The sequence below is a fragment of the Artibeus jamaicensis genome, unplaced genomic scaffold (genome assembly GCF_021234435.1).
Source record: "Artibeus jamaicensis isolate MK-2021 breed Jamaican fruit bat unplaced genomic scaffold, CSHL_Jam_final scaffold_3151, whole genome shotgun sequence".
In the NCBI taxonomy this organism is placed as follows: domain Eukaryota; kingdom Metazoa; phylum Chordata; class Mammalia; order Chiroptera; family Phyllostomidae; genus Artibeus; species Artibeus jamaicensis.
Window position 1 is genome coordinate 806,342 of NW_026522037.1, and position 278,061 is coordinate 1,084,402.

General features: G+C 61.2%; 6 protein-coding genes across 16 annotated transcripts; 2 read left to right on the forward strand and 4 right to left on the reverse strand.

The window, feature by feature from the left end:
* Window positions 1-12,641: 12,641 nt before the first annotated feature.
* MAD1L1 (mitotic arrest deficient 1 like 1) lies at window positions 12,642-183,966 on the reverse strand. 7 transcript variants are annotated; one of them, XM_037137887.2, is made up of 18 exons: window positions 183,867-183,966; window positions 181,546-181,707; window positions 178,205-178,345; window positions 176,157-176,336; window positions 173,789-173,913; window positions 172,878-172,959; window positions 171,412-171,542; window positions 171,162-171,276; window positions 169,027-169,088; window positions 141,153-141,239; window positions 102,146-102,290; window positions 74,774-74,914; window positions 66,627-66,683; window positions 59,998-60,086; window positions 53,487-53,577; window positions 41,818-42,022; window positions 26,226-26,416; window positions 12,642-13,093 (listed from the first exon to the last, which is right to left on the reverse strand). In XM_037137887.2, the coding sequence occupies exons 2-18, from the start codon at window positions 181,693-181,695 to the stop codon at window positions 12,935-12,937; spliced, it is 2,151 nt and encodes a 716-aa protein (XP_036993782.2). In that variant the 5' UTR covers window positions 181,696-181,707; window positions 183,867-183,966; the 3' UTR covers window positions 12,642-12,934. The 7 variants fall into 7 exon arrangements, with proteins under 7 accessions (XP_036993782.2, XP_036993783.2, XP_036993784.2 ...); XM_037137888.2 differs by lacking the exon at window positions 183,867-183,966 and adding an exon at window positions 183,002-183,020; XM_037137889.2 differs by lacking the exons at window positions 172,878-172,959; window positions 176,157-176,336; window positions 178,205-178,345; window positions 181,546-181,707; window positions 183,867-183,966 and having other exon boundaries at window positions 173,789-173,875.
* Window positions 183,967-184,780: 814 nt separating this feature from the next.
* MRM2 (mitochondrial rRNA methyltransferase 2) lies at window positions 184,781-188,832 on the reverse strand. Of its 2 annotated transcripts, none has more exons than XM_037137901.2 (3): window positions 188,779-188,832; window positions 187,805-188,094; window positions 184,781-185,827 (listed from the first exon to the last, which is right to left on the reverse strand). In XM_037137901.2, exons 1-3 carry the CDS (start codon window positions 188,784-188,786, stop codon window positions 185,385-185,387), a joined length of 741 nt encoding a protein of 246 aa, XP_036993796.2. In that variant the 5' UTR covers window positions 188,787-188,832; the 3' UTR covers window positions 184,781-185,384. The 2 variants fall into 2 exon arrangements, with proteins under 2 accessions (XP_036993796.2, XP_036993794.2); XM_037137899.2 differs by lacking the exon at window positions 188,779-188,832 and adding an exon at window positions 188,611-188,767.
* On the forward strand, window positions 188,799-194,811 carry NUDT1 (nudix hydrolase 1). 2 transcript variants are annotated; one of them, XM_037137902.2, is made up of 4 exons: window positions 188,799-188,896; window positions 189,294-189,459; window positions 194,164-194,309; window positions 194,516-194,811. In XM_037137902.2, the coding sequence occupies exons 2-4, from the start codon at window positions 189,308-189,310 to the stop codon at window positions 194,686-194,688; spliced, it is 471 nt and encodes a 156-aa protein (XP_036993797.2). In that variant the 5' UTR covers window positions 188,799-188,896; window positions 189,294-189,307; the 3' UTR covers window positions 194,689-194,811. The 2 variants fall into 2 exon arrangements, with proteins under 2 accessions (XP_036993797.2, XP_036993798.2); XM_037137903.2 differs by having other exon boundaries at window positions 188,853-188,944.
* A 396-nt stretch (window positions 194,812-195,207) lies between these two features.
* Window positions 195,208-220,908, reverse strand: SNX8 (sorting nexin 8). 3 transcript variants are annotated; one of them, XM_037137894.2, is made up of 11 exons: window positions 211,264-212,119; window positions 208,557-208,747; window positions 206,871-206,988; window positions 205,735-205,856; window positions 204,112-204,192; window positions 203,216-203,376; window positions 202,493-202,625; window positions 200,312-200,380; window positions 199,262-199,408; window positions 198,924-199,070; window positions 195,208-197,050 (listed from the first exon to the last, which is right to left on the reverse strand). In XM_037137894.2, the coding sequence occupies exons 1-11, from the start codon at window positions 211,409-211,411 to the stop codon at window positions 196,940-196,942; spliced, it is 1,428 nt and encodes a 475-aa protein (XP_036993789.2). In that variant the 5' UTR covers window positions 211,412-212,119; the 3' UTR covers window positions 195,208-196,939. The 3 variants fall into 3 exon arrangements, with proteins under 3 accessions (XP_036993789.2, XP_036993788.2, XP_036993790.2); XM_037137893.2 differs by having other exon boundaries at window positions 195,209-197,050; window positions 198,924-199,073; window positions 211,264-212,118; XM_037137895.2 differs by lacking the exon at window positions 211,264-212,119 and adding an exon at window positions 220,789-220,908 and having other exon boundaries at window positions 195,210-197,050; window positions 198,924-199,073.
* Window positions 220,909-229,277: 8,369 nt separating this feature from the next.
* Window positions 229,278-238,765, reverse strand: LFNG (LFNG O-fucosylpeptide 3-beta-N-acetylglucosaminyltransferase). The gene is made up of 8 exons (XM_037137904.2): window positions 237,008-238,765; window positions 232,736-232,784; window positions 232,141-232,240; window positions 231,899-232,052; window positions 231,712-231,797; window positions 231,046-231,211; window positions 230,568-230,653; window positions 229,278-230,384 (listed from the first exon to the last, which is right to left on the reverse strand). The coding sequence occupies exons 1-8, from the start codon at window positions 237,446-237,448 to the stop codon at window positions 230,318-230,320; spliced, it is 1,149 nt and encodes a 382-aa protein (XP_036993799.2). The 5' UTR covers window positions 237,449-238,765; the 3' UTR covers window positions 229,278-230,317.
* A 26,635-nt stretch (window positions 238,766-265,400) lies between these two features.
* GRIFIN (galectin-related inter-fiber protein) lies at window positions 265,401-266,788 on the forward strand. Its single transcript, XM_037137907.2, has 4 exons — window positions 265,401-265,442; window positions 265,643-265,722; window positions 265,817-265,976; window positions 266,322-266,788. The coding sequence occupies exons 1-4, from the start codon at window positions 265,431-265,433 to the stop codon at window positions 266,490-266,492; spliced, it is 423 nt and encodes a 140-aa protein (XP_036993802.2). The 5' UTR covers window positions 265,401-265,430; the 3' UTR covers window positions 266,493-266,788.
* The last annotated feature ends 11,273 nt before the right edge of the window (window positions 266,789-278,061 follow it).

A 278,061-nucleotide genomic window follows, 5' to 3' on the forward strand; every position in this document is an offset into this window, starting at 1 on the left:
CGCTCCCCACTTTCTCGGCTGTGCCCACGTGCATGCTCTGCCAGATGAACACGAGCACTGGGCCGTGTTCCAGAGTCTTGCTGGGCTTTTGTGTGCAGTGGCTTTCAATTTACAGATGAACCTGGAGGAAAATTACATCTTTCCAACATTAGGTCCTCTGATGTGGACACCTCGTAACGCTCCCCTTTTATCTGAAGTCTTTCTCTGCAGGCCTTGCTGTGGCAGACACTGCGTGTGAGAGCGTGAGTTTGCAGATGTGAGCCTGCGTGGGGTCGGTCCCATCCCCACCCAACAGGCGGAGTGTGGGAGCCCACTGGAGCGGTGCCAGCGGCCTGTCACCCGTGTGACCACGAGGAGACACAAGTCCAGACCAGCTCGGGGACTGGCCCAGGGTCACACAGTGTGTGGCTGGATAAGTTTGAGATTGGGGTCTGCGACCCGCTTTGATTTAGATTTCGTACGGAATGGAAGAATAATAAATCAAGGCTCTGTAAATTAAAGTTTCTCACCAAACTTGGGGAGGTCTGGCCACGACGTCCTCAAACATCACCTTCTGCCCCAACGCTGGCTCCCGTGGGCACTGCATGCTGAGCCTGGTTTGTGCATCGCGAGAGTTTCCGGAACACCAGGTCCGTTCCTGTCGGTGTTATGGTCCAGCCCAGGAGGGAGATTCGCACCAGTTTTCACGATGTGTGTCTTCCCGGGGACTTGTCTGTCTCACCTGCATTTTCAAACTTGTGGCGTCATGAGTTTCCCTGACCTGACGGCACTGTGACCACCGCAGGAGGTGCCCTGTGACCGCCTCGCAGTCAAGGTGGCGGCTTCGCCGTTCAGATCTCCTAGACCCTCCTGTTTCTGGGGTGCTGAGTGCCGCGGCCCTCTCCCTGGCTCCTGTTCCGTTCCTGGCCTCGGGTCTCCACACACGCCGGCGTGCCTGCTGCGTCCCCCGATTCTGCCGTGTCTGGGGTCTGAAGCCTCGTGGCCGAGTCCTGTGAGTTTCCTGAGTCAGCGTGTCTCTCTGGGACTCTCGGAACTCCCAGGCCTGCCCTGAGGTGCGTCCCTTCGAGAAAACCTGTGTCAGCTTTGAGCAGGTACCTGGGGCTCCCTGGCTCCACGTCATTCTTACTGTGCTCCTTGGGGATCAGGCAAAAAGCATGGGACGCAGGCTCCAGCCCAGGGGCACAGGCTGAGCGGTTCCCCACTGGCTGAGGCCCAGGGAGTTACCACTGAACTCCCTCAGAGGGTGTAGCACCCCGAGTCCTGGCTCAGGCCTGGGTCCCTGGTCCACCCCCCACGCCAGGTCCCCGGGCTCCACGCCCAGACTCTGGGCGCAGAATCCACGTTACAGCACCGCCCTGCACTCCTGGTGCGTGTCATCTGCAGCCTCCCAGAATTCCCTGTTCCTGCAGTCTGTCTGTCCCTCCGTCCCTCTCGATCGCCTGGCAGGGCGCAGTCTCAGGGCCTTGGGTCCAGGTGTCTTGTGCTTCAGGTCCCGTGGGACCCTCCTGGGAGCCAGCTGGTGGTCTGGACCCCCCCCCACCTCTAGTTTCAGAGTCAAACCCTCGGGGTGTCCTGGGTTCTCAGAGTCACACTCAACCTGCATCACTCTGGAATGTTCTAGCACACCTGCAGGGCCCAGCACGCCTGGCCAGGACCTGCGGTCACCACTCCAGGGTGTCCTGTGAAGCTAATGTGCCCGGTGGTCACAGAGGTATGTGGATTTTGGCACCCGTAGGCGCCACCTGGGGACACGCAGACGTACCCGACTCCTGAGTCTCCCCACGGCGCCGGCCGCCCTAGACAGCGCAGCGGCAGCCGGACCGCAAAGCCAGCACGCTTGCCGCCCACGCATCCACACTGGTTTGGGAGAACCGGCTTCAGAGCTACGCATCTCACCCGCAGTCTGGTTTTTGATGCAAATCCTCCCGCTCACTGACGCGGTCGCCCTGTTTTCCCTTCAGGGGCGTCTGATGGGAGCTCGTGGCTTTTCTCATTTTCTGTTCAACGATGAAAACATTCGCTCCTGCAGGTTCACCGCTCTTCTCTCGGTCTCGGCCGAACGCCACGCGTTCAGTGTCTGACGTCCTCGTCATCGTCACAAAGTCTGAGTCTCCTCTTCTACTCAAGACTTGTTTCAAAGGATATCTTTAAATTCTAATTTATTGAAAAAAATGCCCACTGAGTACCGGTTCCAGTGCATTACAGTTTGGGATATAGTCCATATCACAAGTGTTGATTTTTTTAATTGTTTCCTGGTATTTTCAGTCTTTCCAAATGTTACATAAAACTCAAAGGCATGTTACCTGCTTGAATGAAACGTGACCAGGCCACGTCTGTGTCTTACGTGAGCCCTGTTGCTGGCGGTGCACCGGCTTCCTCTGTCCTCACTGCAGGCCTGGAGGCCCGCAGCCTGGGCCCCCCAGCTGTCTGCTCTGCTCATGCCCAGACCAGGACGCAGGTGGGGCACCGGAGCCGGGGAGCACCACCCAGGCACACACGGAGCCTCTGCAGTGCCCCACCACACATGGCTGACCCGCCTGTCCTGAGCCACACCCCCTACCCCACACAGACAGCTGGTTCTGGGACCCCCACCCGCAGCACGCAGGGGCACCTGCTCCAGAACCCCAAGCTCTCCACCACCTAGTTCGGCCCCCGCTGTTCCCCATGGGGCCTGGCCTCGCGGCCCCAAGCCCAGGCTTCCTGCTGTGGTTTCTTCCCCTCTTCTTGGATTTTTCTTGTCCCCAACGGGAAACCATTCTTTACATACAACCTCGCTGCCTCCATGACTGTGTGGCTTCTGGCTGGACCCAGACCAAAACTTGAAATATAAGAGCCAATTAACCCAGAAGCAGACAGCAGGAAGGGAAAAACAAAAAGAGCAGAAATTAGTGAAATTGAAAAAAGAAAAACAACAGGAAAAAAAAATCAATGAAACCAAAACCCGCTTCTTTGAAAAGGTCAGTCACATTAATAAATCTTCAGCCAGACTTAAAGAGGAGGCGGTAAATAGCGGACTGGCGGCATCACAGGTGAGCGCGGGGCACCCTGAGGACACAGTGACGGTCCACGCTCAGGAGTCCTGTCCCCGAGGGGACCCGGCTCTGGACAGGGAGGAACCACCAAGGTTCACTCAAGAAGGCACGGAGGAAGGGGCTGGTGTAGAGAAATGAGGCTCACACCGAAGAACGTTGCAAAAACAGAACTCCAGGCCCCCATGGCTTCCCTGGCAGATTCCACCAGGGATTCGAGGAGGATGTCGCCCTGGGTCCACACAACTGCCCCCTGCCCCCAGGGAGGGGTCGGGGTGGGGCGTCGCACCGCGAGGCGGCCAGACTCCCGCACCAACCCCAACAAAGCTGGGACAAGGCAATTTCAGAATATGCCTCGTCAACACAGATCCCCAAGTCCTTTTTCAAAACCCAGCACATCAGTCCCCGGGCGGACTCCCAGACGCCTGGGTCCGGGGTGGACGCTTGCCCCATTTGAAAACAAGGCCAGACCCCTGGGACTGGCTCCCCTGGGACTCGGAGGAGGGGGAACGTCAGAACTAGTAATGAATCGAGCGAAACGCCCCAGACACCTCACTGCAAGTGGCAGTGGTCGCACAGGTGGGTCACAGGGTGGGAGCTGAGAGACGCCCTGCCCACACACCCAACCCAGCCCATGGCGGCAGGGGGTCGGGGGACACAGGCCGCTCCCCGTCCCTGGTCTGTGGTGACAGTTTCATCAGGGAGGAAGTGACACAAGACGCAATCTGAGGTGGGGCCTAGAACCAGGAAGCTTCTAGAAGGAAATACAGAGTAATCCTGGGCTACAGAAACCCTAAACATAGGCGAAAAGAACCATTATAAAGTGATAAATTGGGCTTAATTAAAATTGGAAGCTTTGTTTGTCTGGAGACATGATTAAGCAAATAAATCTGCAAGCCTGTGGCCTGGCAGAACTCACCCCAAAGACGGGAAGGGTCCCCACTGATCCGCAAGCAAGACATGACAAAGCCGCCCGACTTGCAAACAGGCAGAAGGTGCGTCCCGGGCCGGGGCTTCCTTGCCGACAGCGACAACTCACTGGTGGGGACTGTGAACTCAGCAGGAAGAGCAGAGCTGAGCGCTGAGGAGCTGGGGCTCCGGGACTCAGGCCCAGCTCAGGCTGGTTCCAGCAGCTGCCCTGTGCGGGGAGGGCAGCCTCAGGAGGGACCCCGTGCAGCACGCCACTCACTCCTAACAGGCCTCACCTGCGCTCCTCACGTGGGCCTCGCCTACGGGCAGGAGGAGACTCCAGCAGCCCCACCTCCCTGCAGAGCCCCACCTCCGAGGGGCATGGGCTTGCTCTGTGTCACAGGGGGAAAGTAGGCTCCCCACCAGTGCCAGGGTCCTGGCCACCCAGGAAAACCCCAGTTGCACCCGAGAAGGCCCCCTGGGGACGTGGCTTGGTGGGCGTGCCCCCACAGAAACTCGGGCCCTGCTGTCCAGCGCGGGGGACTGGAGGGAACACGGGCCTGCTGAGAAGCTGGGCATCAGGAGCCACCTCCACGTCCATGCCGGGATCCACCCCCCAGGGGACTCTGTAGGAATGACGAGGATGACCAACTGAACTACCTTGGCAACACGCTGACTGTGAGGTGGGGGTGCCCACAGCTGAGAGTGGGCGCCATGGGGTCGACTGTGTCTCCGTGAAGCCAGAAACCAGACGGCTGCGCCCTGGGAGGAGGCAGTGGGGACTGTGAGGAGGAAGGAGGGCACTTTCTGGAATGATGGCAGTGTTCTCTGCTCTGCTGGGGGCTGGGGGGCACATGGGTACCAATTTGTCACTGAAGACACGTGCATTCCATTTGTGAATGTCACTTCAAAGGCCGTGAGCTGGGCGGGGGAGGTGGTCCTGGGGTCGAGGTGCCCACAAGCCATCCAGGGAGGAAGCTGGACACACACCGCCCAGTGCCGTTGAAGCCGGGTTCAAACCCCGAGTGCAAACCTCAGGCCACCTGCATCAGGTGTGGTGACTGCAGGGTGCTGGCGTCTGGTGTGTTCCATGTCGGGGGCCGCATCCTGTGTCCACACGGGTCCACGTCACTGAAGGCTGACATCAGACAACTGAGGAGCAGGGCAGAAAAGACCCCTTGCCCCTCCCCACAGCCAGTGGCAAAGGCGTCACCTGTCTGCCATTGGAGCGTGGCATGAGGTGATGAGAAAGCCTTCGCCTGAGCAGTGAGGTCCCAGCACGGTCTCCCATGCGGTCACCATGCCATCAACAGGGGTGGCCACGTGGCGGCAAGAAGAATTCAGGCCTGAGGGGCCGGCTTATCCTTGGAACGTGATTTATGGTGATGGGCCGGGAGGTGCTGGGGAAGGAGCGGACTGAACAAAGCCGCCTCTGCAATTAACTATTCGGGTGGAAAAAATGAAATTGGATTTCTGTCTCCGCCATAAATAAAATCTCCTGAGATGACGTGGCATCCTCTTCAGAGTCCACGTGCTGGGGTTTACAGCGAGCCCACCATCCAGCCCAACGAAGTACCTGCTGTACCTGTGCCCAGGTAACCATGGGGTCGCTGGGAGAGGGACACAGCGAGAGAACGACATCACTGGGAGACGACTCCACGTGTAAGTCCACCCTGTGGTAGGAGACACCTGCAGAGAAATGGGTGGGACCCAGACGGGCCACCTGCAGGAAAATGGGCACCGAGGGACAGGAAGCTGACAGGTGGGATGAGGCAACAAACAGCAGAAGAGGCCAGAAGGAGCCACCAGGGAGGCCAGGAGTTGCTGGCGGATGGGACAGAGAGACAGTCCGGGTTGGGGGCTGTGTGGTTGCCTGTCAGTGCGATGCACCCTGGCCCGGGAGCTCCGCACACGAATAGGCTTTGCTGGGCGAGCACAGTGCAGGCAGATGCCCGTCCAGCCGCTCTGCGCCTGGTTCAGTCCTGGGGGAACGCCGGTCGGAGCCCCGGGAGCCGCGGGGCGTCCCCAAAACATCGCTGTTAGTAGCAAAAACTGGAAACAGCCCAACTGCGCGCCCGAGGGTGCGTGGGCGAGGCGCGTTCAGTCCGCCCGCACGAGGGAAGCTCACACCCTGCGAAGAAGAGTGACGGCCGCACAGACCTTGCAGGACCCTTAGAAATGTCACGCTGGGGGACTCGCGTGGACGGGAGGAGAAGGTCCGACGCTGCAGACCACACCGTGCGCAGGTCGAGCACGCGGGCCACCGCGCAAGCAGCTCTGGAGCGCCCACTCCCGAGTGTTGGGACCGGGAGGTGGGCCCGCAGGGCACGCTGCGACACTGCGACCTGACGTTGCTGCTGTCACGCACGCACGGCCACGTCAACTACGCACGGACGACGCACAGGGACGGAACGCTGGCGTGCCCGGATGTTGTTGAACGGCCTGACGCTTGGGGCCCCTCGGAGGAGAGGCTCACAGAGACGCGGTCCCACCTCGGCGACGTCACCAGCCTCGCCCTCCGCAGCTCGCGCCTTCCTGAGTCCCGCCAACCAGTCCTCGAAGACAGAAGGCGGGCGCCCGCGGGGCTCCGTGGGCCGGGGGGCTCTTTCTCTCATCTTAGCCCCCGAAATAGACGGCGACCCTGGCTCACCTCCCCCCATCCCGCCTCCGCCCTCCGCTCAGACTGCCTAGTTCTTGCTTCGGGGGGCGAGGGGGCTGCTCTGCAGCCCAGAGGGTCGAGCACTGCTCAGGCCGGGGTCTACCTGGTACACGGCTGTCACCCCCGGGCCACCGCTCGCTGGGATGCTGTCCCTGTGGGGGCCTGTTGGGAATTCCTCCCCCAGCGGGTTGTCTTCTACCGCGGGGAGCACGGGGCGCCCCACCCTGTGCTCATGCCACCCCCGTCACCCCCTGCATCCGGACAGCGCCCCCACCTGGGGCCCCTGTCACTGACCCCGTGGCCCCCGCATCTGCTCCGGGCCCACTGCCTCCAGCTGCCCCCGCTTCTCACGTTCCGAAACCCGGGCCTCCTCCTCCCATGTTCCGTCGTGTTTTCCTTGAATGACGCTGTCACCCTGCCTGGCGGTCTCCCGGGAGACTCGGGACTTTTCCCAGATCCTGGCTTACAAAAAAGGGGAACCCAGCCTCTGGCGCATTGCACGGGGTTCGGAGGTGGGGGGCAGTGGGAGGGGCCTTCGCGGGGGGGGGGAGGCGGCCACGCCCAGCAGCGCGGCAGACTGGCCTCTTGGGCATCAGCAGCTGGGCCGGGTTTCCGGTCTGTCGCGGGCACTGAGATCTCTGACGGGCTCTGCGAACTCCGACGGGCTCTGGCACGCAGTGGAAGCTTGCCGTTCTTTGTGCGCTGTCTCATGATCAATTCGCTGATTTCCCAAATCCATTAAGCATATTTTCCTAAATATTTAAACACTTGCACAGTTAATGAATCCCAACTAAAAAAAATTAACCAATAACATTTCCCAGATATTCAGATATTGATTATAAACTTGAGTCAAATGCTTCTAAGTGTTTAATTAAAATCACAAGCTAAGCACATCAGATTTGCTTAAATTGTGTCAAACGCTATTACAAGCAGAAAGCTGGGTGCCGTGGGCCGAGTCCCTGCAGGGCACGTGCTGAGTGGAGCCCCCCCCAGCCCAGTGGGACTGTATTTGGGGGGGCCTTTAGGAGGTGGCCGAGTTAAGCAAGGTCATCGGGTGACCCCCAAGAGAGGACAAAAACACAGCAGAGCCCCCTCAGCCGTGGGGACACAGCCAGCCAGGAAGTGCTCAGGAGAAACCAAACTGGGGGCACCTGGGCTGCGGCAGTCTGGCTTCCTGAGCCACAGATCAGTGTCCGTCTGAGCCACCCAGTCGGAGGTGTTTTGCTGGGACAGCCAGCAGCTCAGTTATGGCAGGACAGAATGGAAGTGGGGGCTATGGGGACTCTGGGGGCCGCAGGGATGTGGTGGGGACACCATCGTGGTTGGAGTTAGGACGTGGGGCCGTGTCTGCCAGGAGCAGCGGCCACGAGGACAGGGTCTGAGCTGCTCACCCTGAGCCAGCGCTGGTTCGCTCTGGGGTCAGCACGGGTTCTCCGTGACCCGGGCCCCTCACCCCTCACCCCTCACCCCATCTGAATGACCTACCCACAGCAGATGCGTCTTTTGGGAACAGTGGACTGGGCTCATGTGTGGACTCCTGGGGTCAGTCACAGCAACCGACAACTGACCGGGCGCCGCTCCCCGTTCTCACCTCCCAGCTGCCTTCCGACCGCCCGCCGACCTCCCCGCTCAGCAGGGCCAGTGGCCTCTCAGTCCAGCCGTTTGGGGCCATTGCTCCTCCAATGGCTGAGCCTAGGGCCAGAACGGGCACCTGTGGGGCGGTCAGCTGGTCTTGTTGGCACCTCCTCTCTGTCCTGTCCGCTGACTCCAACCCCCTGACCCCCAACCATGTGCTGGCTGTAGAGACATCGGGCCGCTTCCCTTCCAGCCCGGAGAGGGTTCTAGGTATGGGCCAACGTGCCAACACGAACACCTTGCCCCAGGCGCTCTGCGCAAGGCAGGGGCAGCCTTCCCGGCTGTAGCTCCCCACCCCCATCCACCGTCCAGAGGGCGCTGTGAGCTGACAGAGAGTCACTTGGCTGCAGGCCAGCGGCCTCCACGTGTCCTGGCCCTCTGACCCTGGGGTCTCCCAGGGGAGAGGCGACATGGCCGGGAAACTCGAGGCAGCCCCTCAGGCGACTGTAGAGAAGTCATCACAACGAAGGGACCAACGTCCGGACAAAGAGTTCGGAGGGGTCAGGCACCCAGTGGGCACTCCCGTTGCTGGGCCACGCCGCCGGGCACACGGTGACACAGATAGGCGCCCGGTGGGATCTTCAGTGAAAACAAAACCTAAATACCGAGAAACAGGCGGGCAGGTGCCGGCCCGACCCAACAGGCCTGGGAGCAGTGGGCCCGGTGAGGACTCGGTGGTGTGGGGTTCCCCCCACAGGCCTGGGCCACACACACGTGCACATGCCATACACACACGTGCCACACACGTGCGCACAGGGAGAGGTCCTGAAGACGAGCACCCAAGTGCACTGTTTGCAGGTGACGGGCTGACGAGTGTCTCATTTTCTTCTTACTTCCCGACTCTTCCCAAATACAGTGCAACGCCTGAGCATGGATGTTACGTAAGAGAAAGAAATCCCCCACGTCTGTTGGCAGGTGAAAACACCTCGGGAGCCACTGCGGGGCCCTGAGGCCCCGGGGATTTGGGGGACGCAGGGCCCCTAGGAAGGGGCGGGAGCCGGGTGCCCCTGGCCACCAGCCCAGGGCTGTGTTTGTCCCCCAGCCCCAGACTCGGTCTGGCTCAGAAGGGGTTAAGATGCGCCACCAATGCAAATCAGATGTAATTAATCCCTTTCATCAGCTGCAAATATACCTTCTGAACCCTATTAAAAACATGAATATGCAAATGCAGACCTTTTTAAATTCTCGTTTTCAAGGACTTGGCATTGGGGTTTGATTAGTGAATTCCGTTAACAGCCTGTAAACCTGGCGCAAAATTTAATTTCCATTTTAAGTTTAGAAAAAAAAAGAGGCGAAACAAGGGGCGGGTGTTGGTAATTGAGCTAATTACCTGGTGACACTGAAGAGGCGGCTGCACGGGGCTGGCTGCCCACCGCGCCCCGCGCTGAGGCCCCCCCCCCTTGGTCCGCCCATTTCCCAGATGTGCACACCGAGGCCCCAGCACACAGGGCAGCTGTGGTCCAGGCAGCGCCTGCTCTGCAGGAGCCCTGGTGTCTGAATGGGCTGCTCCCCCGAGGCCCTCAGGACCTCTGTCCGAGGGCCGTCGCTCCCCGACTCCTGGCTCTGCCGCCGTGTGAGCTCGGGTGACAAGGTCCTGAACGTGACCCTGGACTTGGGAGGCTCAGCGCCAAGGAGGGTTTACTGATCCCACGTGGAAACCGAGTTTCAGACACACTGGGTTAAAGAAAACACATTAGGATTGATTTTACCTGTTTCTTAGTAGTGTGGCTACTCAGAAATCTTGAGGGACAGCCATGGTCCCCATGTGTCTGGGGGATGGTTGTGTGTGCCCCGCTCTGCTCGCTGGGAGCCGCCGTGGGCAGGGTACATGTTGCGGAGGGTGCCAGCCACCTGGGCCACTGCCACAGGGACACAGACTGGCATCTTAAAAAGACGCATCTCACGTCCCGGAGGCCGGCTGGCTGAGACCCCGGGGCACGTGGCTGGATCCTCTCTCCTCGGGCCTGTGGATGCCAACTCCGTCCTGGGTCCTCACGGGGCCGTCCCTCTGTCTGTGACCGAGTCTCCTTGTGAGGACACTGGTCCTGCTGGATCAGGGCCCACCTGTATGAGCTCATTTTTAACTTAGTCACCTCTTTGAAGAGCCTGTCTCCAAACAGTCACATGCTGGGGGACAGGGCCTCAGTGTGAGGGTTTGGGGACGCCGCTCAGCTCACAGTGGACGGGACAGGCGAGATGGGGGGAGGGAGCTCCCGTGGGAACAGCGGGAGGAGAGTCACCGATGAGACGATGCTCAGATTGAATCTGGGACGGCTTTGTTTCAGTCTTTGTTTTTTAAAGGAGTGACCCCAGTGGTTCAGAACGGTGGGAGTTCGAGGACGCCGCCAGTGTGACTTTGAAATGGGAATCTGGTGCTTCAGTCACTGTTTTCAGTGAAGCTTCCCGAGCGATTTTGAAACAGCAGCAACAGAAACCCCAATGCAATACACCCAGAGAAGCTCTCGCGGAAACCTCCAAGAGGTCACGGCCACTCCAGAGCCACACGCAACCCGGAGGGGCCGGAGGCACCAGGGTGGGTGGGGCGCTTGTCCACATGCGTCTGCGTTCCTACGGGGGATGGCTTTCCATTTCACACTGAAAGCGCGATAAACCGTGCAGACGGCTACAGAGAAGAATGGGAAGGTAAAGCGGGCAGCCGCGTGGCTCAGCTGGGGGCCCCGCAGACTCTGGGCCAGGTCCTGCCCCTCTCTGGGCGGGAAGCGGGGACAAAAGCAGGTGGCGAGGTCGCCTGCCCTCACTGTACATGTGCATGTGTGTGATAGGCGTGTGCACACACAGACTCGAAGGCACAGCCCTGCGTCCCCACACACGCCCACACTCCCATCCGTATGGCCGTGGGTCCCACGCCTCTGACCTCTGAGTCACCCCTGCCAGGCCACTGGGGACAGAGGACCAGCCCTCGCTGGCCCCGGTGTGCTGGCACCAAGGAAGCACAATGGACTGGGGCCCAAGTCTGACCCAAAAGCTGGGTGGGGCGGGGCCACGAGTTGGCTCAGGAGGCTGGCTTTGGGCCCAGGCCTGACACAGACCTGCATGTGGCCTGGGGCAGGGCCCTGGCCTCCCCCAATGGGGGCCACAACTCGAGGGCCATTATGGGATGGGGACACAAGCCCCCAGGGGTCACGTCATGTGCTGTCTGGATCAGTGGGCAGGGAGGGGGCTTGAGAGGCCGAGTTTCTCACCAGGCCCTGGTCTATGGCCCGCACTCGGAGCCATGAGGGGCTGGAGGAGACCCTGGCTTACTGATGTTCAGAACTGGGGCTGCACAGGTGCAGAGGGAGACAGCAGAACTGAGCCCTCCCTGCCGGTAACCTGACACTGAGGGGTGTGGGGCCAGGGGCGGGGTGGGGGCCCGCCACACACACTCCGAACCCTGCTCCCTCCTGGCAACCACACTCAGTGCTGCGGCACTAATCCCTCACACTCAGTCACAAGAGCTTAAGAGCCATTTAGCGTGGCGCCCGCTAATGAGCTGGCAGAAGTGGGGCTCTGCCAGAGCCAGAGCCCTCTGGGGCAGGCCTCTGGGAAGCAGAGGCCATAGCCTGCGGGCCCCAAGGCCCCGTGGTGGTGGCTCCCTCTTTGCCGCGTGGGCAGAGTCAAGAGCTGTCCCACCCACATGCCAGGACACCCCTGCCCCCAGCCAGCTGGAGGGTAGAGCTGAGCCCCCTGGACGTGCCTTCTCCCAACAGCTGGCCTCTGCTGCCCTGTGGGCCCAGAAGGGCTGCAGCCCGACCCCTGCCTCTGGGCCTTGGGTGCTGGCCCACACTCAGCAGGCACCTCCCGCACAGGTCCGGGGCTCAGACCAGGCACAGGGTGCGGTCTGCGGGCCTGGAGTCCCAGACGCCCTGCCCACCCGCACACCTCCAGAACACCACACCTCCAGAACACCGCACGGAGCAGAGACGCCTGCCTCTGCTGATTCGGCCCCGCCCTTGGAGCAGCGGACCCCTGAGGTCAGAGTGAGGCCCACTGGTGTCCCCTGGCTGCCTGTGACAAGGCTCTGGTGTTGCAGCGGGAAGACCGTGGTCCTGAGGGCACTGAACGAGGCACAGGCCAGGGTTGTGGGGTGGACAACGTCTCCATGGGTATGTGTGTTCTGGGAGACCGCCCCCCTGCACTGTGAAAGGCCAGCCAACTCTTGCTGCCAGTGCCCAAAGCCACAGGGTGAGGGTCATGGGTCCAAGTGGCAGGTGGAGAGCTGGGGGGGGGGGGGGGACATGTCCCAGAGCGGGAGCATAGGCTCCGTGGGCAGATGCGGGGCTGCCCACACTCCCTCGCCTTGCCCAGATCAGGGGCCCCAGTGAGGACTGTCTCCTGGGGCCAGGCCAAGTTCAGCGGAGGGAGCCTGTCAGCTCAGGGGACCAGACACACACACAGTGAACAGGTGGTGGCCAAGGAGGAACTTTTTTATTTCACAGGAGCCAGAGGCTCCACCGGTGCCCACCGGTCCGCCCACCAGGCTCCAGGAGGGCAGGCTCAAGCAGCAAGTGGCGGGATGCTGCCTGTGGGTTGGCAGGAGAGGGGGCTGCGGGGGGGAGCACACCGGCCTGTGCGGCCCCTCAGGGCGTGGCTGGGCCCGTGCCTTCCACTGCCGTCTGGGCGAGGGCAGTGCCTCAGGCAGGACTCCTGCGCAGCCCACTCCCACCTTCCAGGCCGAGGGTGTGGCCAGGGGGTGCCGTGGCTAGGCCAGGGTCTGGCGGCCAAAGAGGTCCAGGGTGAGGGCGCTGAGGAAGGCGGGGATGCTGTCCTGCCGCCGCAGGTGCAGCTCGATGAGCTCCGGCACCGTCCGGGAGAACTCCGTCTCCAGCAGCTGCATCGTCGTGCCTGAGGGCCCCGTGGCCTGCGGGGGCAGGAGACAGGGGTTAGCCCGCTGGTGACCTGGCATCTCCCACAGGCCCCTCTGTCGGCAGCACAGGTGGGTGGGGAGGCTGAGGCCTGCCCCTCAGCCTGTCCGTATCTGGGGCCTCGCCACAGCTCAGCACGGACCACTTCGAACAACAGTGCAGGAGCCACGCCGACCTCTTCCCAGGAAACCCTTTCACTTCTGCCTCCTGCTCTGGATCTGGGTTTTCCCTCACATGGCAGGGGGACTGGAGCTCCTCAGCGGGGTGGGGGCGGGTGCTGTGGTGTGGACAGGGTGACCAGTGCTCCCACCCTCTCTGAGGGTCCTGTCCCCATGGGGCCGGGCCACCACATCACCAGCCGTGCCACTGTGAGAGGCTGGCCATCCATCTCTGCTTGGCACGCTGCCACACTCAAAATACCACCCGGTCCCTGGTCCCTTGTAAATCACTCTAATTAGGGCTGTTCACTTAGAACCAGAGTGCAATTTTTTAAAAAGCAAATTGCCCGGTAAGACGTGCTGGCTGTGGCTGAGTCTGGATGGGCTGGACGTATCTCTGCTTCCCCGGCCCCAGTGTCTGCAAGTGACAAACTGTGGGTGGCCTGCAGGTGCCTGTGGGGACCGAGATGCACAGCCCTAATGGGGACACCAAACTTGTCGCTGGCTGGCAGCACGCAGACCCTGCCTGGGCCCACCTTGGGCCCCCTGCTCCTGATGGCAGGGTACGCCAGCCATCCCACGGCACACGTCCCAGGAGCTGCTGTGAATGAGAAGGGCCACTCACAGAGACGCTGGGGACATTGTGGGCAGGGAGTGCCCCGATGGCAGGGCAGAGGCCTTGGGTCCCTCTCAGTGACGTGCGTGAATGAGCCCTGTGCAGGGCTCTCAAGATGCTGGCTCCTCGGGGAGTCCTTCCCCTCGCTGCCGTGGGGGATCCTGATGGGAAGGATGGCCCTGGGTCATGCCCCTTCTTTGGGGCCCCAAAAGGGCAGAGACAAGCCCCCCTCTCTCAGGTGGTCCCTCGTCGTGGGGCCATTGGGATTTGTAGGCGCCCAGTGTGACAGGTTCCTGCAGGCACAGAGTGCCCACCGCCAAGGGCGTGGACGAGAGACTGCGGAGGGTGGGGAGGTTAAACCCACCGCAAGGCGTGACCTGGAACCCTGATCCGAACCCCGATCCGAGCGGGGCTGTCGCCACGTGGAGAAGGCGTTGCTGGGACCGCCGGGCCGCGGGCTGCAGGAGGACGGCCACGTGACCCCACCCACCACGCAGACACGCGTGCGTCCCTGCTGCACGCTCTGGGCCAACAGGGACAGCACACGCGCAGCAATGGACAGACACACAGGCCGACGGACGGGCGGCCCGAGAGCCCGGCACAATACGCCTGACTGCTTTGCGACCCCAGTCTGGTGGCAGGTCAGCGGGGACCGTCCTTCCCCGCAGTCGGCTTGGGGCTGCTGGATAGGCCTAGTTTCCGAGAATATTCTTTGACTCACACATCATGCTTCACACAGAGTTTAACTCAAATGTGCCATGGACGTAAGTGCACAAAACTCACACACACGGAGGAGAGACTCAGGACCCAGGACTGGACAGAGAAGTACGACCCGCAGGGCGGAGGCAGACGCTCTCCGTGCTGGGAGGTCTGGCATTTGTTCACCGCCCTGCCCTTCCCTCCCGCCCTGCACTAAGGACCAGGTCTCGTTCACCGCTGGCCTGACCCCTGGCACAAGGGGTGCGACACTCTTTTTATTGCCGTGACCCTCGGACTGCTGTCTGTCATGTGGGGGCCCCAGGAGGACCTGCCTGGCAGAGCCTCGGTTCCCTGGGGCCACGGGGAGGAGGCTAGAACCGGACTCCCCAGCTACCTGCGTGCTCTTGGTGGCCTTGATCCCCAGGGCTGGAGGGCGGGCCAGCGGCCACCTTCACAGAAGCACGAGTGTGCCATGTTCAGATCTGGGGGCAACAGCCACCGTGCGGGGCCCAGCGGCTGGCAGTGTCCGCAGTCCTGCTCCAGGGGCTGGTGGCCGCCCAGGCCTCAGCCTGGGGCCTCCTACTCCCAGCCCAGCCGGGCCCCGGGGATGGGCCCGCACCCAGGTGCTGGGCGGACCCCTGCGCCGGGGCTGATGCTCCCGGGCCTTCCGTGTCCACAGGCCGACTCCTGCCGGGGCCACGCCTCCAACAGCCACGCTGCAGTGAGCCTGCCAGGCTGTGCTGCGGTTGTGTGCGTTCACGCACGCTCTCGCACCCTCACACTCGCACGAGGCCACACAAAAGGGCGGTAGTGCAGGTCCCGGCCCAGGGCAGGGCCGGGTCTCACTGAGTTTCCTTGCCCCTGGCTGCCCACTGTGACCGCCGGCTGCCCACACCTGCCAGAGCGGAGCAGCTCCGAGAACGGGGTCAGGGGTGCGGGGCACGCCACACCGTCCCAGCTCCCGCTGCAGCAGATGCCTGGGACCCGTCGGCCAGAACATGTGACTCCCGGCTGTGGGGGGATGCCCCACGCCACCTGTCAGCCTTCCTCCCAGAACGCCCCCAGCCCCCGTGGGAGACCGCCTCTGTGGATGCCCCCTGTCCTCCTACCCCCCCAACTGGTGGGGCAGCTGGAGGTGCCACGCGTGCCTGGGGTCAGTCCTGGGCCACCGCAGCCTCCTTTGGGCGGTCCTCTCCCTCCGCTCAGTTCCGGTGGCTCCTGGAGCCTGAGGACCCTGCCCCCGCACCACACAGGCCAGCTGAGTCTGCCAGCTCATCCTGGCCACTGTGAGAGCTTGGTGTCCCTCCCTGTCAGTGACACCTCGTCACCCCAGAGGCGAGACCTGGGCGGCTCCCCCAAAGCCCTTCCTGACACCACGCCCCACAGGGCACCTCACGCACCGTCCAGGACTGTGTCCCTCAGGGCAGCGGGCACAGGTGGACCCAGGGGAGGCAGACGCTGCCACATGATGAACAAGCAGAGGGACCGTGGCAAGTGGGTCAGGACGATTTGGACAGAATGCGGAGAACGCAGCAAAGGCGTGTCCAGTGCGGGGAAACTGCTCACCCAGTTATTCCTGCTAATTGTGCTGAGAACGACGTCCAAATGCGGCGTGTTCTAATTACGCCGGCGTTGTCGGAATTCACCATCCCCAGCTGGGGTGACCTTTTCCCGGAGTGGCTGGTCGGGGCGAGGCCAGGCACCCCGACGGTTGCAGACCGATCCTGAGCCCGAGCTGTTATTATCGTGCTATTCATGCAGCGCCTCGTGCTCCCAGTGCTCCAGATCCCCGCGCAGCTGCTGCGCGGCCTCACCAGGGGCGGGCTGCACACGTGGGGCGGCCGTTTCTGGGGAGCCTTGCCCATCCCATGTGGCACCGGTGCCGGCGGCTCGCCCAGCGGCCCAGGTCTGGCAGAGCAGAGGGCCCATGTCAGGACACAGAGGCCACCAGGAGTCCTGGGCAGAGGAGGGTCAAGGGGGGCAGACGAGGGGGCCACACTTGGGCCCAGCCCGCTGGGCCCAGAGGCTGCCCCTCCAGCCCCTCCACAGGCAGAGGGCCCTGCACACAGAGCCAGGGCTGTTCTGAGGACCCGGTGCCCCCGCGCCCACTCGGTGCTCTGACACTCGGGCGCTGGGCCTCCCCCGGTGGCCGCAGACAAGCCCTGCCACCTCGAAGCGGTTTTCTGAGGAGCTCACAGGGCAACAAAACTGTCCAGAGAGCCCTGTGGCTGCAGTCAGAGACCTGGGACCCACACCCCAGTCTCTTCATCCCATGTGACGGTGGGCACACCCTGTCCCTACTCCGAGCCACGGTGTCCTCACTGAGGTCGGGACACGGTGTCTGTGTTCCCACCTCAGTGCTCGGCAGGCTTCTGGCCACGAAAGAGGCACAGGGACAGGCTTACCAGCTCGTCCAGAACAGCCAGAAACACGAGAAACAGCCCACGGAGCAGTGGTCCCCAGTCCTGGGCTCAAGGGAGCACAGGGCCCTGAGGTGCCCCGCTGGCCCCATGAGAGACTCCCGGGCAGAGCGGGGTGTGTGGCTGGGCAGAGCTGGCAGACCCTCTGGGTTGGGGAGACAGAGCCGAGAGTTTGGGGAAACTGAGGTGGCCAGAGGGCACAGGACAGAGTGCCCCAGGGGGAGCCAGGCAGAGAGAGAGGACTGAGCAGAGGGTCCCCGAGTCCTCGGCTGAGTACTGGCCAGCACTCTGGTGAAAGAGACACCCCCGGGGCCGCACAGCGGGGCGCATGCCTGTCCCCACCAGCCACGCTGCCATTCCCCACTGTCACGCAGGAGGGAGAGGCAGGCGGGTCCCCCTCAGTGACAGCCGAGTCAGCCTTGCCTCAGTGACGCTCTCGTCCTGCCACAAGTCCCAAACGAAGGTCTGGAATTGTCACACTGTCCCGAGCTATCAACTGTGCCTCCGAACAAGGCTCAAGAACGGCCACAGGAAACGAAAACACCCTGTCCCCACCCAGGCGGCGTTCACCATGTGTGGTGTCCATCCAAGGTGACAGGCAGGCAGCAGAGCAGGGACCACAGCGAGGAGAAAAACCGGTCCGCTGAGACGGATACGGGACCGATGCCGGTGGCAGAGTCGGATGACACTAAGTCAGCTGTAACTTCATTCCAGGTCAGGAAAGCTGCCAGGACGGGAGCCAAACTGCACCCCCACGGTGAGGAGAGTGGGCTGGCCCAGGTGGGCATGGCAGTGGATCAGACACAGCGAGGCAACAGGGAAGGCGGAGGGAGAAGGAAAGGGACAGAGAAGCGTGCCAGAGAGCAGAGGGGCCACTTTGGGAGTCCCTGGGGTGTCAGTGTGTCCGCCCACAGGATGAGAGCCCGGTCCCCCAAGCCCCAGTCAGCTGCTTCGACAGGGCTGCCTTTCTGCCTGGTTCCGGTGGAGGAGGCTTCAGCCGGTGTGGCCTCACCCTGTGCTGGGCCGAGGGTGCACTGCTGAAGGCTCCAGGGCAGGGAGGGAGGGAGGGTGCCAGGAGGTGGGGACCCAGGACCTGGAGCCAGTGCCCCCGCACACAGTGACTCAGAGGCTGCTCCCAGCCTTCCTGAGACCGGGGGCACGAGCCACCCCTGCCGTGGGAGATCTCCCACTGTCCAGGCCACGGGCGGTCGACCCCTGCTGGGAAGCGGGGGTGCCCCTGGTGAGGGTGTGAGCCGGGCCTAACGTCGCCCTGCCCCCGCCCCTGCCTCTGGGCCGACTGCCTGCTCCCCTCTGGTGTCAGGCGCCGCCTGCGGACTGCCTTGTTCTTCATCTTTGGCTGAAAATCCGATCGTGAAAGAAAATTTTCTTTCTCCTTTTTTAATTAGTGCCTGGTAATATCGCCAAGCTGTGAGTTTATGGCTTTGTAGATCTTGTGTTTCTGACACTAATTACTCACAAAGGCTTTTCCGGCTGCATTCAATTCTGCAACTGCCGCGCTGGCAATCAGGTGGTGGCAGGTCTCACGGCTCGCACAGGGCTCCTCCGCCCAGGGTGGCTGCCACCTGCCCCATGGACCCCAGCTGTCCTCCCAAGCCCAGGCCCTCAGCCACAGGCCCGGGCAGGCAGTGGGGCAGGAGCTGGAGGTGAGGGCTCCACCCACAGCCCCTGAGACTGCCCTCCTGCCCCTGCTCCAGGCGCCACCTGGGGCACACGGCCCACCTCCTGCAGCTGCATTCTCAGCCCAGCCGCCCTTCCTGCGCTCCTGGCGAAGCAGAGCTGGAGTCAGAAAACTGAGGACAGGACAGGCCAGGCCCCACTCACTGGCTGGCAGGTCTGCAGAGGGGACATCGTGCCTGGGCTCCCCAGCGCACGCGCCTGGAACACAGGGAAAGCCCCCAGAGCTCCTCCGAGGGCAGGACCCCCAGGGAGCCCCCCACCACAATTTGTGCCATTGCAACCGGCAGGATGGAGCTCTGTGGTCCCTCCTTGCTCTTCCTGGCAGAACCTGGAGGTGCTTTGATGGACAGGAAGTGCCCCTCCCCTTGCTCCCCGGATCCAGCAGAGCCGGTGGCACAGGGATATGTGCCTGGGCTGGCCCCCAGCGCCACAACTGGTCAGGCGCAATTTAATGCTCTTTATTGCAGCTCTATTTTAAGAGCACTGAAAACATCTCGCTGCCAAAGCACACGGTCTCCACTGGGCTTCCCTCCCAACAAAAGGGGTGGGACACGGAGCCGGGGCGGGGACTCGGGCTCCGAAGTGGCGGGTTTGGCCAAGACTGGCTTTCCGAGAGAAAGCGAGGAGACCCTGCTTCAGACGCAGCTGTGGGACGTGCGGGGACCAGGGCGGTGATAAGCCTGGGGTGACGGGCACCTCCCTCGGTTTCCGTGTCTCTGCCCCCCCCCCCCCACCTCAGCAGATGGGGAGCTCGGGAGGTGTGGGTCTCTGTGAGAGCACGGGGCCCATGCACCTGCAGCAGAGAGGTGCCCTGGTCGTGGAAACTGGCTGGAATATTCAGGAAGACCGGCACAACTCCACTGTGGTTGGAAAGGCAATTACAAGAGCAGGCCATTTTGGGACGTTGGCTGTAATGGCGGCTGAGCCCGGCCCATACCCCGCACTGTCCCTCCGTGACCTGCGGGGTGACCAGCTGGCACCTGGGCTCTGGAGGGAGCCCGGGGCCAGAGCAGGGAAGGAGTCCCCACGGCGGCGCGTGCGGGGCCTTTCTGCAGTGCTGGGGCTGATGCCCCCAACACATGCTCATCCCCCTAAGGCACAGGGCAGGGTTGGAGGGACCGGGAAGGCCAGGTGCCAGGTCCTCTTCCTCCAGGGCCGCCCCCAGGATGGCCTGCGGTGACTCAGCACAGGACGGGTGTGCTGCGGGCTCGGGCCCTCACAACGGCCTGTCCCTTCTCTGTGACGGCCCAGGTGACTGCCTCGCAGGCTGTCGTCAGCACGCCCGGCCGGGAGCTGTGGTGGGCTCAGGGCCAGGGCCCCCGTCTCCTCCACCCAGAGCCCGTGTGGCAGAGCGACGGGCGCAGGGTGAGGCCATGTTGACGCCCGGGGCTCGTCTCGCTGCTGCTGGGCTCAGGGCCCTGCCCGGATGGCTGCCAGGGCTGCCTGCCGGGAGAGCACACGGGGCCGTGGGCGCAGCGGGCTGGGCTGGGCCGGGGGGTAGGGAGGGCCCGAGACCTGCTCCCAGCCCACCGCAGCTCCTCCGACACAGACACGGGGCCCTGGGCCCTGAAGTGTAACTGGAGCACGGAGGCCGTGCATGGAAGGCTGATGTGGAAGCACAAGGCTGCAACCCAGGCTGAGGAGACAGCCCTCACCAACGCCTGCAGCTGCACTGAGGACAGTGAGTCAACGAACCACAAAGTGACGGCCCAGAGCCCACAGGGCTACTGATCTCCGGCTCACAGGGAGCAGCCACCGGCTAGGAGATGGCAGCCCGGCTGGCCTGCCTGCCTGCCCTCCAACTCTCGGGTGTTCTCAAGCTGGGAGAGGAGTCAAGCAGGCCCCACGCCCCAGGGCCACGGAGAGGCTGCCGCTGCCCTGGGTAGAAGCTTGAGAAGCCATGCTCTCTCCACCAGCCAGAGGGGCCCCACCCCACCCAGGTGGTGTTGGGTGGTGGCCACAACCGCAGAGGCCTGCAAACGTGCTCCACTGCCCCTCGAAAGTGACAGGCAGATGGAGCTGTCACTGAGCTTGGGGACTTGCTCGAGGGCATCAGCACCTGGAACTGCTGGAGAAGCCGCAGAGCAGAGGACAGTCAGCGGGAAGGCGGTGCCACACACATTGCAGGCGGAATTGGCGCACCCACCCCCAGCCAGTGCTGCCCCTGGTGCCGGAGGCCGTGTTCTCCTGCCTGGCAGCAGCCCGAGCCCCTCGGCCACCCCTCCCTCTCGCTCCACAGGGCCTCCCAATGCTGTGCAGGACAGCATGCGGGGCACCCGGCTCCACCAGCACCTTGGTCACTGAGGGCAGCTGCTGGCACCAACCCATTTTAGGGGGCGTGGATCATGTTACGGGATTTTCTCCGTCTTGCTGGTAGCTCTGCATTTTCATTGACTGTATTCATTAGAAAATCCAAACCGTTTTGCAACTGGTTTGCTCCTCGGCCCCAGGAATGGAATACAAATCATCTCCCCAGATCTTCAGTCCAGCAGATGCCCTCCTGTTACTTACTCTCCGAAGTGGCCCTTTGAAGGGTTTGAGTGTCCCCACCTGTCCTGGGAGAGGGACACTGCTCTTCCCCTTGGGGCTGTTTGGAGGCCACGGACCTTCCCCCAACTTTGTCTGGTCTCTGCTGCCGAGTAGGCAGCGGGTCTCCCTGGGGGCACAACCTGCCACGTGGGAAGCACCCTCAGGGGCTGGGATGAGCAGGAACAGGGCTGGCGGACTTGTGGTGAGAGCCCAGTGGTGGGGGCAGGGCCCAGTCCCCAGCTCTGCTCTGGAAGTTCTCTCCTGTTACCACGCGCAGGGTGGTGGAGAGGCCCAGCGTGCTGCAGGCTGGCACCCCGACCCCTGCGGTGAGGTGGGCCCCGCACTGGGTGTGGGTGTCATCGCATTCATTGGGCTAGAAGGGCTGAGTGAGGTGACTCGAGGACCCAGGTGGGCAGGAGAGCCCGGTTCCCCCACCCAAACCTGGCACAGAGGCGCTGAGAGCCCGCCCCCAGTGGGGCCGGGACTCACGGTGAGTTACACTGAGTGGTCTGCAGGACAACGGCCCCAAGCGTTTACCTCCAGAGTGTGTTTGGGAGGGGAAGGCCTGGTAAACTCTAGTAAACCAGTAAACCAGTAAAACTCCAGTGAAAAGCTTCCAGGGGCTGTCACATGGGCAGTGGCCACATCTCTCTCACCTGGCGTCTGCACCTGCAGCCCCCAGCTCTGAGCTCCCCTGAAGGATGGGGGCCACCCCCCACGGGTACCTAAGTGAGGTTCTGGATCCATCAGCCAGGAGGGGCCAGGACCTCTTAGGTCGGCGTGGTCCACTGCCCAGCACCACCCAGGGCTGTCCTTGCAGCCCTGCCCCTGGCCAGGTCGCTCCACCCCAGCTGAGGCTCCTGCACGGCTGCTGCTCAGGAAGGAAGGTCTGGGGGCAGCTCTCGGCGGCTCCTGCCCCGAACTTTCCCGACAAACTCGAAGGCATGGAACAGGCTGCCAGTGCTTGCGACGGCATGAGGTGGCACCCACAAGCGGCCCACACACCCTCGAGTTTGGACGCACGGTGGGGCCCTGGTGTGGCCCTGGTGGGCAGGGACCTTGTGGAGAGATGTGCATCTCAGGGTGGAGGGCCGGGCTGCCCTGCCCCAAGACACTGCAGCCTGGACCCTGCAGAGGAGACAGGTAGGAGGAGACGCTGGGCCCCGCTCCACCCGCTCGGCTCGGGGACTCACAGCTCCTGTTGCCCCTTGTCAGCCTAGACACGAAGGTGGTGCCCGGGACACCGGCCTGGGGCCAGAGCAAGGCCCTGGGGCACAGCTTCCGCCCTGCCCTGCACCCACTCGGGGCCCAGACAGTCTTCCCTGTGTCTGTTAATTATGACAGGGTGAACAACAGCATTCTGGAAAACCCATGTTTCTATGTGATTGGTCTTTTAATAGGTTGGTTTAACATTTGAAATTTGATTTAATTCAACCTGATTTTCCTCAGCACCAGGTCAGGCTGAGTGTGGGGAGCTCATTCCTGGAGCCTATCATTAAGACGGGGGCCCCGGAGCATGCTCCACTCCCTGGGCGCCACAGCTGCCGCTCTGCCGACACAGGGCTTGGGGTGGGGGCAGCGAGGCGCCGACCCCCGGGGGCACAGCTGGGCCTGCACCCCCTCACAGGCCCTGGAAGGACACCGTGAGAGGCACAGAGAGCCAGCTGCTGGCCAGGCAGTGACACGAGCCCGGTGACAGTGGCGTCACAGCTGGCCGCCGTCCCCACCCGCCAGTGACCAGAGGCCCACCCGTCCTGCCCACAGCTCCAGCACCAGGCCGCAGGCCGATGCCACAGACAGAATGCCACACCCCACACCCTCGCCGCACTGCCCCCGAGTGCTTCCCGTGCCTTACAGCCCTGTCTGTGCCTCTGTGCGCGCAGGGCCCAGCCTGGACCCTGCTTTTCACCAAGTTCTTATTCTTCAAGGGCCACTGCAAACTCCACTCCCGTGAAACCGCCCAGAGCTTCAGTAGAGATGACCACTTCCTCCTCCTTCACTTGGATGGGGGTGCTCCCACTGCAAGCGATATGCCCACGACCCAGCGGTAACGGGAGGAGGGCACAGAGCCCCACATCACAGCCCCTGCTTAGGACGCTGCAGGGGGTCAGCAGTGTGATGTCACAAGTGACAGCATCGTGACTGGCTCAAGCTTCATTCTGCGTATTTTATTCTGCTCTGGCGCACTTTCTACAATTACTTTTATGATTAGGAAGGCACAGATGCTCCTAACTCAGTCTGGCAGCCAGGGGCCCCACCTGCTCACAGTCCCTGGGTGCCCCGTCCCAGCATCCATGTCCGTAGGCCCCTGGAGCCCAACCCCCCACCCTCGCTCCCACCAGGAAGGTCCACAGGAGGGCTGTGGCCGCAACTGCGGGGCCAGGCCCGCCATGCTCTGGCCTCCCGGCAGACCACGAGTCCCCAAGACCCCTGGGGCCCTCAGTGCGCACCTGACCTGCGGCCTTCCCGCCAGCTGCCGCAGTGAAGCCAGCTCCCCGCACTGTGCCAGGCCACCTCCCCCAGTCCGGGCCCACTGACTGCTGGAGGTTGGGTTCGCCTCCAGGGGAAGATGCTGCCGCCGCCTGGCCCAACCCCAGCCTCACGGCTGCAGAGAAGTCACGGCCGTTTCCTGAACTCCCCCCGTGACCCGGGCGCAGCGCTCCCCATGCCAGCTCAGCCGGCTCTTCCTGCGTCCATCTCTGCAGACTTTCGTCCCGAGGCTGGCAAGCCTCTCTGGGTCCCGAGCTGAGGGCTCTTGTCCAGCCCTGCCCCCGGGGCCCCCCAAACCAGCGGCCCCTGCCACACAGAGGGGCCCAGTACACTGGGAAGTGGCCACTCTGCCTGGCATCCTCCGGCTAAACACGAGCCCGGCGTCTGCCCTGGTCCCTACGCATCCTGGGTCACTGTGCTTCTAGGGCCTGCTCAGCCTGGCCTCTGGGCTGAAGAAAGGCGAGAGGTTTTGAAGTTGTTGTGTGTTCAAAGCAGCTGCCTCTGAAACTCAGGGACTCACACAAGGCTGGCACACGTTACAGCATCTGCCTGGACCCCCTCTCCCCGCCCTTGGCTGGGCCTGTAGGGGACCACAGAGCCCAGGGGAGCTCGGCTGTGCAGGGTGGGGTGAGGCCAGGCAGGGAGTGGCCCTGACAACCCTTCTGGCACCCAGGGCAGATGTACGGTCCCCCTCTCTGAGGCTCCCTGCTACCCTGGCAGCCTGGGGGGATCAGACCACTGCGTCACAGATAGCTCGCCACAGGTGCTTCTTCTGGAAGGAGCAATTTCTGCAGGCTCAGCGGGCAGGGTCCGGGGAGCTAGCTGAGTCCACAGAAGCCCCTCCCAGGCCGGTGGCCTGGAGGACAGAGTGCGCTCAGCAGCGGCACCAGATGGGAGATGTCCAGCCCTGGTCCAGGCTGGGCTCACAGATGAGGAGGCCAGAGCGAAGGGTGGGCTTGAGCAGAGCAGCCTGAGTGCCCCAGGGCCGGCGTCCTTCCCACTGGCGGCCACTGGGACAGAAGGGCTCTCAGACCTGCGTACAGGAGCCGCACGCATGACCACCAAGAATGTGGACGGACCCGGGCACCCTTCAGCAGGTGAAGAACAAACGAGCTGTGGGCCCTGCAGATGGCAGAGCACTATTCAGTGGGGAAACGAGAGTGGTCAGCCATGAGAGGGCAGGGAGGGACCGTGAGTGCACAGCAGTAAGTGCCGGAACCTGTCTGACGGGGCTGCGTGCTGTGTGGTCCCCACTCGAGGATGCTCTCAGAAAGGCAAACTGTGGGGACTGCAAGGAGAGGGGTGGCCAGGGGATCGGGGTCTGCAGGGTGTGGGGCCGCAGGGGACGGAGAGCCGTGCAGCTCTGGTGCAGGAGGGGCCGTGCACGCCGGCCAGAACAGGCCCCCAGTGCCTCCCTTCACTGAGGGCAGTGTCGTCGGGAGCGTCGAGATGACAGGAGGGTGGCTGGCACCCTCTGTTCTGGCCCTGGGGCAGAGGTGTTCTGCCAGGAGGCTCGGCAGCTCCAGAAGGGCCCTCTGAGCGTCCAGCAAGTGGGAGGTTCCCCAGGGCCCCACGACCAGGCTGGGAGGAGGCTCTACTCCAAGGGCCGGGCTCCCAGGGGCCCTCTGAGGGGACAGCGCGTATGCACCGTCACCAGGCTTGTAGGCCAGCGATGCCACTGCCTCCAGAGCCCAGTGCTTTCTGCCAGCACAGGCGGAGGAGGGAGGGAGGCCACTGGTGGGCAGCCAAGAGCCCCTGCCCATTCGACGACCCACAGGAGAGTCAGTTTGTAGAAGGATAAAAGCAGGACTCTATGGTCTTGACTCCCACTTTGTCCCTCAGCCACTGCTGGCCACCCACCTGGGGCTGGAGCAGACCCTACACAGGGGTCCCCAGAGCGCCAGGGGGTCCTGGGGCCAGAGCATGGACAGGAACCCCGCCCACACGGCGCAGACTGCCCACCCTGTGTGTGCCACAGAGACCCTGGCTGGGAGGTGAGCACGCCCTCCGTGCTGCCCTCGCCACACCTCATTCCCCTGGGGCCACCTGCCTGCTTCCCTCACGAGCTCTGTCCCCACGGTGGCAATAAGCCCCTCCCCTGACCGGCATGGGCCTGCCCCTGGCAGCTGGCCTTCCAGCACGAAGCTCGCGCCCTCTTGCCGGCCTGGGTGCTGCCCTGGCTTCTCACGACAGCATGCAGCCCCGTGTGCTCCTACAGCACCCAGGGCACCGCCTGGCCCAACACCAGCTCCTCCCTGGTCCTTCAGCCCCTGTGGGCACTGCCTGACCTCGTGCCCCTGCCATCCCCTGGCTGGGTGATGAGGGCACAGGCGAAGTGTCACCGCAGAGCCAGCTCGGAGTGGTCCTGTCCCACATCCAGCAAGGGGCCCGGCTGCTTTTCAGAGGTGATAGCCAAACCCAGGCTGTGCAGCAGACACAGGATGGCAGAGAGGGGCAGACTACCAGTGCCCCCCGGGCTTTGGGCTGGCCCCCCAGACCGAGAGCCCCGCCTGCCCACCTTGAAGACGAGGCAGTCGTCCTTGCGCTCGGCGTACATGGACGTCAGCCGGTACTGGCTCTCCCTGGTGATGTCGACCTGGTAGCCCGTCAGCGTGTAGCAGACCTTCCGGAACTCCTGGATCTTGGTCTGGAAGACCTCCTTGAGCCGCTGGTTTTTTAGCTCGGCGCTCTCCACCTGCTTCTTCAGCTCTGCGGAGAGAGGGGGCGTGAGGTGGCAGGCTTCCGGAGCGGCGGGGTGCCCGGGTCCGAGGTCACGGACTGCAGGGCAACGGGGAGGGACGTCTGCCACACATCAGCACCCTGGCCATGTGAGCTCAGCCACCGAACAGAAAGGACGTGCCAGCCACATCGGCTGCTTGTGGTCACGGCACTGACAGGATGCTGCTTAACACAGTGGCTAAAGAAAAGGGAGAAGCTGACTGCCAGCCATTGCCTGGCTCTGAGCTCTGGACGCATACCTGGCTCATTTCCTTTCAAAGGCTTGGCTCTTGGCAGGCCCTGGGGAGGGGCCTATATCAGGACGGGAGGGGTGGTGGGGGCCAATCACCCCCCCCACCCCGGCACAGTCTCCAATGGGCTTGAAGCAGGCACTATTGGACCAAGGGTCAGCTCTGCAGTCCTGGGTCCTGACGCCCTGACTGGGTTACTGACAAAGGCCCCCAGTGTGCAGGAGTCCCTGCCACCGGCACCCCACAGGGATCAGCACCGAGAAGTAGTCAGGGCAAGGGCCTGAAGACAGAAGTCATTGGGAGATTTTGGGCCATGATCTCCGGGGGTTCCCTTCCCAGTGACCCGGACAGTGCAGGCTCCCGCAGGTTTCCCTGGCAGGGCCCCGGGCCACCCACCACTGCTGCCAGAGTTTATGGCCACACGGGGAGACATCAACTGTGCGAAGCCGGCAGGAGGACACACGGCGATTAGCATGAATCCTCACCCAAGGTGCCTTCCCCGTAATTAAACCTCGATTTATCGCCCACTAATTAGCGAGGCTGGCTCACTTAAACACAGACGCAGTCGTCTCTGGAGCCAGGCGCTTCCTGGCGTTCTGGTCTGGAGCTGGATGGGGAGCCCCGTGTGGGGCAGGAGGGAGCCCTGTGGGCTGAGTGCCAGGACCCCTGCTGTGACAGGGACTGGGGTTCCTCAGGCTCAGCCACAGTCCGGCAGGGTCAAGAGGAGCTGCAGGCACAGAGGCCCCCTGCAGGGCCTGGGTGAGGACCATTCCAGATCCAGGGGCGCACAGGGCCGTGCGGGCCTGGGCCCTGCCCACTAATGGCAGGTGCTCAGTCAGGCAGCGGGTTGCGAGGCGGCACAGACGCCCTGCCACACAAGCAGGGGTGCGAGACCGAAGCTCCAGCCCAGGTGGGACTGTCACCAGGAGCAGTGCCCCGAAAGCCTCCCGGCCTTTCACACACTCTAGGACACACCAGGTCCCGAACACACACCTGGGTTTATACTTCCTGCCACTCTGTGGGCAGCTGGGGCAGGCTACATGCTGGCTCTGAGCAAGGAGCCCCGTACTGGGGCACTGTTCCTGCTGGCCCCCATGTGGTGCATGGAGAGGCTGTGCTTGGCGCCTGTCCACATGGCCACGTGCCCAGCCCTCCTCTGCCCCGGTGGTTACTGGCCTCGACGGCCCTGGCAGACCCCTTGACTAATCAAGCAGTCGGACTGCGACATCAAGAGGACAGCCAGAGCTCTGTCCTCCCGCGCGGCCAGCCCACCCAGTGCAGCCCGTCAGCAGGAGAAAATGCCCCCTTGCACAGGAGACATCCACCACCCATGCATCCACAGTGATACCTCACCCGCCAGAGGCTGCACAGCCTGGGATGGGTCCCAGGTGTCCACCGGGGAAATTATATTCCGGTCGTAACTGCAGCCTGACCTTGGGAAAGACACAGCCCCGAGGCCCCCACATATCTTGGAGCCGCCTGTTCACAGCTTGTGCCTCCCTCTGGGGGAGACGAGCTGTGCCTTGGGGGGTGGGGGAGGGCGCAGCACAGGCACCCCTGGGGAGCCAGGCCCCAGGCCCTGGGGCACACCCAGGCCCACGCTGCCCTCTGATAGGAATGAACACAGGGGCTCAGAGGGGGCAGGTGCTCAAGGTGACGTGGCCTGGGGGTTGAAGGGGCCCTGCCTGACCACCTGGCCCAGGTGAGGCCGGAGGCCTCATTTAAGGGAGGCAAGGAAGGCGTGGTGTGCGGCCCGGCAGTTCGCTCACACGCACCTGAGCGAACAGTTCACACGACAGTGTGGACCACATACGTGAGATGGGTGGGCCTTCTGCCCTGGAGATGCTATGACTGATGCAGTCTCTTCTCTGGGCTGAGGGCCAGAGACCCCAGGGGTCACAGTGGCCTGCTCCGTAACCACCCATGGCCATTCCACTTGCCCAACCTGCCCGTGACAACCACAACCGTGGCCAACCAGGCCGTGGAGAGCCCCACCCTGCACCCCCAGCCCTGGCCGCAGGGGCTCTGGGGAGTGAGTGCAGGACCGTCAGCCTGGGCAGGCCTGCCCTGGGAGCCATCCCCCGTCCTCCCTTTACTGGCCCTGGGCTCCTGCCCTCCAGCCACACTGACCAGAAGAAACTACGCATGAGCACCTGTCTGGCCTGTGCCAAGGCCTTTCCTCCTCTCCTGCCACCCAACCATGTGCTGGGCCCCCCCCCCCCTCTACAGCCACCCCGCTTGGTTCCCTGCTGGTCTTGGTGAGGGGGTATGGCGTAGAGGTGAAGAGCCAGCATGGCTGGGCCCCTGAACCACACCGGTTGCTGTGGCTGCACATGAGGCCCAGGCCCACTGGCTGTATCAGGCTTGTCCTCCATGCAGCCCCGACACCTGGCTCCCTCTGGGCTCAAGAGGCAGTAGCAAGAGCCCAGTGGGCAGGATGCAGAACAAACATAAACCGACCACATCACACAAAGACGGCGGGAGAGGGGTGCCCTCCCTGGGGAGGGGTGTCAGGAAGAAGCAGTGTTTATGGGACATGGCTCTGGACATCAAGTTCACAGCCGAGGCTGGGGCACGGTGCTATCCTGGCAGGCAGAGGGAACCCGATTCCGCTTCCTTCCCATCAGTCTGCAGGTACGAGGGCTGGGGGCCAGGGTGGCAGCAGGAAAAGGTCTCTGTCCAGTCTGCCCACATGGCCCTGGCCCCCCAGAGAAAGCACTGTCCTCTGGGCTCTGCTCATCCCTCAGCGTGGTGGGGCCCACACACGGACAAGACAGCAGTGAGTTGCTTTTGAAGAGGTGCAAATGGCCACAAGGAGAGTGGCCATGGGGTCAGCCTGTCCACACCCCTCCTCCCAGTGGGCCCAAGCCATGCCCACCCCTGAGCCAGGCCAGCGGCCCTGGACTGTGGCAAGCTGGGCTGTGAGAGCACACGGTCTGGCCCTGCAAGGATGCCGGCCGATAGCTGGCCAACCGTCTGGCGGTTGTGTCCTGCCCGGGCAGCGGACAGGCCTCCAGCACCGCCATCGGCTCCAAGTGCCGGGCCCTGGTTTCTCCTGGCCCTCCCCACATGGCAGTGCCTCCCCATCAGTGGGCGGGCCCCACCCATGCCGAGCCCAGAGGACTGGGCTGCACAGCAAGTGCTGTGTGGGCTCAGTGCCCAGAGGGAAGCTGGCCCCTCAAAGAGGAGCAGCTCTAAGAGGGGAGCTGAGTGCAGGCTGCAGAGCTGGGCCAGGAGGCAGGTGGCCGGGCCCCAAGGCCTCCCTCCACATCACGGAGTCGGGGCGGCCCCCAGCCCAGGCCTCAGCAGCAGGTCCAGCCCTGGTGCTCTGGCTCCCCCGCCCACTCTGGCCTGTGGGTGGGCCTGCATCCCAGGGCAGGACCCCAGGCTCCTCGGGGAAGCTGGTCCCCGAGGCTGTCGGGGCTGCAGCCAGTGTTCCCGGATCAAAGACCCATCCCTGGGAGAGACTCGTGTGGCGTGGCTGCATTGGGCCATGTTTGCCGTGACACAGAAGAGTGTCTGACACTGTCAGGGTGGCACTGTGAGCTCAGGAGGTGAGACCCAGGTCTGCCTTTCGTTATTGCATCCCCAGAGCCCTGCACGGAGCCTGGCGGGGACTGCTGCCATTTCTCCACCAACCCTAAATCAGCCTGCTAAAGCGCAGCGGTTAGGCTAATCAAAGGTGACAGTGATGCTGCCTCTGAGCTGTGGCTCTGTCTGCCCCAGAAGCCCTTGGGGGGAGGGACAGGAACAGTGGGGGGTGGGGGGTGGTGCTCTGGAAGTGAGATGTACCTGGAGGAGAGGCCGGGCCTAGGCCACCTGGAGAGCAGGAAGCACAGGGCGGGGCGGGGGCAGGGGAGGGGCACTGCGTTGCTCGAGGGTCTGCACTCCTCCAAAATCCCAGGGTGATGCCCTGCCCTCCCAGAGAGGAGCCTCAGGAACTGAGGACTGCCCCACCACCCAGGGTCAGGCCCACACCCGCGGTGAAGGGCGCAGGACCCACACCCGGGCAGGGGAGGGGCGAGGAGGAGGCCTTGGCAGGAAGTTGGCAGCTGCGCCCCCAGCCTGGCTGACCCACGGGACCTATGCAGGTTTCCACCTGTGCCTGGTCACCCACTGTGCCACCCAGACAGGGGTGACATGCCAAGTGGTTCAGGCCCAAGGCTGCTGACTGTGGTCCCTGCCGACTGTCCCCACCATTGCGCACCCAAGGCGCAGCCCACAGTCCCGGGCCCGGCTCGGGCCCACCAGGAACAGCCCCGGGGAGGGCAATGCTGGCCTCCTGCGCAGAAGCAAACCTCAGGGCCGCCAGACACTGCAGGGGATGCCCATCACGGGACGGCTGAAAGCAAGGCGAGTAGTGACCTGGAGGAGAGGCCAGCACGGGGAGGAATGGGAGGAGTACCCACATGTGGCATCACAGGAGGCAGAGGAGAGGGACACAAGCTCCAGTACTGTCACAGACTCTAGCGCTCCTGACGAGGCAGGAGACCCCCCAGTGCCCTGCTCAGCAGCACCGTGACGGGTGCAGGTGGCCAAAAGAGGGGTTCTGGGCCTCCACATGAGGCTGCAGGACACAGGGCAGAGCAGTCTTGGGCTCTACAGGAAAACAGCTGAAGGGAAGGCAGCGTCTCTGGGGTGAGTGGGTGCAGCCGGATAACACTCAGCGCTCTGTGGATGGGGAGAAAAAGCTACACAACACCCGGACAATTCCCAAGATCGAGCACCCAACTGGATCTGTGAGCCTCAGCAGTGCCCCCCAGAGATGGAGACAGGGACGGATGGAGGGCAGGGCCTGAGGAGCTCTGGGGGAAATGAGCTCCCAACCTGGAGTGGGACACTCGATCAAGTGGACCGGTCTGAGAGTGGGCAAGGGGCACTCTCAAACATGCAGGGACTCACAGATGGCTCCCCTACTGTCCCTGGCTCCTAGAGGACGTGCCCTGCCCATGCAGACCCAGCAGAGAGAGGGTCCTGGAGCTCGGGCCAGCAGGAGACAAGGAACCTGCGCTGAGGAAGGGGATCTGGGGAGAGGGCTGGGAACACAATAGGCCCCACTGGGGCCATGGGACCACAGGGACAGGAAGGACTGGGGGACGATTCCAGATGGGCTTGACCCGTGAGTAGGGAACCAGAACCTGACAGAGCGAGGGGCACAGAATGTCTGGGACGACAAGACAGAACCACCACCAGTGGGGACACTACAGAGCAGGAGCAGTGCACCTCGGGGCCCACATGTGAGTGTGTGCGCGCGCACGGGCAGGAGAGAGCCCGAGCCGCGCCTGTCCCTCTGAGCAGGGGCTGCATGGCCTGTGTAATCCACGCTGATGTGGGAGGTGATGCCCCGCCACCACCCTCCGAGACTGTGGGCTGCAGCCCAGGCAGCTGGCTGGGGACCAAGCCTCTGTGGACCTGCCCAGTGGGCACGCGGCCCCCACAGCCACTGGGTTTGGGAGTGTGGGAAGCAGCTTTTGAAACGTCCCTCTGGGACTCGGGACAGAGCCGGCTTTCTTCCTGAAAAGGGAACAAGAACCCAGGGCCAGCACTGAGGTGTCCGGGCTGCAAGGAAGCGATGGAGAGGACGGGTGCTCCACCCTCAGAGGTGGCCTCCCTCTGGGCCTGGTTGTGCCTGCGGTACTTCAGAGTCCGGTGCTCAGGCGCTCCAAAAGCACAGTGGAATGGCGGGAGGAGGCTGCAGGGGCAGGGCCAGGCTGCCGGGGGGTGGGGGCCGGGGTCGGGGCAGACCAGGCTGCCCCGCAGAGGGGGTGCATCTTCCGCTTGCCCAAGAGCCTGGACAAGCGGCTCCCAGCTCAGCTCCAGGGCAGAAGGCAGCCTGTGGGCCCCGACCCAGACCCTCTGCCCACCCTCTCAGCTCTGCACCCCCTGCCTCTGCAGCCTGCGGGGATCCTCGGGCAGAGAATCCCGCCCACCTGGTGGAGGTGCTCAAAGCTCCTTCCCCACGGCCTCCGTCTCCTCAGTGCCCACAAGGTGGCCAGTGGCATGCCGGAAGCGGGGACCATGCTGGCCAGTGGCTTAGATTTGGCCGGCCTGGGTCATGATGGTCAGGGCAGACAGCATGACTCCACCAGGACACTGGTCATTCGAGACAGTCACCTCTCGGCAGTGGGACCAGTCTCCAAAGCAAAACCAGCAGGGGACTGGGCCACCCCTGAAACCAAATCTGAGACTGGACGTCGGGATAAGTGACAAAGCAAGGGCAACACTGGTGACAGGACGAGGTTGCTGCCTGAACTCTGGAGGACAGCACTGTCATCTGCTATGAATGGACCTGAAGGAGTGACAGGCAGGGTGGGATCAAGGTGCCTGTGATGGGCAGAGGGCACGCGAGTCTAGAAGGTCTGGAGGAGAGACACCCCTTGGGGGCCACTGCAGCCATAAGCCTGGAATGTGGGGCCACACGACAGCTGTCTAGGGTGAGGTACTGCACCTGGAGGGGAGTGGGAGCCGAATGTGACCCCCACACCTGAAGGACGCTGGGGGCATGAAGTCAGAGTGTTCTGAGTGGCCCCTGGAGCCCGGCAAAGGCCAGGAGGGCCCTTGCCTCTGTTTGGGCACGGACCCAGGGGTGGCCACGTGTCGGCTACAGAGACCTCTCTGTTTCTGTCCCTTGCAGGCCGGACCCCAGATGGAGCATCAGGAGGCAGGGAGCCCGCAGCAGTGTTGCTGAGCGCCTGCCTGGGCTGTGGTCCCCGCGGTCGGCCATGCTCCTGGGCCTCCAGGCCGGTGGTGGCGGCCACAGGCTCTGCTCGGGCCCAAAGCTGGGCTGCGCTTCCACATTTCCAGGGCTGAATTATTCATGTCTTGTGACTCCTAAACTATTTCAGTTTTATATTTTTAAATATTTAATAATTAGGCATGAAATATTCATGCTATTTTATTAGCAGCTGTGGGAGGTGGCACTGCAGGCCTGTGACTGGTCTGTGTCCGGGTCCCGGCTGGCCTGAGGCCCCGGATGTCCTGCTGGGCCCCCTTGGAGGCCCCACTCCATCCCAAACACAAGCTCAGGGAGGAGCCTGGGTGGCTGGACACAGAGGGGCACATGGCCCGTCTGCCGAGACCCATGCCAGCTGGGTAGCCTCCAGTCCCCAGCTTCCCTATGCAGCACGCAGGGCACGGCAGGCATGTCCCCAGCTGCTGGTTCCAGCGACAGGTGGACGCTGCTGTCCCCTCGCCAGAGCCTTCTGCCACCCAGGGGGATGACTCTGCCTGAACAGCCTGAAGCCGCAGGCCCCCAAGGCATAGTCTCCATTACAAGCCTGTGCCCCCCATGGGGCTGGAAATTGCACGTTTCACACCAAAGAGAAGACGCTCGCCCTGGAATGACATGCAGATGAGCAGCACGCGTGCCCACGGCCAGGCTGCCTGGCAGACGCCGCCTGGGCGAGCTCAGCGCCGGCTCCCCCAGAGGGGCATCTGTGTGATTAACGGCTCACTCCGCAAACAGCCTGTCACCTTGCACAAGAGCAGTCTGAAAAGATACCAGCAATTACAGCCCACCAGATTACGGGGTGGGAGAGTCCCGGGTGACAGGCGGGCACTGACACGACATCACGTTCTCGGGGAGGCTCCCGCCCCCACCACTGGGAACAGAGAGCAGCCGAGGCCCCGAGGACGGCTGTCCCTGAGCGTAGCCGGGTGCCGGGCTCCCGGTCCTGTGGCCCTTTTGGGAGTGAGGGGCCGGCTGGGCCTTGGTGGAAGGCCACCGTCTGTTCCTCGTCTGGGCCTCTGGCAAATGTGGGGACAGGCCCAGCCAGGGAGCAAAGAAGCCAGACACTGCAGCCAGGCCTTCAGGTTGGACAGCCGCCCTGGCCCCGGGGCAGCAGCAGCACTGCTGTGAGGGCCCAACCCCACGTGCCAGGCACCAGTGGGGCACCTCTGGGCCCCCACGTGTGCTGTCTTCATGGAACTCACTACCTCTCACTTATTTTCACTCGTTCTCTGTTGGGTTGTTCACTGGCCACTGCTTCCACGAGGGCGGGGACTGGCCCACACTGCCCACAGCTGGCCCATGTGGAAGGATCTGGAAACACTCAGCCAGTGACTTGTAACTTACTCCTCGACCACCCTGTGAAGTGGTACCACCGTCACTTCCATTTCAAAGACAGGGACACTGAGGACCAGGGTTATAGCCGAGAGACTTGGGAACAGCCACTGGGCCACACTGCCAGGAGAGGAACACCACAGCTGCTCACACCGCAGACCCCAAGACACACCCAGGGAACAGGCTGCCAGACCCGTGGGGGTGCTGGGGGGAGGGCTGTGGCTCTGGGGTATACCACGTGCGAGGAGCGCCATTCGTTTCTGACACGGCTTCCAAGAGCCTGGCACCCTCGAAGGTGACTCCCTCCCTCCCGGAAGAGGGAAGCCTCTCAGAGCTCATCTTTTACTGACAAAGCCACTTTTGAGTCAGTCTGCCTGCTTTTCTGCAAGACAGGAGTTTTAACTGCTCTCACCCCCTCCTTTGAGACAGGCAGTCTATTAAAACTGCTAATGTGCGCAGCAGCGGCGGCCCGAAACACGGTGACTCCTGCCGACGCAGCAGACGAGGAGAGAGGAACCTGAATGGGTTCCGCAGCTGCAGCAGCCTGTGGGGGAAGGGCCTGAGAAGGGGGAGGCTGAAGAGAAAGAGGGGTGCTCGGGGTCTGGGACCCAGCCCTGAGGCCTCAGAAGGTGAGGACCCCGTATCCAGGCAGACCCAGGCCTGGGAGCCTACCTCCCTGGAGGGTGGGGTGGGAGGAGTGAATAAGTTGAAGGGACACAGCACATCCACTAGAGCTGGGGAGGGAATGGACCTTGAGGACGCTCTCTGGGGCGCAAGCACGCCACTATCAGGGACGAACTGCAGCAAGGCCCTTCGCCTGTCTCTAGCCGGGCTCCATCGCAGAGGCACTTGCTGGTTCTAGCACGTAAGGCCCCCTGTTCGTAACTCGCAGTGGCCCAGGGAGGCCCTGCCTGACCACACTGGACCCCGTGTGCACAACCCACCCCGCCATGTCACAGCAGAGTGCAGTGAGGGCGGGGAGAACCCCCGGGCTGTGTGCCCAGGCGGCCCAGCTCCTGGAGCCCCTCCACAGGCCCACAGCGTGACAGTCTGCCCAGGCCGCAGCCTGAGTCCAGGGCCTGGAGTCCCCACCCTGCTGCTCCATGTGCTCCTTCCCCCCTCCCCCCAGCTCCTGGTCACCAGTGAGAGTCAGAGGGAGGGAGTCCCTGTTCCAGTAGGGCGACAAGTGACCATGACGCAGACCAGGGAGGCAGCATCCCCTCCCGATGCCCAGGACCCGGCACGGCTTCCTCTGATGACAGGAACCTGCGGCTGTGAGGAGCTCGGGGACGCTGGGATGGCCCAGGCAGGGCCATGTCATCACGAGGGCAGGCAGCAGGCGCGGAGGTGCCCCACTGGGCTTACAGCACTGGGCCATGAGCCGAGGAACGGGGCCGCCTCTGCACGACCGACACGGCCGGTCTGACCCAGCGGGGCAGGGCACCCCCCACCCCCACGAGCCTCTGCAGGGAGGGGTGCTGGCACGGCAGCCACAGGAAGCTGAGATCAGCCCCTGGGTTTCCAGACACGTCCACTCCGCTGCTGGTGGCAGCAAGTGCAGAGCAGACCCCAGGCTGGGACAAAGTGGACTGTGTGCCTGCATCACCCAGGCTGAGAGGACAGTGACATCAAAGTCCCAGTCCCAGTGGAGGCCACATTCCCACAAGGGGACACACACACAACCACAGTTAAGACAGACGGCAGTACTCCAGAAGGCAGTCAGTGCCACGGGGAACGGGGTGGGGAACGGGGAAGGGACGGCTGTCAGTGGGGGAGGAGACAGCAGTGACTGGGTAACAGGGGTGCGGGACCCGTGTCCTCAAGGGATGAAGGGTCCACATCCAAACTTGCACTACACGCAGATTTTCGGAACCCGGCCTGCAACTGGGCAGGGGAAGACGGCTGCTGAAAGCTGTGGGGGCTCCTGGGCCTCCAGCTGGAGGCCGGCGAACACCCGCCCTGCACGCCCACCCTGCCCCCTCCCTGCACCCCCATGGACGGGAGGCCACGCGGCTTGGGGCCCACAGTCAAAGCACTAGGCACAGATGGAAACACTGCCCAAACAGGAAGCTTCTGCTTATCAAAGGGCAAGCAGCTGGTCAGAAACCGGGAACGTACTTTCACAGACCGCTCACCGAAGCTGGCTGAAGCGCGAGCAAGCACAGAGAGACCTGCTCGGCATCGCCAGCACCGGGGAAGGGCAGCCGAGGGGTGACGCGGTGGCACAGTGGAAGGGCGGCGGATGCAGGGTGGGGCAGCTGCTCTGGAAAACAGCTGGGCAGCGTGTTAAAAGCTCGGACGTGAATCGCCACACAAGCCGGCACTTCCACTCACAGCCCAGAGAACACAGACCCTATGTCCACACACAGACTTGGATCCGAATGCTCACTGCCGTGCTCCTCTCTGCAGCCAGAAAAGGTCCACCAGCCATGCCGCGCATCCAAGGGGACGCCCCCAGTAACCCGGACAAGCGGGTGGTGGCGCACACCACCACACAGGTGAGCCTCAGAGCTGACGCAGAGGCCCGTGTGCTGTGGCTCCTCCTGGGATGTGTCTAGAGGAGACACTGCCAGGGGTGAGGCAGACGGTGGCTGAGGGGCTGCGTGCGGGGCAGGGGGTTGGGCATGTTCTAGTAGCACCGTGTGGGCGTGGCTGCACAGCACCACGTGTCACTGAAACCACTGTACATCAGACGCAGGTGAGGGTCCAGAGTCTGCTTGGTGTTTTTCAAAAGACTATCAGAAGTTTAAAGTTCATAGCAATTTTCTAAAAAGATTCTGTTTATCTTTAGAGAGAGGGGTAGGGAGGGAGACAGAGAGGGAGATAAACATGGATGTGTGGTTGCCTCTCCCACGCCACCTTCTGGGGACCTGGCCCACAACCCAGGCATGTACCCTGACTGGGAATTGAACCCGTGACCCTTTGGTTTCCAGGCCAGTGCTCAGTCCACTGAGCCACACCAGCCAGGACAGTTCGTAGCAAGTCTGAGGAAAGGTACAGACAGTGCCCGCACCCCCGGTCCCCACACGCATGGCCTCCCCAGAGTGGGGCGTCTGGCACAACAACGGACGTGCACTGACAGCCACCGATCCTGGTGCCCACCGTCCACGCCAGGTCCTCGTGGTGCGTGCGTCCTGGGGCAAGACCGTGTGTGCTGAGCTCCCCATGTGTCCACCCTTCACACTGCTGGTCCCTCGATCTCCTCACACTGCCCGGGTCCACCTTTCCCAGAACAACCCGAGTAGGGACCACACAGCTCGCAGCCTCATCAGAGCGGCCTCCGCCACTCACTGGGGTGTGGTTACGGTCCCTCTGTGTCTTTCCATGGCTGACAGCTCGTTTCTTGTCACTCATGGGCAGTGTCCTCCGCCCGCTGGACCACAGCGTGCACGTCTGTCACAGCTGAAGGACGTCTCAGTGGCTTCCAGGCCTTGGTGATCGTGAACTAAGCTGCTGCAAACACCCTGGGCAGGTGTTTGTAGGGACACACGTTTCCACTAGCTGGACCCTACAGTGCGAGAGTGTTCGGCTTCGTAAGAAATCTCCAATATGCCCCTTCAAGGGCGCTGTCTGCACCCCACTGGCAGCAAGTGAGGTTCCCGTGGCTCCAGGGCCCCGGCACTTGGTGCCGTCTGTGCTCTGGTTATTCTGATAGCTGTGCAGTGGCGTCTTACCATTTTGGGGGTTCAGTGTGACCATGCTGATTTGCAGTGCCTGAGAGACACTGAGTAGAGGGGTCAGGCAGCAATGCCGCAGATGGGCTGGCGCCAGCAGGGCTCCCTGTGCTAGCTGTCCAGGCATTGAGGCAGCACGATGTCCCCAGCGTTGCCACCCTGCTGCTGGCTCCCTGCAGACAGCCCTGGCAAGCCCACAGGCTCTCTACCACCGTCTCCAAAACAGCAGAGAGAAGTTGGGGACGGAGGGAGAGGGTGGGCTGGTGCCCACACTAGCGGAGGCCTCCCATGCAGGTGGAGCTGGTGGCCCAGGGCAAGGGGGGTGTGAATCACAGGGCAGGGCCTCCTGGGTCCTCATGCACTGGGAGCAGAGCCAGCAGCACGGGCCGGCACAGCCAGGAGACTGGGCCAGGCTGGCCCCTTGCTCTGTGCTGCCCACCTGCAAACCCAGCAACTAAATGACAGTCTGACTGGAGTCCTGATCACTGGCATTGTCTTCCACCCTGACGTGCAGGACACACAAGCGTGGGGGCGAGGGCAGCCAGGACACACAGCGGCGAAGTACCAGCCGGCTTCCAGCAAAGCCCCACCTGGAAGCAGCCAAGAGTGCAAGGTGCTCTCTCCTGGCGGGCGGGCCTGAGACCCGCTGGGGACAATGCCAGCTCCGACACACAGCAGCAGGCTGACCCAGGCTGCCAGCCTTGCCTGCACCATGGGGATTCGGCTGACCTTGGCGGGGCCGTGAGGCCTGGGGCAGATAGACACTGGAGCGCCAGCCCGCTCCTGCCTGCGGCCAGTGCCCACCTGGCAACAGGCGCAGCCCATGTGCCCCTCTTGTACTCTCTGCCAGCAGGACAGGGGCTGCCCACCACAGCCTTGCTGGGCCCTCTGAGCTGCCCCTGGGCCTGGCTGCACAGACAGTCCCCCTTCTCAGAGGGGAAGGCTGGGGCTCGGAGGGCACAAGCCCTTCCCAGGCTGCCCAGTTGGTAGGTGGTGGGTGGGACTGGCATCTGGACCCTCAGGCCCTTGGCAACTCCCAGGAAGACTCGGCCCCGGCTCGCCTGCCCCTCCCAGAGTTGGGACCCCACCTGTGAAGGTGGGTGTCTCCGTCCTGCATGGGACACACTGGGGCACAGCACCGGTGCAGCCCCCCACCAGCAGAGCAGGCTCTGCATGACAGACGAGCTCCTGGCAGGTCCAGACCTCTGGGCAATGAAGACCACAGCTATCACTGTGACCACATCAGATCACACACCCACACCCTGTGGTCAGCCTGCTGCCAGGGCGGCGGGGACTGAGGCCGCACTGCTGGCCAAAGAGCAGAACCCTGGAGGCCATCCCAGCGGCTCCTGAAGGGAAGGTGACGGGACCAGAGCCCCAGGGGCCCCAGGGTGGGAGTAGTGCCCCGCAGATGGGGCCTCTGCAGGGAGGCTCCGCGTGTCCCCGAGAAGAGGTGCTGCCGCACGAGCCTGTGCCCGGGGCGTCTCCCCACCCCGTCCACACACAGACACAGGGAGGCAGACAATTCATTCACTACCAAACAAGGCACACAAAACCTCTCAAAGGCCCTTTCTTGAACTTGACAAAATAAACCTAAAATTCACTTAGAATAATAAACAAGTTAGGAAATCTTTGACTTAAAAAAAGTAATGCCTGCTCTACCAGATACTAAAACATTTTAAAGTTAAAATTACTAAAAATATGGTACAGATAAGTGAAGTTAAAAAGCCAGAAAACACAAACACAGATCCAACGTGGTAAAGATGAGGACACGCTAAAAATTACCAGGCCAGTGAGAGCTGGATGACAAGCGTCCCCGGGGGGATGCTCATGGTCCAGGAGACGACCTGTCTGCACTTGGCCTTGAGCCACAATGTCAGAATAATTTCCACGTAGATCACATCTTCAGGCAGAGAAAAAAAAAAGCCAAAAAATCCCAAAGAAAATAGGATTATTAATAAAATGACTAAAGGACTTTCTGAGCTTAAAAGTAATAGGATGAACAGATAAGACTGTGAACGAGCTGCAAGCCTCGGGGGAAATGGGAGGAAGAGGTGAGGGAGCTCCGGCTGGAGGACTAGGTTCTGGGAGAGGAAGCAGCGCGCTCCTCCTCACGGATGGTCTGGAAAACGCAGGTCGACACCAGGCAGACCTTCACTTACCACCTAAAAGGCTGTGCAATGAAGGGGACACGCTCTGGCGTGTAGTCTGTAAGGGTGGGCACAGACACGACAGCCACCCCGTCCCCCTGGACGGTTAGTTCCCAGCTCAGCCTGCGCCCGCTGGTCTGTCCTTCTCCTGAGAGAGTGGGGGGAGGCCCTCCCTGAGGCCGGGTACCCCCTCCGGTGGGTGAGTCCGTGCCCAGGGGGGTGTGCCAGCTTGCCTTTCCACTCACCCCCCGTCAGAGGACACTGGGCTGGCAGCAGCTCCTGGTAACCGAGCGATGCTGCTCTAACAGGCTGTGAGTGCCAGTCTGGGGAAGAGGAACATACACATTCAACCCTGTCCCCCACCGAGGGTGTGGATAACCCTGGAGAGAGTGCTCAGCCAGCCAGGAGGGCAACAGACCACAGGCGGGAGCCTCAAGCTGCAGCAACACCAAGGTGAGCTCCCTGCGGCACCCCAGTGGGTGCGAGGACCGACGTGGTGGCCCACGGACGCACGGCCCCCCCTCACCCCCACCTCCTCTGCCTCCCAGCCTCCACGGCGCATGGTTCTCAGGACCCAGATTTGAGCCCAGGACCTTCACTTGGGGGAGACTGAACAGAAATGGTGTTGTGCTTTGCCCTCCAGCGTCCAAGTGTCTGTGGCTGGCAGGTGACATGGTACACGTGCATGTCACACGCACGTGTGTGGCACATAGATACGTGACTCTGAGAAAACGGGGACCCCGAGGGCCCCCCCCTCTGCGCTGGTGGACACGCTTTTCTCTGCACATTCCGAGTACTCTTCTCAGGGCAGGGCCTGGCAACTGCGAGGCTTCTAGTGAACCAACACCAGGGGCCCCTCCCCTGGAGGTGACACACACTGTCCCAGAGGTCACTGCCCTACTGGAAACACACAGCATGTGCGGCAGCGGCGTTGGGGCCTCTGAGCCAGGCCTGTGCTGGGTGCTCAGGCCCGTGAAAGGGGCCCGTTCGCATGGAGTGCTGGACTTACTCCTGATCGATGGGCACCGGTAAACTGCTAAATGATACCAATTTGTTCTGGGGTCTGAGAGGACTCCATTTGGCCAGTGGCTTCTCCACTTCGGCCTGAGTTACCTCCTGCTGCTCTGCAGACCCAGCCACTAGACCTGCTGCCCAGCCCCTCCCATTGTGGACTGGCAACCTGCACTGGGTGGGCAGATGAACAGACAGACGCCCGAGCTGCCCCAGTGGCCATCAAGGAAGGTGAGGATCCTACCTGTCACCTCCTTGGATGAGGGCAGACAGGAAGCCTCCAAGTCAGCCGGCATGGGGCCGCCTCTCTCCAGGGCGCTCACCAGCTTCCGCAGCCGCTCGCACTCCTCCTGCAGCCGGGCCTTTTCCTGGCGGAGGCACTGCCGCGCCTCGCTGGCTGGGTTCGCGCTCATGTGCAGCACCTTGGTCTTGCTCTGGTCGTAGTCGCCCTACAGGAGCACAGGGCGGGGGAGCCAGCGTCAAGACGCAGGAAGCAGATGGTGAACAGCGAAGAAGCGCTGCACGGATGCAGCATGGGAGCCAGGACCCTCTCGGGACAGACCCGGCACCAGCCCCACCCACGAGCCACAGTGCCGCCCCACACCTGCAGGAGTAAATGGGAAGAGAGAGCGAAGAGTGGACCTGCCCCTCACGCCTCTGCAACACTGTCCTCGGCGCACGAGTCCCTCCTCTCAGTCCTGCCTGCCAAGTGTGCAAACGGACTGGGAGGGACGTCTCTCACACACCCTACTGGCGAAGGGTCGGACGACCGGGGCCCTGCCAGCCTGCAGGGCCACCCTCAGCAAGCCTCTCCCACCCTGGCTCACGGTCTTTAAGAGCAGGGCCCATGGACTGAAAGTACCCTCAGTCACAGAAAACGCAAGACCCTGCCTCCCACGCAGGCCCCACGCACAGACCAGTGCTGACACACTGCTGCACACTGCGTGAGGCCCCCGAGCCCTCGGTCTCTCCCGGGACCCGGGTGACTTCCGGTCTGGCCTCTTCCCACTTCTCGGGCTGTGGCAGTTTCTGCAGCTTCCCTCGTTCCGGACGACTAGACCGGAAGAACTGCTGCGCAGGGTCGTGGGTGTGGGGGGGAGGCCCCACGACCCCCAGAGGGCATGGCTCTGGACAAGACACCACTGCACATGCTGGCCGGGCCCAGGGGCTTGCAGATGCCCATACGTGCAGCGTAAGTTCTTGGGTCTGGCCCTGGCCCCTGCCACGACCAGCGGGCCCACCACACATCGCAGGCTCCTTGGCCTGGCACATCCTGTTGCCACCGTATCCCGGCTTGTGTGCTGCACCCAGCTGACCAACCTCCCTGCTGCTGGGGGCCCAGCACAACTGCCCTTTGAACTGGCTGCCCTGTGGCCCCCTAGGGCACCCACTGCACCACATGTCCATCTCCCCATGGAGGCCGTGAACGCCTCCAGGTGGAGATGCTGTCCTACCTCCGGGGGACATGGCAATGTTGTCCTGGCCCCTCATGAGCCCCGAGTGGTAGCTGAGACTTGTGGGCTCTCGGTGGGGAAGCGAGGGGTGGGGGAAAGGTCTGCTGAAGCTTCCTGGCAGAGATACGCCCGCCTGCCAGGTGACACGGAAGCCAGAGCCTTGCTAGCACCCTGGTCACAGAAGAATCAGCCTCTGGTCACTCCCTCTGCCCCATGCGGCACTACAGCCGAGCCTGACCTCACTGTGAAGATGAGGACGAGAAGGCCACAGAGGCAGGAGCCTGGCTTGGATGGGGAATGGGGGGTGAGGGGTGCCCTTGTGAACCACTGGTTGGGCCTGGGTTGAGGCTTGGGGCAGCCAAGCACAGCCTTCAGCCGAGTCCACAGGCTGCCCACAAACACTGCTCAGGGGAGCAAGGGGCATCTTCTAGTCTGCCGGTCCCAGGTCCTGGCAAGTGGAGCCCTACAGAACCAGGCCACGAGGACACTGCCACATGCCTTGTGAGCACAGCCTGTGGCGAATCCACTCTGGACTGAGTGCCCGCTCTCTGCTCTTGGTCTCTGCTCAAATGGAAGGGCGAGCTACAGGCAGAGTCTGCTGGTGTCACACGCCAACCCGCTCAGCTCCTGCCCGAGGACTGGCCTCTGATGTGGGTGCCTCACTTCCAGGACATGACCAACATGTACCCACAAGTGAAAGCCACTCCCTTTCCCTGCCCTGCTCCTGAGCGTGAAGGGCAGAGGTGGCCCTGCTGATGGCGACCAGAGCTGAGGCTGAGCCTCCACCCCCACAAGCAGCCACAGCGGAAGGCTCCTGACCACATCTCCACACCCCCCAGCCCACAGGAATTTGGGGGAGAAGGTCACCTTGTGCCCACTGCCCCCAGACGCCTCCTGGTGAAGTCCCCCACCATCTCTAAGCCAGTGTGGTGTGTGGGAGGCCTAGGCCCTCGCATGTCCAGCCTGCCTCTTGTGTGCATGCCTGAGGCCCCACAGGGACACATGGATGGGCCTCCCTGGGGTGAAAGGCCCCACAGAGAGGCCTGTTCCTGCAGCCACCCCAGGTGATCAGCCCAGCAGGCCCACTTGCCTGAAATCTAGGTGAACACACCCAGGAGAGACCAGCGGAGAGACCGGGTGGGGGGGAGACTGCTGCTGTTTCAAGCCACAGAGTTCTGGCAGTTTTGCCACCAAGTACCAGGAAACCACAGCAAACCTCCAGCAGAGGCTCCATGGGAGGTGAGATGGGTACCATGCTGCAGGCCACTGAGCACCTCCTGGTCCCAGCCACATGGGGAGAGACTCCTTGGGGGCCCAGACCAGTGCATTCGGGACTCTCCAAGGTTAGAACAGGGTGGGCGCCATGCTCCAGCTGGCTCACAACGGTGACAGGACTGCTGTGCTGCTGTCCCTCCCAGGGACGGGTGCAGCGCATGGCCTGCTGCGGGAGGGGTGGGGGCCGAGCATCCTCTTCTAACCCCACTGCACTGGCTGCTCCACTTGCAGGACAGGGGGGGCACACAGTGCCAGTCACTGAAGGATGAATGGCAGCCACTGACGTGGACTGAGCCAGGGTGTGGCTCCCCTTCCCTCGGGCGTGGTGGCGAGGAGAGGAGCGGGCCTCCCAGTGCTGTCGCCCGCCTGCTGCGGATGCAGGGGTACGGTGCCTGTGCAGGAGCGCCATGGGGGCTGCCCGAGCAGGTGAGCAAATGGGGGACGAGTGGAAGGCCCTGCTGCAGGGCAGCTTCCAGGAAAGGAGAGGAGATGGCTGAGCTGCTAAAAATGCGTTGCCTTGTCTGATCCACAGCCAGGGGAATGCTGAGAGGTGGTGGGAATCCGAGAAGGGAAAGCTCCGAGTCCCCTCTGAAGTGTGGTGCAGTGACCAACCTAACTTGAATGTCTCCCTGCCGAGGGTTCGAGCCAGCGCCCGCTAATGAGCACAGAGAAGCACCGGGGCGGGGCCTGCGTGGCGCCAGGTGCTCGATTCTGAGGAGAAGGCAGTGGGGGTGCTGTCTCAAGTCCAGAGAGGGCACGGGGCTCGCCCAGGACCCCAGCACCTTGGGGCCGGCTGGGTGGGCATGTGCAGAGGCTGCTCCCCACCCCCAAGCCCCCCGTGGCGTGGATTTCTTTCCTTGCTCAGATTCTTCGCAAGCCTGGGTTGATGGCTGTGTCCCTTTGCATCCCAGACTACGAGCAAGCGTCCCAAGTCCATGGGGACGCAGTGGGTAGCAGGCAGCACCTGCCTCACCCCGGTCACACCCACGTACTGCCTCTAACTTGCTGGTGCCCTGAGGCCTCCTGTGGGCGCCAAGCCTCAGCTTCCCTTCTGCACAGGACAGAGGCTGGAGATCTCCACCTTTAAGGAGCTTTCGGGCTCTCTGCTCAAAACACGAGGACAGAGGACAATCCCAAGAGACCCCTGCCTGGCCTGTGGCTGGACCTGCTGCAGAGCGACCACAGCCGTCCCCAGGACAGGCGAAGGAGACGCAGCCCCTGGCTATACCCCTGGGGCGGACGCCTGCCTCCCTGGGCCTGCTGTGCATACTAACAGACCCTGCTGGAGAGGCAGAGACGGGAAGAGAATTAAAAAGCACAGTTAAATAACCACCCATCCTCATGCATATTTATAAGTCAACCAGCCTCAAGCCTGAATCAATATCTCTCTAGGCTGAAGGAAGCACAGCTAGGGAGCAAGGGGGGTAGGGCAGGAGAGCAGGCGCTCTGGGGTACTCCCCAGTCTGGAGCAGGCCCAGCTGGACCTCCCAGATGGGGCTGTGCAGCCCTCCCAGGCCCCAGACACACTGGCCTTGTTTCCCTGCCACACCTTCGAACTATGGGGACCCACACGGGCCCAGGGCAGCTGCCCTGTGTTGGGTGGGTCCCTCCGGTGCTGGCCTCCAGCCCTGCATGCCTTATGGCCTGGAGCGGGCGTGCCTGACTGGGTGCTCAGTGGGCCGCAGGACACTCCCTGCTCTGGAGCCATGAACACATGTCAGGCCCAAGGAAAGCACCGGGACAGCCTCCTGCCCCTGCTCCAGCGTCCCTTCCGCACGCAGAGGTGTGGGTGCTGAGAACACAACAGTGTCTTCCTCCATCTCCTTCTGAACCACCTGCTGTACCCTCGGCTCTGGCAGCCCCAGCGGCAGCTGCAGGGACAGGCAGACAGAAGACCGAGATGCCTGGGGGCTGGTCAGCGGGTGTGCCTCTACGTGGGAGGGGACGGCAGAAATGCTGGGTGATTCCTGCTCAGACCTGCAGGGTCCCCACCAAGCAGATGCAGGGGACCCTGCAGATATTCCCATCCTGCAGTCTGAGCTGGCCCGGCTCAGCGGCCCTGAGCTGCGCTGTGCGATGGGGCTGCTCCTTGGGCCTCTGAGCCCAGGCGATGGCCTCCCTGTGCAGGTGGGGGGGCAGGGAAGAGGGCGCAGAGCCTGTCATGCAGCGTGGCCACCCATCCGTCCACTATCTCCTCCCACGCCAAGTAAGGCCACCTCGCTGGCCCGCACGCTCTCATTCAAGACCGGTAACCTCATGCGCTAACAGACGGGAGAGCCAGTGCAGCCACTCACAGGTGGCACTTGTCCTTCAGAAGGTGGACTGAGGGGGAGGGGAGGCAGGCGCAGCTGTGGCAGGAAGGAGGAGACCCTAACTGTCAGTGGGGCTGGACAGCCCTGCTGGCCCTGCGCCCCTGCCATTGCCCTCTCCCAGGCCTCACAAGGTGGGTCAGATGGGTGGCAGCTTTGGGAGAATGCCGGTGGTGGGAGAGCGAGGATGGGGGATGGGGGGTGGCCGCTGGTGACTGTGATGACCCCTGGCTTGGCTGCCCAAGCTTCTCACCCACCTACCACTCCCGCCACCAGCTAGACCCTTCCCTGAGCTCCATCCCATCAGGGCCTCGCACACATGGGCATCCACAGGGCACCAGCCACCACCCAGGCACTCGGGCCAAGTTTGTCCTGGGGGAAGTGCATCTGTATGTGCTTGTCCTGAGCAGTTGAGGCCACTGTTACTATCCTCCTGTTCCCCCCAACCTGTCATTCCACAACAACGTCACTGGGCCTGCCAGCTGAGGGAGCAGCGTCCCTTCTAATCTGTGCAGGTGAGCAGAAGCCCCTGCAATCAGCCAGCCCCCGCTGCCAGTGTCTCCCCACTGCAGGGCGCAAACATGGCTGGCAGGCTGGCAGCCTGAGCCCACCCTGCCCAGGCCAGTGAGAGCTGCCAGGGCCAGTGGGCACTTGACTGTTCTAGAACCTGCCATGGAGAGCCCCAAGGGCTCTCGGAGGCCAAGGTCGCCTGTCCTCTCTGAGCCGGTGGAGACTGGGAGCACAGGGTCCCTCCCAAGTCCTCCCCTAGCATTCTTTCTCTTGTGCTCCTCCCCCCCTCCGTGGACTGGCCCATCTGCAGTTGAGTCTGTTTCTGTCCTCCCACAGAGCACAGGCTCACGGAAGTCAGGCCCGGCTGCCTCACCTTCCGCTGGGCCCCACGTGAGAGAGGCACCCACTCAGTGTGGCCCTGCGACAGCTGGTTGGTGTCACCCTGGGGCCCCTGAGGAGATGGAAAGACCTTTACATCTAAAACGACTGCTCCGTGTTATTTGTCACACCCGGTTTCTAGGTCTGCAAAGCACTATTTCCCCAGCTTTTCTCTAAGTACTTTGCAAGGACCACATGCAGATAAGGAAAGGTGTCCCGGCTGCAGTCTGAGACACCCAGTCTGGGAGTGGCACTGGGGTCCAGCTGCCAGGGTGGCGGTAGTGCTGCTCACAGAGCCTCGTTCCTTTTAGACCCTCAGCACCGCCTGCGGCCGGGAGGATGGACCGCTCCCTGAGTCAATGGTGAAAGACCCCCAAGGGAGTCGCTGTGGGCCCCTTGGGGACACCAAGCAGCCTCCTCTGCCAGTGAGGGCTGGGCCAGTGGGCTGGGCCAGGGGCCCACGACGAGGCCTTCGGGCACCAGCTCGGGGCCCAGGAGATGAGATGGGGCTTAATATTCAGGACACGCCGCTCTTCTCATAAGAAATGAAAAGAAATCAGCGCCTGTGGAAATTTCTACACAAACGCACATCAGCGCACCAGCCTTTTCAGTCTCGGCGTTAATAAACATGAGGAGCCTGCTGCCACCTCGGGGGTGGGGGTGCTGGGCTCTCTCCCTCTTCGAGCGCCCCACTTCTCCACGGCACTTGGGCGGGCAGGCAGGCCCAGGCTGGCTGCTGCAGCAGGACACAGGCTGTGGGGGCGGGACGAGCCCACGTGGTCACCACAGGGCAGGTTGCACATCTGGAGCCAGGTGTGACCATCAGGTGGTGAGGCCAAAGGACAGACCTGCCGCCGCCTGAACAGGTGCAATGCGGCACAAGAAGCGTGCGGGACACACACAGCGCAGGCGAGGCTGGGAGGGCTCTGCGCAGGTCTGGACACGGGATGGGCGTGTGGCGTCCCGGGGTGTCCCCCAGGCAGACGCCTGTCTTCACATGCCACAGAATCTCGTGAATGCAAAACTGCCGCGGGGACGAGGTGCGCTGGCCCTTAAGTCCCTGTACAAACAAACAAGAGCTGCCGGGAAAGCGCTGGAGCAAAGAGTCTGGGGCACGTGGACCCAACGAGCCTGGGACAGCGAAGGCCTCGGTGAGAGCCACCATGACAGGAGGCAACCGAGGATGGGGAAGATGCAGGGACAGACACGGCACACAGGACCCCGTGCAGGGATGCAGGCGTGGGGTGGGCGCTGAGAGCCTGCGAGGAAAAGACCAGCTTCCAGGGATGGTCTGGGCAACCAGGACCACCTCTTCAGAAACAGACGAGGCCAGGCTTCCTCTGTGCACATCAAAGCCACAGGCTGCAGTGTGAGGTGGGAGCTGCCCCACAGCCAGGAGAAGGCCAGAGAGGCTGCTCCACACCTTGACCCCGGAAGGTGAGAACAGGATCTAAAGCCCGGAAGCCCCATCCCCACCAAAAAAGCTGCGGGAACACTGAAAAAACAAATACCTCTCCTTTGGCAAAAGACACATCAAAGTCCAAAGACAAATGACAAATTGCGAAAATATATTCACACCTTACAAGAAAATGAGCCCAACTCATTTAATATACAAAGAGCTCCAAGAAATCAACAAGAGGACCCCCCCCCATCTGTTTGGAGAGCGGACCAAGGACATGAACACACACACTCACCAAAACACCCCTGGTCACATGTGCAACAGAGGGCTGAGCAGACAAGCGCCCTGGACTGCCCTGGAGCACACGGGACCAGCAGCACCCGGCGAGGTGGTGGGAGCAGGGCGCGCTCGGGGCTCACTGGAGCAGCACTGTCCTGGGGGCACTGGGCAGTATCTCCCCAGAGCCTGCTGGGGCCCCACGAGCCCACTGTCCCTGGAAATCTCCCCACGCAAACTCCTACCCGGGAACATAGGCACTGGGGACACCCTCCTGGTCCTGTGTGGTCACGGGAGGACACGGCTGCCCCCTGTGGGTGGCAGCTAGCTACACAGGCAAGGGCACAGCCATGGGCCTGCATGGACTGACAGAGAAGTGTGCCTGATGCACTGTGTGACAAAGATGAGGTACAGAAGGGTTTGCCAACGGGGTTCCCGGGGAGTTCCGGAGGGTGGGCAGCAAGGACATGTCAGAATAGGAGAAGCAGCGGCCAGTCTGGGGACGCATCTCTGCAAGCACGTGCACAGCATGTTTTCTGCACACGGCCTGCAAGTCCCCACCCAGCCTAGGCGTGATCAGGGCCCCTCACTTGGCAAGGGGAGCTGGGATGCGGGCTGAGTGTCTGAGCGAGGTGGAAACACGCCCAGACGCACTTCCCCCAGAGCACCGTGCGCAGACTGCCCGTGGCTGGTGCCCGTGTGCACCCATGCCAGTGCACACCGAGATCACTGGTGGGGCCAGGCCTGCGGCTGCTGCAGTCTAGGTGCCCTGGCAGACCCCCCCCATTGGCTCTGGGAGCTGGGCCATGTGGGGTGTGGGCCACGACTGGGGCACTCGGGCAGTGCTTGGTCTCGCCCCATCCAGATCTGGGTCCTCCCTGATGGTGGCAGGGGGAGGCGGAGGTGGGGGCAGTAGCCTGGTCTGCAGGGCTCACCCAGATGCCCCAGACATTCAGGGCAGACATGGAATCAAAGGGCACCATGGGCCTGGACCTCTGCTGGGGAAGACGGAGGCCCAGCTGGGGGCAGTGAGTTGGGGACATGAAGGTGTCACCTACCAATCACTGGTTTCTGCGCCCCTGGGCTGCTTCATGGGCAGAGGGGATGACAGCGCCCCGTATCAGCGCCCGTGAGCTGTCTGTGAAGGTGCCCAGCAGGGCCATGCCTGCACGGCGCTCAGTGCACACAGACAACGAGCCGGCCCATGGTGCCTCGAGGGGATCTGCGGCAGTGGCCAGCACCTCTGGCCATGGTATAGCCGGGGACACAGTCAGCTGAGCAGCCCTGCTCACAAAGAGACACCCTCAGAGCTACAGCGGACCCTGGGGGGCTGGAGCCTTCCTCACCCAAGGGAGCCTGCCCCACACCCCAGCGGTGCCTCGCACCGTGGCCTGCAGGCTCTGTCCCTCCAGAACCAGCACCCGGAGGTGCAGACAGTAGATCATTTAGAAACTGCCTGCCCCGTAGGGGACAGGACACGCACGAGGGCCTGGTCAGCAGCTGCAGGCCTCATGGGGAGCAGGCAGAGCCCCACGGGCCCCTGCAAAGCAGAGGGGAGGCCAGCTGTGGGCTCAGGGCTCTAGGCTGGTGAGGACAGGTGGGTCAGGGAGGGAAGTGGTATCTAAGCATGGACGAGTTTGTCTCTGGGGGCACTGGGCTGGGTGACAGGGACCGGTGGGGGCTGGAGGTCGTCACAGCACTGATAGGGAGAGGGCACTGAGGTGAGAGGAGCGGCGGAGTGCCGCTCCCCCGCACTCAGGAGAGGGAAGGAGGCAGAGCCCCAGGAGCCTGTGATCGCCCAGTGCCGCCTGCCTGGTGACGCAGGGACGGGACAGTCTCCCCGGGCACCGTGAACCTTCTGCTCACAGGGAATCCGACAATTTTCCACCCACTCCGTTTCCAAAACAGCTACACTGGTTTAAAACGTCACTGGGCTGCAGTCTGGTCTCTTCCTGAGTGCACTGCAGGCTAGCTGGGGCAGCAGGGCCTCCAAGGGGTGGTGGCCAGGCGGGGCGCCCACCTGCTTGCGCGAGCAGCAGGCCTGGGTAGCGCCGAGGACAGCAGGCGTGGGCGCCAACGCCAGCGATGAATTATGCTCAATCACATGCGTGCCAGAGCATTTCAGGGAAGGTGCAGATGTTTGCAATTTGCTTTAAAACGCATCCGACACTCGGAAGGACAGGGTGGGTGCTGAAGCTGAGGGTGTCCCACAGCAACCCTGGCAAAGTGGCCAGGTGGGAACAGGCGGTTCAGGTGAGCTGTCCCGGCTGCTGGGGTTTCCGATACCTCCCACGGCGCTGTGGGACAGGCGGTGGGCTCCACCACCGGCACCCAGGACGTGGCACGGCTGGCACTCGCACGGCCCAACTGCTGGGGAATGTTGAGACCGCGAGGCCCTGTACTGGCCCCAGCCCCAGGGGTGCTTGGGTTGTCTTCCTTTGAGAGCATGTGCAAGTCCCACTCTGCCTCTGAGAAGCTGTGTCTGAGTGAGCTGCTCGTGGTCAGCTAATGGGGGCCTGCTGCACCCCCTCCAGAGGGGGCCTGCGAGCTGTCTTCCCCACGGCTGCTGGGGGGGGTCCTGCCTCCTCCAGCCACTCAAGGTGTGGTCAGGGGCCACCCCAGATGGAGCAGCAGCAGCAGCAGGGCCCCTGGAGAGGCCCACACAGGCCACACCTGGGGGGGGAGCAGGGGGACGAGGCCCCACTGAATGCAGCAGGCACTGCCTGAGCGCAACCAGCTCTGGTGCCTCCCCCCCTCAGCGGGGAACCAACAACACGAGGTTCTGACTAGTGAGCGTCCTCTGCAAGCATATGTTCCCAATTATGTCGAACCGCAGCTGATTTTCATCACTCTTCCTTGAAGCAGCACAACTTGAAGACTCCTCCGGGGCGGGGGGTAGGGGCGGGTGCCCACTGAGCCAGCTCCAGCACCATGGCTGACACGTGCCTGGCTGGCGAGCTGAACGCTACGGCCCTCCACCACTTCTCCGCGCTGGTTCACGGCCACGGGCATGGCTGAGCTGCACTCAGAGGCCAGCACAGAGGGAGCCAGGGGCTCCCCCCACCATAGGGAACTGTGGCCAGACCACCTGGAGGGCATCGTGAGCTGCCCTGCTGCTTCCAAGGCTCAGGCACAGAGAAGAAGCAGATGAGGTCTCCATCCTCATGATGGAAAAGCCAGGGCAGCAACAGACAGACATCACCATTTACCGAATGGCCATCATGTGCCAGCTGCGGCAGGCAGATGCGGCCCGTCTCCCCCATAGCCCCGTGTGGAAACCACCGCCCCAGTTTTATGAAGGACTCACTGGGGACTCAGAGGGCAGAGCCGCGGTGTGCCCGAGACCACCCAGCCAAGGGGCAGCACTGGGTTCCAGCTGACATCTGTGGTCCCGGTGCCAGACCCCACGGAACCCCACCCCCATGAGCCCCTTGCTGGTGAGCCTGTGCACCACCTGCCAGACTCCCCAAGCAGGATGCGAGCTCTCCCTGTCCTGTCTGCCACGACCAGGCCAACTGGCTGTGCTCCTGGGTCTGGGCCGGGTGCCGGTGGGCACCCTGGTGCTGCAGCAGGAAGAACAGTGATTTCAGCTGCACTCACTGACTCGGTGTCGCGGGAGGCCTGGGAGGCTGTCAGCCGCAGTCCTAGGCTGCTCTGCACTAAAGAGCCAAGAAAACATCACCAAGCTCGTCTGACACGGCACTGCTGATGGGCGGCCGGCAGGCGGGCGGTCGGGGATTCACCTGCCAACAGCCCCGCTCTCTGGGCTGAGGACTTCGGCCCAATTAAACGGTGTGAGATGACAGGTCCCAGCACAGAATGCAGCCTGGCCGCGGCTCACTGAGCCTTGCTTTATCAAAGTTGTCACTTCTACCATCTCCAGGAATTGGTAATAAAAACGAGATTTGATTTACCCCTAATGGGTGTCAAGATAAAATCAATGGCCTGTCCAAAATCCGGGTGATCGCAAACCTGCAGGCTTCCTGCCATAGACCAACTTAGACAGGAGGATGAAAACGAAAAACAAAGAAAAATTAAATAGTGTCAGCAGCAGTCCGAGGCCACGGCCCTGGACGCGGGGGAGGGGTGTGGACACAAGCCCCACGAGCACACAGCCCGCAGCAGGGCCGCACGCACAGGCTGCGGCTCCGGGGCTGGGGGAAGCGCGTCCTCCCTGTGGGACTCGGGACATGCTCCTGGGAGGCCAGCGAGGGGGACAAGTGTGGGTGCGGGTCCCTGGCTGTGGGCACGGAAGGCACAGCCCTGCGAGCGCAGCGGGAAGCTGGGAGGGCGGCGACGCGCCCGCACTCACCAGTAGGGTGAGCCGCTCGAGCTGCGTCTCCAGCTGCTTCCTGCTCTCCTCCAGGCGGCTCCGCTCCCCTTCCAGCTCCTCGACCTTCAACCTGCAGGCAGGGCAGACCATGAGAAGATGGCTGCAGCTGAGGGGGCAGCCCTGTCCTCTGGGTGAGGAGGGGCAAGGCCACACAACAAGGCCTTGGGCTCTGTTCCCAAACACACACACGAGGAACCAGGAGGCCGACGGGGAACGTTTTTAAACTGCAGAAGCACCTGAGCAGAGGCCTGGGGAGCGCGGCCAACGGCATCTGTCAGATGGAGCAGCCCCGACAGGGAGAAGGCGGGCAGGTGGGAGCCACGTGAGACGTGTGGCCACACCCTGCCCAGGACGAGAGCTCCCCTTGGCCTCCAGGGTCCGGAGAACCCCCCTCACGGGCCGGGCAGCCAGGCACAGGTGTCCTGTGAGTGCGGGGGCCAGGCTGGGTGGGAAGCCCGCAGGTCCTATGAAACCAGAGCGTTTCCATTCCAACAGCTCGTCAGCCAACTGTCCTCCAGGGCTACACCCAAACAAGTGTCTGCATGCCGCTGCAGACGCCTAAGACGGTGTGATCCACCCTGGCTGTTGGAGAACAAACCCACATGCACCACTCTCGTTTGCGCATTTAACACGGGGACTCCTCCTCGCCCTCCTTTTCTGGCAAACCATTACCTGGCAAGGGACGGAGAATGACATAAGGAGAGCAAGTGTGTGCGTCGTGTGTGAGCGTGTGTGTGTGTGTGAAACCAGTCAGATGCGCACGGTTGTTGCCTTGCCTGAAGCATGGAGAACACCCTAGAGAACGGAGAAGGCTGACCACCTCGTTGGCCACCCAAAGGTGCCGAGACAGGCACTGGCGGGAGGCCTCGAAGCAGCCTGCAGAGGACAGCCAGGGCACTGGAGGTACAGATGGAAAGGAGCCTGCGGCCCGGAACGTCACTGTCCAAGCCGACTGCCCACTGGCCCCAGACCCACACCCTGCCCTGCTGGCCTCCCCCAGAGAGGCCCTGGCCACTGCCACCCTGTCACTGTTGGTGTCCCCGCCCCTCTGTCAGAAAGCCCTTGCTGCTTCCAGCACAGACACGGCAACCACCTCCTCAAACAGCAAACACGGGGGCCCTAGGCAGCGACGGCAGTGTGGAGAGGGTGATGGCGCTGGCCACAAGGCTCCCAGAGCAGACCAGCACAGACACGGAGGCACCCAGGCCCCCCACCAGGTCAACCCGGGTCACGCCCAGTGTGCACACGAGGCACGAGGCACCCAGTGGGCAGCTGCAGTAGCTCCCGCCCAGTTGAGAGCACAGGCGTCCTCCGGCAAGTGAGCCAGCGTGCGGTGAACACACTCTGCTGTGAACTGAGAGCTGGCACTTGTGCTTCCTCTGCACTGAGCCCTTAGTGACCCCCTCCCCCCCGCCCCAGCATGGCGGTCTCACGCCCCTGGCAGGCCTGGCAGCGGCACGTGCATTGGCTTTCACTTTGACAACCGCCCGGCATCCCTTCAGGGCTGAAGACACATTCCCCACTGACAGGCCTCTCCTTGCGGAACCTGAAAGACGCCTCCTGCTCCACGCCAGCTCTGCCGCTTCAGATGAGAGGCTCGCTGCCACTCAGAGCGGCACTCCCTGCAGATAAAAGGCGCTCCTCCCTCGCTCCCTTCGTGGTTTCCCCTCGGTGCATGCAACTTCCAGAAGATTAATTAGCGGGTGTCACAGTGTGAGCCTCTTCGGTTTTCCACTCTGTGGGTTTATACCTGTCACGGACTCGGGGTATAATGACCCATTTCCAGTCACTGGGTCTTCAGAAAATCCCCCAGCCCCGGTGCCCCTCCCTCCCAGGGCCCCACTCAGATGACTGTTCTGTGTGCCGCTGCTGGGCCAGGGGCCGAGGCTCCACTCCGGGCCTGTCCCTGGCTGTCTGTCCTTCCATCAGCTGCTCTCTACGGGCCCATGTGCTTCTTCCCTCCACCTGCTGCTGGAGCAGCCAGTGACCCCTCCTTCCACTTGTCGTGCTGCCCAGGCCCACAGTGCAGGTCTGGTCCTCTCAAGAAGTCCTCCCTCGCTTTCTGCCGAGGGTCACCACTCCTGCCTCACTGACCGCCAGGCTCAGCCCTGCCGGCAACATGGTTCTGTGACGTCTGCACTCATGCCCTAGACAGGCGACGTGACCGTCTGTGGCCTCTCCTCCTTCAGCAACAACTGGCAGGCTCCGGGCGCGAGCAGAGACTTCCACTGCACCCTGGACACTCAGGGCCTTATGCTGCGAAGTCTGCACCCCACAGACCTTTTGGCAGGAGGCCACCTATTTCCGGGGGACTTGTACCGGGGCCCCACAGGCAGAGAGGTGCCAACTGGACTCCCCATGGTGCCACTGACACTGGGGACTGGAAGTGAGGGCGCTTCACTGCTACGTGGGTGGGCATGGGGAACGAGAGCTTCTGCTGAGCCTGTGACCCTGGGCAGCAAGCCCCACTTTGCTTTGGACCTTCGGTGCCACTGAGTTGGGGGCGGCAGGAAACTCAGGGCAGGTCCTGCCAGCACACCTGCTTGGAGGGCTGGGATGGACAGTGGTCCCTGCTGACCCATGGACACCACCAAGGGCTACGGCCCATGACTGAAGGCAGGGTGAGGGGGTGGGCTTTTCTTGAAGCTGTGTGTGCCCACTGGGGCCTGTCCCGGCAGCAGTCTCTGTCGCCTGGTCCCCAGGCCCATGGGCAGCACTAAGGAAGCAACGTGGAGTGCCTGCCATCAGGCCTTCCTCCAGCTCGGGGTCCCGCGCAGGCCATCCTCTCCCCACCTTCCAGGGTCCCCCCACTGCTGGGCCAGGTCAGAGCTTGGAGTCCTGGGCGGGGATGGAGCCGATCCCTCAGGCCAGGACCAGAAGTTGAAGATCTTTTTGAATACCAGCCCTCCACACACCAGATGTTTTCCTTCTGGGGATGGAAACAGCAGGTCCCTAGGCTGAGGGACCCCAGGTAAAGGGCAGAGTTACCCAGGGAGGAGGGGGTCCTGGGACCTTTCCGTGGTGCTGCTGTGTTCCCAGGGGCTGGCAGCACCAAACGCGTGACCAGCCCTGAGAAAGGCCAGTCACCAGGACCCCGTGACGGCCCAGCCACGGCCAGCTGAGCACAGAGCCCACCTGGGGCTGCTCCGAGTGGCTCCCAGGGTGCCAGTGTAAGGTGGGCGGATGTCCAGGACGGCCCCACGCTCGAGGGGTCTGGGAGGGGAGGTGGTGTCTGAGCCTCCACGAGAAACGCTCTACTCGGAGAGAAGAGCCCCTCAGAGAGCCCCGTCATCCCATCAAAGAGCCAGTGACAGTGACGCGCTGTGTCCTTAAACCGTCCAGCAGCGTCTCATGGGTGGAAGAGCCTTCAGAGGACAGCAGCCGACAGCGGCAAGTCCCAGGACACACACGACAGCAGAAGGCGAATGAGGTTGACAAATTCAAGAAAATGCTACAGCAAGTAGCAGCAAGTAGGAAGAACAGAGGGAAAACAGGATAAAAATGTTTTTAACACAGAATAATTCAGGAAGCTCAACACCCAAACAATGGCTTAAGAACAGAGAATATGGAAAAGACCATTAATGAATAACTCAAGAAAAACCTCAAGAACTGAAGGGTGAGCTACTGTACAGAGAGGCCCCCCCACCCTGGCACGTCCGCACACGGACTGGCCACAGCAGGGCTCTGGGACATGCTGGAGCGCTGGGGGCTGGAGAAGGCCCTTCAGGCCTCAGAGAGGAGACCAGACACCGGCCAGGGGCCCGGGCTGCCAGGTCCTCCCAGGCCCGAGGGCTTCCCAGCCCCACTGCGCAGTCAGCGCAAGGAGTGTGGAGACTGGCCACTGGAGTGGCAGAGCCCAGGCCCTCTGGAGGGACGAGCAGCTGCCCCCATGGGGCCCAGGCCTGGTGCCCCATCAGTGGGCTGTCAGGGCTCTGCTCAATGTGATCCTTATGAAGCTGCTGGTGGGGTAAGCATGCAGCTGAGGGGACTCCTGGTCCCACCTGGATACCAGTGTGGGCCAGGAGCGCACAGCTGGCCAGCGCCCTCTGGGCCAAGCCCTCGGGCTCCCAGCAACTGCCCATCACCCTGCGGAAACAAGGACCCCCTGGTTCTTCCCAGACATGCCCGAGGCAGGCAGCACAGTCAAGTGGGAGCTGGGCCTGGCCAGGGGGAGCAGGGTGCTTGGTGACAGGGCACTGGGAGCACCGGGCACTGGGCAGTTTTGTGGATGCAACAGACATGGAGACCTGCGAGGGGTGCAGGGGGTGAGCCCTGGCTGGGAAGGAAGGGCCACCTGCACACCCTGCACACCTGGTCTGCGGCCCTGTCACTGTGCTGAGGCCCCCAGAGCCTGCCTGACCAGTGAGTCTCTCCAACAGCCTGTCCTCAGCTAGCTACCCCAACAGGCAGCAGGCATGCGCAGTGGGGCCCTGCTCCAGCCCCCAAGGACAGTTGGAGAGGGGTGCGACGTGCAGCCTCTCTGGGCAAAGTGTGCACACAAACGCCGACCTGATTCCTCCACATCAGCTGCTGATCCTCCCTCCACCAGGGTGTCCGTCCCACCACCCCCCGGCCCCCCGTGGGACAAGCGGCTTTGATCTTGATGTAAAGATGTTGCCGACCAAACCCTTGTCTCGGCATTTACAAAGTAAGCACAAATAGCTCAATCCAAGGCGTGGCAGCCCACACAAGATGGACACACATTTGGCCATGCTCCTGGTGGAGGACAGTGGGCGGGGCCAAGGGTGGGGCTCCTTGGCTGCTGCTTGGGAGGGAGGCTGGGAGCCACGCCCGACACACTGGCCTGGGGAGGACGCAGCCCAGCAGCCCAGCAGCCCCAACCCCACCTGCCCTGCCTCTGTACCGCCCAGCACTTAACAATGGCCATCCCAGGGACTAGAGAGCAGTGTCCATGTGCCTCTCAGGGTGCTCTCGATCCTTCAGAATTAGGTCCCAGTGAGGCTGTCCTGTGCCCAGCACTTCATCATGCCCCCAGGGAAGCTTGTCTGCATCCCAGCCTGGGCAGTGCCTGGAGGCCCCCGCTGCTGCCCTTCAGCCCCGTACACAGAACTTGCTCCGGTGCCTGACCTCTGACACCTTCAGGCCTACCCGGTTAGTGAGAGCTGTCTGCACTGCTCACCTGGGGCTGCTCCCTGAAGCCTGGGCACAGGAGGAACAGCCAATTCGCCAAGCCTCTCTCTCATCCACGCCCACCCCGGGCAACAGGCTGCTTCCCATCCTCCACACTCGGCCCTGCCCTTCCTGCTCTGACATGGGGACGCTGTTCCCAGCTCCCAGCACTGGGCCCGCCTGTACTCGGCTGCCCTTTCCTGCCCCTCAGGCCCTCACGCACCACCCCCACCCCCCACACAGGGGCGGAGCCTGCAGATGCCCTGCACATCCCAAGGCCTGGGTGTGTGAACAGGGTCCCTCCAAGTCCCCTCTCGACCACCACTGGGTTGGTGACACAGAGCAAACGCATCGTGCCTGTGTCATCTCATCCCCACGCTTGGCCCTGGGGACATGCACCCCACACGCAGGCTCTCAGCAAGACACCGGCTGAACCAGCAAGAAACAGGCAAGAAGTGGCGGAAGCAGAAGGGACCCCAGAGAGCTGTCTCTGTGGCCCAGGCCCACCCCGACGCTGTGCTCAGGGAAGGGGGCGGGGCCGAGAGCAGAGGTGGTCAGGACTGCACCTACTAGAGCTCACCATGCACCAGGACACACGGCACTCAGGGGTCTCTGGTGATGAGAGCACAGCCTCAGGAGAGGGTGGTGCAGCCCCAGCCACTCAGCCATGGGCCAGCCAGCGCCCCCACCCTCCATTCCACATCGTCTCTCCTGGGACCGGGGTCTCCATCTGTGTAGCAGGTCCCAGGCGGGCCCCCTTGAGTGGCTGGAGCAGCTGCACTCGGGGATTCTGGGGGGATGGTACCAACTACCCATGGAACCCTTTCTAGTGACAACTCAGAATGCAGGGAAAGCCAGTAACAGGCCTTCAGCACCTGCCTCTGTCCCCAAAAACTATACTTAAGAATGAGCTGTGGGACAGGACGGCTAACGACCTCCACCCCCGGCCTCCAAGGCTGTGGGCTGGAGAGAGGCAGGGGGGCCGGGACAGCGCTCCACTGCCAGGCAGACGGCAGCAGGTCAGTGAGCACTCAGGGGTGCGAGTCTGGTCAGGCTGCTGCTCCGAGTGAGTCTCCCCTGCAGTGGGCCTCAGACGGGCGCACAGGCCTTGCTGCCCCTGAGCACGGCTTGCATGGCAGAGGGACCCCGCAGTTGACTGTGGAAGAGCAGTTTCTGCTCTCTCCTGCGCCCTGGGGACACTGAGAGACCTCGCTGTCGATGCCAGCCTGAGAAAGGACGTGGAGAAGAGTCCCAGACCAGTGGGGACCAGTTTCTGTGCAGAGAGGAAGCGAAGTGCAGGTGGGACTAAAGAAGAAAGAGGCCCAGAAGGTGGAGAGGGGTGGGGTGGGCAGGGACGCACCTGAGCTCGCTGGCCTCCTCCCTGGACAGCAGGGCACTCTGGGCGGCGGGACCCGGCTGGGACCGAAGCACCTTCAGCTCCATCTCCAGCTGCGAGGGAACAGCACAGGGTCAGCTTGCAGTGCAGTGCAGCCCTGCCCCATGGGCCCCCAGGAACCCTCCCTGGCCAGCCCTGGAAATCCAGAGGTGCCCACCCATGCAGGGAGATGCCAAAGCTGCCAGGCCTTCCTGGCGTCGAGCTGGGCAAACACAGCTGCCTTCTCTTGTCAAGCACTGGCCCCAGGACACAGACAGGCCATTTCGAGGTGCACTGGGGTTGCCTTGGCACCTGAGGACGGGCCCGGGGGCGGGAAGAGCACTCTAAACGCCCCCACACTTTGATCGGCTCTATCAGTCGTGGCATTTTACTTGCTACATCAAGTTCCACCACAGAATGGCAAGCTGCACGCAGAATGTGTGCGGGAGAGCACGGACTCGAACCTCCTGACATACCCGGTGGTGCTGTGGTCGGGGCTCAGGAGAGAGCAGGGAGCAGGTGCCCACCCAGGGCCCCAGGTGTGGGGGTGGGTATGAAGCAGGGAGTCTGGGCCAGGGCCTTCCCAGAAGGGAGACTGAGCTGGGGAGGCAGGACAGCGCCCACCCAAAGCAGTGCCCGGCCATCCTGCGCATTCTTCCTGACCCGTGGCCACGGAGCTGCCGGCGGGATTGCCGCAGCCCGTGCACGTGTGTGCCTGCGCACTTGCACGCGGAGCGGGAGGGGCCCTTGCAGGGGCTGCCACTGACGTCATGCTCACGCCCAAAAGTGTTCCCCTCTCATGCGCCCGGGCGCTGTCGCAGTGTGGACGGCGTCTGCATGCTGAGAGCCAGCCGGGATTTTCCGTGAAAATGACTCAGCCTGATTTGCGTTCTGTTCCACTGCTTCTGGTTGGAGGAGGGCAGGGGCGGTTACTTTGTGACAACTTTGTAATGACCCTTCTGGTTAAAACCTCTCTCTTCTGGAGCAGTGCTAGATTTTACTTCCCTGGGAAATCATTATAATTCATAAGTCCCTTTACAGAATTCCTGTGGAATCCATCATTCTCTTTAGATTCATTATTTTTGCCTGCCTTTTGTTTTCTCCACTGTCGAGGGAGCGGGACACAGCGTCACCCAGAGGCTCACGGAGCCACGCACACCGGGCAGAGCCGGGCACCCAGCACCCCGCCCGGTGGCACCCCAGTGGTCCCGCTCACTGCTCGTTTTGCGTGGCGGTGCTTTCTATGAGTTTTTGACCACGACTGAAAAACCCACATTTTACTGGTTTTCTTTCACAGCCTAGGCATTTGTTTATTTATTATTTCTACCATTTCTCACTTTCTCGTCAACTTCTCATCTTTACCAGTTCCTGCCCTCTCGTCCATTGGTTCGTTTTGTTTTCCTTTCTTGAGCTTCTGAGCCCGGTTGTCTAACCTGTGCAAGGGCATGCGCTTCGTTCAGTAAGGTAACTATTCACATTGGGTCCCCTTCTGAGCACCGCTCTGGCTGTTCCCACAGGCTCCACGGGCAACCGTGTCCGTCACAGCGAGTGCCTAGGACCACGGGCACTTCTGAGGCCCACTTCTTCGACCCGGTACGGGTTTCAGCCCAAGACTTTCATTCTTTTTGTTTCTATTTCTTTTCTTTTCAAATTTCCAAGTGTTAGGAGCAGCTTTTTTTTTTCTTTCTTAATTTCATATTTCATCACATCATGATCGGAGAAAGCTGTCTATATTAGTTCTGCCTATATGAATTTATGAAGGTTTTCTTTATTACCTAATACGTGATTGATTTTTTGTGTGAATGTTTTCTGTAATTTTTCAAAGTGTTCAGTTCTGGGGTTAACTTTTACTTTACATACCTATGCATATATGTAAAATATACAAAGACTGCCCACCTGCTCTGTCATGGATTAAGAAGTACAATAAGTTCTCCGACTGCTGAGGCCCCTCACGAGTCCCCAGAGAGTCTCTCATTTCTGTTCTGTGGTCGCGGTTGATATCTCTGTGGGCAGCCTCTCAGCAGCACCTTCATTATGGAAGACGGCCCAGCTTGGTCTTTTGCAACACTCCGGGCTGAAGTGCAAGCTCTAGGCACTCCACGAGGCCCCAGCTCCCCAACGCTCCCTGGTTCTTCCCTGAGGTCCGATCGGAAAGCCCTTTCCTTCTGATACTGGGGTCCGGCCACTGGGACCTTGTCCTGTGTTTGTGTTTACTTCTGTCCCACTATTTCGTTACATCTTCTATCTCGTAACTTTCGTAATCGTTTCATTCTGGTCTTTTTGTCTTGTTTGCATTTTTGTGTGCTAGTGGTTTTTATACCTTAAGGTTACTTAATGTCTACACTTTGTTTCTGATAGTTTCTGTTAATTTCCTTTACTGAGTACCTGACTAATCAAATATATTATTGCTGGATCATGGCGGGGGGCTGTGGGGGTCCCCTCGGCATGGTGGCTCAGAGCTGGGCCCCCGTGTGGCTGTCGCCAGCACAGGGGGACCTGAAGCTGAGATGCACTCACCCACAGCCACAACCGCCCGGCCCACACTTTGCTGAGGAAACCCACGTGGGTCGCTTTGAAGAGTTACGGGACGAACTGGACGGCATCTTCTGAGAGACCGTCACTGGGCGACTTAGAGCAGGGAGCCCCGTTCCAGGACCCACCGTAAAGTGATGTGCCTCCCTGCAAAGGACCGCAGCTGGCGCACGCGGGGCACCCCAGCCCCCAGGGCTCCACACTGTGCTGTTTCCAAGCCGCTCCTGGAGCCCAGTGAGCTGTGGGGCCGGCAGCCGCCCTGGATGGTCAGGGAGCAGGTCACCCAAGGCCTGGACAAGGGTCCTGCCTCAGGGGGCTGGGTCCAAGGAACCCACCTCGCCCTGGTGGCCGCTGAAACAGCGTGAGGAGCTGGGCCGCTGGGTGTCAGCCCAGCACTCGCCCTGCAAGTCTCGAGGGACAGGTGTCTGTGCTGTAATTCTCCTTGGCTCTGCACAGGGCCATGGCACTCATGTCACTGGGGGCGTGGGGACAGAGAGCATCCACGCCTGTGGGTAAACCAGGCGGGGCCACATGCCACACAGGGAGCACCACGCCACCGGCCTCCAGCAAACAGCGCTGCCCAGAGCAGGGCAGCTCTGGCCCACCTCTCGGCCTCCGTGCTCTGGGTTCTCACTGGGTACCTGCACATGGACTGCTCACTCCGAGGGTGAGGAGGGCCAAACACGCCCGTGTCCCTGACGGGCAGGCTGCCCAGCAGGGCCTCTGCTCTCAGCAGCAGCGTGGGCTCACAGCCACCCCTGGGCCGTGTCTGTGCGCCTGTGGGTGAACTGGCTGCAGAGCCCACCCTCGACTGTACTGTGAACAGCCTGCAGGCTATCCCTGCGCCGGGCGGCCCACTGACAGTGGGCTCCACTCCCACAATCTGGGCTCAGCCCTCCTGGTGGGCACAGCGTCAGGCACTGGCTGCACACCGCAGGGAAGGTGCCTGCACCAAGGGCCCCGCTGAGGCTCCCATCATAGCCTCTGCTTGGGTGCAGGCCAGCCTGGCTGCGGTAGGTGTGCAGCGACAGCAGGACGCAGCCCAGAGGCTGCCTGTGGGCCTCAGCCCCTGGCCCACCTGCCTCTCGGGAGCTGTCTTTGGGAGGCAGGCAGCACCTCGGCAGGGCCTGGTACAGCAAGTCGGGGAGCCTTGGCAAAGGCGGCAGAGCTCGGGGTTCTGGTGCAGACACTCGGAAGCCAGCCCTGGTCTGGAGTGAGCCCAGGATCTGCAGGTGGCACCACCTGTCGGGGCCCCTGCACCAGGGGACAAACCCTGTGAAGTACGGGGCCGGCAGCAGACACACCCTCTGTGGGCCCCACGGCCAAGCCACTTGCAGTGAGCATGTTTACCCGGGGCCGGGCCCCACCCTTGGGACGGCGGGGGACCACCAGGTCTGTGAAGGCCTGCTAGGCAGCTGTCAGACCGTGAGGCCCTTGTCTGTGGGCAGCACGAGGCAGGCCCCGGCATGTGCAGCTGAGATCGCACCTGCGCCCTAAAGAAGGGTGGCAGGAAGGGCCGTGCCAGGCCCTGCTGGCCCTTCCCCGAGCTCCAGCCACAGCCCCGATGACCCTCATGGGATGGGGGTGTACCACCCCCAGGGCAACCAGGAGGGGAAGCCAGCAGGAATGGTTACAGAAAAAGGGACTCAATGAAGACGTCGGCTTAATCACACCAAGTTTTGTGGGGTTTGATTCCTCTTAAGTCAGAACATACATCTTCTACTCTCATTCCCTGAAGTACGTAAAATATTAGAGAACTTTGCATTTGCGATGAAAACCCCATTTCCCCCACTGCCTTGGGCCATGTCCCACTAGGGTAAGGTGCGGCCCCAGCACAGCTGCGGCCCAGACATCTTCACCTGTCACAGTGATCACATTAAATAAGAAGCATGAGTTGTATGTGTGCTTTTAATTAGCATGGGTTTGCTAATTAATAACAGAAAGTCAAACTGTCTGGTCTTGTCATCTGCAATTAGTTAAAGATGTTTCGATCTCTCTCTCTCCTCTCCTTGCCTGAACAGTGAGCTCAGTCTGGGCTGGAAGTCAGTAGGTCAGGGGCTGCAGGCTGGGGGAGGACAGAGAATGGGCTGTGCCTGGGGGTCCAAACAGAGGCGTGGAGCCAGCAGCTGATGAACCCGAGCTCCACTTTCCTAGGACCATGCACCTGAGCACGTGGGTGCAAGGCTGTCACCAGAATGGGCGGGCAGCCGGCTGTGGAGCCCGACCAGGGCTGAATCCTGGCCTCCTGCTGAGCTCCAGGCCGTGGTTGCCCCTCTGCTCTCTTCCTCCAGCCCAGGGGTGACGGCAGAGCAGAACCTGCCCCCGAACCAAATGGAATGCATTCCAGTGGGATGCTCTCCCCGGGGAGCTGAGCACAGACCTGTCACTTCGGACCTCACCCCTGCACTGCCTGGCCGGGCCTCCACCTCCTGGGTGGGGAGGGGCTCGGCAGATGGCCGAGGGAGCGTCCTAGGGAGGACAGAGGTGCGCCAGGCGCCGCCACGTTGCATCTTCCCGTTAAGTGGGGAGGAGACCACATGTGGAAGAAACACCTTGAACCAGGCTGAGGCTGGGCCATCGAAGGCTGAGGTTAAAGCCTGTCTGAGGAGAGGCTGTTGCCTGGATCCGAAACCAAGCTGAAGGCAGCAGGGTCGCCAGCGTTCACAGACAGGGCCAAGAGCCACCTGGGGAGGGGCCAGGCCCACCGCCTCCACAGCTCTGAGTGGGATGCCAGCCAGCATCAGCATGCCCCTGGGCTGCCCCATGGCCCATGGTGGGCCGCCATGCCACTGGCCTGCCTCCTGCTGGACATGAGGGCTTGGGGTCCCGTCTCACTGCCCCACCCCCTCCACAGGACCACAGGTGAAACCCTGTCATCAGGCCCACAGGCAGCTCTGCTGTTCTCACAGCCCATTACAGCAGGGGACTCGGGGTCTCCTGGGGTGGCCCTGCCCTCCTGGGCCCCCTAACTCCCGGTTGCTGCGCCCAGGCCTGTGTCCAGATGTGGGAGCAGCCTGGCGGGTCTCTGCCTCTGGGTACCTATGCTCACTCACAGGACGCTCAGGTGTCCAATGCTTTGCTGGCCTGGACCCCGGGGACTCAGGCCCCGCTGCCCAGCACCCACGGGGTCTCTGACACCCCACCTCCCCCCAGACTGGCACTCCCACCTCTCCTCGCCCTTGGCCTCCAGTCTGATGGCTCCTCAGCCTTGTGCTCCTGCAGCCACACCCCACCCCACCTCGGGCTCTGAGCTCAGCCAGCTCGGGCTCCTCCAGGGTACCTCACCTGTGGGCCAATGTCAGGCCCACCCAGCCCTGCCTCCCAGTGAGGCACAACAGTGCAGGTGACAGCAAGGACACACCACAGGCCGTCGGGACACCCCACAACAGATAAAGTAAATTCAAGAACACATCATGGCCACCTGCTGAAAGACAGGGACATGATGCTAAGGAAGGGACGACACGAAAGCAGGGCCTCAGACCCGCGACACAGCCCCAGGGCCTGTCCTAACACCAATGGCGGGCACTCCTGGTGGCCTCCCTGTCCTCAGAGACAGGCTGAGAGACGGGCAGCATGGAGGGGCTCACAGCCTGCACAGGGCAAACACGCCCCCAAGCCATGTCCCCGTGTGGGGAGGAGGCGCCGGCCCGCACCAGCCATGCCCCTATTGGGCTCTCGGGCAGCCACCTGCAGAGAGAGGGCTGATGTGGTCCGGGAGACAGCTGACCGAGAGCCCTCCTGCCAGTGCAGTGGGGAAGGAGCGGCCCCATGGCAGCCATGCACAGGCTGGACTCGATGTCTCGGTGGGCACACGCTGCAGAAGAACCCGCCCAGGGCCAGGGCAGCGCAGTGACAGCATGGGCACTGGGGACAGGCTGGGACCTCGGCTAGGAGGTGGGTCCCTGGCCCCACCTCACAACAGGGACAGCAGGGCAGCACGTCTGTCTCTGGGAGCCGGGACTCAGCTCCCAAACCCCGAGCCCTCTCAGGGACCACGGCTGCTGGGGACACAGCACATAAGGCACCCCAAACCCCGCTGCCCTGTGCCCCAGGACCCAGCTGGGCACATCTAAGGGACTCACCGTGTCCGCTCTCTGCTTCTGGCTCCCCAGCTCCTCCAGCGCCTGCGCCAGCTGAGCCTGCAGGACAAGACAGACAGTGGGGTCAGGGGCACCTCCTCACTGCTGCCACCCCCTGCCTGATGGGGGTGAGGCAGCAGGAGCTGGCACCTGGGGGAGGAAAGGGAACTGAGGGACAGCTGGGGACACAATGCTAGCAGGATCCACTCTAAAAAATGCCACCAGACAGCCCCAGAGGGGGTGGGTAAGGGTAGAGACAGAGAGGAGGGGTCAGGTCCCACAAGGGGCAGGAAGGCCATGGCCGACTCTGGTTCTGAAGTAGGAGGGGCCAACATCCCACAGAACCTCTGAGGCCTGCGCACCGCCCACCAGGTGCAGAGACACAGGGACACTCCCTCCCTGGCCGGCAGCGGGGCCGAGCCAGGCCCCCAAGCTCCCTCCTGCCTGTGAGGGAGGCTTCCCGTCTCACAGGCCAAGGTGGGAGCTCAGGCCAGTGCACTCTGGCCCCTGTGAGTCAGCTGCAACTTAAGCCCCCACGGTCGCCACCATGCAACAGGCACCTCTAGGAGGGGTCTGCTGGGCTCAGACCCTGGTCCCTCTCGCAGCCCTGCCTGGCCTGGAAGCCACGGGTGGGGTTTGCACGGCTGCCCCAGGCCACACGTGGCACCTCCTCACAGCTCCTCAGCCTCTCCAGGCCGGGGCTGCTCACTGAACTCAAGAGGGAACTGGCCACAAGCTCTCCCCAGGACAGTGGAAACCATTGTATCAAGCAAGCTGTGGGGCCGCAGCCGCCTGGTGTGCTCCCAGCAGCCTCTGCCAGACCTGGAGCTCTCGGAGCCTCACAAGACACCCAGAGGCCGGCGCCAGGCACTCCGTGGTGCTGACCTGGACCGTTGCGGACTCAGCATGCTGCGCTCGGCAGCCCAGCTGGCTGCACTGGGGACCACAGGTGCAGTGGCACCAGGCCCCATGCCCACAACGCCCACTGAGCCACCTCTGGGGGAGGGACCCAGCAGACATTGGTTTTCACAAGCCCTGAAGGATGCCCAGAGACTGAGCCCAAGCCCACATCCCAGCAGCATGACCAGCAACAAGGCCAGGGCGGGGCGGCTGTGCTCTTGCCGACACAGACAGCACCCACAGCGAGGCTGGGAAAGACTAACAGAACTAACTGAGGGCTGGGCTCTGGAACCATGAGCAAGACGGACAGATCTATAGCCAGACTGACGGAGGCGGAGAGAAGGCCCAAGTGAGCAAAGTCAGAGTGGAAGAGGAGATGCTGCACTGGACACACAGGAACACAAAGACACAGGAGACCATTATGAACAACTGCACACCCAAGTGACCTTAAACAAGTGGACACACTCCTACAAACATGCAATCCATCGAGGATGAATCAGGATGGAGCAGGAAATGTGAACTGGTAAGGGGATTGAATCAGTAATGAAAAAGAAAAATCTCCCAATAAAGAAAGGCCGAGGACCAGACGGCCTCACTGGTGAATTCTACCAAACGTTTACAGAAGAACGAATACCAATCCTTCTTAAACTCTTCCAAACGTCAAAAAGGAGGGAACACAAGGATGCCGCGAGAAAAGAAAATTAGAAGCCAATATCCCTGATAAACATAGGTGCAAAGACTCTCAACAGAATATCAGCAAACTTAATTCAACAGTCAGGAGTTGCACACCATACCAAGCGGGCTTTGCTCCAGGGATGCAGGTGGGCCCAACACCCACAGGTCAGTCAGTACGACTCAGCAGATCGACACACGCAGGGCAAACAGCAGGTGGTCGTTTCAACAGATGTTGGAAAGGGCACGTCCTTTCACCATCAAAAATAACTAGGTACCGAATAAATGTTCTTTAACATAATAAAGACCCTCTGTAACATGCCCACAGCTAACATCACACTCACTGCTGAAAACCGGAATCTTTTCTTTCTGAAAAACTTTCTTTTGCTTTATGAGTTCTGTCTGAGCGAGAGCACAGAGCCCAGACTCTGACTGTGAGAGATGCTGTGCTCAGAGTCGCGGAGGCAGAAGAAGTGAGTTGCAGAGGAAGGGGGCCCCGGAAAAGTGGTGCAGAGCAGAAGAAGGGCCCTTGGGGCTCAGTGGGGAGAGAGGCAGGGGAATGCACCCGAGTGGGGCAGGGCGGGCGAAAGAGAAAGTAGCTGAGAGCTTTTCTTTTAGACCAGGAACCAAACAAAGATGGCCACTCTCACCACGGTTACTACCCACAGTACTGGGAGTCCCAGCCAGAACCAGGCAAGAGAAAGAAATAAAAGGCATCCAAACAGGAAAGGAAAAAGTGAAATGACCAGTTTGCAGATGACAGGATCTTCTACACAGAAAACAAGACCTTGCCAGAAAACTGTTAGAACAGTTCAGTATAGTTGCAGGATATGAAGTCAACATCCAAAATAGATGGCATTTCTAGACACTAACAATAAACTATCCGAGAAAGAAATAAGCCAACCCCATTTACAACAGCATCAAAAACAGTAAAATACTAAAAAACACGCTTAACCAAGACAGTAAGAGGCCTGCCTGCCCACTGGGAGCTGCCGGCGCCATGGAGCACCGGAGACACCCTGGTGTACGAGCTGGCAGGGCACCGGTGCTGAAGTGTTCACGTCACCCACAGTGAACTGCAGATGCAGCGTGGTTCCTACCAAAACTCCAATGGCAACTTGACTGAATCAGAAAAAACAACCCTAAATTCTTACAGATCCAGAAAAGACCTCAAAAACCCAGAGTAACTTCTGAAGGAAGAACAAAGCTGGAAGCATCGCACTTCCTACTTTCCATTCTACAAAGACACCATGATCAGAACAGGGCGGTCCTGATGGAGGGGCAGACGCAGGGAGCAGTGGGGTGGCACGGAGAGCCCAGAAACCGACCCCCACACAGTCACGTCGCCCTGAGGAAGGTGCAAGGGGGCACGACGAGGACAGGACAGCCTCTCCCACAAGCGGTGCTGGGAAAACTGGGCGACCCCGAGAGAGCGAAACCGGACCCCTCTCTCTCACTGCACGAAAACCAACTCAAAACAGGCTCAACAGAGAGACCAGAACAGTCTCAGACGGGAAGAGGGACAAGGCTCCCTGACACTCATCTTGGTGAGGATCCTTCGGACACGACACCAAAAGCGCACAGGCCACAGAGCAAAGGGAAGCAACTGGGACCGCATCAAACCAGAGCTCCCGCGCAGCAGAGGAAACCGCCAACAAGACCAAAGGCACTTCGTGTGGCCAGGCGCACCAACAGCACACCGAGTCCCTGGTTGGCAGGGACTTGAACCCGGGCCACAGCAAGGTCTCGCCGCACCGCTACTCGGGCTGTCAGGAGGAGCGCGGCAGGTCACCCATGCTGCTGAGTCCGTGCTGGGTGCTGCTGGTGGAGGTGGGGATGGGCGCAGCCACTGTGGGAGACAGTCTGGAGGGGCCACTGAAGACGAGAATCAGAGCGATGAGCCCCGGCGACCCCCTTCTGGGAATATGTCCAAAGGGAGTAAAGCCAGCACCGCAAGGAAATACCTGCACTGTCGTGCTCCGGGAGCAGCACTCGCAGTGGCCGCCATGTGGAAGGTCAGACAATGCGACACGCATGTAGGGGGACATTACTGAACCTTGAAAAGGAGAGGCTGCCATTTGCAACAGCACGGATGGACCCGGAGGACGTCGCGCTACACAAAGTTTGCCTGACACAGAAAGAACAACACGGCACATGACTCCGGAAATCTGCAACAGCGGAACTCGCCACAGTGTGGAATGGGCACTGCCCCGGGTGGGGGCAGGGTGGCAGGGAAGGAGGGCGGAGACCTGAGGGGCAGCGCGATGATGACAGCCATTGTGACTGTTACCCTCAGATCTGGTGGGAAAGCAGCTCTTCCACGTCCTCGTAAGAAAAGGGAGCCGGCGTGCAGCACAGTGATGGTGGTGTGCTCACCGCTCCCCCCTGCGTGTGCAGTGAGAGCAGCCCGCTGCAGCCCTCGCATGCACACAGCCGACACTCGTTGGTCACGCTCCGGGATGCTGCTGGCCTCAGCCACCCTGCTGGCTAGACCACAGCACAGCTTGCCCCTTGGTGACGTGGTGAGAACCAGATGAAGGGCAGGCAGGCACTGGTACAACAGGACACCTCGCAGGTGGCGACCACTGCTTTCTGTGGCCAGGCGTCTCTGCGTCACCCCCTGCCCCTGCCGTCCCAGAGCCAGTCACACTGTGTGCCCACACACAGCACCCCCAGAGCCCTGGGCCACTCTCCTGTCCACTCCCAAAGGCAGGGCCCCATGCTAACTCGGGCCTGGACTGTCCACTCCACTCCACCCAGGCTGCTTGCTGAGCATCCCCTCAGGTACGAGGGTGACGGTTTCACAAGAAACACACCCAGGCTGGTGAGCCCCAAGGACTCGAGGGTGGACACGTGGGCGGGCGGGGCCGGGGGCCTGTCCTTCTCTAAGCTGCTGGGGAGCTGCAGTCTGAGAGTGGGACTTTTCCACGGCCTGCACACGGCCAGCAGCCCCTAATCTGCTCTAATTAAATAAACGGGAAAAACCACTCGGGCTGAGACGCTGGATCGAGGTGCCATGTGCTGCATATTTATGGTCCTGTCAGCAGAGAAGGACTCGGGACACATGCTGCCGCCTGCTGCAGCCACTTTATTAAGTGGAATAAATAAAATCTGTGCAGAGTGGCACCGGCTTCACCGGAGATGGGCCACGGGGATTCTCCCAAGCTCGACACAACCACTTCGTTTTATTGAAATGTTTTTGCTGGAGTCGAGACATGTTCCACATTAGAACTGACTGATTAGGCTAAGCCAGTGAGCTGTGCCGCCTGGAAAAGCTAGATGCGAGAGCAAACTCCCCAGGCCAACCCTGTGGCTCCGTCCTTCCTCGCCAGGGGACAGGCAGGGCCCTGCAGCGGTGGGGCCAGGCCCGGGCTGTCGTGGTGGCTCACTACAAGCAGCAGGGTCCTATGAAGAGAGGAGCTAAAGCAGGGGTCTGCTATCCACAGCCTGCACTGAATTCAGCCCCTGACCTGCTTTTCCAATAAAGTTTTAAAACCGACATAAAGCTGTGCCCACTGCGTGTGAGCCGGGCCCTCACAGCTGATGCCTGCTGACCAGAGAGAGAACAGGAGCCGGGGCTGCGGAACAGATGCAGAGAGGCCACAGAGAGAGGGGCAGAGGACCCCTGTTCTCTCAGAGGACCTCGGTTCTCTGAGGGAGAACCGAGGAGACAGGGGAAAGCCAAAGACAGACATGAGAAAACAGAGAGAAAGTGAGGAAGGACAGAGAAGACTAGAAATGAAGGAGAAAAGACACAGGTGGAGGTGGGAGAGGCAGAGGTCAGGGTCCCCATGTCCAGCGACCCCTCCTTCCGATGCCCTGGACCCTGCCTTCTAGGCAGGGAGTCGGGGGTGGGGCGGTGGGGGCCGGCTGATCCGGCTGGGTGACCAGGCAGCGGGCTGCGGACAGTCTCCCTGCACGTGCCCCGTGCTCCTGCTGCAGGGACACCCAGCTTCTCGCTCACTCCTTGCAACACGTACCAGGTGCTTGCTTTTGTTTGGGCCGAGTGACGAATGAGCTACCTGGAAGGCACTACAGACCTCTAACAAATGAGTCTATAAAGTTACGTGATTTCTACTCTGTGTCAATATGCGGGGCTCAACTGATGACCTGAGCAGCCCTGCAAGCTTGCAGGCGTGGGCAGAGTGCAGCAGTTCTGACACACCAACGTTCTGCTTAACAGAACAGAAAGAGGAACCCCTTCCCCACAGCCTGGAGGGTACCTGCCCTGCAGCCTGCAGGGTCTGGGGTCCAGCATGTGGCCACTGTGACCCAGAGGATGAGGACAGAGATGGTGCACCTCCCAGCCTGCTCCCGTCCCTGGAAGCAGGAAGGCACAGCTGAGGCCTGGTGATGGAGCAGCATCCAGGGCCTGGGGAGGAAGGCTCGGGGCTGTTCCTGGGGCAGAGCCCCATGCCCAGCGCCAGCTGAGAGAACTGCTCTCCAGAGGTGGGCTTGTATGAGCATGTATGAACAGCAGGCCTGTGCCTGGCCAAGTTGGAAGGACTGGCCTCAGACTCTGCAGCTACTCAGAGAGACAGAAGTCCCTGCCCTTGAGCAGGCCAAGTCCAGGGAGCTGCGGGTCCAAGGTCGCCTCAGCGAGGCCCTAGGGCCTCATGGGAGCAAGCATGCCTTTCCTGGGGGGCCACTGTGGGCGGCGGGTGCTGGGTGAGACAGAAGCTCGCCTTTCCCCTTGAGGGCTTCTCACCATGCAGTGCCTGCATGAGACTGACCACCGCGCTCAGAGCAGACACCTGCATTGCAGAGGCACAGGTGAGCACTTCCTGCAGCCCCTGCGCCTCCACGCTATGCAGACCTCCCCTGCAGAGGCTCCACCCCTGCACTGTGTGCCCCTGTGTGCAGACACCTGGGGCCCACCCCCATGCCAACCCTTGGCCCTAACCCTACAGGCAGTCCTGACGCCAGTGGCCCCTCCACTCCAGCACCCAGCACAGAACTGGGCTTGGGGGTCCTGGCTGTAGCAGGAGTGCTGGGGACCCTGCCCACCCAGGACCCTCCTTCTCACCCCTACCCGGGGCCCCACCCCCACGAGAGATGCCAGGGAGAGGGGAAGGGAGGATGACACCCTTCTCCCAGCAGAGGTTCCAAGAGACTGTTGGAGCGCAGGCCAGAGGGTGTTATGAGAGCAAGAAGAACCCAGGCTGAGGAGAAAGCCCCAGCAGGCTCTGCCCCGTCCTGTCCGGGCCGCCCGTGGTACAGCCCCATCCCACCCTGGCTGGAGAGCAGCATTAGCAGGCTCTGTCCACTGCCACCTAGTGGAGGCTGGGAGGCTTACAGCTCTCAGCAGGAGCAGCCCAGGCCTCTGGGCTGAGCAGGAAGGGCAGCCAGAGAGAGGTCCAGGCCTGCCCTGGAGCAATGAATGGAGCCACCACCTCCAAAGGGGGAGGGGATGCCTATTTCCAAAACCTGAGGCAGCCAGCCCCTCTTCACCAGTGTGCTGAGAATCCAAACAGGCCAGGAGACAAATCAGCTGGCCTGGACCAGGAATGTCCGGCTGCCACCTACAAATGCTCTGGTCCTCCCCTCGGGCTGCAGCTCAGGCCTGGGTAGGGCCCTTGTGGACGCTGAAGGGCCCACTGTGCAGCATAGCAGGTGTTCAGACGGAGTATGGGTAATGGCCAGAAGGCCAGAGACCCCCTGCCACATCCACAGACCTCGGAGTGCTATGGCCCCGTCCCCCGGCCACGAACGGCCTCACTGGGGGGGCCAGGGCCTCTGTTCCTGAAGTTGTGGTGGGCACAGAGCCAGCGCCCCGAGCACTGAGGCTGGATTCCGGGGTACCCCAGCCTCAGAGATGGAGGATGCTGGGGATCAGGAGTGGTGGGCAGGGTCTCCACCACCACAGAGACCTGGGGGCTGGGGGGCTGGATAGAGAGAGGAGACCAGCAAAGGGCCCATCAGGAGGAGGTGGGAGTGACCAGAGCCCCAGTGGGGACAGTGTGTGAGCTCCCACAGCCACGACCATGGCAGAAAGGGACACGCGGCCTGGGGGGAGGCCGGCAGGGCCAGGGGAGTTCTCCACCTCCCCAGATTCTCCCACCACTCCAGGAGGCGGAAGGGAAGGCTAGGTGACTGCCTGCTGCACTGCTGACATGGAAGTCGGGGACCTGCTCTGACACCGGGACCAGGCCCCGTGCCAGTGACTGGAGGAGCGCTGACAGAGGGGGGCGGCAGGGCCCGTCTGACAGCTGTCTCTGAGTTTGTGAGCTGCCTCAGACCCTTCCGAGGGAGCGCTGGGCCCCAGCTGTCAGCCTCAGGGCGGTGGCCAGGTGGAAGACAGGGTGACCAACTGGACAATGAGCTGAGGACACTGTTGGCCCCTCATGACCAGATCACTGGAACACGTGGCCCTGGCAGGTGAGGGCGCATGGCAGGCGGACAGGAGAAGCTGCCATGTGTGAGGGCATGGACGGCTGGGGGGGTCTTCCGTTTGCTGACACTCCCCAGGGAGGCCAGCGGGCTGCCGAGAAGCGGCCGAGATGCACGGGAGCCCAGGCAGACCCGCTCAGGCAGTCCTGGCTTGGCCCTTGGGGGCGGCCCCCACGCCGCACACTCACCTCCATCTCTGAGCTGTGGGCGTGTACCTTCTGCACCATGTCCTCAGCCTCACGCATGCGCCGGGTCAGCTGGGGTGAGTGCTCGGCTGGTGCCAGCTCACTGTCGTAGGATCCCAGGATGGCACGCATCCCATCCCGCTCCTGTGGGCACAGGGGACAAGGTGGTCAGGCCCAGAGGGGAAGGGGGGGCGTGACGCTGCAGGGACAGGGTGCTGGAAGATGCCGAGTGGGGCCCACACAGCTCCTCCTCTGCTCGGAAGGGGCCACTTCAGCTCTGCCACCAGGCAGCACGTCTCTACCTGGGCACAGCCAGTGTTCTGGGATACTATGACTCCCTGAGCCTCAAGAAACAGCCCAGGAAATCACCAGTGGGGCCAGGCTAGGATGGGGTTGGAGCACCTTGCCTACTGTGACCCCTGACCTTGACCCAGTAACATCAGAGACAGGTTCCCAGGAAGGAGAGAGCCACTTGAGCAGAGAGGCAGCAGGTGTCCAGATGGACCAAGAATGCAACAGCTCTGTCCATCTGCTGAGCTCTCTGCAGGGTCTCGGGCCCCATGAGCCCCTGCTACTCCCATGGAGCTCACGCACACATGCCTCCCACGGGCCGAGGTCTGGGCTGCCCCAGTCTCCGCCCAGAGACAGCACAGCCCAGGTGAGTGTCTCGGAGGCCTGCTGGGCTGGTGCCCATCCCGAGCCTCAGCTCCCTGTCTCGGTGGGTCATTCACTCGTTTCTGAGGACAGCTATACAGTCCACGCCACCACAGTGATGCGGCGGAGCGCTGCCCTCGGAGGAAGCCCACCATGATCGGCTGACTGCAGGGCCGTCTCATCCACACTGATGGGTGCACCCCCTGCCGCAGCTGAGTTTTGCAGGGGAGCAACTGCTGGGAGAGGCTGGCTCAGCCCCCAGGGAAGCAGGGGGCGAGGTGGGATATAGGGACAGACAGCCCAAGCACTGGCTCACAGGCACACTCACAGACCCTGGGGGCGAGCCCCCGCACCGCCTCCACCCCCAAGATGTGGGGCCAAGTCCCCCTTCAATTCGGTGGTCTCTCAGTCGGTGCCCTCCCCAAGCCCCAGGGACCCATCGACCACTCCACTGCTCTGCAGGGAGGTGCTGCCCCACCAGCACCCAGCCCTTCCTCCCCAGGTGGGGCAGGAGCAAGGTGTGGGGCCCACAGACCCTGTGTCCTCCCCCAGAGCCTGGCGCCCACCTGCCTGCTGCCAGCGGCTGCCGTGCATCCTCCCTCTCGGGCCCGTGACTCAGCGTCACCGGGCTCGGACTTTGTAATTAGTTGATGACAAAAAATTCAATAAGTGAGAAATTAAAGTTACAAATCCAAGTGGAACCGGTCACATATCCATGGAAAATTTCTTTCCACGGGAAGGTTTATTGAGTGTCATAATTTTATTGAAACCCTCTATCATCCCAGTGACTTTTATGGTTTCGAGCTGGTTACCGAGTTACCACGAGAGGGCCGGGGAGGGGTTTCCTTTTATAAACAGGCCGCAGCCGGTGCCTTTGTTGACCATAAATCCCCACCTGCCTCCTTGCTGCTCTCCCATTGCATCTGCAGGCCGGCTGTGGCCGGCAGAGAGGAAAACGTGAAACTGAAAGTTTGCCGTTTGCACCTTCCAGAGAAGCTGCTTTGTCACTGAGTTGTGCTGCTCTGACTGGATCATGACTTTGCAACAACTGGTTCCACTTGTGGGAAAGTTTGCCTCCTTTCCCCCGGAGCAAGCATAGCAGCCAATCGCTGAGCGACCAGGTGCCCAGGCTGCTTCCGAAGCGCTGATGTGCCCAGGGAAACCCCCACCGGGACGCACTTCCCCGAGTGCAGCTCCAGGGGCCACAGGCCCGCTGGGGAGCTGCTGCGTCTCCTCCTCGTGTAACTCACAGCGACTGAGTGATCGTGGAAGTGAATGAGGGTGGGAAGGGGGGCGCCCTCACCCACTCCCGCCCACACAGGCTCCTCATCCAGAGGAGCAAGGGTGGTGGCTGAGACCCCACTCTGCCAGGGGCCAGGCAGGCAGCTGGGTGGCAGTGGGTCCGCACCCAACCTGTGGACCCACGCCCCGTTGGCACGGGTGGCCGAGGGTTCAGCCTTGCAGCACCTCTGGGCTGGCCAACAAGGGCAACCAGACACATAGCTCAAGGCCAGACTGCAGTCACAGGCTTCCTGCCCCCTCCTTGTCTGCCTTATACCCTGGAGGTCAGTGCCAAGGGTGAGGCGAGGTCTCCTGGAAGCTCTGTCCACTGGGAACCCAAACCCGAGGATGGCAGAGATGAAGGCAGTTTTGGGAAACCAACACCTTTTTCTTTTAGGAAACCAGGGGTGTGAAGAGCTTCGGGGTGCTGAGAAGGGGGGAGGAGAAACTCATGTAAAGAGGGGTAAGAATTAAGTTCAGGTCCAGGCCACAGTTTCCCGGAAAAGAAACAGGCGCCAAGGTACAAAGTCGCTTGTCTGATGCCCCACGGGGAGGACAGGGAGGGAACACCAATGACCAGTGGGCGGCAACATCCTGCAGCCAGGCCTGACCCCGGCAGCCTGGATGGGCAGGCGGTGACTATCCCCAAACACGTGATAGCAGCCACAAGCAGAAGGGGAGGGCACCATGGCCCCCCAAGGTCCCCAGGCCCAGGGTGGGCAGGCCCCAAGAGTTGTGGCAGGGAGAGAAGGCTGGTAACAAACCAGGCTCTCCCCGCCCCCTGCCTCTTGCTGTGAGTGACCAGCAAGCCCTGTCCTGGAAAACAGCAAAGGCCACTGCCTCCTGTCTGTCCCTCCACGATGCCGATCCCCCCACGGTTCTCCCAGGATGTCCTCGCTCTCCTGCCGCCCACCTCCTGCTTCCACAGCCAGAGCTGCCAACCTGGTTCATGCTCCTGCCACCCACCCGGGTCTGAGCCCAGAGGTCTGGAAGGCCTCCCCAAAGGCTCCTTGGCAGCCTCCTCTGTGGCCCCTCCTCCCAGGCTCCTCCTGCCCGGCCTTGGAGCCACAGTCCACGGCCTTCACTCGATGGGGAGTGGGAGGGAACCAACTACCATCTGGGGAAGGTCCCTGGGTCACCTCCGTCGGGGCCCCTCCTTCTGTGGGCACTGGAAGTACCAGCAAACCTGGCCAGGGCTGCAGCCCGCAGGAGGTCTGGCTGATGGGACCAGAGGCTCTTTGGGGCTGCCGAGCCCCAATAGGGGACTATGGAATGGAGGCCAAGGGGACATGCCACACTGGTGACACTCCCAGGGACCACCACATGCTGCACGTTGTGGAAGGGTGTGTCAGGGGGACACACCCAGGCACTCTCAGGGCAAGTGGAAGGCGGGGACGCGAGAAGCGTGAGTGAAGACCGAGCACGCGTGTCTCAGCACCATGTGGTGTGCGGCACAGGGGGCCCCTCGCGGGCGGGTGGGGAGGGAGAGTGAGGCGAGGACGCTGAAGGGCGGCTGACCCTGAACCTGCAGAGCGACCTGGCACGCCCATTCCACGCAGACTCTAGAGGCGCCAGCCCAGGTCACCCAGCACTGGAGTTCAACACCTACCAGGTACACGAGGGAGCGTCACGGAGAACGTGAAGCACAGAGACACCCACACCCCACACATGTGCGGCCCCAAAAGAGAAGCACGAGAGACGTCACAGGTACCAAACAACCCAAAATACCTGTTAAAAGAGACTATCAAAGTGAATTTTAAAAACCAAGGTTTATGTGTTGTCCGCACATAACCCACTTTATTTTATTTTTTTTAAAGATTTTATTTATTCATTTTTAGAGAGAGAGGAAAAGAAGGAGAGAAATATCAATATGCAATTGCTTCAGTTGCCTCTCCTGCGTCCCCTACTGGGGACCTGGTCCACAACCCAGACATGTGCCCTGACCGGGAATCGAATTGGCTACCCCTTGGTCCACAGCCTGTGCTCAATCCACTGAGCTACGCCAGCCAGGGCATGTAACCCACTTTAAAAACAAAAACAGACTCCACAATTCAAAGACCCCAGGAAGCTGTCCACACTAACTTCGATCAGAGAAAGCTGGGCCACGTCACCCCCTCAGGCTCCAGGGTGAGATGGTGGCCAGGAGTAGAGAAGGACCCGATGTGACGATGGAGGGTGCCGCCACTCCCAGGAAGACACAGCGATAGTGACACACCTGCCCCTGATGACAGAGGGTCAGAGCACCCGGGGCAAACCCACCGGTGCTGCGAGGAGAAGCAGACGTACTCAAGCACGCGCAGACAAGTGCAGCCCCTTCAGCGAGGGGACGGTGTGGCAGGCAACAGTAGGAGAGGATGGTGCAGAACCGAGTGCGCCCCTTGCCAACTGGTCCTGTGGACACCAATACACCCTGCACCCAACCGCAGGGGTCAGCACCCTGCGAGGGCTCCTGGGGGCCCTCGCCCAGGCTGCCCGTGCTCTGGGTGGTCGGCCCGCCAAACACGCCAAAAAGGACAGACTGTCTGGAACGAGCTCTCAGGGTGCACTGGTGCCACCCTGGGGGTCAGTGAGAGAGAGAGAGAGAGAGCTGGAGGTCGGAATAGTTGCAGATCAGGCACCACTTCTAAATAACACATGGGTCACAGGTGAGAAATTCAGTGCTTTTCACAAAATAAAAATGGGAAATGGAACTTACCAAACTTTGTGAGATGCAGCCAAAGCAGGACTTGAGAGGGAAATTTATAGCATCGAATTTACATTGTAGGACAGAAGAGAGATCTAAAATCAATCACTCAGCCTACAGTAGGCAGGAGAAAAGAAAGCCTAACAGTTAGAACAAACATTTAAAAAACTGAGAAGAGGAATTCAGCTGAGGAAGCGAACAAAACCAAAGGTAGAACCACTGACACAACCGCAGAGCTGGAGGCTCTCACAGGCTGACCAGAGACCACAGCGCAGGCATGAGGGTGCCGTGTGTGTGTGTGTGTGTGTGTGTGTGTGTGTGTGTGTGTGTAGGGGGGGGCACCACTCCCAATCCTGGCTGGGAGTGAAACTGGATGAATAACTAATAACCTTCCTAGAGTAAGTGCCGAACTCAGATGGCTTCACTGGTGATTTCTACAAAATAACAAAGAAACTAAACCAATTCTCTAAAGTTCCTTCCAGCAAATGGAGGCAGTCACACATGCGTGTTTGTGAAAGATGCTGAAGTGGTCGAAGCATAACCTATGTGTTTGTCAAACCTGGAGGACACCTCAATGCCACCCACAGGCCTCGGGGCAAGATCAAGGATCAACACTGGGTCATCAGCTGGGACAGACACACCACACTGAACCCGGATTCTGCTGCTCGGCCACGCCATGTGGTGGGGGAAGGAATGTGGGTGCTTCGTACCATCTGCTCAACTTCTGTGTAAAGCTAACAAGGCTCCAGAAGCAAAGATGATTAAAAATCAACTTTCCACACGAAGAACATTTATGCGGCCCTACTCTTAAAAGCAAAGGCAGTCACAGCTGTGAGAAGGGAGGGAGGGTGGGGGACACCGCCGTCACCCTGCCCAGAATCGCGCTGTCGGGAGGAAGTGGAAGGGCCGTTTGGAGGCCACAAGTGGGCGCTGCCGACTGAGAACGCCATGCCCAGCAAAAACGTTCTTCACAATTAAAATTTAAATGAACACATTCCCACACCAAGGAAACTGGAACGACCCCTCAGCAGCAGACCCACCAAAGGAGCTCTAAAGACCTCGGACCCCGGTGGCGCGGCCAGTCAGGTGGTGACGAAGAGTGGGGGAGGGGCAGCAGGTGCGGGTACACACAGACGACCATGTCAGCCCCACGGCTCTGAGAGCAGCTCTGCGGTTCTGAGGGCATGTGCGAGAGAGAACGAGTGCGTGACCATGTGCCTGCATGTGCGCACGCGCGTCTGCTGTGTGACTTCAACAGCCCCCACCTGGAGCACAGGGGCAGCTGCTGCAGTGTGCCCACGGCCCTCGACCAGTCCAGAGGAGGGTACGGCATTTCAGGTAAAGACTCTCCCCTGCGATCGATCACGGAGGAAACTGCACAAGGCCCACGCGAGACTGCGAGGGACGCCCCGGAGGGAGAATTTCATTCTGTAACACGGGACGCAGGCAGGCAGGCAGAAGGCACACGGTAAGGTGGTTAATTCACATGCAAATCTGCCATTAATTGCATTAAATGCAACTAGAAAGAGATTTTCAGATGGAATATAAATACAAAATCTACAATCTTTAAGAGACACTTGTATACAAAAAATGGCATTTTAACAATGGGATGAGAAAAAGTAAAAGCTATAGAAGCATAAAAAGGGAAGCTAATATATCTATATTAATATCACACACAAGAGTTTTACAGATCAAAAGAATTCACAGAGATAAGGAATACTGCATAATAATAAAAGGCTAAATTGACCAGGAAGACAACTTTCCATGTGTAAGGGCCTAATAAAATAGCATCCAAAGATATGCTGGATAACTGACGAAATTAAGAGGAAAAGCAGACAAACCCATGACCGCCCTGGGGGGTTTCGATACACCTCTCTTGGGGGCTGAGAGGAAGAGAGAGACACGTCAGTGAGGACCCGGGCGGCGAGCGGCAGGGAGAGCCACCCAGGCACGGCCCTCAGGCCCCACACGATGGCTCAGAGGGCCCTTCACACACATGGACTCCCCACGGGGCACAGAGCAGCTTCGGGGAGTCTCAAAGAGTTGCCATTGCTCGAAGAATGGTCTCTGGACATAATGAAGCTTACAAGCCAGAAATCGAAATTAGATGGATAAACCACAAAAAGCATGAGCATTAAAAAATTTATTTGGGAATAATCTATTGATAAAATTTAAAATCACAATGGGAATTGATAAACACTTTGAACTGAATGACAAGAAAAATACAATATATCACCAAGAAAGCATGCATCTGAATTTTGAGCCTTAACTGCCACACAGAAAAGGAAGGATGGAAACCGTGACCCGTGCGCACCACCTGAAAAGCTGAAACAAGAGCACCAACTGGAGCCAGAGGAGGAAGGAGCTGCGAACGTGAAGACAGGGTCTGCAGAACAGCTCTCGCTCAGCACAGAACCGGCAGCGCCCAAGTCACTACGTCCGAATGACGGGTGAGACAGATCATGAGAGTGAATGAAGACTGAAAGAGAAGACTGCTAAATATTTTAGAGAACACAGCACATACTGAACAACTTCACACAAATTTAAAAGTTTAGATAAAATGGGCAATCTTTTAAAAAACAAGAAGAAAAAGAAAATCTGATAGTCTTGAAGCTTTTAGAAACAATTCCAAGCCCCAAATTTAAACCCCCCACCATGGAAACTCCAGGCACAGAGGTCGGCCTTGGTGAACTCTGCTGCCCTGTACGAAAGCGGCACCAGCAGCAGAAAGAGAATGTCCTAACCCGCTTCACACAGCCAGGAAAACCAGGACACCAAATCCTGGCACAGGCATTGCAAGAAGTGAAAACTGTCAAAATCGGTCCAAAACAGAGGCCACGCCCCTAAACTGCCTGTCCACAAACCAAACACAACATGCTCACAGAGAATGGCCCGCAGACAAGCCTGCTTGCGCCTGGAGTGTGGGGCTTGGTTCAGCCTTTGGCAACCAACTCAATCTCCCACACAACAGAACAAAGGAAAGTCAAGGTCCTCTCAACAGGCAGGAAACACCTGGCCACAGCTCAGCATCTTGTTCACTATTCAAACAAGACAACAAAACAGTCTCTCAGCAAGAGCGGAAGGCAGGGCAACAGGCGGAGGGATGCTCTGCATCCGCGCAGCACGAGCAGGCAAATGCCACGCGGCGCCCCTGGGACCGAGAGGGACATGCCTCGGCCCTTAGCACCCGTTTGCACGGCGGCTCAGAGCCCAAGCCTCGGGGCAAGGTGAGGGAAGGCGAAGGGCAAAGACCTGATGATGCTGAAAGCTGCTCTTAGGGGACACAGCTGCGGACACACGAAGTCCAGTCAAGCTCAAAGGCCTTATCACGGCGAGTCCTTCTGGCTGCGGGAGCCAAGCCGCCGACCCAGGGACAGCCGTGTTGCCCCGCACCGGCACGGCTTCTGTTTCTTCAGTTAAAGAAGGCGTTCTGGGAAAGGCACTATTTAAACACCGCCCACGGCACCAGCAGCAGCAGGTCCCATGGAGGGCTGCCTAGAAAACTGTATGAGGCATCGCACAGAGAAGACACAGCAGCCTACGGGAGCAGACACCTGGGCTGCGCCCCCCAGTGAGAGGAGCTGGGGTTGCCAGGGTGTCACCTGACCAACGCCTGCCCAGAACAGGGTGTGTGGGGCCTCCCGGGGGCTGAACACGGCCTGACAACACAGGGTTGCCGGAGAGGAGAGTGTCGCCCCACGGGGCAAGTGTGAACAAGCACACGGGCAAGGAAGGTGGCCATGGCGTGAACAGGTACACAGGAGAGTCCCGAGAGGGCTCTGAGATGGACACAGGGAGCTCACTAACACTGACAGCTTCTGCACAGAGAGTGACAGAGGCGATCTAAACCCAGACCCCCAACCAAAGGTGAGCGTCCAGGACTCACGGCGAACTCTCATACACCCGAGAGAAGCAGGAGAGGGCAGCGTGGGCAGCGGCTCTGAAAGGGGTCTCACCAGGGAGCACCTCCAAATGCAGCGGCACGGGCTGCATGTACCAGCTCTGGGGCAAGAGTGACACGGATCACGGCCTGCAGGTGTGGGAACTGCCCCCGCCCCCGAGGCTGGCTGTTTGACCCCGACTGGGAGTGAGTGCATCGCACACCCTCAACGGAGCAGTCGTACTGCAGGTCACGCACATGGAACTCACCCGCGTGCCTCACAGACCAGTGAAGGGACGTTCATAGCAGCATCATTCAGTTACTAAGAGGTGAAGAAACTCAAATGCCCATCGGGGAGGAAGGACACACTCAGTGTGGCGCACACTCGCACACCGATGAAGCACACAGCAGAGGGGCAGGAGCAGAGGAGCCACGCGGACACCGACCTGTGCCTCCCTCTGCTCCCCCGAGTCCTGTGGAGGGTCAGAAGCAGGTGGGGCCAGGCGGAGGGCTGCCCTTGCCTCCGTCTGGGAGGGGACTCTGACAGGCTGACCCACTGCAGCCCGGAGCCCCGCGCCCAGGCTGGAGCGCTCCTCGTGTGTGCCACACTCCCAAGGGGAGCTGTGAGGGTGCCTTCGAGGCAGGACCTGCTGTGTCACTGGACACGCAGCCATCCAGTCGAACGCTCCGACCCCCTGGCCCAGGACCTCTGCCAGGAGCCCCAGCCAAGCAGCAGTGGAGCCCAGAGCCACACGCACAGCCACAGGGAGCACAGCCACTCGGGCCCCGGGGAGCAGAAGGTGGCAGGGGCCTGGAAAGGGGGCCCCCAGAGCTGCTGAGCAGGGAGCCCTGAGAGGGGTGCCCAGGGAGCTGTGCTCCCAGCAATGCACGCACAAGGGGCCAGAAGGGGTGGGGCAGGAGAGGATGCAAACATCCTGCAGGTCGGTGGCAGCCCCGGGGAGGCCATGGTCTCCTGCCCGGGGTCCCCAGGCCTTCCTCCTGAGAAGCTGTGGACTTCCAGACATTGCCCCAAACCCTCCCAGGGACATACTGGTAGGAGCACAGGGACCTGAGGGCTCTCTGGAGGCAGCGGCTATGACCCCATCTTGTCCCTGCAGGCAGCCCCAGGAGAGAGGGGTTGCATGGGGACAGGCAGTGAGGAAGCAGCTCCCAGGGCCCACCTCACCCTCCACGTGCAAGAGGGCCCAACAATGCAACTCCTGGCCAAGTGGAGGGAGAGCCTCTCCTGGCACCAATTCCCGGGTCCTCAGAGCCCTGAGACTCCCTGTCACTGGGCAGGAGGCCAGTACGGGTGCTGCTGAGGGAATCAGAGGGCAATTTTAGCAACACAATGCTGTTGGCTTCCGCGCAGAACTCGAACAGTGCTCCCGAATGCACTTCTGGCTTGGCTTCCTCCAAGGAGATGAGGCTAATTCAGTGCACGCACAGCACCTGCTCCCGCCCACACGACTGCGTGAACATTCCTGAACATTCGTGCCCAGGATGGTCATTGAGGAGCCAGTGTGTGGAAGACAAGCAGCCTTACCCTCTGAAAGTGTGGGGACACCTCCTGAGGAGCTGTCCCGCCTTCTCTGAGCACACAGGCAGGAGTGAGGTGGGGCCTTCCCCGAGGGGCTGGTGCGTGGCAGCGAGGCCCATGGTGGGCTGCTCAGGAGTCTCGGTCCCCTGCCGTCCACACCTGCCATGTGGTCTGGTCCCCCAGACTTGGGCTGCACCCTGCTTGTGTCCCAAGACCACCTCCTTGTCTGCCGCTCTGAGTTTCTCGTCCCCTCCACTCCCACCCACCTCATGACAGAGCACCTGCGACTGCCACGTCCACTGCCGCGTCCACTGTTGGATCCCTCTCTCTGTGACAAGGTCCTGAGAGGGGGTGTAAGACTTCAAGGAAGCAGTTTCCAACTTGGTGGACGTGGCATGGAAGGCCCTGCAATACCTATTGTGATTGTGCTTGCTTTGGGGATCATGACCCTTTTCTGCTTTAATCATTATGAATACCCTGGCAGTGATTCAGATAGTGTGCCTGGACCTTTCCCGGCTCAATGAACAGAATAATGATATCATACTAGAAACGTCAGGGAATATAGGTACAAAGAAACAACCAGAACAATCTGAGAATTCAAGCTTAATCAATAACAGATCATTGGAAAACACCCAAGATAAAATAGAATACTCTAGGAAATCAGGAGATGATCTCACTGCTTTCTTAGAGGGAATCAAAGTACAAAACATGCCTATAAAAGAACTCCTAGAGAAACTTAAAAGAAGTACCCTTGAAAGCCCCCTGCAACTTAGGAATAGCCCCTCCTTTACCTTGAATAAGAATATATATCAACTAGACAGGCAAAGAAATAACAAAAGCTAGTTAGTTATTACAAACTAAACAGTTACTAAGGAGTGAGAATTTATGGTACACAGAAAAACATTTTAAGCAAAAAAAAAAAAAGGTAGATAACTAAGTTAGACATCACAAGGGCCTTATAATAAATTTCCTATTTTCTCTACTCAATCTAGCGTATCCTTTTGCCCTATGACAAATTCTAAGAAACTTTAATATACAATAAGATACTTCTAATTGTCTGATTAATGGCTCTCCTAGTTAAAATAATCTTTAACTAAATCTATGGGAACTTTCATACTTTTACTGATTACCTTTGTATTGATTTTTTCTGCTTAAATGATCATGTTATACTGCAAATGTTAATCACTACCTAAAATGAAAATATAAAAACCTGCTTGTACTTGCAATAAACGGAACAGAGCTTCACTGTCCTTTGAGGCGTGTTGTCGTCTGTTACCCAGCGCCGACGCCTACCCTCACCTGTGGGACCCCTTGACCCGCTGCGGCTGGACCGCGGCATGCGACCACCCAGCAGGTTGCTGCCTGCTGAGCTCGTCCCTGCTGCCTGCCAGGTGCAGAGCAGCCCTGGTAGGGAACGCGGCCGCCTGACCTGCCAGGTGTCTCGTCTAGAACTGCCAGGCATCCTCCCTGCAGGGCGGCTGTGGTCAAGGCAGCCCTCACAGAGCAGGGCTGGTTGGCTCACCGACTGCCCTGGACCCACTCGGGGCACGAGGTGCAGGGAACAGGCCTGTCTGGGCCTCCAGCAGGCACAGCTGTGAGTCACTGGAGGCCCTCGGCTGCCTGACTTCCGGTGCCACCTCCCCGCCACCCTCTCCCGCCTACGCAGAACCAGAGTGGTGGGGACGAGCTCTGCAAGCCGTGTTCTTACAATTCCCTCTTCCTGACAAAAAGCTCAACAACACCTAGTGCGGGGGAGTGAAATCAATTGAGACTTCCTGAAGCAATCTCCCTTTGCTCTCACACCACTGGTTACACACTCCATTTCGTTTATGTTGCTTGTATGACTCGTTCCCCAGCCCCGAGCTCCCCACCAGCAGTTTGGGTGTCGCCCCCGAGAGCTGGGTCCCAGCCTGACGCTCATGCAAGGGGCCGGGCTGCCACCACAGGGGGGGATGCAACAACCGCCCCCCAAGGTCCCCACAGTGTGTGTCAGCACGATGGTGGGGCCACAGGCCACGGGTGGCTGCTGGAGCAGCCCAGCTCTGTGTCCAGCATAGTCCAACTGACCACACGGACAGAGGAAGGAGAGCCAGGTGTGCAGAGACAAGCCAGCTCCCCCTCTCAAAGAGGCCCCACTCCCTCTGCAGCTTCAGTTTCCCCACCTGCAGAGCAGGTGCGGGTCAGAGGGAAGCAGTGGCCTGCAGCCCAACCACATGGCACCAAGAAGGCTCGGTGGCGGTCCTCGAAAAATCGCAACCTGGTTACACATGCGCCGGCCCTCCCCTGGGCCAGGCTCTGCACTGGCAACCTCTGCACCGACTCACACGGCACCCCTTCCACGCTGAGCACCCAGTGCTGACCACATGCTCAGTACATACCAGCTCAACCAAGCAATGACTGACAGAAGCATCGGACCGACCTGCAGAGCAGCGGGGGCCAGGTGCTGGTGCTCTCCCACTTGCCCCCTCCAACCCGTGGGTCCCACCATGACCCCCAGCCCCAACACCAGGGACAGAGCTGATAGCTGCACCCACTCCACAGGGAGGGAGAGCCTGTGCACTTCATCGGGGCTGAGAGGAGCGTGGACACTTGGACCGCACCGTGGCTCCAAGTCAGTGCCCAGCAGAACGCTCTGCACCGGTGACTCCTGGTGCAGACGGTCAACAGCCCGGGGCAGCGTGGCCCTTGTCCTGGGCTCCCCCCCGGCACCCACCCAGCAGGGCAGCTGCTTCTAGATGACCAGAGGGGTGGCCATGCTGCTCTCCAAGCACTGGGCTGGGAGGGGCAGGTGTGAGCGAGAGGAGAAGAAAAGGGGAGCGCAGTAGAGAGCATGGTGACGACAGGGTGAGCCGTGGCAGGTGCCGCCACTGCACTTGGGGCAACGGCTCCTCCGGCCACATGGAGAAAGGGGTGTGCAGACACCTCTCGGGACACCCTGGAACAGCCCAGGCAGAGGGCTTCCTGAGCCCCACCTCCAGCCCAGTCCCACACAGGTGTGCATGCAGGCCCCACACCCGCCCCCAGCCTCCCAAGAGCAAGACCAGCACCCACAGCTGCCAGCCAGGCGCCCGCGCCAGGCTCCACGCACCCTGACGGCAGTGCAAGATGCAGGACTGGCTCGCATCCGAGTGGCTTGCTGCCTGCTGTCCAACATCACCCACTGAGCCAACAACGTTCTCAGCTCCCCACGAGGTGCCAGGCCCACGCCGGACACAGGGGAGAGACAGCAGACAAACACGATGCCCGCTCTCTGTGTGCCGCACCAGTGTGCCCGGGCCGGGCAGAGGGGCCCAGAGTACTGGTGTGCGGGCACCTGCCCCTCCCATGCAGCAGCTTCCAACACCCTAGGCCGCACGGGAGGGGCGGCCACGCTGCCTGGGAGCCTCAGCGGTGAGGGAGACCACTGAGTGACCCTGGCATTGCGTCAGGCGTGGCAGAGTCTGTCCGAGAAAGCAGGCCGTCGGGAGACGGCGCTGCAGAAGGGCGCATGTCTGCAGCATGTGCTGGCCCATGGCTCTGCAAGCACCCGTCGTCTGCTGATGGAGCAAGCGGCCTGCAGTGCTGCCACCCACACCATCCTACAGGACACACAACCCTGCAGATGGCACGGTGGGAAGACACCCGTCTCCGCACAGGGACGCTGGCTCCCACATGAGGACACGGCCACATGATCGTCGCGGGGAGCAAGGCAGGCTCCAAGGTCTTCCAGCATGCGGAGTGAAACACCTGCGTGCAAGCAGGCCTGTGCGGTTCGACCCCATGGGCCAGAGGGTCAGCCATCAGTGGCAAGCCCTCAATCGGCCCCAGCTCTCTCAGCTGCAGGGGAGGAATAAGCTCCCACTGCAGACTCACTTTGAGGACGGAACGAGACCTTGCATACCGACACCGCAAAGTCACCTGCGTTGTCCCCACGAATGGCCGCCCGCGAGGCTCATTGCTGGCACTCCCGCCCTCCTGGGCACCCTCCTGCCCTCCTGGGCACCCTCCCGCCCAGCGAGCCCAGGCCCACCCACGCCCGCTGCATTGATGCTGCCTCAGGGACCCCGTTCCTCAGCTGCTGGGTGGGATCCCAGGACACAGCTGACCGAGGGTGCACCCCCTCGTTCTCTCTGTCTACCTCCCCACCTGCAGGACCAGCTCTGCGGGGCAGCTGAGATGCACTCTCTCACTGCCCAGCACCTCTCCCCTGTCAGGCAGGGCCTGGTGAGGAAAAGGCAGGAAGCTGCCCCTGCTCCGTGACTCATGGCCCAGGTCAGGAGGTAGGGCCCAGCAGGTGCCGGAGGGGCAGATCTCCAGCTGGGTCCCTGCCTCTAGCCCGGGCACCTGAGCAACAGCTCCAAGGACACCGAGGCCGCTCCTGTGCCTGTGCTATTCCGTGCCCTCACAGCCCTCAGGGTGGGGGGTTTAGCAGCTGTACCCTTCTGCCTGCGGCCCCCCCACTACTGAAGTAACAGACTCTGCTCTGAACCCCTCCGTTGTGGGCCTCTGCTGCCACTCAGGTGGGGGGTGCGGACACACAGCTGCAGGCTTCTCAAGTGCTCCCGATAGCTCCCGGGGCCTCAGCCTCCTGCCCCACCCCACACTCTGTGTCACCATGCTGAGTGCCCCAAGTCCATGGTCGGCTGGGCCAGCCCGGCCCCCACAAGGAGGACAGCACCGGTACGTGCAGGAAGGTGCAGGCGTCCACTGGCCTCCGTTGCAAGAAGCGTGCAGGAGCGAGGGCTCAGAGCGGCACTGCCTCCGAGGACCCCTCCGCAGCAGCCCTGAGCCTGGCAGGCTGCAAACCACCCAGAACTCTGGGCCATGACTGCCCCGGCACACAAAGAAGACCAGGAAGGTTTGGATGGAACGGCCTGCCCACGTCACAGCAACTAGAGAGGACACAGGCGGGCCAGTACTCTGGAGAGTGAGGGGCACAGCGCAGAGCGAGACTAGCCCACAATCAGCGCCTCTGTGTGCCCCCGAACACTGGCACAAACAAAGGAAAAGACTAGGGAAGCCAGGTGCCGCAGACACACAGAACCGCTTCCAAGGCAGTGAGAAGGCCCCCAACACCCACCATAAAGCCGGGCAGAACGAGCAGTGATCAACAGCAAGCGCAACCGGCCACAGACACAGGGAGGTGCACCGCAGGGGCCGTCCCCCACCTAGAGAAGCGGGAATGGGGAGGCTGACACTCAGGGGCACTGAAGGGATGGATGCAGAGTGTCCCTGCCCTGTAAGCAGGAGCTGCGGGTCCGGTCATCCTAAGAAATCAATTAAGAGACGGCGCCAGAGCCGCACCCAGGGGTGCTGGTCACGTCAGCAAAAACGGTGACCAATTAGAAACCACCTCCCTTTCCCAGAGAGGAGAGTTGGACTCCGGCACATTTGTGTGCAAAAACTGCGGGGGCCCAGAGGGCTTTGAGTCCCAAGGCTGCTTGATGACACACGCAGCTGTCCCAACAAGACACCATGTGACAAGCACAGGACACAAACAGGTCCTGCACGTCTTGCCCATGGCAGCCCTCCTAGTGCCCAAGACACCTGTGGGCACAGCCGAGCCCACAGCCCTGGTATGGGGAGGGCAGGCAGGCAACAGTTGCTGGGTGAGTCAGGGGTGACTGGGAGACTCGAAGGGGGAGGGCAAGGAGGGGGGAGGGACAAGAGGAGGTAGAAATGCCACAAACAGGACTCCTTTGCTGCCTCTGGGGGAGGGGCCACGTCTTTTCAACAGTCTTCTGTCCACTTTACTCCAAACTCGCAGCTGTGCGGCTCGTGCTCGAGGGGAGAGAGGTGCTGTGCGTGGGGAAGGGTCAGGACCCTTGCCAAGCCTGCCCTGCTCTGCAGATGCTGAGCCTGAGACTCAGGAAGGGAGGGAGCCGTCCCGGAGTCACTTCCCACGTTGCTCCCTGGGCTCTGGAGGGGACAGGAACTCCCTGGGTGAGCTCTCAGGGAACTCGCGCACCCCGAGCCAGCACCTGTAGGTGAAAAGCCCTGGAGAGCAGACTTGGCAGTTGGAAGAGGAATCCAAAACCCAAACAGGTCTGTCAGTGGTGGAGGCCAGCGGGTGGAGGGTGGAGGCCACTGGGGCCTGACCAAGGCCACACAGCCGCAGTTCCCATCCACCCTCAGGACACCGGCCCGCTTTATCCGGGCTGCTGCACAAGAAGCTGAGTATGGACCCAAGTGCCGTTCCTCAGGGATGTGGCCCAGAGTGCCACCACTGGGCCACAGGGCCAACTGCCGCTCAGTCCCTACAAACCATCAGTCACATTTCCAAGTGCTCACAAGCAAATGGGCGAGAGGCACCCCACCCTGCCCAAGTCCCTGGCAGCACCAGGTGTGGCCAGCCCGCTGCAGCGGAGCGTCCTAACAGGTGTGCAGCGACACCTCGCCGTCCGTGTGCCCATGCTGTTTTCTCACGACGCGTGACCGGCTCTCCAGGGCAGGGGCTCTCCATGCACTCGAGTGGGTGTTTTCACCAGTGAGCGGTGTGCCACGTTCGCCCCCGTCTGCGCTCTGCCTGCCCAACCCCTGACCAGCACCGTTCCCGGGAACCGGTTTCAGGCCTCACTCCAATCCATCCCATTTACCCGCCCCTTGTGCGGGTTGTGCTCTCAGTGAAGGACTGAGACCCTGAAGATCTGCCCACGTCCTGAAGGTTTTCTCTGGCCTTGAAACTGTTTCATACTCATGTTCTGCCAGTAGGTGTGTGATTCGCGAGTTAGTTTCGGTACAAAGTGGGAGGTCTGACCAAGGTCCTCGCACGTCAGACTGTCCCAGGGCATTTCCTGATCACCCTTCTCCCATTGAATCACTTTCGCATCTTTCTCAAGTGTTGGCTGACCCAAAACAAGCAGGAAGAAAACTATAATACGTTAAACACAAAGTAGGAAAACAATAGAAAAACATCAGCTGAGCCAAAAGGTGGTCCTTTGAAAAGATCAGTGAAGTTGATAAAACTGTTAACCAGACTGACCCCCACCAAGAAGAGAGAGGTCTGAGACTCATGAAGTTGGGAAGGAAAGGGAGGCCAGTGTCCCCAGCGTCACCCAAGTAGAAGGGTGGCGGAGGGAGACTGACGTGAGTGCCAAAACGAATTGACCTGGGTGAAATGAGCCAAACTGACCCGAGAAGAATCCAAAACCAAACAGGTCTGTCAGTGGTGAAAGGGTGAACTAGCCACCGGCACCTCCCTGCTGCCTCCAGGACCTGGCCAGCAGTGCCCAAGGACCCCAGGTCTGCGGGGTCCGGGTCACTCAGACAGGGCATGCCTCCACTCTGTGTCCCAGGCTGCCCTTCTCCCCTCAGCCCTTCCATCCTGCCACTGCCCCGAGTGTCCTATCCGGCTAGGACTATGGCCCGGTCTCTGGTCAGGGCACCTCTGGGCTGCTGACGCCCTCAGCGCAGAGTCCAACATGAGCGGGGAAGCTCCCAGCTCCCGGCCCGCCACCCCCCCCTCAAGTCTCTCATGCCTGCTCTACGTGTGCTGCCCAGGGTCTCTCTCTGCACTCCGCACTCTGTTCTCCGCACTCTGTTCTCCACACTCTGCTCTCTGCACTCTGCAACCAGGCCGGGGTCAGCGGTCCGTCTCCCCTGCCTTCCCGGAAACGGAAGTCCTAGCTGCACGCCACAGTCACTCCTTCAGCTCGGACATGCACCGCCCAGGGCAGGCCCCGTGCCTGCTGCCAGCCTAAGGAGCTCCAGCTCCTGGCGCCCAGCCGGGCCCTGGCTCCCAGTGGCACTCGATGTACGTGAGCGACAGCAGACGAGGACGGCCCTCTCTCTGCCTGAGGAAGGGAAGACACCATCAGAGATGGTCCCTTCCAGGTCACAAAGATGCCATCGACCACCTCAGTGGCCCACAGTGGGGACAGTGCTGAAGGAGAAACTCACTGAGGGGTCTCCCCTTCCCCGCCAACCTGACACCAAAGTCCCCCAAGGACACCAGCAGAGGTCAGAACAGTCACCCAGGAAAGTTGCCTGGGTGGGGGATCTCTGCTACTGAGGAAAACACACACACGCGCGCCTGCGTGCACGCGCACGCGCGCCTCGAAACTGAGGCCTGTGGAGCTCTGCACAGGAAGACACCCCACAAAGGGATGACATCCCTCCACGTCTCCACTAAGTACTGCATCAGCTCCGGTGCACAGACGAGGTCCTCAGGGCCAGCAGACCCTCTGCGGCCGAGCCCCATCTGCCACGGAGGACAGGCTTCTGGGGAAGACAGCTGCTCGCCGAGAAGACTGGGTGCCTCCTTCCTGCATCCTCCATATTCACAGAGCTGTGTATGCAAAGGTACGCCCAGCATAATGCACTCAGTCGTGCAGTGTGAGATGGAGCCTTGGCGGGGAGAATTCAAGTCAGCTGTGGAGACGGCTCCGAAAACATTGTGTTTTACAATGACTGCGCCTCGACTTGGAGAAGTGTTGGCCCCCACCCCCTCACAGTCCGCAGGGACACAATATGAAGGCACAGCGCTGTGCTGCTCCCCTTACTCCAGGCACAGGGCTGGCATCAGCCCGCCCACAGCTGTCAGACAGAGGAGGAGCAGGGAAGCTCTGTAACCCATGCCAACCCCGAAAACCCACATCGCAGCCTGCCCAGGGGTCCTCCCTGTGGCCTGGGGCATCCTGCTGTGGGGGCCGGCAAGGGCCAGCCCTGTGCCTGGAGTGACATGTGGGCAGGTAGCTCACAAAGTGCTGTGTGTGGCTGCCACCTACGGGATGCACCAGTCAGCCAAACCTGGGTGGGCAAGACAGGGGAGGTGGGGTTCCCGCTTGCTGAGCACGCCCCCTGGTCTTGGCTGTGCTCACAAACAGCCGCGCAGAGACCCTGGCCTTGCCCTTGAACGTGAGGAGTCAGCACCTGCTGGAGGTGTCCTGGCCCCAGGGAGCTCCAGAGTCCTGTGCTCTCTGACATACCCACTGCCCAGAGAGCAGCACTGACAAGTCTGTGGTCACAGGGCCACCGAGGAGCAAGGCTGAGGGGCACTGGCCACTGAAGGTAAGTGCAAGGCACCACGTCCTGCAGCACATGGCAAGCTGGCCACGCTCTGAGCACAGCCAGGCTTCTGGCACACCTGAGAGCATGAGGCAGGCAGCCCCGGGGTGAGCTCTGAGCACAGTCTGGCAGCAAGAGGTGTGAGAGCAGCGTGGGAGGGAGGCATCCACGGCTGGCGGGAAGCGAGAGTGGGAAGTGACCCGAAGCACAGCAAAGATGCCCAGCAGCCCTGCTCCGAGGAGGTGCCCCAGCGAGCTCACTGAGCTTGCCGCGCCCCCTCACATCCCCTCGAGGAGGCGCCAAGTGACGCTGCGCATGTCCCCGGGCCTCATGGAGGAGGAGGAGGAGGCGGAGGCTCTGACGGGAGTGGAGTGCCCCAGGCCGCATGGCCAGCAGAACCAAGGTTTGGACCCAGGCTACTCTGACTTCACCACCAGGAACCAGGGTCACAGGGGTAGCTGGACCCTGACCCACACCTGCCGAAGTCTACACTGCTCTCCAGGCTCGGAGGGACAGGCCTGGCGCTCCCAGTGGGTAGTGACAGGATGGGGGTCTGCAGCCCTGTCACTTTGTGCAGAAGGGAGAGACCCCCTCCCCCCACTGAGTGCCCCCCAGGATCTGTGCACCACACACTCACATGGCCCTGCCCCTGCGGGCTTACGGGCTGAAAGAAGCGGGCAGATGCAGGAGCGGCCAGACTGCGCTGGTGCATCTCTGTGACTAGAGGCCGAGACAAGGGTCACTGGTGAAGGCTAACTAGTGGGTCCAATTTATCTAGACTTTCATAAGGCTGTGGGCAAAGCCCTTCGTGAAAGTGTGTTAGAGAGCCCAGAGGAAGCCTGGAAAACAGAGTGTCAACTGGAGTGTCACTTACTGGGGTCTGAGTCCAACTGACCCCTCAGAGGACAGGCAGCCATTTGTCACCGGCAGCGCTCAGCCGGACCCACTGAGAGGCTGGCACCAGGGGCTCTGCAGGGAAGCCCTGCCCAGCCTCTGACCCTCAACACTGGGGAGCACAGGTAGGCACAACAGCACTGCAAAGCACACTGCTCCTGGGGTCCCCTCCCCTCGCCCTGTGCACCCACACACCCCCCACGGCCACAACGGGCAATGTCCCTGCAGTGCAGGGCAGCTGGGAGCCCAGCTGTCAGCAGCTGGCCGGGGCTAGACAGCCCTCCAGCCCCAGCTCCAGCCCTACAACCTCTCTCTGAGGGCCTCCAGGCACCCGGTGGTCCAGGGTGGGCACTGGGTGAGAGACCCCTGCTGTACCAACAGCAGGCCCCCCAAGCAGAGGCACACCCCGCCCCCCGTAAGGTCAGCACCCTGCATAGCCCACGGCTCACCTCAACCGCACGGCTCCGTAGGCCAGAGTGCATGTGGAAAGTCCAGAGCCCTGGCCTCCGCAGCCCCACCTCCTCCTCAGAGGCCTGCACACCAGATGCACGCTGGCTGAGCCGTGGTCCCTCTTGGCTGGACGCTGGAGGGCAAGGGAGAGTGAAACCTTTGGATGCAGTGCGCAAGGCACTTCACAGTTCTGGTCGAGAAGAACTGAAAGAACTGAGATGGGGCCTGTTGGGAACCATGCAAACTCCCCCATTTCTCTAGAGACCAGGCCCCCACAGGGTGGGAGCACAAGTGCCGGTGTGAGCACCCTGTCGGAGCCAAGTGCCCGGGTGGGGACAGCAGCACGGCAGTGGCAACACCAGCCCTGCTGCCGCACACACGTGCCTCCCAGCTGGCTCTGACTGCATGGAGCGTGACTCTGCGACGCCTTGGTCAGGTGAGGAGCAGCAGCCGACACCAGCCCTGGGCCAGAGAGCACAGGGCCCCTTCAGGGACCTGCTGCCACCCATCACCGAATCCATACGCACAGGGCAGACAGGGCAGCCAGTCGCACCTGAATTCCTGGGAGGCCAGGCGACTGCTGGGCACCCGACGTGCCACCCCCAGTGGCCTCCCCTGGACCTGCTGTGCACATGAAAGAGGTGAGACATGGAGACTTAGTGGAGGACAGGGCCCGGCTCCACTGCAGACTCCCAGGGCACCTCCCAGCTCCTCTCTGCTGTGCCTGTCCACCCGGGCCAAGGGCCTTCGGCCGAGCTCTCCATTGAGGCCCCAGGCACTGAGGGCAAATCTCAGTCCCACGCTCTCCTTCTCTAGACACGGGGCGGGGCTGGACATGATGCTGAGCATACAAGCACTCAGCTCTGGAAATGGACCCAGAGCTGCCCCTTGCTTCAGCCTGTAGCCAGTGCATCCGGGGCAAAACGGACACCCAGTCACCTGAGCAGTTGTCCGCCCATGAGGCAAGGCTCTGTGGACCAACTCCAGGACCGTGCTGGGCCAGCTCTGGTTGGAGAAATGCCCACTCTGCCCCTGCCGTCCTGGGGGCCATTCAGACCTTTCCGGGCAAAGTTAACCAAAGGGGTGTTGACTGCAAACCACATTCCCGGCACTCAACTGTCTCCCACCTGATGACGGACGGCATGTGACCCTGCTGCCCGGGCACATGTGGCATCTGTGAACTCACCCCGCTGGACAGCCCTCTGGAGGCTGCTGCAGGGCTGGGCCGGTCCGCCCACTGAGCCCAGTGTTCCCTGAGGGCCTCTCGGAAAAAGCACTAAAAACCAGGCTTCCCAGAACAGAAGCAAACGCGCATGCGTGCACACAGGCACATATGTAGATGAGCACTCACTCGCACATGCCTTCACACATGTGCAGCTCATGTGTGCACACAATCACACACACTCGTGCGTGTGCACTCAAACGCATGCACTCTGACACCGCGCTGCCCGGCACAGGGGACAGGGGTGGGGCACAGGCAGGCGTCAGAGGGCAGAGCTGGGCCGGGGCGGAGCCTCCCCCCATCCTGGGCACACTGCCCATGCCCCACCGCCCCCTCCACAGAGAGGGACGGCACAGACACTAACACAGCAGAACCTGCGAGTGGGACTATCAGAGAAACACTGAGGAAATCAGGGCACTGGTGAACGTCAGCAGCCACCGCTGCCCCTGAACGGGGCCCCGCTCCTGGCACCAACCATGTACGCGACACGCATTCACCAGAAGACCACTCGTGGCACGGACGACGCACGCCAACCACACCGCACCCTGAGGCCTGGCCCGGAGCAAGCACGGGAGCGGCCAGCCCCGCAGTGCCTCCCGTTTCGGAAATGCAGACGGTTAGGCGGTGCTGAGGAACTGTGGGGGGTCAGCCAGGGGAGGCTGACTGCCAGCAAAGTTGGCCTCTATCGAGAGCCACCACAGCAGACGAGCACAGACACCACGAAGCCTCATGGGCCACATGCCACGGGCATGCACGCGCCCACACCTGCCAGCTCCTGGGACAGCACCGCCTCGGGGGCGCCACGCCAAGACAGTCCTATGGGGGCAGAGGCGGGTGGGGGAGCACTGCCCAACACATCCAAAACACTGACCGGGCCCTCGGCAGGCCAGCCAGGCCAGGCCACAGCAGGCAAGGGCAGGAGTGGCAGAGGAGGCGCTGGGCCTCTCCCGATCTCAGAGAGTCACCAGGAGTGGCCTGGAGACAGTTCAGACCGCGGCAGGACGCCGTGGCTATTTTTAGCTGCGACACTCAAGAGGCTGCCTGGCAGGGAACCGTGTCTTTGAGTGTGACCATCAATTTCCACCTGCAGTCGACTTCCTTTCCTTTCAGGATGAAGGTTATTCAAAGATTTGGGTTTCTTCGAAATTGAGTTGAGAAGAGGACAGGCCTCCACGACGACGAGAGGGGACTTTCAATCGTGGACAAGGACACACGCCAGCTTGAGCAGCCTGGGCCTGCCAGGCCCACCGGTCCCCCTCCGACTCCGCAGGACCACCCGCCGGAGGGGGAAGGCTGCCCGTGCCCTGGTGCAGAGGCCGCCAGGCCACCTCCACCCTGCGCCTCCGCCACTCCCGGCACCCAGCCCTGCAGCTCCTCCAGGGAAGGCCCCAGTCCCTCCGCCCTGGACACCCTCACCCTGGGGCCCCCTCGAGGGAGGGCAAGCGCCTCACAAAATAAGACCCTGCTTCAGCGCAGCAGGTCACAAACCCAAATTCAATGTGGGAAAACCCACAAACAGCGCATTAAAACTGTCAGTGAAGACGACACCGCACCGCTGGCCTGTGGACTCGGTGCATGGAGTGGTGAGCTGCCACGGCCCAGACTCACAGGAGCCAAGCTCCAGACTTCGGGGGTACTGGCGTCCTCTGGGGAGCGGCGCCGCCCCTGCAGGCAGTGGCATCTGAGAGGCAAAGCCTGGGGAAGGGCACAGGGTCCAGCCTGACCTCACAGGCCAGCTGGGGCAGGTAGTCAGCAGGCTGGGCCCTGCACCTACAAGGGACAGGCTGGCAGGGCCGAACTCCGAGGACAGAAAGCCGGGACCAGGGTGCAGGACAACATGATGTGTGGGGAACACGTGGAGGTCCTGCTCACGCTAACTTGTGTAACTTTACACTTTACTCACTTCATGTACGTACCGACCATCTCACTGTCACCCACGGTCACACACCAGCCGCTCAGTGGGCCTACGTACACTGACACGTGCACTGCAAGTGCTCACAGGGGCCGCACGACCGGGAAAGGCCTAGGGGAGAGGAGGGCAGAGCTGCCGGTGGCCCAGAGCGACGCTCGGCAAGGAAGGAACGGCACCGGGAAGGAGACCTGCCTGCACGCTGTGCTCTGGAGGATGGCGTGCTGCCAGCCTTCAGGGACACACGGGAGGTGGGGGAAAACAGGAACAAGCTCGGGGGGCGTCTGAGGGTCACACACAATCAGGAGCTCCCCAAGACCCCCATACACAAAAAGGAGGGGACGTGGGTAACCACTCCAGCAAAAGAAAATGGGTCCAGCCCCAGTGGTGCCTCAGAGGGCCCTCAAGGACCACTGCTGGAGGAGCTGCCAGGGGCCTCCCACCTCAGAGCCCCCTGGAAGTGAGGCTGCTGGAGCCCGGGGGCCCTGACGGATGGGGTGTGGGCAGAAGCCAGCTTCTGAGAGCGCCTGGAAGTTATTGAGGCAAAAAGAGGTGTCCCCAAATCCTGCAGAGCACGGCTTCCAAACCACCCACACCCATGGCCAGGACAGGGAGGCCCTTGGGCAGCAGGCCACCTCCCCCGTCCCCCACGCCACCCCTCTCCTCAGGCCCATCCTCAGCAGTGGCCAGAGGCAGGCCACAGCACCGCATACTTTCATAAACTCTTAGTATACTAACACCTTAAATTTGGAGCTGAAGTAAAAGGCATTTTGTTTGACATCACTGTATTTCCTAGAACTGCTTTGCTCTTTGAAATTTTCTTTCTACTGTGACCCAGGTCCAGCTGCTGCCCCCACCCCCAGTGGGACACTTGGCTTTCTAATAATTGCAAATGGCAATTTCCCATAACAAACAGGTGGGGTATTTTTCTTTACTTAAACGGATGTAATAGAAATGTCAAACTAGAAAGGCAAGCTGAAAGGACACTGTCGCCGCCTGAAATTAAATGTTAGAGCTGAGAGAAGACCCTTCCTCTCCGTGCAGGGCGAGCCACCCATGCGCGGAGCAGACAAGCATTAACTAGAGGCCCTGGCAGGGGGACGGCTCACTATCCTGCCCCAGGCTTTCTAAGGAGCCTGGCAAAAGTGAGGGGCGTCTTCCATGAGAAGAAAGCAGGGTCTGAATCTGAACCAGGGTGTGAAGAGCGTACAGACCATGGCCCCACAGGGCAGCACAAGCAGCCAGGGCTGGGGGTGGGGGCGGCAGCAAGGCCAGCACAGTGGGGCTGCCCCGGGATGCCCTGTGGGGCCCGGCCAGCAGGAGAGGGAGTGCAGGCCTGGGCGGGGGCGGGGCGGCATGGCGATCTGGACCTGATGCACCTCGTCAGCTGGGTACACTGGGGCACAGAGTTGAGGACAGTGCAGGCCAGGGCAGGCAGAGGGCACAGGTGTTCGTGTCCAGAAGTGTGTGGGTGACACCCCCTATCCACAGAGCACCCGCCTCCCGACCTGCCAGGCTGCGCCCAGCAGGCACCTGAGAGGGCGTCTGGCTCACAGGGCTCAGCACCTGCGTGTTGTGAGCGCTCCCGGAGGCAGCGGTCCCTGAGCAGGCGTGACCAGCCCCTGGGAGGACACAGTCTCGTCACAGCACTGCCGAGATGTAGAGGCTCCACTCTGTGTCAACTAGCCTGTGGGGAGCTGGTTTGGTCACGCTGCTTCCCCGGAAGTCAGGGGCCCTGCCAGGCATGTGAAGCGAGCCCTGGTCCCTGGCATAGTGAGCCCCAGAGCTCTGTGCTGCGTCTGGGAGAAGCTCCCCAGCAGGCCTCTGGCCCTACGGGATGTGAGTGGGCAGACAAGGGCAGGCACGCAGCAGGGCTCCCACACTATCGCCCACCTCGTCAGTCCTCTCAGCCCACGCAGACAGCACCTCAGGAGCCCAGAGCTCCGGGGGACCTGGCGGGCGGGGGGCTGCAGTCCCACCTGAAGCCATCCTTGCACAGCGGGCTGGCCTGAGAGCCTGCCACAGTCAGACGAGGGGCCCAGTATCGGTCAGGCATCAGATGAGAAGAGCAGGAGGAAGCTCCGCAGTCCAAGTTAGAAGAAGCAGGGGTCACATCAGCTCAGCACCCCTTGGCAGAACCTCCAAGGCCACATGCCAGGTCAGAGGGCCCAGACCATCACAAAGGGCGTCTGTGTGTGTGAGACACTGTAACAGTTGGGAGCCTCCCCCTCCCGGGAGGAGAGAGCAGATGGTGCTGTGGCTTGGTAACCTCCACCGGTCCTTCTCAGCAGGGGGCCTGTCTCCATCCTGCAGGGTCAGCTGGGACTCCCGTACACAGGCGGACTGCATGCCGGCCGGCACCCAGGGACACCAAACACCTGCCGGCCGGCACCCAGGGACACCAAACACCTACAGAGCCCAGGTGCCTGCCTGCGCACCCCGAGACCCCAAACTGGAAGGTTTCCAGACACAGGGTCTCACCATCTCCACATGAAGCAACTGCCAGTGTGCAGAGGGAACCGCATGGGAGCTGGACTCAGGTGGGTGAGGGGGGTGCTCAGCAGGAGCAGGAACAACAGAGAAATGCATGCCTGACCCTGGCCGACCCTCCCCAGCTGTGGGGCGCTCCCCCAGCCCCCAGTCTCCATGCCGCCCTGGGGCCTGACGTGCCAAGTGGGGAGCCGGGCACAAAGCCCACCTGCCACGCCTCAGTGGGGGGCCAGGGGAGCAGGAGGGACAGAGCTCCTTGAGACAGGGCCAGCTGGGCAGCCATAAAGGGAGCTCACTCGAGAAGGCAGCGCAGGCAATGCGCGTCTGAGTCCTTCCTTCCGTGCTGCCTGTGTGCATGTTCAGCGCTGAAGAAGAAGGCGCATGAGAAACGCCTGCGGGAAGGGGGGGCAGCACACAGCTCCCAGGACGGGTGTGAAAGGAGGAGGACGTGGGGGCCCAAAGCAGCGGTGGCATCCACAATCTCCTGCAGGGGACACGTGGGCACAGTCTGCTATCCTCAAAGGGGAGGCTTCGTGCAGGCCGCGGGCCGTGTGCCAACACCTGCACTGCGAAGCGGCGACTCCGTGGGGTCGGGGCACCGCTTCCTGGGAGTCTGCCACACGACCCTGGGCCCTGCTGCTGTGAGTGACGCCTCAGCTAACACTCAGTCACCCGGGAAGGGCAGACACGGCCCTGCCCAACACATTTGCCTTCCAGAGGTTCTGTGAGTCACTTAACTATGCTCAGAGGTATGACAAAACAAAAGACTGAGAATTCAAAATGCCAGCAGCCACCAATGTCCCCGTGAGAAAGGCCTGGTGGCAACAGGAGAGGCAGCGGGGTGCAGCACCTACACTGGGGCCCTGGGCCCAGCACCTCTCCTCACCTGCTCGGGGCCCCAGGGCCCCTCCTAAAGTGGAAGCACCTGCCGGAGGCGCTCTTCTAAAGGGGGAGACAGTGCTTCACACAGCAAGGGCGCGCTGGCAGGAAGACGCCCTGCGCTGGAGACGCAGCCCGCATCTCTGAGGCGTGTGCCCTGCAGGCCGCCTGCCGAGTTGTGGCTGCAGAGACTGCGCCTGGGCCTGTGTGGAGGGGAGGCCCTGGACGGCCGGTGTGAAGACGGCCTGGCACAGCATGGATGCTCTGAGAGCCCCCGGGGCATCTGGAGCCTGACTCCCACCAGGAGCAGTGGTACAAAGCTACCAGCAAGACGAGGGCGCAGGCTGGCCCAAACATGTCTGTGTGTGTCCCAGGCGAGGACGAACCACATGGAGAACTGTGCACAGAGTTCAGGGGAGGTCCTAGCAGACAAGGTGCCAGAGAGGAAACTCCAGGAGCAGGACCCATCTGCCTGTTGCCCACCACCACCTGGCCGCCACCACCATACCTTGGTCAGTAGCAGGACACGCTTCTGCAGCCGGCGGGCCAGGGCCTCGTGCGTCTCGCGCTTCTTCCTCTCCTCCAGCAGCTGGGTGCTGACCTGGCACAGCTCCTCCTGCAGCTGCTGCCGCACCTTGTCCAGTTCTCGGGCGCTGCACAGAAAAGGCACGAGGGCAGGGTGAGCCCCGCAGCACGGTGCCCCAGCCGTGGGCCCCCCACCCCCCGCCCGGCCTGGTAGGGCCCCAGAATAGAGCTGCACGTGCAGTCCCTCGCTGTCGCTTCCGCACTCTGAATAGCTGCTCAGTGCCTTTCAGGCGGCTCTGAATTTCAAGCGGACCCCCAGGGCGATCCCAGAGCTGCTGTGGGGGAGGGGCGCAGCTCCACACACAATGGGGAAAATGTCCGCGTGAATGAGCTCAATCACCAGAGCAGGTGCTTCCCTGAGTCAGCGGCCAGGTGTGCAGCTGGCTGCTCCACGGGGGAGTCAGGCCCCAAGTCCAGGCCTTCCTACCCTGGCTCCTGGGAGCCGAACCCCAGCCAGGCCCTGCAGGCTCAGCTAGGCTAGTTGAGGCTGTGCCCACTGACCTGGGCCACGGCCCTTCCTGCCTTAAGCACCCTGCCTCTGGGCTCCTGGTGCCCCACTTGTACTGTGTGACCACGCCAGCCCTTCAGACCCCAGGTCAGGACACAGGCTTGATTCTCTCGCAGAGCCTGTCCTGCTCCCCACAGCCCCTGTGCTGACCCCCACCTCTTGATGTGGAGGTGAAGCACCTCTCTAGTCAGGCCTTTGACTCTCTCCCCACATTGCCACTGGTCCTCCATAGCCCTGCCCAGGCTGTCTCGCGCCTCCCCTCACTCTCACGCCTTCTTCAGAGGCTGCCCAGCCTAGCAGGGAGAGTCAAGGACTAGGGACGAGGACCAGGAGGGACGAGGACCAGGGAGGGCAGGGCTGGGAGTGGCTGACCCTGAGGGCGCCTGGGGCAGGGGCGTGAGAGTAGGGGTAGAAAGCACAGCGTTCATGCTGCTGCTCTGAGCAGAGAAAGTGTCTTTCCAAAGGAAAGCTTTAAAGACTCAAAAGCAATCAGATAGAAGGGCCGTCACCAGGAGCATGTCATGAGGTGACACTTGCATCGTCTGCCGAGGTGAGGATGATACCGGCTGTGGAGGCACAGACATGGGAGGGATCCTGCAGCCAGTCCCAGTCCAGCAGCACAGCAGGGGAGCAATACTTTCCGGGCTTTGGGGACTGTGCCCAGCGTGGCCGAGCAGCTGTGCCTAATGAGGAAGGGGTCCCAGAGGACACGGCCCCCTGGGGACCCAGGACACCAGTGGAGACAGCAGTGGGTGGGCAAGGCCCTGCACCATCCTGCACTCCCCAAGTCTGCCGTGAGGCCTGAGAATGTCACCGCTCCTCAGTTATTTAGAGGGAACCAGACTGAAATGCCCAACCTCAGGATCATAGGCAACAGACACAGGCTACCGAACACCTGGAGCCTCACCAGGATGGTCCACGATGGGGTCTGCCCACTCATTCCCTGGCCCTGGGGACATGGCCAGGATCACACTGCCCACATGCCCAACCTTGCCAGGCTCTCCTTCCAGCAGGGTGGAGAAGAGGGGACCCTGAAGTAGCAAGGAGGTGCCTTTCAGAGAGGAGCTACATCTCCTGGGTTGTGGGGACCCAGAGGCTGAAATCTTCAAACTCAGGAACTGGGGGACACAACCTGAGCCCTTGGGGAGGCACTGCTGGCATCTGCCCTGAGCTCCCCCGCTCCCCCTCACCCCCAGCCTGCGGCCTCTCCACCTCTCCGAGGAGGCCTGGGAGACCACATGGGCGCCTGCTAGGAAGCAGAGCCCAGGGAGGAGGGCGGCTTCAGGGGACAAGCAGCAGAGGACCAAGTGGATGCGTAACCCCTCTGGGAGGACGTGTTGGGGAGCTGGGAAGGGACCCAGCAGAGTAGGCAGCACAGTGGGCATAGGGGACCCCCAGAGCCCAACCTCTGCGGAAAGGGCGGGGCAGAGGGCAAGAGGTGGAACACAGTCGGAGGAGGACCAAGCCGGAGGGAGGGAGAGACTGTGGGAGGTGAAGCCCAGAGGCCCTTCTGTGGGCACCCTGAGCTAAGAGGGGGGTGGACAAACCAGTGGTGGCTGGAAAGGGGCAGAGGTCAGGAGGGGTTTCATTCTGTCTGTAAACCCCATGGGAGACCAGCGTGAGGCCGTGGGGGGGTGGGGCAGCACCTGTCCTTGCTGCCAAGGGACTGGGGGCACACGGTGTTTCCAGAGACGCAGTCCAAAGTGCCCAGATCCGTTTCGCAAACCACCTGCCAACAGATGCCCCCCACCTCACAGGCCGGCGGGCCTACCAGACCCGGCCAGAAGGGTGCAGCGCTGCCCCACGCTCTCTGGGACTCCAGCCACATGGCCCTGCCACCCACACCCCCCACCCCTACTCCTCCGTCAGGCTGTTCTCCCCACTCAGCCCGGCCTTTCCTCTGAAGCGAAAACTCATAAAAAATTAAACCCTGGGTTCCTTGCTCACAGTGACCTCCGAGGCCCCTGGCATTTCTGAGAGCCTCTGGGAGGCCCTCAACTTCAAAACCAAGTTCTTAGTTCCTGGCGGAGACAGCGGCATGCTCATCGATCGGCACCTTTCTGAGTAGGCGCCCGCCATGAGGAGCTGGGTCCGAGCTCCCTGACCTGACGGGCCACTGCAGCCCAACCCTGTGGTCTTATTCAGAAAACTCCCAGTCCACAAACAGCCACTTTCCAGGGACAGTGGGAGACCACGACACACCCTTGGCAGAAGACACTTGCACGACCCTCTCCAGCACACCTCGGATCCCGGCTCGCCCATGCACAGTTGGGTGGCACAGCCGGTGGCACAGCCAGGCGGCTCCACCTGCTCTTGGCCCACCCTCTCCGGACTCCAGCTGCCACCTGGCAGGCCCAAGGTCCAGGTGGGCGCCCGTGCCAGTGGTGCCGATGGCCCAGATGCCTGGCCCCTCCCCCTGGGAAGGACTAGACTGGTCAGGCTGCTGCCGTCCAGGCCAAGAAGGACGAGGTTCTTGGGGGCCCTGGCTCGTGCTGCACTAAGTCTTGCCCAGCACACCAACTCGGAAGCGCCCGCCCACCGCAGCCAGACCCAGACGCACAGCGGGAGTGACTCTGAGCCGAGCACACATGGAGGTGCCCGGCAACCAGACTCCGAGCAAGGCAGGGCTTCCAGGGTGGGTGGCTGCCCCACCAAGACAATGGCCTGTGCTGCCCAGGACATGCCACATACCTGGTCTCGCTGAAGGCCCACAGGGCCCCAGAGGAAGTGCACTGCCACCACCAGTCCCCGTCCCCTTGAAGAAGGAAGCAGCCTCGTGGGGTCAGGCAGCCAGGAGGTGGTGAGCCACGTGCAGGTTCAGCCCCAAAGCCTCTTCAGCCCAAGGAGGCCCCCTCCCTGTGAGACTGGTCTTGACCAACATGGCTGAGATAGACCCTGGGGGCAGCAGTGGGGCCTGAGGCTCCAGTATCTTGCCCCGTGGTCACTTTGACATGTGCGGGGAAGGAGGAGGGAGACCAGAGGCAGGAGAGCAGAGGACTCAGGCTGCCTTGGGGAGGAAGCAGCAGGCAGCCCATCCCCTGAGGACCAGGCCCCCGGGGGGCATGCAGCTTCTTTATTTACACCATCTGACCCCAACCTTAAATGCCCCCAGACACAGTTCTGTGAAAAAAATTAACATCCGAACATTGGAAGAAAAAAAGCAGAGAAGAGAAAAGCAAAGGCTGAAGTGACTGCCCATCAAAGGCAGGGTACCCAGCCTCAAAGAAGCTCAAGTTCCAACAGCCCTCTGCTCTTGTCACCAAACTCAGTCTGCGTTCCCAGACAGACGGAGGCCACCCAAAGTCCACTCCCATCTGACCTTGACACTGAGAAGGAAAACCACCTGTGTGATTTCCAGTTGAACTGTGTAAATTCGATGCCGACCAGCCCATGTACGTTCAGCCAGCCAGTGTAGCTGAGCAGTTACCAGCCTGTCATTGCGCAGCGGGGTGACCTCCAGATCACGATGGGGAGCCCAGACGGGGCTGGCTCTGGGGTGCCAGGCCCGCAGCAGAACGGGCTCCCACCCCAGGCCACCAAGACCCTAGCAACAGGATACAGCAGAGGCTGGAGGCTGAGTGAGCACACAGCACAGCGCTCTTGTCTGCTGAGCAGCGTCACTGAGCACGGGCCTGCCCATGGTCTGGGCTCCGAGGCAGGGAGCGAGAAGTCACACAGTGCGAGAGCAAGCAGCAGGCTGGGTGGGAAGGCAACTCCAGGCCTCATTCTCAGAGCCACTTCCCTCTGGAGACCTTGGCCTCCACAGCAGAGGGCCGGGAGTGTGGGTGCTGGCGGGTACCAGAGGCACACCCCAGGGAGAGCCAGGCCTGTCTGTGTCACTGGGCTGCACCATCGGACAAGCAAGGGAAGAAGCCCGACAGGAGGGCTGGGCCCAGGGTGCAGACTGAGGGAGGGCAGACAAGCGGGTAAACGTGGGCGGCAGCCTCCCAGGAGCCCAGTTAGCAGCTGTAATGCAGCGGCGCCCGTATCCCCACGGCCGATGGCAGGGCTTGGCGTCTGGGCAAGCACATGCAGCACATCATCGGTCAGCCCCCAGCTCTGTGTCCATCCATCCTGCTGCCTCGCTACCACTGATTAGTGAGGCCTGTTCTCCCCGTTTATGGTTCTATCGGTTCTGCTGTTCTCACCCCAGAGCACAGGGAGTCAGTACCAGGTGAGGTGCAGTACCTGCATGGTGACGCTGATCTCTCCTGTCCCCACAAGGTGAGGACCCCTGAGGGAGAGGCAACCTCTCCCCACACGTGACACCCATGTGACAAAGGCTGGCAAGCTGTCCAACGCCACCACCCGCCAGTGAATGCCTCCACAGCCTGCCCAAGCCAGAGCAGCAACATAGGAGGGGATGTGGGACTTAATCATTCCCAGTCTCCCCTCCAGCAGCTTCCGGAGAGAGCTGAGAGGCGGGGAGGCCTCGCTCCCCTGTCATTGTGTCACACAGCACCTCCCTCACTAATGCCACTGGCTCCTCAGCCCAGGCTCAGGGGCTCAGAGAGCTGATGCTTGACTTGAGAAATGCCAGCTCTAAGCAGTCCATTTCCTTTTGGCCTTTAAGAGCCTACTAGGACAAAAGTGACCTTCAAAGGCAGGGTTAGCGCTTGCTGAGCTGCTGAGGGCTCCCTGCCTACACAGCAGGGGGCAGTGCTTGGCAAACCCACCTGGGAGGGCAGCCGGGGGCCCCAACTGCCCCTGGCAGGCAATGCCAGGTCCCAGGAGACAGCGGCCCCCAGGTAGGCCTGGGTGTGGAGGCTGGCACAGGGGCAGTTGTCAGAAGGCTCCACACCTAACAAGCCGGCTGCATGGGTCAGGTTCCCTGTGGCCACGCTGGAGAGGCAGGAGCACCACAGGACAGTGAGACTGGGGACAGGCCTAGCTTCTATCTGGTCACCAGCCCTGGCCAGCGTAGGAGGGTGAACCGGGATTCTTCAGAGAAAAGCACAGACACCCTGACATCCTGCAGGCACTCCGTTCAAGTGTCGATGGTGCACCTGCTTATGGCCTGGCTCCCGGGGCTCCCGGTGACAAGGTGAGAAAGGGAGGCTTCTGCCCCGAGGAGCTGGGCAGCTCACATTGTGACAAGGTGGGGCTGCAGCCCAGGAGCAAAGAAGGGTCGGACAAGTGAGGGCGTGGGTCCTGGGACAGACACACGTGCTTGGGCAGGTGGGGACATCTGAGAAGGGGCATCGCTCCAAGGCCCTGGACAAGTGGCAGGCTCAGGCCCCGTGTGCCAGGGAGGACGGCACAAGCAGGACGGCGACATGGGGCAGAGCCTGCCACCAGGACCAGGTGGTGAGCTGCAGCAGGGAGCGCACGCCACACGGCTCACAGAGACACAGTGAAGGCTCCACGTGGGGAGAAACCCCGCCCCCGTGGGCTTTATTTACAGGGCTGGAGAGACGGGCCCACCTGCACCTGTCCCTGAGTCGGGCCAGCCAGGCAGTGAAGACACAGGCCTGCCCAGTGTCTGGGCCCTGGTGTACAGGTGAAGGTCAGCAGCAAAGCTCCAGTCAGAGGGCAGGGAGGCTCAGTGCTTGGCCAGTTCCCTGGCTCCGCCCCCCGAGGGATCTCCCCACTGAGACCCAGCTGTGGGAAAGAAACCTGCGGGGACTCTGAGGCCCACAAAGTGACTTTACTGGCCAGTGGCCTTTGGAAGGAACGGTGCTGGTCAAGGTCACAGGAGAGGGACAGAATGGTTATGGACAGTCAGCAACATTCAGAGGCGAACCAGTCCCAGTCAGGGACAAATTCACAAGTGTCTGGAAAGAGATGTACAAAAATAAAGGCCTGGGCTGACTTCCTGACATTCTTGGAGGAGAGCAGGGGCCTGGCCCACCGCCAGGACAGGCCTGCCTTGCCAGGCATGCCCCACGGCCCCCACCCAGTGAGGGCAAGGAGCTCGTGACCTTGAGGTCTGGGGGTGGGGAGCCGCCGTGCACCTGTCTCCCTCGGGCACACCCCCACGACCTGCCTGGTTCACACAGGCGGTCGGCAGAGCGTCCAGGCACGGGGCAAGTGGGGCTGCTGCCGGCTGATACCTGAGCTAGGCCGTCTGCGGAGAGCAGATTAGAGACAGGAAGTGTGGCTGGGTGAGCGAGCCCAGGTGCAGCGGCTTTCTACACCATTGTGCGCAGGAGCCACCGTGGGGGACTAGACGGCTGCCCCTGCTCACCTCCCTTCAGTGGGACAGGCACTGCTGCCCAGAGAAGGACACTTGGGATTTACCGCCCACCTTCGAGTAGCTGGGCCTCGGCCTCCCTTGCTGGGCCCTAGGTAGCCCTGAGCTCGGAGCAGAAAGGAGCCGGAGCCTGAACAAACCCAGGCCAGGGCTGGAGGCCAAGGAGAACCCGTCCTCAGGATGCTTGGGAGCACATGCCCATCACTACTGCATGAGAGACCCTCCGCAGCGTCTCCATTCACTGCCCAACAGCTCCCTGGACCACTGTCACCCCTTGGTGACAAGTGTGGTCTACCTAGCCCCACAGCCTCAGCCAAGCCCCATCCCACCATCACCCTCATTGGAGACAGGGACACGCAGGCAGAGGAGAGAGGCGGTGACACCACTGAGCCCCGGCTCGAGTGGGTCTCAGCCCAGCCCTCCACCAGACAAGGCTACCACCTCGCACACACAGCTGATGAACTGACCCAAGCCAGGCACCTGCCATGTGCTGGGCCCCACTCCAGGCAGAGGGGATGGCAGTGAGCGAGTTCCAGGGCCAACAGGCAGAGGAGATAACTGTCCTGGAATATTTGCGACGGCTCTGAGCTGCCAGGGCCTCTCTCCCACCTCGGACACGTGCCAAACCTCCACTCCACGAGGCCACCTGCCTCCCTTACACAGCCATCACCGCGCCCGCCCCACGGGAGTGGGTGTGCCACCCGTCCCTCCAGGGCCTCCTCCTCACGGCCCCTAATGGGCTGGCATCACCCAGCGCACCATAACCTGGACATGCTCACCCCCAGGCCGGGCTGACGGCGCACAGCCAGAGTGGGCCTGGGCGTGCCCTGCACTCATGCCCATGGAGAGGTCTTCCCAGCAGTCCTGGAGACAGTCTACACACTCACTCAGAGAGGTAGCTTCACCCTGCCCACAGGCGTGGCGACTCCAGCAAGCACCCACACACAGGGGCTGGCCAGACACAGTCAGTTCCGTGGGTGCTTCCCATGCAGCCGGGGCTCCCTGGACGCGGCCCCACGCATTGGACAGCAGAACCTGTGACTGAATGCTCTCTCGGCAATGGCCCGTTGTTACAGCGAGTCACAGAGCCGGGAGTTCAGAGGAGACCGCACCCTGACGGGACGCACGGCGAGAGCCACCAGGGGCTGAGCCCCACCGTGTCCCCCCAAGGCTTGCTCGCTGACGTCCCCATGTGCTGCCATCTCTCCCTGACCCCATGCTCAGAGCAGGGGCACCCTCTGCACACTGAGCCCACCCCAACTGGCCAGATGGCCTGCTTACTCCCAGGGCCTCCGTCTTAGGAGCCTCGCTTGGTTCTCAGGCACGAACTAATGCGACAGAGTCAGCTGTCGGACAACTGTCTCTTCCTTTTGTTGAGGCAGAGTTCACGTGAAGTACAACTGGCCATCCTAGCCACTTCAGAATGCACAGTGCTGTGGTCTCACAGCCGCAAGGCTGTCCAACACCAACACGAGCTCAAGTAGACTCTCCTCACCCCAGAGAGGACTCCGTCCCAGTCACCCCGTTGCCCCTCCTCGGCCCGCAGACCACCGATCTGCTTCAGGGCCAGGGGTGGCCTGCTGTGGACGCTGGTGTTGCCGGAACCCACTGTGCCGCGGCCCTTGGAGCGGCGTCTCCCACAGCACGCTGTGCAGCCCAGCTGTGAGTGCCACCCCCCACCGCATCCTGGGTTCAGACCCTTGTCAGTTGTGGGGTCTGCAGACTGGTGTCTCCTTTTCTGGGCAGTGTCCTCTGATACGTTTCAATGCTTGAGCTCAGCACAGCCCCACCGGTTCACCTTCTGCTGCTTGTGCCCCTGCTGTGACAGGGCAGAGGTCACTTCTTAACCCGCAGTCACAGAGACCCCACACCAAGACCACAGGAGTTCTACAGCTCAGCTCTCAAGTTCGAGCCTCTGGTCCCCGAGGTGCTCTCTGGACAAGGTTACGGGAGGAAGCCCAGAGCGTTCGGGTGAGGCTGTCTCAGTGCCACAGAATCAGCAGAAGTGTCCAGCGCCTCTTGTGCTCTTTGAGTAGCTTGAGAAGGGTCGGGGTGAACCCCTCTCTTAAGCGTAAGGTGGACTCACCCAGAACCCTGGGGCTCTCGGTGTCGAGCACGTCCCACTGCTGGTCACTCCCTTCGGGTCCAGGCAGGTTCCCCGCTCCTGTGGAGGGGTCCCGGCACTCTGTGCTTCTTGGGACTTGTCCATCCCATCTGAGTTCTCTCTGGAGTAGGCCACACAATAGGGCATGGCCTTTTCTCGTAGCCACCCCTCCTTGTGCTCTGTGAGGTCATTGCCGTGCGCCCCCCCACACCAGAGCTCACAACACGGGGCTCTTCTCCTGACACCAGCAGCCTCAACGACAGTCGATCAGCCTCGCCCACCTTTTCGAAGAACCAGCGTCTCGTGTGTTCTCTCCCTCCTGGCACTCAGTTCCCCTCTCGCCTGCCTGTAGCGCTGCGATCTCCTCCCTGACCGGCTTCTGAGGAGGCTGCTCCTTCTCCAGCCCATGATGGCTGGCAGTCGGTGGCTGACCAGTCCTCCTTTCTTCCTCGTGGGGTGCCGACAGTGCAGGGGCCCTTCGGAGCCGTTTACAGCCACCCCGCAGCCACTGTGCTGTGTGTCCACTCTTGCTTGTCCCAAGGTATCACACTGTCTCCTGCATTTCTATTTAGACTTATCAAGGAGTATGTAGTTTAATTTTCACATAGTCACGAGCTTTCCAAATCTCCTTTGATGCTGCTTTCTAGTCTCATCTCACTGGAAGAACAAACTACATGACTCTGAACCTTTCAAAGGGGATGTGCTCTGTGGCCCTGCGTGTGGCCTACTCCAGAGAAAGTGCCCAGGGCGCTGGACCAGATGGACACACTGCTGCACAGTGGTGCGTCCAAAGGGTGTGTCCCTGCCTGAACTTGATCCTGGAATGGGACGAGAACGCCACCTCAAGAGCATCCCACACGGACTTGGGGAGAGGATGCACAGGAAGGGCCCACTGAGGCCCTCCACCCCATCAGGCAGCCCTGAGCCCGCACGGTGGGGGGAGGGGGAGGTGGCACGGCAGAAAGAAGACACAGGCAGAAAGAAGACACACTCGAGACACACTCGCAGGGCAGCAGGTGCAAGTCTGGCCTCACTGCGTGCTGGCCACTCACTGAGGACCCCTCCCTGTGCTGATGCCAGGGCTGCGCACTGATGCCAGGGCTGCACACTGGGCAAAGAAGTCTGACTGAGAGGGGTCCCCCTCAGGACAGGTGGGAGAGGACCCGGAGCGCCAGCACGGAAGGAGAGGCAGCGGGGGGCTGAGGCCAGGCCCCACAGAACCTGGGCCTTTCTCCACAAGTCACCCCCCCAGGGCCCCGCCTGCCCACATGCCCCCCCCCCCCCCCGCTGCCGTCTTCCAGGAGCAGCCTGCTCAGCAATCCCAAAGGCGCGCAGCACTAGCTGCAGTAGGAGGCAGGCCGGTGACAAAGAAAAGTGCTTCTCTGCACACAAATCCTTCACAGAAAACAGGCTCCAAAGTGGCCATCTGTCTGGGAGATTAGCATCCGGAAGCTGCACACCCACAGGCGAGGGGCCGGCTCCACCGAGCTCTGCTCGCCACAGAGGCAGAGAAAGCCCATTTAAATGGTAATGCTGCGAACTGCTTAGGAAGCGCTTTTCAGAAAGAACATGCCAACTTCATCTCCACTTCCGGGCCACACGGTGACTAAGGGCTGGGCCTGGGTGGGCTGGACTCCCCTCCCACCCACACTCCCCCCACCCCACCCCCGCCCCATGCAGCCTCCTCTGACCCTGCAGGGCGAGGGGAGCGGGAGCTGGACCTGCAGAGGCCCAGTCACTGAGGGGAAGAGGAAAGTGAGCCAGGACGGGGTCAGCCCATGGTATTCTACTTCAGGCACCCCCTCAGAGAACACTGGCAGGCCAGCAGCCCCTCCCCAGGTCTCTCCCTGTTCCCGCAGCTCACACGGAACTCTCCCCCATTGGTCTCCTCTACGCCTCCCCCCGGGTCTCCTCCCAGAGATGCCCCTGCAGAGCAACTGCCACCACCCTGTTATATTCAGACCCAATCGTTCCCCCGAACCTCAGCTTCCTTCCATCCCAGCTCTCCTGGAACACGTCACTCACGGTCCCCATCAGAAGGGGCACAGCCCCACCCAGTCCCAGGGGAGCACCCAACACCTAGGAGGAGTTGTCGGAAAACAAACTGAACAGAGAGCTAGGAGGCCACAGCCTACTGGGGTTGGGGCAGGCAATGCGCCTCAGCTCTGGCCTTTCACTGTGAGCTGAAAGTGTCGGGGCTAGACCAGACCGTGCCGACAGATCTGTGGACACGGGGACCCTCAGCACCAGGAGGGACAGAGAACGGACTTGGAACACCCAGCGGAAGCCATGGCCACGGCCAGGGTGCAGTGATGCCCCTAGGAGGAGCACTGAGACGCCAGGCCAGTGTACTGATGAAGCGCCGCCGAGCGCCCTGCCCCTGCCACACTCACCGCACTGCCCATGCACAGGCCCAGACACTGGGAAGGCCCTGGAGAGCAGAGCCACCCTGCGGCCGCACAAGCAGGCACCAGCCCTCTGCCTGCTCCTGCACGACACAGGCATCCTGACTGTGAGACTCGGCAAAGGGGCTACCACCCTGTCGTCAGCCTCCCGGTTCACCGTGGCGCCCCAAAACCCCATGTACTCAGAACTGCACAGAAGGCCACCCAGGGTCACGTGAACACACAACCCGGGAAGTCATGGGGAAGATGTTTAAGACTCGAAGGGAAGGACCTGGCTGGGGGACGCCAGGACCCCATGCACAGGGGCAGTCACTACAGGGGGCGGGCGGCACAGCCGAGCTGTGAGGCAGGGTGGGGGCGTCCTGGCAGGCTGCAAGGACACAGGGCCCGGGGTCTGGGCTTGAGGGTCGCCCTGGGGGCTCACTGGGCGGAGCCCAGGTGGGGCATGCCTGCTGCCCCAGACTGTGGCCGTGGGTCAAATGTTCCATGCACACAACACAAAATCACTGAAGAGGAAAATGTGGGAGAGTGTTTTAGCGACTTAGGAAAGATGCAGTCCTTTCTGCATTCACACGAAAACAAAACAGACACAGTAGAAAAAGGACTGATGTATTCAAGTACATAAAAACAAAAAAGTGATGTGTGGAATGGAGGGAAACCATCCAAGAGAAAGTGATGGTTCCAGACAAAGGGCTGGTTCCCTTCAGCTACTAAAAGCTCCTGTGCATTAACTATGAGACAGAAAAGTGGGCAAAGGTGTCAACGGGCTGACAGACGGCCCAGCCCAGAGCGGGGGATCTGACTGGCCGACAAACACAGGAAGGCGGTGGGCGTGGCCGGGGCTGCCCTTGCACTGGCCGGGAAACCCGTTCTTCCTCAAGCCAGACACACTCTGGGATGAGCAGCAGCTCCGAGCAAGCACACACTCGTGGGTGGCCCCGTCCCCCGGCAGGCCTGGCCAGCACACTCCAGCCAGCTCTCCTCAGGACGGGCACCACCACATGCTCCCCCGGTGCGCATGGGCCGCCAGAGTGTGCAGAGCCCTGGACCAGCACTGGGGCGCGGAGCACAGCACCAATGGAGCCTCTCCAGTCTGGCACCTGGGGCTCCATGGCCGTAGACCCACTGCTGCTGTGGGTCTTTCCTTTTCAGGCCAAGACTAAGTTCTAGACCCAACAAGAGCCCCGACAGGGGCCATCCCCAGTGGGGCGAGGGATGACTGGGAGGCCACACGGGGTCCCCCGCGTCTAAGGACCTGCACGTGCACTTAGGACCAGTGTCCCCAACTGCACACCAAGGTCTCAGACCTTTCCTAGATATGAACGTCACCTCGGGAAGGTCCTGTTTAGGAACAAACACCACTGACACCCTCTTCCCATCTAAAGGACTCCCCAAACAAGATCCAAGGCCAGGCTGCAGTGCCCAGCTGGAAGGGCGTGAACCTGAGGGCCCAGCCTGATGCCTGCTCAGTGCTGCCTTCCAGCAGAGACACAGGGCCCTGCCCAGGAGGGGCTGGCACAGCTGCTGCCTGCTTCCTCCACATCCTGCTGCCGAGATTTTGACAAACTCACCAAGATGAGCCCTGGTCTGTGGGGCTGTCCAGCCGCCAAAACGAACCAAACCCAAAGCAGGACGCAGGGAAAGACACCCTAGGGGAAGGCTCAGAGCAGCAGGGGGTGCAGCCTGGCCTCACTCGGGCCTCTCCCCCAAACCGACCAAGTCCCAGTAACGTGGTGATGAAAGACCGGAGCTGCAGGGTCCCTCTAATTGAGTGATTCCAGGCAAATTGGTGAGTCACTGATGAAGAATTGGACACAAACAGGAAATCCAGAGACAGGTCGCCCCACCACGGGCTCTGCCTGCACCTCCACTCAGGGGAGGGGCCCCCACCACCGCTCTGCTCTTCCCTGCAGAAGCAAAGGGGTAGAGGGATGGGGGAGGTCACAGGCCGGGGTGCAGGAGGGAGCTTCGGAGGACACGACGTCAGACTTCCGGTCAAGACAGAGGCGCAGGCAGACACAGCTTCATCTCCTCAGACGGCCCCCTCAAAACTGCAACTAAGATGCAGAACCACCACCACCCACAACTGCCAGAAACCGAGCCAAATGGAAGTCTGACAACTACAAATTACAGAAACCACATCCATCCAGATCGGGAGGAGGGGTGCAGACACAGAACAGAGTGGTCCCACACCTTCAGGTGGTGGACAAAAATTCAGAAGGCGTTGGGGAAGGAGGAGTCCCAGCCCCACACCGGGCCCCACCCCAAGGGTCCCAGAGCCAGGAGGATGGATCCCCACTCCTAGCTGCAAACACCAGTGGGGACTGAGTTGGTAGAAGAAACTTCTGGAGCCCCAAGCAGTTCTTCTTAAAGAAGCAGCACACACTTACTCAGACTCACTCCCTCTGAGCTCAAGCACCGGGATAGCGGCTTGAGTCACAGTGGAATACAGGGAGAAACTGGGGTGCCTGGCATCAAGGCAGAAGCTGGGGAACAGCTTTCTCCCGGACAGAAAGGCAGGCAGAGCCACAGAACCAAAGACTCCATCAACCTGGCTGACGCGGCCCACCGCTACCTCAGCCCCACACTGGAGATCCCCTAAGACTCTGCCTCACCCAACTACAGGCCCACCCAAGCTGTTAACTGTGGCTTTCCCAGATGAATGGCTGGTCTGGGGTCACACTGCACAACTTCCTAAATCCTTTCAAACAAGCAGCAGCTAAGGGGCCCTGGGCCCGGCACTGGCAGCAGCCGGCCTAGGTTCCCAGCTTGGCTTCGCCTGGGAACCTCCAAGCCCAGCACAAGTAGCAGCCATGTCGATGGCTCTACAGCTCAGGCAGGGTGGCCCTGGGCAAAACATAGGTTGGGGCTGACCTTGGCCTGCACCACAAGGGAAACCCAGGGCCAGTGCACCCAGTGGGCAGCCACAGACCACAACAGAGCACCACCACCCTGTCCCTGCACAGATGACCCTCCACAGATGGCAGAGATTGGTGGTCAGTGGTCACAGCAAGTCCTTGCAGCTGACTAGCCTGGGTAAACCCCTCCATTGACCTGCCAACGGCAATGAAGGCTCAACAACAAGAGAAGGGTATACTCAGCCCACACAAAGGGCGCACCTCAAGAGTCCAACCTGGGTGATAGGGGAGGCTGTGCCACTGGACCCTACAGGACACCTACTACATTAGGCCATACTACCAAGACACGAAGTCGAAGCAGCTCTACCTAATACACAGAAACAAACACAGGGAGGTGGCCAAAATGAGCAGACAAATATGGTCCAAGTGAGAGAACAGATCAAATCTCCAGAAAGAGAACTAAATGAAATGGAGGTAAGTTATCTATCAGATGAGAGTTCAAAACACTGGTTATAAGGATGCTAAAGGAACTTAGTGAGGACTTCAGCAGCATAAAAAAGACCCAATCAGAAACAAAGGATACACTAATTGAAATAAAGAACAATTTACAGGGAAACAACAGTATAGTGGGTCAAGCCAAGATTAAGATCAATGATTTATAAGATAAGGAAGCAAAAACAAAACACCACCACCACCACCAACAACAACAAAACCCAATCAGAACAAGAAGAAGAAAAAAGAATCCAAAAAAATGAGGACAGTGTAGGCAGTCTCTGGGACAACTTCAAGCAATCCAATGTGGGCATCATACAGGTGCCAGAGGGAGAAGAGAAAGAACAAGAAATTGGAAATCCCCAATTGAAACAAGAAGTGAAAGAAAACTTCCATAATTTGGTAAAGGAAATAGACATGCAAAGCCAGGAAGCACAGAGAGCCCCAAACAAGTTGGACCCAAAGAGGCTCACTCTGAGACACATCATAATTTAAATGACAAAGGTCAAAGAGAAGGAGAGAATCTTAAAGGCAGCAAGAGAAAAGCAAGCAGTTACCTACAACAGAGTTTTCTTAAGACTATCAGCTGATTTCTCAAAAGAAATTTTTCAGGCAAGAAGGGGCTGGAAAGAAGTATTTGAAGTGGTGAAAAGCAGGAACCTACAGCCAAGATTACTCTATCCAGCAAAGTCGTCATTTAGAATCAAAGCGCATAAAAAAATTTTTTCCCAGACAAGAAAAAAATAAAGGAGCTCATCACCATCAAACCATTATTATATAAAATGTTAGAGGCTTATTTAAGACAAATAAGATTACCAAAACTATGAACAATAAAGTGGCAATAAATACATATCTATCAACAATTGAATCTAAACAACAAACTAAGCAAACAACAACAGAGACAGAATCGTGGATATGGAGAGAGTTTTGATGGTTGCCAGATGGCAGGGACGTGTGGGAGAATGGGTGAAGAGGTGAGGGGATTAATAAGTACAAATGGGGAGTAATCAAATAGCCATGGGGATGTAAAGTACAGTGTAGGAAACAGACCAGCCAAAGAATTTATACATATGACCCATGGACATGAACAATGGTATGGGGATTGCCTCAGGGAGTGGGGGGGTTGCTGGGTGGAGGGGCAAAAGGTAGAAGACTGGGACAACTATAACAGCATAATCAAGCTATAATTAAGATTTTAAAAGACAAAAATAAAGTAAACTAAAATGAAGAGAAAAATGTCAGTTTGGGTTTGAGAAGAGGAGGGAGGGCCCTGACTAAAAGCCTGGAGGTGGTGGAGGAGCCCCTGGCTCCGCCTCCAGGCACCAGGGAGCGGAGCCCACAGGTTTCTAGGAAGGGCCATCCATGCCCACCTGGGCTCCCAACAAGCCCCAGCTACAGACTGAAAGGCACGCACGCACACACATGCGCACGCACGGCCAGCCCGGCTCACTCAGCGCCTGCGCCTCGTCAATACCCCCCACAACTCTCTGCTGACTTCCTCTGTGCTGCAGAGATAAGTAATGTCTCCAGTCTTGGCTACGTCCCAGCCGCCGACATCCGGGCACCGTCTATTTACAGTATAAAATCTTGTTTTGGGTTTGCAGGAGAGACAGCTGCCCACCTCTGTGCACTAACCAGCGCTGCCCAGGGGCCAGGCTGGGCTGGCCTGGGGACAGCAGAGGACATGTGAGATGGGAGTGTCTAGAAATGCCCCAGACCTGGCTCAGAGGGGCGCCCCCATGTCTGAACCCCCAGCCTGCTGCTTGACAGTCTAGGGGCACGAGCTACAGGCTCTGCAGTGACCCAGCTCCTGGGGGTCTGCGGTGACCACATCATCACCCCAACGGAACTGGCGGCTGACTGCGAGGAATCCCCACAGAGTGCTGTGAGCACTGAGTGCACTGACGTCTCCGCCCAGGGGCTGTGGGCCCCACACAGAGGGCTGCTCCCACACTTCACCTGCAGCCACACAGAGCCTATGCCCATCCGGGGGACTCTGTGTTCAGTAACCACCTGCCGTGGGAGGGAAAGTAAAGCGCACCCCGGGTGGCAGATGAGCTGCTGGGGACGGGCACATGCGCCGTCCACAGAAGTCAGAGAGGAGGCCCCACCGCCCCTTGTCTACGGAGGAAACGGGGTAGGGGTGGAACCGACAAAGCCTTGCTGAGAGTCTGAGTTCCAGTTCTCTCCTGAGAGCCTGTGAGAGGACCGGTCAGCTCTTGGGCAGGAATCGGAGATTTCTAGGACTGTCCCAGTCAGGCATCTGTGAGCAGCAGAACCTGCCTTCTACAGGCTGCCTTCTGGCTCCAACTGGCCCAGCAGAGAGCTGGGCAGGGCTGCTCTACCCACACTGGACAGCTGGGGCTCTCTCTCCCAGCCCCTCCTGGGCAGGTCCTGGCCCAGGCGTGGGCACTGTCTGTGGTGCTGGCTGCTGGCTGCTCACCAGGAGACTCCCCAGAACCACAGTTGACCTGAGTGCACACAGGAAGCAGGTGGGAGGCTAAGGCCTAGACTCTCCCTGGCCTACACTGTCAGAACCTCATCGTGGCAGCTCATTCCAGTTTATCACCATTCTAAGTGCTTGTTCTGGCCCAGGAGGTAAGTGAAAGGGTGTGGTGAGGGGCCTCCACCCACCACAAAACCTCAGGGATTACGGGGGCCTGGTCCGTCTGGGCTGAGTAGCAGGAGCCCACGGCATCTCGCCCCAGCTCACCTTCCCTTCTCCAGACACGTCTGACAAACTTCACCATTTATATAACAACTCGGTGGTTAATAGAGCCTCATCTGCACATGTCAGAGAAGGAGCAGAAGCACGACATCAACCACTCTGCCATCAGCAGAAGGAGGGACTCAGTGCACGTGCCCCTGTGTGATAGCGGGGGCAGAGACGAGGGTGGAGGGCAAGGAGGAGGGAAGAAAGAAACCAAGCTGCATGGAGACACTGGCTTCCCGAACCTGTGTGACACAGGTGGGGCTCTCCACCTGCCAGGTCCTGTCACCAGACTGCAGCCACGAGAGGGGTGCTGGGCAGAGCCGCCCCCCGCTCCCCCCCGCCTCTAGGCAGCCGGTCCAAGCTCTGGGACTTGGGCGTCTCTCTGGAGCCTGAGCCACAGGCAGCAGGGCCCTCAGACCAGGCCACAAAGGGGGTTGTTGTTGAGAAAGGGGAATGAGCACAGGAGAAGGTAGGAGACGGGCAGACTCCCTACCCAGAGACCCCTGCAGCATGGCACGACACGACGCAGCAAAGCCCACCGTGGAGTCCCTCAGCATCCCCAGGCAGGCTGTCATGGATGGCACCTGACTCCAGAAACACATGGTACAGAGCACAGGACCGGGGACTCCGTGCCCCGAGTCCTGATCACAAGCTCTAAAAGGACCCCCCAGCGTGAGAGAGAGAGAGACCCCCAGGAAGCAGGCAGAGAACCGAATGTGCAGCCAGCATCCGAGAGCCCCGTGAAGGTGCATGGCATGCCTGCAGCTGTGCTGGCCGCCACGGCTCCAGTCAGGGGGGCAACAACCTTGGCTCTGGAACTGAAGGCTCAGCAGGCGGCCTCTGCCGTCAAAGCCTTCCCGGCTTGATTTCTAAACCCGCGGAAGCCAGGCCAGACAGGATGAAAGTGGGTGACAGTGAGCTCCTGGAGTAGCTCCAGGCCTCGCTTGGCCAGGCTGGGGGCATATTCTGGGGAGTGGTCCCATGTGACACCAAACTTTTGAGCAGTGTCCGCTGCCAGGAGTCACACAGTGCTTCTACCAAGCTCCCCTGCAGCTTGCTCTCTGGTTTAAATGAACTGGCTCCTTAAATGCTTACCCTGGAAGCATGGCTGCTGCATATACTGACGTGTGTCACTCTGACACCCCAACACCTTTGCTGTGGGAGACGGCTCAGCCAAGTCCCACTTAATCAATCGCCTGAGGCCAGGCCTGCTCCAGCTCATCGGCCGCCCATTCTTGCTGCCACAGGAGGTGCACAGGGCAGGCACTGCCCCCCAAGCCCTGAGGGCTGTGCAGTCTCCAAACCACAGCCCCGGACTCTGCCTGAGGGCAGGGACAGAGGCTCCCCACTTCCTGATATTGACAGCAGCGGGGAGTCACACGTGGCTCGTCCGGAGCTGAAGACAGGGCCCCTGCCAGAGCCCCCTACTCTCCCTGCGTCTGGCTGGGTGCCTGGGCGCAGGAGGACTCAACTGGTTTTCCAAGAGCCATCTGGAAGTGAGAAACTGGCTCTGCCACCGATGGCCGGGACAGCCCCCGGCCCTGGGACTGCAGCACACACAGGGATGGAAGGCCCCTCGCCAGGGCCCAGGGAGCTTCCCTCGTAGTGAGGGAGCCGTTCAGGACAAACGAGGCCCTGGTGCTGCGTGCCGTGAGGAGGGCCCAGTGGCGAGAGCCCACATGCATGGTTACAGAAGGCTGTGCCACCAACACCAGCCAGCACCAAAGGGCTGGCAGGACCAGCGGGGAAAAGCACACGGAGGAAGGAGGTGCAGAGCGGACCATGGTGGGCAGTCGTGAACTCAGAGGCTTGCCTTCTCCACTCCCTGTGGCTGCCCTAGGGAAGAAGGCACAAGGGCAGCAGCAGGTCTGGCCCAGGCTGCACAGGGCCAAGGCCAAGGCCCAGGCCAGGTGGCGGTGTGGGGTGACACAGAGCGGCCCTGCAGAGCAGTACCCGCGTGGTCCTGAGGCTACACTCCAGGCCACACTCTGGGAAAGGAGGGCATCCCCACAGGCATCAGTCACCTGACAAGCTGAGGCCCCTTCCTCTCTCCCCATGATCTGCTAGCTCCACCTGCTAGGTCACACCATGGCATCAGCCTGTCCCTCCCCCAAGTCTCAGCAGGCCCAGGGCCTCCCAGCCCTCTGCTGTGAGAAGCCCAGCCGGTGAAGACCCAGACAAGCCAGTGCTCCTCCTCACCTGCACTCCAGGACCCAGCTTGGGCCTGCCTCCAGGTCAAGGCCAGCCACACAGGTGGGATGTGGCTGGCCAGCCTTTCTCTGCCCCTTTCTCTCTGCCCTGACCCCCTCTGCAGGCCACCTCTGAACTCTAAGAAGGAGAACAGGAAGAGGAAGAGGATAACAGGAAGAGCCCTCCCAGCCTCCTCCCAGGAGTCCATGGGGCTGCTTGGGGGCCTGCCTGGGGCACACCCCACAGCTCTCCAGACCTGTGCTCTCTGGCATCAGCTGCCAGAAGAAAACGTGTGCCCTGCCCCCATCCATGCACCTGTCGCTCTGTCTGTCCTTTCCTCCCACCCTAGAGGGGCTGGTTTGCTGGACCACCACAGGGGTGGCACTCATCCTATCCCCCCAAAGGCTCCTGCAGGCCCTGCCCCATGACAGCCCCTCCAAGATGCTGCAGAGCTCGCTCCGGATCGGGCTCCAGAGAAACAAGAGGGTTTCGCAGACCCCAGATTGCAACCCTGGAAAGTGCACCCACACCCCAGGTCCTGTGTCACCTCCAGGGCAGGAGCTGCCAGCCACGCTCCTGAGGTGGGGACACTGGAGCTGCCAGGCGGCCTGTCCAAGGACACACGGGCTCTGCCCTCCCACAGCTCGCAGACCCAGGTCTGTGACCCTGCGCCTGCCAGGGAGGGTGATAACGGACAGAAAGGGGGTTGTCAGAAATGCCAAGGTCTCCGCTGCCACGCAGACCTGGAGCCAACAGCCCGGGGATGGTGTCTGGGCCCCGGTCACTGGTGACTGAGGTCCTCAGGGTGCAACCATCAGGAAACACCCAGAGGCCTGCGTGCCCCAGGGCCCCAGGACCACTCTGAGGTACCCTGTATGACCTACCTGGTGCAGAGGGGACAAGCTGACCCCAACCAGGTGCTCAGAAGTACCTATTTCTGAAGTACTGACCAAAAAAAAATCCCACACGGACCATTTTAAAACGAGGGCTAACACTGGAGAATTTCATCATGTACAACGTAACTGTGTTTCTAACTGTGTTTCTATGGACCACTCGGGGGCCCTACCAAAGCAGTTCTGGAGGCCCACGTCCGCCGGAGGCTGGCATCCGCCACAGCCCCCTCTCCAGGCCCCAGAGCCGCATCCCGGCGTGATTGGAGTTTCAGGCCTGCATTGTGACAGAAGCGGGCAAGGTGCAATTACAGGAAGAGCGCGCTCCCACGGGCCGCCCGGTCCCTGCCACTCAGCGCTCAAAATGTGCGCAGATGTTCCCTCAGAGCTCGGGGGGAGACGGGCGGCTTCCAAACGACACTCTTTTAGTTTAAAACTTCATTTAAAACGGAAAGTTATTTAAGCGGAATTCACACAGTGTTTTCCCCTTTGTTTTACTTGCTGTGGGGCATTCGCTCTCAAAGGCAGCTTCTGCCTACTTTGATTTTCCATTCTTAGGCGCACATCTGTGTGTGGGTCTGAAAGCCTTTTGTCTGAGCCCAGAACTGGGAGCTGGAGCTGGGAGCCTAGAGCCCAGGATGAGCCTGAACAAAGCTCCTCCGTGAGCACTCACTCGATCGCCAGCAAGCCCTCTAGAGGGACCCCGTGGTCGGCAGGTGGGGCTTTAGTCCGGCCACGCCACGGGTCCCTGGACCCACCGCCCCACCCGAGCCTCCCAGAGGGCAAGCTGACGTCCGGGCCCCTCACGGCCCGTGCCTCCTTGACCATACTCAAAGACGCTGCTCCAAGCTCTGGCCAGAGCCACAGCAGGCTGGCAGGCATCAGGTGGATGGACAACGGCCCCACACCTCTGTGTCCTCTTCTGCCTGCAGGCACGACCCCTCCGCTCAGCCACCTGCCAGGCCTGTGCTAGTGCACTGCACTGGGCGCATAAAAGGACGCTGTGACCGCGCACTGCGAGCGACGCTCGAGGCCCCGCCTTGGGTCCCACAGTGGGGAGGGGAGTCCAGGAGCCAGGGGCGTCAGAACACATGAGGACAAGGGGCCTGGGCTACCTGGCGGCCTCAGCCATGCTGCCCCCGACCCTGCACAGGAGGAGCCCAGCCCGTTCCACAGCGCGCCTCTAGTACCTGGGAGCTAGCAGGCTGCCTGCTGGGGCAGTGCGGCCTAGGCAGTCCCAGGGCTTCTCTGTTTCTGTAGCACCCACAGAACGTGCTCCAGTAACACACATCTTTACACTCGCTGATTGAATGTTGCCAATAGAAGCGCTACCTCGGGCCATCTGCTAGATGTGTGGTTTAGGAATTAAAACTCACATCTCACAGGGCTCCCTCACTGTCCCCCCGCGCACACTCGGGGGCTCCCTGTGTTAAGTGTTAGCAGTACCTTCTGCTCCGTGGCCCCAGTCCGGGCAACGACAAAGGAGACAAGCAGGTCATTGAAGTCTGGGCCAGCAGGACAGGGAGGGTCACAAGGCCACACCACTCCAGGTCCAAGAGGCGGTCCCCCCGGGGTTCCAAAGCAACAGAAATTTCTGCACAGTAAACTAAAACTCCTCCTCAAGCTCCCATTCCCTGACCCCGCACAAGGCGTCCACGCCCACCGCGGCCCAGAAAGCAGTGCCTCGAACAGTCCTGAAAGCTCCGTCAGCCGCCAGACAGAGCCTCCCTCGGGAGCTGCCTCCGAGCCGGGGGCTGCGTCTGCCAGAGCTCTGTTTCCCCAACACCGCCACACCAAGGCTGTTGTGACGCAGACGTTGAGATGTTCTCGGCCCCGCGTTCTGGAGAGAGGTGCCAGTGGGAGCATGTGCTGCAGAAAGGGAGGGTGGGAGCGGCCTCAAACCACGTCCCCTGGAAGTGCACGGCTCTGACCCACAGGGAGGCAGCAGAGGTCTCCACCGGGCTGGAGTGTGAACAAGCACGGCCAGGTGTGTGGGAAGGCCTTCCCTTGTCCACCCAACACAGTGACGGGCACGGCAGGGGTGCCTGGCCCAGCAGGGACACGCCACGGAGCACAGCCCCCCAGACATGCTTGCAGACATGCTTGCAGACATGCTTGCAGACATGCGAGGTGCAAGACACGCTATGAGACAGACGTGCACGCTCCCCACTAGGGCCTCACCAGGGTGGGGGGTGGCTGGACAAGAGCTGACCCCAGGGCCACCCCTGACCACAGGTCCCCTGAAGGTAGGGACCACAGCACGTCTACAGGGCCAGAACCCAACAGACGGCTCCGCAGGCACTGCCGGCTGGGCGTTTTCATGGCGACTCTGCCCCATGACCTGGTTAGCAGCCACTCTCCCTGTGGGGTGCAGGCACTGGGCAGCGAGAGGATGCGCCCAGGAGTGGCACTGACTGCATCGCTCTCCACCCCACTGGCAGCGCCAAGGGAGAAGGCAGTGTGAGAGGAGACTGCACCCACCATCGCGCAGCTAGCACCCCCACCTGGGGCTGGCATTTTGGGGGCACCATTTGCGAAGCTCATCAGCAGACCGGACTGTCTGCTTTTCAAGGTAAATGCCTCTGTGCATGAAGGGACCAGAAATGAGACCAGCCACGGGGACCACCGGCACCAGAGTGCGAGGACCTGCGTGAGACTCTCGGGGGGAGGGTGGCTCTGAGAAGCTGGACAATGGCTGTGTGTCGCCTCCCTGGGCGGCCTGGGAGCTCCGGCAAGGCAGCTCCCTCCTGCTCCACCTCAGGATGAGCCGGGCCTACCAGTGGCGGGGCAACAGGGACACACCCCTGCAGACAGATGGCCAGAGATGCTCGGACACATGCTCAGACAACCGCTGAGAAGCCAGTCTGGGGAAGAACCCTGCTGTTCCATGTGGCTGCCCCAGTGGGTGAGACTAGAGGGACAGAACTGCCACCTGCTGATGTCACACATCAACTAAAATGGGGGGGAAAGGCTGTCCGTTGTTTTAACTTTTCATTAAACAATTAAACAAGACACAGGAAAGATACAAACATATCACTGCACCTAAACAGCCTTGGCACAGGCAGAATGGAAGAGAGGAGGTCAGCAGGACTGACTCGAGTGACCAAGGGGCACTGGCCTTGCCTCCTGAGCCCCGGGGCAGCCCCGCCTCTCCCGGAGCTGAGAGGGGTGGAAGCTGGAGCCCAGACAAGGGTCTCCTCTGTGCACAGAGCAATCGCCAAGGGGGGCACCAGGGGACCTCCAGGGGCGGGAAGACTCAGCCCTGACGGGTGCAGGCTGCACAGGTGTGCACCTGCGCTGGAACTCAGAGCTGTCCAAGTAAGGCCTGTCCACACATGGCACTCCTGCCTCCCAGGCCTCAAAACAGCTCAGGTCGCACCTTCCAGCTGTTGGATCGCTGTCACGTAAGAGCTGGCTGCTGCCCAGACCCACAGCACTGGTGCTGGTGCTGGTGCATATCAAGGCAGCAGCCCACCTGGGAGAGCAAGGGCCGCCCTGGGGCACTGAGAGCAGCACCCCGTCCAGGCCAGTCCTGGCCTTGGACAATGAAGAAACGGAGTCACCTACAGTCCCAGCCAAAAAGGACAGGACAGAGCCCCACACAGACACACAGACTGCAGCACTCTGTGTCCATAGGGTGTCCCTGCTCTGTCTCCAGTGCTCGTCCAGAGCGGGACTGGCTGTCCCCTGGCCCTCCCATCCTAGGACACTGTCCACCTGTCACGCCCTGGCCACAGGGGTAAGCACATAAGACGAGGCAATGGTCAAGACAAGGCATCTCCGGAACCTATGTTGGCACAGAGGCTCCAGGCCCCAGCAGCCACTGGCCGCTGCAGTGGGAGCCTACAGGCGAGTGAGGCCTGGCAGGGGCGGGTACAGAGGTGGAGGGTGCTGGTCCACCCCAGCCTCTGTGGGTGAGCCGACTCCCCTGCCACCCCCTAGTGAATGCACTCTGTGTTTGCTCACAACAGTGGCGGTTAGGCTTCCTTCCCTACAACCAAACCCTGCTCCCTGCTCCCTGCGCAGCTGCGAGTTTCCTGGGCTCGAGGGAGCCAGGCCCCCCTCCCAGGACGCACCCTGGGAGAGGCTTTACTCACAGGGCGGCAGCCTGAGCTGAATGACAGCGGCATCCGGTGCTCAGTGCTAGGGAGCTGGTCTGGAGGCAATTAAGCCTCTTTCAGAGAGGGTTTGGCAGGAGGTGCTGAATCGATACATTCCCTCCAGTCCCGCGTCCCTGCAGGTGAGGAATCAATCAGGCCAGTGCTCCCAATCTGTTCCTGCTGAGCCGAGAAGCAAAGCTGTTTACCATTCAGGCCCAGAAATAAATAAATGAAGCCACCAATTAGTCGGCACCCTTTGTTTCTCTGGCAAAAGCTTTTAGTCCCTCTGAGAAAGCCAGGCCCCTGCCTGGCTCTCCATTAAGGCACAGATGGGTGTCGGGGGGCCGAACTCACTCTCGTGACCAGGGCAGGGGGGGTGGGGAACAGCGTGGCCCAGAGACTACAGAACTCAGAGGCAACCGGCAGCCATAGGCCCCTTCTCCTAGCTGGGCACACAACACCGTCCAGAGCCTGGGAGAGGGTGCCCCCCTCCCCGCTGCCTGGACAGACACTGCGGGAGCCCCAGGCCCCGCCTCTCAGGGCGGCACCCCGCAGGCTCTCCACAGACGCTGCTGCTGCTGCTGCTGCTGCTGCTGCTGCTGCTGCTGCGCTGGCTGGCGGGGGCAGCCTTGTCTCTGGGCACATGCTCGCTGCCTCCTCCAGTGGCTGGCTCCAGCTCTGTGTCAAAATGGGGGACTAGCTCTCAGGCCAAAGGAATTGTGTGGCCACCAGCTGTGTACACACCAGTCCCCACCAGGGTAGTCACTAAAAGAGACCCTGTGCCAGTCACCTCACCCAAAAAGCCATTAGAAACCAGGTGAAACTCCTCAACTGGAACCAGTGAGGATGAGCGCCTTGGGAGAAGGGTCTGGGGGCTCTGCTGCCTGTGCTGGGGGCAGCACCCCAGCCAAGACTGTCTGACAGCACCAGGGGTGGCAGCCTGACCCGCCTGGGACGAGGGACAAAGTCAGTGGCAGTGTCTCGTGGGCCTTGCCTGGTGTTTACAAGGAGGAGAGAGGTGGGGGAGAGGCAGTCAGAACCAGGGGGGACCAGCAAGAACACAGACTGGTCAGCAGGGCAAGGCTAGCAGTGGAGCAGCCACCGCTGGGGGGGCCCAAGAGAACCGTAATGTGACGGTGACCACAGGAAAAGGAGCCGAGCACCCCAGGAGCCCTGAGCCCTCCTACAGCCCTAAGAAGGGCCAGGAACACCCGCTTCTCCAGGTAAGGGGGCCAACAGAGAGGTCAAGTGCAATACCAAGGTCTCGTACCTGGTAGACCCCAAAGCCAGCGACAGACCCTGGTCTCAGGCCCCAGAGGTGGGGCCAGGGAGTGGGAGCACAGCCACCTTCTTAGAAAACCCCCAAGTGCTGCAGGCCAGGGCAGGGCCAGCAGGGCGGGGGAACTCAGGTAGGAACCCAGGCAGGAGTGTTGAGGGAGGGAGAGAGACAGACAGACAGACACTCCTTGGAAGGGGACTGGAGGCCCTGTGGAGCCAGAGGAGACAGGGACAGGCTGGTGTGGGCACAGACCCAGCCCCAAGCTCTGAATGTGGGCAGGAGGAGAGGACCCCCCAGACACACCCAGGCCACCCCTCAGAGTCCCTCACTGCTCCCTCCGGCTCCCAGTGTCCACCAGGGCTGCTTCAGGACACCAGGTGCGAGGCCCACCCAAGTCTTCGAGTGGATCCTATGTCTTCAGGGCAGAGTTTTGACATGGACTTGACAGTGTCCCCTGGATACGGACAAGGTCTCACTGTCCAGGTAAGCAAGGTACCAGTCTGAGCTTTCAGATGTCCCGCACAGGAGAAAACAGCCACCTGCATCTTCAGAAGCCCAGACTCCGAGCGGCGGCATGAGCCCTGCAGACAGAGCGAGGTTGCAGAAGCTCCTGCCCCCACTTCCGCCCCAAGGCCTGCTAGGGGTTCTACCAGCAACTGTTAAAATAAACCAAGGAGAAAACGTCAGGAGAGAGCCCTGACATTTGTCCAGCCGTAAAGCCGAGGGAAAACAAACTACCTGAAAAGTTGGCTCACAGCATCAATTTGAAAGCCAGCCAGCACTCGGCTTCGAAGAAATGGCCAATTAGCACCCGGCCTGCTGTCCTGTGGCTGCTGACACTGTGCTTTTGTCTCTGAGACAAGCCAGTGGCCATCAGCCAGTTCCTGTGTCACCTCCCTCAGGAAGGAGCTCCTGCCAGGGCAGGAGCAGTGACCAGGGGCCATGGTGAGTCCCTCCCTGCCAGCTCCAGGCCATGCCCAGGGTGCTGAGACAGGTAGGGGTGGGAGGGAGGCGGAAGGAGGCCAGGCATCCCGAGAGCCGCACCACGAGCACCTCTCAGAGGGCCCAACAGCTGCGATGTGGAGGAACACGGCTCATGGTGGGGAGAGGGTGCTGAGCGGGGGGTGTAACCCAGGCAGGGTGGCAGCAGATAGAGGCGTCCAGGGCCCTGCACCACTGCGGGGGGGGCAGGTGCATGACCAAAGGGCCTCCAGAGGGGGTGGCTGCAGCAGCATGGCCCGAGAAAGGAGCCTGTGAAGGAGAATGGCCACCTCTGTCTACCAGGGCACAGCCACCAGGGCCTGCACCACTCCAGGGATGGGCCTGCACGACAGACCATGCCTTGTGGTGCTCAGTACCAGTCGCACAGAGCTAGGCCAAGGTGGCCCACTGGGTACAGCAGTCTGGAGGGCGCGGTGTCCCCACGAACCCGCTGCCCCAAGGACAGCACGGGTATCAACCACTCTGCAGGGGCTCAAAGCCCAGCTGTGTGGCCCAAACAAGAGCCTCTGCCCTCAGACTGCCTGGAGGGTACAGACACGCCCACCTCCTGGGGTCTCGATGCCAGTGACCAGTGCCTGTCAAGTTCCTCTGCTTTTCATCACAGCCAGTAACAGGAAGTAACAGCTGAAGCTGCTCTGGCCCACGAGGGGCCCCATCTCCCGGCTGACTGCTGCAGCGGTCCCGCTCTCTGCAGTCATTCACACTGCCTCTACTCTGCCTGGTCGTCGGGTCCCAAGCTAATCGCTCCTCATTTCTGTAACCAAACTGCATTTGTCACCAGCCAGCTCAACTGCCTTCCACTACCAGGAGCCCTTCGCACCTCACCAAATGGCTCTGCTTAAAAACGTCCCGGCCCAAGACCCAGGCTACTGTCTGGGACATGGCACTAGCCACTCTCGGCTGGGGTCGGGGAGGTGGAAGCGGCCACGCCGCCACCCAGGACAGAGGCAGTTCCACCTGCACTGAACAATCTGCTCATCAGGAAAGCACTGTCAGAAGGAAAACCAGGTGAGGGGGTTCGAGAAAAGGCCGTGAGAACGGCTCTGCTGGCCACCCGGATGCCACCCAGCCCCGTGACAGGAGCCACGTGATGCAGAGTCCTCAGCAGAGAGCCCGCCTGGGGCCTCCGGCCACTCTCAGACATGGAAGAGGTGGGGACAACAGAGCACAGCTACCTTCTGTCACAGGAAGGCTCAGGAAGGCTCGATCTGCAGCCCCAACCACCCCACGGTTGTGGCAAACGGAGCCCACTGGGCCGGGGCCCACTCTCCCACACACAGAGCCGGACATACAGCTGCCACCACCCCAGGAGGTGGCACGTCTTCCCTGTTCCCCCTGCATGTTGGTGGGGGGTGAGGAGGGATAGATGCCCACAGGGCAGGAGGGCAGCTGATGTACTCTCAGCCTTGCCTGCCTCCCTGGGGCTGGAGCTGCAGGAGCAGATACCAACCAGGACCCACCGCTGCTCGCCCTCAAAGAAACAGTCACTCCCGAACACACGGACAAGGTGGTCCAACAGCCTGCCCGAGACCTGTCCTGGTGGGGGTGGGTTCCGGGCACTGCTGTGTCTCCACTGCCTCACCAGGGAACCAGGACCCACAATGGAGAGAAGACACTGCCAGGGGAGCCCAGGGCATCTGACAGAAGAGCTGGTGCCACCTCCCATGGACCTGCCCCATCACAGCAGCCACCTGGTGCAGCATGTGGCCCCAGGGTGAGGACCGACAGTGGGCTCAGTGGACACACCGCCCTCCCTGGACTCTCACTCTTGCTGGGAGCTGAGACCTGTCCCCAGAACAGGCAGAGGCAGGCACACATGGCTCAGCAGGCACCACCACTTGAGGTCTGCACCAGGGCCCCAGCCCTGCCTGCGCCCCGTTTACCCTTTGGTGCCTACAGATGCAGTGCTCAGCTGGCCAGTGAAGCCTGGGACCTCTGGAGAGAGCTGGACACAGACCAGGAGCACTGTGTCACCAGGCCAGCAGAAAGCTCCCAAGGGTGGCCACTGGCCGGCCAGGGGCCTGCACTAGGACGCTGCAGCACAGTCCTGGAGCCACCCACATGTGTGGAAATGAACTGCCAAAGGTGCCGTGTGATTAGGATAAATGCAGATTAGAGAGTGAATCACACACACACACAAAGGACAGTAGCCACATCATAGAACCACCACAAAAGGTCCCTGTGGAGCAGCCCTCCTGCGTGAGGGACCCCTGGGAGGCAGCTGTTGGCAGCACTGTCAGAGCCGGCTGCGGAGGTGCCCAGGCCTCAGCAGTGCCGTGTGGCTGGCGGCAGGCGCCCCACACTGCAGCCACAATGATCTGGGCTGCTTCCTCTCACCCAGCCTCATGCAGGGGTGGCCGCCCCCCACACAGCCCAGCACGAGCAGCAGAGAGAGCACAGCTGAGAAACACTTGCACTGACTCTGGGCCCTGGGAGTGAGATGCGGTGCTGCCTGTGCACAGAGCATCCAGGGGAGGAGTGTGGGACCCCATGACCTTGGGCCCCTAGGCCTGACTTTGGGAGCAAGTCACCCCTCCCCAGGATGCCTCGGTGTGGGATCCCCCACAAAACCCTATCTTGCCTCTCCTGCTGCACCGTGAACTCAGAAAGGGCTTTGGCCTTCTACTGTACAGCCCCCAGGGGATAGTCTCACAGAAGCTCATCTCAGGGCCGGGGAGTGGTGACGTTTCAGGGACAGCTCTCAGGCCGTCCTGGCTGTCCTGGCCCAAGTGCTTAAAAATGGGAGGACAAGTGCTCTAGGTAGAACCCCCCCTTGTTTCCCTGGCTTTTATGAGAAGCTATATTAAAAATGGTTTAAACACAATAAAATCTGTTACATTTATGGCAAGAAAATATGGAAAGACAATAAAATTAGCAGAGCATAAAAATGAGAGAATACTGAACATCCTACAGGAGCAGAAAGGAACTGTTGAGACTGCTAAATCGGAAGGAGTTTAAACCAATTTAAAATTCAAAGGAACATCTCTGCTTCCCCACTGAGCCCTGTCCCTGGGACTGTCCCTGGCTCACACTCAGAGGCCAGCTGTCTAGCCCAGGTGTGCCCCCTCCTGTCCTTTGCCCTCCTCTGGACTTCCTGTTCTGTTGGATGCCAACCGCACCTCCCCACCTGCCTCCCCCGACATCGTGGAGGGCGTCCCCAAGAATCCGCACCCTCACGGGCCTGGGGGGCCGGCCACGCATGCCTGCCACCTCACCAGGAGCGAGGGCCCATGGGGGAGGCAAGGAGGAGGTGTGCCCTTGCTGCAGCACCGCATGAGGCTGGGCCCCCACCCCCGCAGCCTCCAGAGTCCGACCGCCGGGAGAGCTGCTTCTGCAGGCGCACCTGCGGGGCTCGTGCCCGTCTCTCAGGACAGGTTCAGGTTTATGGGGCTGGAACTAGGGAGTCCCGTGCACCCCACCCCCAGCCCCATCACTGGCAGCCCACGCCAGTGTGGGGCCTTTGGCACAGAGCAAACCCACACCCACACACTGCTACTGACCAGGTCCAGAGTTTACACAGAGGCTCGCTTTTTGCCCACATGTCCCACAGACTTTGACAAACATGTAACGTCACATGTCCACCAAGTATTCTCACAGATGACAAATCCCATGGGCTCTGCCTGTTCTACCCCCATCCCTAACCCCTGCATCCCCGCCAGCAGCAAGTGAGCACCCTGGCCCCGCACCCTCTGGTGTCTGTGCCCTGGGTTCTGGCCATCCCGACAGGTGGGTGGTGGAGTATGCACTTCCCTGGTGACGAGGGAGGAGGAGCATCTCCTCGTGTGCTGGTCTGCTGCGCGTGTCCCCCTGGGGGCGTGGTCTGGCCAGGCCTTTCGCCCAGTTTTTAACTGCTCAGTAGTTTTCTCACCGCTGACTTCTGAGAGCTCTCCGTGGACCTGGGATGCCTCCTTGGTCAGATGTGTGCTCTGCAGACATCTCCCGCCCGTGTCTGGTCCCTCCCCAGGCAGAAGCATCTCACTCTGATGAAGCCCAGCCGATCAGCGTCTCCTCTCGCAGACGGTGCTCGTGATGCTGCATCTAATGCAAAGCTGAAGGTCGGCTCGGCCCACTCCCGCGGCCCCTGCCACTTCCACGGCCGTGCGTCTTTTGTGTCCAGACCCACAGCCCACTTCATGTGGGTCCTTGCGGGAAACATGCTCCAGATTCATTTAGTTTGCTCAGCACGTGGATGCCCAGCTGTTCCAGCACCCTTTGCTGGAAGACTGCCGTTGGTCCCAGTGCTGCCTCTGGGGCTCAGTCGGAGGTCGCAGGCTGCACTTTTGGGGCATCTCTCTGGGCTCGCGGTTCTGCCCCATGGATCCATCTGTCCACTCTTTCACCGACACTGTGCCGTCCTGCCCACGGCAGCCTCGCAGCTTGGTGAGCATGTCTTGGAGTCACGTACCGCCAGCCCTGCTCCTCTCAACACTGCGGCGCTGTCCTCGCCATGCAGACTCGAAAGCAGCCTGCCGACACTCACAAATGCCTCACTGGGGCCTGGCTGGGATCGCACTGCCCCTGCACCTCACGTGAAGGGGAACCGACAGGCTGCCACCGCCAAGTCTTCCTGTCCACGGACCTGGAATATCGCCGCATCTGTTCAGAGCTTCTTTGATTTCTCTCATCTGAGTTCTGTAATTTCCTCATATGAATCTTGAACATTTTGTTACATTTCTACTCGAACATTTCTTTTTCCGTGGGTCTGTTTGGGGGGACTTTGGGGAGTGTCAGTACTGTGCAGTTGGCACCGTGTTCTTGATTCTAAGTCCCAAATGCTTGTTGCTGTCACAGCAAACCGACAGACTCGGGCATGTTAACTTGGACCCCACGACCTTGCCATAGCCACCTGCTAGTTCTGGTTAATTCTGGGGGTTTCGGTTAATTCTCTGGGATCTTCCATGCAGGCAATCATGTCGTCTGCAAACAAAGCTTTATCTCTTCCTTCCCACTGCACACACTTTACTTCCTTTCCTTGTTGCCCTACAACTTCCAGGATGACATGAAACTGAACATCCTTTCCTGACCTTAGCAGGAGAACACTGGGGTCCTTAGCTGGGTGAAAGGTGGCAAAGTGGGACAAGACACCCGCTTCTGCACCACAACAGAAGGAACCTGCACCCTCGAACAGTGGCAGCAGCCCCGGAGCCTGAGTGAGCCCAGCAGCCGTAAAGGCCTCTGGGGAGGCGCTGTCTTCTGTCACCAAGGACTCTCCTGGGACCCCAGTGGCCTCACCTGCTCAGAGCACAGAGCAACCCCGCACTCCAAGGCACCGTGGGGTGGCCCGAGCCTCGGCCTCACCAGAGCCCCATTAGTCTCCCGCACCGGTCTTCCAGGGCAAGAACCGCTGCGAGGAACGGCAGTCCTGCTGGCAGAGAGGCAGACATCCATGCTCGCCCTCCCCCAACACGTGGCCCACAGGCCTCCCTTCCTAAGATGTGAATGACACCTTCCCACGGGAAACCAAACCATAGGAGATCTCCCCAGTGTTCAGAGACTGGTGTCCTCAAGTTCCTCAAGTTCGGAATGGAGACACATTACCAAGGGCCCTCCAGCTTCCAATCGGGGGTTCGAAGACACGCCACACAGAAGGGCGGTACCAGTGGCGGGTGGCGTCCCTCCAGACCTCCACCCGCACGAAGGAACGTTCACAGGGATCCAAGGGGTCCTCCTTCCTCCAACTGCAGATGTGTGCGAGGCCAGCCCTCCTCCAACCGAAACAGCGCATCACGAAACCGGATGCAGACGTGAGAGTCGGCTGTCTTCTACTAAACAGACTTAGGGAGGTCCGAAGAAACGTAAAACAATGCAGTTCTTTTCACTGTATCTTCTTAATCCTCAACCAAAAGTGTTCTTTCTCTCAAAGTTATTTGAGAGAAAGAGAAACACTGATGTGAATGAGAAACATTGATCAGTTGCCTCCTGCACGCGCCCAGATTGGAGATCAAAGACACAACCCAGACTTGTGCCCTGACTGGGGATCGAACCTGCAACCTCTTCAGTGTGTGGGATGACACTCCAATCAACTAAGCCACCTGGCCAGGGCAGAAAATACATTTTCCATAAATACGTTTTATATTAAGAAGTAATGAGCTCTTTTTAATGAAATTATTTTACGACTGTAAGTAGTCTTGTAAATTTTTGTTCTGACTTTCAGGAGCGTGAACGTGGACTGATGTGACCCCACAAGCTCTGTGTCCTCAGTGAGAGTCGGTGTTGCAGCCCCGAGGACGCTGCGCGGGGGTGGGGCGGGGGGGTGCGCGGGGGCGGGGGTGTCTGCATTCTCTGCTGAGCTGCAGCCCGGCCCATCGCCCCTCTCAGAAGAGCGTGTGCAGACAGTGCAGACACGCTGTGCTAAGAGAGACGACGTGTGTTTAGCAGAGCCCTGAATCTGCATCTCTGGAGAGAAGCCCCAGGAATCTGCATCTTTAGCACGTCCTCCCCCACAAAACCCTGAAGCAGCCGACAGGGACCTGTAAAGCGCTGGTGTTCGGAAAGCGTAGGAGAGACCGGCCACGCAGGAGCCACCTCCAGCTCTCTGATGAGCCCCAGTGCAGCCTCCCGGGCAGGAGGAACGCTCCTTCCGGGCAGGGTCCGGACACCCCTCCTCCAGAAGGCCTGCTGCACCAGGACCGGAGGGGGTTACCAGGCATTCAGTGCCAGCCAACGGCCTGCCAAAATCTGCCCAGTCCCAGCAAATCCATGCTGTTCCTCTGACGGAGTCAGCCGAGCTGGGTTTCTCTGCCTCGGAGTTAGAAAAGGTCGAAGATGACTGGCAGGACCCTAAGGAGCAACTGACCCCTGGGTACCTGGTGTGAGACAGCGGCACCTGCAACGCCTGTGGGTGGGGGGCACAGGCTGTGGAGACAGACACCAATGGGGAGGACGCACGTGGCCCTGGGGACCCTGCTACAGCAGGAGGAGCAGGCATCTCTGGTATAGGACCAGTGCAGAGGTTGGGGAAGAGGGCATGTCGGGTTCTGGGGACCACAGACACTTGAGGCACACGCGGTTTCTTTGTCCCCACAGGTCCTGTCCGGTTTGCAATGGGATCTAGAGGCGCCTCCGGAGCAGGACCAGTCCTTCAGCCCAAAATCGGCTCCCGGAGGCCCCCATCTTCACATGAGCCGACCTGAGCCAAGGGCACTCAACACTCACTGAGGCCTCTGGGCCACGTCCTCAGAGAGAAGGGGCTCTGCCACCTCATGACTGTCCCCCATCCCTCACAGATGCTGGGATGTGGGGCCAAAGCCGCCGAGGGAGGGAGACCCACTCGGTGTTAATTATCTGACCAACGAGGCAGCACAGTGTCCTGAGACTGGCTCCCAACTCAAGAGCTGCACCCCGTGCTCGAACGTCAGGAATCCATGTGTGCGCTTTCCTGGCTCGCGCACGCCCCCTGCCAGCAGCGTTGTCCCCCCCACCCCCGTCCACGGTCCACAGAGAGCTGCCAGGGCACTTGGGCATCGTCAGCAAGAGGGCCTGACTCCTCCTACATGCAGCCACGGCGGCATTAGACTCAAGATGCCCTTAAACATGTGGACACAGTGGAAGTGAGTGACACCTGAGAGCTCACTGTTGAACAAAGGACAGCATGAAAGAGCCCCTCAGCGGGTCTCCAAATCTTCCGGCAACCTTGGCCCGCCCGAGCCCCCGTCTGTGCTGGAGGTGTCCAAGGGGCCCGGCCCAGGGAGGGCTGCTCCACCCTGCAGCAAGGGCATGTGGTCCGGGCTCCCTGCTCGAGTGTGCCAAGACAGAGGGTGGGCTGTGCCTGGCTCAGACCATGCCCAACCCCCAGCAGCTGTCGGGCCAGAGCCGGGTTCTCCCCCTGGCCCGAGCTGCCACACACACAGGGCCGCAGAGGGGTAGGCAGCCTAGTGATGAGCCCTTCTGATATGGAGGGTGAAGAGAAGGGAGGGAAGAGTACAGCCAGCTCCTGGGGACAGCCTGGACTTACCCACGAGAAGCCACCCAGGAGACCTGGGGGAAAGCCCAGCCGCCTCCAAAACCAGAGTCTTGTCCACCTCACAGCCGCCACCAAGAGGGGGACAGGGACACTGTCCCTGGGACATGGCAGATATCAGGGTCCCGGCCAGGAGAATCCCGGAAGAATGACAGGCCTCCGGGCCAGGTGCGGGCGGGGCGCTCCCACGCAGGGCCCACATGCTAAGAGAACAAGGGGACGGCTACATGAACCTGGAACACGCTGGCTTCCAGTGATTCTCCTATAGCAACCGCCACAGAACCAGCTGCTTAGAGATCAATTTCGTCCTGAGGACGTGTTGCTTCCGGTGCTTGAACACAAGGAGAAGTTTCACACTTTATCCACTTCCACATCCCTAACAATAAAAACTCACTTAAAAGACCCATGAATATGCAAATGCCATTTTAAACATGGAAATGAAAAATGCGCAGGAAACAGTCTGGGTGTGCAGCATTAAAGGCAGCTCGTCTGGCTGGGAAGAGACCCGGGACTTGGCTGCGGTAGCGGGGAGAGGAGCCAGGGTGCTGCAGTCGGTCGAGCGGAGCTGGCTTGACCTCGGCCATGGCCTGCCCTTGCCCTCCAGAGGCTGGCCCTGCCTGCCACCGCCTCCAGAGCCACAAGGACCAAATCTAGTGTTCCTGCCAGTGCCACCTCCAACTCGGGCCACTCACCCAGCCCAGGCAATGTGGTGAAGGGGCACAGGAGGGAGGGCTTAGTCCCGCCTCACCCTGGGCAGGGTCAGGAGAGCCAGGTGGGGATGGGGTTGTGTCCCCAGACCCCAGGTGACATAGCAGGTAAGCAGACTCCACAGCACCAAGCGCAGGGACGGGTGCTGGCCCAGTCCCATGAAGAGATTTGGAACTTCCTGGTCTGCACATTCAGTGAAAGGACCAGAGGTCAGTCTCTCAGCTGACAGCGGGCAGGGCCTGTGCTGGGCCACACAGGCCACCCCCAGGGAGCAGTGCCCAGAAGCGCATATGCACCAGAGTGAGGGCCTGCGAAGTGTGCGGCCCATGATCCCGACACAATAAGGCCAGGCTTCTCAGAGAGCCCTGCGGCCCTACCCTCGGGAGCCCAAGGTGGACGAGGTGGCTCGCTTCTTGCTGCTCCCACTGTAGTCCAGACCAGCAGGGTCACATTGGAGCCTGCTTGGAAACACAGACCCTCAGCCCCTGTGCCAGACACGCTGAGCCACAGCTCACGTCTGAGGACCAGCAGTAGGCTCTCTGCGTCTGGGCCGTGGACAAGTGCCGCACTAAGTGGCCGTCCTAGGACACCACAGGGCAGAGTGGAGCCAGCCGAGTGCCCACCCCAACATAAGAGCCATGCTCGGATGTCGCCTTTGGACAATTAAAAACACCCGAGTGCCTGTGGCAGGAATTTCCATCCACTCGCATCCTGACTCCAGCTCTGCACGAGCCTGGGAGGAGCGCAGGAGCCCTCTGCCGCTGCCTTCCCGGCAAGTCCCCGGATTGGAGGCCAGCCCCCACACCCAGCCGCCCACTGAACGCCACCCCGCCAGCAGCCGCACGGGCACGCCAGGTGCTGACCCTGAGCCAGACTTCCCACTGGGCCTCAGGAGGGCCTGGATTCTCTCTTAGGGCTGACAGGGGCTTCGTCTCAGGGACAAAAGCCAGACGGTCTGTAAAATGACAGCAACTCAAACAGGCCCAGAGCCACGTGTGTGGGTGGTCTAGCTCCCCCTGAAAGGTGCAATGTGGGACCTGCGGAAGGGTTTCTGGGGAAGCCAGGAACCAGGGGCTAAGGCAAGGGGAGAGGAGAAGAGAAGGGCACCCCCAGGTGAGCCTCTGGCCAGCTCCTTTAATGCCTGTCCTCAAACCACCCCTCCTTGCCCTCTCTCCAACTGTCCCCCAAATGTCTGTGCTTGGTAACAGTGCTGGTAACAGCGCTCTGGGGGAGGCCCAGGGTAGGTGCTGAGGGCTCCACAGGAGATGTGGCTTCCAGTGCTCCAGCACCACCTCACGGCCAAACTCGGCACTGCAGGCAGGGCGGTGCCCTGCAGGACCGACAGACAGCCTGACAAGGCCCAGGGTCCCTCCATTCAGCCACAGGGGTCAAGGGGCTCCTAGGCTCTCTTTTCCAGCCTAATGACCAAGCAAGAAGGAAGGCGATTTGAGTACCAGAGTGGAGGGCAGACTCGCACAGGCACCTCGGAGGCCGGGCCCACGCTGCAGATCCTCCCATGTCACCAAAGATGGAAGGAGACACTCCTGACTTCCTGATAAGCCTGTGTGCCATGCATGTGCGCGGTGAGCCCACTGGGCCCCGCACGTCCTCCAGAGGCTTCCACAGAACAGGAAACCTATGCAGGAGCAGAACAGACAGACAGGGAACCCAACTGTGGGGTCGGGTGCTATGCAATCACCACCACCCTGGGAGGCAGACACTCCAGACCCCACGTTTGGAGAAAAAGAGCCGAAGCCCCTGTAGGGAACCAACCTTAGGCAGAGGCCAGTGTCCTGGTCATCAGTGTGCCCTGGACGTCAAGGTGCCCCTGCAGCCTGGCAGACACACAAACACGCCCACCACAGCCCAGGCAGTCAGGGACAGGAGCAGCAGCAAGCCCTCAGGCCTGGGAGAGCCACCCAGGGGTCCACAGACTGATACACGCGGGCCATACAGCAGGCAGGGCAAGTGTCCGTGGATGAGCGCCTAGGGACAAGCATCTAGGAACGCGCAGCCCTCGGGCAGGTGCCCCGCCTCTGGGCCGCCAGTTATGTTTTGTCTGCTTTGGTTTCTGGTGTGCTTCCCTACTCTGGCCGATCTCATTGAAAAGGCTCTTCTACACCCTGTCCACTGGCCAACTCTAGCCACAAAGCAAACATCTCTCCTACTGAACACACCCCTCATGCTTTTTCATGCTCCCGCATGAATGAGAACACACGTGTGCATGTGCACATGTGCACACCCCGACGCCCCCACCCCTGGCCAGGGCCTGCCCAGCGCACAGCCGCACTGCACCCAGGTTCGAGGAGCCGCAGGAGGAAAGCACTCGATGCTGAGGGCAGGTGCCTCGCAGATACCACCCGCCGCCCAGAAGGACACCACACGGACCCTGCCCGCCACCAGCCTGGACAGCAGCCTTCCCAGGCGCTGTCTGCCGGAAACAAGAAACCACACAACTCAGGTTTAAAGTAAAACAGCCAAGTCCACTGTCCAGCAGATGCTACGCACTCAGCTCTGAGCCGCTGACCTGCCGCAGTGCAGATCTGAGCCGAGGATGGGATAGGGCTGCAGGAGCCGGGGGCGGGGCACCCCGCCAGCTGGCAGGCAACAGGAGGCGCCAACTCATCAGCCCCACTGCGGCCAAGCCTGGGCAGACGGGACACCTTGGGGGAGGGCGGGCGGAGATGATGGACGAGCATGCAGGAAGGGGATGGGATGGAGGCGCCAGTCCACCCTCCCGTCACTGCTGACCGGCGCCCAACCCCATCCTGACTGGCTCGCATGAAGAGTCCCGGCTGAAGGAGACCAAGAAGAAACGCTGCGGAGCAACATGGCCTGACACACGTTTCAGGAAGACCCGTCCTGTGACTGCGGGGCTCGGGGGCAGGCAGTGCTGAGAAGAGCCGGTCGTGGGGACGGAGGCAGAGCTGAGTGAGTGGTCAGGAGCAACTACGGGTCAGGGGCACGACGCCAAGGAGCCAGCGTGAGAACAGGACCGAACAGGAGGGTACGGGCGGCATCAGAGGCAGACAACGTGCCACAAACACACGTGCCCTGGGTGTCGGGCGGTAAGTGCCGACTCAGGCCCCAGAAAAGGTCGCACAGCTCCTGCCTCTGGACCAGCGGCTCAGGAAGGAAGCCCACTGCGCACACCACAGCTGCGGCTACCGCAGCGCAGGCCATGTCCTAGAGGCCCTGCGAGGCTCTGTGGGCCTTCCTGAGTGCACCAGGCCACACACTCACAGATGCTGGAGCCTGGGCCCACCATTCCACACCACTGGGGACCCCTTGGAGTCCCCACCACTGCAAAGACAAGGTGCTCTTGATCTGGGTCCTGGAAGCCCGCTCCCAGAAACGCAGTGATGCCTGGCACGGCGCACCCCTGTGCTGAGTCTCACAGCCCCAGAGGAGCCACAGGGCTCACCTGGGCCAAGGCCAACAGGACAGCGAAGTACGCCGTGCAGCTGGACCTGAACCGGGCCAGGGTCCGCACTCACCGGCTCCTCCCCAGACAGATGCAGGGCCTACCTGCTGGTGATGGAGCTGTTCCTGTCCTTGAGGGTCAGCTCCCGCTGCTGCAGCTCCACGATGAACCTGGAGAGGTCTTCTGGGGTCCTGTGGGTCAAGAGCACACACTCAGCACAGGGCGGGGATAGGGAGCTTGGTCGCGTGCCTGCCCGGGGCCCCCAGCCCCACCTCAAACCATGGCCTGCCCCTTCTTGTGTCACACCGGGTAAATGACTTTCATAAGCCTGGTTTGATTTCACAGTACGAACGAGGTCCCTACACAGAGGCTATGAAGTGCTGTTTGAAAAGCAGAAGAGCCCACACCGCACCCCTGGAACCAAGGAGGAGCTCCGTGCACCTTGGTCTCTGTCCCCCTTGCCTTTGAAACCCCTGCCACAGCCCCAGCCCCTGGAAAACAACAGGTGCCCTCAGAAGCAACACTCTACGACTTTAGAGCTGTTTGGGGTTAACTATCTCAGCTCGCACCCAGCTCACTGCTCGGGAAAAGGAGGGGACAAGCCAGGGCATCCCGGAACCCAGGACTCTGCCCTGTCAGGAGGGAGTCATGGCAACACTGCCGAACCTGCTGGGAGCCCCAGGTGTGAACATGGAATCGTGAAAAGTTATTTTTTAAGATTTTATTTATTTTTAGAGAGAGAAGGGAAGGAAAAAGAGAGGGAAACACCAATGTGTGGTTGCCTCTTGTGCACCCCCCAGTGGGGACCTGGCCTGCAACCCAGGCACATGCCCTGACTGGGAATTGAACCGGTAACACTTTGGTTCGCAAACTGGCGCTCAGTCCACGGAGCCGCACCAGCTGGGGCATAGAAGATTATTAAACAAGTGCAGCCTTCACCTCCCATGAAATCAACAACCGAGGCCAAAGTATCTCCGACAGGCAGGATGAGTGTTTATTTTCCAGAGCCCTCCCGACCTGCTGAGGTCAGAGCTACTCAGGGGTGTCGACCAAGGCACCCCCGGGATCGGCGATCTGCTTGCAGCAGGCAGGACAGGGCGAGGGCTCTCCCAGCCCCAGAACAGCACAGGCACACCCCCAGGAGGACCACGCCTCCCACAACTCAGCTGCCACCCGGCGCAAGGTGCTCAGAGGGCTACTGGACCCTCCAGCCCAGGGACGGCAGGAGAGTGGCAGTTCCAACTGCAGCTTGAGCTGTAGCATCCGCTGCCCCACAGTCAGGCTGCAGCTGTGAAACCTTTTAACTCAAGCTGGTGGGCCCCAAAAGGGGAGAAGGTTTCTTTGTTCCATCAGAGCAGGATTCTGACTCAACCTCGGCTACATGCAGAACAGTGAGGGCCAGGGAGGTCGGCCCAGGAGACTATTCCCAGGGAAAGGCAGTTCTAGCCCCAGCAGCAGCTACTTTGAGGCTACTAATGGCAGAGGCTGGGGATCTTGCTGAAGCCCAGAGCACCTGTGTGGGCAGGTCTGAAGGAGGAGACCCAGGGCTGCAGTTTCTAAAGTGAAGGAAACAGCAACAACCAGACCTAAGCAGCAACCAAGAAACCTCACGGTCAGGACTCCTCAATCCTCGAGGACAAGCAGCGCCTTGGAGTGACAGCTCTTCCCAGGCCCCCCGACCAGGACACCCCCACGAGTGGCCCCCTCCCCGTCAGCCCTGCGATGGCCTCTGCATTCTGGGCCCCTGAACCAGTCCAGACCCAGCTCCTCCCTGGGCTGCTAGCAGCTACCAGACCCCAGCCCCAGACTCAGGCTGCGTGTGCTGGGGACTGCGGACTCCAGAACCCGGAGCCCTTTGCCTGCCATGCCACCTCTCCCACCCCAAGCTGGGCCCGGAACTCTGAGTCCCAGGTCAGGCTTCCGCCCGCCCTCCTTCCCAAACCCCACTCGCTCCATCCACTTCTGTGTGTTGGGGATGGAGACACAGCCGCTGCCCTGCCAGCTCCCAGCTGAGCACAAGCAGACACACCAGGGCTCTCTGCACAGCCACTTCGGTCCATGGACAGCCCTGTCAGAGCCGTCCCCAAACCAGACCCCCACTGCCCATCCCCTCCGGCTGTACCAGGACACCAGGGGCCAGGCCGCCCTTCTTCCGAGGACCAGAGTGAAGACCAGGTGACCGGTCCCCTTATGTAGTGCCTGCCCCTCAGGAGCCTGCTCCTCACACAGCTGCCACAGCGGGCACCGCACAGCGCAAGTCGGGGCTCATGCCTCCTGGGCAACTCTTCCATGCACCCCATCCCAAGGCCAAGGAGGAGCCATGCGGCCTCGCTGACACAGACCCCGAACTTAGGCCAGCTCGGGCCTCTAACTGCCTCTCCTGAAAGCCTCGCCCAGGCAGCCCGGGGGCCGGCTCCCTGTCCACTCCTCCAGGCCTCTGCCCCAGAGCCGCCCAAGGGCTCCCCGGGGGGCTGACTCCGGCTCCGGCTCCGGCTCCACACTGCAGGCCTCTCTCCCTCACCTATGCCCAGTTGCTCCAGCCTGCGCTACTTCCCTTCACGGGAGGCAGTGCATCTCAGGTGCTGTCGGTGTTACCCATTCGTGCACTAATATTTGTGGTCCTTCTGTGTCAACCAGAACGCATGCTGTGTAAAAGCAAGGAGCTGTTGACTCTGCTCCGCTTCCCCACTGGCCCCGGGCCTGGAGAATGCCTGGCACACCAGAAGGCTTTCAACAAATCTCAGCTGAGCAAACAAAGAACTGGAGCCTTTCCAGGACAGGAGCCGCCCAACCCAACGGCACCGCAGCTGGGAGACACCCGTGGGGTCCACGCTCGGCAGTGCTGGTGGGGAAGGTGGCACTCTGCACGCGATGGAATCAGCCTTCTTAGATGAGCATGCTGTGCCACCACCTCTGTAAACACTTGGAAAGGAAGTGAGCACGACAGGCACCAGTTTGCACGACACGGAGGTGTGTCCGGAAGAAGAAACAAGACAAAATCGGGGCCTCCTGCTGGGTGGGAAGCACCTGGCACTACGCCTTTTGAAAGAGCTTTGATACCTGCGCCGAGGAAACAGCACCTATGGAGGAGGTAATTTTCCTAAAGCTCGGCATCGCAGACACCCAGTGCAGGAACGAACACCACAGGAGTCTCCCAAGAAGAAGCCAGTCCCCCACCACGAGCCCATGTACGATTCTGCAGTCACACGGTCCTGTATCAGCCCCAAACGATGGCTAACCACGTGTCACAATAAGAGCAATTTGCCTTACAAATGGGGCAAAAATACACTAGTAGAAGTCTTCCTGTGGGAAATGATCAGCACTGGTGACTGACCCCCAGAGTTGGCAGAAGCAGGGAATAAAATCTTCATACATCAAATGTGTTCACCTAAAATATTACAGATATACAATCGTTCCCCAGGCTGCCAACTTCTGTGAGTCTACTAATTCGAGTTCCATCTTATACTTTTTGCATAAACCACAATGCGTAATCCATAATTTTAACTGTTTCTTTCGAATGTCACAACTTCTTAATCTTTGACAGGCGACTGCTTCATTCAACGGAAATCTTTCGGCAATTCTCCTTTGAGACTTTCCAAAGCACAGAACTTTGCTCTCACAGAAACACTGCTTTCTTCCCACATTTGTTTTCCACCAGCCTCCATAGTATTTAATTAAGTTATATAATTACGGTGAGAGGTAAAACTGGCAGGAAAGGCCCATTTCAGGCGGACAGCAGCACCTCCCAGGAGCAGGGCTCAGTGAGCCCCTCGCCACTGAGGCTGTGAACCCACACAACGAACACAGGTGGCGCCTGACATTGGAGGTGGGAGGCTGGGGGGGGATCTCGGGGGAGCCGGGGGAGACTCAGAGCCTTTGCAGGAGCTGTCCCCCACAGCATGCAGACAGGACATGAGGCACAGGGGCTGCATCCGCCCTTTCCTGAGCACGCTGCGTTTCAAACTTTCACAGCCAGGAGCGGCTGGCCACCCAAGCACCGGCCATGCTGCAGGCCCCTCTCCCAATCTCTGCAGGACTGCGAGGGGTGAAAGAGCCAGGAGTGGAGGGGTGGAGGCCAGGGGCCCGGAGGGTGACGAGCCCTGTCTCTGCGGAGCACTGGCCAGGCCCCAGGCCTGAGGCTGGTAGCCCTCCACAGTTAGGCTGGGACCTGCAGCATCAGGGCCGGGCTTGCTGGCGGCAGGAACGCCCACAGTCCACCAGAAAGATGAGCCTGAGACCAACGGGTTGCGTCTGGGATCAGTGGCTGGAGAAGCCTGTGCTGCTCTGTGGGAGAGGAGGCCTGCTGGTCCAGCCGTGCTGGCCTTGGTCAGGGCTGCTGGCGTGCAAGGTCAGCACCCCCACAGCTCTGTCTCACACACAGGACCCGCACGTGGACAGCCATGATCAGCCATCCAGAGACCGGATGCAGCCCTGCCATGGACCCAGCCTGTGGCTCTCGGCCCGGGACAGCCATCCAGCCCCGCCTAATGAAGGCCAGCTCTCACCCGGCCAGCAAACCCGGCTTAACCGTTTCAGGGAAACAGATTACACAGGTCCCCAGACACATGTAAACAGAGTGAAGAAACTTCTCATCTACACTTGCTGCCTTCAAATTCTTTCTACTAGCTCAGGCAGGATTATAAGGACTTCAAAGCAGCCTGGGTTCCAATTAGACTGTGTGACCACCTCAGGTATGCTAGAATATTCTTCTGATTAACGAGAGGCGCTCTTTGAACCGTGTGAGCTAAAAAAAGCTCTCAGAACCTTTCCAACAGACGCCACCATTCTCTCGCCCTGCCCCCCTGTTCTTTGGAAGAGCCGATCTTTCCAACGCTCCCAACACTCCGAAGGGCAGCCAGCCACCCCAAACACGACTTGGGCCAGGAGCTCCGAACCCGAGCCGTGAGCAGAGGGCCTGGGTGCAAGTGGGCACAGCGGTTGGCTTCCAGGAAATGAGGGGCACCGACAGGCCCGCATGGGCTTGTGAACTGAGGGGCTCACTCTCCCACTCTATACTGAGACCTCAGAGGTGCTTCTAGCAGCTCTGCTCTTGGCCATGACTCTCCATGCTAGAGAGTCAGAAAAGCCCTCTGATGACAAACTGAGCACTGCCCCCTGGTGCCCCACCTAGCCCACCCACCAGGAGCCTCCAGCAGAGGCAGCAGACTGCAGCACCACGGCGGTGGGCTCAGCACTGCTCTCGCAGGGGACGCAGGGACAGAGTCTGTTTGGGCACAGACCTCCAAGAAGGCAGCCCTCACTACAACATGCTCTCAGCCCCACGCAGAACCCCAGGGAGACACATGGACCCGTGGGAGAGCAGGCTAGGGGGCCCCCTTAGACCCAGGCTCCTTCACCGGTCTCAAGAGGAGTGACTCGGGGAGGAAACACCCTCATTCCGACACAGGAGGCTGTCCCCTAGGGGGACAGGAACACTGTGAGAGAAGCCAAGGGCGGGGAGCTCCCAGGCCGAGTGTGGAGGGAGGAGGAGTCCTGGGCACAGATACACTGGGGAGCTCTGGGACCATCAAGATGGAGCCAGATTCCAGAGCGGAGAGAGGCGGCGAGCAGGGGCCAGGCTGCACAGCCCCAGGGCCGCGGCACACAGAGACTTTGGGTCCACTCTACGTGGGGTATCAAGCTACGGAAGGATCAGGGCAAGACACAGTCGTGTTTATGACTTGCTACAAAACTGCATCTTCGAAGGAGAGGTGTGCTCCGTGCTCATCCTTGGTGCTCCGTGCTCACCCTTGGAGATACTCGCTGCAGGAGGACCGGACGCAACCTTACGTCCCAACAGCAGGGCAGAGGCCAGGACATCTGGACATAGCCCCCAGCAGCCAGGACAAAGGAAGCCACGCCAGTGCTTCCAGGAACACGTGCTGGGGATTTACAGCGTGGAGGCGGCGGCCACAGGCCCACACCACCTCGGCACCAGCTCTTCAGCCCATAGAGTGACACTGAAAATCAAGAAAAAGGAGCCTCTCGGGAATAGCTGCCTCTCGGTGGGGAACAGTGGGAAACTGTCCCCTCATCTCAGTCACCTGTCTTCACCATGTGCTTTGTGACGCACGTCAGAGAAAAGCTCCACAGCCACATGCTTCACTTGCCGAGAGAGCGGATCCTTCCAAAAGGAAGCTGTACCTGAGGACAGACACGCCCAGCAGGGACTGGCCCTGCATTCCAGCAGGCCAGGCTGCCACCCCACGACCACAGCACAGGTGACAGGGTCCCCGCCGCACCAGGTCACGAGGACACAGAGCAGCCAGCCGCTGGTACCAGGGTCAAAGCAGGGCCCAGCGGCAGGTGGGCTGGGGCCCACGGAAGCTCAGGAGCACAAGGAGCACTCGGGGTTTGGGCTGCCCTCCACTGCCACCGCCTCCACACGGCCCTGGGGCAGGGGCACCGCTCTGCCCTGGCAGGGGCCCAGGGCAGCAACTGCCCCCAGCACACTTGCACTGAGAGCAGGGCCATCTCAGAGCCCCAGTGAAGAGACTGTGCCAGCTGCCCAAGCACCTGGCCCTTGGGCACAGCCACAGGACAAGTCCCCAGGGAGGCAGGGGCAGGGCCACCTTCAGAAAGGGGCTCAGCTGCACCGGTGGCACAGCGTCCCCAGGCACTGTTGGTTAGAGGACGGGCTCAGACTTCTGCTGACTTGGGACCTCACAGGCAGGAATGACACAGGACTAGTAAAAGGTACTGACTGCAAAGCCAAAGCGAATGCCTGTATGGCACCCTCTACTCTCAGTGCATCGAGTGTCAGGAACTGGGTCAAACCTGCCGAAACCAGCCTCACTCTGCAGTGAAAAACAGTCTTTCTTGGAGGTTGTCATGATCACAAAGAGTGAGGCAACATGGAAAACTTAAAGGAGCAAAGAGAAGATGATTTGGCGTCCCATCTGGCCTGCCCATCGAGGTAACCGCTAATCTCTCACCTGGTCTACAAGTTGCTGGCACACAAGAGAACTGGGAGTCATGCAAACAACCCGTGTCCATGACAACAGAAACTCCACCCTCCGGGAGGCAACTCCTACCTGGTGCCACAACTGGTTCAGTGTGGCACCTAATGATAAACACACGGTCCTCACGTTCCCCTTATGCCGGCAGCGAGGCCTCACTAGTCCCCTCACCAAGCACCGAGTTACACAGAATCCTTGATCCTCTGGGTGAACAGAGAACCACTGTCCCTAAAACCACAAAATGCTGCTGCGAACATGGAGCAGAGATGCGCCGTGACTGGACGGCCTGCATTTCCAAACCAATCTACAGATGCAATGAGAAAGTCAATGACAGCCACAATGGCTTGTTTAGATGCTGATGACCGGGCTCTAAAGTATGCAGCACAGAAAAGCGGCAGAACCTCTACCAGCCCAACAATCCCGACAAAACGAGTGTCGAAGCCTTGATTTGAGGATTCCTGCAGAACCCACACGTGGGGCCAGGTGTGTCAGGGGCTGAGACAGAGCACCACGCTCATCTGGCAACGGTGACAAAGACGCTCAAAGGGAGAAGAGGAACTCTCCCAAAAACAGTGCCAAGACTTGATCAAAGTGGAGATTAAAGAGTGAACCAGGACTCCAGCCTCGGATGAAACATCAGAGGCTGGGAAGCTGTGCGTACGACATGAAGATAGAAAGCTCTCAGAGGAAAACTCAGGAAAACTAATGTGCAGCCCTGGACTGGGACAGGACTCCTTAGAGCGCAGAGCCCACTGACCACTAATGAAAAAACTGGCGGCCCAGGTTTCCTCAAGACTGAAATACACCACCAAGCCCTGGCCAGGCGGCCCGGCAGGCTGGAGTGTCTCCCCCACGCACCAAGGGGCAACGGGTGCCATCACAGGCCAGGGCGCGCAGCAGCAGCAATCGACCGGTGCTCCTCTTGCACATCAGTGTCTCTCTCTCTCAATCTCTCTCTCATGAATAAACACGTCGAGATGAGAATTAAAAAATATGTACCCCATCAGAACCTAATGGCTGTGGTTAAGTCATTGCGGGTAATTCTCCAGTGTGCAAGGTCTGAGGCGGTTTTGGCAGAAGAACTCGACAGGGAAGACATCGGGTGGCTTCTGTGGGAGGCAAAACAAAGACACACGCACAGTTTGCGAAGTCCAGAGTGAGGGAGTCCTTCTTTAAAAGATTTTATTTACTTTTTAAGATTTTGGTTTTTTTAGAGAGAGGGAAGGGAGGGAGACAGAGAGAAACATCAGTGTGTGGTTGCCTCTCCCACACCCCCCACTGGGGACCTGGTCTGGAACCCAGGCATGTGCCATGACTGGGAATCGAACCGGTGACCCTTTCATTCCCAGCCCACACTCAATCCACTGAGCTAACACCAGCCAGGGCTTTTTCTCTGTTCAAATATTTTCTTTATTTATTTTTAGAGGGGGAAGGGAAGGAGAAAGATATGGAGAGAAATATCAATGTATGGTTGTCTCTTGTGCGTCCCCTGCCGGGAAGTGGCCTGCAACCCAGGCATGTGCCCTGACTGGGAATCGAACCAGCGACTTTTTGGTCTGCAGGCTGGCACTCAATCCACTGAGCCACGCCAGCCAGGGCCCATTTCCCCTTTATAAAAAAAAAAAAAAAGCACAGCTCGCTGCCACTACTAAAAACAGAATGCTAGAACCAGATGATGCCATGTGTTCCCAAAGCCCACCGGTACACTAGAGCAGTGCGAAAATAACAATAGAAGTGAGACGCTCTGTGCATCCACAGAGTACGAGGTCAGGACCAGCTCCCGGGAGGCACCTCGGGGTGAACACGGAAGCTGCAGGCGCCGCCAGTGAGCATTCCTGGGGCAAGTGGGGGGATGGTTAAGAGTATAGCAGGATTTTGACTTCTTCCTTTTTGTTTTTAAGTGCAAAGGACATCATGATTTCAATGCCTTGGCCAGGTAGCTCGGTTAGAGCATCACCCCGATACACCAAGGCTGCAGGTTTGATCCCCGGTCAGGGCACAAACAGGAGTCAACCACTGAAGCACCAATAAGTAGGACAGTGAGTCGATGTTTGTCTCTCTCTCAATCTCAAAAGAGATCAACAGAAAACAGCACATCAATGGAACTAGAAATAATGGACGTGCAGGCCAACAGGGAAGCAGTCAGGTAAAATGTGTGTGCTCATTCCTGTGATGGAGTAACAAAAGAGCCGGTAAAAAGCACCAGAACTTTCACCTAGGCCCACCCAAGCGAAAATAAATCACACCCCAACAATATGGATGTCTAACGCCACACTGTGCGTGTGAAACACCCACGCCCGTAAAAATCTTTATGAGGACAAACTGTGAATGCTGACTAACTCTAGGACTGAGAACTCGAAAAAGCAGAGAGACGGGATTGTCTCTCAAACTTTCCAGTGTTCGAATCTTCCCCAGAGTGTGCTTTCGTATTACTCTGGCACGTCACGGGCACATCACAGAACTGCATGATCACAGTGGAGTTTAAGTCCCTCCCATGCGACTCCGACCCCTGCCCCCAGTAAGCACTGCACCCAGGAGGTCTGCAGAGACCCTCCCAGGCGGCTAGGAGGGGCATACCCGGCCTCCAGCTCCTGGCTGCCAGCTGGCTTGCTTGCTTTCCCTGCAGCAGCCTGGGCACTGAAGATGCAAAAGCAGCGACAGCCGGTCAGACGCCTCAGTGCGCCAAACCGGGCACCGACTGCACACATCGTCGCCTCACGCTTCACACCCGCACACTCAAGCTCACAGACAGAGCGTCTCACTTTAGAATGTCCTCGATGGAGCAGGGAGAGACCCTGCCGCCCCTACTCTGAGGGGAACAGGAAGTACTCAAGAAAGGCCGTCTGGCTGTCCATCCAGCTGGAGGAGCAGCACTTCTGGGTTTGGACCATGAGCTCAATGTGTAGCCTTCTACGAAAAAACATCTTCCTTGAAGAAAAGGCCGACAAGCAACCGTTACTCATTGCTATACTCACTGGGCATACAGACTTGGGTATTTGGTGGGCGTTTTCTTGAAAATGAATTAAATAAACTTCTTCGAAGAAAACAACCAAGAATGCTTTTATTGCCAATGATAGTCTCAAGCTTTCAAACACAAATTAAATCTTCAAATATTCGTATCCACCACCATAAACTGGCAGCTTTCTAACAGTAGAAGATCTTCCAATAACCGGTGGCACAGCTGGCCCGTGTGAGTTTTTGCAACGCACAATGAAATACGGTGATGTTTAGAAGATGTACGTTAAGTCAGCGAGCCACATTTTTCAAATGACCAATGTCTGCTGTCACAAAACCACGTGTGGACAAGAAGTCCATTTGCAGTGCAACAGAGCAATCGTTTTCACGTAAGTTTGACCGGGTCATCGATGGGACTTCGAATTTCACATCACAGCTACCTCTAAGAAACTCCCATGTGTAGGAGGCAGAACACAGCCAGAATGTCGCCACCGCCCAAAGCAGCCCGCAGAGTCCGTGCAGCCCCTAACAGAACTCTACTGCCATCCCATGCAGACACAGGACACTCCATCGTGAAATTCACATGAGACCTGGAGGGACTCAGAATGGCCAAAACAACTTGGAAAGTATGATCAAAGTGGGTGAACTCACATTTTTACATCAACACTTATTACTGAACCACAGCAGACAAAACAGTGGGGTGCCAGCATGCAGACGGAAGTGCAGACAGGTGTGCAGACAGGTGTGCAGACAGGCCAGCAGAGCCAACAAGGGAGCCCAGAAACGAACCACAGCATTCACAGGCAAATGACCTTCCACAAGGGCACCAAGACCATTCACCAGGGAAAGGCCAGTCTTTTCCACAAGCAGGACTAAGCAAACTGGATGTCCACATGCAGAAGAAAGTGGGACCCTCACCTTATACCACATACAAGAATTAACTCAAAATGGATTGAGACCTACACAAAAGCGCTAAAGCTATAAAACTCTGAGAAGAAAACGTCAGTGACGGAAGCTTCCTGGGACTTGGAAATGACCTCCTGGCTATGACACCAAAGCACAGGCAACTGAAGAAAAATAGATAAGCTGGATTTCATCAAAATAAAAATTTTTTTGCAGCCCCGACTGGTGTAGCTCAGTGGATTGAGCGCGGGCCTGCGAACCAGACAATCGCGGTTCAATTCCCAATCAGGGCACATACTGGGGTTGCAGGCCGGTTCCCTGCAGGCCAGTTCCCAGCAAGGGATGCATGAAAGGCAACCATACATTGATGTTTCTCTCCCTTTCTCCTTCCCTTCCCCTCTAAAGATAAATAAATAAAATCTTTAAAAAAAATTTTTTTTTTTTTGCAAAGGACTCCAGCACGGGAGTGAAGAGGCAACCCACAAAATGGGAGGAAATATCTGAAGGCCACCTGTCTGACCAGGGTCATACGTACCCAGAACACACTAAGAACTCTTGTGACTCAACAACAAGAAAACAATCCGATTAAAAAAGGGCAAAAGACTTTAACAGACATTTCTCCAAAGAAACTACATAAATGCCCCCATAGGCACCTGAAATGATGTTCAGTATCACTGACTGGGGAACAGGGGTCCAAACCACAGCAAGGCACCACCGCACGCCTGCAAAGATGCCTGCGATGAAAAAAAAGATCAGAAAGAACAGGCATCAGCGAAGACGGGGAGGGAAAGGAAGCCTTGTGCGTGCTGGCGGGGGTACAAATGGTGCAGCCACAAGGCAGGCGGCACAGCGACAGCCCAGAACGTTCAACACAGAGCTAGCGCAGGGGCCGGGAGCCCCCTGCAGCCGGTGCCGGAGAGAACCAGAGCAGGGTCTGGGAGGGGCATCTGCACACCCAGGTCCGGGGTGGTGCTGTTCACAATGGCCAAAGGGGGGAGTGACCCTGGTGTCCTTTGTCACACACACAGACAGGTCATGGCAGACATGTACAGTGGGTCACTGTTTCCTTCAAAAAGGAGGGGTGTTCTGACACAGGCTACAGTGCGGACGAATCCTGAGGACAGCACGCTAAGTGAAATCAGCCACCCGCCAAGGGCAAATATTGTGTGATCTCACTTCTGTGAGGACCCACCAAGAGGGGTCCGATCCGCAGAGGCAGAATATAGAAGGGTGGAAGCCGGGGCTGGGGCCAGTGTTTTAATAGGGAAGGGTGTCCATGTGGGAAGGTGAGAAAATTCTGAGGACAGTGGTGGGGACAGCCACGCAACATGAATGTACTTACTGCCGCTGAGCTGCACACGTAAAAATGTTTAAAACGGTAACTTTTATGTTATACAGTTTATCACAATAAAAATGAAAACCACAAGTTGTTTTAAAATAGTAACAAAGAGTATCTGCAATTATCTGAAAAGCCTATTAAAAACAGGTCTCCACTGGCCACGGGAAAATAGGCATTTGCATTCACTGCAGCGGAAAAGGAGGCGGGCACAGCTCCTGCCGAGAGCATTCCCACAGCCGACAACAGTGCACACGCACGCACATGCACACACACACACACCCGCCAGTCCTCTCTGCCTCAACAGACCCATTCTGAGAACTCTCCCTGGAGACACACCCCCGCCGACGTGTGAGTGCATGTGCCCACGGCAGCAGCACCTGCTCCTGTAGAACACCAGGTGCCACCTAGAGATGGGAGCAAGCGGAGGAGCCTCTACAGACACCTGTCCCGGAGAGCTGTTCAAGGGGCATAAGGGGAAAGAGCAAGAGCAGCAACCAGTGCCCGGAGTGTGCTGCCTGTTACTTGAGAAAAGGGGACAAGAACACACCCACTTCTGTTTATCTTTACGAAACGAAAAACAAAGGAGAAACCAGAATGCTGTCACAAGTGACCAGGGCATTCGAAGGGGAAAAGAGTACTTTCAACAAAAAGGCATCTGTATTTTAAAAAACTTTAAAGCAAGTCTCTACTATTACCACACCGCATACCAAAACTGACACAAAAGCAGGTTACCTAGAAAGTTTCCAAAAGCTTGAGCTAAGCAGACACAAAACCCACAAATTACAAAAGAAAAGAATTGACAAATCGGGCTTAAAATTCAAACACTTTACTTTTCAAAAGACACTGCTAAGAATGAAAAGGCCAGCGACACTCCCCCGAGCACGCAGCACCTCCACCGCGCCGCACCAGGCCGGCACCAGCCCCGGAGGAGGTCCGCAGACCGAGAGGACCCTTCCCATGAGATGGCATGTGGGCACGAGACAGGCGTGCAGGGGAGGACGGGTGACATCACTGGCCCCCGGGACTTGGGCTGCGGACCACAGACACACCACTGCCCACCCACCGCACCCAGCGCACGGCTCAAGCGGGAAAGGCACAGCAGCTGGCCAGGTGGGGCCCACTGCCTCTCCTGACCACGGACTCCAGGAAGGCCAGCCGAAGTGCTGTGCAGCACTTTGTGAGAAGCTGCAACCACCCGCCCCCCACGCAGGACAGAGGGGCTGCGTCCCAGGGCTCCTGAGGGAGTCGGACCAGGCAGCCAGGCAGCGGGAAGCACCCTTTCCCAAAGAACAAGAAGGCAGTCCTCTGAAAGCCCCATGCTTACTTCCACGGGGTTAAAAAGAGTGTGTCTGTTTAGAAACACCAGTGTGATCCAGAACCAGGGTGCAGGCAGCTCAGTAACTAGGAACCCCCACCTGAGGCCAAAAGGGGAGGCCACAGAGGCCCCACCACTGCTCCCTCTCCCATCCTCCCCCTCAGCACCCAGAGCTCAGACCATGAGGAGCCAGCTTAAGCAATTGCAGGCACCCCCAAGAAGGCCATCGGCTACCCAAACTGGCTGCGCAGCAAAGGGCTGAGTGAGAAAGCTGAGCAGGCCCCCTGGGAGCTGACCCTGCAGGGAGCGGAGCCTGCAGCAAACGCCTCCTACATTGGGTGGGGAGAAGAGCAAACCCCAGGATACGGCAGAGAAGGACGTCATTAATAAATTTATTTCCACTTTCTTGTCAATGGTGCTGAAAAGCATATGCAAATCCAACCGTAATTAGGTTTAAAAATTCCATTTCATGGAACAATCAGACTTCAAAAAACTCAATTTTAGTTTTAATCAGATTTTAACAAGGATATGAAGTCCATTTCGTTTAGAAAGAGGGAAAACTGTGAATTTAACACAAAATGTATTCAAGCTTAGCCCTGGGAGATAATTAAATAAAATTAATTTGGCAAGAGCTGTCAGCAAATGAAAGCGCTCCAACCTGCAGCTGCATCCGCCAGGAACAAAAGCACCCTGACTGTACCAGGAGACCCAAGGCTCCGCGCCCACTGGGAGCAAGTGGCTCCTGCTCGTGCAGCAGGGACAGGACTTGGAGGCATGGCCCGCAGTCGGGAAGCCGGGCAGCCTGGGAGAGGAGCCGCTGGGACAGATGAGGCCTACCTCCCCCAGAGGGGAGGCCCGTAGATGCCGTGCCCCTGCTCCCATGCAGGCAGCTGGAGCAGGTCCCAGCCAGCCCCCGCTGTGCTGCAGCCATCACCGGGATGACACAAGGTGCCCCAGCTGCACTCTGGTAGCCTGCCAGCTCACGGAAAGACCATCTTTCCTTCCAAGGGGTTCCCTCCCTTCCCGTTCTGACCCCCAAGCCTGCAACACAGCAGGGAGGGACCACACTCTTGTTCTCCGCGGCATTTCCAACTGGTGTCTGCCACACTGCCCACACTCAACAAGCTTCTTCTGAACAGAGCAGACAGGGTCACGGCACCTGTTTCTGGGACTCTCAGCCACCGGAAGGAAAACAAAAAGGAAACGAGCATTTCTCAACCCTGGGAACATGTCGGGAAGGGCATTATCCTCCTGAATTCTTCCCACAGGAGCTGGGTACCCCTCCAACGCCTCTAGCCCATGGTGAGACTGCCTGCACACAGGGAGCCCGGCGGGACAGGACGACGAGCCTGCAAGCCTCGGACACCAGGCCGAGCACTGGTCATTTGCAGGAACGACCTCGAACAAGGTCCTGTCCCATGACCAGACTCTCCCCAGCAGGAGAGGAGGAGGGAATGCGATGGCCGTGACCCCGTGTGTGCAGAAAGCCCCACAGCAGTCTCCCGGTGCAGTGATGAGAGCAGGCAGAGCTCCGAGTCAGCAGGCCAGCCCTGGGCCCCACGTGGGGGTTGGCGCACCACCTACCGTGGAAACCACGTCCCACCAGAACCCGCCCCCCACTCACTGCCAGCTCGTCTGCGGCAGCCTCCCCATGAGGGCCCGCAGTCCTGGCTCTGTCAGGTCACCTCAGCTCCAGCGAGGAACGTCCTACGACCGGGCCGATGGGCAGGGCGCTGGTTGCCCTGTGCTAGGCTACAAAGGCAGAGCTGAGCACTGGCAGCGGGGCCCGCCCGGGCCACAGAGCCCTGAACGCTCACTACTGGACTCTCGACCGAGGAAAGCTGCCAGCCTCTGCCCTGCGTCCGCCCCACGGCAGGTGCCCACTGCTCAAAGGGAAAGCGGCCGACCAGGTGGGACAATGAGAGCAACTGTCGGGCTGGCCCGAAAGCTTGTTTCCGCACCACGGCTCTAGTGGCACTCAGCTGTCTTTAACTTCTTTGGAAACACTTGTTAGATTATACTGTAACAGCTGTCACATCAGCATGAGTTTTTCTAAAGAATCAAAGTAGGTGAATTCTTGTGCAGCCATTTTAAAGTTGAAGACGGAGGAAGATATGCAACATTTTCAGCATATCATGCTTTATTTCAAGAAACGCAAAATGCAACTGAAATGCAAAGAGAAAGCTTTGTGTCGTGTATGGAGAAGGTGCCGTGACTGATCAGATGTGTCGAAATGGTTTGCGAAGTTTCTGGGTCGCGTTGACATTTTGTCCAAATAACCCCTTGCTGCGGGGCTGTCTCATGCGCTGGAAGTTGTTTAGCAGCACCTCTGACCTCTGCCCACTAGAAGCCAGTAGCGAGAGATAGCTGACATACTCAAAATACATCCAAATCAATAAAGTTACTGGTGAAAATGAAAAATGTGTCTTTTATTTTACAGAAGAAAACCATATGGACTTTTTGGCCAACCCAGTGATTGTCGGTCCCTGCAAGTCTTTGTACCCTGAGAGGCGGGGTTAGAGAAGTTGGCAGCAACCCCCTACTGGGCTGTCTACAGCTAAGCTCTAGTAAACAAAAATGCTCAAACCACAACACCAGTAACAGTTAGTTACCAGTGGTTCTTCTAAAATAAACCTAATTTTCCAACAAAAATCAATTTAAAACATGAGTTTTGACCTAAAGGAGCCTACTTTCACACCGGCAAGCTACAACTTACCTATGATAAGAGATGAGTGACGCTGCATTTTCTAACCAGAACCCTAATGAAGGGAAGAACACTCCCAAGACCTAACTGCAGTGAACTCGGGCAGCACTGAAGCAGCAGAACCCAGAGGGGCAAAAGGGAAAACGAACACCGTGTCTGGATGCCTGCCACAGACACACAGACACAAACGGCTCCTACCCGTCTGACGGCAGGAGACAGCCGTGCTCTGAACAACCCCACGAGGCTGCTGTCACGTGCCTGCCGCCCTGCCCACCATGGGAGGGCTGTTCGCTTCCTCGAAACTGAAAAGTAGTTTGCACATAATAAAAAATCAATTGCTAATCTTCTAGCTCAGCTGCCCCCATGAACAAGACAGTACTGAGAAGTTCAACCTTCCTCTCCCAAATAATGAAGGTCTCACTCTGTGAGGCAGAGCCCCCTGCCCCACTGGAGGGCAACCCCCAGAGCCTACGAGGCCGCGAGGCTCCAGCAAGATCAGGGAGGCCGGCCTGACAGAAGGACAGGCCCTCCGCACCAGGCTCAGCTGGAAGCTGGCGGTCTCAAAGGACTGTCGGGCTCCACCCCTGCGACGTGCCTGGCGCCGCAGGCATGACTGGACGGGCGGTGACCCACAGAGGGCTGTGAGCACCAGCATAGGCCTGTCGGCTCGAGAAGACACAGGGCCGAGCTGCACAGCACCATGCGGCTGGCCAGACGGATGGAGCTCATGGAGGTCCGAGCCCACCATGTGCCAGGACCAGCCAAGTCAGCCCACGAGGGAGATACGAGCCCACTGGATGACTGTGGCCACTGAGCTCCTCTTGAAGCCTCTGGTCCCTCCTCCGCCCAGTGGACGTAACTCCCTGCTTCGTCCACAGAGGTGGGAGGAAGGACAGGTGTGTCTCTGAGCGTGACCAGGACTCACGGGCCCTAGAGCAATTCTCTGGGATGACCGCAGCATGGGACGGAGCGGTCCTGTCGGCCATGCAAGGCCTCTCCAGAGCAGGGACTGGCCTTCAACCAGCAAGCTCTGCAGCTGCTCATCAGCCACACTGTCCAGAGCAGAGAGATGGTGGTGGGCCTGGCCATCTACCCACCACCATTATTCAGATCCAGCAAAGACAAACCAAGGCCTATCTCCAGCTCAGTCAGACGCGCCCACATCACTTGCAGCCTCCCAAACCTAACGCAGCGACCACCTAGCTGTCGCTGGTGAGACCGTCAGCCCACGCACTGCAAGGCCAGGGGCTGCACTGTGGCGCTCCGCATCCCCAGAGCCAGCCTGAGGTCTGGCAGATGGCCAGTCCTCCAATCAGTGAGCAAGAAATGAGCAATGTTTCCCCAACCACAGCTCCGCCCACAAATGCCTGGGGTCAGGAGGACACAGGCCACTCTCCCCAGGAGGGAATGGGAGGACACACTGGGAAGCACCTGGCCTTGAGCAGATATGGCTCCCAAACCCGAGGGCCTCCAGGGAGGGAGAGCCACCACCTCCATGTGCTCTGACCACCCCTACAGCCTGACCGCACCCTCCCCAGCTCACAGCCACTGCCCCAAACTGACAGGGTACCTTTGCAAGTGGGGATACCACCACCCCTGCCCCAGGCCCCCAACTCAAAACCCAGCAGCGAGTCGGACGGCACAGGGGCCCCTAGGGCGGGGGGGGGGAGGGTTAGGGAGAGGAGGAGCCAGCTCCTCAGCATGGCTCAACCCTGGCAGAATCTGCTCCTGTCCCTTCTTCACTCTGTCACCTACCCCATGGTCTCCAGCTAGAACCACCTGGAACTACGAGACACCTCTGAGCACGCACAGCCCCCCTGGCTGTGTGCATTTGCGCAGCCGCTGCCCCTGCCTGGCACATGCTCCGAGCCTGGAACAGGGCAAGCACCACCTGTGGCAGGAGCCATGCCTGACACACCTGCACACTGACTGACTCCACCAGGTTTGAGTTCTCACAACCTGCCCTGCTCACCGAGACGCATCCTGCGCAGACTGGCAAACAGAAACCGCACTCCTGTTGGCATCAGGAGGACCAGCTCCTGCCCCACCGCTGACGGACCCCTGCCCCAGACAGAAAGAGGCTCTCCCTGTCCCCCACGCTCCCCCTCGGCAATCCCCTCTCCTCTGTGAGAGTATGCCTATGCCTTCTGGGCTTCCACCATGAAACCACACGTCCCAAACCGCAAGTCTTAACTGCTCCTGAACAGACCTGTGTTGCCGGAGAAAGAGCCCCCTCCCAGACGGTGTAAGGCTGACAACCCCCGGCACCCAGCACGTCCGTGGCCCACTGGAAATGCTCAGGGACATGCACACGCCCAGAGGGACAGCAGGGTCGGCAGGAGGCCCCGGGAGGCCTGACTCAGCCCACTGCCACTCTGAGGAGACCCTGGCCACTGCCCCGCCGCGCCCTCTTCCCGCGGCAGGCTGGCGGGCACTCTGTGGCCCACCCTGACCCCTCCTGGCCCGTCCCTCTAAAGACACTGGTAGGTGACGGAAGGGGCAGGAAGGTCCAGACAGTGCAGACAAAGCACAGGCAGACCCAAAGGAAGCTGGCGTCCCTTCTCCCAGGAAGTACGGCACCCAATGTCTATGTCTGAAGCTGTGTCACAGCAGAAAGCCACTCCAAACCACCGTGAATGAAGACAGGCTCCTCAGCATGGCCCCCGGGACCACCTGGCTGTCCTCCCTGCACCCTGGCCAGCCCCAGTGGCCTCAATCCTGTCCCCCACTGGCCCACTGTGTATCCTAAGTTGCCCCCATCCTCCTCCTGCCCCTCGGGCCTTTGGCAGAAACTGGCCCCTGTTCACCAATGAATGCTACCCTTCAGTGTGCTGCCTGCCCTGCCGCATCCCACAGCACCCCCTCCTTGGTGAGGCAGCCAAAGCTCCCGGGGCGCCGGGTACCTCTCTCCTGGCCCTGGCTGCCCCTTCACACTGCTGTATAGTTCTAAGAGTGTGTGCCTCCCAGGAGGGTGAGGACCACATGCCAAGGTGGCTGCACCCAGCGCTCCACCACTGCTCTGGACAGCCCGGGCTCAGGCAGGCCCCCCCGGCCTAGCACGCATTCCGCTCCTGAGATCCCCAAGATGAGTGTGACAGGACAGACATGGTGTGGAGCAGAGGTGTTCCGGGCCGTCCACAGGCAGGACTGGAGGATGCGCACTACCCACACAGCAGGGAGGATGGCTGGTCCACGGGAAGCGGGCCTCCTGGTGCCGACGAGCACGTCTCTGACGCCGGCAGCTGGGGCGACGTCTGTTTCCCCGTGGGCAGTGCTGACGGCACCCGAGTAAGGAAGGGAGGAGATGGTGTGTCCTGTCGCCCGGCCTGCGCCCACTCTGTTCACAGCTCAGCACAGCCATGTCCCCCTGTGAAACAGACCATAGCCGACTATGACACTTTTCAGGAGCTCCGCAAGCATGTCCAGGAAGCCCTGGGCCTCTGGTGGCCTCGCAGACCCTCAGACTCAGACATGAGGGCTGGCCTCAGCAGCAGCCACACAGCCACTACAAAGGGCCTCCTGAGCAGGACTCTCTGTGCTGACAGGGCAGCGATGCTGGTGGGGCATGGGGGGCAGACGGGGCTCATGGGGGCACCAAGGGCGTGTCCACAGGAAATGCCGGTGGCATCCAGAAGGGAGACTAGTGGCTGGAAAGGCAGGATCGGGCCCTGCGTCCAACTGTCGTGTCTGTATGCCAAGCCAGGCGAGCCTGTCGCCTGGTCCTCAGCGGTCATCGTGCTCACACACTGGGTCCTGTGGGGGTCCAAGCCACCTGCAACCGCAGAGGCCAGAAGGCGCAGACACAAGACGCCAAGCCGAGACCTGGGCCCACTCTGGCCCACGGGACAGGGGCCGTCGGGAGCAGCAGCGGTCTCTCGGCAGGCTGGACAGACGTGTTTGCTCCAGCTCAGCCACTGCAGTCCGGGACCTCTCCCCAGGGAAATGCAAACAGCGGCTCCCACCACAGGGGCACACAGGACGCAGGGGAGGCGGCACCCGCCAAAGGCCAGCTGCTCCCAGCCCCACCTCCCAGCCCCCATCCTGACTCTCTCAGACTTGGACTCGAGGGGGCTGCCAGCTCAACCTTGGCTTTCAGTGCACCCACCTCCTGACGGGGCGTCTGGCCGCTTCCAGGATGGACAAGCACCCAACTTGGTGCAGCAGCCCCAGTGAAGGGACGGGCCAGCCTCACCTGAAGGCCAAGGAGGGGCTGATGAGCAGTTGGTCCACAGCCCGAACCCAGGACACTGGGGAGCCACTGCAGCAGCAAGGGAGCTGCCAGCAGCGCCGTGACACTGCCACCAAGTCTGGGGAGGGTCTGCTAGAGCACACCTCTCTCACTTCCTGCAGTGCCCAGGAGCCTGCAGCCACAGCCTGCTCTGAGCACACACTCAGGTGGGGTCTGGACCGCCCCACCTCCTCTCCCCTGCCACCCCACCCCCACAAAGCAGCAAAGGTGAGGGGGCAAGTGCAAGCCTGTCTGTGATGCGCCCTGCACAGCTCTCCACACAAGTGCACCGCAGCCAGCAGGCAAAGGCCAGGCAATGCCACTGCAGAAGTGTGTCCAAAACCTCCCCGGGGCCCGGGAGACGTGGGGGTTGTGCCGGAGCCCCAGTGGGGCTGCAGCTGAAGGAGGACAGCAGCAGGAAGTGCTGGGCTGCACTTGTTTGCCGATCCCCCTGGGTCACAACAGTGTGGAGAAGACAGGGGCCTTGTCACATCAGCCAAAAGAGGCCCCGCCCGGAGCCACCACAAACCAGACACAAACACCTGAAACAAAGCAGTCAGATGCCCCCCCACCCCGCCACAGGCCTTTGTGAGACGCCTGGGACACCAGGCGCAGGGCTCCGAGACAAGCACTGCCCTTGACTCCCAGGTCTCCAGACTGAGGAGACCAGCACAGAAAGTGACACCACTTCCACGGGAGAAGGCGCTGCCGCTGAAGGGTGGCTGTGAGCAGCACTGGGGAACAGCTGCCTCCCGTCCAGGGGTTCCAGGCCCACCCCAAGGCTCCAGAGCAGCAGGAACCTCAGCACCGCACTGCACAGGGCCCCAGGCTCCACGAGAACAGCTCCCGGTGAACGTGACTAGTGACCCGACAAGAGAGGCGCATGGCCAAAACCAGGAGGCTCCAGCACACAAGACCAGGAGAAAGGGCCGGGCTGCAAGGACCCCTGGGTAAACTCTTCTCCCCCTCCCCCAACCCCTATGCCTCCAAACAAAACCAGCCAAGACCAATGGAAACAGACCCAGGCGCCTGTCGGCTAGCCCACCTCCCGAGCGCCAGCAGCACTCAGCGCACTGTCCGACCCCAGGCCGGGGCAGATGGGAACTGCCAACACAGTAACCAGGGTGATAAAAGGGTCCTCACAGGTCAGTAAGGTCCTTCCTTAGCAGGAAATGATGCACAACCCCCTTGCAGTCCTTCTAATTGGACTCCCACATCGGAAGCTCGTCCCCACGACCTGCCAGCTGGCTCACCTACAAACGTCCTGGGGAAATGTGCAGGTCAGCACTTGTCAGTACCCAGCTTTCACTTCAGGTGACAGGGCAGCAATTTGGGGGCTGGGGAGCTGGCCAGCCTCAGGGCCAGCAGAGCCTGCCTGCCTTGCAGCCTCCCCTGCCCAGCACCCTCTGGCGCCCCCAAAGCCACCCGGCCTGCACACACACCAACAGGGAGGCCACGCTCTCCTGGCCCGACTGCACAGAGGGACCAAGAGAGGGCGAAGCCAGGGGGCGCCCTGGCATGAGCTGGCAAGCTCCTCTAGAAATGAGACAAGGGCCAGACTACAGGGGGCACACGCACAGCCCCTGCCTGCTGACCAAGGGGCTGCCCACACAAGTGGCTAGGGAAAGCTTCCGGAAAACCGAAGCACTGGAGAGCCATGCTCCCCTCCCAACTCGATGCCTCCCCCGCAAGCGGGCGGCCGGGCAGGTGGTGCTGCTCACACCCCAGGCTGGAAACAGAAGGAGCACATCTCTGGGGGCAACTTGGCACCATCCATCGGTCTCGAAGACGTGTATCTTCTGAGTAAATGCACGCAGACAGTACCACACCACTTCCTGGAAAGGAAACAGAACAGCCCCGGGCTGAGGAGCAGCCGCCCTCCAGGAGGCCTGGCTCTGCGCTCCCACCGTGCATCGGAGCTCAGGAGCAGGGCAGTGTCACAGGGCGAGTCCCGCCGAAAGCGAACACACAGAAGCTTGTAGGTGCGTCCATACTCCACAAAGACACACAAGTTTTCCAGGCGCCGCCCAGGGGGACCCAGCCCCACCCCCACCCCCACCACTCCCGACCCGTCCAGGCCGGTCTGAAGCCTCTCATCCTGTCCCAGCTCATCAGCACCGTGACTGCCCGCCCAGGCTCACAGGCCAACTCGGTTGTGCGGTGGCCTCTCCTGAGCAGACACCTGTGCAGCAGCCACCGTTACTGAGTCATGGGCAAGCCCTGGCACCTGTGAGGGCCCCTCACGTCCCAATCGTGCCCTGACCCAGGACAAGAAGACACTCACCTGCTCTCTGGCACGACCAGTCAGGTTTGCCTTTTTTAATCTCCAGTAAAGGGCATCATACAGTGTGAACTCAGCGAGCCGGGTCCCTTGACCCAGCAAGAGAGGTGCGGCTGTGCTTTCTGGCCACAGCAGCCACCTGTCCCTTTCATAGCGCCCACTGATGGGTACTCCTGGGACTCCCATGCCTCAGCCCTGGGAGCACGCACAGATGAGTCTCAGTGAGGCCCCATGGCCCCAGCCCTCCCGGGAAGGTGACAGGGCAGGACCCAGAGGCCAGGCTGTGAGTGCAAAGAAAGCTGCCAGACTGTCTCCCCGTGGCTGTGCTGGGTGCTGCCACCCCACGGGCTTCCGGACATGGTCAGCAGCAGCGTCTCCCCGGGGCCGACCTGCGCTCCCTAACGACAGTGGTGCTGAGCACCTTCCCTGTCCACAGTCGCCATTCGCGTATTTCCTTCCGTAAACTTACTGCTCCAAGTCCCTTGCCCATTTCTAAGTGCCTGGTCATCTTCTTCCTGATCTGAAAGAAGCCCCCTCTGGGACAAGAGCCCTCCGACGCACACACGCACACACGCACACACCCACACACGCACGCATAGCAAGCACTACCTCGGCCCACGCTGGCCTCCTCTTTTCCTTGGGTTTGAGAGGAAAGGCTTTTAATTTTGATGAGGTCTGACTCACCGATGTTCCCTACTCACGGTCTGTGTTTCTGAGTTCTGCACAACGCACAGGGCGCCATGTCTGTGCCCCAGCTGCCCTCGGTGGCAGTTTGTTGGAAAGACTGTCCTCCTGAATCGCCCTGTCCTCCCTGACAGGCATCGGTCGCCGCTCTGTTCATGGGCTGTCCCTGGACCTCCCATCCTGCCCCAATGATCAGCAGGCCTCACCCAACCCAGGGGCCATGCCGTCCTGACTAACGCAGCTCACGGTGTGGCTTGAAAGCAGCCACCAGAAGCCCTGTAGCTCCTTCTTTTTCCAAAGTGTTACAGCCACTCTAGGTCCTTTTAATTTCAACAGAACTCCTAGAATTGGTTTGCCGATTTCTGCCCTAAGAGCTTTCCAGGGCTCTGACTGGACGGCACTGAACGCAGGGTCCACTTCAGTGAATGGACATCTGGATGACATTGAATTGTCCCACCTGTGAGCACGGCATCCTTCTCCTCTCGCTGGACACTCACACTGTCAGGTGGCCTGTGACCTCCCTCAGCGACCATTTAGCATCATCAGTGCACAGGTCTCACACACGTTCTGCTGCCTCGGCCCAAGGGATTCCTGCCTGAAGGAACTCGTCCTGGGATGCACTCACTGCCCCCCATTTCTCCCATCAGCCTCCCTCGGCCGTTCATTGTCTCCAGCGCCCCAGCCGTCTGCTGAGGCTGACCCAGACACGTCGACAGTGCTCACCTTCACCCAGTGCCTTCGAATCATTCCCTCGACAGACCACGCTGCTCAGGGGCGCCGCCCAGCACCTCACTGTTCTCTGCTACCTCTGCGCCCTCTATGCCGCTGCTAAACCTCTCAGCCCCCTTCAAAGACCCGGGACAAGGACACCCAGACAACAAACCCACCTGCTCTCCTCCCACACCAGTGCCCCCCCGGAGCACACAGGCCCAGGCCCGCAAGCCCTCACATCCCGACCCTCAGGGCAGCGCCCAGCCTGCCCCGAACACACAAGACTTGTGTGCTGGAGGCAGGCGCCCGGCATCACCAAGGGTGTACAAGCATCTCTGACAGAATGATGAAACTCAGCTGAAGGGCCTTCCTTACAGCTTACATGGTTACGTACCAGCCATCACACCCCCTCCCCAGTATGTCCCCGGTACGTCTGGGCTCTTCCTGATTTAAGAAACCCCAAACTGGGAGCAAGGTGACCTCTGTGCTGCCCTCCCGAGCCCATTTCATGCCATCTTCAGGGGTTGGGCCCCAGCAGGTGTCCCAGCAGAACTCTGTTCCAGTCCCAAAGGCCACAGTGCCCCAAGCCCCTGGGAGAGGCCACGGTGCCGTCCACAGAGGAGCGCCCAGGCAGGAGCACTCGGCCTGAACTCTGCCAGCTCACAGAGCCAGGACCTTGGGGGTTGTAGAGGTGTCTTTCTCATCTGCTCAAGAACAGAGCAGGTGGGACAATCGTCAGTGGCCGGCAAGCCACCCACAGGCAGGGTAAGTGACAGACCACAGGCACCCACTTTTGCAGGAGCAAGCCTGGCTCTGAGAAGGAAGGCCCGAGGGGATGGTCAGTGGGCCAGGAGGAGCCACAGACCCAAACCCAGAAGCCCAGGCAGACCAGAGAGCCACTCCAGGACTTGAGGCTGTGAGGGCCCAGGAGCCAGGATCACCAAGGGGGGGTGCGCCACCTAGTGGTGACAGCTCCCAGAAACCCAGGAGGCACTGGGCACAGACCAGAGCCCAGAGCCCAGAGTCCTGATGTGTCCCCAGTGAATGGTCTCAGTCCCAAAGTCATCACGGTGCCTTGACTCAGGGACAAACAATGCAAGCCCACCAGGCCAGGCCTAAATGCCTGGCAGCCCCTCGAACCCCTGCTTCGAGGGCACCTCCCGAACCCTGACTTGCTGCCACCAGGTAGAGCTGGCTGATCACGCTCCAGGGTCGTGGCTCCCTGAACTACCACACATGGCTGTGTGTCCTCACAAACCCACATACAAACATGGGTCTGCATGAGAAGAAAGTCTGTGACTTGCTCAGACACTCAGAGAGACCCACGACCACGGTAAGAAACCAGTTTTCTAGATGAGCCCTCCATTCACGGATGTGGAAGCAGCAGCATAAAGAGATCACACCAGCCCTGGCTGGTGCGACTCAGCAGACAGAGCACCAACCTGCAAACCAAAGGGTCACTGGTTCGACTCCCAGTCAGGGCACATGCCTGGGTTGCAGGCCAGGTTCCCAGCAGGTGGCGTGTGAGAGGCAGCCACTCCTTGATTTTTCTCTCCCTCTCTTTCTCTTTCCTTTCCCCTCTCTAAAATAAACAAAATCTTTACCAGAATAAGACCATACAACACAGAGGTCAGAGGTCTGCCTACCTTCACAGGGTCCAGACTGTCGTTCCTGCTGCACTGACCCCACCAGGGGGAGGGGCATCTAGCCCTGCTCCTGGCAGATCCCGCCTCCAAGCACCCAGACAGCAGCACCCTCAGAACACGCCTCTCCCGGAACATAGCCATCTCGCCCATGATGTCCCTCCTGCAGGGCCCCACACTGCAGAAGTGCCCCCAACATTTCCCCGTATCCTGTATCCCTCTGCCCGTCTCCCACCACCGACCAAAGGTCGCTAAACAGGGGCTCCACCAAGTCACCCTCCCTGCTCAGAAATCTTTATAAACTGCCCAAAAGGCAGTAAAAAAAAGATAGCCATCTCCTCCTCAGCAGTCACAAGACTCCAGCCCGGCAGCAGGACAGGCTGACCCAGGAGTCTGCATCTGTGCTTCCCTCTCCCAGTGACTCTGGTGCTGGCCACACTCAGGGCACAAGTCTGAGACCCAGTGCCAGTTATACACACCTATATACACCCACACACACTTAGAGTATGAGGGGCCAGAGGTGAGGCCTGCCACAATGCCCAGAGGGGACAGAAAAGGTATGGCAGAGGAGCTGCCGTCCCCAAGGAGCCCCAGAGAGGCCCAGACACAAGCGACCACAGAGCACAAGAGAGAAACCCTGCCCTTCACAGGGGCCACAGAGACACCCCGCCCTGCCCCCACCAGCAGGCAGCCTGTGCAGTTACATGGCAGCGCTAAGTGCTCGTGCACGCGTGACCCTGAAGGCTCCGTGCCCAGAGCACTGCCTTCCCTCCCAATGACAGGAAAACCCACCTAAGAGGCATCCAAGAGCTGCTGCGCTTCATGCCCTGGCCTTGGAGCCCTGGGGCCAGCCTGGCCAGAGGCAGAGCCTGTGCACGGCCCTGCGGGGCTCATGGCCCGCTGGACACTCACATGCTGCAGCGGGCAGGCCTGATCGGGCACATGCAGGCCTCTGATCTCCCGCCCGAGAAAGAAGTCACGGCGGTGCCTCTTCTGACGCGTCTCCCAGGGAGCAGGGGAAGCTCTGCTAATAAGCTGAGAACAGGAGGAAGCACAGAACATCCGGGCCCCGCTGGGCCGCCCTGCGTGAGTCAGGGCTCCGCAAGTCGAGTCCTCTGTGACTCAGAGAGGCAACAGGAAAACGAAGAGGCATTTTCAAGCGAGGGGCAGCTGCGTCAATAATGCCCATCGGCATGGCCACTGGTCCTGACCAGCAGTCCCGCAGTGTGGCCACAGGACAGCTCTTTACAGAAGCTCTCAGCACTGGCCTGGTCTCCGGGAAAGTCAGCTCCCACACTAAGGCCTTAAAGCCACGCGAGCAGACAAAACAACAAAAGGCTCTTTGAACACCACAGGCTGCGTGCCCCAGGCTACAGGGACTAATCCAGAATGATCTACCTTCCACCACATGCCTCCCAGACTGGAGTGACCAGGCAGTGAACAGGCTGCTGAGGCAGGTGGTCTGCAGGCGTCCCAGGCGGAGGGGCAGCTGCCATGGTGTGATGCTGGAGAAGGAGGGGCTATGCCCACAGAGGGCAGGCGGGGTAAAGATGCCCACCCTGCCCATCAGAGCACATGAGGCCCAACATCCCCCGGCCACCGCCTGGCTCTGTACCCTGCTTCCCTCGCCTGCATCAGGTCGACATGGGCAAGCTGAGGAGGCTACTGCATCAAGACAATAGTCTTCTGTTACCGTGTTTTCATCCACTACCGCCCATCACAAGTGCCCAATGGGAACAACTTCCCCCAGAAGCGATCGCATCCTCAGCACATACAAAAGGAAGTCCTCTGGCATAGCTCAATGAGGCCAGCCAGGCAAACACCTGCCACCACCCAGCTGTGGACGTGCAGGCTGGCCTTCCAGCCGGACTCACACATTGTGAACTCGGTGTCACATGCCATGGGCCTGCCAACTCACCCACAGTATTTGGGTGGGGCCCGGAGGTCCGGTGGAGTAAAAGTGTGGCACAGGAGGGACAGACTTCATGCCATGGCCCGCTGGTGGCCAGCCTTGGTCAGCTAAGCCGCCTTGGGCAGGAAGAGCTGGGCCAGGCCAAAAGCCCCCACTTCTCCTTTGGCCAGCCCAGCGCACCTGGTGTCCAGCCCTGTCCCTGCCCCCGATGCTTAATGAGGGTGCCCTGAGGACTCAGGCAGGGAGGGCACTGGCTTCCTCAGCTGCCAGGGCCTCTGCTGCAGGGCTGGGGGCTGGTGCACAGAGAGCACGGGGGACACCAAGGCACCAGCACCTCCGCCTACCTGATGCTCAAGCCCGTGGTCTGGTCCAGCCGCTCCCAGCTTCGCAGCTTTGCCAGCAGCCTCTGAAAAGACAGGGCAGATGGAGCGCAGAGCACATGCCCCCACTGCCACCTGCACAAGGGCTCCACAGCCCTCCCGCTGTCCTGCCTCGCCCCTTCACCCCACTCTCACCCACCCACCATGAGCCCACGGACCCCCACACAGGACCTCATCACACGAAGCTGACAGTGACACTGATGGCCAACTTTCCCACCCCTTGGGGACCCCGTCCTCATCTCTGAGCCAAGACACAGAGACACTCAAGTCTGCTCCAAAGCAGACAGCTTGCCTCCCAACTGAGGACGGCATACTGCATGCAGATACCTCATTTGTCCCTGGTCCCCACCCCCTGCAGGCTCCCGGCAGGCTGCAAGGCCCTCGGGTAGGCAAGCGCATAGCCTCCCAGACAGCCCATACTCCCCTGGACCCACAGGGAGCCGCCACCTTTACCAAGTCTCCCAGCTTCTCTCGAGACACCCAGCCGAAGGGCAGACAGACTGAGCCCTAGAACTCAATGCCTCCCACCTGCCAGGTGGCCCAGGCCCTGTGGCCCCACAGCATGAGGAAGGCAGCCCTGAGAACAGGGTGAAGGGAATGCCCACCCCTGGCCAGTGTGGCCTGCAGGGGGGCTTGCCCACATGGACCTTCCCCCAGGGAACCCTCCAGGGCTCACTACCCTTCTAGAATGTAACCATGGTGAGGGCAGACTCCAGGCTATGGCCTCCTGCTCCTTTACCCAGAGCCGGGCACAGTGTTCTGAACACACTCACCCCGTTGCTCAAGTGCCTCCTGCACTCCTGTTAGTGCCAGGCACGCATGGTTAGTACTTTCTTCACTGCAGCCAACACTGTCATTCCTCACCATACAGGTGAACAGAGAGATTAAGTAAGTTGCCTAGGGTCACACAGCCAGTAAGCACCCACGGCAAAATTTAAAACTAGGCAGTGTGATTCTAGCGCCAAAATAGTAACCAATCTCAAAATAAACTACATCCACCGAGAAACTGCTCAGTTCCAGGACTATCTTTTCAAGCTACAATCCTGGCCTCAGAGAAAGGAGCTCCGCTTCCATGCCATGGGGCCTCAGGCTGGCCATGGGCCTCCTCGTGGGCGATGGCCACTGTCCGGCAACAGAGTGCGTAGGGACCAGCAGGGCCTCAGCGGTACGGTGGTCAGAGTGCTTGGTACCCTTCAAAAGGGGCAGCCGTTCTTACCAGACCCTGGCACAACCAGGGAGAAGTGACTCGGTGTGTGCCAGATAGGCTAGAGAGGAGAGGCCATGGGGTACGGCCCCAGGGAAGCCGTGCAGAGGGACAGAGAGACCCTGGGCCAGGGGTCGGGGGGCCTAAGTTTTAGTCCAAACTCATGAGCACTGGGCAAGACAGAGAGCCTCCTCTGGGCCACAGCCTCACGCACCCAGAGGAAAGCCGGCGTGTTTCAGCACCGGCGTCCTACTGCCCTCTCTACAAGGTCGCACAAAGTACCTGCTGCCTGTGACCCCGCCAGCAGATGCAGGTAGAAGACTCAGCTTCACAGCCCTTCAGGTCTATGAGTGGGAACAATGTTTCAATTCTCACTCAACAATGTCTCTTTAAGGCACCATATGTAACAGTTGCCCTTCACCGCCTTAGAGCCCTAAGCTTCAGAAGTCTGACCTCCCAGGGTTAAAAACACAGAGGCAGCAGGGCTGCTCTCCTGGAAGCTCTAGGGAAACGATCCACTTTCTCACCTTTTCCAGCTTCTAGAGCCGCCCACATCCATTGGATCCCAGCCCCCACCTCCCTCTCTAGTGCCAGTCACAGCGGGGCCAGCCTGCTCACTGACATCACCCCCCCACACACACAACTACTTGTGATCCTACTGGAGCACCTGGGTTACCCAGGGGGTTGACCTAACCCAGGCCAGTGGAGGGGCACCCTCTGTTCCCCTCTACCACCTAAGGAAATAGAGTCACAGTCCTGGGGGCTGGGACATGGCCATCTTTGGGGACCAAGATTCTGCCCACTGCTCCAGCACACAGCTCCATGTCTTAGGGGACCAGCTGGAATGCTGACGAAATATGCAGAGCCCCCTAGACAACAGGCACCCCGCCCTCACCTCCTGCTCCAGCTCCAGGTCAACTAGGCTCTCCTGCATCTTCTCCTGGCGGCTCAGCCTCCGCTGCAGCCCCTCCACTTCCTCCCGTAGCAGCCCATTGGCATCCCGCACCTCCCTGTGGGGGACAGAGACAAAGTCACGTGGACAGCCATGTGTCTGGGGAGAGGCCACGGGCCCCAGGGGCTCCGGGCTACACAGTGGCACGCTGAGATCCCAACCAGGATGTACCGCCCACCCGCCGAGCCCTCACCGCAGGCAGGCATTCTCCTCCCTCAGCTGCTTCAGCTCCCGCTCCACCTTGGGCAGCCGCACCAGCTCAGACTTCATGTTCTTCACAATCACAGCGTCCTGCTCCTGCAGGAGCAGCCTCTGCTCCAGATCCTGATGGAGGCCAAGGACAGACAGGAGGAAGTCGTGGACGCCCACTGCCCCAGGTCCTCAGCGACCTCCGTGGCCCCAGTCCCCTCCTCTGGGAAGCCTGTCCTACCTACACCGGCTGTGCCTCTGTGCCAGGCCTCAGCGTTCACTTCTGGGTTGGTGCCCTCAGCGCAGCGCACGCTCGTGTCACTTGGCGGCACTGTGCTGCCCACAGGGGCAGGGACCTAGCACACATCTGGCCCAGGGATGCTCAGCCAAGGCTCCTGAACACATGGGCCAGTGAGACTTCCCACTCCCCTGAGCAAGGTCTGCTTCCGATGCTCTGCACACACATGCAACAACTGAATCTTCTCCCCGGGGAAAACAGCCTTTTCCTGATACCCCCTCGTCCCCTGAGGACACCATGGAAACAGCTGGCATCCCTTAGTGACAAGTCACAAAACAGGATAGGAGTATGACACCAGGATCCAATGAGTCAGTCACTCAACAGACACTGACAAGGCCCATCCCTGCACCAGGTCCTGAGGCCCACAATGCAGACAGGGTGACACAGGAGACAGAGGAAGTCTCTGTGAGGAAGGTCCGAGCATCCAGGGGGGAGAGACAGTCGCTTAGCAGTGCAGGCCAGCAAACCCTGAGAAGTGGGCCAAGTGCACAAGGGCTGCAGCCAGGGGGATGAGGGGCAGGGAAGGGTAACAGGGCCACATGGAGCAGTGAGGGCAGGGAGACAGGCCAGGGAGAGGGATGGGTCAGCATAGCAGCCACAAGACACAGCCTGGGAGAGACCCAAGGCTAGAAGAGCAAGGGGTCTGGGAAACAAGGGGACAAGTGCAGGGGGAAGGAAGGTGGATCATGAGGAAGGGCTCAGAGTGTGAACGTCACTCCCCAGGCGGCAGGCAGCCAGCCCAGGAAGCTGCCGTCACAGTGCCCTGGCAGGCCCTCCCGCAGGGCAGCAGCACAGCCTGGGCTTCAGGGCCCAGGCGTCCCGCACCACGGCCCAGCAAGCAGCAGCTGCACAACCTCAGTGAGCCAGCTTTGCCACCTTCCAGCTCACAGCATGTGAATGGTCACACGGTCACACTCCTCTCTGTGGGTGCCGGCAGCCTTTGCCCACTGGAAACGCAAGCTTCCTGGGAGGACATGTCCCCTGCTCACTGTGGCATCCCAGGCAGCTTGCACAAGCCCAGCACGTGAGGGCGTGATCAGTGCCGACGGCACAGCAGGCGCAGGCAGCAGGTGTCCCCACAGGCCACTGAGCGCACCCCCATGGGGAAGGAGGGCTGGGACCACCCCTCTGATGCCTACGGCACATGGGCCAGGTGAAATGCAGCCTCTCACCTTGATCCTCTGCTCCTGGTCTGCCCTCGCCTCTTGGCTGGCCTGGAGTTCCTGAATCCTCTCATGGGCTTCCTGCCATTTTCTATTAAAGTGAAAAGTGGATCCCAGGCAGAATGTGGTGTGTATGGGGCCAATGGTCGCCCTAACCCTAAAGCTCTGCAGTGTAGACACACACACATGCACACCCACTCGCACACATGCACACCGACCCATGTGCATGTGTGCTGCCAGGCACTCCCTCCAGGGATGGTGTCAGGACCCCGAACTCCAGCCCCGGCAAGCAGCTGCAGGGCCCGTCTCCTCCTCGGGACGGGGCGTGTGAGCGAGCCCAGACCCCTGGCAAAACCCCTCCCGCCACAGCATCCAGTCCCATGGCCGCTCGTGCTGCCACTGTGGCGGTTGGCATGAGTGCAGCCACGGCAAGGACCTGCTCCCAACTGTCCCCCGACTCTGCCACATGGCAAGGACTCTTCCTAGACAGCAACTATGAAGACGAAGGCCAAATTCTGAGGAAGGGCACTCAGCCTCCTGCTCTCGCCTAGGTGGGCTCTTTCACACTCCATGACCCTGTGCACAATGCTGCTCTAGTCCTGAATGCCCTTTCCCACCCAGCCCCCAGCCGCAGATGTCCACGCCGGCCTTCAGAACCCACTCAACCACCACGCCTTCTCAAATCCCCCTCCACGAGTGCTCCCTCAGGTTGTCCTCTGGACACTTAAGGTGCCACTCTGTCCTGACACAGTCCTGGCCTCGGAGGCCGTAGGTCCGCCCTGAGAGCCCATGGCTCTGAGGGCTGTGGCACTCATGGCCCTCAGAGGCTGGGCACACACGGCTGGGGGCACAGGCAAGCCCCGGTCTCCCACCTATTAGCGCGGGTCACCCCACCCTGCACATGCCCCACGCGCACTCACCTGCGCTGCAAGTCCAGCTGCTCCTGCAGCTCCTGCTTCTCAGACTCCAGACCCTTCACCTGCACCTCTTGGTTCATCACGCTCCACTGCAGCTCCGAGATCCTGCCCTTCAGCTCGTTGATGGTCTGAGAGCGGACAGAGAGCCGTCCCGAGACCAGTCACTGAGGCCGCTGCACCCAGACACGGGTGAGCCTCCCACACAAAAAGGCCCTCCCGAGAGCCCACCCCCCACCCCACTCCTGAGGGCAGGGCCAGAGCCGTCCGCTTCTTGAGGGAGCGAGGCCCAGCCCCAGAGCACCGGCCCCAGCCCACTCATCGTCTCTCAGGAGCCAGCAGGAGAGGCAGGGTTGTGGTGACAATGGCTCAGGAGCCAGAGCTGCTGCCGACCAGGGTGAGCCGGGGCCTCACACCCACGTCCCGGCACCTTAGACCTACACCAGTCCCCTCATGCGCTGGTCCCCCACACTCAGCTCTGGCCTCTCAGCCTGGCCTCCTTCCCTAACCTGGTGCCACTATACCACTCCAGCTGAGTGCCACAGATGCCACCTGGAAGCCACAGCCAGGAGACCCCCACAAAGCCAGACACGGGGGACTGAGGCTGTCTTCAGGGCAACACCACAGAGACACACAGGTGAACAGGAGCTGCCACAATGCCACAGCAGAAGCGCCCCCAGGTGGGAAGTGGCCTGAAGGGACAACCCCAGCCCAGGGAGACATCCTGGAGCACGGCCTGGCCCAGGACAGCCAGTCCGCTGAGCACCTGTGCCCGCCAGGCAGCCTCTGGCGGCAGCACTGCCCCTGTGGCTGTCCCAGGGGACAGAGCAAGCCTGCTCAGATGACAGGAAAGGCCAGCCCACTCAGCAGCACCACATAAATTAGTGCGTAGGAAGACCGCCACGCCAGCCCCAGGGGCCAGATGTCAGCAGAGGGACCCTGGGAGCAAGGGCGGGAAGGTGGGCTGAGGACAGTGCAACACGGCAAGCAACACCTGGTGGCCCCTGGGGCCCCCTCCATAGACACAGAGGCCACCACGCTCGTTCCACAGTCCAACTGGGGCCCTGTGTCCGATGGACACCGCCACCCACGTCCACCCAGGAGGCTGGCAGGACCAGCACAGGCCCGCATCCCGCGCTCCGCTGACCTGCGTAGCATGCTTCATGACGACAGAGCCCGCCAAACTGGGAACCAAACGGAATGGAGGCACCAAACCATGCTGACCATGAACACACCCTTTGAGAAGCCATCCTGAACCCGTCAACGCACACGGTACCTGGCACTGCGCAGGCCACTGGGTCAGACAGGCACTGTCGGGGAGCTGGGCCATCCCCAACAGGGGCCCAGGGCGTGGCGGGCACAGGAGCCGGCACCGGGGGAGAGGTGGGCGCAGCGGGAGCGTAGAGTTGTGGCTTCAGGCTGAGCGACTAGAGAGGGCTTCTCCAAGGGGTGGAAAGATGCGAGGTTCACAGAACTGCATGCCAGCCAGCCACGACGGCCCCACGCTGGGCCCCGTTCGGCATTCTCTTTGCAACCTCTGCGGTGAGGAGCTCCCCTGCTGCCCTTCACCGAATGGGGGGGCTCCCACACCTGCTGCCAGGACACCGGCCCAGGACAGAGCGTGGGCAAGCACACCAAGCGCAAAGAGCAAGGGCGGCTCGTCTTGAGGTCAACCCCGGCCCCCTCCAGCCAGCATCCACATCAGAAGACAGACGTGGAAACACCCTCCCCCGCTCTCCAGCACTGCGGGGCACAGACAGGCTAGGCCTGCCCCAACACTGTCAGGCAGACCAAGCACCAAGGACCCACAGCCTCTCCCCCAGCAGCTTCGTCTTTTCCCCGAAGCACATTAAGGGGCAGGCAAGGTCCGACAAGGCCAGTGTCCCCCAGCATCAACGTGTGAGCTGCTTCTAAAAGGCAGGCAACCCTCGCTGTTGGAGCTGGTAGGGACACTACAGTGCACCCGTGCTCTGGTTTCAAAGGTGCTCCCAGGCCCTACCAGACCCCCACTCGCAACCCCAGAAATGCACATTGTCAGGCCACTACCCGCACCTTCTGGGGAAGAAGGCAGCTGTTCCTGGAAAGCTCTGCCACCCGTGACAGGAGAGACCACAGCAGAACCAAACCTATCTGCCACACCTATGTCTGTGTATCAGGGTGTGTGTATAAGAAACAGAAGCATTTCAAAATGAAAATGGCTTCGTCAACCACTAAAGATCGCAATTACAGCTGCTACAAAAAAGTGTGCAACCCCCTCGCTGAAAACCACAGAAGGGAAACAGCGTCTTCACTACGACGACGACGACACAGGAATGAGAGGAAGGTGTGGAGCAGCGCCCAGAAAGCCCCACGGCCGGGTGGCGGAGGCCCTCACCGTGCCGGCCTCGGCCAGGCTGTCCTCCTTCTCCCGCAGCCTCTGGCTGGCGGCCTCCAGGCTCTGCTGACACAGCCTGTTGCGCTCCTGCTGCTCCTTCGCCTTCTCCTCCGCCTCTGCCTCCCGCTCCTGAAGCTGCCGGATTCGCGTCAGGAGCTCCTGGTTCCGGTCCACCTCCCGCTGCAGAGGGGAGACCTGGTGAGCATCCTCGGGGTAGAGCAGGAAGATCCCACCTACCCTCTCTCCCTCTGGCCAGGCCCTCGGCCCAGAGAAGGCCGCCAGGAGCCAGGAAAAAGCGGACGGCACAGGGCTCTTGCCCAGGGACCCTCCAGGAGCACTCAGATGCATCACCCAGTGTCACCGGCCACAGTGACCATCTGCAGGGAGAAGAGGAAGCATGACAGCCCCAAACTCAGGCCCAACCTTGAAGAGGAGCCTCTGAGCTCTGGCAGCACAAGCAGCTTCCACTAGACGGCACACAAGCTGCCATCGTGGCCTGCGGCACATCCCACCAGGTAAGGACAGGCGGCCTGCAGACAGGACAGCGGGCCCAGGGCCCCCTTCTGCCACCAGGGTACCTCACCTCCCGAGAACCCGCAGAGGCAGCCTGTGCTGGCAAGGAGGGCCCAGAACTAAGACTCCTCACCCTGGCACTCCCAGGCTCACAGAGCTGACTCAGCCACTGTGATGGTTACTTTCAGCCTGAGGAGCAAAGGGACCAGGAAGTAGCAGCCAGAGTGCTGAGGGCCAAGGCAGAGAACCCCAGGGCCGGGGAGCCAGGCTCTGCTGACCTTTGAGCTCCCATCAGAGAGTGGAGCCACAGAAGCACCCAGTACCCCCGGGGCTGCCTCACTGAGCACAAGAGCTGACACCAGGACCTCGGCCCGACCCCTCCCCAGGAGACCCTGCAGCCCACCCCAGGCAGGAGCGAGGGTGTGCTGGCTGCACAGGGGCCGCCGGCCAGACCTGAGCACACATGGCACAGCCCACCACCGCACCGCTGGGTGGATGGGTGTCGCCATGCAGGAGGGGTGAGACTCCCACCCACCAGTCCTCCCCACCCACTGCCACACTGAGAGCCTAAGAACCGCTGGCACCGTGGCCCAGGGCCCCAAAACAGTGAGGGCCCCAGGGTGAAGCTCAGTCAGCCCTCACCCACGGACAGCCCCAAGAAGGACAGGCAATGACCCTACAGCCACCCTCACTGGCTCACGTGTCATGGGAGCTCCTTTAAGATGCCACAGCCTGTGTGGGACACTGGAGATCCAAGGCCACCAAGACAGGCCCTGTCCTCACAGGACACATGACCCAGAGACTCTCCCACAGCTCCGCAGCCCACATCTCTGCCTGACAGCAGGGACGCACCACCGACCCTGCAGTTCCGCCGTGCAAGGGCCCCCAGGCCACCTCCCTCACCCTCATAATGGTACTCCTCCCACAAAACCTCCCTCCCCTTCTGCCTGCCCCCATCCCCAAGACCATGCCTCCTAGGACAACCCAAGACATCAAGCCCCACCCCACAGAGAACACCCCTCGGAGCAGCCCCTGGACCAGTGACAGGCACGGCAGCCCCAGACCACAATCTGGGCTCCGGAGCCCACACAACAGGCCACAGCCAGGAGCCTGCAGGCCAGGTCCCCTCATGCAGTGCAGCAGCACACCCTGGAAGAGCCCAACTCCCCTCACAGGGCCTAGGCAAGCAGGCAAACGTGCCCGTAAGGCAGTAAGGGGGCCAGACTTCCACCCTCAGGGCGGCAACACAGGGCTGGGGGCTCCACCTGCATCTTAGAGCATTTCCTCAGCTCGTCTACTCACTGAGAACCCTGCAGAGTGCTGCGAGTCAAAGCCAAGGAAGCACCAAGTAAAGCATCCAGTTCCACGGGAGGGTGGGGGAGGCCTGCCAGCATCCTGCTGCCTCCTCAAGGAAGGGGCACACAGCTGCTGCCAGGCCCTGGGAGGGAGGTCCCGCGGACGGGGCAGAGGGCCCGTGCCCAGCCAGCGCAGCTCCAGGTTCTCAGGGTCCTCAGGAGCTGGCCAGCGGAACCCACCTCGTAGCTCCGGGCACTGGTGCTGGCTGCGCGCTCCAGCTCCACTCGAGCCCTCTTGTGACTCAGCTGCAGCTGCATCTTCTCCCGCTCCACCTGGATGATGTGTGACTTCGACCGGATCTGCTCCGCTCGCTCTTCCAGCTGACCGGGTCGGGCCCAAAGGAGAGACAGAGGCCTCAGCAGCAGCGTCCCACAGGCAAGCGGCTCATACAACCCTCACCCCCAGGACACCTGCTCCCAACCAGGCCTATACTCAGTCCCAGGGAAGATGAAAAAAGCTGGGTCCCTGGCGGGGCAATGGATGTAGGGATGCAGCTAGCACAGAGAAGACGACAAGGGGAAAGAGGAGGGTAGGTTTCAAGATGACAGACGGCAATCCTGTCTGAAAAATAGAGGGCATGCTAAAAAAAAGGGGGTTTCCTTGCTGCGTCACAAGCCACCAAACTTAGCAGAACGCTCCAGTAACAGGAGCAACTGGTCCTGAGGGTCCGGAAGCCAAGCACAGGCTGGGCCCTCAGAGTAGAGTCTCACAGCTGAACTCAACATCAGCGGGGCCAAGTTCGCATCTGGGCGTCAGACCCTCTCCCACCACCCAAGGCTGCGGGACGGAGGTCCTGCTTCCTTGCTGTCAGCCATGGGCCACTGCAGCTCCTGAAGGCCACCCACACGCCCCACCACATGGTCCTCTCCAGCTCCAGGGCCAACCAGGCAGCACCTCCCACATGCGGATCCCTCTCCTGCTCTGCACCTGCGACTTCTAGGTCCCATCCCTCAACCCACAATTGAAAGGCTCACCTAGGTCCTCTCCCTGTCTTAACATTAACTGATTTGAGACCTTTGTTACATGTGCACAATCTTGTTGCCACAACACCTCATTAGCGTTCGATTAAGTGGGAGACAGTGTGACCCACTAGGATCCAGCTTGGAAGTCTGACTCCCCACAACAGCAGATAAATAAAGGTGAGTTCAGGCCTTGAAGGGCCCCAGAAGACACATCAACCGGTTTCAAAGAATTGCTGACCATACGGGCCTCTTCTACAGGTGGGCTAGTGGCTGGCCACTCCGGGAACGGTCCACACACAGTCCAGCACACGGCACCTCCAGGCACCCCGCCGGTGAGCTGAGTCTCGGGATGCCCACCAAAGACACTGAATCAAAATCTTTCTCGTAAGTGCGGCCCCAGGGTACCCGTACACACATCGAGGTTTGGGAAGCACCAGCTAGAGCAAGCGGCTCCCGCCACAGTCAGGGACACCTGGCAACGTCTGGAGACACTGCAGACAGTCACAAGAGGAGACGGTAGTGTGTTCGCTGCTGGCATCTAGTGGGTAGAGGCCAGGGACATTGCCAAGCACCCTTCAATGCACAGGGAAGTTCTGCAAATCGAAGAATCCATCCCAAAATGTCAACAGTGCCAGGGTGAGAAGCCTAGCCAGAGAAAGGGCATTTTCTCCACCCACCCACCCCACACATGGTGGGCCCCATCCACGCTGCCTTCAGCCCTTGGATGTGTCTCTCAGTTCCCTTCCCACCTGCTGACACAGGGAGGCCCTAACTCTGCCCTCTCTCCAACACCTGGCCCCCCGGTCTCACTCTGAGTCTGCAGGGGGCCCAGCTTCTCCAAAGGGTACAGCCCCCCAGCTCCAGGGAGTGTGACCACCGAGAGACCAGGAGTCCCAGAGACAGGGGGCCTATGGCCACATCCTCCTAGGACCCTGACTGCGTTTGTAGGGACTAGACTAAAACACACTTTTACATTTACACAAACACGTGTGGTGGCACTGCAAACCATAAACACTTTCCAACAGAAACAGGACCCTCACAAAAGGAAGGAGGAAGGGACTGATGGGGAGCGACACTGATCTCCGCCTCCAGGCTGCCCAGGCCTGCAGCTGGAGGAGGCGTGGCAGGAAAGAGAGCCACCGCCCACGGCAGGCGCAGCGGCAGCGTGGCTCAACCCGCGTGCTCTGGCTCCGCCACTCGGTCACCGACCCTAAGGCACTAGCTCGTGTGAAGGGGACCTCCGAAATTCTGGGATCTACAGTCCTGACACATCGGCCAAAGGTCCAGGCATCTGCATCAGTGAAATTCTAACTTCTCTGGACCAGTGGGCAAGGATGACAGAAACTAAGTACAATCTATCACTGCTGGTATTTCATACAAACGCGTTTAACACAAAAACAGAAATGAAAAGCCCTATTTCAAAATAAAGAACAGTCCTCATCAAAAAGGGTGATGAGCCAGTTGGTGCACTAGCAGACCTGCAGTGATGCAGTGACTCGGGCAAGGACACACACAGCCCCCAGGGTTCCCGGGGTACAGGACCTTGTGGCCGGCTGGCTGCACCAGCACATTTGGCTGGCAGGGGAGAACTCGGCAGGACAGGCAGGATGGCCCGAAGCAGCGGCTGGCACAGAGCAGCAGGGGCCTGGGCAGGCCTGCAGGCACCACCTCCAGTCCCCGTGCAGACCAGTGACCCCGCCCCACCGAGCCAGGCCCCACCACCCTGCAGAAGCAAAGTCCTCCAGGAGCCTGACCCTCCACAGCTGCATCTCCCTGGGCCCTGCCCGAGACTTGGAACAAAGTGAAGTGACACCACCCCCAGAGGAGAACTGGGAGAATCACCCCAGGGCAGACTGAGGCCGAGACCTGCCCACAGTGACCGGGACACACCCAAAACCCACTTACTGCCTGGCTTTCCCACCAGGCTGACCACGACCCTGCATTTACACAGTCTCCCCGCATGTTACCCCTTCAAGGGAACCAGCAGCTGGCCAGACAGTCAGTGGCCACGCTCCCAGGCAGTCTGAGTTTTCCTCCATTAAAAGAGTAGGCCAGCTCTCGGACCCTGTTGCCAGTGTCATGAGCTTACTGATGTGAGCCCACAGGGGGTGTCAGACCCACGGTGCAGTGCTGATGAACCAGGCCTGAAAGCTGGGACAGCCCAGGGCCAGGCCGTGGCTCCCAGCCACCTTCCCCAAACTGCAAAGAACCCCCAGAGGCTTGGGAGACAGCCAGCTGGCCTCCAGGCAGAAAAAACATTCACTGCCTCCACCTGCCGTCAGCCACAGGGGTCGTGACTGGGAGCCCAGAGGACCTGCAGCGAACCTGGTTTCACCACAGGCTGACGGATCCGAACAAGAGGTGAGCTCCTAGGGCACCTAGTCAGCATTAGCATGAAACACCTGGATTCAAGGACCCACTGCATGTGGACAGCGACCTGGCCTCTCTGGGGGCAGGGCTCTCTCCCTGAGAGACCCCTCTCCCAACCCGGGGCACGCAGCTGCACTCTGGGAGAGCGCGTCCTCTCCCAGAGGCCCCCCTTCCACCACGACACTCACCTGCATGCTCTGCTGGTACTGCAGCTGCAGAGAGCCTGGGGCAGAGGCGGACACGTCCAGCCCGGCCCCGCCCTCCATTCGCTGGGAAATGAAGTTGTTCAGGGACCTCAGGGAGGACAGGACGGTGGTGTTCTCCCCCAGGTCGTCCATGGCCACGTCTCTCTGGAGGAAGACAGAGGAGGGTCACAGTGATCCCCACCACACAGGGGCAGCTCTGCCTCTAGCACTCTGTCAGAGCCCTGAAAACACTCCGGGGTCCATGACCATGTTCTTCAGCATTCACCAGGAGCCCAGACTACTGACTTACCAGAGGGAAAACAGAGGCATAAAAGGCCAGCACGCCACCGAGCCACTGTCAGCATGGGGGCCTGACCCCCACCTGGACGGACAGACCGCCCCAGGAGAAGGGGCTCAGCAGTCCGGCGGCAGTCTCCCACAGACACCCACACCAAAAGCCCAGCTGCTGGGAACACTGGCCGTAAGGATGACGATGGCCATAGCAATGCTAACTTTTAAACAACGACGTTAATAAATTACTGCTGTTTTCAACAAAGTAAAGAAAGAAAGCTATTTGACATTTGCTGGCATCAAGACTCCTCGAGCCTCAGTTTCCCCAGGGGTGCAATGCGATCAGCAAGAGCACTGCAAGGCTGCCGTGCAGGTCACAGTGCCTGGGAGAAGTCTTCAGGGGACAGCTGGTGCAACTACCACCACACAGTCCGACAGCCATGCTGCGTGCGCTCTGACACAAGACACTGCAGGAGGGGACAGAGCCCTGGCTGGTGTGGCTCAACGGGCTGAGTGTCATCCCGGGAACCAAAGGGGCACTGGGAAGACTCCCAGCCGGGGGGCTGGGCGTGTGCCAGGGTTGCAGGCCAGGTCCCCAGTGGGGGCATGTGGTTGGTGTTTCTCTCCTTTCTCCCTCCCTTCCCCTCTCCCTAAAAATAAATAAAGCCTCTTTTTTTAAAGTGACAGCGCTGGGCCTAGAGCCCCGGGTCTGCCTGGCTCCACAGGTTGGCTGAGCTCCCCAGCCGACTCACGAAGGCTGAGGGCAGGCAGCAACCAAGAACCTGCCAAGAACTCCCAAACCTGCGCTGCTTCTGGCCTCACACCCAGCGCTACCGGCCCTGCTGGGCGCAGCGTCCCAGGCAGTTAACAGCTGAAGGCTGATTTCCCACAGATTGTGACTGTTTTCCCCTTAAGAAAAGCTGGTTCCCGCAGATCTCCCCCACGTTACACTGAAAGCACCTCCCCTGCACCCCCCGTCAAAAAAGGAAAGAAAACAGGAAGCGCGGACCCCTCCTCTTACTCTGAATTCCCATTCCATAAGCGCCCTGGCCGTGCGCAGAGCCCCGTCGGCCACCGGCCGTCACTCCCTCCGGCGCCCGCGCAGCCCCCACCGCCCTTCACTCTCAGCGGACAACGGGCGGGAAGGGGGCACAGGACTGAGCCCCACCTGCCAGCCCAGGACGGGAAGGGCAGCCAGCCCGCCCTCTCTCGAGATGTCATCCCGGTCCGAGCGCCCGCCGCTGACACACGAGGCCGCGCCCACGGGCCGCTGCCTGGACGGAGCCGCCCTCCTGCAGCGGCCCAGCCCCTCCAAGCCCGCGCTGCCATCGCGGGGCCCCGGCGCCTGCTCCCCGGCAGGGGGACGCCCGGGGAGACCCACAGAACCCGCCGGGCGCTCAGCACCTCGCCGCTGGGCCAGCCCCCGCGGGCTTTCCCGCGCTCCCCGCGCTCACACCGGGGGCGACACCCCGCGTCTACGCGGCCGGCGCGTCCCACACTCCGGGCCGCGGCGCGGAGCCGCAGCGACCCCTACGTCTCCCCGGAGGAAGTGCAGGCGCCGGGCGCGGACGCCTGTTCCCACCCCACAGCCCCGGGGCGCCTCCCGAGCACCCTGCTCCGCCGCATGCCAGCCTCCATGACACAGGCCGTGTCCCGCGGCTCCTTCTCCTGGAGGAAACCCTGGGGCCTGCGGGGGCGCGGCGAGCACTGGGGCTCGGGCGCGGAGGGACGGCAGGGAGCAGGGGGACGCGGGGCGGGGGCGATAGAGGGAACTTGGACAGAGGAGAGGTGACGTGGGAGGTACGCGGGGACACAGTGGGGACAGTGGGCGGGACACAGAGACACGGGAGGGGACGCGGGGTCCGAGCCCCGGGAGGACGGAGGGGGCGGCGCCCAGCCTGGCCTCAGCGGCAGCGGGGCCCCGACACCGGACCCCGCTCGCCCTCCTCGCCCGCCAGCCTCCCAGCCCGCAGTCTCCCGGCTCAGCCAGGCCTGGCCCTCCCGTCGCCCCCAGGCCCCGGCCCTCATCTCACCGGCCCTCAGGTCACCGCCGACCCAGTCAGCCCGCCGCTGCAGTCGCAGCTCAGATCTCCCTCCTCTCCGCCCGCGTATCGCGAGACGAGCGGCTGAGCTCTCGCGAGACTGAGACGGGGCTGGCCAAGCAGCGCCAGTCTCTGCCCCAGCAGCGCCAGTCTCTGCCCCGCGGGTGCTGGAGGCTCCATACGGACCCGCGGATCCGCGAGGTCTCAGTACTCTCACCTCGGCACTCGTGTGATCAGGCGCAGGCGGCCCCCGCCCGCGCCGTATTGTGTGGAATAGCACCGCCGAACCTCGGCACGCTCAGCTGTTGCCCAGATCTGTCGCCGCCGTACTTCCCTTCCCTCTTCGCAGGGCTCCTGCGTACGGCGAAGGGCGGTACGCCTGCGCCCCTTTCTCCGGGTCACAGCCAGCACCGGCCCCCCCTCCCCACCGCCCAAGGACAGCAACCTAGGTCTGTCCGGGGACTCGAGTTCTCTCTCCTCCCGGCCGCCCGCCCCGCTGCGGCCCGAGGTCTGCACCGAACCCCCCTTCTTCCAGAGGACGAAACACGTTTGCGTGGGCCCCCCAACGCACGGGACCCGGAGGGGGAGTGTGTCGTGGAGGCAGGATGGCGCGTTGTCTGGACTCTCACGTGAAATGAGATGAAAAATGAAACTCCGTCCTACAGTGTCCTTCGGGCTGCGGGGCTAAGCGCGAGGCCCGGAGGGAGACTCCTGGGTCCTCGGGATTAAATCACCACTACAGTCAGTAAACTTATGGGAGGAAACGGCCTTGAAGAAACCAGAACACTTGTTACAAAAATAAACTTAGAGGCACGACCATCCCTTCAGATGATACAGCCTATGTTTTATGGAGCGGCATGGAGTCCCGGAGGAGTGAAAGGAAACGCACAAACACACGGCACAGCTGCTCGCAGAGGCAATCACCTTTATGGTCTGGAGAGCCCACGTGTTACAGCAACGTGGACTCCAGGCAAAAAACAAAGCACACCCACCCTGGGCACAAATTCATACCAAACACCTTCCCTAATTGCTCTGGGAATTCTCACTGCTGGAGGAATGGATGTCTTTCCAGACCATTCACCAGGCAGATGGGAATCAATTCCCAGGCTGAAATTTCAGACTTTTCTACGTTACACTGTATGGCCACAACCACAACTGAAACCTGCGCTGCGCCAGGAACAGAGGAGGCAGGAGGCAGGAGGCGGTGGTGGCTGTTGTTCGGTAACTGGCTAAGTCTGTGGAGTGAGAACACCAGCGGGAAGGCTTGAGTCACTCTCCAGCTCTGCCTCCTGCATCGCTGTCCTTCCCTCCCAGCTGGTCTTTCCATCTTTTCATGTTGTCTCTTTCTCACTGAAACACCCTCTTCACAAGTCATGTGATGGGCTGTTTTTTTTTAATCACAGCCACTGAATAGTCTTGTTCTCTTTTTGGTTTGGAAATAAAGGTCCCCCACTTGTCCCGTGTGCATTCACAGGGAAAAGGACCAGCAACAGCAGCGCAGCGGAGAGCTCAGCCCTTCCCAGACCCTTTTGGCCTTCGGTACTGTGTGGCCAAGAAGTACACCTCTGCGGAGTCCTTCCTGCTGGCTGCAGGCTTCAGCGTCCTCGTGTTCTGGAACTCCCCTATCAGTCTCTTCTGCAGCCGTTGGCTCTGACTCCCAGCCCAGGTTTTGCAAAGGAATGACCCCCCAGGGCACAGGGTCTCTGGAGCCAAGTCCAGAAGGGACAAGCACAGTCCAATGAGCCTGTCATGATCCAGGCCTCGGATCCCCGTGGCATTGGGTGCCATGTCACTCAGAATGACATCTGCTTTCCCACCAGGAAGCAGTTCTTGGATTCTCTGGAAGGTTTTGGGGTCAGTCACATCAGCAGGGCACAAAAAAGTTGCTCCTTCCAAGGGCGATATGTGAAGAAGATCTACCCCAAGCACAAAGCCAACAGGACTGCTGGGATCTAAAGAAGAAACAGTGAATGAATTATTTATTTACACCCAGGTTCTTCACCTAAAAGTAATGAAATAAAGAATCAGGACCAAGAAAAAGAGCTCATGTGCAAACAGGTGGAAAGGAGCCTTTTACCACTTTGTATACATCCTACAAGAACACACGTGGGGCAGCAGTGGTCCTTCACTCTGCATCTGAGGCAGCTGAGGCCCAGAGAGGCAAGTGACTGCCCCAGGGAGACGGCAGGCCTGGTGCCACACCTAGGACTTGTCTGTAGCTCGGATCCCATTTCCCCAAATTCCCCGAGGCTGCGTTCCTCCTTATCTCCCAATGTTCCTTCCATAAAACTAAAACAGGAAATGACACGCTGACCTGCCTCTGGCTAAATCAACAAATCCATTCTGCAGCTTCAGCCAAACTCTTTCATTAGACAGAAGCCAGGATCTGGGGAAAGTACAGATATAGAATTAGGTCTGAAACTGATGAAACTGATACCTTGAGCGTATTGCAGCCAGTCGTGAAGTAAAAAGATGTCAATGTTTCACTTTACCTAAAACAAGACCTTTAGCCTGCACACTGCTATCCCCCGCCTCCCTCCCCTCACTCTCAGGCTGCAAAAGCCCCGACCCTCACAAGCCCTACTGTCCCCTCTCTTCGTCACCTCCCTACTCAGAGTTCATTCTGCTGACTCATGTCAAGGCAATCACAGATTTGTTCAGTCTGTTTAGTAAGAAGCCTGCTCCACAGAGGGAACGAGGGAAATGTGTTTTATTTCTACGTAAAGACTAGGCATCCACGGACTTTGCAGAGCACCTCATTTCACAAAGGCCAAAACTCTGCCTTCTCATCCCTGGGAAGTGGGACACCATGCACCTCACCTCACACATGCTGTTCTATTTCTGCAATGTCCTGTGTTACAACGTCAGGGAGTGGCTGCTACAAGCAAATGGCTTTGGGTGCTGTTGGGCAACTTCTGGGAGAAAAAGAAAGCAAGTTAAACTGGGCCATCCTCCTGCTTCTTAGGAGAGGGGAGCCACTGGAATTGAGTCTCTGGATAGGCTAGTGATGCCAATGAACTTTCGGACCCAAATCCATTCACTGGTCAGTGAGTACCAGAACTAAAAACACTGCTTCCACGCTGCCCTCGGGCCCCTGCGGCACCCCAGCCATGCGCGGTGGGGCTGCCTCTCTGCTGGTCACTACACTCCCCTGACCTTCTGTGTTCTCGTGGGGAAACGAGGGCCCAGCTCAAGGGTGTCCGGAGAGACCTTTGTAAGTCACCACAAGTGTCACACTAACCCACGCCAGTGCACACAGGACCCTCAGATGCTATGACAGGCAGGTGGCGAGACCCTCACACAGCGTGGCGACCGGATGCCCCAAATGACTCAATGGTACCACCAGCACCTGTTCAAAAGGATGCCACTATTTTCTAAGTTGTGTGGGTGTTGGTTTACCTGTTTTTTAATCAGGAAAACCATTTTTATACATTAAAAAAAAAGTCCCCACTGGTGTGGCTCAGTGGATTGAGCACCCGTGTGTGAACCAAAAGGTCGCCAGTTCGATCCCCAGTCAGGACACGAGCCTGGGCTATGGGCCAGGTCCCCAGTTGGGGGTGTGTGAGAGATAACCGATAGATGTGTCCCTCGCACACAGATGTTCCTCTCCCTCACTTTCTGCCTTCCTTCCCTTCTCTCTAAAAATACATAAAATTTTATTAAAAAACCCTGAATTTATGGAAGATAAAAGCAGGTCCCTCCGTCCGAGCCAGAGCTGAGAACCTGGATTCCCAGCTTCAAGAGTGGCACAGCCCCAGGGGGACCCCAGGGAGAGGGAGGGCTCCAGAAACCAGGACCTGGAAATCCCCGGTAGGCAGGGATGCTGTCATGGACATTAAGCGGAAAAAAAAGAGCTCAGCCGCTCTATGTCCTCCGGCTCGGGACCTCCACAGACTCAGGATGGCCCTAAGATCCACAGGAGACCCCACCTGTGCCTGCAGCGTTGACCCTCTGCACAGCCACCTGGCTCCATGCCCCAGGGGCCGCCCCGCAGTCTAACACCCGGAGGCCTGGCCGCAGGATCCGGTGCTTCGCATCCATCTCCAGAAGCTTGAAGGCGCTTCGACACCGGTAACTCTCCACCTTTGCAGCCTTCACGAACGGGTCCTTCAACTGCCGCGTCAGCCACAGGTGCTCCGCGCTGGTCCGAGCCTTGTAGTGACTCCCAGCAGTGTGGAAGCCCTGACGCCCAAGGGAAACGCACACCAGCTTCCAGGACCTGATGAGGGAAAGGGGGCAGGCAGTCTGCATCCACACACCCAGAGGTCCTGAGCTCCGTGGGGCCCTCGGTGCAACCCGCGCGTTTTTAGAGATGGGGCACGGAGCCCAGGAGAGGAGGCCACCTGACAAAGCCTCAGCCAGAAAGCAGGTGTACGGACTGAGCTGTGGCGCCCAAAGTTCACACTGAAGGGGTCCTGGGCGCCAGAACAACTCCCAGTGGCTGGGGGAGGGGTGGACACTGGGCTCACGCAAACCCACCCCCCTGACTGGGGCCGCTGACCCCCTCCACCCCCACCCGCATCCCGGATTCAGCCTCAGCAGCCTCCCCTCTCTCAGGAGCTCTGCGCCGCAGCCTTCCGGCCTGCAGGCTTCGCCTCTACCTGCAGGGCCACCTCACCGGCCCCCTCTCTTCCTAAAGCCCTGAACAGCTCTCTGCCCGCCCCCGCTCCCCAGAGCCTCGCTGACCGCTCGCCTCGAGTTCGCAACCCTCCCTCCGGCACCGCGCCGAACGGACCAAGTCCCGGCTACGGCGGAGGTGGGCTCTGCGTCCCTTCGGACGAGGACACCTGGGGTGGGCTCCGGCCACTGCCGCCCGCTGGGTTCATGCAGCAGGCGCCCCATAAACGCCGCTGAGACCACGGCCGCGCGCACGCCACCGCCCCGCGCTCCCGGCGCTGCTCACCCCGCCATGGGTGCTGACCCGCTCGCGCCGCCGGAAGTTCCGGCTTCACTTCCTGTACCGGGCCACGCCCCCCAGGCGCGGCGCGCCAAGCGGAGACCGCGCGGAAGTCGTCTGCCAGGTGCGCAGGCGAAGGGGGCCCCGGGGGGTCGGGGGTAAGAGGGAGCAGGTGAGCCGGGGGCCCAGGGCGTCCGGGGGGAGGTTCGGAGAGCCATCGGGTAAACCGATGTTTATCTTGGTGTCGGGTGAGCGCGGCGGACGCGCGGTGCAGGACCAGCCGGTGCTGGTAGCCGGGAGGAGAAGAGGGGCCACCGTCTGAGCTCCATTCTACCTAGATCAGGTGCTCAGGCGCAGGCCAGCTACACGTGCGGAGCTGGGAAACTACCAGCAGCTTCCCCTCCCTGCCTTCCGGAGCACGCTCCCGTTCCCCGGCCGCCACCCGCCGAGGGACGCGGGCTTCCATCCACACCGGTCCGCGCCCTAGTCCCGCTGACCCGGCCCCCTTGCCTTCCTCCTAGAACCCGAGGGCTCCATGGGCGCCTCCCGGCTCTACACCCTGGTGCTGGTGGTGCAGCCTGAGCGAGTTCTCCTGGGCATGAAGAAACGGGGCTTCGGCGCTGGCCGGTGGAACGGCTTCGGGGGCAAAGTTGAAGAGGGAGAGACCATCGAGGACGGGGCGAAGAGGTGAGGGAGAGGTGAGCCTGACCACGGGGCCAGCTTCTGCACGGTTGCGGATTCCAGCTGCCTCTGGTTTCGCCACTTTGAGCCCTGTGACCTGGAGCAGGCGCTTAACCCTTGCGCCTTAGTTTCTTCACCTACAAAGTAGGAATAACAACCAGTACCCACCGCGCAGGGTTGGTGTGCAGACCTGGGGAGACAGTGCAGATAAAGGGCCTGGCGGTGCCCCGCGCGGAGTGCTCAGAGCACGTTAGTGGCGGCCGGGGAAGTGGTGGTTTTCAGGACACGATTGGGAAGCTGGTGTGTTTGCAGCTTGGGTTACAAAGTCCTGGCTTCCTCTTTCTAGCTGGAGCCCGCCAGCCAGTCCTCTCACCTCTGCCCCTCCCCTCTGCTCCTCCTGGCTCATCATGGTGACGACCCCTTCTCAACCTTCACCTCTGAGTGGCTTTTCCAGATAGATAAACCTCCTCCCGTGTGTTTCCTTCACAGCACTCTCATTTCTAGTCATTCAGTTAGTCCTTTTCCCTCTGTCCTTCCCCTAGAAGCGCTCTGTGAGCCAGGGCTAAGACACTTCAGACAAGTTCGAGAGGTAGTGCACCCTGTGGATGGGAGAGCACAGATCTTCCTCCGAGCATTTAGGCACTGGATGCTGCCCTCCCTCGGGCAGCCTGACTTCCTTCACAGCGGTGGCCTTGGTGCATCCTGTAGGCAGCATCGCACAGGATAGGCCTTTGTGTGTGGGCTCCTCCCCATGTTCTGTTTGCATGGAGGAGCACTCTGCCTTCTCACTGCCATGCCACGTTCATTACCAACACCCTGCAGCGTGGGCATCCTGTTCTGCCAAGGCAGCCCTGCACGGCCGGTGCCTGTGTGCCCCCTTTCCTGGTGGGTACTCCCCTAGGGGGAGCATGAGTCAGTCTATCACGGTGCATATAGTCAGCTTGCCAGGGTCGCTGGGCTCCCTGAAGTGACCCATGGACACATGAGTCCTGCTTTCCAAATTCCAGGCGTGTGCCCCGACCAAGAACTGAACTGGTGACCCTTTGGTTTGCAGTCTGGCATTCAATCCACTGAGCCACAACAGCCAGGGCATCACTGAGGTTTTAATTGTTTGCCCAAGTGAAGAACAAAGCTTAGCACCTGCTGTGTTGGTGGGCCGCTCAGCTGCCATTTTCTTTCTGACATGTCTGCTTGAGTCTTTTGCCCATTTATTTTTTTATGAAGATTTTATTTTAGACAGAAGGAAAGGGAGGAGACAGGGAGAGAAACATCGGTGTGTGGTTGCCTGTCACACACCCCCAACTGCGGACCTGGCCCGCATCCCAGGCCCGTGCTCCAGCCGGCAATTGAACAGTGAAGTGAATCAATCCACTGAGCTACACCAGCCAGGACTCCATCCATTTACTTTTCATCGGCATATCTCACTCTTTATATTGTTCAGTCTTTATACTTTGAATCTATATGTTTAACGGGTGTCCCTTGTAGAGAACACGCACTGGGGCCTGTTTCCCGACCCACTCTGCCAGGCTCTGAATGGGGGCTCACACCACTGGCAATCGTGGCGATGGCTGCTTCCGTTATCATCCACAACCTTCCTCCCTGCTCTCGGCGTGCTCCGTCCCCATTCCTGTCCCTCCCCTTGTCCTCCACGTTCCTCTACCTTTGGTGCTTTCAGTTGAGCCCTTCACACAACTCCTCTTCTGGCCCAGCATCTCGCTGTCCCCTCTCATCCGCGTTAGTGACCCCCTAGAGTCTGTAAGACACCAACATCTAACCCGAGTGCCGGCACCAACACTGCCTTGTACTGTGGCCCACCACCCCCTGCCTGCCCCTGAGCCTCGGCCGTCACGGACAAGTCACAGCAGCACAGACACACACACGGGATGCACGCATGAGCAGGTGCGGCACTGCTGTTGTTTCAGACTTTCATCCGTGAGAGCAGTTAGACAAAAATAAAATGTGTTGCCTCAATGTGTTTCTTCCTTGTTGCTCTTCCTGTCTTCATGTAGATCTAAGTTCCTGGCCCATTGCTTTCCTTCCTGCTAAAGAACTCTCAGCCTCACTCCTCCCTTCTGTCCTGACCTCACCACAGGGCACAGAACCCTGCAGGCTGACAGCTTTATGACAAAGGTCTCCCGCACCCTCTCAGAGGTTCACCATTCTTTGCACTTTGGGGCCTCCTCCAGCAGGTGGGGCTGTGGAGGATGCTGGTTCTTGGACGGAGTATCCACCACCGGGGCTGCTCCTGGAAAACACTGTTCCTGGGAGTGTCCAGGGCCCCACGCTGCCCCCCCCTTCACAGAGACCACTCAGTGGCAGGAACCGTGTGCCACCACACCGGCTCTGGGGCTGTAGGCCATCGCTGAGGAGCTCTCTCCAAGACCCCGCTCCTTGCCCAAGGGCTCTGGGGCACCAGCCCGGACTGCGGGGCATAGAGGTGGAGCTAAGGGTCAGGACACCTCGAAAAGAGAACTGACCATTATGTCCCTGCCCTGTGTGGGGGGGCAGGCCAGATGGCGCACTCTGGTGTAGGTGCGGGGCTGGCTAATCCGGTCCCAGGGGCTCCCACACACATGGGCCTCGGTGGTCCCAGGAGTGGCCAAGGCCACTAGCACTCAGTGTCTCCTTGTCCTCTGAGCTGCGCTTTTGGGTCCCGAAGAAACCGCCATTCAAGAGCCTCACTCACCTATGGGCTCCGGGCGGTGTGCACGAGTCCCTGCTTGGCTGTGCCCTCCGCCCAGGGAAGGGGGTACCTGAGCTGCAAGGACGAAATGTCCTCTAGGTGGTGAGAGCCCCTCAGAGAGTCTGTGTGGGCTGTAGGAGGGTGGGTGTGCCATCTTTCTGGCCAGCACCCCTGCTGGCCCCCTGAGGGGTGAGGACACACAGCACCACCTTCAGAAAAGTGGGGGCCGAGCACAGCTGCTCAGTTCCGAGTTCTTCACCTGCCACCGGGAACCAGCACCACAGACAGGACCAGGTGCAGTACAAAGAAGGGGCAGCAGTGCTCTCCCGCCCACAACGCCCAGAGATGGCTCCACCAACGCCAAGGGCTTACTGGTACTTTACACACTATTGCATGCCCGGGAGAGTCACCGACACCAGTCAAAACACTGAATCAGGAGGTGGAGGGTTTCAGGCACAGGTCCACCTGCCTGCCGCTGGAGAGACATGTGGGGCTGGTGCGCCCCAGGTGAAGTCCGATTTCCACTCACCATCTCAGTGAATAAAGTCCGGCCAATGGCCGCAGGTGGGAGCTGTCCAGGCCTCCAGGAAGGTCCACCGAAGTCAGACCACTTCAACCCAACCTGCGTGTTTCTAACGACCCAAGCGTTTTCCCTGACTCCTTGTGGCAGGCACACAAGTAACTATATCACGCCCCTCAGCCCCTGGAGATGAAGTTTAAAAGCCCTTTATGTACAACTTTAAATGGGCAGACATAATTAGAGCACTTTCATAAAAACAAGCAAATATAAGGCAGTGGGGAGTGAGAGTCCCTGGGCAGAACAGAGCCCCAGGGTGGCAGTGGCCTTGGTCCCGAGTCCCACACAGACCCTCCAGAAAGTGCCCGCGGTGCCTGGACAAGGAGCCTGCGTGCCCAAGGTAGCGCTGCGTGTGGAGCAAGCCCAAACTGTCAGCCTGGAGGGAGGTTCACCGCGTGGCTCTGCAGTGTCCCAGGGAGCTAAGTGTGTCCTATCTGCAGCTTCCTGCGGGGCTGTCAGGAGAAAAGCCCAGGGGAAGTGCTGGAATGGCAACAAAACTCCTGGGTGAGCCCTGGCTGGTGTAGCTGAGTGGATTGAGCACAGGCCTGCGAACCACATGATCGTGGTTCAATTCCCAGTCAGTGCACATGCCTGGGTTGCAGGCCAGTTCCCAGCAGGGGATGCACAAAAGGCAACAATACATTGATGTTTCTCTCCCTCTCTCCTTCCCTTTCCTCTAAAGATAAATAAATAAAATCTTAAAAAAAAAAAAAAAAAAAAAAACCTCCTGGGTGAGGCGGCCAAGGGTGCTGCTGAGATTGTCTGCAACAAAAGCATAACTGGAAACATTTAAGTCGCTGCCTGCACTGGCGTGGTTGGGGCCCCCCAGCTGTGCTGGTGTGAGACTGACCCTCAGGCCCCTGCAAGTGCAGCAGCCCTGAGGACAGAACAGGCCAGAATAGGGGCCCACTGAGGCAGGGCGTCTGGTCAACCACGGAGATGTAGCTGTAGGGCAAGACGTCTCCTTGTTGGAACAGGTTAGAACAGCAGTGGCCTGCAGGGCGGCGCTGTGCTCTCAGCATGCGGTGAGGAAGGACAACCCCTCCCGCAGGAAGGCTCTGGTTCTGGTTCCGGGCCCAGATTCTGGCAGCCTGCAGGGGTTCCTGGCTCTCCCAGCCTGCTCCCAGGAGCAACCAAGCAGCGAAGCCCAGCCAGGCCCCGGCTACCATGGGGTCCCAGACTGCTGGCCAGTGAGCCCTGTACCGGACCCAAAGCCGTCACAACCCCAGCCCCTCCCAGACCTTGGAACCGGCCAGCCCTAGGAGGTCCGGAAAACTGCACACCCCCACAGGCTGTGGGGCCCCCTCCTGCGGTCCAGCCCACGGCTCCTGCCCAGCTCCCTGGCTGAGCTCACAGGTCTGAACATTCGCTCCGCATCCTTGCGCCGCTAGGCTCAGCATGAACAACCTGCGCTCCAGCTGCCGCCCTCACCCCGCCCACCTCTCCCCAGGGAGCTGCAGGAGGAGTGTGGCGTGACCGTGGACGTGTTGCACAAGGCGGGCAACATCATGTTCGAGTTCGAGGGCAAGCCGGAGCGGATGGACGTGCACATCTTCCGAGCAGACGGCGTCCAGGGGACCCCTGTGGAAAGCGATGGTGAGTCCAAAGGCCTGGCACAGTCCTGTCCTCCGACCAGGAAGCAGGCCTTGCTGGGGCCCCGGCATGCGCCCTGCTCCACCTCCCCCTCTGCCCAGCAGTCGGGTGAGTTCCTGCCCAAGCCCTGCACGCGCACCGTGCTGCGGCACCTCCTTTGAGTCCCAGCTGAGAGTTGCTCGTGCTCTTCCCACCCACACCCACTCCAGAGATGCGGCCTCAGTGGTTCCCGCTGGACCAGATCCCCTTTGCCGACATGTGGCCGGACGACAGCTACTGGTTCCCCCTCCTGCTGCAGAAGAGGAAGTTCCACGGGTACTTCAAGTTCCAGGGGCAGGACACCATCCTGGACTACCAGCTGCGCGAGGTGGCCGATGCCTAGGGTGGAACCCTGCCCGCCCCAGGTGGCGCAGTGGGTCCCGGGGCTGAGCACGGCCAGGTTTCCCATCTGGAACTTGATTGGAGGGGAAAGAGAAATGTAATAAAACATCTTTTGCTTTTTCAACGTCTCTCACCAGGACCCCACAGCCAGGCCAGGCCTGTCCTCAGAGTCGCAGGATGTGCTGGGCTATGGCCACACCACTGGGAACAGGAGAGGGACACAGGCCAGGGGACGAGCACAGCTGTGACTGTCCCCTGGTGGCTGCTGGTGGAGGGGGCTGGCACTGACGAGGATAGTGCCACAAGCTCCTGTTGGGGTCACAGAGATGGGTAACATGTATGTCCTCCACACCCTTGTGACTGTGCATTTTATAAGGGGAAACCGAGGCACAACCAGGGCCCAGGGCTACAGCTCCAGTCAGCTCCACCCTGGAGGCCAGTCACTGTCCCTGAGCCCAAGAGGGATGGGCTGTTCTCCTGGCTTCCAACCAGGAAAGGGGGCACCTGCCAACTTCCACAAAGAACTCACAACTTTCCCCAACTTTTATAAATACGTTTAATAATAGTTGTGTTAGTCAATGAAGGTCTCGGAATGCAGGCCACTTGTAAACAGTCCCGTTTGCTGGGTGTGGGAGCTGGGGACCCTTGTGGCTGGGGGGTAAAGTGTGCCCCATGTGAGGCAGACTCAGGCACAGAGGAGGCAGGGCCCAGACACAGTCCCACACACCCTCTCCCCTGCCCCCCGCCCACCAGGCTCTGTGGGGGGGGCCACGACAGCGATTGTCTTTGGCAGCTGCTGAGGGTTCGGCACAGCAGGCCAGGCCGAGGCAGCAGTGTCACTGTGGCTCTGGCCTGCAGGGAGCAGGCACAGTGAACCCTCTGGACCAGGAAGGCTGACGCTGGGGGTCCCGTCACTGTTGGGGGCGAGGCTGTGGTGGCACATTGGCCCCCGGGGGCCGCAGGAGGGGGCAGGCGTGCAGCCCACCACCCGATACCTCGTGACCTGCACGAGCAGGGCCTCAATCTGCCCTGGGAGGTGCTCCCTGTCACCCCTCGTCCTGTCACCCGTGACGGGCCCCAGACACGTGAACAGCAGCTTCCCAGGGGCAGGATGGAGGTGGGCTGGTCACGTGACAGCTCAGGCACACACAGCGCTGGGAGGGACTGGCCTCCAGTGGCAGCATGGACCTGGCCCACGTGGCTGAGGACCAGTTTCTAAAAAGAGCAAGATCAAAAGGCAACAGTGGCCCCCACACGGCCAGCACTGGGGGGTCGATGCCCTGATCCTCGGACCAGGAAGGCACGTGTCGGCTGCAGCGGGGCCTTGGGCTGGTGCAGCAAGCAGCCGTCTCTCCACACCCCGTGGCTGCCTCCCCCTAGACAGAACCCAGCATGGGGTGTGCCCAAGGGACCCTTCCCCCGGAGGATGACCTGCAGCAGCCTGTCTGCAGATGTTATTACCCAAGAGCCCACCTGGGCTCAGGGTCCAGCTGCGGCACACACAGGGGAGACAGCCCAAGTCTGGAAGGCGGGCCCCCGAGATCCCACGGAGTGTCAGGATGCCCCCCACACCTGTCCCACAAAGGTCCCATTGCTCCACACTCACACACGGGGGTGTGTGAGCAGGACAGGCCCACTCCCACCCCCAGAGCTGCTGGAGCACCAATCCCCTCGCCCCGGAGGCAGGTGGCGGGGGCAGCAAGTGGGATAGTCTGGGAGAAGGGTCCTGGTGGCCTGAGAAGGGGGGGTGGTTGGAAGGTTCACAGCAGCAGGCCGCTCTCGGGCCCTTGGCCCCCACCAGCACAAGACCCACTACCTGCACCCTCTGCCCCTTCCAGCCTCAGGTCCCACGAAAGAGGGGTCCCTGCACACTCCCCAGGCACCACCAGCAGGAGAGCCATCCTTTGCTGCCCTGCCTCTGGGTGTCGGGAGAAATCCATTTCAAGGAATCCCAACACATCTCCCCGCCCAACTCACAGGCCACAGTGCCGGGGTCAGGGACAACTGCCACAAACCCCGTATGGCCTCAGCTTCCACGGACGCTCAGAGACCTGGGGTCACATCTCTGGCCCCGCCCCCACAGGGGGAGGGGAGCCACCTGAACCCCAGCCGCACCAGCTCCGATGTCAGCTCCTCTCTGCTCAAGGGGTGGCAGCTGGTGGGGCCTGGGGAGCAGCCGCCATCCGGAGGGAATTAAACAGGGACACGCTGTTTGGAAAGAAGTTTTAGTGGGGGGCCGGGTCCTCTCGGCGCTAGTGCGGAGACAGGCCTTCCCTCGGGGACCTCGGCGGGGTCAGGGTGCTGTTGGGCCCCACGAAGAGGCAGTGCAGCTTGGGCTTCAGGTCGTTCCACACCTTGCTCATCTGCGGGGGGAGGGCCAGGGTCAGCCAGGCCGGCGCCGCCCTCGCTGGGCCCTTCATGCCGCACCCAACGGCAGCCCGCCCAGTGGCTGGGGCGGGAGGGGACGCACCACCACCGGCCTTGGGTCACCTGCCCCAGAGCTGCCCTTCCCACTCCCTGCATCATGGCACGTTCCTCCACAGGCAAAGCCCAAAGCAAGAGTGGGCCCGAAACCAGAGGTGACAGACGGCGGGTCCCTCTGTGCCCTGCGGGCGGGACAAAAGCAGCACAAGTCTGCTGGACACGGCAGCTGAGGGAGCGCGGCATTTCCGGCACTAACAGCTCCAGCAGCGTCGCCTTCCAGCTCAGCAAGTCAGACACCAGGACAACCTCCACCGGGTGACGACAGGGGAACGAACGCAGGAGGGAAGGGGACACGCCACCTCGCCTGCCCAGCTCTGCAGCGAGAAAGGGACACGGGAGGACGAAGGGGCAGGCAGGCTCTGCAGTGGGCGGGGTCCAAGGTCATCCCTGGGGGCAGAGCGGCTCAGGTGACCACAGAGAAGGAGAGTGTGGCCCTGGGAACGTGTACATCAGGCAGAGATCACAAGAAGGGGGACCAGTCGTCACCTATAACAGAGGACCGGGGTCCCAACCACTTGAGCCAGGTGCGACCCAGGCTCACCTGCTGTCCTGCTGGTGCCCCACTAAGAGCACACCCCCGAGGCCTGGCCCGGCAGACGGCAGTCAGCACCGTGGGAGGGCCTGCACCCCAGGACCTGCCTGCTGGCCAGCCCTCCCGGTTCTAGACCAGGGTCTCGGCTGTCCACTGAGTCGATCACAGCCACCTCCAGCTGCACAGATGACCTCTGCCTTCTACGGACAGCTCTCCACCTGCATTTGATCCCCCTGCTGTCGCCGTCCCCGCCACTCCTGTGAGCTACGGCTCTGAGTTCACCCCACACGCTGCTCACAGAGCACTCCCAGCAGAGCAGGCCCGGCCCCTTCCTCTCCGGCCTGCCACTCCGCGGGGGTCTCCGTGGTCCCTCGAGACCGGCCAGCGCGACCAGCCGCAGGCCAAGGGCTGCTTGCAGCTCAGTTCCCACAGTCTCCCAGGCTGCTGGGCGTCCCCAGGCCACTAGGTTTCACGCCCTTTTTCAGACGGAAAACCAGCCACAGACATGAAGGTCCAGCCACAGGCCCAGAGTTCAAAACAGGCAACAGTCTCGGGGCTCAGAGTCAGGTTTCAGAAATTCTGAGTCTGAGACACAACCCCAGGAGCTGGGGGCGGGTGCCGGCAGAGCGCCCGCTGAGGGGGTGCCCAGGGGCCCAGGACAGAGCGCAGCAGGAGCCAGACCTGTTGCCTGGCCATGGGCTACAAAGGGGTCAGTTCCCAGGGGCTCCCCAGCCCCGGCCAGACAAGAGCCCCTGATGCTCAGAGATGAACACGCGGGTCGCTACTGGAGACGGGTGAGCTGAGGGCTGACAGCCCGGGAAGGTGCTGCCACGGCGTCCACACCTCGGGACAAAAGCGGGTCTTCCCACAGGCTCAGGAGCCACCGCCTGGAGGCGGCTGAGCAAGGTGTGCAGGGAGGCGCCCCGCTTGGCCCCAACGCCTCACCCTCATCCCCACCGACCGTTTATCTCGGTCCTGGGATTCCTACGCCATCCCTGACCCCCAAGTGCCTCCAGAAGATAGGAGATGTCCCTGCAGTCTCGCTCTGCCACTCCCCCACCGTCCGGCCCCCTGGGGAGTCCCGAGGATGAGCACGGGGTGAGCATCTGCCTGTGCCCAAGGCAGGAGTCTGAACGAAGTTTAAGGTCGCAGACTCTCCCCGACTCCACTAACGTTCCTAAGAAAGCCCTGTGGGGGGGGGGTGACGCCAGGGAGCCCACCTCCTTGTGCCCTTGGATCTGGGAGTTGACGAAGGCCCCGAGGATGTGGGAGGTGAGGGGCAGGTAGGCGTGGACCAGCTGCATCTCCTGGTGGAGGCAGTAGAGGGAGAAGTGGTTCCGCAGCTCCATCGTCTGGATGGCGTTCTCCTGCTGCAGCACAAAGAGCCGCCCTTGCTCCCGGCCCGGCCACCACGCTGCCATCCCCGGGGCACCCGCCCCGTAACTGCCCCACGGCCCAGCCGGGCTCCAGTGGTGCCCACGGAACAGCCACGGATGGCCCTCAGTGCGGCTATGGGGTCCACCCACACCGGGGGGTGGGCCAGCCCCCGCCCCAGCACCTCCACAATGCGAGACTCCAGCTGCTCCACGGACTCGGGCTCGCGGCCGTGCGCGGCAGCGCTCATCTGCCTCCTCATCACGCTGTACTTGCGCAGGGCTCGCTGGTGCTTGTGCAGCACGCCCTTCTCGTGCCGTTCACACAGGTCCTGGCAGGGAGAGCGGCGCTGGAGCCCCTGCCGGCAGGGGCCGGGGGGACGCTCCGGGCAGGAGGGCATGCGGCCAGGCCCAGCCAGGGTGGGAGGCCTTTCTGGGAATGGCTCTTCCTCTTAAAAACAGTCCACGCACACCTGCTCACGCCTCGCTCAAGACTGCCCACGGAGCAGAGCAGCTCAGCCTGGGGGCCCAGGGTGGGGCCGCCACTCACAACCCACATGAAACAGGCTGCCCTGCAGAGACGGGCCATCTGGGCTGCGACGCCCGGCTCACTGCCCCTCTGCTGCCCCTCCGGCAGAGGAAAGTGCCCCAGGACCCCCGGACCCTAAAACGCCCCCGTCAGGAGTCTCATGAGGAACAGCAGCCATAGTCACAGGGCTGGAACTTCTGTGGCTGCCTGGCGGCAGCCCACCCATTGCCAACACCCTTTCTGGGACATTCCCACAGCCCTGGGCCAGCTCTCCGAGCCCTCAGCACGAGGGTTGCCGGGCGACATAGGCAGCACATCCCATCACGACACCCCACAGGCAGAGAGCCGCCCTGGAGAGGTGTGCACACACCCCCGGGCCCGCCCCTCGGGCGTGTGCAGAGCTGTGCCATCCCCCCACGGCACAGGCATACTCAGAGACACGTACGTTTACACACACACTCACACACCCCTCTGCCCTCAGACAAAGGAGGCCAGAGGCCCAGGGGAAACCTGCTTGGGCCACAGCCTAGAGCGCCCCACAGTGCCTGCCATAGGACAATGACACCAGAGCCTGCACTGCCCGCCTGCTGTCCGCACCGGGCTCCCCAACTCCTCTTCTGCTCCCCCTCAGTGGGGAAGCCCCCCCCACACCCCGCCCAGGGCCTTTCAGGGCGCTCACCCTGGCCAGGGCGTGGCCCAGACTCACCTTGTAGGACTGGAGCAAGTCCAGGAACAGGTTCAGCTTCTCCACCACGTCATTCTCCTCCTGTCGGCCCTGGGAACCGGAGATGCGTCACCCGGTGCCAGGCACGGGCAGACTGAGAGGCTGGCCACAGTCCCATGGTCCCCAGGCAGGGCAGATGCCCCCAAACCACAGCCAGACACGCCAGGGAAGTCGCCAAACCCTGCGGCTGCATGAAAGCAGGGGCCTCGCTTCCCTGGGCCGCCTGCCCACGTGTGCTCGCCGCTCAGTGTCACACGTCCTTCCCCTGTTCCAAAGCCAAAGTCTGCCGCACGCACCCACAGAGCCTGGCCGGCACTTCGGGGCCTCGAGGGCCCTGAGCTCAGAGCTTCTGGCCACCTGAGCCCACAGCCGAGGGTCTGGAGGGCAAGGTTACAGAAAAACCCCAGTGGCCACCAGCTCCTCCCTAACGGAGGGGGGACCTCCCCTGGTCTGTGGTGGGGCCCCCCGGCCCTTCTCCTGATCACGTCACCTGCCAACGAGCCCCGATTCCAGGTTGGTGGCGCACAAGACCCTACACCACCACCACCTGTGCCTCCACCAGAAGCACACGCAAGCTGCCACCACTGGGTCGCACGTGAGTCTCGCTCGTCTGGCAGGGGAGGGGGGTTACCCAGGCCCCCCAGCAGAGCGGGGGGAGCAGAGCCAGGGCTCACAGCCGCGGGGTGAGGGGAGCAGCCCTCAGGCATCTCGCTAATTCAGTGCAAGGAGGACAGAACTGCAGCTGTACCGAAGAAAGTCCCAAGGGGTCATGGGGCTGACCGGTTCACGTTAACACTGCTAACCTTGCTTCAGTGTGACAGCCACCGAACACAGCAAGCGTACTGGGGAGGGGACACCGCTTCAGACAGGGAGTCTCAAAGCAACACTCCTGAGCTCAGACCAGAGAACCTCAGGGCCAGGAGGAACGTCCAAGTGAGACCCTAAACCACCCAAGCAGCCCGACCCCGCTGCAGGCCCCAGGTGGAAAGAGCATCTGAGTCAGAACCAGAAAGGCGTTAGAAACGACCCCGCCCTCAGGGACTCCTGGCGCCTGCCACGAACTTGGGAGGCTGCCAGGGCAGAGGGGGCTGTAGGGGCTGCAGGCCAAGGTCCCTGCGACCAGAAGTGCTGCCCTCCTCTGTGTCATAGGCTGGATCTAGGTTCGCAAGTGTCCTCGGTGACCCAGCCCAGCTGTCTGCTGTACGAAGATGTGGAGGGGCGGGCACAGAGACCAAGCATGAGGAGCGAGGCCCCCACAGGACAGTGCCGCACCTGGGCCGCCTGAGCTCCCCGCTGACCCAGGCACGGCCAGACCTGGAGACGGCCCACGTCCAGCACCAGTTCCCAGAGACCAACACAGCCCCACGCTCAGTTTCAAGAGGGAGCAGGCAGGCCCTGGGGCCACGGAGAACGGGAGCCCAGGACCTTCCACACCAGCAACGAGCTCAGGTCCCCCACCTGGCACCGAGAGGCACCCGCGGCACCCAAGCACCCCCCCCCCGAAGCCCGACCAGCCCCCAGTGGCACAGCCCCAGATGTGCCGCTGCAGCCCACCCCTGCTGCCAGGCAGCCTCAGTGGCCAGGGCTTCACGCGTACGTCGCGCTGTGACTGCATCTGCCAGTGGCCAAAATGCCCTTTCCCTGGGAACAGGGAGCCAACTTCACCAAGAAATTACGTGACAGTTTCACAGCAGAGAAGCAGCCGGATGAAGCCCCACCTCACATGACCGGGTCTGTGGACGGGCCCCCGAGACGACCAGGTCTTTCAGATTCCTGCACGGCACCCACCATGGCACAGGCCTTTCCTGAGGTGACAGGCTGAGGGCAGAGTCTCGGGTGCTGGAGCCGAGACCCTGTTCTCATGAGTCATCGGGAGGCAAGGTGGGCTCTGGCCCACCCACAAGCCAAGCCCAAGTGGGGTTTCCCAAAGCAGACCGTATCTTCCCAGCTAAGTCTCGGAGGCCAGAACCCCACTGGCTCGGTGACAGCAACCCTCTCAGGGGCGTACACACTGGTGGGGAGCACCGGGAACCGAGGGGACGTGCGGTTCCAACCCCAGGACGGCAGTCACTGGTCACTGGCTCACCACCCAAACCTGCATGTGCATTCAAGCAGCCGCCCTGCAGGGCCCTGGGGCAGGCGCAGGGGTGGCCATCCACTCACCTGCTGCGCAGCCTTGTCGGCGAGCACGGCAAACTCCACGGACAGGCCTTTCAGCGCCTGCTTCAGGGACCCCCACGTGCTGCTGTGCAGGGCGGCCCAGGAGGGGAGCGGGGTGGTGTCGGACCCTAGCGCACTGAGGGGACGGGACAGCAGACGAGACACTCAGGGGCTGAGATGATGGCCGGCACCCCGGCCCCTCCTCCAGCCCAAACACCACATCACCCCAGAGCCACCTGCGCCTCTCCTGACCCACGCCCTCGCTCCTCAGAGAGTAGCTGTGAGAAGCTGGGAGCCTCCTGGAAAGAAGGGACCTCAGCCCCAGGTCTGCTGCACCCACTCCACCCCACAGGATCCTGCTGCAAGTGTGGAAGCCAGCCCAGGAGCCTGCCGAGGGGCGGAGCCCAGGTGGGGCCCCACCTCTCCTCCGCAGCATCCGCAGCTGGGGGTCCCTTCCCAGGTCAAGTCAATCTAAGTCTAATCCTGACAATGAGCAAGGTGACCCACGAGACGCTGGTGCCCATCAGTGTGGGAAACCCACCTCTCTCTGCCCCACTCCTGGCCTGTGCTCTTCCAGATACGCGTCCCCCCGTACCCCGACCTCCCATCCCCTTCTGCAGCGGGACAGCTCAGCCTGGCGGCACCTTCTGCTGCGGGCCCATGTGGAAGCCTGAGGCCCGCCCACCTCGGGGAAAGGGGGAACCCCGAGCCGGCAGGACCACCTGCCTCAGCTCCCTCCCGAACGTGAGGAGGTCCGCAGCGTTGTCGATGGCCCGGGACGCAATCCGCTCGGCCCGGTCTCGGAGCTTGTAGAAGCTGTTGTAGACGTTGCGGACCAGCTCCCGGCTGAGCGCAAACTGAGTCTGGACGTCCGCCGGGAGGAAGTCCTGCCGGGTGGGAGGGGAAGCCGCAGGACTGGGTGTGCAGCACCGCTCAGACCACACGGGCCGCGGGCCACGGGGGACGCAGCACCCGTCCGACAGAACAGGTGGAGTGGCCCAGACTCCCCAGTCCTGGGCACACAGGCACACGGGTGCCTGCTCCCGACCCCTTGTGTCTCGGGGATGGAGAAGCGTGGTCGTGCGCGTGGCAGGGACAGCTGGATGACCCCGAGGGGCTGCGACTCCAGCGTCCCAGACACTGCACAGCAGGCCCTGCCACTGCGCCCCAGGAGTGACCCGCAACCCGAGGTGGGGTCGTCGACGCGGGGAGGCCTCTGCAGCCCCCACCAAGTCCCCAAGAGTCACTTTCCACCTGCTGTGACATTGACCCCACTGATTATGTCACGCCTAGAAATCAGAAAGCTCCGGGAATGAGCAGAGGGAGCGAGTCTGGGTTTGTGGAGACGCAGCAGTTCGAGGAGGAAACAGGAAGCTACAGAACTGCGGCCGCCGCCCTTTCAGGGAGCAGACGTGGTAGACTGGACGCCCACCAACCTGATGACCAGGCCCTGGAACCCGAAAGGCGCAAGCGGGCACACGGCCCAAGAGAGCCTGGGGGCTCCGGCGTCACTCGGCACGGGAGCCTCTCTGCCCTGTCCCCTCATCTCCACAAGGGGCGTGAAGCCAACCATCACCCGAGGGTCGCGTGGGGAAGCGCAGACGCCTCTGTCCGCTCCGTACCTTGGCCCGGGGAGCGAGCTTGCAGGTCAGGAACTCGTCGCCCGCACACTGCGCCGCCTCCTTCAGCCTGTTCTGCACGTCCTGCAGAGGGAGACGCCGCCACGCAGTCAGGGCGGGGCCGGGGCCGGTCCGCACCGCCCCACGTCCACGCTCACGGGGACGGGACACTGCGCCACCCCCTTGCTGTCTCTGGTTCCACTCTCCCTGTTGCTCTGAAGCTCAGGGGGTCGTCCCGGGATGGGGAAGGCTGGCTCCCCAGAGGCAGCTCTGTGGACCCCGCTTGGGGAGTTGAGACCCCCCTTCCCCACAGACCCTGACAGACGGCAGATTCGAGAAGGAAGCTGAGGGCCCTTCCTTCCCGGGAACAACCCACAGACTCGGCCCCCAGCGTCCCAGGGCAGCTGGGGGCAGAGAGAGGGTGGCCCACAGGTCCCTGCCCAGCCCCCCACCACGCTGCGGGAGAAGGCCCCACTAAGAGCCAGGGAAATGGGCAGAGACCCTAACCTAGAGCCGCTGATGGGTCAGGAATCCAGGATTCCAGAAACACCCAAAATATCTGTTCCAATTCTCTCATTTTACCAAACAAGAAAATGGGGTCAGGGTCCAGCTGTATAAAAGCAAGGGGCCAGGGCAGCCCCACACCTCTGGACCAGGGCCGCCTGGCTCCACGCCCAGCAGCACCCTCCCCACCCCTCCTCTGTCCCCAGCCCCTGTCAGCTCTCCTCCCCCATCACATACCCTCTGGCAACAAAGCTCTGTTCCGAGGGGACCTGTCCCCACCAGGGAACAGAAGCCACACACTCCCACTCCAGGACAAGCATGCACCAGTGTCTGGCAATGGCCCCACACAACTGGCAGCACCTGCAGGTCGCCCAGGGGCCACAGTGGAGCAGCGAGCTTTCTCCAGGGATCAGAAGCTGCTTCTGCCTCAAGGCAGTGAGAGGAGCCCAGGCCAGGCCTGCAGTCCCTGCCTCCGCCCTCTGCCCCTGGGCCTTCCTGCAGCAGGGACCGGCCCAGCCCCTTCCCCAGCCCCTGAAGGAGAAGAGGGTCAGGTGTATGGCCCACCAACAAAGGTGTCCTTGTTGGGGCCACCTCCAGCCCACCCCACGACGAGAGGGTCTCCACAGAAGAGCTGCCTATCCTGGGGACCCGGCTGTGGCCAGGGCGGTGGCTCTGCCTCAGCTTCCCACCTGCAGCGTCGATGGACCCCAGACAGTGGTCTGGGCAAGGAGCCGCCGCCCCGGGCTCTCACTGCGGTGGTGCATACACAGCGATCACAGCCAGCACACGGGGCCACACGGGCCCTGCCAGGAGACTCGGCTGGTGGGGGGGGGGGGGGGCCCTGGTTGAATGTGGCCTCTCTCCTTCCAGGAAACGCGCATTCACATCCGGAGTTTCCTGCACGTCCGAGAACCCATGAACCATGGAGCCTCCCACACGGACGCACTGAGGACCCCTCCATGCGACACACCAAACCCTGCAGAGCCCGGACCAAGAAGCCTCCCGACAGTGCGGACGACCTGCTCTAACCCAGCCCCCGGGGCGGCCACACAAGGGATGGGTGGAGAACAGCAGAGCACCGAGCCAGGGACCGGGGCCCATCCGAGGCACTGAGGTACTCACGGGACCGCTGAAGGACAGGAACAGTTTGAGGACCACGTCCTCCGAGAACGGGGGGTGCCGGGCCACCAGGTTGATGAAGCGCTTCAGCGCTCTCCTCCGGGCCTCGATGAACTCCCTGTCCGCTGAAGACAGAACGCAGGGTCACCCGTGGAGGCGGGCAGGGCACACTGCACTCTGGGGCCCCAGGCCGGCCACACAGGGAGGGGCCCGGAGCCTGCGCAGGGCCAGCCCAGGGCAGTGGGCGTCGCACCCGAAGAGCCACAGGAGGAAGAGCACAGAGCACCCACTCCGCGCCCACTCGGACGAACGCACGGGGCCTGGACGGCCGAGGAGAACCTCAGAGCCAGGCCGCCCTTGGACCACCCACACTCAAGTCACGTCCTGTGACCCCGCGATGAGGAACAGCTGGGGCCACACACCTTCACTGAACCCCATTTTCCCATTCACGTGACCTCTAACTCAGCCTGCAGTGGGACCAATGGACACGTTTCACTTCAAGGGGAAAAAGTGGATGTGTACAGAAAAGATATTTAAGTCTGACCACAAATAGAGTGTTTTTGTTTTTTAATATTTTATTTATTTAATTTTAGAGAGAAAGGAAGGGAAGGAGAAAGAGTGGAAGAGAAACATCAATGTGTGGTTGTCTTTCATGTGTCCCCTACTGGGGATCTGGCCTGCAACCCAGGCACGTGCCCTGACTGGGAATTGAACCAGCAACCCCAGGCTTCACAGGCCTGTGCTCAATCCACTGAGCTACACCAGCCAGGGAAAATAGAGTGTTTTTAAAGAATTTTATTAATTTACTTTTAGAGAGAGAGGGAGGGAGAATGAGAGGGAGAAAAACAATCACACCTGCTTCTGGAGACCTGGCATGCAACCCAGGCATGTGCCCTGCCAGGGAATCGAACCGGCAACCCTTTGGTTTCCAGGCCAGCATTCAACCCACTGAGCCACACCAGCCAGGGCACAGATAGTATTTAAAACACTATTTGAAACTACTGAATGAGGCCCCTGGAGACCAGCAGGAACCCTTGCACAAGAAGGGTGGTACCCTCTGGAGAAGACAGCCAGGATCTCAGCACCCAGGGAGCCCTCCCACTCCCCGCCGCCCCGCCCCCAAGGCTGGCCCCGCCTACCTCCCAGCATCCTCTTGGGCGGCAGGGCGGGCACCATGCGGTAGGGGAACTTCTGGAGCAGTAGCTCATGGAAGACCACGAAGTCGTTGTAGCGTCTGTACACGGAGGACTTGAAGCGCTGCAAGGCAAAGGGCCTGCACTCAGACACGACGCCGGCACGCCCCACGCCCCACCGGACCCCGCAGGCAGTGCCGCAGGGCCCCTGTCTGCCATCACAGGACTTCACCCAAAGGAAAGCCACCCGCTCAGCGCAGACGTAGAGCCCTGCGCAGCTCTAACCGCTTCCCGACTGCGTCCCTCCGGGTCTTCCGGGACAGAGGAGACCCACAGGGGTCTCTGACCCCTGAGATGGGTGGTCCTCGCCCCTGAACAGTCCTCCCTGAGAGGCCCTCTGACTGACATCAGGCCGAGCACTGGGCGGGGACACCGACTGGGGCTCCCAGTGGGTTCCCGGCAACCTGCAGCCCCATCACGGAGGAAGCTGCCCGCTCCGCGAGGCTCGTGTCCTCCTCAGCAGGGTGATCCGGCCTGGATCGAAGGTCAGAGCCTGCACCAGAGATGCACACAAGTGGCTGCGTCCAAACCTGGCACACCACCCTGACCACCAGGGGCGCTGCTGAGCAGGAAGTCGGTCCAGGGAGGTTGCACACGGCATGACTCCCCTTTAGTGACACACAGGGAAAGGTGACACCGCAGGGAGTGAAAAGGTGGGCGGCTGCCCAGGGCTGAGGGAGGAAGAGGTAAGGGGTGCACAGGTGGGGCGTGGGGGACACCTGTCGGGATGCGTCTGTCGAAACCCACAGGACGTGAGCACCCAGAGCAGCCCTGGAGCAGACTGTGGACTCTGGATGGCGGCGACAGAGACACGCGCACCGCTCCAGTGGGCAGGTTGACAAAGGAGGAGGCCGGGCGTGGGGGGGGGGTCAGGGAATAGGGGAGCTCTGTGCCTCCTGCTTAATTCTAGTAACTGCCCCACCTAGAAAGGTGATAAAAAAACCTTTTATAACCTTTTGTGCCCTGTCAAATGTGCCCTGGCTGCTGTGGCTCAGTGGACTGAGTGCCAGCCTGCAAACTGAGAGGCTGGCGGTTCAATTCCCAGTCAGGGCACATCCTTGGGCTACAGGCTGGGTCCCCAGTAGGGGGCGCACGAGGGGCAACTGAGCGATGTCTCATCAATATTTCTCTCCCTGTCTTCCTCCCTCCCTCCCCCTCTCTATAAATAAATAAATAAAATCTTTTTAAAGACAGTGAAATATGCGTATGTAAAAAAATGAGCTGAGCCCTGGCTGGTGTAGCTCAGTGGATTGAGCACAGGCCTGCGAACCAGAGGATGGCGGTTCACTTCCCAGTCAGGGCACATGTCTGGGTTGCAGGCCAGTTCCCTGCAGGCCAGTTCCCAGCAGGAGACGCATGAAAGGCAACCACACATTTATGTTTCTCTCCCTCTCCTTCCCCTCTAAAAGATAAATAAATAACTAAATAAATATATATATATATTTTAAAAAGGGCCAAATGTGTGTACCACCGTCCGGGATCCTGCCCCAACGAGCCTCCGAGCAGCAGCGTTGGTGCAGGGATGGCGAGGCGGGCTGAGCCACCACAGGATGTGGGGCGGCCTGGCTCTCCGCCTTCCTGCCTGCGTCTCACCTATAGGCCCAGCTCGCAGGCCCTGCCGCACACAGTTACCTGGCTGGACACCTCGTACTCCACATGCTTCAGGAAGAGGCCCTTCTTCTCGGGAACGAGCTCCACCTGCACGGAGTCCCTGGCCAGCAGCTCCTGCAGGGTGTGCGACAGCAGCAGCGGGTTCCCCTGCGGCACCTGCATGCGACTGGGGTCCAGGTCCCTCCACTCACTGGCCTGGGGCATCGGCAAGTCTGGAGGAGAGATGGTGGCACTGCATGGGACCAGCCACTCAGAAAGCAGGGGCGGTGCCAGCTCTGGGTCCCTGTGCCGCCTGCGAGTCCAGCACATGGACTGGGGCCCAGCACCGGCCGAAGCCCTCAGCCACCCAGGACACACCCACTCATTCACGCCCAGAGGCCAGGCCCTGTCTGAGGGTCCGCCTGCTCACAGGTCGGCACCACACCCACACTCGGGACCAGTCCAATCGCTTTCGACTGGTGGATGGAAAGGAAGTCGTATGCCAATAAGCCATGTGCAAAAGAAAGTCCTCTCCTCTGGAGTCAGGCACTGGCCATGTAACTGTGTGTCCCCCAGTTTCTGCTCACATGCCACCTGCCCGTGTGAGAGTGACCATTCCTACAGCAACGCTCCCACATGCGTGTGCAGGGTGGGACCCCAGTCCTGCACCCCAGAACGCCCCCTTCCTCACAGACAGGAGGTCAGCCCGTGAGGCAGGCAGTTCAGAGACTGAGGTCTGAGCAGCACACAAACAGGAAAACCGAGCTAAGGGTCAGTCTGGTGACCAGCACAGACAGCACTAACGAGAATCAAGGTCCTTCCGGCAAGAAATGACAGTGTCCCACGGCGGGGAAGCCTCATTCCAGGAAGCTCAGTATGAGTGGGGACCTTTCCTTCCCTAACCCCCCCCCCCCCGTGTGGCCGTACTGCCTGCCACAACTGACCTCTCCCAGCAACTATCCAGGCCACACCTCAGAGCTAATGACAGGGTCACCTCCATCGGTGACGTGAGTCAGGATTTCAGGACTGAAAATGGAGCTGCCCTTACCTGACCTTAAAGCTCAGCGAAGAAAACAGACCGAGGCCTCCTGCTATGCTTGGGAGCCCCCAGGGGCACGAGAAACCCCACAAACTGGGGCGAGGGCGCCACGGGCAGCGTCCACCACAGCAGAGGGACCTGTGGGGTGGCAGGAACAGTGGCCCCCCTTCTGCACTCAACTCTCCTCCTCGTCCATTTCTGTCCTGGGGCCTCATTATCAAGGACTTAAGTGTAGTGGCAAAGGAGCAGAGGCACGCAACTCATCAAAACGTGTGTGTCAAAGTGTGAGTGAGTGCGTGAGTATGTGCGTGAGTGTGTGCGCACACAAGTGTATGAATACATAAAGGCTGGGGGGGGGTGCCAGCATCCCCAATACCTTAATGGCCAGACGTGCCTATTTGCTACAGTAGGACAGGTGTCAGTTTCACAAAAAATAATGGCTCAGGGAAAGGGACCCCTCCAGCAGGTTCCACGCCATATGAGGGCCACACCTGCGGGAGGTGCCGGGCTCCCTGAGGAGGTTCCCAGCTTCTGCAGAGGACCCGACAAATTCAAGGACAGGGCTCTGGCACTCCTGGCAAACGGACGCCCTGGTAGCCAGTTCCACGGGGATGGAACGGATGGAGAGGCCAGCCAGGCCCACACGGGAAGGCTGGGGGCCGGGGACAGGTCTGACTTCCGACAGCGCAGGATGAAATGCAGCCCCTGCCATCTCCTAGCTGCGTGGCTGACCGCCCCTGAGCTTCCAGCCTATAAAACGAGGGTCCAGGGTGCCCTCCCCAGGCCCGCCGCCACCACCTGAGTCTTGCTCACGGGCTTCCCGACGGGCGTGCCCTCCCCCGTACTAACAACCCTGCCTGCACAGGGCTGCTCCGCCACGCTGGCCGCCCACCTACACCCAGTGACGAGCCTTTGGGCACGCCCACACACGCCTCTGTGCCCTGTCACGCTTCCGTCAGGACCCCAGGCAGCCGTCCCGCCAGCTCTGTGTCCACAGAGACCCGGCTCCAGAGTGCTGTCAGCCGTGGCATCCAGGGCCCTTGCTCACCGGGTCCAAAGGGCCCAACCCCATGTGCATGTCCGGGGAGCCCGGCCATCAGGCAGGCCCTTGCCCTGTGTCCACCAGCCTCTCTCAGCAAAGGCTGAGCCGGCAGAAGTCACAGGCAGGGAGACCCTCCGCAGGCACAGGCTGGCCCCTCACAGGTGGCCACATGTCATGTGGGGTGGGGGGCACTGGACACTGGGGCCCCCTAACTCCCAGCGTCCTGGCTCTCCTGGGTTCTCTGGCTGGCAGAGAGCCCCTCACCGAGCAGGGAGGGGTCACCTGGTGCCACAGGGAGGAAGGTCCCATCACCCCCTGCAGCTCAACTACCACATGATCCACCACAACATGATCTACCACATGATCCACCTGTCAGGGTCACAGGGGCAGGGAGCTGACCGTGGACACCAGGGAACCACAGGGGCAGGGCGTGGGGGGGGTCACTGTGGGGGGATGGAACAGCCATGGACCCAGAAGGCGATGACGGATGCTCAGCAACACGGACGTGATCGATGCCGCTGCACGGCACACCCGGAAACAGTTAGCACTGTCACGCACATGTGCATGTACACATCACATGACGTCTGTATGTCTGTACCGTGTGTGTTTATTTTAAAGACACAGGTGACCGGGCCCCACCCTCAGCGTCTCCAGTGGGGTCTAAGAACCTGAATTTCTAACCAGCTTCCAGGCGAGGCAAGTCCTGGGGCCACGGTCTGAGGACCACAGTCGCAGGGCAGAAGGCACTTGATGCCCCAAATCCTGCAAAAAACGGGTGCTGCTAACTGCCGCCGCTGCCTTGCCATGAATATTCATTCAGTGGGTGCGGGGTGAACGGTGCCTGCCAGACAACTCTCCACCCAGGTACCAGGAACTCGGGTCCGCAGCTGACCTCAGGCTCAGCGGGAAGAAGGCTCCTCCCAGGCCCCCGGCCGCCTCCGCCTTCCACGGGCAGCCTCTCTGCATGGTGCGGGTCCTCACACCGACGCCCTGTCCTCAGGGAGCGGGAGTGGAGGTGTCCTCGTCCTACCCACAGCCCTGGCCTCAGAAGCAGGACTCAGCGGCTCCGTGGCCAGGGTACGTCGGGGCCACCCTGCCTAACAGGACCGCCACCGTCAGCTCTCCCACAACCCCCACTCCAGAGCTCGGTGAAAGAGAAACTGTTCCAGGCTCAAGTTCACTAACCGTGCCGTGTGTGCGTCTTTTACTGGCTCACGCACTGTAACGTCACGACCTGTCAAGAAAGGAACATCACCCCAACCTGCAATCTGCAAGACCCACCTTCATCTTGCTCGCACACGTACAGGGCGATGACAGGCAATTTTTCAATGTCCAGTGTGTGTCTGCGTGACCGCACCTCTCTCCCAATCTTCCCAGGAAAAGCGAAGCCCTCCCAAGTCCCTGGCCACTCAGTTACCGTGAAGGCTGTTTTGCTTCCAGCAGGTTTCCAGCGGGCCCTTCTTTGAATACATGGGTAAATACGGTTACATTTGTCTTGATGGTAAACAGGTAAACATTCTAAACGTGCAGGAGGACCAGACAGGACAGGAAACAGTATCCAGCAGAGAGCTCCCCGAGAGCTCCCCCAGCCCATGCTGGCGACACTGTTTCTGAATACTGGGTTAAACAAACTTGCATACCTACACCTCCCCACTTCTTATTCCAAAGTCGCCAGCGCCCCAGAGCTGATGGGCAGCAGTGCCAGGCAGGGCTTGGCACCTTCTCCACACAGGTGTCCACAAGTGCACACCGGCACTGTCTTCCACTATGTATAAAAAACATATGACGTCCTTTTTCCCACTGACTTTCTAGACTTCTTTATATTGAAACACAGCATTCAGAAGAGCGTAAGCATCTAAAGTTCCACTAAATGAATTCACACACCAGTGTACCAGCACCCAGAAGAAATGCCATGTCACAAGCACCCCACACTCCCCAGGTCCCTTTCAAGTCCCTCCCACTCCACGGGGGGCACTGCCTTCTAACATGCAGGGTGTTGTGTTCTTGTTTTGTGTCTCCCACTTGGCAAAGCAACTGGGCCAATCTGCACTCCCAACAGCTAGGGCCTCCGGGCGGGTGTGCTGGCCGGCGCCGCTCCCACCACGGCGGGCCGACGCCTGTTCAACGCGGCTGAGTTAGTCCCTGCTCCACCTTGATCTGTTTCCAGCTCACGTCACAACCAGGGTTCCCTATTCCTGAGAAGTTCCCTATTCCTCAAAACTGCGACTGTGTAACGTCTTAGGCACGGAACTGAAAATCACTAACGGTTCTCTGAGGAACTGTTCCTGTGATTAAAAATAGCCTGAAGAACACCCTCACTCTCAAACTGCTTGGCTGCACTTTCTTCAAACCCCTGGAACCAATTCCTAGGGAATTTCACATTTTTCCTGTAAGAGACACTTCCCCAAACGGCTTTTACATCTGCACACGGACAGCCCAGCACCCTGACTGGCGTGGACTGGGTAACTCTGTCCTCGGAAACCCCCCTTGGACGTCGCTGTGGTCCCCTCGGTCACCCACAGGAAGTACCCTCGTGACAACAAGAAGGGAAAACTGAAATTTCAGCTTCCTAACAGGGGTCCAGAACACAGGTTTCCTCAAGTCCACGGGGGGAACTCCTGGCCGTCCTTGACCTCGGCACGCACCCGCCGGCCTTGGAGCCTGCAGGCTATGCCCCTTCTGCCGGACACTCTTCCCCCAACACCCCCGACCGGCTCCTTCCTGTCCCTGGCACCTGGGTGCCAGCACCTGCCGCTGTGACACACGCCAAGGGGGTGCTCAGCTGGCCCCGCACCTCCCTCCAAGAGCCCCGACCCCTCACTTCCTGGTCTCCCGCCTGCCCTCCGTGTCCCTTGCGAGAGCCTGAGGGCACACCACAGGCCTCTTCGTCCATTCACAGCCAGCGTCCCGGCAACCGGAGCAGAGCGGGCGCTCTGCAGAGTCTGTGGACCAACCTCGGGGGACCTGGTCCCATGAGCAAGGCCACCTAGCGTCATCAAGGCCCGGTGGGCGCCTTGGCGGGGCAACGACACCTACAGATCTCAGGGAGGCCTGGCCGGTGACAGGAGCCGTGCCTCAGGGAGGGACAGCAGAACACACACCGAGGGTGGCAGTGTCTCCCCGCCACCCCCAGGGCCTTTCTGACAGCCTGCAGCTGGGCCTGTTTGTCCGCACTCGGTTGTAAGGCCCAAACCCTGATTACAAAAATCTGATCAGCAAGAGACCCAGCCAAACACTCTCCTGTCTGCCCACGTGGCTCAAATCAGAGCAGAAACAACCTCCTAAGGCCCCTCCACGCCCTTGGTTCGTGTCAGCTGAGACCTTCCACCCGGGACCTCTCCAGCCTCCGAAGCTCAGTGCCAACACCCAGCACGTTGTTTCCCGGTCCTGGTCAGGGCCCTCGGCCCCTCCCGGCCCTCACAGCGGGCTCCACGCAGACGGGCACCCGGAAAGCTGTGCCAGCACCAAACACCACTGAAGTGACAGCCATGACCAACAGAACTTCTCAGTGTCTGGAACCTTCCCAGATGCCCCCACATAACATCTCTCCAACCCTGAAACACTCTCGGCAGGCACTGTGATCCCATTTCACAGATGTGGAGACTGGAGGCCTGCCTGAGCTCACCAGCTACCCGATAACACCGAGTCCCAAGTTCCCTCCCTGACTGGTACGGCCTCATTCGACACCCAAATGGGACAGGAGCAGAGGCAGGCCCACCCCAGGCTGGGGTCAGGACCCCCTGACGCCAAACAAACACTCGCCTCCCTGCACTCGGCTTTCTCGTCTCTAACACGGAGACAAGACCAACCACATTATCGTTCAGTGACAAGAATTTAAAAAACAAAAGAAAATAGATGTAAAAGTGTCCAGCACCGAGCCCGGTATGCGGTCCTTCTAAAGGACCCACACGCCAGGGGCTCAACTCGAAGCTCACAAAACACAGGGACTGCTGGGGGGGCAGAGCTCCGTGCACACAGCATCCTGGGGCGTGGCGGTGGCATCGTGGTCCCTCGGGAACTGATCAACTGCCACAGTCCCACAGTCACCCCAAGGGCAGCTCGATCGCCCTGGGACTTCAGAGACACGTGTGCCCACTTGCGTGCCACTCAGTCACACACACACACACAGAGGACGTTTTCAAGCTGTGAGTGGCTGGCTACTCCTTCCCAGGGAGACGCGAGGGACCAGACCACAATGGGGAAAGAGAAATCATTGGCCTGTTTCCTTGAGACGTCAGAAAACCAAGGTCAAGGCTGCAACTGTCACCTTTCAGGTGATTTCCTATGACTCAAATCAGAGCCCCAGGAAGCGACACGGGGCCACCAGATCGCCATGCCCCCAGGGACGGGTGCCGCAGCCCTGCTCCGAAGGGGCCGTTCAGCTGAGCCTTCTGCAAAGAAACCTCTCAGACCCCTCGGTCCTGGTGCCCACGAGACCCAGTGACGTTCTGCACAGCTGGAGAGAAAGCTCTGATTTAGGTCACTGGGGGACCCTTGGAATAACTCACAATGTAGGAGGTCGTAGTTCAAGGAAAAAAACCTCATCTCTAAATTCAACCTGTCCCTGGTTTTTGTTCTGTTTCAACCCTTGCCCTGGTCTGGTACGCAGTCCCTGGCACTCACCTGATGGAGGGCCCCATCCAACCAGGCGCATGCTGACCTGGGGAAGGGACCGCCAGGCGTATGCCCAGACCCCTGCCTCCATGGACAGACACGGCCGTCTGCCATGTCCACACCCAGGCACGCAGCTGACCAACCAGAGGAAGAAGGGACACCTCGGGGACAGGCACAGGCAGACACTGCAGCCAGAGGGTGCAGGCCATCTTCCCCGCCACTGTGTCTCACGAACTCTGGGGACCCCTGAACAGGCAGGCCGCCCTCCGCTCTGCTGTGCCTGTGCCCGCTCCTCCCGACCGGTCGCCTGCACACTGTCCTCCGAGGACGGAGCTCAGCCCGCACATCACGCCCCCAGAGACGCGACCTGTGAGCGGGGTGCCTGGGCACTGGCCTCACCTGCAAACAGACTCGGCAGGACCCCGGGGCCCTGGCTGACCTGAGCGTTCGCTGCAGACACGGTGTGCAGCCGAGCCCCCCTCCATGGTGACGGTTCTCCTGAAGACGATGGCAGGCCCCCGCTCTGGGTCCAGTGCCTGTCACTGTGTCGCATGCCACCATTCAGGTGCACTCACTCCCCTTCTGGAAAGAGCGGTGGCACCTCGCAGTGGGCTCCTCACGGAAGGACAGCTGCTAGAAGAGGGACCGTCCGATCTGGGAGGGGTGGGCGAGTGGATCCCTGAGGGGGGACCCTAAGGGGCGGGTAGGAGTTGCCAGCCCACGTGGACTGCAGCAAGGAGGTACCGTGGGCCGCGTCCTAACTGCAGCAGACGCCTGGGTGGGCACCCCAGCTGCCCCGTGTGCCAGCTGTCTGGTCCTGGACAAAGGACGGGACCACTGCGTGCCTCCCTGTCCCCATCCGTAGCACCGGGGCGAAGTGGCCGCTCCCCTGACAGGCTTCAGCACCGTGGACTGACGGAGTGTCCGGCACACAGCAGGTGCGCAGAAGAAAGGCCCAGCTGTCGGCACAACCACACCACCACGGTCCTCCTCAGAGCTCCCCTCCACAGAAACCTCTCCCGCCGAAAAGGACCCTCGGGGCACAGTCTGTCTGGGGCAAAGCCAGTCCATGCCCTGTGATGCAGTTCTTCCTTAAACTTCCAGAGACTCCCCTGTGCCCCTGTCTCACCGTAACCTAAGAAGCACATGAGTTGTAACGCACGGGACCTCCCTCGCCATCCAAGAGCTGCAATGCAGTGTAGAGAGTGGCCAGTTCTGGGAAGGCCGACCCACCCCAGCCTGGACTGGACTTCCTCTGGACCAGGGAGGCGAACCCTCGCTATGAGGTAACTGTGCCAAGTCAGGAGCCGCCTGGCTTTCCTCCCCAGCTGGTGGCCCCGCCAGGGAGATGCTCCGAACTCAGGTGGGGTTCCCGTGTACCCTCCTGCCACCACCCAGAAGCCGGCGTCGCCACAGTCTGGGTCTTCCCTCCTGCTGGTGCCTGGGGCCCCCAACACGGCTGGACGCACCAGCGCCAACCACGCTCGAACAGACACGGCAGAGGCGGGCAGAGGGCCCCACGCTTCTGCAGCCCTGTTTCAGGACGGGGCCCCCTGCGCCCACCTTTGTGGGCCAGGCTGCATGGCTGGCGAGTCCTCCTAATGCGTCAGGATGCCGGGTTTGCCAGATCGTTTTCTACTGTAAGACGGATAAAATGACACATTAATCCTGATACTTCCACACAGAAGGTCATCCCCCAAGTCTGGTGATTCTAGAGTAAAAACACCCCCGCACCCCCCAGCCGGGCCACTCCCTGCCACCCCGGCCAGCGCTGCCGTCTCTTCCGCGAGGCACTTTCCTCTGGATGGAAAGCGAACACCGCACAGAATTCCCCCACCCGGGGCACATCCCTTCCCGGCTAACCACAGAGGCTGCCCGAACGCATTCTACATAACAGCGCTTCGGAGTCGGTTCCTCTTTCTTCAGAACAGCACACTTCGCCTTGCAGAGCGTGTGCGTGTGTGTGTGTGTGTGTCAAGAGACACAGAGTGTAAAGACCAAAAACACAGCTTAAATAACACTCACGTAACGACCTAACACGTGCTGCTACCCTTACAGTGAGCTACGGCAAACACGCAGCCCTGCCCCAGCACAAGGGCCCTTCTACACAGCAGATGCCTGCCAGGTGCCGGGACCCAAATCCCCAGGAGCTGCCAATGGAAGCGAGTGTGGGGGAGGGCGGGTGTACGGGGTTTTTGCCTAAATGCAAACAGAACTTGGAGGCGCGAGTCCATCACAGCCCGATGCGTTCGTCTTCAGCAACAGCTCAGTGATTTCTGACACACGTGCATGGGCAGGGAGGCAGGCAGGGTGGCGCTGGGGAGCAGAGAGCAGGGTGGTCCCCCCGGGCATGATGACGGGGCGGGCCACTGTGCAGACAGAAGGGTGGACAGAGTTCAGGCCTCCCCCCACAGACCACCAGGAAGCATCTGAGGTTTTGCAGGTTTCGTAAAACAGATGGCCCAGAGCTCTCTACCCGGACGGAATGACTGCAATGCCACGGAGGAGCCGCTCTAACAGAAATGGGGCCGGTCCTCCCAAGCTGTAAAACCCAGTGACGGTGGCCAGGGTCGTGGAGAGCAAGGCGAGGGGCCACAGTGCGGCCCGTGCGTTCCTACCAGTGGGTGATGCTGTCCAAAGAAAGCAGACCAGGCCACCCAGCAAGTGTCGCCCACATTCTGTGTCATCCATATCTGAAGTCCCAACCACTGAGTTTACAACCTCAGAGAGGCTCTGGAATAACCACTCGTCCCTCACGGTCCAGGAACAGAACATTCCGGTCAAGCAGCTATTTTCAGAGTTATAATTTCAGCAGAAAACCCACCAAGGTTTTCTCACATCCAAAATACAGAAAGAACTGCTGTCAGTAAGGAAAAAAGACAGTCCCATCAGGAAATGGGCAAAAGATATAAGCAATGAGTCCAGAGCCGCCATCCAAGGGGAAACTGTTACAAGAAACTAAACCTCAATGAATTAGGAGTCAAGGAAATGCCAATCAAAACAAAAACAAAACACTTCCTTAATTCTTCTAAGTCTGAAGAAAGCAAAAAAATATAAAAATAAGCAAGTGAAAAATGGTATTGCGTGTTAATGAACTTACGGGAAAGGATGGTTTTACTACATGGCTACTACCCATACAAACTGGTCACTGCCACCCCAGAGGATAATTTGTCAGCATCCATTAAAGCAAAGAGAGTGGGAGCCCTATGGCCCAGCAATTCCATCCCTAGGGTCCCCATCCACCAGTGGTGGGCACTATAAAGGATGTCCGCCTCCTCCTCCCTGGGCCCTGCAGCGAATCTGCTGGGCTACTCGGTGAAGGGAAACGAGGGCCGCAGCCTCACCTTGAATCAAGGGCAAGGGCTGTGGACTACGCAGGTGGGCCCCGTGCAGCCCCAGGAGTCCTTCCATGCAGAACAGGGAGCGAGGCAGGGAGGACCGGAGATGAAAGTGTGAGAAAGAAGTGGCCCAAGGCTGCTGGGGAAAGGGCACCGGCAGCCAAGGACTCCAGACGCCGGGAAACAGGGGCCTCCCCAGGCCTCGGGAAGGAACGCAGCCCGGGAAAGCCTGTTTTCCACTACTGACCAACAGCGGGAACTCTGCGGGAATAATCTGCGTTGTTTGAGCCAGTGAGTGTGTGGTAACTTGTTACAGCAGACGCAGGGAACTAATACACCACCCGAGGGAAACATGGACGGTGTGGACAAGGAGGTGTGTTTCCTGAGTGCGCACACATATAAACCATAAACACAGAACTGGAAGGCTCCACCCCAAACCGAGAACAGCAGTCTGCTCTGGTAAAGCAAGAGGAGGTGACCGCAGCCGGGGTGAGACTTCAACTTCACCTACAATGTCCTTTCTTTCAAAGCAGCTGCGCGTGCCCGCAAATTGCATAATGAGAAGCTGAATTCTTAGTAAGGGAGCTGCCGTCTGCAACTTAAGCTTCAAAAAGTTGAAACATAACCAGTGCTGAAGTCCGCAGTGAACACAGTAATTTTTCCAGCGAACCCTGAAGGTGCTGCAGAGATGGAGACCTTAAAATCCCCACAGGTAACACCACTGACGATGGGTGCCAGCTGTGTGGGCACCACACCCAAATCCTACCTGTGCTCCAGTGTGAGATAACACACACACACGTCCTCCGGGAAAACTCACTCTCAAAGGCTGAGGTTTTCCAACTCCACCCACCCGAGCCCGATGCCCACCGCGGCAAGCCCCTCCACCGTGCCTTCTTTGGGCGCACCCACCGCCTCTGGCTTTAGTTTCCCCGGTGCAGAAAGGAGTGCCCAGTGCTTCACCTGCCAGCCTCCCAGGACGAATGAAACCGAATGAAATGACTCGCCACGCCCACCTCGGGACTCTCCCAGGTGTAGGAAAGCACTCTGGAGATGGAGAGGAGCTACGAGGTCCATTCCACGAACACACCTAACAAAATCCCTGTGGCCCTGAGGAAGGCCAACACTCGGGAAGTCCGGGGAAGTCCCAGGGCATGAGTCCAGGAGAGGGCGTTTTAACCTGACACGGCAGTTGGCGGTGGGTGCCTGGGTGCTCCAGGAAACACCCAGGGCAGCCCCTCCACCTGCAAGAAGAGACCCCCCAGCCACCACCACACCCAGGACCGGAACTGCGCAGAGCAAAGAGCACTGCCACCCAATCACAGCCCCCCATTTCCAAAGTGTGCCGGGGGCCAAGGGGCCCAGTCTGGGGTCCTGGTATAGGTGGGGCTGACTGGGCCACGCTGGGCTGCAACCTGTGACCTCAGGAACACGATGTTCTACCCAACAAGGAGAGCAATCACATGCTTCCCCTTACTCTGCTCCACGCGAAAAGAAAAATAACTGAAGGCCAAAGGGGGCTGGGGGAGGGGAGACCACCATCTGGGCTCCGCGGAGGAGAGGGGGCCCAGGGTCTTCTTATCGATTAGGCCAATCCGGTACAATGTCCCCCCCCAACACACACACCCCGGCAGCTTCGAGGCCACTCCTCCTTAATGAATAAACCAAGAGCCCCCAGAACTCGCTTTCAGCGTGGCCTCCTCAGGGTGAACCTTTCCAGAGCCTCCAGGCAGCGTTCCCTAACTCTGTGCCTCCTGCCAGAAGGAAGCAGCAAGTCACACCAACATTCACCTCCGTGCATTCTGCAGTTAGAGGACCACAGGAGGTTTACATTTAAACGGGGCGCCCTCGAAAAGCCAAGCCTCCTGCATGCCTCTGTGGACAAACGGGACGAGTTACACAAAACGCCCGCCCAAGTCCTGAGCGGCCAAATTACTTGTCCGAGGCCCCGGAGGTGCAGCCGCTGTGCCCACACGGCTGCGCAGGAAGCGTGGGGCGCGCGGGCCGCTACCTGGAGGAGTCTGGACAGACACCGGCAGGAGCGCGCGGCGACGTGCAAACCCGGACAGGTGCTCGACTCCCAGGACCGGAGGCGGCACACCGAGTCCCCGGGGCTACTCGCACCCCTAGCAGTGGGAGTGGAGACCGGGCAGGGCGCTGGGCGCCCGTGGCAGAAAGTGAGCGGAGGACCGCGGGGTCACCGCGCGGGCCCTGGGGCGCCGTCCACCCGCCCGAGAGCCTTACCTGCCGTCGGTGCGTCCGCCTCCTCGTCCGCTTCCGCCTCTGCTGCCGCCGTGACTGCCGCCGCGGGCAGCGGGTCCATCGCACCGCCAGTCATGTGAGCGCGCTACACGTGACTTCCTCCGCACCCGCCCTCCGCTCCTCGGCCCAGCCTCGCCACGCCCACTCCCCGCCTCGCCACGCCCACTATCTCGCGCCACGCCCGCATGGCCCCGCCCACATCGCCTCGCCCCGCCCCCCCCACCCCGGCTCTTCGGCCCCGCCCCGGCCACGCGGCCCAGGGCAGGACAGGCAGGCGCCCCCGCCTCTGTGCGCGCGCCGCCCCTAGCCGCGGATTTGCCGCCGGTGCCCACTCCCCACGTGCCCTTGCTCAGGCGCCCCTTCACCCACCACTCATTCTCCCACGCTCACCCCTTCGCCTGCGTCAGGAGCGAACTAGCATGCGTCACGTCCTTGTTCGGCTACGCTCGCATGAGTCCCGCGCCCCGCGCCCCTGCACCCTCGCCCCGCCTCGCTGTCGCTCCTACGTCCCTGCGCTTGCCTTCCACTCCCTCCCCCGCTCCAGTCTGCCGGCCGCCGCTGGAGGTCAGACCGGCCTGTGCTGGGTGCTTGGGGGAAATAGGTGCGCCAGGTGCCTTCCGGATACTGAGGGCTCACACGGAGGAAGCGCCCTGGTTGTGCCCGCCAAGGCTGATGAGGGGTCCCGGCCCTCCGGGACGAGGGAGCCCGGGGTCAGGGAGGGAGAGCGGGTTATGGAGGGAGAGCGGGTTATGGAGGCAGAGGAAGAAGGAGGGGCGCAAAGGCTCTGCGGCTGGGAAGAGCGGCAAACGCCCGTGGTCCCCCTGAACTAAAAAGGGAGGGGGCAGAAGTGGCAGAAGAGGAAGCTGGAGCGGCTGGTAGTGCTCCGTCGGGGAGGGCCTCGTCTCCAAAGTCAGCACCTGGACCTGCCAGGGGGGATGCCTGCGGACCCCGAGGAGTTACAGCACCCAGAAGCCCAGACATGTCTTCGGGTCCTAGGAAGGGTCCCCAAGTATCTAGATCCCTGCCTCACCGGCCACCAGCTTAGGACCTCTGGCCCCAGCAGCCCAGGACATCGACGTGAGCTGGCACACTCAGTGATGCTACACACACACACACCCATAACCCAGGAAGCTCTGTCCCCCCTCTCCACATGGGCAAATAATCATATTTCCCAAATCACAGTGGGACACCGCAGGGTCCAGAGACATGCACTCCCATCTTGTGCTGCTTCCTCCCGCACCCCCGCCACCCTAGCTTCCTTTCAGCTGCTGTTCCACCAATGACATGCTCAGCACTCTCCCCCACTCCCAGGGTCTCCCCTCTCCTCCCCAGCCACATACACACGCACAGCTAACTTCATGGTATTATTTCTTACATATGTCTGCCCCCAGGAGGTTATAAGATCTTTATTAAATGTATAAAAGTACACTGCACCTTGGAAACTAAAGTACTATACAAGCATGAAATTAGACATTATTCCAGAATGGCAGCCTATGGTCACACATCCTGGACCTCTGTGGTCCCGGCTCCTGCTGGGGAGTGTTCAGATACACTCTGCCTGGAGCTCACCCTGAGTTCTGATGTAATCGGTCTGCGGTGTGGCCTGGACTTGGGATTTAAAAAAAAAATACCCCCCAGATGATTCCAATGTGCAGGCCAGGAAGAAGACCAGTGCTCTGTGTTGTTAAGTTTGCTTTATTCCCTCAAACATTATCTTGAGTAATTTCTAGGTATCCAGGTCTCTGTCGTGGAGAGGAAGGAGGGTTGCGGGGGAACACGAGTGGCTGGGGGAGGTCCCACATGGTAGTTCCCGACTGAACTGAAATGAATGGAGGAACAGTATTCTCACTCCACGCAGAGCAAAGTGGGTATTAGAGGAAGAAATGAGGGTGTTCTGGAAAGAAATGAGAATGAGTGACTGGTCCTGCATGGCCCAAGGAGGGACTCTGATGCCTCTAAAGGTTGGAAAGTTCTGGAGGCGGGTGCATGGGACTCGTCTGGCTGCCTCCGCTGCTTCAGAGCCTCGCTTGGAAGGCTAATCCTGACACTGTTTCTGTGTCACTCAGGGACGAGTGAATAGCAGACGGAATTTCGGATTTCTGAGACCTTTTGATTAACAGCAGGAATCTAGGTCTAGGAAGACTGTCCCTCCGTCTTTGGGTCTCAGGTATCACACAGACCACCCTCCATTTGGGAACACGAGAACCCCGGCTACACCAACCAGCAGGACTGGAGCACCCAATGCCAAAGCTGGGGGCTGCTGGCACCCACGTGCCTGCAGGCCAGGGCTCTCCCAGTCAGCGGACAAAAACGTAAGAATTTCCAAGTCCTGCTTAGGACCTTTCAAAAAAGTTGCTAAAATGCTTTCAGTGGTATATCCAAGAACTGTCAACAGTGGTTCACATATCGGTCAGAACAGGCTGTATCACCACGAGGCGGGAACAATCTCCGATCTCCAAGGCCGGAAATCACAGAGACCTTGCACTCATCACTGGCACCGAGAAACCCAGGAAAACAGAGCAGCTGTCCTCTCGAGTTTCCTCCAGGGTGACCAAAGGAAAGCGCTCAGGAGTGTCTGGTGCCAGCATCTTCACAGGTCACCAAAGGTCAGAGAGGCTCTGGGCAGTCAGGGGGCAGAGCTGGTCAACACAAGGGCTGAGGTACAGACCCAGACTGCTGGGGCGAGAGACGGTGCCACAGCCCCTGTGGTGTCCCGGTGCTATGAGGCCAGCAGCTGCTCCTCGTCACTCCGCATCAGAGAAATGCGGTCTGCCCACTTGGGTTTCTTGAATTTATTTATTTATTTATTGGAGGGAAGGGAGAGAGATAGGAAGAGAAACATCCACGGTTGCCTCTCACACGCCCCCAACTGGAGACCTGGTCAGGAACCTGGGCATGTGCCCTGACTGGGAATCGGACTGGCAACCTTTTGGTCCGCAGGCTGAAGCTCAATCCACTGAGCCCTAGCCAGGGCTGCTCACCTATTTTAGGGTACTTGGTATGGAAGTGCCTGCAGCTCTGTAAAGCATGTTGGGAAAGGGGAAGGAACTCTAAAAGCAGAGTTGGAGAGGCAGCCAATCGATGTTTGTCTCTCACATCAATGTTTCTCTTCCTCTCTTTCTCCTTCCCTTCCCCTCGCTAAAAATAAATAAATAAATATTACTTTAAAAAAGAGCAAGACAGGGTGCCAGAAATAGGGCAAATTTTAAAACAAGATTTTTTTTTTGAAGATTTTATTTATCTTTAGAGGGGAAGGGAAGGAGAGAGGGAGAGCAACATCAATGCGTGGTTGCCTCTCATGTGTCCCCTGCTGGGAACTGGCCTGCAACCCAGGCATGTGCCCTGACTGGGAATCAAACTGCAATCCCTTGGTTCGCACGCCCGCACTCAATCCACTGAGCTACTCCAGCCAGGGCAAAATAGGGCAAATTTTAAGCTACAGGGTGAACAAAAGCTGAGCAGAACAACACACAGAGCTTTCAGAAATAACAAAGATCCTCTCTGGCTGGTGTGGCTCAGTGGTTGAGAGCTGGCCTGCAAACCAAAGAGTCCCTGGTTCAATACCCAGTCAGGGCACATGCCTGGGTTACAGGCCAGGTCCCCAGTAGGGGGCGCGTGAGAAGCAACCACACATGGATGTTTCCCTTCCTTCTCTTTCTCCCTCCCTCTATAATTAAGTAAATAAAAAAATTTAAAAATTTATTTAGAGGACTTCCGGCCAAGATGGAGACATAGAGAGATACACCACACCACCTCACACAACAAAAAGAAGAACGATGACAAACTTAATAACAAAAATCAACCAGAGCTGCCAGAAAATACAACTGTATGGAAGTCTGACAACAAAAGGGGTTAAAGAAACATTCATCCAGATGGTAGGAGGGGTGGAGACGGGCAGCAGGGCAGAGAGGACTCACAGCAAGGCAGCAACAGCTGGCTGACCCAGCGAGGGGGCGGGTTGCGGACCGGACAGTCCCAGATTCGCGTGTGGATAAATTGGGAGGAACAACTGGAGAGCGAAACAGACCACACAACCCAGGGCTCAGCTCAGGGAATTAAAGCCTCAGACCTCTGACTGAAAACACCTGTGGGGTGGTGGCACTGGGAGAAACTCCCAGCCTCACAGGAAAGTCTGTTGGGGAGACCCACAGGGTCCTAGAACGTACACAAACCCACCCGCGGGGAAATCAGCACCAGGAGGGCCCAGTTGCTTGTGGGTAGCAGGGGAAGTAACTGAAATCCAGAAAAGAGCTAAGCAAGTGGCATTGTTCCCTCTCGGACCCCTCCCCACAGACAGTGCCACAACACAGTGACCTGGGTTGCCCCACCCTGGTGAACATCTAAGGCGCCTCCCTTCATACGTAACAGGTACATCAAGAAAAAAAAAATGACCCAAATGAAAGAACAGATCAAAGCTCCAAAAAAAAATTCAAGTAAGTCACAGGTGGCAAACACAAGGCCCGCGGGCCGAATCCGGCCCTCCACCTTGTTTCTAGCCGGCAGCAGCACCGAGCTCCTTGCCCCTAGTTAAGGAGCAGTAACATTTATACAGTCCTAAAATTACATTGGCCTTTTGAAAGCAACTGTGACGCTGATGTGGCCCCAGTGACAATGAGTTTGACACTCCTGAACTAAGAGATAAAGAGATAGCCAACCTATCAGATGCAGAGTTCAAAACACTGGTAATTAGGATGTTCACAGAAATGGTTGAGTATGGTCACAAAATAGAGGGAAGAGTGAAGGCTATGCAAAGTGAAATATAGAAAAATATATATACAGGGCCCTGGCTGGTGTAGCTCAGTGGATTTGAGTGCAGGCTGCAAACCAAGGGTTCCCGGTTCAATTTTCAGTCAGGGCACATGCCTGGGTTGAAGGTCAGTGCCCAGTAGGGGGTGCATGAGAGGCAACCACACAATGATATTTCTATCCCTCTCTCCTTCCCTTCCCTTCTCTCTGAAAATAAATAAATAAAATATTTTTAAAAAGAAAAATATACAGGGAACCAACAGTGAAGGGAAGGAAACTAGGACTCAAATCAACAGTTTGGACCAGAAGGAAGAAATAAACATTCAAACAGAATTAAGAAACAAGAATTCAAAAAAAAAAAAGGAGAGGCTTAGGAACCTCCAGGACAACTTTAAATGTCCCAACATCCAAATCACAGGGGTACCAGATGGAGACAAGAACGAGCAAGAAATTAAAAACTTATTTGAAAAAATAATGAAGGAGAACCTCCCCAATCTGGCAAAGGAAATAGACTTCCAGGAGGTCCAGGAAGCTCAGAGAGTGCCAAAAAAGTTGGACCCAAGGAAGCACACACCAAGGCACATCACAATTACATTACCCAAGATTGAAGATAAGGAGAGAATCTTAAAAGCAGCAAGAGAAAAGGAGACAGTTACTTACAAAGGAGTTCCCATCAGACTGTCAACTGATTTCTCAGAAGAGACCTTACAGGCAAGAAGGGGCTGGAAAGAAGTTTTCCAAGTCATGAAATCCAAAGACCTACATCCAAGATTGCTCTATCCAGCAAAGCTTTCATTTAGAATGGAAGGGCAGAAAAGTGCTTCTCAGATAACGTCAAGTTCAAGGAGTTCATCATCACCAAGCCCTTATTATATGAAATGTTAAAGGGGCTTATCTAAGAAAAAGAAGATAAAAATATGAACAGTAAAATTACAACAAACTCAGTTATTAACAACCACACCTAAAACAAAAACAAACTAAGCAAACCGCTAGACGGGAACAGAATCACAGAAATGGAGATTACATGGAGCGTTAGCAGCAGGGGGGGAGAGGGAGAAGGGGGGAAGGTGCAGGGAATAAGAAGCATCAGTGGTAGGTACAAAACAGATGGTGAGGTTAGGAACAGTATAGAAAACGGAGAAGCCAAAGACACCTGCACATGTGCAAAGACATGTGCAGCCCGTGGACATGAACTAAGGGGGGAGATGCGGTGGGAGGAGGGTGAAGGGCAGAGGGGAATAAAGGGGGCGAAATGGGGCAACTGTAATAGCATGATCAATTAAAAAATTACTAAAATTATTTTTAAAAAATATTCATGATGTAGATTTTTAAGAGCAAGGATGGGGCTGCAGGCTGCGGCAAGGGCCTCCCCACCCCACCCTTTGGGGGCCCTGACCCCCCGCCCCCCAGGTCTGGACCCAGGTCCCTAGGAAAGCTGGATTCAGAGGGGCAGAGAAGACACCACCTCCGGCCAGCAGGTGGCGCCCAAGGTCCGCGTTGTGCTGTAGAGAAGAGGACCTGGAGGCCTGAGGTGTGGGGTGTGGGCCGTGGGACTCCCCCAGCCCCCAGACTCAGCATGGTAACCTCCAGGGGCCTGGGTACCTCCTAGCCATACACCCAGTGCCTCCCATGTGTGCGGCCCAGGGCCCGGAGAGGGCACCGCAGGGGACCCCTCCAAGCGATTGGCGAGGCTGGGGTGGGGCAGACAGGCCTGGGCAGCAATGAGACCACCACCTGGTCCCACTAAAGCGTGCGGCTGGCCCTGGCCCCCTAGCTACCATCAGACCCCAGCGTCAGAGAGGGAGGACGGGCCACAGCCACCTGCAGGGTCCAGCCTCACCGAACCATGGAAGGTCCTTCTTGCTCCTGGCTGGGCCACCTGGGCCAGGGACCCAGAGACCCCAACTGCCCCGTCCCCCAGCCTTGCAGGCCTCTTGATGGATAGGGGCCACCCACCCACCTATGCTGGGGCCTGTGACCTGGAGTGCCCCCCTCTGCGCTCCAAAGCTTGGCAGGGACCCCTGCTCCAGTCCAGATGCCTCAACGGAAGCTGGTCACGTCAGCCCAGTGGGAAGGAAGTTCAAACTGAGCAAAGAGGGGCCCCACCCTGGCACCCCTCAGTCCCTCTCAGACTTGGCAGCCCAGAAGCCGGCCAGTGGGAGGTGAGCACCAGCAGCCCCACCCCCACCCACCCACTGGGCATGGAGGTTTCACGTTTTACTTTTGAAAGGCTACAACTGACCAGCAGTTGGGGACCTGCCAGGCTGGGGGACGGGGAGCCCCTCGACCCAGTGGGGACCCTGCCCAACTGGCCACCACCCAGTGTGTGGGCTGGGGACCATGAACCCCCGAGGGTGGGGCATGCTGAGGTCGCCTCTTCTGGCACCGTGACTCATCTGATGGGGGAGGCCTTGCTCCCCCCTTGGAGGACAGAGAGCTTCCCCTTCCTGTCCAACCCTCAGCTTCTCGTTTAGAGGACAGGGCCTCAGCACCATTGGCCTGGGCTCCTCTGGGTCCCCTCCCAGGCCCAGAGCACCAGCAGCTCCGCTGCACTTACCTTTGTCCCCATTGCCCAGTTGGAGGCCAGGTGGAGCCTCTGGGAGGGGCAGGGCCTCCCCTCCCTCTGCTCTGTTGTCCCAACCCAGTGCCCCCACGCACACACTCAGGGACAGTTGGGACAGCCCCAAGGCTGATGAAGGCTGTATCTGCCACACCTGCACCTGGGGCCCCACCTGGTCCACAGACAGGGAGATGCCGGCTGCCAGAGGCAGGCCCCGGGGCCTGGTCCTACCCGCAAAAGGCACCTCTGAGTCACCCGGGCAGGAAGGGGGCCCAGGGCCTCTGCCCACACTCGGGGCTGCTGTGTCACTTCCCCTCACCACCCCGTGAGATGGGGCCGCTTCTACACACGCCCCCACCCCTGGCAGGGCACACAGTGGTATCCAAACACAGGGGCCTCTGTGTGAGTGAGGTCACTCCTTCCCTCCCACTGTCCCATTCACTGTCCATGGCCTTCTGGAAGCCACACACGGCACTCAGACCTGTCCATGGCAAGGTGGGGTCCTGTCTGCCCAGGCCAGCCACTAGCCAAGGTTGTTTGTAAGAGCCTGGGGCCAATGGGGGTTGGGCTGGCATTCTGCTGGGGACGGTCAGGGTGGGGGCTGGAGATGGCTCTCCACTGTGATGTGGTGCAGGGTGGGGAGGGGGAAGGGGGGAGCTTGGGGCAGAGTGAAGGCAGGAGGAGGGAGCTGGGAGCCCAGGCCCACTGGGGGCAGCTGGAGGCCCCGGCTGTGGGGGGAAGAGGAAGTGAGGGCTGCCCCAGTCCCTGCAGCAGAGTGGGTAGGGAATTCCCCAGCTTCAAGGTGCTGAGAGCCCTCAGAGCTTCTCTGACAGAAAAGGGCAGTCTGAGTCCCTGCCCAGCTCCAGGGACCTGGGGGGACAGGGGGCAGAGTTCTTTCAGAGAGTTCCGGCAGGGGGGACGGCCAAGGTCCAGGGCCCACTTGGCCCCTGGGGTTTGAGCTCTTCACCACCCCAGCTACCAGACCTTGGACACCACCCACTCCAAGCCTCAGTTTCCCCATCTGCAAAATGGGACAAGTAATGTAACCTCTGTGGACACGCAGATGGCTGTGCAGCCAGGTCAGGGGGCCCAGGCCAGACCACAGCAAGACCGTCCTCTGCCCGCCTCCCCACTTATGTGCAGACCTCAGACAGACCAGGACCCCTCAAAGAACATGGCCCCAAAGAGCACCTTTATTCACAGCAAAGGACGTCACCATAGCAACCACACTTGGATTCCCTGAGAACTTTTCCCTTTTGTCCGCTTTCCTAGCTATGTCTTTGCAGAAACATAAACAGGAGACAGAACACACGCCAGGGCCAGGTGCGCCCAGCGGGAGGCGGGACCCAGGTCGCCAGGGAGAGTTGGTGCCTGGACACATAAATACACGGAGCATGGACATCTTGGCTTCAGCCTCAGAGGGGATCCCAATGTGACTTCTGCTTTTTCTAATCCACAGAAAAGTGATAACACCCTCCCTCGCTCCCCGAAAACAAAGACAGAAACACCGGCCTTTTTACTCACCCTCTTTTGAAAAACAAACACAGTAAAAAAATACTGTCACAATATGTACAGACACACCCACTATGGGCGACTTTCTCTCTACTTTGGAGAGGAGATAACGTGCTCAGCTCTGGCCCCCTTCTTGGGGAGACAAAGGAGAGAGCGGGTTGGGAAGACCCCCATCCAGAGGGCTGGGGGAGCCCCTGAACCCTGGCCACACAGCCACTGGGTGGGGGCTTCTGGGGCTGCCGGACCTGGGCAAAGGCCACTGTCACCCTGAGCTAAGGTGCCCAGGCCAGAGCTCAAGAGGGAAGAGGAGACTGGGCTGCTGACCCCCAAACCCAGCCTCTTGCAGGACTCAACTGTCCTGGGGGTTCGGAGGCATGTGCCAGCCCAGCGCAGGGCAGGGCATCCCGACGACCCAAGAGTAATGTACAACTGCCCCCAAAGTGACCTTTCACGTGAACCCTTCCCGGGCCTGGCTCCAGAGCCCGCTGACTTCAGAAGGCGAAGGTAGGCTGGGCCTGGGCCTGCTCATGGGCAGAGCGGGACGGCCAGCGGTCTGCGATGCAGACAGGCGCCGGCACACAGGCAGAGGCACAGCCCCGGGTCCCGTGAACAACGGGACCAGGGGGCACAACGGGGGTCCCCAGGCCCTTTGGATACCAGGGGTGCCCGGGGACGGGGTCTCAGCTGAGGCTGTTAGAAGATGGTGGTGCGGGGACACCAGGGTGTGTCCGGGTACAGGTGGCAGTGGATAGACCGGAACCTGTGGGGACAGAGTGCAGGGCTGGTCCATGTGGGCGGAGGGACCCCCTCTGCCCCGAGCAGGGGTCCCGGGGGCACACTTTATAGTCGAAATGCCAAGGGACATCCGGCTCCAACGCTGCCAGACCCCCAGGGCACCAACCCTTGGCGAGCCCCTGCCTCGAGTGGGCCTCGACACCCTCACCTGGACGGGTCGGCCTCCACCGAGAAGGGCCCCTTCACATGGACCGCATTCCGCTTGTTCTCAAACATGCCATAGCTCAGGGTCACCTGTGTGGAGAGGGGCAGGGTGATGCCAGGCAGGGCCCCAGTGCCCCGCTCTGGCTCTTAACCAGAGGTTGGGGGGCAGCCCTGCCTACACCTCTCAGACCAAGAAGGAAGGCCACTGGGCACAGGGCGCCATGCCCCACCTGCTCCATGCACCTGAAAAGTAAGGTGCAGAGCACCACCCGCGAGAGCACCCACTGACATAGGGAAAGACCCGAGGGGCACAGAGCAGGCGTGTCGAGCTGGAGACGGACCTCAGCAGGATGGACATGAGGTTCTGAGTGGGTCCGTGTGGCAGGGATCTTTGGGGGTCTGGGTGGCCTTCCCTGACCTCCGAGTCTTCACAGCGAGCCCCGCTCTCCGCCCTCCCCCTGCCGCCATCCGGGTGGGCGCACCTGCTCGTGAAGCTCCGAGGTGGGCACCTGCTGCAGGTTCTCCAGGTGGGAGTGGAACAGGCCGCTGCGGATGAGGGGCACCCCCAGCAGCGCCTCCACGATGTAGCCCACCGTGCAGTCATCCGGCAGCCGGATCCGCTCCGCCGTGCTCATGAAGTGGCCCCCGCTGCGGGAGCGAAGGGCTGCAACGTGAGCAGAGGCAGGAGCCCGCTGCCCACTGGGCGCTGGGCAGAACCCTGCCAGCCAGGGGCTGCACAGAGTGAGGGAGCTGGGCTCGGAGGAGGGGCAGATGAGCCCCAGGGAGTAGGGCGCTGCCCATGTCTGGGTCCCTGAGGGGCTCTCTGCTGGCAGCTCTCCCGTCCCTCCCTGAGCCCCAATGCGGCGCCCCGCTCTGTGCCAACCTGATGATTTCCTGGTGGTCGGGAGGTGCTGGTGCAGCAAGGTGCCCTGCCCAGTGGCCCTTGGCCCTGGGTGCTAACACCCTGGTGCCTGCTGCCAGGAAGTGGACATGTTGGGGACCGACCACAGCTCAGCCTACACGTGAGGTCAGGAGCACCCCTTCTGGGCCGTGAACAAGCCAGACCCCACTTGGGGGAACCTCAAGACCTAGAGCCACCTGGCCCTTCCAGCAGCCTCCCCTGCACCCCTGGGCCCCTGGGCACTCACCTGGCCCAAGGGCTCATCCTCAGGGCCAGCCCGCGGCTGATGCAGAAGCCAGCCCCACCCGTGGCGAACCAGAAGTGCACAGGACGCTGCAACATGGGGCACCGTGGTGAGACCCCCCCCTACCACAGGCTGAGAGACCCTCGGCCTCCTCCCAGCTGGCTCAGGCATGCACGGACAGACCGCTCACCATCTTGTTCTCGCTGACCCTCTCCGTGGCCTGGATGGGCCTGTCCAGGCTGGGCTTGCCGATGTACACGTCCTGCGTGTGGGGGTAGCTGGCCAGTAGGCGCAGCAGGGCCCGAACATTGACATAGTTGTCGTCATCCACATGGCAGAACCACCTGGGGGCAAGCCGGACAGTCAGGGGACCCGAGTGGGGTCCGATCTGGGCAAGGGGTGGGAGGGGCCCAGCTGGAGGCCCACACTCACTTCCTCCCCGATTCGATGAAGTGGTCGTACTCCACTGCCATCTTGCAGGACAGGGCCTGGCGGCTGTGGGCGGCCGAGCAGTTAGTGTTGACCACGTTGCCTGTGGACAGGGGGCTCTAGCTCAGTCCGAGAGAGAAGACAGCCTGGCCTGGGCTCACACAGCAGCCAGGGGAGCAAAGCACCAGAGGGCGGGGGCTCTCCATCCTGGGCAGGCGCCTTGGGTTCCTCGAACAGCCCGCCCTGCACTAGGCTCCCCGCTCAGCCCCCTCCCCGTGTGAGACACAGGCCTGGTGATGGCCCCCCCCTTCAGCCCAACCCCGTCCCCGCCGCTGGCCCCGCCCCTACCCATTCAGGCGGCTTTTTCCCAGCACCGGCCACCTGTTGCTCAAAGGGGCCACGGCAGCTCAAAGGGGCCTGGGAGCTGAAAGGGCCTCATTTGCATGAGAATTGGGGGGGGCAAGTGGTGGGGCGGGGCACTGAGCAAACCAGTTGAGTAAACTGCCCGTGGCCTCTGCGACCTCTCCGGAGGGGAGAGGATGGGGGGACAACTTCCTCCTGGGAGTGGAGCCCCCGCACCTCCCCAGTCCCGGCTCACCCGTGTGCCTGGCCAGGGTCTCGTCTTCCCCGTCGGTGAAAACGAACGTCTGTAAGAAGAAATGTGGCCTTGAACAGGCGGCTGAGTCCCCCACTGTGGGGCCACCGCCGGGTCCCACCAGGGTTCAGGTTCGGGGCTGAGCCTCCTGGCCATCCGGCAGCTGCAACCCAGTCACACCCGTGCCCCACCCCTCTCTGGGCCTCGGTTTCCCCAGGCACACAGAGGGGACCCAAGGCTGGGGCTTTTGCAGACCCCAGCCCTCTAGCCGACAGCTGGGCCCAGGGTCACCCAGCAGCTCTATTGGCACGAGCCAGGTGGGGCGCCCCGCCCACCGCCGCCCGGCAGGTAACCGGTTCCAGGCCCGCCCAGTGCACCTGGCCGGGCACACACCCTTATTGACACAGCGACCGACCTGGGGGAGGGGGCAGAGGGTGGTGGGGACGGGCGGAGGAGGTCGGCTTTGGGAAGCCAAGTCTCAATCAGTCGAGGACAAAGGCCTCCGCTGGGCGGCTGCCAAGTCCTGGCGGACAAAGGGCCTGGAGGGAGGATGAATCACCAGGCATTGTCCGCCAGCTTTGTCCCGGCTTCGGGCGAGGGGTGCCGGGCAGGCCTTAACTCGGCCGCGTTAAGTGAGATTGGCCATACTGCCCATTATCATACAGCTGGCCTGGTTAACTGGGCCGGCCTGGGTGCAAGGTACGGCCACAGCACCACAGTCCTCAGGGCTGGGCCATCAAGCTGGGACCCCCACATCCCTGGCTGGGTGACCAGTGGGCAGGTCACCTTCTGAGCCAAAGCAGCCACCGCTGGTCTCTGGAGACGCTGACGGTCCAAGAGGAAGAGGGAAGCCGCACGTGCCCAGCCCACGGAGCAGTGCCCCTGGCACCCTGTGCTGCCCAGCACCCCCTCCCGGGGCTGGAAATGGGGCTGGAAGACGGGCCTGGCTTCAGTCACATCAAGGCTCCACCTGTGCCCAAACAAGGCCGCCCCTGCCAGGATCATGCCTTGGAAGAGGTGGGGGCCACAGGGCGGGGCCAGGAGCTGCCGGCGCCCGCCTGGGCCGGTCGGCACACGGGAGGAATGTTCCTTCCTCTGCCCAGCCCGCCCAGCGCGTGCCGCCGGGGCGCACCCAGGCCCGGCTGACTGCAAAGCCTGGGGCCAGGGGAGCTGCTCTGAGCGCCAGTTACAGGAGATCCCCCACCTCCACCTCCACGCCTGACAGGACTCGGTTTCCTTCTGTGTACAAATGGGTCTCAGGGAGGATCTGGCATGTGCAGGCCTGGCCCACTGTGCACACCCAGGGACTTAGGGCCCACCAAGGGTGCCCACCTCACCTGGGCGGCCCCAGCTCCTTGCCCAGTCTGACCCCAGACCTGAGCACACACTCAGGTGTGGCCACAAGCTGGGGATCATGGCTTAGGGCTGGGGGTGGCAGGCTCCCCACACAGCCTTCCTCACAGAGCGGCCAGACGCCCCAGGGCAGCCCGCACGCACAGACTCGCACCCAGCCCCCCGCCCGCTCCCCAGCATCTCAGCCCAGGAATGCCGTGGGAGGCTGAGGCCGTCCGTACAGACACTGGATTAAAAGGAAAATGCTTTCTTAATGAGATCAAGAGAGGCCTGTTCTCCCGCGCTTGGTGGCGCCCTAAAACCCAGGCCCAAGGCTACACAGATTGAAGTCACCTTTGTTCGGGAGAGCCGGGCTGCCCGGCCGGGAGGAGTGCTTGGCAGGGTGGGGCTGTGGGAGGGGCACTGGCCCTCTTGTCTGCCCACATCAGGGCAGCCAGCAGAGGGGAAGGGCTGCAGGCCTCACCCGCCACTCAGAGTGGATTCCCGCTCAGTAGAGTGGGTGTAACCAGAACTCACATGTGCCCCTGGGCACTGTTACGACCCGAGTGTGCCAATGGGGAAACTGAGGCCAGAGAGGGGCAGCCTCCGGGCCGGGGTCCTGCCCTGGGACAGAGGGGTTGCTAATCCAGCCCGCCTTGCCTTCCAGGGACCCAGACATCCCTGGCCCCCCCCCACTTCCCTGACAAGGGGCAGGAGGAGGAAGATCAGGGCGGCAGGGCTGGTGAGGGTGGGTGGGGGAGGGGGACACCCACAGGAAGCGGCATTGTTCCTGGGGCTGCGATTCAAAGAAACACAGGATGCCAAGCTCTCCCTCGACCATTGTGGCCGCTGCCACCGCAGCCTGGCCAACTCGCGGCTGGGCGGGGTGAGGGAGGACCATGTGGGCCAAAGGCCCGACCCCTGCTCCCAGACTTCCAGGCCCCACACAGTGACCATTCCTGCCGGGACCCCCACAGTCACTGCAATAGCTGGCAGTTGCTTAGACAACCCCTTAGCATGTGTTCATAATCCCCGACGGGCTCTTTCTGGGCATTTTCTACTCTCAGTCTAGCTCAAGAGGCACCTCCTCCAGGAAGTTCCCCCGGCTCCCTTCTCGTGGGTCAGATGCCCACTCAGGCTCGCACAGCCTGTCCGGGTTTCCCCACCGCAGCCCTGGCTTCCTGGATTCTCCTCCCTCAGACAGGTCTGAGTCACCCTGAGCTGGGGCCGGGAGGCGGACCCTCCACAGTGGGGGCTGCTGCTCTCGGGGACACAGGAACTGATGCTGGGGGCAGACCTGGCCTTGCCCGGCTGGGGTCAGTGGTCAGGATGGAAACCTGAGTGGCTCTGCGTCAGGGTGGGAGTGAGGCCTCACCTGCACACTGCGTGCTCCTGGGGTGAACTCCCTCCACCTGCAGAGATGGAGCTTCCCCAGGTTCAGACCGGGAGACTGAGGCCCAGAGAGGCCCCAGGTCTCACTCAGGACCGCCCAGTCGGGCTGGGACTGGCACCTGTGACCCTCGACCCCATCCCTCCTGCTGGAGGAAGCCCCCAAAGTCCAAACCAGAAGTGCTCAGGGCTGAAGGCAGCCCAGCGCTGTATGGATGCTGCGGAAGGTCACACAGCAGGGATGCAGGGTGGGGGGAGGGGCCTGTCTCAGGGATGTAGCCCCACCAGGACCGTCGGTCAGGGACTGGGCGGGGTGGGGGGGTGGAAGCGCCCCTCATCGCCAGGCAACCTGAGTGGCCAGTGCCGGCGGCGGTTCCCATGGAGCGCATAGCTGCACACAAGAGACCGGAGGCCTTTCTCGACTGGAGAAAGGGGCTTTGTTACCTTGCCCAAGAGGCCGGCGTGAGAGCCGCCCCGCGCTGGGAATCCTAACGGCCCGGCCGCCAGACAAAACCCATGCCCCCTCCCGCCAGCCCGCTGAGCCCCTGGGAAAAGCATGCTGCATTCCCAGGAGGCTGCTGAGGGGTTCCCAGGGGCCCCTCCCCATGCCGGAACCAAAAAGGACCCTGCCCCCTAGGCCTCGCCATGACCTCACCAGGGCCCGGCCTGGGGACGGGACTCAGCAGAGCCAGCAGGCCTCCCACTTGGAGGGTTTAGGCAGAGAGGAAGAGGTGAGGTGGCTCCTCCGGGTACCCACACCACTTAAGGGTCCCTCACCCTCATCCAAAACGCCCTTCAGTCCCCTTCAGTCTCCTAGCCACCCCTCCCCTGGCAGGGCCCACACTCCGTCTGGGCCCCAGCAACCGTCTCCTGCAGCCTGGAGGGCGATTTCAAAGCGGGGTGTGTCTGCTAAGCTCGCGCAGGAGACCAGTGCACAGGAGGTGCATGGACACGGTCCTGGCTCCAGTGTCCTGCGCGGCGCGGGGAGCGTCTCCTCACACCCCAAACCCAGGGCTCTCTTTCTGTGGGGATGTATTCCCCAGGGCTCACTCACCCCCACCCCAGCCCCAAGCACCCTCTGGAATGACTGTTCCCCAACCCACGCAAAGACTTGGGCTGCGGAGGGGGCCTGCCTGAGCCCAGGGATCCTCACCCCTCATTCCACCTCTTAGGAAAGTCGTTCTCCCCAGGGTGGACGCCCCAGGCAGAACCTGCCTGGGGGAGGTTTGGGGACCATGACGCCCTACTGATGCGCTCCGACGTTCGAGAAGCGCCAGCGAGCACCAACGCCGAGCACTGGAGGCAGGTGTAAGGTCGGTGCGCGCCATCCAGGACTCTGGAGGTTTGCGGGGACGGGTCCCTTCCTACACGTCCACAGCTGTCTGGCGAGAGTGGCCGTGACAGGAAAACTGGGCTGGAAGGGGATGAACGGGCGTCGCTCCTGGTACACACTCCCGGTGACTGAACAGAGATGCAGCCTGGCGCCGGGAGAGACTACCACTGGCTGAATGCGGCTGGGCCCCCACCCCGCCCATCCAGGCCGCGGGGGCTCACCATCTCCTTGTGGCGCGAGATCCAGGTCTCCAGCAGCAGGTCGAGGCGCGCGCGGTGGAACTTTTTGGTGGTCTTCACCGCGATGAAGACGTCCTGGGGCGCGAGCGGCTCTGCTTGGGGCCGCGGGCGGCCGTCAGCGGGACGATAGGCGCCCCCGGGCGGTCGGCCGGCGTCTCGGCGCGCGCGGGTAAGCAGGCTGAAGTACTCAGACAGACTGTGCACCTCGCGTGCCAGAGCGCCGGGCGCCACCGCCGCCGCCGCCTCCGCCTCCAGCCCTGGCACCGGGGCCACCCCCCCGGGGCCCGCCAGGCTGCGCAGCGCGCGCCGGCCGCGCTCGGCGGGCACCGGGGGCGGCGGCGGGTCGGCCGTGAGCACCAGCAGGCAGGCGAGCAGCGCGCCCGCCAGACCCAGCAGCAGGCGTCGGCCGCAGCGCTTGAGCATCGTGGGGTGAGCGCTGCCCCACACACCCGCGCTGGGATCCGCGGGTCCTGCAGCACGTCCAGCGGCGCACCGCCGGCGCCCTGCCCTCTTAAACCTCTCGGATCTGGCTCCGCCCTCGAGGGCGGGGTCTCATCTACGCCCCGCCCCGAATCCCCGCCCCCGCCACGCGCTGACTGCCTCTCCGGGCGGGGCCTAGCGCCTTGTGTCCCCCTAGGCCCCGCAGCGCCCACGTGGGGCCGCCGCAGGGGTCTGGGAACCCACCGGAGGTCGCTGCAGGCTCCGCCCTTTGTGCTCCGAACACACCCACAGCTCCCGAGTTACCGGGGCGGGCAACCGAGGGAGGTGCGGCTTTAAGGCCGCCGGTCCTGTGGCCTTAAAGGGGGAACCCAGGCTGGCCCGCGGCGGCGGGGGCTGCCCCCTGGCGCCCAGCCGGCGGAGGGGCGAGCCCTCGGCGCCGTGACCGAGATTCTGGGACAGGGGCAGCGGGCTCCGGCGTCCTGCTCCGGACGTCCTTGTGAAGCCGGAAAATCGGCGTTCCTGCTGCTGCCCTTCACTCCCCAGCCCAGAGACGGGCGAGGATTGGACATTCGTGGGCGCCTTGCTCAGACGCGGGCGGCTTCTTACCCTGAAACCCGTCTTAGCCTCTCATCTCAAGCGGACCTTTTTACAAGGTGAAGAAAGTGTAGGTAAGAGTTTTGGCAAAAAAAAGAAAAAGAAAAAGAAAGGTTAGTCGGATAAGAGTTGCAGCCCGGCTGTGATTTTCCTAGCATTTCTCTACCCGCCGATCAACTCCGTGTCTGTATCAGGGACGGTCCACAAAGGTCGGATTGCTGGCGACCTCCCCGAGTCACGTGGGCGGCCTATTCCAGTTGCTGGAACATTAGCTCCACCACGTGCACTCGCCACCCAGCCTATCGACCGTCACGACGACTAAAATCTTAAACTAGAGTTCCTCTCTCACTTCCTCGCTTTGCACTTCCCTTCACCAAGCCTGTCTTTCTCCCCATGGGCCAGTGCCAGCCAAACAACCGGGCCACACCTGCCCGGGCGGGCCTGAGGGCTTGGGTCAGAGCAGCAGATTTCAATATCCTGGAGCCATCTGAGCCACAGGTAGGGAGGGACAGGAGGATCTAGCGAGAAAGCACCTGTACCAAATTCCACCCCCAGTCCCCAGCTAATTTCCTCGGAGCCCTGGCCCAATGTCGCGGTGCTGGTCCCCGGAAATCCTCCAGGCGCCCCGTGGCGAAGAAACTAAGGTCGTCCCTCCCGCACAGGATGAAAGGCGGCCTTCCGTTCCATTTGGTCCTTCCGTGCTCCGGCCAGATGTGGCCCAGCTGTGCCCCCCCCCCGCCGCCCCCCTCTGCGGCACACGGCGGCAGCCACCACCCCCGGCCCTTCCCACCGGCCGGCCCCGCCCACCCGCACGCGCAGGGGCGGCAGGAATGTGTGCCTGCAGTCTGGGTGGAGGGTGAGGGGTGAGCGCCCGGAAGTGGCCAAGGGCCCTCCAGCGTGGGACGGGGACCTGAGTCCCCAGGCTACGGCTTCGTCCGGAAGCCCAGATGGGGGCGGCTCTCCGCTTGGCTGCACCTCTTTCCCCTCCTGCCTTGCCCCCGTGACCACCAGGTTACACTGGGTCCCCGTCCGCGCTCACTCTGTGCATTGGCCCCTTGTCTCTCTAGCGCTGACCCCTGCGCGTCTCCCTCTGCTGTCCGCCCAGGCATTTTCAGTTGTTTGCATCCCTCCGCGTGAATGTCAACAGCAAGAAAACCGGCCTGCAGCATAGTAGGCGCTTTGCAAAAATGTCTTTATTTACCTACTTCCTTAAACGAAGATTTCTGTTGAGGGAATGGTCCTAGCAGATGCCTGCGCAAGGGGCTCCGGCCCATTTGCTCCGAAGCCCCAGCCCCTCTGTGCTGGGTGAGCTGGGGGATGGAGGTTCCCAGGCCTCTTCCTGCCACCAGCCCCCCCAGGTAATTAGCAGGCGCCACCTCAGTCAGGCAGATGCCTGAGCAGATGGTGCTGGCTGTGCCCAAGTGACAAGGCTCCCGCGGTGTCACCTCCTGCCATAAACCCCTCCCCCATCAGCCAGAGCCCAGCCTGGGAGCCTCCAGGCAGCTGGAGAGAAGGGGGTGGGCAGGAGAAAAAGTGAACCCACTGGACAGCTCACCCCCCAAACAGCCTGCTGAGCTGCAGGCCAGCCCCGTTCTCTGGCCTGAAAGTCTGGGTGCCACTGTGTGCTTCACCCCATCAGCAGTGCCCCTCCATTCCAAGTCTGGACTATTTTGAGACAGAGCTTCCACCACTGCCTTCTCTCCCCTGGCTCCCTTGGGCAGCCCCGGAACCCCCATCTCCTGGTCCCCAATCTACTGGTTTATTTATCTCCCACCCAGAACCCCTCAGCTCGAAATGTGCCCCCACACACACGCACACAGGAACACATCAAAACCCTCCAGGGCACCCCCTCACCTCAGTCCCAGTCCTGGCCTAGTGTCCATGTGCCTGGTCACTAGTCCAGCCCCATTTCTTGCTGTTCTGTGCAGTCCTGCCTCCCTCTCCTCCAGCCCAGCCACTGGCCAGCCCCCAGACCTTTGCAAGTGAGCTGCACCCCGTTCCTGGGGTGGAGGAGCAGCCCTGGGGAGGGGTACCCACCAGGCCTGAGCATTCTGCAAGCCCCGGAGGGACAGCTGCCCACTGGATGAGGCCCCTCCCCGGGGCAGGGCCCCCTGCACCCTGGGACACCTCTGCTCTCTGTGACTCGCACTCCCAGCCAGTGCCCCGCAGCCACGGACGCCCCAGGCAGCAGGGAGATGTGCCCATTGCACGGAAGGCCAGGTGGCAGCGGGCACAACTGCACAGCAGGGACTGGCCCAGCCTGGCAGAGACGGGCCACCAGCTTGCCACTCGCTGGTGGGGGGGGGACGTGTGCACCGGGTGCGGCTGCCTGTCTGGGAACAGCAGCACAAAGCCTGACAGCATTCTTGTGGGGGCCCTGGGCTTTGGCGAGAGTGATTCAATTTCTTTGCTGTCAGGAGAATGGAATTTCGTGGTGACTCCTTGAGGTCTGAAAACTGTGGGGGGTGGCCAGCCTAGCCACCCTGCCACCCCCAGGCTCAGCTCTGGCCTGAGGCTCCTCCCCCCCCCCCCGCCCTACCCTCACCCTAGGCCTGAAGGTTCCCTCCAGGAACCCTCGAGGGCTGGGGGGGGGGGGGTGCCAGACTGAGGACAGGAAACGGAGAGCTGGGAGGTCTGGTCAGGTTGCCAGGAATCCTGCTGGGGTCTTAGGGTCCTCAGGAAGGGGGCTGGGTGGGGCTAGGTCCGAGGCCATGCCCAGGGCTGGGGGCCTCTGGAGCCAGTCTGCTTGCCGTCCAATCCCAGGCAGATGTCTCAGCTTTGAGACCTTGGGCCCCGGGACAGCCCTCCTCTGAGCCTCAGGCTCCCCACCCATAGCATGAGAATGATGCATTGTCCATTTCATAAGGTGGCTGCTCCCAGGCAGTAGGTCAGACAAGCCGGTGGCCTGCCCCCTGGGCCAGGGACGTGGTCTGTGCATCTCCGGGGCAGATCTCAGCGTGGGGCTCTGAGATCTGCCTGCTGAGGTAGGGTGGAGGGGGCCTGGGGGGTACCCACCGGACCAGCACGGCTCCCGTCAGCCTCAGAGGTGTCATTGTGACCCCACCTGAGCTCAGGCCCCCTTTCCTGGCCGGGGCTCAATCAGTCCCATGGGGTTCTGGAAGCCCCTTCTCCACGGCTCCACAGGCCTGACCTCCCCTGGGCCGTCTCTCCTGGGAAGAGCCAAGAGACATAATGGGTGACCCATTAACTTGCAGGGGGTCACCACTCCTCTCTGGGAGTCACCACAGACTGGCCTGCTCAGCACTCGGAACAGCCTGCTCCCCATCTGCAGCTAACCAGGGGAGGGGAGGCACTGTCCCCCATGCCACTGCGAAGAGGTAGTGAGGCTCACGGTGCCCCATCCAGCTGCCCAGTCTGACTGACCTGCCCAAGAACCCCTGGGAGAACTCCCAGGAGCCCCTAGATACCACTGGGGGCCCCAGCCCAGGGGCAGGTGATGGAGAGAGGCTGACTCAGAAGCAGGGCTGGGGGGCCAGCAGGCAGCGGCAGCTGGTGCCCACTCCTGCAGCTGAGTGGGCACCACCCTGCTCAAGGAATAGCCTGCTGGAGCTGTGAAGAGAGCCTCCAGCCCCGCCGGCTGGCTCAACCACTCTGCCCAGGACCCTTCTCCCCCCCACCCCCCAGGCCCGCCTGGTCTGTGTGGTCCTGGGCCAGCCCCCTTCTCTCCCTGGGTCTCAGGACTGGGCTGGGCTCTGTGGCAGGGCCGCCCACTGGGACTGGCTGGAGGCAGGCACTGTTTGCAGGCATGAAGCACCAAGGAGCCCTGGTGGCCGGGCCCTCTTTCCTGAACCCCGGAGCCTGGTGTGGTCAGCGTGGCCAGGCTGACTCGGCCTAGGTGACGGAGTCAGGGTGTGGGGGACACCTGTCAAGGCCAGCCGAGAACTGCCTCTTTTGCGAAGTCCTCCCCATCCTGACACCAGCCACAGGAATGGCCACAGCCTGTTCTTTCCCTGCCTGCCCTACCCCCTGCCATGGGTCTGGAGCTCCAGGAGGGCAGGACTCGGCACCAAGTAGGTGCCCAATAAACACTAGTTGAACAGATGGATGGATGGATGGTGGGTGGGTAGATGGATGGATGGTGGATAGATGGATGAATGGATGAGGATATACGGCCCCACAGAGGCTCAAGGCAGTGCTCCCTGCCTCTCTGTCCCAAGGCACCCAGCCCAGAGGATGTGGGTCCCGGGGGAGGAGGCCTGGCAGGGCTGCCCCTGAGCTCTGAGCTGGCACCAGGGCAGGGCCTGAGGGCCGGGCTGTGGTGGGCAGCAGGGGTCAGTGCCCGTGGCAGGTGGCCCTCTGCTGTGTGTGCGCCCTGCACTAGGAGCACTTCTAAACACCACCTCCCAGAAGACCTCAAATGTCTCCCTCAAACTGGTGGTCTGGCAGCTTGGGCAGGGGGGTGGGAGAGGACCAGAGGCAAGCACATGACCCCACAGTCTAGCAGCTGCCTCTCTTCCTGGTAGCTCTATGCTGAGGGCTGGGCTGGGCTAATTCGATTTGCATCCCCCAGGAGCAGAGCCCTGGCCACCAGAGCCCATCGCTAATGTCCTGCAGAGGCCGGGCTCCCACCAGGAAGACCCCAGAGCCAGCCGGCCTTTGTCTGACTAAGAATGGTGGGTTTGTGCAGTGGCCAAGGGCGGGCAGGGCAGGCGGGGTGTGGCTGTGCCAGTGCCACCCCACCCCGGTCATGACCCAGTGCCCGTGCTGATGGGACCAGACCCCCAATACCTCATGAGAGGAGGGGCTCCAGGATGGAGGGGGAGCAGGGGTCAGTCTCAGTTCAAAGGGGGCCCTGCTCACTGTATAATCCTGGGCTCATCTCTGCCCCCCCCACCACCCCTGCCTCAGGCCCCTCCTCTAGCCCCCCCTGGAGGAGAGGAGGGCAAGGCATCCAGAGACCCTCTGGGCCACCCCAGAGGTGAGAGGTGGAGCGGCACTCACACCCAGAAAAAGATAAGCCACCACCAGGGGACCGGTCCCCCGCCCCCCTGCCTGTCCGTCCGCCCAAGCACCCACCGGTTGGATAGCATCCCTGGCCTCTGTCTCCGTGCCCTCTCTGCCCAGTGACGGGGTGTTCAGGAGGTGACTCAGAACAGCCCGGCCCCACAGAGCTCACGGTCTGGAGGGGAAGATGCGTCAGGCGGCGGGTGGTAGGAGCTGGAAGATGGGACAAGGCTCAGTGTGTCAGGGCCCGGGTGAAGGAGAAACCGTCGTGTGCAGAACCGGGCCGGGGGGAGGCGAGGGGGCTTCAGGAGCAGCTTCTAGGGAAGGTGGGAAGGTCTGGGCAGGTGGGGGAGGCCGGTGGAAAGGCGGGGTTCCTGGGGATGTGGGGAGCATGGGAGGGGTGGGAGGTGAGGCTGGAGGGGTGAGGCTTAGGAGGCAGTGGGAGCTGAGCGCGGCCTGTGAGCCAGAGGGATGGGGAGGGGCTGTGTCGTGGGGGAGGCCACTCCTGGTCCAGCCGGACGGCAGAGGTCGGACCTGGGCCCCCCCCATCTGCCTGCCCCCTCTGGGCCTGTGTCCCTGTGGCCCGGAGGGTGGGAGCTGGGAGCTCGCTGGGCCACTTTCCGCCTTGTTCTCCCTCCCGCCTTCCCCATAGCTGCTGGGGCAGCAAGGATTGGTCTGCGGGGCAGCAAGGATTGGAGAGGGGCAGGGCCCCGTGGCTCAGAGGCAGGTGGGCCAGGGAGCGAAGGGATGGGGGAGGTGGAGGGGACCCACAGAGGCTGGGCTGAAGCCAGCAACCAGGAAGACCAGGCCTCAGCACTCTGCCCGCTAGCTCCCTGAAGCCCTGGTGCCCACTGCCCTGGTGCTCACCCCCAACACGTCCTCAGGGACCAGCCTGGGGGTCTCAACCCCACAGACTAGGGGCCCCGGGGTTTCTGGCTGTGTCTGGAAACATTTTTGGTTGTCACACTGGGAGGCCAGGCAGGACTGGCTCATCTGGTAGGTAGAAGTCAGGGATACTGCTAAACTTGCTACCAGGTACCGGGAAGCCCCAAAGAACCCACAATGCAGGAGGCCAAGCTGGAGCCCCCCGGGGTGGCTCCCGCGCTGAGCCTAGGCCCACAGCAGATGACACAGGCTGGAAGCAAGGCCCAGGAGTGGGTTCCAATTCCCTTCCCCGAAGGAGGTGACAGGAGGGCAGAGGGTATAGCAACAGAGCTGCTGGGACTGTTTGCCTGCCCCTGGAGAGAGGAAGGATTACACTGGGGGCTTCCGGGGGGGTGGCCTCGCCGGCCGTGACCTTGGTGAGTCCATGGGGGAAGGGCAGGGCAGGGCCCAGCTGCCTGGGCAGTGGTCCAGGGCTGGGTGGGGTCAGGGGTCCCAGAGTAGGACCCTTCTACCTCTGCCCCTCGGCCCCAGGTGGCCACCGCCACAGGACGGGTATGGGAGGGGCGGCGCCCTCCTTGGAGGCTGTTTGCTCAGCCGAGGTTTAATCTCCAAAACAGGATGGCTGTATTGACGGAAGCCGCAGCCGGAACTGCCGAGGTGCCTGCCAGGTTAAGTCCCCCAGGTCCCCTCCCCCAGTGTTGGGAGGCTCCTCACTGACCCTGCCCTCAAGCTCCAGGGCTCCCACCCCTCCCCACAGCCCCTAGGCCAGCGCACGATGCCAGCGAGGCCTCCCAGAAAGGGGGCCTGGCCAGCTCTGCCAACGGCAGGGAGGGCTGGGGCCAGAGGGCAGGCGGGGAGACAGGAAGGTGGAGGGGCTGGGGTGCTTCAGGGTCACAGGCTTGGCAGGGTGTGTCCCCCGGTCTGAGTCTGCAAATGAGGAAGCTGAGGCTCAGATAGGGAAGCGAGCTGGCCCAGGGGACACCGTGGGGTGGTCTGCCCTGGGCCCCCACCGCTGTCCCCCTCACCGTCTGCCCGGCCCCGTCTGCCAGGCCACCCTCCCTGGCTCAAGGCTCCGAGTGCTGCAGGGGCCATGGGTGTTGGCTGGGCAACCCTGAGACCCCCTGAGACTCCCAGCTGAGTGTGCAGGCACGCCCCAGGCGATGGCCACTTCTCCTGACAGTGGCCCCAGCCCTGCAGGGACCCAGGCTAGGGAGCAGGTGGCTGGAGACAGATCCCAGGGAGCAGGGTGGCCCAGCCTCCACACCCTCGTCCACAGTGTAGCCAAGGCACCTCTCTGGGTAGGGGAACAGCAGGTCCCCAGTCTTAGCTCTGTCCCCACCTCGGTCTGGGGGCCTTAGGCAGGCGGTTTCTCTCTCCTCTCAGCTGCCCCCCAAACACAGGGGCCCTCCCTAAGGCTCAGAGGCCTGTCCCCCACCCCACAGGGGTGGGCCCCTGGACAGACCTTCAGGCCTGGAGCATCCTCCAGGGCAGCTGCCCCCCACCCCCGCCACCGCTGTCTCGTCCCTGCCTGCCATTGCTGTCACTCTATCCCAGTGACCCAGTTTCCCTCCTTGTCTGTGTCAGTGGGGGGGGACCCTGGGCAGACAGTGTCCTCCTTTGAGGCCAGGGCGTTGGTGGATCCGGTGTCCTGGGCGGGGCCGTCTGTCGGCTGGAGGCAGGGCCCACAGCTTTCAGAGCTTCAATAGCCCGAGATTAGTTTCCGTCCCTGGGGAGCCCCCTGTCGTGTGGTCATTGTGACAGCGTGGGAACCGAGGCGTCCTGGGCCCACCAGGGATGCGCCTCCCTGCCCCTGCCCATGGGGCCCCGGCCGGGGGGCTGGCCAGCGCACTCCGGGGTAGGAGCCCATGGGCACGGGCGCACCCACAGCCTCCATGGGGCCTGGGAAAGCACTCGGCTGCCGCAAGGCCACATGGGTGTACCAGGGTCCTTAGACCCCTGCAGGCACCTTGCCCCGCCTCTGTTCCCCGCCCCCCTCCCCCAGGGCCATGGGTGCAGAAAGACACGCCCCCTCGGCAGCCCACTGAGCAGAGCAGCCTGCACTGCAGCGGTCTCTCCTCCTGTCTCCGTGACCCGCACTCAGCAGCCCCGGTCTGTCTGGGAGGCTTCCTCCAGCCCCTTCTGGCCCTGCCACGTCCTCCCCCAGCCCCCTGCTCAGGTTGCAGGCACAGCCCTGGAGACAACCCCTGCCGGTGATGACAAGGGAGCCAGGGAGGACAGACTGACCGTCTCAGGTCCTTACCAAAGGCTTGCAGGCCCTCCCTGCGGAACACTGAGTGGGGTGGCATGCATCAGTTGCTGGCCTGCCCGCCTGGGTCCCACCACCCTCCCCACTTTGGTCTTGAGAACCTGCCTTGTGGGCCGTCACCTGCAGAGGGGCAGAAAGGCCCTGGCACCCAGGCATCCGTGTGCGCGTGTGGACATGTCCCTGCCTTCACACGTGCGGGCGAGCCTGTGTGCACGGGCGGGCCGGGAGCTGGCGAAGGCGGGTTGGCACGTGCAAGCCGGCGGGCGTGTGGCTCCGCGTGGAGGACGCGAGTCCTCGTGCACACAAGCCCGGGCGGGCCCCTCCCTCCCGCACAGCTGCAGGCTCGGAAGGGAGAGGCGGGTCAGGCTGGTTCCAGCCCGGCTCCCCAGGGAGGTGGCCAGGCCAAGGTGGGGGGCCAAGGCCAGGTCAGGGCGCTGGGCGGGAGCCAGGCCGGGTCCCTGTTTCCTGTCCGACCAGCGGCGGCACCTATGGATGGAAGGTCGGCCCCCTCAGGAAGGCGCTGTCCGAGTCGGCTCCCCCTGAGTGCATCCTACCCTGCACCCTGGAGGAAGAGAGCTGGGAGCCTGCGGCCCAGTGGCCTGAGGCCAGTGTTTCTGGGCAGGCCTGGGTTGATGCCCTCTGTCCCCTCATACCTGTCCAGGCTGCCCCCCTGCCTCCCTGGGGGCCCACGGGACATACTCCCCAAGCCCTCGCTGCCCTAAAATAGGCAGGGCTTGCCTGAGGACCCACGGGTAGCTCTGGAAGGGTGCAGCTCCACCTGAGAAGCCTGGCTGCCCACACCCCGCCCCTGGACTGCCACCTCCAGGATGTGCTTCTGGCTGGACAGCTGCTCTGGACCCCATGGAGCTTGATCCTGGGAGCAGAGGGCCTTTGGGGCTGGGTGTGCCCTCCCAGGACCGGCAGCGTAGCCTCTCCCGACACAGCCGAAGAGGTTGGGGGTGGGGGCTGAGCGCAGCCAGTACCGAGGCTGTCGGCAGGCGGGTGTGGAGCAGACTCTGGCCTGTCTCTGGCCAGCCCTGAGCAGCCACCAAATCTTCCCCTTCAAGGGGACCCGACCCAGCAGCCCCTCGGGGAGCGTTTCTCTGGCGCCTGCTGTGAGCCAGGGCTGTGCTGGGGGACAGCGGTGGTCAGGGTGCCGGGCCAGGTCCTTCCTTGAGGCACTGGAATTTGAGACAGGACATTGAAGAAGACTCCCCGTAAGCGGACCCTGCCCACGGGAAGGCAGGGTTGGACAGGCGTCCCAGGTGGCCTGAGGAGGTGCCTGCAGCCAGACCCTCTCCGCTCAGGTCTGAGCCGAGGACGCCTGGCGGGCTGTCACTCCAGCACAGGGCCGACGCGTGGAAGGCCCCAGTCGGGAGTCGGAGGCGGCGGCGGAAGGGGCCAGGGGGCCCGCCCAGCAGTCCCCCAGCTGGGCCCTCTCCCAGGCCCTCGCCCCTCCCTCACCCACACAGCGTCTGGGACCACAGCCTTTTCAGACCCGCCTCCCCTGCGTGACTGTCCCAGGGGCCCTGGAGCCTGCGTCTCCCCTCACTGCAGCACAGAGCGGGAGCCCCAGGCGGAGCGAGTCAGGAGCAGCAGAGCACCCGCCAGAGGGTGGAAGAGGCAGTGCCAGCCCGCCCACCATATTCAGCCTGCGGTCCCCACCTCCGCACAGGGCAGTGGGCTGACAGGCGCCTGGCCTCAGCAGGTCCCCGGTTCCAGGTGCTCACAGGCACCTCCCCAGCACATGGCCAGAGGGGCCCATGCAAAGGGGTGAGCGACCCCTGGCCACACCGTGCCCCCCAACCCCCTATGGCCTCTCTCTGGGAGGATGTTCCTCTGGCAGCCTCAGGCCTGGGCCTGCACGCTGGGCGAGCGGCCACCAGGCCCAGAGCCAGCGAGGCCCAGTGCTGCCCCCCATGACTGCCCGTGGCGGGAGGCGCCTTCCGGCCTGCCTTCCCCCATGCCAGGCAGGACATGAGCAGAGCCCCCCGTGCCTTTCACAATAAGCGGAAGCCCAGTTCCCCGCTCGCCCGGCCCTGGGGCGGCGGAGCCGGGACTGAGCCCGGTCTGTGGCTCCCGTGCCAGAGGCTTCCTTGGCCCCAGACGCTGGCCCTACAGCAGCAGATGGTGGGGGAGGGGAGCTCCTCTGTGTCCCCATGAGCCTGGCTCCAGTCCTGGCTCCCACGAGTGAAGTGAGGGACAGTCCTAATGCCTGCCTGGCTCCCAGGGGCCCAGGGAAGGCAGTGACAGTGTCCGAGGCCAGGAGGCACCCGGCCCGGTCCCCCTGCCCAGCTGGCCCACCACCTGCCAACCTGCTTCCTCTGGGGGCAGCCGGTGGGAACGGGCCACATCGCCGCCTCCCAGCCCCCGGCGGCTGCCCCCTGGGAGAACTGATCAGCGGGCTCAGGTGTCCTGTGCAGCCGGTTCCTCGGCCTCTTCCCTGCCACAGAGCCAGAGGGAGGGTCACTCCCCAGGGACCACTGGGGAGGTGGGTGGGGTGGCCATCCTGCTGTAGGCCGGCCAGCCTGGCTCTGACGCCACCTCCTGCGTCCCCGGGGAGGCTGGGCCGCCCAGGTGTGTCCACAGGGACATCTTCCAAGGCCCTTTCCCAGGCCCCTGTGCCTGCCCTGCAGGACGTAGTCCAGGCCTGTGGCCCTAGCCTGCCCTGCTGGGGCCCTTCTGGGGGCCACGGGCTCAGGGGTGTGGCTCAGGGGCTCAGGGGTGGGCTCCCAGCTGCAGCTGGCTGGACGGCTGCTTGGAAAACTGTCTCACTGAGGAACCTTCGCTCCTCCTTGGGGAGGCTCAGGGTCAGGACCCCGTCTCACAGATAAGGAGGAGGTTTTGAAGCACAGAGGGTCCCACAGCCTTCGAGCCCCTGAACGCCCACCCAGCCACCTCCCGCTGTGTCAGACACACCCTCAACTTCCCCCAGGGACTCTTGAGGCAGACCGAGGCTTGCACAAGGCCACACAGCTCACTCCTCTGCCTCTCGGAGACACACTATCAGGGTTTAAATCTTGGCTCTGCTGGATATGCGCTCAGTGACCTCAACCGAGTCACACGACCTCTCTGTGCCTCGGTGGCTTCAGCTGCAGGCGAGGGAGGGATCGGGGGTCCACTTCAAAGGCCCTCCACCGTGAGGGTCCAGTGAGCTGGCACACAGGCCCAGAGGGAGCGCAGTGACAGGCCATCGCTGCCCCTTTCGCAGCCACTGCAGCCGCCTGCTGCAGAGCCCTGTCCTCTGCCGTTTGCTGCCGGGTTGCCAGGCCTGGGCGGTTTATCCTCAGGGAATGTTTTCTAACCGCCAGCTTGAGTCACAGCCTGATTTCCCCCGCCTGCGTCTGCACCGTCCTGGGGTGCGTCTCTGGGTCCGCACAGCCCCATGTGGAGGGCGAGTCAGGAACCGGCCCGAGAGCAAGAATCCCCTGAACAAAGGCTCCCCAGTCTTGGTGCCAGGGAGCTGTCGGTGGGCTGAGCTGGGGGAGGGGCGCACTGAGGCTGGGGGTCAGGGCATGCGGAAGGCAGAGCTGGTGGGTGGGGGCCTCGGGCCGCTGCAGGCAGGAAGGCCGGCTTGCTTCCTGGTGGGCGAGCATGCCCCGACTTGCCAGGGCACCCACACAGAGGCAGCCCGTGCACCCCACGGGGCCCGAGCCAGCCTCCCCGATGCCGTGTCCACAGAGCAGAGAAGCAGGCTGTGGGCAAGGGCTGTTCTTACTGCCCCCAAACTGGCACTGAAGCTGCTGTTTGTCCCCAAGCACAGCTGGGGGGGCGGCAGGAAGGCCTGCCTGGCCCCTCGCTGGGCACTTTCTGGGGCTCTCTGCTCACACCACGCTCTGTGAGGACCCTCTTTCAGGCTCCCGCTCACTCGCTCCTGCAGACGGGCACTACAGTGCACAGGGCCTGGCCAGTCTCATCCTCTCTGGGCGGCCTTGATGTCTCCCAGACGGTGCGGGGCGCCTGGCCCTCCTCATAACTCGGCAACTGGGGCCTCTTGGGGGCGTGGGGAGCAGGAAACACAAGGTGGGGGCAGCCACACTTCCCACAGCTCGGCCAATGGCAGCTGCAAGGTTGGCCCTTATTTGGTCTCCCCGGAGAGTTTCAGAATCCTGCTCTCACCCACGCACTGCAGAGAGAGGCTCCCCGGCCGTCCCCCACCTTCTCCCCTTTCTTTGCTCAGGGTCCCTGAGTAATTCCTCCCACACTGAAGGGTGCGGGGCGGGGGGGTGGGCTGGCTGCCCTGGGAGGGGCTCCCCTCGGGCCCAGGGACAGATAAGGAAGCTCAGGCTTCCAGGCCTCCTCCCACCCTGGAGGGTCTGGGCCTCGGGGTGGTGTCCTGGCTGGCCTGTCACCGCACAGCCACGGGCCTCCTGTCCTTGCACCTTGGCCTCTCTCAGTGTGCCCACCCAGTCAGGGACCTGCTCAGCCAGCACCCTCAATCCTAGCTCCGCTGGAGCCCTGGGTGGGGCAGTGGGGGAGGACCCATCCCGGGCCACAGTCATCTACCCACATGCCAGTGGTGGCCACCCCGCCAGGTACCCTGAAGCCCAGGAAGCTGTCCTGGCACCAGGTGCCCGGGTGAGAAGCAGCGAGGCCAGCCAGGCCCTCACTCCTGTGGCAGATGGCAGGGGTTGAGGGGAGGCTTGGGGTCAGCAGTCAGGTCCTGCCTCCCCCAGGGAGTGGCCACCCTGAGGCAGGGCAGTGGAAGCCAGGGAAACTGAGATAGAGAGCTGGACAGACCGGCTGAGCGGATGGTCACTGGGGGGAAGGAAGGCCCCAAGTGCATGGGAGGGGGCAAAACTGGGAAAACAAGCCCCCGCGTCCCCTGAGTGATGGGCCTTTTCTTCCTGGAGGTAACAGCTAGGCCTCAGTTGTGTTTCAGCTCCAGGCCCAGTAAAGCAGCAAAACCAGACAAGCGATGCCGTGCTAACCTCGGGTCCACGTGCACAGACTGATGGCCCCGCCTTGTCACTGACCAGTCAGTGGAGACCGCGACCCTGAAAAAGCACACCTGGAAACCTGATGAATATTCTGCGGAAACCCGCCCCTGAGATTCCCGCCTGCCTGCAGGAGAGAGACGAGACAGAAGCCTCACCTCAAGATCAGCGGGTGCGCGCTCTCCTCTGGGAAGAAGCCCCTGCCCTGCCCTTTCTCTCCTTCCCCTGGGTCTTTCCCCACAGGCACCAGTCTCCTCAACCAAGATGATGGGCAGCTGGCAGCCTGTCCTGGGCTGACCCCCTGAGCCTGGGCCCCGGGCTCCCTTTTCTCTGACGACTTCGATGCTGGACCCTTTCTTATCTCATTGAGTGTGTCCTCAGAGTCACCTGGACTCAAGTTGTGAAATCTTTCCTGCAGGAAGTCAAGAACCCATGCACTCCTGGCTGGCCCTAGGCAGCCCCGCTCAGGCCACGCTCCTGACTGTGCACCGGAAAACCCGGAGGCCCCAGCACAGTCCATTTGAGCTGGAGCCCAGGGCTAGGAGCACACCCATGCATGGAGGTGATTCTTCCCCTTCTGCCCCACCCAGATGGTGAGCTCCCCATTGCCGGCTGCATGCAACAGGAAGCTCAGCAAGGAAGAAGCTATGGGAGCCAAGCTGGGCCTAAAGCCAGCCTAACAGAGCCCTGGAATCAAAGGACCCCGGGACTCTATCTTCTGGGGAGGGGTGGCCTCTATGCAGAGGATCTGGGCCCAGGAGGCAGAGGGGACAGGGAACACTTCTGGCCAGAGGTCAGGCCAGCCCAGATCTGGGCCTCATCTGCCTCTTGGCTGCTGTGTGTCCTGGGGCTCCGATGTGCCTCTCTGAGTGGAAAGCTCCCTGCTCCGTTCCACGCAGAGCCCAGCATGGCCAGCCCCGTCCTGGTGCTGAGTCCCAGAGCTGGTGCAGCTGACCCTCTGGGGGAACGAGCCCATAGGAATGGAGCCGGGCACAGGGGCCTGGGTGGGGGGGCAGGGCCGGTGTTCTCACTGACAAGGTGACCTTCTAGTGGGCATTCCAAGGGGGTGAGCGCGGCCTCTCCCAGGATGGAGCTCCCCGCAGGAGAACGAACAGCTGGAGCAATGGCCCTGAGGCAGGAGCAGGTCTGGCCGGTTCCAGCACAGCACACGGGAGCCTGAGCAGGACACAGGGAGGCTGGGCCTTCGGACCCTCCACCCCCAGGACAAGAGCTGGCCACTTGGCAAGGCTCCGTTCCCACCGCTGGAGTTCCCAGAGGGGGAGGCTGGGGATGTGGGGACAGGGACAAAGGTCCGGGGCCAGGGGGCTGCGGGCCTCAGGGGCTGGATTTACAGCCTCCTCTGACCCGGCCGGCGGGAAACCAGCCTTGTTGGGCACCGCAGAGTCACCGCAGACCAGCCCAGGGGTGGGACGGCCAGGATGAAAGGCCCAGAAAAAGGATTAGCCGTGGCCCAAAAGGCCACGCAGGGCACCATGGCAACCAAGAGGCCACGGAGCCGGAGAGCCGGGGAGAATGGAGCCTGTGTTAACCCCCGCTGGCCTCCCGATGGGGCTGGGGGCTTGTTAACCAGCTTACCAGGAGGCTAGCCCGGCCCATTGACATGGAAATCCAGCCCTGCCTTCTATCCACCCAGAAGGGGCCTGAGAGACCATGCAGGGGAAGGGGACCCAGGGCTGCTGGGGAGGGTGGAGGCAGGGGCAGCACCAGGACAAGGCTGAGCCCCACCTTCCTCCCCTGTACCCCACAAACCCTGAGGCTGGGCTGGGCCGACAGAAGGAGGCTGCGCGTGCAGGGTCCCCACAGGGACACCCAGGCGTGAGAAAGGCTGGGAGTCACCCAGCCAGACCGCCGATGGACGGGGGTCTGCACAGGCCTAGCGGGGGAGCCAGGGTAGGTCCTGCCCTTGCAGACACAGCCCTGTGGCTGGAGGCCACTGTGCTAACCTGAGCCACCCCTCCAGGCCTCAGGGTGGGGCGGTGGGCCCGAGTGGCCGGCTCAGTCCCAGACTGGGCCGTGGCCAGCACCCCCTGCTCTGAGGCTGTCTGACTCCCCCCCCGCCCCCCACTGCCAGGCTGACCCTTCGTCCCAACTCTGCCTCGGGTTTGACTTTCCCTCTGGAAGCCCTGGCTCAGGAAGTGACCCTTCCCCTCACTGGGAGACCATCTCAGGCCGCTGAGAGCTCAGGGCCCTCCATCCAGCCTGGCCCTGCTCGGCCCCTCATGCAGGGCTCTGCTCTCCACTTCCCCAGCCTTGCCCACCCATCCGCCCCACACCAGGCACTCCAAACCCTGGTGCATCCCAGGAAGCATGCCCACCCGGGTGGGCTGCCGAGGTGCCTGGCCCAGATCAGAGAGAGGCAGCAGCAGCCCAGGCCTCTCAGACGCGTCTATAAGTCGTACTGTGCACGGGATTGCGGAAATCTGGCCCAGGACGGGGTCCCAGTGGGCGCCATTCCCCCCACCCCCAGAGCAGGAGGCCCAGGCTCCGTGGGAAAGCCCCTTGCGAGCCCAGATATGCAGAGACGCCAAGGCAAGCCCGAGGGCTGTGGGCAGCAGGTGCCTAAGCCCCTGTTGACACAGGATTAGAGACACCTGGCAGCCCCGCCCTGCCTGCCCCCACCCTTCGGGAGCTGGGCCCAGGCAGCTGGGACAGCTGGCGCCTAGGCAGGACCTCAGTCTCCCCATCTGCAAAGTGGGGTGCTGGGTGTGGACGCCGAGGGTGGAGGGCAGTTGTGGGGCTCACCTGCCCCCTCTGGCAGAGGGGGCGGGGCTCCTACAGAGAAAGGGGCTGCTGGAGCTTGGCCAGCCAGGATGCAATCCGGGGAAACCGAGGCTCAGGCTGGCGCTGGAGCCTAAAACCCTTCTTGCTCCTGCCCCTCATGGCACCCCACGCCTCCACACTGGGCCCTCCAGCCTTCTCCCAGTGATGGCACACCTGTCCCAGTGCAGCAGGGCACAAAGGGACCCTTCAGTGGGGAGGGGGGGAGTGGACCCAAGCATGGAGCTCAGGCAGCAGCAGGGTGCCCCAGTCTCCCCACCCCCCAAATGCTGGTGTTGGGTTTCCTCAGGGGAGTCCCCAGCTGCACACAGCTGGTGGGGGTGGGAACTTGAGAAGGCGGTGCCCCCTAGCTCCTGGGGCAGGGGGCCCTAGGCGCCTATCAGAGCCTCAGGCTGAGAGGGCAGGGCTCCCCCTCGTCCTCAGCCCCCCAGCCGCCATCTGTCCCTGTCCTTCCTGGGGAAAGAGGAGGGGCCGGCCCACATTCCTCTGCATGAGGCCCCTCCCCACATCTGCCTTTCCAAACCTCTTTCCTTCCTATCAGCCCTGGGACTCCCCTCCCCCGTGCCTGCAAGGGGTCTGGGCCCAGTAGCCCCTCCCTCAGCCCTGTCTGGGGGATCAGGGTAAAGAGGACTAAGTGAGGCAGCTGCCCCCCTCCCCCCACCCAAGCTCCCTGTTGACCTGTGGACACATCCTTCGCCCCCTCATCTCCCACAGTGGGGCTCAGGCAGGTGGCCCCCCCATCCCCACGTGGGACTCAGGGACGTCCTGGAACAGGGGAAGAGAGCTGGAGGGGCCAAGAGAGGAAAGCCACGGGACCGCAGGGGCAGGGGCGCGGGGTGCAGGGGCTGGGTCACATGGGCGCCCATCCTGCCCTCAGAGGCGGGTGGAGGACTTCCAGGAAGAGGCAACCTGATCAGATCTGCCCTAGGCCCTGTGTGCGGTCACAGGGGACGGAGGGGGTCCCCGGGTGGGTGGCAAAGACCGTGGGCCACAGACGAGGGAGACTGGCAGCCAGAGGAAAGCGCAGATGCCAGGGCGGGGGCTGGACTGGATGCTCGAGTCCCTGGGTCCTGCAGCGGGGTGTCCTGGAAGCCAGAGCGCAACAGGGCGGGTGGGAGTTCGCCAAGCAGGAGAGTGTTTCTGCTGCAGGACCCACTGTGGCCTCCCAACCTCTGTGCTGGCCGGGCGCCGCGTCCACTCAGCCTGCAGCGTGCTGGGCCCACGGGGGATGGGGGCAGGCCACCAGGCAGGGCTGTCCCCAAGCCTGTGCAGCAGACTTTTGTCCCCTGGCTGTGCAGCCCCAGGGTGATAGGAGAGTGACCAGAGGGCCAGGCCCAGCCTGGGGCAAGTTCTCCCAGAAGTTTGCCAGGCACAGGGCACAGGAACGATAGAGGGTGAGGGCCAGCCAGGCGGCCAGTGTGGGACAGGGACAAGAGCACCCCCTCTAGCCCTTCTGTGCCCCCCAACCTGGCCTCCGCCCGGAGAACCCCCAGCCTGGAGCCAACTCAGGGTTGGAGTTTGTAGTTAAGGCCAAGGGAGCACAGGGACCCCAGGACACAGAATCACACACAGAGGCACGTTTAGAGATGGGACTCGCCGTGAGCCGCCCTGCCCCCCGCCCCACCCCCCACCCAGCCGCCGGGAGATGCCCTTTCTTCCCGGCCCCTTTCTCTGGCGCCGCAGCAAAGCAGTTGCTCGGAACTAACTGAATTTTCCGCCTGGGAAGGGCCTGGGGAGGTGAGGGCAGGTGGGGTCTGGGAAGCAGCTTGTTAACAGGTCTGGCCCTCCCCAGTCCCACCCCCAAGCTCCTTCTCTCTGCCGTGGGGGTGGGGGCGGCTGGGCCCTGGTGGCCTAGGGACAATGGGCAGACAGAGAGGGCACATTGCCCACCCTGGCCAGAGCCGGAGTGGACGAGAGGGAGGCCTGCTGGGGCGGCCGGCGTGGCTCCTTGGGCCTCAGCGCCCCCCCGCCCACAAAGAGAGTGGGACAGGGTGGGGAGGCCGTGAGCGTAAACCGACGGCCTCACAACAGACGTGGTGCCGCTCTTTGAGATTTGGGGCTGCGGCCCACTGCCCAGGTGAAAAGACCGAGGCCGGAGCAGACCCACAGCAGGCCCCGGGCCACGGGCAGGCAGTGGGGGCCGCCAGTTGGTAGAGGAAGGAGTTGGGGAGGGCGTGGCACCACCGGGGTTTGGCACCTGTGCCTGTGGTGTGGGGGGCTGCTGGAGCCGCACGCAGGTACCCAGGAGGCGTGCTTGATGGGGGACAGGCACGGTCTGCACCCCTCCCTGTCGGACCCGTCTCCCTGTCGGACCCCGTCCCCGTGCACAGCTTTCTCCTTCTCTGGGCCCCAGCCCTGCCCCCACACTGGCCCCAAGGCCCACCAGCCTCATAGGTGCCGTGGGGTCTCAGGGCAGCTGGGGGCTGGGGAATGAGAGGAGGGGCTGCAGGGGTGCGGGCCTCAGACATGCGATGGCGCATCACCCCCCTTCCTTTGGCCTCCCCAGGGTCCTGGGCCTGAGGGCCCTGCCAAGGGATCTGTGGCTCCGACAGGTGGGGAGGTGACCGCCATGGGACTTCGGCCCCAGGCCACCTGGGGAGCTGGAACTCTCAGGGGTCACCACAGCTCTCCGAGCTGTGTCAGGCACCAGTGAGGGCAGGAAGGGAGGCCACACAGGGTGTGGCCCCGCGTTATGGGGCCTGGGGCCTGGAGTAGGGGTTCAGAACACAACTCCTGTGTCTCCCTGGTCTGACTCCTCCCCCACCGGGTCTGTGATGCTGGTGAGGGGTCCCTAGAGTGAGGCACCCCAAGGAGTGACCAGTGGAGACCTGGCTGGTCCCAGATGCAGGGGGGCGTGGGCCTGGGGGGCACTGGAGGACTGGGGTGCAGGCATGGCCTCTGCACCATGAGTTCACAAGCTGCTGCAGGCCCTGCCATTCCACCTCCCCACCTCTGGGGTGTGCCGCAGAGCCCAGCCCACCTCCCTTCCTACACCCACGTGTCAGGCCCAGGAGCAGGCCTGCCCCCCTGTTCCTCCGACACCCCCAGGGCCCAAGGCAGCCTCTCTGGCCCTTGCCATTGGAGGTCGTGCGGGGAGCGGGCAGATTTAGGGCACGGAGGGCCACTGCAGCTCGCTGGGACCCGGGGCGGCACTTTCGTACGTCATCTGTCTTGTCTGGGCCCTGCCACTTACTCCCCTGCCCCCCCACCTGCCTAGCGCCCCTCTGTCCACCGGCTCCTCCCTGCAGGCGGCCTGGGCCTAGGCCGCACCCGCTCCTGCTGCAGGGCCCAGATGGCCCTGCCCCGGCCCCCAGGCAGGCGCTTGTGGGGGTCGCTGCCCAGACCGAGGCCACTCCTCGCAGTCCAAGGGGAGGGCAGCCCTGGAGGCTGGGGCACCGGGACAGTTCTGGGCTGTCAGAGCGCAGGGCAGAGTGTGGCCCTCAGAGGGGGAAGGGGCCTGGGGAGGGGGTGGGGGGAGACACAGAGGGAGCTGCAGGGACAGTGACAGGGACAGTGAGAGGCAGCGAGGGTGGCGCTTGGGAGAAGTCTGTATGACTGAGACGAGGTCCTGCCCCCAGGCAGCCCAGAGCCCCCGGCTTGTCCCCATGGAATGGGGAGGGGGACTGATGGACTGAGGAACGCACGGCTGTCTTGGCAGCCGTGGCGCGATTCCCCTCTTGGGGGCATTTTTTCCCCATCGAGTCATCCTGGGCTCCGTCCAGGGCTCAGTTCAGGGCCCCGTCCCTGAGCCCTGGGGTGACCGGAACTCCCCGACAAGACGCCCTGAAGCCTGCGAGGGGTCTGCGAGGGGCCGTTCCCACAGCCTCTCCCGGCACCGGGGCCAGCCCCCAAGCTGAGCCAAGCTGGGAGGGCCGCAGGTTTGCGTGGGGGTCAGTGGGCCTGCGGGACACGGAGCCCCCTCTGCGGCCCTGGGGCTCACTGACGACAATGGTCCGACTCCACTCAGTGACCACCCTTGGATCCCACAGGCCAGGCCAGAGACCGGCAGGGTCCACGATGGCCCCTGGCCTGGGACAGCCCTGTTCCCGGCAGGCGGGCGTGGCGGAGGAAGCAGCTCTTCTGGGGGGGTGTCAGCGGGGTCTAGGAGGGAGCTGGGGGAAGAGGAAGACTGAGCCAGGCTGAGCAGGGTGCTGGGGGCTCCACCCCGAGCCCCCACCACATCCTCTGTGTGCCGCAGCCCCCCCCATCCTGCCCCCTTGGGACAGACGGGTGGGCGGGCTTGTGAGTGGACAGACAGACAGATGGAGGATGAGTGGTCAGATAAACGGGCGGGTCCATGAAAGTGTAGCTGGGTGACCAGAGAGACAGACGGCTAATGAATAACACAGACAGACAGACGGTCAGACAGACGGTCAGACAGACGGGTGAGCAGATCACAGATACCACAGAGGACGCTGCAGGCAGGACGCACTTTCCAACTGCCCACACCCTCATCCCTGGGGTCTGCGGATGTGTCACCTCACATGGCAAAGGGACACTGGGGTTGTGACGAGTGAGGAATCTTGTCCCGGACTGTCCCGGGGGGGGGGGGGCAGTGCAGCCAGAGACTGAACAAGGGGACGGGAAAGTCGGAGCGTGACAGGAAGGTTGACACAGGCTGGTGACACCATCGCTGATGCCGGGGCCACCGGCCGGGGCACGTGGGAGGCTCCCAGAAGCCAGAGTGGGCCAGGAAGCTGGTTCTGCCTCGGAGCCTCGGGAAGCAGCCAGCCAGCCCTGCCTGGGACCTTGGCTTTGGCCTGTGAGGCCTGTCCCTGCCCCATTAGGTTGGTGCAATCTGATAAATGGGGGCAGGGGGGCGGTCAGAGGGATAGGTGGCATTAGGAGGCCCCTAGCAGATCCCTCTAATTCACTCAGGTGGGCCCTGCTCCTGCATGCTGGGTAAGACCCTTGGCAGGACAGCTAAGCAAAGGTCAGGGTTCAGCCCCAAACTTCCAGGATAACCACAAGCCCCGAACCTGTAAGACAGGATCCAGAACATGCGCATCAGAGTCTACAGAGATGGACGGACACCCAGAAAGATCTGGAAGACGGTCCTGGTCTAGGCCCAGAGAGCTCCTGTTTGGTGGGCGGTCGGGAGCCCCCGCCTCCTTGCCCGCAGGCCCCAGCCCAGCCAGCGCCTCTGCCCCAGGGAAAGGTGGCCTGGTAGGCAAGGGGGACAGGCCTGCCGGACCCACACCCGCTGTGCCGTGGCCTGCACTCAACCCCATGCACCGACACACAGGTCCGCACGGGCCTGCTTTCATCTCGCACGGATGCCGAGTGGCCACAGAGGGAGGGGCTCTGCAGTGGTGGGCTGTGGGCAGGCCGACCTGGCCCTCACTCATGCTTCTGACCACCAGGCTTCCTCCCCCAGCCCCTCTGGGAGGGACTGTAATTAACTTCTTCCTGTTCAGATCAGGAACCGTTTCCAAAAACATATTTCGAAGGATTATTTTGCAAAGGAAATGTTTTGAAAAAATCTCATGTCCCGTCGCAGCCTGGGGAAGTGGGAGCAGCAGTCAGAGGGGGGACAGGGGTGGGGCAGCCCTGGTGGCCAGGGTGAGCTGGCCTGCTGGACCTGAGTCCCGCGTGGGGAGGGGGCAGGCGAGGGAATGAGAGGAGGGAGGAGGTAATGGGGCTGAGGGGCCCCACTTCCTCCTGCCCACTCAGAGCCTGGCCCTCGCCTCCCCAGGCCCACCATTGGTCAGCACTCATACACGGTCCCCTTGGGGAACAGCTCACCCGGGGGGCCCACCGCCCCCTCTTCACTGCTCCACAGGGCCTCTCCATATCCCGCGGCTCCCTCGGGCACCTCGTGGGCCCTCACTTCTCCTTAAACTTGGCCCTTGCTTGGCCTCCCCATCCTATAGAAGGCCTCCATCACCACTGGAGTTACATACATAAGTGGCTTGTCTTTGCTTTCATTTTCTATCCTGAGAAATGTAGCAAAATTCCCACCATCACAAAACAGAATCTCAAAGGCAAAGGGTGAGGGGTGGGGTAGTTCTGGGGCACCCCAGACCCAGCAGAGCCAGTCCTGACCCTGACCTTGCAGACTCCAGGCCAGCCCCATGCCCCTCTAGGCCTTCATCTAGACTCCTTCCCTCCTCCACTGTGGCCTCCAAGTGCCCAGCAGAGAGCGAGCATTTGCTAAATCCTGCATAAATGGATGGACAGATGGATGTTGGATGCTGGATGATGGATGAATGGATGGGTGGATGATGGATGGATGGTGGGTGGTTGAATGGCTGGGTGGTAGATGGATGGATAATGTGGACATGAATGGGGTCCTGCAGCAAAGACCCTTTAATCTCACAAGACAATCCCTCAGTTTCCACTTCTCAAAACCCCAGACTGAGCCAGGGGGCGTGGAGGACCAGAATCCTCAGGCAGCTCCCCTCTGCCTCAGTTTCCCCACCCCACCCCCACCCTGGCCTTTGTATGTGTCAGCCCACCACAGCTCTCCCTGGCCGCTCCTTGAGCTGGGGAAACTCCACAGGCTCGGCCAATGCTGGTCATGCGGTTCAGAGGACAGTTCCCAATGCCCCGGGGACCAGGGCGAGGACAGCACTCTCTGTCCCAGCCTGCATGCCAGCTGGTCCAGTGTGACCGAGAGCGTGACGGACACGGAGGGAAGGGTGTCCTGGCCAGCCTGTCCTGCCTGCCATCCACACACTGTGGTCCTCAGACAGGTTACCCAGCCGCTCCGAGCCTCAGTTTCCCCTCTGAGAAAATGGGGAGGCTCAGAGGTGAGTCCTTCAGACCCCTCTGGGGGCCTGTGGGGCACCCCCTGCACTGATCACCTGTCCAAACCCCACCTGCTCAGCCACCACCACGGGTGCAGCCCCCTCCCCGCTCTGGGGGCCAGCCTGGCCGGGGGTGTCCGCAGGAGGCCCCTTCTGGGGGCTGGAGCCCCGTCTGGGGCTGCGTTTGTGGAACTCTCTCCCTCCCCTGCCTCTCCCTGCCTCTCCTGACCCCTTCAGGGCTCCGTCCACCTCTTGGCTTCTCTAGCCATTGCCTTCTCTCCGTGTCTCTCCCCCTCCCTGTCCCCCACTCTGCCCCTGCGCTCCGGCACCCCACCCTACACGGATGTCTTAGAACTGTCATGAGGCCATTGCAGGAACTGGCAGCTCCCCAGGGTCTTGGTGGGAGTATTGGAGCCAGCAGGGCCAGTCTGAGTGGACGAGAAACATGTGGCACTGGCCAGGGGACACTTCGGGAACCTGGGCCAGGAGCTGGGCACAGCACTGCCCGCCCATGTGTCCGAGGCAGGGACAGGGGCCAGCAGCTCCCTGGCTGTGCTGGGCCAGAGCCCGCCCCGAGGGGCTTCTAGGTGGGAGCAGAACTGTCCACAGGCTCCTTCAGGGGAACATTGGAATCTCCCCACATGGCTCAGCCCCGGCTGTCCCGCTCACGGTGTGGCCTCAACTCACGCCCAGGACACCAGTTCCCTCTATAGGTCATTGTCCCCGGTCTCCGGGGAGGGGTCCTTCTCAACAGGAGTCTGGGGACAGCAGTCACGGTGCCAAGAGCCCTCGCCCTGCTGAGGCTGAAAGGGCCCCCCTCCGCTCCCACCATCTCCATTCCGGACCCAGACCGGGAGAGCAGATGTGATTTAAAATATTTAGTGGCCCTGTTCAAAAATTAAAAACAGAGCAGGTGGGGTCAATTTTAATAATACACTTTATCTCACCCCGTAGACTCTAAACATCGTGTTAACACGCAATCAGTATGCAAACTACCAATGAGACATTTGACCTGGCTTCTGCCCTGAGCCCGGTCAGTCTCGCTGTCCACACTCACCTGGTGGTCCGGCAGCCTCCGGAGCCGGAGGCCGGTGGGCTGGGTCGAGAAGCTCCGAGCTGCCGCTGGTCTGCCTTCTTCCGGGCGTGAATCGAGGTCCGAAACTTCTCAAGGGCATGACCCCCGTCTCCCTCTGCCGGATGCGTTCTGTGCAGCCTCCAACAGCGCCACCCAGTAGGTGCCCTGCAGACATTTGGGAACGAAGGGATGGAAATGGGCCTCGTTCCTCTCCCCTTTCCCATGTTGAGGGGTCGTGGGCCCAGGTCCAGAGCAGCACGGAGTGGGGACCTAACCCACACCTGGTGTTCTGTGCTCCTTCCAGTCCCCCTGGACTCTGGCCTGCTGCTGGGAGAGGGGCCTGGCCCCTGAGGCTCTGGCACCCCCATCTCAGGCTGGGTCCAGGAGCCCTGGCCCTTCTCCCTTCTGATTGGGCTCCCAGCTCTTCCTTCCTCAGGTCCGGCTGCTGTGGCATCTGTGAGTAAAGCAGGCGCAGCTTGCCTCCGGAGGCTGCAGGAGCCCAGCCCCTATCTGGAGAAGTCATCACTGCCCCCCCACACCAGCTGTCCTCTGGCCCCCAGCTCTGCCCAGCCAGAGAGGCCTCCCCCTACCCCATGTCTGGCCCCTGGCCTTGGGCCCAGACCGCGGTGCTGACCAGCCTGTCAGGCTAGTTGAGCTTCCTCAGAGATGGCTGCCATCACAGGTCACTCACTCACTCATGGTGGGAGACCAGGCAGGGCTGCCAGGGAGCCCTGCTCCTCAGCCCCAGCCCCCAGAGCAGCACCCAAGGGCTTTGGAGCTTCTTGGGCACCCTTTGGGCTGGGCCACCTCGTGACCCTGCCAGGCCTGCTTACCAGGGAAACTCGAGTCTGCCCAACACTGCCTGGGTCTCTCCATGGGCACTGTGTGCAGGAAGCCCTCACCCTGTGAATGGCAGAGGTCGGAGCCGAGTCCTCAGCTGCTGCCCTTGGGGGCGGGGCTAGGGAGGTTCTGCCCCGCCCACAGTTCTTGACCACCTGGGAGGCGCTTCAGCTGCCGCATCTGTGAACCTGGGGGGCGCACATGTGTGTGCCTGTGCGTGCGCTACAGCACGGGGGTGTAGCACCCTGCTCCGAGGATCGTGGGAAACCAAGCGTTGAGGCCAGGCCTGGCGCAGGCCTCACGGCCAAGGTCCTACCGGGGGCCTCAGCCGGGCAGCAGAAGCCAGAGCTCGGGCCCCTGCAGCTGCCCACGCTGTCTCCCCGCCAGCCCTCTCCACCTGCACCTCACTTCCCCCGCCGGTGGAATGGTGGCCTGGTGCTTTCAAACCACCCTCACCCTTTGGTCTGACCCGCAGGGCAGGAGCCAGCAGCAGGGCAAAGAGTGAGCCACTCCGTGCCAAGGCCACCGGGTGCCCAGCTAGGGGACAGCTGGCCCGAGGCGGTGTCCCGGGCCTGGCTCCGCCCTGCGCAGCGGTACCTCTTGGACAAGCCGGCTGAGAAGTTCCGTGCTCTGTGCTCTCGGGGTGGGGGCTCAGGACAGGAGAGAGTGGTGGGAGGGGATTGGGGGTCCCCCAAGGCAGCACTCACGTCCTGACTCTGCCATCCCTCACTGTGGGGTTCCGGGGGCGATTGCTTCTGCCTGAGCCTCAGTTTCCTCGTCATCAGATCAGGGCAATCATTCCTGACCCCAGGAGGCTGTGAAATCGGAGCTGGCCTCCGCAGAGATGAGGCGATCCTCCAGCTTGTCCAGGGACTTGTGCCTGCCACCCCAGGGGCCACAAAGGTGGGACCCCTCTGCCCTCGACCCCCCGGGGCCTTGCCTCCAGCACAGACTGGCCTCCCAGGGGGAGGCCAGCCCCCCTGCTCACGCTTCCTTCTCCCTGCAGTACCCTTCCTTCCCTGCCACCTTCTGACCCCTACTTGCCCTTCAAGGCCCACTTTAGGTGCCTCCTCCTTCAGGAAGCCCACTTTAGGTGCCTCTTCCTCCTCCTCCTCCTCCAGGAAGCCGACCCTGACCACCCCCATCCTAGCCTGGTGCGGGGCTCCACATTTAGCAGGCAGATGGCTGGGTACAAACTCTGGGTTTGCCGCACTCTCGGGATGCCCTCGGGCCAGTGCCCTAACTTCTCTGAGTCCATGCATCCTTCTCTGTGACTCAGGATGGCAGTCTCACCCTGTGGTCAGGAGCAGCGCAGATGACAATGCGTGGAGAGACCTTAGCCGAACGGCTGGAGCAGCGAGCACCAGGGGTGTTGTCAGCACCGCCCCAGGGAAGGGCTGCCCGCCACCTGAGGACAGAGGCCCCAGGCTGAGGGTGGGCTGTGGAGCCCAGGTGGCCACCTGCTGAAGACCCTCACTGGCTCTGGAGGGGGGAACCCTGACGCTCCTGCTCCTCCAGAGCCTCCGAGAGTCCACAGTGCGGGCACATCTGAGGATTGGGGGCAGGGAGGGTGGCGCCTGCAGGCCAGATCTGTGTGCTCCACTGCACTAGCTCTGGCTGGCCAGCAACGCAGGGTGGGGGTCTGCCCACTGCACCCCCCGCCCACCAGGCCAGGCTGGGCCCCACCTGGGCTCCGTGGTGCCGGGGTGTGCCTGCCGGGCCGGGTCGGCCACATGGGGCCTTAGCATCCCCCCACCCCCTCCAATAACGGACCGGGCACTCCCCTGCACTGTCCACGGGGAGAGGCCAGGCTGGCGCTGGGCCACCCTGCCTGGGACCTGGGGGGGAGAACGGGGCTGTGGGGAGCACTCGGGGTGCATAGGCTGAACACCCAGGGGCCCGGGGGTCACATGAGTGCCCACCCTTCTCAAGAAGCAGAGGCTCCTGAGCCACACATGCAGGTACTAACACCGGGACACACATGGGCCCCAGTGTGCACACACACAGCCTCACACTCCACACAAGCTCACACTTACTGCACGCTCACAGCACGCTCACACAGCAGCCCTGGAGCTCCGTGTGCCCTACCCCCACCAGCTCTCCTTCAGGTAGGTTCCCAGGTCAGTGCGGGGGGGGGGGGCCCACAGCTGCCCGAAAGCTTGGGGAGGCCCTGCCCGTCTCCCCTACATGCTCTGCAAGGGCCCCAGCCTGGCCGCCTCCCGAGATCAGACACCAGGAGGGAAGTGGGGGTGGGAAAGCCCCCCCCCCGCCCGCTTCACTTCTGCCTGCTCTGGAATGCGCTGACCAGAGTGCCCAGCCTAATCCCAACTGGGTGCTCACGAGGCCACTGACCCGCTGCTGAGCCAGCCAGAACGGCACCAAGGGAGGCTGGGTGGGGTGCAGTGAGGTGGGATGGGGTGAGGGACCCAGGCTTCAGGCCCCCCGTGGTCAGACAGGCCCCCAGAAGGCCAGGGAAGGGGTGGCAAGTCCGCCTCCCTCCCCACCCCCTCACTGGACCATTTGGGTCCTTGGGGGCAGAGGCTGGGTGGGGCCTGCCTCGGGCGTCCTTCCTACAAGAACCGGGGAGCGGCTGCTTTCCTATTCCTAGGTGTCCGAGGATCTCAGGTGAAGTTTGAGAGCCAGGCAGGCCCTGAGGAAATGGGGGGCAGGAGAGGGGAGCTGGGCAACCCTCTCCCTGGGGCCTGAATGAAGCACCCGCTGAGGCTGGAGAGGCCAGGACAGAGGGAGAGGCGGGGCAGGGAGGGGCGGGGAGCGGGTCAGCTGTGGGGGCAGGGCCCAGCCCCTGCCGGCCTATATCCCAGGCCAGCTCTGCCCATCAGCAGTGGCTGTGGAGATGGCATTGCAGGTGGGTGAGGCCTGGTGTGCGGGGAAGGAAGCAGGGCTAGGACAGGGGACTCCCCAGTCACCTGGCTCCTTCCAGGTATAGCTGCCCTCTCATCAGACCCTGGGCAGAGACCCCTATCTCCTGCACCCATCAGGGAGGGAGCCAGCTGGGGTGGGCCTCCTCACCCCAGGCCCCCTGCCTCCCCCTGCATCTGCCTGCAGTTCGAAGCCTTCTGTGCAGAGGGCCTGGCCCCAGGCTGGAGCCTGCTGGTGCAAGGGCAAACGGACTCTGGAGAGGACAAGTAAGAGCAGCCCCTTCCCCAGGGTCCCTCCTCGGCCCTGCGTGGGGTGGCTACCCAGCTGTCGGCTGCTCTCACAGCCCTAGGGTGCCCCCAGGTTTGAGATCAACTTCCTGTCCGAGACGGGGGACATTGCCTTCCACGTCAAGCCCCGCTTCACCAGCGCCACCATGGTGGGCAACGCCTTCCAGGGCGGCCGCTGGGGCCAGGAGGAGGTGTCCAGCGTCTTCCCGCTGGTGCTGGGGGAGCCCTTTGAGGTGATGGGGAGCCTGGGGGGCTGCGCAGGAGGCTGGGCTCAGGGGCCCCGTGGAAGTGCCCGGGGCCACCTGCGTGGAAGCTGTGTCCCCACCTGGGGCCCACAGGGGGCATTTGCAGGTCAACGGGCCAGCCCCTATCTCAGGATGGGTGGGTGCAACTGGATGGTCCCCTGCCCCCCAAACACCCCCATAGGAGAGAGGACGAGGTGGGCCCAAGGGACAGGGTTCTCTGGGGTGAGGGGACCCTTCGGCCCACCTGGCCATGCTTAGAGGATTCGTGGAGCAGGGCCAGGACCAGGCCGCAGGTGGGTTGGGGTCACTGGCCGCCTGCCCTCCTGCCTGCAGATGGAGGTCAGCTCAGACGCTCAGCACTTCCACGTCCACGCCCAGGAGCGCACAGTGCTGCAGTTCGCCCACCGCCACAGGCCGCTGGCGGCCATCACCCGGGTGCAGGTGCTGAGTGACCAGCGCCTGGCCCAGGTGCAGCTCGTCAGGAGGGGCCTGGGCTGGGGGTGACACTCCTACCCCACCCCTCCCTGCTGCAGGGCCATCAGTGTGCATCCTTACCCTGGGACCCCAGCAGCCTGGAGGGGCTCTCGGCTTTGTCCTCCCCCTGCCCCCTGTATGGGCAGGGGCCGGGGCTGAGCCGAGCGGAGCCGGGTCTGGCAGCTGGCTGGGCTGGGGGTTACTGAGCCACGTCCCAGGAGCGGGCCTCGGCCACCAGCCATCCCCTATGCCCCGGGGCCATGGGGAGTGGTGCATGGCTCTGGGGACCCCTCTCCAGCTCCACATTCAATAAAGTCTGAGCAGAGTGCGGGGCCTGGCTGCTGTGAGGGGGGGAGAGTGGTGTCAGTGGACAGTGGGGGGGGTCCTGGCCCCGCCCAAGGTCCAGCTGGTCCTGGCCAGGGCTGCTGAGCTCACCACCCCCTCCGACACGCTCCCTCAGCGTCCTTCCTGTGGGTGGAGGGAGGGTCTTCCTGTTTCCCCTCCCACCTGGAAAGGAGACGTGCTCCTCTCCTTGTCCCTTGTCCCTTCTGAGTGCAGTGGCTGGAGGGGTGACAGGGAGGCCTGAGGGCCACCTCTGGGGACAGTGAGCAGGGCGGGGGGGTCTCCCAGTCCTGGTTTCAGATTGAGGCTTGTCTGTCACCTATCTACCACCTATCATATCTGAGTCTCCGTCACCTACCTGTCATCTGTTGTAACTGTCTATTACCTGGTACACCTGTCTACCTGTCATCTGCACATCTGCCATTTATCATATCTGTCTCCTACCTGGCCATCTTTTTTTAAAAAGATTTTATTTATTTTCACAGAGCAGGAAAGGGAGGGAGAAAAAGGGAGGGAAACATCAATGTTTGCCTCTTGCACGCCCCCTACTGGGGACCTGGCCCACAACCCAGGCATGAGCCCTGACTGGGAATTGAACCAGCAATCTTTTGGTTGGTAGGCCGGCACTCAGCCCACTGATCTGGCCATCTTAATTAAACTGGTGATGTCACAGCTTAGGGCCAGGCCTGACCGGTACTGGCCTTTTGAAGGAGTTATTTAAAGAAAGGCAGGAGGTCGGCTGTGGTGGGCAGGGCAGTCAGGCCTGGGCTGTGGGGCCTCAGCCCCTCTGCCCGTGTGTGGCTGTGGGCAAGTCCTGCGTTCTGGGGCAGCTGGAGCCCTCTGCTCATCGGCAACAGGGAGGCTCCAGTGAGTTCAGGTAAAGCACTAGGTACAGTTATGTACCAGGTCATGACGACCTTTGTCATGATGTCACCTGCGTGGAACTTCAGGCACACGGGTCTGGCCCAGACCTTGTGCCCTCTAAGGTTTTATAAATGGAGAAACTGAGGCTGAGTGGGGGAGGAAAGCAGCAAGCTGGGGCTCAGAGAGGGAAGGGCCCGTCGAGATCCCTCTGGGCAGAGCCGCAGGATGAAGGGGAGCCCGTGGCGTCCCCACCCCCAGGTGGGACAATGGTGGCCCCAGCCTCCAGCAGGGAAGCTTCCTTCCTGCCTCCGCTCACGTCCTGCCTCATCCCCTTCTTCGGTGGGTCTGGCTGTCTGTCAAGGGAAGGGGCGGGGCAGGCAGGCAGACACTGTGGACCAGGCCCTGGGCCCTGGGGAGGACCAGGGTAGTGGGAGGGGCAACCTACACGGGGACACCAGGCCTGGCTCTGTGGTCAGGCCAGGCTGCGCCTGTCCCTGCCGGGGCGTCCCTGATCGGAGCCCCAGGCCCTGCTCCTGTCCTTGGGCCTCAGTTTCCCTGCCGACAAAAGCCCCTCCTGGAGATGCGCTGCCTCCAGACAAGCAGACGCCATGCTTTCTTGCTTGGGTGGGTGGGCGTCGGGGGCTGAGCCTGGGGACGGCCTGAGGCTCAGATTCTGGGGCGCGGGCTGTCCCTGAATTTTCTGGGCTCCATGCCAGGGCCTGGCCTGTGCTGTCTCCCAAGAACCAAGCAAGCACCCGGCCGGAATAAGCGGCTCTGAGAGGTCGAGGGACTTGTCTCGGCTGTTCGGCCAGCAAGGGAAAGAGTCAGACATGGCAGGTCCGACAGGCTCTGTGTGCACTGTAGCCCTGGCCCTTGGCTGCTGTCCCCCAGCAACCTTGAGTCCACCCTCTGTCCCCTCCAGGGTACAAGCTGCTGTGGGCAAGTCAGACCACAGTGGCCCAGACCCTGCCTCCTTGGGGCTCCATCTTCCCACCTATGAAGTGGGGGGCTGGGAGCTGTGGTGTCAGGGTGCGACCCCCTCCCCAATGCCCACTGCCCTCAGCACACAGCGTGTGCCCATCCAGCTGTCTGTAGCCATGCTCCCGCCCAGCTTTGCAGCCCTGTGGCCAGAACTGCAGACTGGCTCCTCGGCTCAGATGACACCTCCTCTGGGAAGCCTTCCCTGACCTCCAATGGGCTCTTCACCCTCTGCTTCCCTGTGCCCCCACGTCCAGCACACTGCGTCACTGGGGGTCGGGAGTCTGGTCTGCCCCAGCCCTGCCACCCCGCAGCACGTCCGGCTCTGGGAATGTTGGCCGAGTGAATGACTGAGTTCATGCATGAATGACTGGCTCAGGGAAGTCACTTAGAGTCTTAAGCAGGCTAGAGGTGCCCCTCCCAATAGGGGCCACAGGACCATGGAGACTTCTAGTGTAATCCCCCTCCCTGGATACCTGGACCCCCACTCTGAGAGGTGAGAATAAACACAACCCCTCCCACAGCAGCATGGTGGGAGCCCTCGCTCCCCTGCTCACCCCCTTCCTCTCCAGTCCTGGCGCACACTGAGGCACCCCTACCTCAGGACATTTGCACAGCACCTCCCTGCACACCCCAGTGTGCAGCCCGCCCAGCTCATTGTTCAGGCCTCTAACACCCCTGGCTGTGCTTATTCTCCATCACTGTTGCAGTTATGGTTTTGGGTTTACCTGCTCACAGGTGGGCTGGCCACCCTTTCCCACTGGATGGTCAGCTCCAGGACAGGGCCAGCCACCAGTGAGGTCACCACTGGGCTCTGCCGATCTAGCACATCTTAAGCACCAAAGATATCTGTTAAACTAACAAATACATGCAGCCAGACCCTGCTTGAATGCTGCGAGAGGCAGGCAGCTCACCATCTACCACAGTAGCCCATCTTCCTGATGCTCATAGGCAAACTCTGGAGTCGATATCTGTCTTCACCTCCTGCACACCTCCTGCCCCTCCCTGGTGCTGTCACAGAGTCCCTAGGAGGAGCCCAAAACAGCCCTTGACACCCTCTGGAGACCCAAAGGTATCAGCAAGGTGCTGTGCTCCCACTGCAGGGGTTTTGGGAGGTCACTAGGGCAGCCCCTGCTCCCGGCAATTCTCTTGGAGGACTGTCTGCTGTGGGGATAGGTCAAATACCTCTTGGCAAGGAGGGCCAAGTTCACAGCCTTCCAACACGACCAACTGGCCAAAGGTGCCAGACCCTCAAGATGGTCCAGGAGAGAGCTCCAATGCCCATGGGCCCCAGGACCAAATGAGTCAGGTGGGCACAGGGCAATAGGGATGGGTAGGGTCTGTGGCTAACAGGAAGGCACATACCCCATTGTGCTCAGCTATGCACAGGGAAAGGGGGGGGTTCAGATGGGAAGATCTTCTCATTTTAAAAAACATAAGGTTAACTTGCTGTCTGATGCCTCTGTCTTTAATCACTGGCTACCACAGTGGGACCCAAACAAGGTATCCCCAAGGGTGACTAGTCAGAGACCTCTGCTCTAAAACCAACTTTTGCCCTGCTTTGTCCCACCAGAACAGAGGTCATCGGTCACCCCAGGGTGCAGGTGCCTTTCTGGTCCCCCATATTCCTGGCCCTCAAGCCTCCTGGGCCATGAGGAACAGTCCCACCAGCAGGGGGCGCTCCAGACATGGTTTTCCTTGACTTTCACTCCTGGTTTCAGCACCAGGACAGGATGAGGTTTTGTTTCCACTGAATGACACCCTGGGTATGTGTGTGTGTGGAGGGAGAGAATCGGGCATGACCACGCCCCTCCTGCCTTTTCTACTGTGCCGGGCGCTGGGCGAGCTGATGGAGTGGACAAATGCCACGTGGACCAGAGCGAAAGCCCACCTCCTAGAGCCTCCATTTCCAGTTCTGTGAAGCAGCGTGGCTGTGAGGAACACACGGCACCGGACAAGCATGGTGGGGTGAGATCTGCGCGCCCCCCCAACCAAGGCAGCAGGGGCCAGGCCTGAGCTGCTCCCCATGGGGCCCTGTGGACGTCTACAGCCTGCCTGGTTTCTCCACTCCACGCCCAGACCAGGACCCTGTCCTTGGCTTGCCAATTCCTGCTTTGGTTTGAAGACCGGCCACCAGGGCTCTCTCAAGGGCCACTGGAACACAGGGGCTACTGGCAGGGGCTGGCGTCGAGCTTCAAGCATGCCTCAGCCTGACCCCAGAGGGCTGGAGGCCACTGGGGCTACGGTGACACCCCCAGAGAGGTCCCTGCTGCTGGGGGGTGAGGTGAGCTGCATGGTGAACCCACGGCCCCCTCAGACTCCCGAGGGCAGTACCGTCAATGAGGGCAGTGGCCCACAGGTGCTGATGGTGCAGGGCCAGTGGCCCATCCCAGTGCAGGCCAAGCCTGCTGCCTGTTTGGGGGGGTGGAGGCAGGAAGAGGGGAGGAGATGCCTGGCTCTCCACGACCGACCGCCTTGGCAGGAGCTGTGGGGAGGGGCATCAGGAGGCTGGGGACCACTTCTTAAACCTGCACTTTAACCCCCACCCCAACCTTTGGTTATGAGAAACTTCAACCGCCTGCGGGAGCTGAAGTGATTCCCAGTGAGCAGGCCCTGCCTGGGGGATGAGGAGCTGTCTTTTCAGCACCAAGTGGCCCTTGGCTCCACCCATGGCCCAACCCAGGACGCCTGGGGCCCTCAGGGCCCATCCCCCATGGCCTAGGTGTTCGTAGGGCAGGAAGAGAGAAGCCAGACAGGCACAGGGGCATGGGACACGGGACGGGGAGGAGCAGTGGGTAGCCGGAAGGGCATGCACGTGGGAGGGTCTTCTCGCCTGGGGGTACTTGCAAGGGGATCCCTTCTTCTTTGCAGGCTGCTGCAAAAGAGCCTGCAGGCTGCAGCCTGCAGGCTGCTCCGATTTACACAGGAGCAAGGGAGACGTCCACCTGAGGTTGCCCAGCGCGTGGGGCAGAGCTGGGGCGTGGGCCCAGGCGCTCTGGGTGTCTGTGGTTTTGTTTTAAATATTTTATTTAATGCTTTTTAGAGGGAAAAGGGAGGGAGAAAGAGAGAGAGAGAAACGAGAATGTGTGGTTGCCTCTTGCATGTCCCCCCGGAGGGGACCTCGCCCACAACCTAGGTATGTACCCTGACTGGGAATCGAACCACAACCCTTTGGTTTGCAGGCCAGCACTCAATGCACTGAGCCACAATGACCAGGGCTCTCCTCACTCTTTCTTAAAGGAGGTCTTGACTGCAAACACAGGTTTTGTAAGCATGGCTGTGGGGAGACTGACCTCCACGGCTGGAGAGGGATTGGCCACTCCGTGCCCTGGGCACGGAGTGGAAGTGGGCCGAGCCAGTGGATACGCAGCGTCCAGGCTGAGGGAGCCCGGGGGACACCTGGAGAGGACCCCGTGTACTCTGGCCAGCTGCCTGGAACATCCCGGAACTTGGAGAGGGGCCCTGTGCCCCAATGGGGGGGAGCGCAGAGGGCGGGGAAGGGGGTGGCGGTGTGATGACCTCCCTGCCAGCAGGCATGGCGCTCCAGGATGCGCTCAGGCCCAAACTGGCTGCGGTTGGAGGACCCTGGGAGCAGCGCCCAGCCTCCCCTCGACCCCAGCCTGTTCTCCAGCCCTGGCCCTGCTCCTGCCAGCCCGCCATTCAGAGCTTGTGGGCTCGGGACGGGTTCCAGCCGGAGGGACAAAGCTGCAACCAGGGTCCTGGGCCCGGCAGACCCTGACGGGCAGTTGGCTCTGCTTCCTTGCGGGGCCCCTCGCCATGGTTACGGCCCACCCACAGCCCTGCTCAGAGGCGGGCATTGTTAGGGCGCCAGAACGTGGCGAGCGCCCAGGAGCCCCGGTGGGCACAGTGGCTTTGGCGGGCCTTTGGCGGGGACCTAGAGCTGAGCACTTTCCCACGCCCCAGCCCCTGCCGCCCTGGGAAGGTGAGCGGGCCTGGCTCTGGTAGACGGAGACCGAGGCCTGGTGACAGCGTGCACCCCGGAGTCAGGGCTGCCCTGGGACCAGGGTCGGGGTCAGAGCCCGTGGCAACCAGGCCCCGGTGGGGGTGTCTGCAAAATGAGGACCTTGCTGAGCCGCGGGTGGCAGACACTCCTAGGTCAGCACTCGCCTGCGGTGGCCCCAGCTCCCCGCTGCCCTGTGTCCCTGGCCCACGGCAGACACAGAGCCCACTGCAGACACCGAGCCCCAAACTTGCGCTGCAGACCACTCTGCCTAGGTGCCCCTCTCAGCTCCACCCCCAGGCATAAATCTCCCCTACTAAGTGCTGCCTTCCCTAACTGTCCCCTCCAGTGGAAAGGGACACTTCCACCGGCCCCTGTCCACGCACTTGCCGCCTTCTCTGTGGAGACCTGTCCCTACCCACACAGGTCTCCGGGCACAGGCAATCCTGGGTCCCGCCCCCCCACCTCAGAGGCTAAAGGACGGGGGGGGGGGGGCTTCTGCCTGGACCCTTGTTACTGCATGGACCAGCCAAGGACAGGTCACCTGGCGTCATCAGTGGGGTCACAAATGAGGGCGGGAGGACAGGTCTCTCGCTGGCACCTGCCAGCCGCGGAGCCACACGGCTGCGCCCGAATGCAGAGAAAACGGTGGAAGCAGCAGAGAGCACGACCTCAGGCACACGGGATGGCGCAGGGCAGCCCTGAGCTCGTAGAGACAGGGAGGCAGCGGGGGACGGAGTGCCGGCGTGTTCCAGGTGCTAACCGAGTCCAGCGGCTCTGCCCTGCAAACACGAAGGGGAAGCACGAACTCCCAGATGAAGAGTCTAATCGGCTGCTAGCAGGCCTGTCTCACAACCAACGCCGGCCGAAGCACGCAGGCCGCAGAGAAGGGACCCGAGACAGGCACGCGGACCCACGGGAGGGAAAGGACCCGGCCTCGCCGAGATGTTGCTGAAGGAGGACCTCTTCTCAGAGCACCCATGACGCCACGGGGGTGACGGGGTGTTGTGCTGACATAAGACAGGCACCCCAATCCGTGGGACGGAACCGGGAACCTGGAGATCGGTCTCGTGTTCACGGTCAATGGCCTTTCGACAGACCGCACCAAACGGTTTGAGGGAGAAGAGTCAGGCTGCTCAGCACCAGGTGCTGGGATGACTGGGTCTTCCACACCCCCCGCGTGGAGCCTCTGGCCGCACCACAGTGAGCGCCCGGCGCGCCCCAGGGGAACTCCGTGGGCGGAAGAGCTGGAGCCATGCAACTTCCCTACGAAAGCCCAGGCGGGCCCCTCTGTGACCGTGGGGTGAGCGTGACCCCAAAAGCACAGCCCATAGACACGCTGGTCAACTGGAACTCATTATAAATAAAAATCTCTCTTCAAGAGACACCGTCAAGAAAATGAAAAGACAGGCTGTGAACTGGGAAGAACTGCTGGCAGAGCACAGGCCCGGTGAGGGCCTCGAGCGCAGAGTGTGTGACACCTTCCGTAAGTGACCACCTCACGCACAGTGGGCAGCAGGCCTGAGTGGGCAGCTCACACGGGGGATAATGGGTGACGATGAGCACGTGCAGACGCTCAGCGTCGCTAGTCATCCAGGACACGCGATTCCAAGCCGCCGTGAGACAACGTGACCCACCTGCTGGGAGGGGACCACCAGGAAGACAGGTGCCCGTGCAGGTGAGGGGGTGGGGACACCGGAGCTTCTTCACACAGGTGGCGTCCCCGTGTGACCCAGCATCTCCACGCTCAGGGTCTCCGCCAGGGAGTGGACGGTGGGCATCCACACGTGTTTGTGGCGGCAGTTCCATGACAGCCCCGACGGGACCCAGTCCCCGTGTCCACCCCCGGGGGCGGGGGCAATGCGGGCCGCCCGTCCGACAAGAGGGACGGCGTGTCCTATGTCACTTCCAGTGGGCACAATACGTCTGATGTTAATTTTACCTGGACAAAGCCAAGTCGAAAAAAACATTGTTTCTGTGGTACGATTGTATCTGTGTCTATGCTTGTTGTTTCACGGTGTTCAAAATACAGTCACTCTGAAAAAGAAATGTGGGAGGCGTACGGGACTTTTAAGCTGGAAACTGCACAACGCTGCAGATAAACCAAAAAGGAATAAAGGTGCGAGAGACGCACTACGTCCACGGACCAGGCAACGCAACAGCGAGGGAGCCCCACCCCCCAGACTGACAAGCAGCAGCAGCAGCAGCAGCAGCAGCGCAACACCCACCACAGCGAGACCTTCTGTGGACACAGGCAGAACAATGCCATGATTCACACTCAAAGGCAAAGGGACGTGAAGGAGGAGCAGGGAGAAACTGCTCCCCTCAGGGTCACACCGTCTTGGGGGCGAGGTCATCGGTCCTGTGTGGCGGTGACAGGCAGGCGCCCAGGGCGATGGAGCAGCTCGGCGAGTGAAGGCAGCCACTGAGTGCCCACAGATGAGTGGCGAAGCCAGGTGTGGACAGCGCAGCCCATGCACACACCCGCTCCAGACGGGCCTGGGACTCTGAGAATGGCAGCACAGAAGACACGCTCAGGACCCAGGCTTGGCAGAGAGATGTGGGTGGGCGATGCAGCCCTGCCCCCAGGGACCGAGCAGCCTGGGGGAGGCCAGCTCCTGACAGCTTTCTGGGCATGTGGGGGGCTCAGGAATACCCATCGTGAAGATGGGGTCCTGGGGGTGTCCGGAGGCCTGGAGTCGAGATGTAGCCGGAGCCCTCTGTGGGGCCGCAGACCCCGTGGCCATCCTGGTGCAGCGCCTGGGCCCCCCACAGCCCTACCAGAACCTTGCCTCTGTGCTGGCCAGGAACCAGCCACCCCCAACAGAGGCTGCTGCTCAGAGGACTTCCACACCGTCCTGGGTGGGCCCCTCACTCCAGCATAGAATTGCCGGCAGGCTTCGACCTGCAAGCCCAAGGCAAGGCGCCAGCCTGGCCAGACACAGAGCAGAGACCTCACCTCCTGCAGGTCGGAGCCTGAGCTGAGGCTGCCCCCTGGTGGGAGGTGCTGGGACCGGGCAAGCCCAGCCCTGCACCAATCCTCCTGCTGGTGGGATTCAGAGCTGCAGCGCCCCCCAGAGGGATCGAGCTCTAAGGGCTGGTTCTTCCTGCCCTCTTCCCCCTTCCCCCACCCCCCTGTGTGGCAGCAGGGGCCACAGGGACCCACACTGGTCAGTGGGAGGGGAGCCCCACCCCGATCAAAGAGGGCAGGACGGTTCCCCTGGGCCAGCCCCTCCTGGACAGAGCCAAGAGCTCTGTGACCTTGGGCAAATCCCAGCCACTGGGAGCCTGTTTCTTCACCTACAAAACTGCAATAGCTGTGGAGCCTGCTCCTCAAAACCCTGCTGCCCCCTCAGTGGGCACCAGCCACGTGCGGGGGTCTGGGCGGCTGGTCCCAGCCGAGACGTGTTGTGTGAAATCTCGCAACACATCAGAAAATGTGAATTTACCGTTTGGCTCAAAGGCTTGTTGGGAAGATCCCACCAGATGTCCCGGTGGGCAGGCCCTCGTGGCCTGAGAAGTGGCGCCAGACAGGTGGGCCAGCCCTGGCCACGGAGGCCACCGTCCCTGCCCAGGGCAGGATGCAGCCCAGGCCGAGTCTCCTCGAGCCGAGATGGTGGGGCTGCTGGACAGCAGTGGGGCAGGGCCATGAGCCCGGAGTGGTGGGGGCAGTGTGGGGGTGCAGGGTCAGCATCTGCGTCTTGAGGCCACAAACCGCCATCTCTCTGCCTCTGGGCCTGCGTGTGCTCTCACCTCAGGGGGTACCCCATGCCCAGGAAGAGCCACAGCGGCCTCCAAGGCCCTCTGGGGCCTTGAAGGCAGGAGCTTGCAGCAAGGGTCTGGGCAGGCAACCCACAGGAGGGGAGGGCCAGGTAGGTCCCATGCCGGCAGGAAGTCACCATGCAAGGCAGCCCTGCCCACAGGCACCCACATCCAATTCCCTGGGAACTCCTCGGTGCCACCCGGCATGCTCAGCCGCTGCCCCACAGGGTGTCCAGGCCCTCCCTGCTGGGGAAGCCCGTGAGGGCAGAGTAGAGGGTGCGGCCAAGCCCTGGGAGCCCACTGCCCCGCTATGAACCCTAGGACATGGGGCCTGTGCCGGGGGCTCTGGGACCACCTGACCTGCTCTCGGGCAGCAGCCCCAAGCCGGAAGCTGGGGGCTCAGATGGCCTGTTTCCCGGCCATCATAGCAGAGAGCGCAGGCTTTGGTGCCACCGGCACCTGGGCCGGCCTCCAGGCCAGGGAGCCCCGGGCATGCGGGACTACTAGCAGGGCTGGGGGCCGTGCCAGCTCAGGAGGTGAGGGCTGGGATAGACATCTGGGGCTGCTGATTTCCCCGTGTTTGAGGGCACAGGGCCATACCTCCCAGCAGGACCAAGGGTCTGGGGAATGTGCCAGGTGCCCACCCACCATCCCTCTGGGTCGAGGCTACTTGAATGTCTTTGTATCAAGTCTGGTTCCTTTTGATTTTGGCTTTGAGATGGGCCCTGCACAGACATCAGAACTGGCTTCTGAAGGGGCCCTGGGCCCGCCTTAGTGGACGAGGAGCCAGCAGCCACAGTGCAGGCACGCTTTGCACTCCCCCCACAGCCACCCCAGTGGCGGGAGCCCCACTGGGCAGGAGGGCCCCCGAAGGGAACACACACATCTCAGGCAAGACCTTGGCTTCCCGACCAGGCGCTGCTGCCGAGGGTGGGGCTGCTCCCTGGGCAGCACGAGGGGAAGGCCCAGGCCCCTGCCTGGGCAGGATGTTTTTCCTGAGTGCTGGGTTTTTCCTCTCTCCTCCCCTCTGCTCCAGGCCTCCCTGCCAGCACGCAGTGCCCACATCACTCCGCCCATGTCCTCACGGCTGGCTGTCCGCTGCGTGCCCTCTCCGCAGCTCCCCGCTTGTCCACCGTCACTGGTCTGCAGGCTGGGCGTCCTCGGGCCATGCCTGTCATCTTCCTCTGGCCGTCGCCCAACCCTGGGCTGGCTTTTTCCAAAGGCTGGGCCTGCTGCCAAAGCCCAGGGCCTGCTTGGAAGGACAGACGCCTGAGGAGGGCCCGAGTTGAATGTTGTGAACAGTTCGGGGAAGCTGGGCTTTAGGGTCGGAATTACTGGGGCTTGAGTGGTGTCAGACTTAAGCAGGTCAGCACAGCCTCTCTGGGCCTTGCTTTCCCCATCTGGAAAATGGGACCAAGGGCTCATACATCAGACTCTGGCTCGGCCCAGGACTGCACAGGCATCTGCTACGAAGCCTGAGGTTCCCATCAACGTGGCGTTTCCCACATGAGCCCCCTGTCAACTTCCTGTCTGGAGTGTAATGCCAGTGGACAGGCACCCAGAAATGTGCAGGCAAGCCGAGGTCAGGACGGACTCAGACCCCACACAGAGAGGAGACACGTGAGCAGAGTGACCTGTGGGGGACGGCCCCAGGAAAGGACCCACACGAATGGCTTTTCTAGACACCAACAC

What these genes read in the sequence shown, in the direction of transcription:
- MAD1L1 (XM_037137887.2), bottom strand. Translation starts at nt 181,695, where the DNA reads ATGGACGACCTGGGGGAGAACACCACCGTCCTGTCCTCCCTGAGGTCC. An exon ending in AGTACCAGCAGAGCATGCAG is followed by an intron (nt 178,346 to 181,545) that starts GTGAGTGTCGTG and finishes CGACCCGGTCAG; the next exon opens with CTGGAAGAGCGAGCGGAGCA. An exon ending in CCCACAGCTCAGAGATGGAG is followed by an intron (nt 66,684 to 74,773) that starts GTGAGTGTGCGG and finishes CTTGTCCTGCAG; the next exon opens with GCTCAGCTGGCGCAGGCGCT.
- MRM2 (XM_037137899.2), bottom strand. Translation starts at nt 188,717, where the DNA reads ATGGGGCGCCTGCTGCATGAACCCAGCGGGCGGCAGTGGCCGGAGCCC. An exon ending in TCCGCCGTAGCCGGGACTTG is followed by an intron (nt 188,095 to 188,610) that starts GTCCGTTCGGCG and finishes TTCCCTCATCAG; the next exon opens with GTCCTGGAAGCTGGTGTGCG. An exon ending in GGTCAACGCTGCAGGCACAG is followed by an intron (nt 185,828 to 187,804) that starts GTGGGGTCTCCT and finishes TTTCTTCTTTAG; the next exon opens with ATCCCAGCAGTCCTGTTGGC.
- NUDT1 (XM_037137902.2), top strand. Translation starts at nt 189,308, where the DNA reads ATGGGCGCCTCCCGGCTCTACACCCTGGTGCTGGTGGTGCAGCCTGAG. An exon ending in ATCGAGGACGGGGCGAAGAG is followed by an intron (nt 189,460 to 194,163) that starts GTGAGGGAGAGG and finishes ACCTCTCCCCAG; the next exon opens with GGAGCTGCAGGAGGAGTGTG. An exon ending in GACCCCTGTGGAAAGCGATG is followed by an intron (nt 194,310 to 194,515) that starts GTGAGTCCAAAG and finishes CACCCACTCCAG; the next exon opens with AGATGCGGCCTCAGTGGTTC.
- SNX8 (XM_037137893.2), bottom strand. Translation starts at nt 211,411, where the DNA reads ATGAATATTCATGGCAAGGCAGCGGCGGCAGTTAGCAGCACCCGTTTT. An exon ending in AGCTCGCTCCCCGGGCCAAG is followed by an intron (nt 203,377 to 204,111) that starts GTACGGAGCGGA and finishes CCCACCCGGCAG; the next exon opens with GACTTCCTCCCGGCGGACGT. An exon ending in TGGAGTCTCGCATTGTGGAG is followed by an intron (nt 199,074 to 199,261) that starts GTGCTGGGGCGG and finishes TTTGTGCTGCAG; the next exon opens with CAGGAGAACGCCATCCAGAC.
- LFNG (XM_037137904.2), bottom strand. Translation starts at nt 237,448, where the DNA reads ATGCTCAAGCGCTGCGGCCGACGCCTGCTGCTGGGTCTGGCGGGCGCG. An exon ending in GACCCTGGCCAGGCACACGG is followed by an intron (nt 232,241 to 232,735) that starts GTGAGCCGGGAC and finishes CCCTGTCCACAG; the next exon opens with GCAACGTGGTCAACACTAAC. An exon ending in GGGTCAGCGAGAACAAGATG is followed by an intron (nt 231,798 to 231,898) that starts GTGAGCGGTCTG and finishes CCCATGTTGCAG; the next exon opens with CGTCCTGTGCACTTCTGGTT.
- GRIFIN (XM_037137907.2), top strand. An exon ending in ACGGACTCTGGAGAGGACAA is followed by an intron (nt 265,723 to 265,816) that starts GTAAGAGCAGCC and finishes GGGTGCCCCCAG; the next exon opens with GTTTGAGATCAACTTCCTGT. An exon ending in TGCTGGGGGAGCCCTTTGAG is followed by an intron (nt 265,977 to 266,321) that starts GTGATGGGGAGC and finishes TCCTGCCTGCAG; the next exon opens with ATGGAGGTCAGCTCAGACGC.